Source organism: Vanessa atalanta, chromosome 2 (genome assembly GCF_905147765.1).
Source record: "Vanessa atalanta chromosome 2, ilVanAtal1.2, whole genome shotgun sequence".
NCBI lineage: Eukaryota > Metazoa > Arthropoda > Insecta > Lepidoptera > Nymphalidae > Vanessa > Vanessa atalanta.
This window is the reverse complement of record NC_061872.1, coordinates 6,542,255-6,825,114: the sequence shown is the minus strand read 5'-3', so window position 1 is coordinate 6,825,114 and position 282,860 is coordinate 6,542,255. Positions and strand designations below refer to the sequence as shown.

At 31.8% G+C, this 282,860-nt stretch overlaps 5 protein-coding genes and 1 non-coding gene across 9 annotated transcripts; 2 read left to right on the top strand and 4 right to left on the bottom strand.

The window, feature by feature from the left end:
- The first annotated feature begins 2,118 nt into the window (after positions 1–2,118).
- Trnas-gcu lies at positions 2,119–2,200 on the top strand. Its single transcript has one exon. It is a non-coding gene; the product is annotated as a tRNA-Ser (tRNA).
- Positions 2,201–16,073: 13,873 nt separating this feature from the next.
- LOC125073491 (zinc finger protein ZIC 4) lies at positions 16,074–31,779 on the bottom strand. Its single transcript, XM_047684347.1, has 2 exons — positions 31,074–31,779; positions 16,074–16,809 (listed from the first exon to the last, which is right to left on the bottom strand). Exons 1-2 carry the CDS (start codon positions 31,777–31,779, stop codon positions 16,184–16,186), a joined length of 1,332 nt encoding a protein of 443 aa, XP_047540303.1. The 3' UTR covers positions 16,074–16,183.
- A 45,274-nt stretch (positions 31,780–77,053) lies between these two features.
- On the bottom strand, positions 77,054–89,028 carry LOC125070060 (ATP-dependent RNA helicase DDX3X). Of its 3 annotated transcripts, XM_047679761.1 has the most exons (14): positions 88,821–89,028; positions 87,592–87,679; positions 84,471–84,662; positions 81,405–81,697; positions 81,108–81,251; positions 80,505–80,716; positions 80,279–80,401; positions 79,753–80,107; positions 79,511–79,637; positions 79,138–79,290; positions 78,486–78,681; positions 78,164–78,321; positions 78,040–78,051; positions 77,054–77,976 (listed from the first exon to the last, which is right to left on the bottom strand). In XM_047679761.1, the coding sequence occupies exons 1-14, from the start codon at positions 88,863–88,865 to the stop codon at positions 77,945–77,947; spliced, it is 2,130 nt and encodes a 709-aa protein (XP_047535717.1). In that variant the 5' UTR covers positions 88,866–89,028; the 3' UTR covers positions 77,054–77,944. The 3 variants fall into 3 exon arrangements, with proteins under 3 accessions (XP_047535717.1, XP_047535698.1, XP_047535706.1); XM_047679742.1 differs by having other exon boundaries at positions 77,054–78,051; positions 88,821–89,027; XM_047679750.1 differs by having other exon boundaries at positions 77,054–78,051; positions 84,483–84,662; positions 88,821–89,027.
- A 2,908-nt stretch (positions 89,029–91,936) lies between these two features.
- On the bottom strand, positions 91,937–97,189 carry LOC125073858. The gene is made up of 7 exons (XM_047684943.1): positions 97,160–97,189; positions 95,905–95,987; positions 94,926–95,100; positions 93,816–93,946; positions 93,183–93,246; positions 92,981–93,098; positions 91,937–92,172 (listed from the first exon to the last, which is right to left on the bottom strand). Exons 2-7 carry the CDS (start codon positions 95,984–95,986, stop codon positions 91,969–91,971), a joined length of 774 nt encoding a protein of 257 aa, XP_047540899.1. The 5' UTR covers position 95,987; positions 97,160–97,189; the 3' UTR covers positions 91,937–91,968.
- Positions 97,190–109,324: 12,135 nt separating this feature from the next.
- On the top strand, positions 109,325–112,371 carry LOC125074801. The gene is made up of 3 exons (XM_047686231.1): positions 109,325–109,373; positions 110,832–111,026; positions 112,019–112,371. The coding sequence occupies exons 1-3, from the start codon at positions 109,337–109,339 to the stop codon at positions 112,183–112,185; spliced, it is 399 nt and encodes a 132-aa protein (XP_047542187.1). The 5' UTR covers positions 109,325–109,336; the 3' UTR covers positions 112,186–112,371.
- Positions 112,372–114,533: 2,162 nt separating this feature from the next.
- Positions 114,534–213,955, bottom strand: LOC125073214 (filamin-A). Of its 2 annotated transcripts, XM_047683956.1 has the most exons (54): positions 213,795–213,955; positions 191,294–191,588; positions 190,901–191,081; positions 190,136–190,235; positions 187,781–187,923; positions 186,427–186,650; positions 183,599–183,740; positions 182,472–182,635; positions 181,444–181,619; positions 180,771–180,883; positions 180,373–180,554; positions 179,452–179,694; positions 179,228–179,354; positions 178,481–178,901; positions 178,090–178,262; positions 177,912–178,011; positions 177,683–177,842; positions 177,044–177,216; positions 175,297–175,388; positions 174,779–174,955; positions 144,605–144,744; positions 140,602–140,727; positions 138,084–138,204; positions 136,740–136,813; positions 136,156–136,312; positions 135,291–135,499; positions 134,873–135,052; positions 134,707–134,781; positions 134,354–134,513; positions 133,483–133,631; positions 133,221–133,293; positions 132,958–133,125; positions 132,158–132,327; positions 131,942–132,034; positions 131,124–131,268; positions 130,612–130,697; positions 124,889–125,081; positions 123,292–123,513; positions 122,912–123,075; positions 122,237–122,387; positions 121,864–122,112; positions 121,127–121,347; positions 120,553–120,760; positions 120,310–120,438; positions 119,993–120,157; positions 119,511–119,668; positions 119,181–119,360; positions 118,370–118,514; positions 117,975–118,190; positions 117,595–117,768; positions 117,024–117,199; positions 116,426–116,587; positions 115,921–116,100; positions 114,534–115,689 (listed from the first exon to the last, which is right to left on the bottom strand). In XM_047683956.1, exons 2-54 carry the CDS (start codon positions 191,507–191,509, stop codon positions 115,549–115,551), a joined length of 8,667 nt encoding a protein of 2,888 aa, XP_047539912.1. In that variant the 5' UTR covers positions 191,510–191,588; positions 213,795–213,955; the 3' UTR covers positions 114,534–115,548. The 2 variants fall into 2 exon arrangements, with proteins under 2 accessions (XP_047539912.1, XP_047539920.1); XM_047683964.1 differs by lacking the exons at positions 187,781–187,923; positions 190,136–190,235; positions 190,901–191,081; positions 191,294–191,588; positions 213,795–213,955 and having other exon boundaries at positions 182,472–182,639; positions 183,604–183,740; positions 186,427–186,561.
- Positions 213,956–282,860: the final 68,905 nt, after the last annotated feature.

Here is a 282,860-nt window from a genome sequence, read left to right as displayed (position 1 = left end):
TATTGAAAATGCATCGTATTCAATGTTAAGTTATAGTTTTGTCCTATCTATAACTTACGATAAAACTCCTGCCTACCTACTTTAAAAGTATTTTCCACAGACTGAAATAAAACGTAAGTTTTTTTTTCACATGTATTTTTTATTATTATTGGTTAAAAGATTTTCACGTAGACCCAGGGGCGCAGGTTGTGGTAAGTCTTGAAAAGCATACAGATTAAATAGAAGATAATATCTATCTCATCAGATTGTTATTCAAGGAGTCATAAAATTTTATTAAGATAGGCTTTAAGATTAGATAACATTAATAATGATTAATTATACGTACTAACCTATAATATCATAATAATAATTATATTTAATCACTAAGACGTTCTGTAATATGCATTAGTTACAAACGTAATTTTGAGTTGAAATTTAAAAAGTAAAATGGTTATTGTTACAAAAAAAAAACACGATCAGATATTGGTATATATTTTTGATTGATCGGTGTTAAGGAATTTGTAATTATATTTTTATCTTTAAATCAAATATGTTTTCGTATTGATAAACACGTAAACAACACGGGTGTGTGATTTGTATCGATTTGAATTATTATCGTAATTACTTACTAAGTATTTAACATTATAATGTAAAACATTCAACATACATTCACAATTTTTTTTTTTTAATATTTGTTATATTTAGTGTCGAGATGTAAGTTAATAGCGTAATGGTAGAGGAGGGGTTTATTAATTCAGCCGTGAAATTAAATAAGTAAATTTTATAGTTTTCATATTATATATAGAGATGTTTATATTAAAAATTTAAAAAGAAAATCGACTTCTCAAATTAGCCAGTATGTATTTTATATAAATTTGTGCTTATACTTAATTAAAGTTAAGTGTTGTTTATTTACTCTAGAAAAAAAATCACTTACTATATTTAGAAGACAACTTTTTTTAGAAAGTTTTTAGTTTAAAGCTTAGCGTAGTCTTTTTTTAATGTATGTACTTAATCTGCGGTTTTTTAGTAAAGATTTGGTATAAATTGTATTGTATTGAAGTATTTATGTATATATTAGTATTATACATATATACTGTAATCGCATGTAACGCTGTTTTTATACTTATTACATAAATATGTTTACGCATCGGTCATCCGATTAAGTTGAAAATTGAAACTTTGAGATTCAAATGTAGCTATTAGGTTTTTGACATAATTATTGCCGTCAACGCCATAATCCTAATAATTAATAATTTGTATTTTACGCGATTACGAATCTTTTAACGTACAATAATAAGCGCGCATAATAATGCACATTGTTAAGTTAAAACGCTAGCCTAGTCTACAAAAAAAAAATCAACAGGTTGTTCTTTTAATACAAGTGTAATGCGTTTGTTTACGGGAACATACACGATAACCATGACCTTCGTCTAATCGACCCGTTTGCCGTGTCATTACTCCCAGCACACTAAGACAAATAAATAAAGCCATATGCGTATTTGTGATTCGGCAAACTTAACGCGTCTTAAGCAAATATACACTTTAATTGTAACATTTTTTATAATCAGTCCATTGGACGTGTCATTGGTTCTACCTCAATAGGACAAATAAATAAGGTTCTATATTTCGTAGGTATTTTTTTGAGATTCGACTAACCGCGTTTGTGATTCGATCTATTTTTGAACTACAGTTAAAGCGTTGGCAAGTCGTAGCCTGTTTAAAATTAATGGCCGTTAATACTGTAACTGAATAACTGCGTAGTATAATTAGATTCCATGACTAGTCTTGTATATTTAAAAAAAATGTAGTTTTTTAATGTATTGTAGCGCAGTCGGCCAAAATAATTGATCAATTTCATTTAATATCGTGACATTGACATGAAATAAGAATACGAATACAACACTACCTTATACGTCATATAAAAAAAAAACAATTATTGAACGTCACAGATTTACTTTTTACAAATATTTTGTTATATAACTTTAAATATAACGATATAATAATTAAGAAACAAGAAATAATATTATTAAGTTTATTTGAATGTGTAAAAGAGAAAGTGATATATAACAAAATACAGTAATGAAGTTGAAGATGATCTTAAATAATGTTATTTTGTATTTTGACTCGTCCCGATATGACGAGGTGGCCGAGTGGTTAAGGCGTTGGACTGCTAATCCAATGTGCTCTGCACGCGTGGGTTCGAATCCCATCCTCGTCGATTATTTTTAATAAGAATTTTTATTTTCAAAAATGTCTTATATATTTTATTTTTGCAGCTTGTTTTTTATAATTATATTATATCTACATAAAATATGAAATTTACAAATTTAATTTTATTCAATAATAAATTCGGTTGGCAGTAAATCATTGCCCGATCATTAAATCATTTTCCATTCTATTAGAACTTGGTTAAACCAGTGTTTACATTGAGGGGTTCCTCCCCCAGTACCTAAAGGGATCGAAGGTAAAGTATTAACGAAAACAGTTGCGTAAAATACAATGTAAAGGAACCAGTTGAGAAAATAACATAATTACGTATAATTTTTATTTTTTGTTCAAATAATAATTGATTTTTACACAAATTATTTTAGTGTATTTTGTTAATTAGACAGATAATTATTTATTCGTTTATTACTAGTATCGCATTTTAATTTTGAAATTTAAATGTGGAATATATGTTTACAAACGTTCTTTTGCTTGATTCACGATGCAAATAATAATTAGACTTAGGTGCTTTGCAATTGAGAAAATGTTCTTCTCAATTCACTCATATTATAAGGAATCAAGATAGTTTCCTTATAATATTTATTTATTATTAATATTAATATATTATTCATGCCGTTCTAAAAGATTTACCTAATGGAGATCAAATTCTGAAATAATACTGCACTTTTTTAAATTGTTTTTTTTTTTGACAAAAACAAAAACCTAAAAATTAATAATTGCATCAATTTATTTTCTGTATTGTTTAACTATATACATTTTTGATAATCTATATATATATATTATTTACATAGCATTACATAGTATAAAAAAGTCAAAGTCGCTTACCGCTATCTGTCCCTGTGTATGCTTAGATCTTTAAAACTACACAACGGATTTTGATGCAGTTTTTTTAATAGATAAATTGATTCAAGAGGAAGATTTATATGTATAATACATGCACAATATAGAAGAGAACCACTGATAATTTTAGAGGTTTCTAAAGTGATGTCGTAAATAAACACATATTTTGCGCTAACATTGCAAACGCTGGCTGAACCCTACGAGGTAGATCAAAATAATGTTCTACAGTGTTGTACACATTATAAAGGTCTTCAAAAAAGTCCGTAATAGTATATGTTTATCTCTTTGCTCGCTATTTAATTTCGGGTTACTATTATTATATAATATTTAACTTTAAAAATTAGCAATAAATATAATAATTTGATTATCGGTTCAGTGAGCATTAGAAGTTGTGTATTTATGTTTTTTTTTTACTTTTTATATGTTTTCTTTTAAAGTAATTGCATTAATATTTAACGGTAGTGATTTATATATCACTTCTTCATATGTACAGTGTACACACGCACACAGATGCATATCATCTATCACACACATTCATATTATATTGATCTTGAATACAAATGATGATAATATGTATTGATTGAGTGTTGACCCTTAACTAGTCCGACGTCTAAATATCCGAAGTATGGTTGGTTGTATGGTAGGTAATTGTTTTAATGATATTTAATTTACACAATGAGACTATGGGTACTAGCCATAACAGGCGTAATCCTGCCTGTTTATATATAATTGTTGCAATTGCCATGGTGATGTTCTACAGCGCCATCTAGTGTCGGGTTGGAATAAAGTGAACATCATAGAAACCTTCGCCGTGAAAATTATACAATGTTTTTAAAGCCTTAATCTCTAACATATACGAACATCCATTAATTTATATACAGTATGGAACTGACGGATGTCCTGAGGTATATCAGATATTAATTGTTAGGTGATGCAACATTTATAGTTCTTTCTTTGCAACATATTTTTCCTTAAAACGGGAATTAACCATATAAGGTTTTTTGTATGTAATAGTTAGGCGGGCGACCAAATGGGCCACCCGATGGTAAGTGGTCACCACTGCCCATTGACATTGACGCTGTAAGAAATAATAACCATTCCTTACATTACACCAATGCGCGACCAACTTACACTGGCTAATTCACCCTTTAAATCGGAACACAACAATACTAAGTATTGCTGTTTGGCGGTAGAATAGCTGATGAGTGGGTGGTATCTTCCCAGACGGGCTTGTACTAAGCCCTGCCACCAAGTTGGATTTATGATGAAATTGTATGAGAATAATGAAATCAGGGGGTCTATTCTACAACATAATGAACAACAAAATGTCTGATGAAATAACAAAAAAATGTCATTTTATCGCAATTTACTAACACAAAGATCCAGTTGCGTTTTGGTCGAAGTTGGATCGGAATATAATCGGGAACGTATCGTAATCGTTATAACTGTGTAGAATTGGGTCCAGGCCTACAGAAGTTCGATAAATAATTATTTTGGTTTAACGTTACAAATCCTCTTTCCTGAGGCACGGTATTCGTTTCTATAATAAAATTCCACAGTAATTTTAACCTTGACCTATTAATAAATTTAATGTCTAAAAAAAACTTTGATTAATAAGGCATTACTCAATACAAGATTATATTAAAGATAAAAAGCGTAGAATTAGTATTTATTGATTTCTAGACAGGATGTATAAAAAAATAATTGAACGTTACTAGCATACCTTGTAATTAAAATGATGGAAAAAAGTAACTACGTAAGAGTTTCTTCCCGGTTCTTCGCAGTAGAATCTACTTTCCGAACTGTTGGTATATGTACATTTAATTCAATACTGTAACAAAATGATTCATAAGTGCTTTTATGAACCTACACGAATAAGGAAGATTTTGATTTTGAATCATTGAAATTGTATAATAATTATCTTAATTAATGGCACTTCAGCTAATCTATACAGGCTACGGTTTAAGACGATGGAATGTTAAATGGACATTTTGCCATAATTGTTAGTATCGTGACAATCAATCCACACTCGTATTTAAGGCACGGAGAAACAACATCATTAGCGTTCATTACTGTGCTCACCGATATGGGAATATGTTATTTTTATTATCCCTTTGTATTTAACTTCAACTGTTTTACTTTTTAAATATTCTTAGAAATGTGACAAATATATTGCAGCCACGGCAGCTGGACCCTGTATAAGTTATGACATGTTAGTAAAAACTAGAACATATTGTATGTTTTATTGATTTGGATCTTGCACATTGTTTATTAATTAAGTTTACTGTCATATTTATTATTTAACGAATAGTTTATGTTATGTAATTTTTACATTTCTTGTAAAATGTTAAGCTTAAGTTAAAATAAATTTACTTGACGTATAATTCTATAACATATTATGTTTTAATAAAATAGTGCTAAGTCATTATTCGTTAAGTTCCACAATAATTAATTATCACATTAAAATAATTGCATAGATTATGTACCCTTCATAATAAACACGAAAAAGACTGAATAATTACTACTGTTTTTTTTACCAATATATTCTTAAAAGACGAATCTACATTTCGATATTGTTTTATTTGATTCAGACATTTATTTATATTATATTTAGACATTTTTTTTTTTATATATAATATGTTATTTGCTTTTCCATAGACTTTCGCGACCGTGTCTTTTTGATTTTCTTTTTGTATTATTTACATGTATATTTATAATTTTATATTTATTTAAATAAAATTTAATAACTAATACATATATGTGTTTTCTTTATGTATAAATCGTAATAAGTAAATCTTATAGAAAACCAACAAACAGGCCCGTAAATCAATAAGGTATTGAATAAAGAATATTTTGATATTAAAATATTTACCGAACAGCGTTTAATATATTCGAATAAATGTGCAGCCGCGAATATAGTTGCGTATTTGAGGAGGAAGCTGCAGTTGCCAGCTGGAAGTACCGTACTTCCTGCCTCGGATTTGTGACGTCACACGGATGCCTGAAGGGTTCACGGACTCACTTTAGCAATGACAAAATTTAAACTGTAAACACCGTTTCCAACAACAACAACAAACTACCAACAATGACATTTGTGAATAAACCCCCTAAAAACAATTATAAGTAGAGTCACTTTATAATTATTGATATTTTCAATTTTGGTAACCCTTTTTTTAAGTTTATTTTTTATAATAGTTTTGACTATAACTAATAGATACATACGTTAAAAGTATAAGCCGTCTTACTCTTTACATCATCAATACTAACCAAAGATTTTATATCCCTAGTGTCTATAATTACACAGGCTCACTTATTTTGAACTGAAACAGCGATACAAATGTTTGGCATTAGAATAATTATGGGTGTGCACGCACACAGATGGGCGAGCACAACGCTTGGATAATCCGATTGAAAAACAATCAAAAAGAAATTGTAATTGATACTACAATGATGTTTTTGATGCAAATATACTAGCTGCGCTTTTGATTATAATATAAGTCGCATACGTATAATAGTTTATATCTAGTTTCATATATACACGTTACATACATATATATACGTATTAGTTATATATAATAATGACTTCAAATCTAGAATTAATTATAGAATTTTCTCAAAAACTGTTTTTTAAGTTTTTATTTTTAAATATTATTTAGTAGCCAGTATAAAATCAATCAAGAATATGAAGAAACATATTTCTACAATGAATTCAAAACAACCTAAACACAGAGTTGATACTCAAATCATGTGATCTATACTATCGAATGGGTAAAATGGCTCTGTGAATCGTACTTAGATCATACTCAAAGATCATCAAATCATTCTTTCATTGACAATACTAAAACCATAGCTTAGTGATGTTCATAAGTGCGTGTAGTAGCCGCGTGTCGGTGATATTCGGCGCAACAATATTCATAAATAACTTCAACAACAATGCGTGGACGAGACGGCCACGTGGCGACGCCGCGGCGCGTGCCGACCTCCGCCCTCCGAAGCGTAATTATTTGCACTTATTAAATGTGTTCTTCTTTACCTCGCTGTTTTGTCTAGTCCTGTAGAATCTTATTTAAAATCATCTGCTTTATAATGAAGTGGAATATTTTTATCGTTTAACAAACAACTCAATTTCCTGTGAACTAATATTTTAGATGCAATAATGCCTACTCGTTTTATAACGATATAACACACGTAGTTACTTATAAAGATGACTTACAAATGATGAGTTTTTATAGTACCTACCTATTATAGATAATGATTAGTAATTTATAACACTTACACAAATAATGAGGTAAGTATAAGAACTTTTTCACAGAAAAAAACGACTTCAATAGCAATATTACTTATGGTTTGCTGGTATTTATTGTAGAGTTTCGTTATCTGTATCCCAAAAACATTAACAGATCTTAATTTAATTTGAACTATTTGCATTTGGAACTAAACCTCTTTTATATAAGAAAATAATTTTGCAAATCCACGTTTATATAACGAAGTTTTCTCCAAACATACAAAAAACATCCAAATTGATATCCATTTTCCTTCTGAAAGTCGTTTAATAAAACTAAAATTCAAAGAATTGCTGAGAAAACGTTTATGTCAGTATCAACTTATGTTTAAGTGAATTGCTATAATCGGAACTTATTTTAGTAAAAACTTTAAAGCGAACAACTCATTTAAACTAATTAAATTGACATTTATATCTAAATTATTCCAGAAGGATCTTTATTAAAAAATCTAAATGTAGTTAAATACATTACATTTATTACCGCATATAATGTTGCATTAATATATTTTTAATACATACTTATGTTAATAAAGAAATTACGAGGGACCATAATAATTAATTATAAATTACACTAATCTAAAACAATTGGTACTTAATTAATTTATGTTTTGATCTACATGTTATATACACAGATGAAGATCTAAACTAAAACTGCAAGTATAACCTATATTATGGTATATTATAGGTATATTAAATAAAACGTTTCAAAATAGGTAGTAAAAAATTATATTACGATAACTATGTGTCAAAAAATTGTCAGGCGCTATGTAACTTTTTATTGTGAGCCGTCAAAAAATCGAAATGATCAATAAATTATGAAATAATATAGCAATGTTAGCTAAAGCCCGTCGATTGGTATCGGAAGTGGGGGCGGGATGGCCAGGCATGGAGGGGCGACTTCCGTGTTCCGGCCTAGGCCTACTGCTCCTCATAACTCATCATCAGCACTCCGCGGGAGGCCTGCACCCTCACGAACAAAGAAAAATAAAGATTTGTGTGAATTATATCCCTCTGTGTAAGCAAAGGGGAAACATAAGTTATAAAAAGTATATCCACAACGAAGTTTCTTAGATTGCTTTTTATCAGAACCAAAACATTTAACAGGGACGCCTTTTATCATCTAAGCAACACTAACGTACTTATTGACAATGGACAACGTGTGAAAAATAGAGTGATTTACGCAGGTAAGAATAAATAATTAATCGAAATCATTTACCTACATATTTTTTAATTTAAAATAGTTGGTATGGGAAGTGGGCCACCGGCTGGTAATTGGTCAAAACCGGCCATAACCACACTCTAAGAAATAATAATATAACGTTGGGAACTAAGATATTATGTCCCTTGTGTATTAGTTACATTGTTTCACTCACATTTAAAAACGGAACACAACAATACTAAGTATAGTAATTATCGGTGAGATGAAAAATCATTTTTAACAACACATCCACACATGTGTACGTATTGGTACCGAATCACTATGAAACCATTTGATATGAAACTCGAAACTTAGATATTGTTGTTTTGTTTATGTGGTCATTTAAGTATTAACATCAAGAAAATTATGATATATTAACTTTAAATTAAGTAAATTATATTGGCAATCTGTCAATAATTATTGAATCTTATTATGTAGCATCATCGATCGGAAAATTTAGTTATTACATCAACGGCTTTACGTGGTTATATATATATAATTTTTTTAAAAAAATAAAAATAAATTTGTTTTGTTTAATAATCTTCCCATTCATCAATACTGAAAATCTGTTTTAACGACAGACAACTATTTTATGATTTAGATAACTATAATCTATCAATTTGCTGTATTTAACCATGTTTGTATATCTGGACTAAGCGTTGGTACTGACTAGTTCTCATTTTTGCCTCATATTATTGTAATTCTGAACATCCTTTATGAATTTGAGGCTATTTTAGAACATGGAAATATATCTTAGCAGACGAAATCCCGTGTACAGTGTCGCATGTAAGTTTACTGAGTCAACACGAGATCGCACATCGCAGACGCGATAGGCGGCCGTCAAAACAGTTGTCCCGATAGTGGAACAATGTGCTCCGGCCGTTTCTCTGCTATCGGCCCATACCCTTACATCTTTCATTTGTATTCAGCACACGATTGAGATGTTAGTTTAGAATTTATCGTTAAGCGACATTTTACGTTAACAGCCGGCAGGTGTTGTGGTGATAAAGATAAGTGTATTTATGTAAGGTAACGTTTGTCGTTAATGAATGTACAAATGCATACATACAGTGCTACACATGCTTTTTGTATCTCTATAAGGTTATGCTCTAAATAATGCGATATTGACGGCCGATAATTTCGAGTTATTTGTCCTTTTAGAATTATATGAATAAACTAAAACAAGGTGACAGTCACGGCTTCGTTTATGGACGTTTAATTTACAATTGTTAACATATTATTTTATGTCAAACTTTTTTAGAATCTTTGTGATTGGAAACTCGATGTAACGTACATGAATCACGACACAGAGCTAGCATAAATTAATTTAATTATTAAGTTTCACTTCTAATGTGCGTGAAAGGCACACACACATTTATTTAGTGTCTTTACATAAAGTCAACTTCAAATTTCAAATCGTTATCTAATATAAATTAGTCCATACAGTTGATATTTGCATACGCTGATATTTGCATACACAGTCAGTCAGGACGTTCACTTATATGTATATATAAGAAGATAACTTATAAGATATATAAAGACATAAATCAAAATCAAAATATACTTTATTCAAGTAGGCTTTTACAAGCACTTTTGAAACGTCATTTAACAAATTATTTAATGTAAAGCTACCACCGGTTCGGAAAGTAGATTCTATCGAGAAGAACCGGCAAGAAACTCATATGTTTTATTTTATCACTATTTTTTATTATATAGGTAGGCAGACGAGCCTTTGTGCCACCTGATGGTAAGTGGTCACCACCTCCTATAGACATAGGCGCTGTAAGAAATATGAACTATTCCTTACATGGCCAATGCGCCAAAAACCTTGGTGACTAAGATGGAATGCCCCTTTTGCCTGTAGTTATACTGGCTTACTCGCCCTTCAAACCGGAACACAATGATTTTTATTATAAATTTGATACACTACACTCCATAAATATATTGAAAACGTTACCGATCAACCTATTTATTTTTTGCTTAATTTAGTTATCGAATCTAATTCTCGTCTTATGATTTAATTTTTTCCGTCTCCGAGATATACAGCTAACTTAAAACATGCGACTTTTAATAATTTGCCGATTCTAATAAATAAAGATTTCAGTCTTTACAGAGCGGGCCGCCCGAAAAACGACCGCCCGGGTTGCATGCATCCGAATTCAAAGTCTATTGTATTTTATCATACATTCTTTTTTGCACCTCAACGGAATATATTTGCAATTTTAGCTGACAGGATTTATCATGAAGCTTTTTGCGTTACGCTGATTGTCTTTCAATCGGGAACATTTCTTTGGCTATCGATCCCTATGATAAACGACTGATTATCCGATCGGTTCAGTCCTAGAGCCCAGATAAGGCGATCCGGACTAAAATTAAAGCCATTAATAACAATTCATTTTATAAACAATCTTCAAAAAAGGTATTTTAGATCAATGAAAATAAATCAACTGATCGAAGTATAAAATACCAGCTTATGTCCGCGACTGTCTAACTAAATTAAGGAGCTGTTTTTGGTACAGCAGTAACACAATTATCAGCAAGAGTGGAATTTCAGAACGATAGGTAAAAGTACTGGCTGTTAGAAGAAGTACTTGATAATTATTTTGTTGCGGAGTTAATAAAAACTATGATATTTCCTCAGCTATTTATTGTAATAGAACGATTTAAAAGGCAATTTTATGACTATTGTATCTATTTGGATAAATATTAATATTATGTCTATGAAACGCCTTCCCAAATAATACATTATTTTAGAAGAAATTTAATTCCAATAAAATAGGTTATAGTGATTCAACTTTAAAAGATAGATAACGTTGAAACGGCTTTTTTTTAGGACATTTAAAGGGGATTAATTATGTTATATAATATATCATTTTTGCGAAACTTTGACCGTTTACGCAGCGCACTTAACGGAAGCTCTCAAAGGAATAATTTTCCCCCGCTATTGCAACGTTTTTCAGTAGTACTCCTTACTAGTGGTAGCATGATATTATATAGCCTAAAGCCGTCCTCGATAAATGGGCTATCTAACACCTACATATAAGTTACCTATCTAAGTTTTTTTCAAAACTGACTAGTAGTTTCTGAGATTAGCGCGTTCAATCAAACAAACAAACTCTTCACTTTTATAATGTTAGTATACAAAAAGATCATATTTTTGAAAATTAATTGGTATTCTATAAAAAGTAAGGCTTTATAATTGACATCTATTTTGCTATGACTGCTGGAGAATTTAAAAAAATCAAGCGTAATTACGAATAAGGTTTACTTCGGGTACGTTCATACTAAAGGAAGAGAAAATATTTTTTCTTAGTTTATCATTTTATATTCTGTGGTTTGAAGATAGTGCGTGCAGACAAATTATGATATCATCTTCATCTTTTTATATGTGTATTTACCAGTAAAATAAATTATTTTTTTGACTTCAGTAACAAAGAGCTGATGACAGATAGATGTTAGGAAAAGTCTTGACAAAAAAAAAATAATGCGTGTATAGTAATCCATAAAAATATAAGTATATCTTAAATAGCAACGTTACATAATTTTAACTATTGCAATTATATAAATTATGATGGTGTTATATTTATTTAAAACAAGTCGTAAATAAAACTCAAAGTTTGTACATTCAAATGCATTTTCAACACGATTTTCGATATGATATTTATTCAAATTTACATAAACAATGTTTTCATCCTTAATAACTAACATATAATTTAAAGAAGATTCCTTTCTTTATTTAGTTGGCGTTTGAATAAGCCCACGGTCGTGTAAATAATCTAAAAATTTGGAGGTATATGGTCTCATTTTTTTTGCTTAAAATTCCTGTGGAAATTTTTTATTGTATACAAAGCAGTTGATGATTTTATTATTTTCATGCAAAGTTTAATTGTATTTAATTAACATATCTAAGTAAACTACATGATACGGACTTTTTGTGAGTTCTTATCATAAAAATAATTTTAATCGTCATGATCTAGTATTTAATTAAATGAAATACTACTACCGGTTCGGAATGTAGATTCTACCGTGAAGAACCGCCAAGAAACTCAGTTGTAACTCTATTTTAATTACAGAGCTTATGTCAATCAAATACAAGTATATTTAAATATATCCTGCCTGGAAATAAAAACAATACCTACTTACGTTTTTTATCATTGATATAATCTTGTATTGAGTAATATGCCTTATTCATGTTTAATAGTCATGAGATTAAAATATTAATATCGAAGAACTTAATATAGAAACAAATATCGTGCTTCAGGAACGTATTGGCTCAGTAAATTCGGAAACTAGGTGTGATAAGTTTATCTTTAGCCTTTGTGTATAAACAACGATTGTGGTTTTTTCTTTAAAAAATATTTTAATTATTGTGAATAACATAATATTATTGTAAGAATATTTTGAGGCAACGCTACAAGAATATGTACTTACTTAATTAAAAATATCCCGAAGGAATGTTTTAGACACTGCAGGATTATAAAAAGCTCTTTTCGCAGAATGAAAACAATTTACCCCAAAGTCGATTGCCCTAAAACATGACTACACCGTGAAAATAACGAACGAATACTAATTATATTATTACGTAATATGACGAAACAATAGCGCTTGTCAGATTTACTTTTTGCGCATTGTCTTGAAATGAATACATGATGGGTAATTAAAACCAAACAAAAATATCCAACAATCAGAGCTGTATTGATTGACATTTCATTTCCAAATATTCCCAAAAGCGGCGCAGATATGGGCGTCATGAAGGGTATGATTTTTCTATTTAATACACATGGGTGCATAAACAAAAAAGGTAATAGCCGGGGTTGTGAGGGGCGGGGCCAGGTGTCAGTCGCAGAGATCTTATCTAGACGGGGACGCGCCGACGGCCGTCGGGCGACGGCGGCGACTACTCGGAGTTTGGTCCGTTTCTAATTAATTATAATATGAACAATTACTTCATCTATACTGAAAATTGCATTTCAGATATTAATTTACCTATAGTGAAAAATATATTTCAGATATACCTATATTGTATTTAGTGTTTTATTTATGAAGAAAATTAGGAATACGTACGAGGAAAATATTTCATTTTAAAAGTTGTTGAGTTCTATAAACTTAGAAACGTTGGTTAAATAGAGAATATGTATGTAGATATAACTATTTATTTTTTAATATTACCAAAGTTGTAATTAGGTACATATCGAGGCAAATAATACCAGTATTGAAATATTAGCCCAACACTGGAATAATTTACATAAAACTGTGCATTATTATTTATGTAATTTTCTGTTTAGAAATCTAAGCAACAGCACGTGATTTGCTCGGTGTTCAGTGCGAAAACTGTGGCGTTTTTCTTTACTCTATTCTAATTCGGATTGGTGGATAAATTTATATCGTTTCAACCGACACGTACAGGTTCCCTCACGATGTATTATTAGAACGCCACGCACAAGATGGTTTATAATAATTAGTATTAAAGCAGTTCAAAATTAAGCGGTTTTGAACCCGTTATCTTCGGTTAAGATTCACGTATTCTAGCCACTCAGTCATCTCAGCTTATAAAGATCTAATCCTAAGAATTTAAAATCATTCCATAATACATGTTGTAATCAATTACTTGCATCGCTTCATGTACTCGTACGTCTAAACTTGAGCAAGGTCTACGTGATCAAGCCCATTAACTCCGTGAGCCAATTATCTCTCATGTTCTACGAGTCCGTCGAGACGTGTATGAGCGCAATATGTTAACATATTTTTTAATTTCTCCTCCGTACGGCCGAGGAGGCAATGGCGAGTTCATGTGCAGGAGTGAGATTTATAATAAGAAAACGCTCCTACCGCGCATGCACCATAAGGATCTATAAATCTTTTAAGTACTGAATCGGCCAATCCCTGTTGAGAAACGATAAATCATCGGCGCGGACGGTACAGTCGAAGTGAACACGGACACCGTCTCGCTCGCACCGCTGGCCGATCGCGCTCCCTGCATCATTTATCATTTCTTTCTCTCGTTTCTTCTCAATGATAAATTCAATTCTCTTTTCGAATATGATTGTTCCTCGTTTTGTTATTGTGGTGTTTTATTGTGGTACCGTCACGGAGTGAGTTTTTTGATCGGAATCCGATCGAAATGATCGCGAGAATTGGATTTCCATTTTAGATTTCGTGCCACGAGTGATCAATCTTTAGGCCTTCGCATGGAGGCCTCGGAACTTTTGTTTACGATTTCGGTTCGGAGAAAAAATAATATATTTACTTATTTTACATTTTGCAATTTATAACAATGTTAAAAAAATAGTAATACTAAGGTATTCAATAGCTTATGTTTTGCAATAAATATCGTTCGTTATAATTTGGGTGAATTAAGTACATTGTTTGTTAAGAATAAAAATTATTATATTAAAATACATTTGAATTGAAATATGCTTTTATTTATCTTTGCTATTTACATGGCCGTAGAAAAGACAATTAACAGATCTTCTTAAAGTAACCTAAAATACATCATTTTCTTTCAGTCAATTATACATAGATACAATTTTTCTATCTATAATAGTTAAAGTGTGTGTCCGTGAAAAAATAGTTACGTTATATTTAAATATATAAAATTGTGTATATAGACATACAATTCTGGAATACATAGTACAATTTAATAGCAACAACACAAATAATAAATTTACAATAAATCAATCCCCTATTTCTATTATCACTTGGTATCGCTTAGAATATTTATTTATACATGACCTAAATTAATACATTAAAACTACAAATGTACATTAATTATACAACCTATAAATCGTACTTTATTGGACTTCGGTACTTTGGCCATAAACACATCATTCTGTGTTCGTTGGAGCATTCGCTCAAACCTTACTCATTATATAAAACACTTCCACTGATAGTCATTTATATTGTTCGTAAACTGTTAACTGAAGTCACTTTATAAAATTTAGATTCGTGAAAATAACAAATTGAATAGCATTTTAATTAACAAACAGACACGTTTACATCGCAAGGCTTAGTTTAATACAGAAAGTGTGTCATAAATCATCATCTACAATGCATTTGACAAAATTTTATACTGGGCAGTTTACCGTGTCCCAGAGATCACAAAAGTCTTCGCAAACAATACCCCGCGAACGAATACCTTGTCAAATATAATAAGACACTTCCCCAGACTGGCACTGTGTTTACATAAAATATACAACATGCTGTAAAGCTTTCGACAGCCAGCGGTCATTGTTTACAACTCTGTTGTTCTACGTTCACAACAGATCCAGTGTTATTTGGATACTTTTGTTACAACTATTTCGTATTCTATTTTCTCATATAACTCTTTGCTAACTCACAGTAGGATTCAATTTATATGAAACTTCGGACGGCTGTTAATCTGGCGTTGATTTAAATTGTTTTAAAATCGATCAGACTATTAATATCATCTATTTTTTAATAAGCGTAATTTATTATTATAAGCATAGACCTGTAGCGCGTTAGTGAACTTTTCATTCCACGTTATATTATACATATTTTCAAAGAAACGGTTAAAAGAATAGTTGGATGAAAGCTTTAGGCGGATTCCAGTGAAACGTATATTATGTGGAGCTTTAGCTACGTGGATAATTATGCTTCCTAATCGTCGAATGAAGAGTTCCCTAAGCGCGGTGCGGTCAATATGCGGCAGCGGCGCCAGAATGGTGCATTAAATGATGGTGGTGGTATGACTCTTGGCTAGGACACCACCATTCCGGCACGCCATGTGGAACCGCGGGTGCAGGCTGTTGGAATTGACTCCAGTGTCCACCGAAGCCGATTTTGTTTTCCATCATACCATTACCACCTATATTTGTGAGATGTGAGGGTTGATTGTGGTGAGGAGGCGCAGGTGGCCTTTCGTAAGATTTTTGGTCGTGAGGGTTGAGGTACTTATCGTTGAGGCTCTCTAGTTTGTCGGTTATCGTTGGGTGGTGTTGAGGGTGGTGAGGCGGTGCTGGAGCCATTGTCGGTGGGGGAATGGGGACAGGTGGACTGGCAGCTCCAGCTGTTACGCTTACGCTCCCTGCAGAGGATGAATCATCGCCATCACTGTCGTAGCGCGGGGACGCGTCGCCGGCAGCGCCGTGAACTTTCATGTGCTTCCGCAGTGAAGACGGGTGGGTGTAGGACTTGTCGCAGCCGTGCACGCGACAGTTGTAGGGCTTGTCTGACGTGTGCACGTGGGAATGTTTCTTCCTATCAGACGAGTTGGCGAACCGACGATCGCAGCCCGCATACTCACATTTGAATGGTTTCTCACCTGAAAAGATAAACACATTACATTAAATCCAAAACATCGTAATAACCTAAAAGTTTCCATTCAAAACTGACCCCGTGGCCTGAACCTAATAATTTTATTTACAAATTTATTTTCAGCGAAGTAAGAATCGTACGTTCTTCAATTTCTCACTACCTGTTTAAATAAAACATCGATGGAAGCAACTGCGAATATGAAATCGTGTCATAAATAACCAGATTTGCTCGTTGTTTATAGTTCACGAGGATAAATAAATATTCGTAACAATTGTACGGGATACTTAACACGTCTATAAATCATTTATATAAGAAGACTTTGTCACACCTCCTTAACAATGCCATACGTAAATCTGTTACGGGATATTGAACTTTATCATGTGCACCAAAGCTATATTTACACTTGACCAGTTATTAAATTATGATACCATTTGACAAAAGAAAACCCCAATAATCCTGCTTATGACGTGATGATTGTGCTGAATTCTATTTAATCTGTAAATTTTTAATTATTATTATACTGTAATTTATGTTTTTTACTTTAATTGGCAAAGTTTTCATTTAGATAATCTATATCAATTTACAGATTCGAAAGTAACTCTGTCTGTCTGTCTATCTACTACGCTTTCACGGACAAACTAATGAACCGAATTTGATGAAAATTGGAATGAAGCGAACTTCATCCCTAGGAAGGACTATTTAAACCTAACACCTGACAACCAACACTGAAACACAAGCAAAGTTGCGGGTGACAAATAGTATTTCATTTGTTTTTTCAATTATGTGCTACATCAATCATTTATGTGATACAATTTTTCAAAACAATGGTTAATGTTGTTAAAGTCTAGAACGCTGATCAAAAAGCGAAGATATTAATCGATGTTCACGATGTAAAATTTGAGCATGCAGTTATGTTATTATTAAGACTATTATATTTTCGATGAAGTTTTAAGACATAACAATAAAATTTTAATGGGGGAGAGGTAGCCTTTCTTTTCTTTATTACGTTTTAATATAAATAAACGGAATAAAGATTTTATTTACAATATGTATCGTATGCATTTTAGTATAATCTTTCAATTTGAAATCACGGTCCTTAAGTCGCTAACATGTATTATAACATTGTGATAACTTTTTGCAAAACAATTTTACAATATCGTCAGCAATGCGAAGGCTATTATTGTGATAAACCTTTACGAGTTTACCGAATCGTGTGTCATGTGTGGAGCATTCAATAAAGTCACAAGTAGGCAGAGTCGCTGGAGTGTCCATAGTGTACACAGCCACAACAATACACTTTCCTTTGTCATGTTTACAAATAAACCTCTTCGGTTGTAATCCCCTGTATTGTGTTTGAAACTTGAAGATCGCGTTGAGAAGCTACAGATGCTAATCTCAAGTGTCTGTTAACGCAGCAATAATAGGGCTTTTTAGAGTTTCTCCACCGCAATTTTTGTTACAGTGTCGATATTATGAATGAACGCATCACATTCCACTGCTTTGAATGCTGATACTTCCCTTCTTTCATTCACTTCAGTACAAATAAATACCTAGTATTATTAAGCCGTATCATTCACGCTCGTACATACAAAGGTTGAGTGGGTGTATTACTTTAGCGTATCGTATTATATTTATATATAAACACAATTTAAAATTAAGTATCTTGTATTAAGGTCCACCTAAAAAATGAAGTCTACTGTTCTTATTTCGGGTCAGACAATAAAATGCTCGAATACCCGTCACTAATGAGCCTAATACAAGATAAAAGATCCCAAAACATGTGTCGCCCGTCTAATTACTAATCGAGCGTATCATCTGAGACGATGTCACAAAAAAGGATCAACGACAAATTCTATTAGCGTGTGATGTGTTATCTCTGCGCACGCGCCGCAGTCGCGTTAACTTCTTCACACACTATTTTTCTATTCTAGAATGCAACGTTTTTTATATTATTATCTATTTCAAATGATCGAATGACGTAATAATGAAATCTTTACAGCTGAATATTATTGTTTTGATAGTTAAACACTTTTCATTGTGGAAAATATAGTTTTATATTTGTCTTATTTAAATTCAGTTCGTAGAATTACCTTTTAGTGGCATCGACCACCGAATATAGCAACATATATTTATAAGTAACGCTATATATGTTTAATGATAAAATAAAAACAGAAACAACACGAGTTGGGAATGCACGTCGTGAATTCGTTGCATGCCAAGCCGGGACACGGGCTAGGGTCAGATGTTTATCTTAAACGCCTGTATCACCCACCGGAGACACTTTTTTGTAACGTTATTATCGATGTGAAATTTTATCTTCGCCTTATTTCCACGACGTTAAGACAACTTTAATATTAAAACAGATAAGGATTATTTAATTAATTAGAACTTGAGAACATTATAAAATGGATATCGGTATGCAAATTTGTGTTCGTATCGAATTTTATTCGATAAAAGCAATGCGTACAGTTGGCACGTCGCCTAGAAGGAATCGCTGCAGTATTAGATTACCGTTCGTTGCTTAAGTGCGCACTGCTGAGAAAACAAGCTTTTTAGAAATAGCACGAGTGATGTGACATCCGACACACGCGGCCTTTACACCCAGAATGTTCAAATGGCATTAGGTGAGTTTAGAGAAAAAACAATTGCGGGTCAGGCGATATCAAGTTCCCGCTGATGTTACGGCTATTTATGAAAATTAAAACGGTTTAGGTAAATCGATACTGGTTTTACGAGACTACTGGTAGTGAGAAAACTACGAGATATTATTTTAATATTTTCTGAACCTTGTTTGTGGGAATCAATTAAGTATTCATTTGTAAGGTCGTCAGTTTTTTAAAGTAATTTATAGGCGAATAATTGATAGTTAACATAGCGAAATTTTAAAGCTTACGTTGTATTTAATCTTTAATCGCCATGTTTGTTAATAGTAAGTAAGTATATTCAAGTTTAAGAGTAAACATAACGTATTGCTTATAGATGTTTAGGTTTTCAATATCTGATGTAATTTATAGTTTTATGTTTAATTATAGTTATGTTATTATGGAATATAATTAAATATTACGGTAATCGAGTAAATCAATAGTTCCAATGCGAATAAGAACACATAACTCAATAAAGACGGTTGAACTTAGAAGTTTGGTTCCGATACTCGAGGAGTGTAAGCTAGAATTTGAAATAATGTTGATTTGATTGATATAATTTTCAAAGTTAATACTTATATAATTTTTTCAAATTCAACCAATCAAAGACAAATATATAAAAGTATAGGTTTTTAAAACGGACTAAATGCATTAATTTGTTTGAAACATAATTTTCGTAAAACAAAAACAGGTTATATAAAACTTATGCGGTATGACGTAATTATTCAAATTTCTTATCGTATGAAATCATATACCTTTCAGACGTAATGAGCATTGTTTAATCGCTTAATAGCTATTATGGAACGAAGCATATCCGAGTTAATTCAATCTCCAATAGACAGACGGCTAATGAGCGCTCGATGACTAGCGGTTTGCTGACACTATCGTCTCCTTTCAACACGAACGCACACCATGTTTTGACTGACCTATAAACTAATCGCTACATTCAATAATATCTAAATTCTCAACTAACTGCAATATCGAAATCTATTTATAACGTGAACGTTAGCGTTAACGTGCTACACAATAATTGTATTACACGAAATTAATAATAGTATTGAGGTACGTAACTCACTGTATCCTGAACTGTATGTAACTATCACACAGTAAATGATGACTATTGTCACTTAAAGTAAACACTGATTGACGACTCGAACGATTCTTCGAAAACCGATTTTCTCTCGCATATTTAAAAAGGAATTTCGTACACTGTATAATGATTTATGACCTCCCTTTATCCGAAACGTATTTCGAATTAGAAAGATATATTAATATCTTCATTTTTTCCACTTCTCAAAGAATACGGCCCTTGTCCCGTGAATACAAAAAGAGTATGCCGGGTCGGCGCATTCGGCGCCCAACGACCGTGTGACAAGGTGCTTTATGCGGACGATTATGAGCAGACCGAATAATGTTCCAATACCCGATAAATATCTGCCAACTCATACAAAAGCATCCCAATAATAAAATAAAAATATAATAGTAAATGTAGCAACAACACGGGCCACAAACTGCACAGTCATATCTCCGCTGGTAAATATAAATTAAATGAAAACGTACGGCGTGAGAGGAAGAAAGACGGCGAGTGTTTAACGAAAACAAATTAAAAGTGATCAATGTTTAAACTTGCACTTACGACTACGCTGACGTCTTACGGACTTTGTATCTTTAACTTATACTTACTGTACTTTTATAAATAGATAATTATATTCTATAAATATATCATTTAAATATATATAGCTTCTAGTATAATAATAAAACAATAATAAGATATTGTTTTATTTTTGTTATATGAAACATCAATGAATAAAGAAAAATATTTTTCTCTTATTTTTTATTGGAAAATTGTGAATAACGCCTAAGTCCATTCCTGGTAAAACTAAATGATATAGTATCACATTTGCCCGTCTGGCAATACAGAAGTAAATTAAACTGCAAGGGCCATTGTTCTCGCGGAAACTGTGAAAACACCATGCGTCTTGCTCTGATAACTATCAGTTGAGAATGTGCAGTAGAGATATTTCTATCCACCGATTTAAAGAGAAATGGAAAAGCATAAGATATTTTATTTTTATTCTACAAATGACGAAGCAAAAGTGTGACCTTTCCTCAAAACATATTTCCTATATCTTTGACATTTAAAAAAATGCTTAAGCAGTTTGTGTGGCGAATATTCAAGTTAGCGGAACTTATCGGATTCTGTTCCCAGAGCATAATGTTGAATAATATGGTGCGATACACCTGCGTGCAACAGAATGACTACAAAACGACAACCAAGCGGGTTCGCTCGTCAATCCGTCCGTCAGGCGTTTTGACAGCCCTAACCGGCATCATCGCCGGGATCCGAGAGATAAAAAATAGCCAGAAATACATCATAAACAACATTTTTATTTGAGTATAAAATATGAAGACAATATAACACAAAACTTTGAATTTGATTTGCAGTTATAAGATTTAATTCGAACATTAACCATATAAAGGAAATTATGTTTCAAGAAATAAATAATTGTCATATAATCAAATAAGGTTTATTTTCAACTTAAATATCTATGTAAATTACCGTTAGAATAAATTAATTTAATTTCAACGCGATCATATTAATAAAGCCGTGCTCATAAAAGAGGAACATATTAAAATATATTTTACCTCAAAATCGTCCGGCTATTTTTAAATCTTATAAAGCCATAGATTTTAAATCATTAAACACATGGACAATATAATTCTGCCGTGTAACATGATTTGTCCAATAAATCGAATGAATTATGAATGTGTATCGTATCGGTTATATCCACTCAACATCCACACGGGCTCAGATTTCAGCCCCTGGGCACGTTTTTGGGACAAACGATTACTTTTAACGAATATTAATAGTCGGTTTTGTTCTTATTAACGTTTCGTTGTTTTCTTTTACGACGCGCCCACATTCTTGGGATTCTTATGAGTCTATTTTGTTGCTAATACTTTTTAAAACCATAAATGTTAAAGGTAAGTTTTATCTTAATGTATTTTTATTGTTGTGCTACCTGTAATTTAGATCGACTATCAGGTACATATGCCATATTTATACACTGCAACTACAATTAAACTGGACTATATCAATTAAATAATTTATTAAAAAAGTTTTTAAGCTCTGCTAATTATTTTATATAAGGTTTTGCGCAACGAGATGTCTGGAAGTATTTGCACGATCACAACGTGAATTTAATGAAAAAACCTTTAATTTTATAATTATTGGTTAACGTCCGTTTACCTCAGCCGTACATAGTTTAATGTGATATTTGGCTCATAGTTTGTCTGGATTATATCTAGAAAAGTCATCCTTACGTTCCATTTTTTCTGTTTGGTTTTTTGTGTACAATAAATTCCATTTTTAAACATTGTATTGTATTAAAAATAAATAAACATAACATGTGCTTTATTACTTTATTATTTGTATTTCGGATATTAAAACATTCGCATTGTCAATTATTAAAAAACGACCGTTTTGTCTATGACGCTGCGCAGATTGCGAAGCAAAAAGAAGTAACTAAACTGTCCATTGTCTTCTTCTTATTGTCATGTTAACATTTCGATTGTTATCCGATGCTTGTCTCTGAAGTTCGATCGAGACTTTTTGGTAGTGTAAAATGTCGAGAATTTGTCTCAAAAACCTATCGTCAACACAGAACGTGTTAAGGTGACGGACTTTTACTTTTCGTTTTAACTTCAAGCTGAAGACGATAGTGTCATACTACTAAATTTCCCTGACTTTACGGATGTTACGTTTATAATTTAACTTTTACAGGCATTTTAAATATGTTATTGCCCTATATATCTTGTTTTATTTTGCTACTTTTAATATATAGCATTACTTTTAATCTTTAACAGGACTCTTTCGTTGTATTTTATCTAACTATAACACCAAGAGGCCCGATTTGGATTTTAATTATCAACTTATTTTGTTCAACGTTACATAAAATATATATTTTGTTAGATTCCCTCGCAAATATAGAAAAAGTTTTAACCAGTAGTGAGACATTTACGAGCATTAATATACTTCATATCATTCACTGTTTTTAAATACATTATTTGTGACACGAATCTTCACGTCATCATGATATTATACTGAAATCTTACTTTACTGAGTTCTATTTTTAAATTGCGTTTTAAAATAGCCGATTTAAGGTTCGCCAACAATCGGCACCGTGTACACAGTACGTACCACCTACATACATATTAATAGCGACAAGGTGTCAGTGAAAAAACACATGAATGATGCAGTGAGACCCTCCGCCGTCGCCCTACAAGACGAAAGAATTTCGCGCAGTTAGCTACCTCAAAGAGAAAAGAGTTTTTCTCGGCACATTGAAAACACCTGATAGCTCATTTCATTTAACAAGGAAAGCTACTATTTATTTCTAAAAACTACGACGATTCGAAAAACGAAATCTTACTTTATAATACGTAAAATTTTCGTAACTTTGTTTTATAAGCGACGTCCGAATATAAATATTAATTAATTCTGTACAGCGCTTACTATTTTTTTATGATTTACTCGTTATGTTATTCATTTTATATTACAGAAACGTTTCTGTCGTTATAAAATACAAGCCGAGGTAGTAAAGTGTCAAAAAGGAAGGATGGTAATAAGATAGAAGAGCAAAGGAGGCGTAGGTAGAGTCTGCGCCGGCGCATATGCGCGCTCGAAACTATTGTTAGTACCTACACTGCGATCGCGCACAATTTATGTTGCTTTGGCACCAGCTCTTTGTACTTGTAACATTATAAAATAGAAATGTCTATGAATAGATCACATACAGCTCCTTCTGTATTTGAATTTTTCTGTTATAGTCAAATAATGACACTTCTGTTCTACTAATGAATATTAATTAAAAATATATTATAAAATAAATACATAAATCGTTCATTACCATAGATATGGTCAACGAAATATCATTGGTAGGTATATTGTACGTGGGAAATATTCCTCGTTATATAAAAAGTAAATTTCTACTAATTTGCATTCGATCTGGTTGCTTTTTGTGGACATCGATTGCGATGTTACCTTCACAATGTTCATTATTTCTTGCTATAAAAATCTACGATAAAATATGAGGATTAAGCTGGAAATTATACTAAATCACATGCATCGATGGCGAATGCTATATAAAAACTATAAAGAAATATTTATCGATGGAAAAGTGTTCTTATCTGGTTCTATTTTATTCATTATTCATTAAGGGAAGATCGATGCGGGTGGTAGAAGTAAGCACATTACGATTAAGCAAAAAATAAACCTACACCATCTCGGTATAACCGCTATAGATAACAGTGTCCATGTATTTTTCATGATGTCGATCTTGCGCACAGCATTAATCAGTTTAATATGGAAACGAAATTAATCATAAATTTTCTTGTCACTTGTCTATCTTGAATGATCGGCGATTAACAGACGATCGTCATAATTAGGTGTCATCGTTTATTTCACTACATATATCGACAATGTATTGACGAAGAGTAATTTTAAAGATGCTATTCAATGCAGGAGAGACTGTTCGCTCTCGAAAAGCATCCGTTTCACGGCGACGCAGTTTTTATTCGCGCTCCGAAGCTCTGTTCACACCGTTGCCGATGACGTTTAGCGAAATTACAATTCATTGGAATGAACCGAACGTGTTTTTGTCAGTTAAGAGTTCGGTTATTTCTTCAATCAGGTGCTAAAATCTGAGCCGAGTGCATCCTTTGAATCGTATAGTTAAAGCCAGCCCTGATTCGCCGCCTTTGTCATTTAAATAGCATCCGAGGGCTCAGTATTTATACCGAGAGACGTATAGGCAATGAGCTTTCGATGTCGTCACCTCAACTTGTTGTCAAATATACAAAGAGGGGTAACAGTAACAAAGGAGATAAAAACGTAAACCGCTTAGCACTTTTATTTCTATATACGCGACAATATCACGTAACTGAGCTGTTGAGGGTAGCGAGTGATTGGTTTGTCTATGTGTACGTGAACTTTGACGTGTGTGTGTAAAATAATACGTTAAGATCTGTTTGTGAGGGTTGCAATGAATCTATGATTATAAAACGCCACGCCCCTGCAGGAGTCTAAAAAGATTCTATTTTTAAATGAATTTTTTTTAAAGTAAATTTATCTAAACTAATTATGTATCTATATATACGTAAAAATCCTTTTATATTTTGACAACGTTATTAGACTGGCATTTTATAATAAATGATTTATATACAAGTCGATTAATGACATCTAATTTTCTTTTAATGAACCTTATAAGCGTTTTATTATATCTTATTCGGACACAAAGACTCGATGACAAACGACGCGAAGTTTTGGAAGAGCTGGACGAGTCCCCTCAGTATGTGACGCACACATTTGTATTATCATTGTTTGTTATATTTTTTATACAATTTATCAATCCGAGGCAGATGGCGGCCGGATCACATAAACACCTTTTAATATTCACCCGACTATTATAGGGTTGCAATATTATCACATGTGATGATAAAATGGCCGAACGTTTTAATGGTAATAAAGATTTGAACTATAATTACTGTATATCAAAATAATTTAAAAAACTATATTAAATATTTTGCAAAACTCACAATATTTGTTGATTCTATAATTGTCATGATTACAGATAAGAAATCCAATCAAAATGTACCTTATTTAAAATAACTTTTACGTTTGAATAGTCTTTATACAAAATTATATAAAAATCCGGCTTGAAACTCAGTAGATAATTACTGTTTTTCCTAAATTAATATGAGGTATTAAATAAATACAGTCAAATTTATATATTATGTTGTTGTATGTATGACTGTATGCTGTATGCTGTATGACATATGTAAAATAAATTAAATCAAAACAACAATAAAATAAAATTAGGATATCGATCAAAATATTTTAATTTTATTTTTCTATATACATTTTTTGTTACTAAAGTTCAAGATAGTATAGCGTGTCTGCTAGGTATTTTAATCTATGTACACAAGTTATTAATTATACAAATGCTTTGAATGTTTATGTACACTTTGAGGATCTGTTAGTTATATTAAACTACTTTCTAAATTCGATTTCAAAATAAAGGCAAAACGAGAGATGGGTCATGTTATGAATTTATATTAAAACTATATAATGTGTCTGTAAACTATAAAAGTGTAAGTATTGAATACAATTATATGATCAGTTCGTCCCCTCCATAAATCTGATAAAATGAAGTCAGTGTATAAAATATGTGTTTATATCGCATAGATTTGTTAGAAGACTTTAGTGCCTCAGGTATATGTCCACTTCTTTTAGTAGAGTTATTCCTTAAATATGTACTCGAAACTTTCCACGGAGAGCTATCGTAAAATGTCAGAAATTAGTATGCGACATTGACCATAAGGATTATAACAATTCTAGAATACACGAATTTAAATAGCGTAAAAAAAAGTTAATGCTAAAAAATAGCGTATACCCGTGACGAGGTTGTAACATTTCATGAGTGAGTTCTCCACAATAGCACCGCTTGTATGCTTAAAGAAATCAATCATTTTATATAATCTTTTTGTTTCTGTACGTAGAGTAAGTGTAGAGGATAAATATCCCGGTCTAGTTAAAATAAAAAACTTAGAAATAGTGATCAACGGATTGAGACATTTAAAAAATTATAATAATAAAAAATATTCTATTTCAAATTTCAATATAGCGTATTTAGCTTTCATTGCACGCATATGTTTAGTTAGTGGCAATAAACCGGGAAGAGCTGCACTCGACGGGTGCACACAATACCGACCACAGGGGCGGAGCGAGAAGGGTTCCGCATTGTTTGCAAAATATTTTGAAAGCGTCATTTTATACGGCATATTAGCCAAGCGCTGCATTTGAACGGGGGTCGTCTTCGAAATCATATCATCATTACCTTTCATTGATGCGTCTATCGATAAAAAAAAAAATAAACAATTGAGAAAATCCGAATCGGTATTCGCTTCATAATAAATTTCCATCTAATAGAAGGTACCTAATGTTAAATATTTCTTAATAGTAATAGCTTTCAAAGTTGAAAAGACTGTTGCATTTATCGACGGTCTTTGATAATTAAATTTAATACAAATGACACCAATTTCTATTCTCTATGCTGAGGATATGTCATATGAATAACAGAGCGCATGTCCTAACCCAAAAGATATCAGAAAAATTTTTACTAATTATCGAGTGTTCTAAGCGGTTATTGAGTTTTTACGGTTTATATTTTATGTATTATATGAATAAATTTCTTTGTTATATTTAAATTAAATTTCTAACAATAGCTATCTCTCATGATAAAGCACAGGTGTAAAAGTTATTTCAAAACAAGCTCTATAGCAGTGCTTAAATGAAATGAAGTAATCGTCGCGATGTGGGCGGAATGCGCGCGCGCCGCCGGCGGTTTGACGCGACCCGAGCCGGCCTCGAGGCAAGCGATTAGTAACACTGGTTTATTTAGCAACTATTAATGTAATTCGATGTTCATAATTATAACATTTATTTTATAATTGTACGTTTCGTGATCATTTCTTCGTCTTTCTACTAAACAATCACATGAAACTTGACAGCTCTGACGGGATACAATTTTTTCCCAGACGAAAATACGTCGGTAACTCATGTTCTAAACTTATATGAATCGTCTAAAACAATTTAATCGATTATTGAGACGTAGACAATTTTATTAATATTTTAAGAATTATTAACATAAAGTTCTTATCTATATACAAATAAGAATTAATAGTAGTTACTGTATTAAATTAAAAATATGAGTGTTAAGATTTATTTAAAGTTTTCATATTTAATATGTCAATAGTAAATAATAATAGTATAAAGAGGTGAAATTTGTTTAACTTAAGTTATAACTTTATATTTATATAACTTTAACGTTATAATCGGAACTAATGATTCAATTCTAAAAATATTTTTACTGGTAGAAAGTTACATTATTCAGTTGAGTGCTATAAAGTAAATTATATATATATCATATAATTTTGTTTATTAATGCACGCGTGCGAAGCCGGAGCGGGTCGCTAGCATTCAATATAGACAAATGATAACACCTATAGATGTGAATCGCTTAAACAAATTGATATGTTACAAAGGGGCCATAGCAAATAAATTCTGCTACCGAGTTCCAAACACGGTGTCGCGTTACCACTGGAACGTGTTTATAAAAATATCAGTTTCACGGAAGATGACCAAGCATCGCCACTGAGCCTCGATGCTATCGGAAAAGTCGATTCATTGTTGCCACATACAAGTTTTACCCTAATACAAATGTGTTTAACTTGTTATTTTTGTACTTTATCGTATACCACGTGAAAATAAATAGGTATATAGTTTTAACAACGACTGAATTTACTTAGATTAGAATTTGTTTGATTTGAAACGTCTTTAACGCGAAAGTATTCATTGAATAAGACGCGTTATAGTTTTTTTTTATATATTTCAAAGGTAAAGTGTTTGTTTTGATTTTATAAATGTTCTATAATAATTCTAAATACCAAACTTTGCATTATTTTCAAATACATAAGCTTTAATTGACTTTAGAACAATGATTTTGAATTGCTAATCTATTTATTATTTTTATGTATGTATACTTAGCTTAGTCTTTTCAAAGTGAGTTGACCAGTTCAGTTTAAGAATAGAATAAACGTTTAAAAACGACCCAACATATTTAACAAGGATATTTTATAAAATACTTTAATTCCATCTAGAAATAATGATATAGATGATAAAAAAGTGTAGAGTTAGTCATTTCTGTTGATTTCAGTGTGATATAAAAATTTAAATGGATAAAGTTGACTATGGAATTTAATTTAAAAGAAAAAAAGGTTATTCTCAGTAGAATCTACATTCAGAATAAGTAGCTTTAGATTTAATTAAATCCTATAACATGACATAACATCTAAATTTCTCATCGGACTCAAATTTTGATTTATATTATTTTTAGCTAATTTTAATTTTAGAAATATGTTAAAAATGAAAGAAAGAAATTTGATAAACTTAAGTCATTTACTCATTGCTCTTGCTACCAGTTCTTGTATTCATCGATTTTGCTCGAATTAAAGTTCATATATTAGCTTCTAGACGTTATTATGCGTACCTCGTTTTCATATCAGGGATCTAAATAAAAAACAACTCTTTATTGCATGCTGCCCGATCATTAACAGCGAAATAAAATAAATGTTGTGCTTCACAAGCCTGTGACCCAAAAATATGACTAAGTCTCATTTATTTTTTTATGTATTGCCTAAAACTTTGTTAAAATAAATGAATACTCGAGTTCAAAACTAAAATAAACTTTATTAAAATAGTCTCTAACAAGCACGTTTAATTGGTTGTTTTTTAATATTAGACGTAACAATGAAGGTACTTAATTCGGAATGTAGATCGACCGTGAAAAACTGGCAAGAAAATCAGTAGTTTTCCGTTCATACGGATTATTAAAGAGTTGAATTTAATTATAATTAACTTTTGGAGACCATGCATAAAAATGCCTTTTTATCATCTTTATTTTATGTATTTAAATAAAAAGCTAATTTAGATGGTGGGTGGACTTCAAATAACTCATTAAATAGTTAGTTGTTTTTGACCTACTATTGTAGTCTTAATATATTTGCGCTCAGCTAATTAATGTTATTATAGCTCGAGACTCTCAGTTCTGTTGCTTAACGGACATTCAGAATAATTTATAGACACCCATAAAACAATTCTTCAAACTTCGCCACAAAAAAAAAAATCTATTCATGGACCCGTATGAGATAATAGCTGACGGGGGCACAGGACAAAAGTTTGAACGCAACACTAGACAGTTATAGTACAAAAAATATAATAGCAGATGTCCTTACTTCTCGACAGGCCAAACGAATTCCTGGACCAATACTCAAAAGTCGATTTTTAAAGTTTAAGTATCAATACACTACTTACAATACTCTAGCGTGCGAGAGAGACGAACGCGAGGAAGCGAGTCGACGGAACTGGACATTTTAATTTATGGCGCATTTTTTTATTCCACAGTACACAATACCGATGAATCTTTCTACTAATAATAAATTGAAAATGGAGTTCTGTCCCGAACGACTTATGTCGATAGACCATACCGAGAAACGGACTCCACAAGATGACCGAGGTTATTAAAAGACGCCCGTTACTACACTTTGTTTGTGCCCAAAATGTGTGACATAGATTTTTTTAAATGATCATTTGTATTAAATACTGATGTCTTTGTGTTGGTCCAGTTATTGTTGAGGCGTGCCTAATATATCGCAACAGAGAGCATCTGTAAAGCCTCAGCGGACAGAGACAGCCGCGGGGGGCGGTTGATTATGAATTAATGAGAAATGAAATGTTTTGCCGGATCAAGATACATACAATCGAATGGCGTCGACGTCTTACTATGCGATGACAGTTATTGGTTATAAATTTTAGATAAACGGGGTTTAGTTATAGCGAACTCATAAAATTATTAGATTTATTAAATATTTAACTAAAAATAAGAGGCGAAAAAATTATGTCTATAAGTAGTTTAACAAATTATTCTGATGGATCCAATTATTTTATGATTCATGATATGTGTATTATAATTATAAGAATGATTAGAAAATAATTAATTGTATTTCTTACCTGTGTGAGTTCTTTTATGTATCTTGAGATTTTCAGATCTGGCAAACACTTTGCCGCAACCAGGAAAGGGGCATGGAAAAGGCTTTTCCCCCGTATGAACACGTATATGATTCACTAACTTATACTTCGCTTTGAATGGCCTCCCATTTCGTGAACAGCCTTGCCAAAAGCAAGCGTGTGTTGTACACTCAGGTCCACCCACGTGCTCCACTGTTAAATGCGTCACGATTTCATGCATACTTGAAAATAGTTTGTTGCAGAGTTTCCTAGGGGGAGGCTGTTCGGGATCTAGCCATTGACATCGCATGTCACGTCTCGGTGGAGCGCGTACGTATCTGAGGAATGCATGCGGGGCATGTGCATGTGCGTGCGGAACGAGCGGCGGAGCACCGCTTTGGTAATGTACGTCTCCACGCCAATCCCAGCTCTGCTCCAGCGGTTGTTGGGGAAACAGTTCGCCACAGCCTCCATATTCTCGAAGGTAGCCCGGCTGGTACGAGTGCAGGGGGTACGGCTGATAGTGCGGTGGGTGGTGCGGCGGCGGCGGATGCGGTGCGGCCGCACGATGTTGCGGGCCTACACCGCAAGCCGGCTGCGGTGACATCTTCAGGCCATAAGAGGCGAGGTGCGCATGGTTGGTCTCGAGGAAGGCGTTCATGGCGGGGGTGGCCGACACCGGCGCATAGCCCCATTCGCCCGCCACCATCCACACGGCGGGAAGACCCCGCTGATGACGGTTCCGTTAAATTGATGGTCAAGACGACCGTGCAAGTTCGATAGTTTAAATTACCTCTCAGTATCTTTACTTTTTCTTACATTCTTCGATATCTTAACGATGACCTGTTATAAAGAAATAGAATATGGTTAGTGAATTAATTAATACGCCTTAATAAAATTAGGTTCGCTCTAACGTTCTTCGTATAAGTAGGGTAAAATATGAATCAAATCCAAAATCAAGGTGAGCGTAACCTCTCGGGACAAATTTAAGGCCATTTCTCAAAATAATAATACACATTCAAGCACCCATAACCGGCATCGAACATTTATTTATAATAAAAAAAATATATATGTGAGGCAGGTACTTTTGGACATTAAATTAAACTGTGGGTAAATTTATAGGACACTTTTATACGCCTGAGACAAAAATTCCAACTGTGTTCGTGTATATTTAATTTTAGTTTATTTGTTAGACAGGCCCCAATCTCTTTTATTACGGACTTTAGCATTGATAGTTTATTAAAATAGTTTTATGAATGATAAAACCAGTTTCACGGAGCGACGAACGATCCTAGTTATTCATATTTTTATTTATTACTCCTTCACGTTATATTTCTGACCGAAGCAATTTTCACTTAAACTCTACGTAGGTGTTAATTTTGACATATTTAAATGATAATTATCTTGAAAAACTTCTACGCAAAATCGTGTGTAGGTATATATTTATATTTGTTATGTTATAATTTGAATGTTAAATTCATTTTCTTTATAATCATTTATATTTATGTTGCACACATACAAAAGTTCATAAAAAAAATATATATTAATATTAAGCCCACTTATTGTACAATAATTAAAGTATCATATAAATAAATAAAATAAAATGAAACTTAATAAAATGTTAACATGTAACAGTGTAGTTTTTATGATTCATATATTATAATTAATCGTTTTGCAATCACGAAAATAATAGTAATTAGGTTACAAATAATATATACATATACATATATGTCAAACTTTAGGTTTTCAAATTTTTTATACAATTGTTATAATTAATTAATTAATGTTAAATTAATACAAATAAATGCTTAGCCTGAAGAGTGTATTAATAAATTTATAAACTCTTATTGTTAGTTAATTTGTTGAATTATGTTAACTTTAATAAACCTATTAAAGTAAATGAATTTTCAATATATGCTAGTTTACATATAATGCTTTAAGTAATGCGCATGGATTATAACCTAAAGATCTCAAACTTATGTTCAGGATATGCGAGGTTATGTAAGTGCTTTGTACTCTGAATTAATTTTATTAAAGTATTTTTTTTTAAATTTAAGAATATGTAACATATTTTAATGAATAAATAAAGATTATTTATTACTGCAATTGTATACTTAGTATAGAGAAATATTTACTCAATGTCTCTGTTATATAAATTACTTATTAAATATTTGCAAAATTCCATAGATAAATAATATTTTTTTCTGTTTACAAATTTAAATATAAACGACATAAATCAATTATATTATCTGTAACAGTTTGAAAAGCCAACGATAATCGCATTACAGTTAATAACTTTGTTTGTGCATTGTTTAGAGTACTTCATCGTTTCGCGTGGTCCACGTCAGAGCGGGAACCTACCTGAGTCAGTTAAACAATGTCATTCGTTCAGATATCCATCTAATCTCTATTATCTATGGCTCCCCGCGGCGGGACCGCTTCATCACAAAGCAACGGGTTGACAGATCTCCACTCAGAGACATCGAGAAATAGGATTACTAAAATTTTGACATTTCGTTAAACAACCTTCAAAGCATTATGTCTCTTAAGTCCTCCCACATTAAACTATTATCGATTCAAAGATAGCGAATAAGATTAAGTCAGTTTCACGGCTGAAACAGCTGCGAAACTGTTTGCTATAGTTTCATGGAATTAACTTTAATCATATTAGATGAATGGTGGGATGTTGCAGTAATGCGAGGCAGTTGAATCTATTTAAAAGATTTTCCGCCCCGACTGTTGGGACGCCTTGCAAGGGTTTTAGCTTTTTATATAGATTAAAATTATCATTTTCAGCTTTAACTCATCCTGTGAGTTAAAGCTCGTCATTATTGACGACCTCCGTGGTCGAGTAGTGTGTACACCGGTTTTCATAGGTACGCAATTCCGAGGTCCCAGGTTCGATTCCCGGTCGAGTCGATGTAGAAAAAGTTTCTTAATTTTCTATGTTGTCTTGGGGCTGGGAGTTTGTGATACCGTCGTTAATTCTGATTTTCCATAACACAAGTGCTTTAGCTACTTACATTGGGATCAGAGTAATGTATGTGATGTTGTTTAATATTTATTATTATTATTAAGTTCTATAACTATTTAAATTTTAACACATCATGACATCATGCCGAATTCTTAATTAGTAATTTTTAAAATTGAGTATTGGCGGTATATCTAATACCCGTATTCGGCCACATATTCGGTTAAAATAATAAACATCTCTGTTTTTGTTGACTCTATATTTTTCTAAGTTTTTGTGTAAATGTTATATAATTGTGTCCAATGCATGCATTTTTCGACATTTTTTTTTATGTTATAATTCATTATGTTTCGGTACAGATAAGCATCTCTAGTTATGCACTCTAAGCTTAATCAGCAATTAGAAGCCTTAAATCCGCGACAACCTCGGTAATTACACCTTCTCAAAACACACATTTTTCTGTACATTAAAAATAACGACTTAACAACAATAATTGAAAATAATATGTAATTGAATGTTGTGGAAAACTTCGAAATGTTTTAATTTCTTCTTCCAAATTTTGTCATCGGCCTCATGTCTCAAGTCCTCATGTTTCTTTAAGACTAAGCAATAGCGGTTTTCAATGATTTATTAACATTGATTCTAATTTCAGTGTTAAGATAATAATCCGGAAAATCTGAACGAAATCTACTATTTTACAAAACCATGCGGGCCGCACCCTTTACCTTAACGATTCAAGACTACAAAGAATACTTTCTGCTTTAAGATGTATTTATACTTTGTGTGTTTTTATTTCTAATTAAGTCGTTTTGTTAATGTGTTGGTAATGCCAATTGTTATGGTATTGTTCGTTTGTATTTTAATTTTGTCTTGCTGTCACGAAGTAGAAATATTTATAAACATTTTATGTCTATGTTAATGGATGACATTTTTTATATTACGATGAGTAAGCATTTTGATATTTTTACAAGAATTAATTTTAAGCATGTCCAAATTATGCTATATAGGTATGTTATAAGGACTATTAAATTTAAATTTGTAATCATGTATGTGTTAACTTAGAACATACACGTGTGCAAAATAGACAGAGGATAGGTAGAACTTGACTTAATATTATGTAGTATGAAAACCTAGCGTACAATAATAAATCAAAGTACAATAGTCTATTTCGTTATATTTCTCTAATTCAGTTATGTGAAAGCTGCCTTTTTTTTGAAGTGTTATCTTCTTATGGGGGGGTAAACTGCTTCGTTACGTAACGCGTTACGGCGCCAGTCTGTCTGGCTCTCCTTTCTCGCATACGGCAGCGGTAGGCAGGCAGGCAATAATGATACTAATAATGTACATACACAAAATTCTAATGTACATATTCAAGAATTGCAACTAATAATAACATATATTTTATAATCAATAAAAAACCTTATTAATAAATAATCTTTCCTTACATTATCATATTAATATGCATTACATTAAATTAATAACCTAAGCGTTTCTTAAGTTAAGCAATTTCAATATTAAATAACATATAACTTGGATTAGTTTAAGTTATCACTTCTGTCGAGCGTCCCAAGAAGCTCATTTAGTTTTTTTTTTTTCAATTCATTTATTCTTAACATACTTGTCATTAAAGAAAAATTTGAACTCAGTCGACATATATACTATGAATGATATAGATAAATATGTTTACATTATTACAACATAAATAATGTATGTGTTACCAGTTAAATGACATAGTTTTAAGAGTAAAAAATTACTTAATAAAACCCTATTCCATATCGGTAAAGTTTGTAGGTACTTTATTTTATACTAATTGTTTCAAATTATAGTATATCTGTAGTCAATAGACGGTCATTAAGACATTATTGTAGTGTTATCAACTTAATGTATTGTAAACTAGAATAATAAGGCGGAAAATATTAAACAGAACGCAACTTTAAATAGATTAAAAGAATAAACATAGTTGTAGAGTGACAGTGTTAGCAAAAAGTTTGTATGTCATTTTGTAACGTATAAATTATCAATAATAGCCTTTTAGTTTTGGCCTTGTGTTTCTATAAGACATTTTTATCGCTAAATTTTGTAAACCTTTATTTATTTCCGATAAAATTAAATGGTTCTGTATTCCTAAAAAAATGTTTTCAGAATTGAACACATATGTGTTTCCTCGGATGGTTGGAACTCTTCAGTATTTACAGGAAGATTTTAAAATTACTAAATACGGACAAAGAAACGTTACCTTCGAAGGTGCTCAAACTTACAACAAACTTCCTAATAATTACACATTCTTACTTTTGTAAAAACAAACTATATCTAAATCTAATTAGTAAAACAAAACAATTTTTAAAGCAATGTTTTTGGTAAATAAGTATGCTGTACCTAAGGGAAAACTGCACAACCATGTAGTATAAATATTTTTTAAATTTTATTCTTAAACATTCCGTACGGTGCCAAGTCATATCCTGCTGCATAATATTTTTTTACGTAAATTAAAATGTGAAGTTTATTATCTTATGAAACAAAATAAAATATTATTATTATTTAACTAATAGTGATTACTCCACATGACGTCATTATTAATTTCTAGTTACTAGAGAGAAAATCATAAAACACAATGTATTGTTTCTTTAACTAATTCGACAAACAAATTGTTTTTCACTTGAATAAGAAAACTTTGAACATTATATTTTTCTTTTTGAAATCGGTAGGTAGTCTGGAAAATAGGCCAACTGATCAAGCCAACCCAGTTAGGACCGGCAGGTGGTCACCACTATATAGACATTGATACTTTTAGAAATGTTGACAATCGCACATCGCATATACGCCACCAAACTTGGGAACTAAGATTTATCTATCGTTGAACAGAAATAGTTGATTTGTATCGAGCAATTGAAATCAAGTTCTTGATATTGATCAAAATAATAACAATATAAAAGTCGCACTTTTGATATCTTACATGTAAATTTATTTAATCTGTTATACTAGAAGTGCGAAAGTAACTCTGTCTGTCTCTCTGTTGCGCTTTCAACGACCGATTACACGCTACTGAACCGATTTTGATGAAATTTGGTAATGGAGTAAGATTAAGTCCCAAGAGGTTTGAGTTTGAGTTTTTTTCAATTCACCCCTCAAGGGTTGTTTCCCCCAATTGGGTTGTTTCCTATGAAGATTTATTAAAGCGCGGGTAAAACCACGGGTTCAGCTAGTTGTATTCAAAAATAAATTGTTATGAAACGATAAAAATAAATACTTACAAACTTTTTGCTAACTATTTAATTTAATATTCATATTTATAATTATTTTTACCTATGTAGGTTTATAATACGACTCCTACTTAACGGATTATCAATATTAATGGAATTTTTATTTGATAAATACGTAAATATTATATACATAATATTAATAAATATTTTTAATTGTAATCTATGTTATAATTTCACATAACTTATACAATACTAAACTGAATTCTAGTTTTGTTATTTAAAATTATAATCATTATATAAATGTATACATTTTGTTATATAAAAACTATTTTGTTAAGATTATACCTGGCTTCAAATATTAAATCATCGCTAAGAGGATTATTTTCTAAAATAATAAAACAAATATAATTAATATCCTTAAACCAGTGCCGTCGCCGTCGGGTTGCCTTTTCTATTACATGCGTAATTCAAAATGGTACAAATATTTGTAGACTTTACAAATATTATGATTGGTACAAATAACAGTTAAAAAAAAGATTTGCCTAAAATCAGGTAATCAAATGTAGACCGGTTTGTCTACATTTATTCAAAAATTATGTTCAATTTAATTTGAATTCAGAAAGAAAAGTGTTTTTTTTTTTTAATTTTAATCATCCAATTGATGTGACTGTATATTTATAACAGTTATTATAATGGTATCATTATTTGATTTCAAAATATCATTTGAGGCATTTTCACCGTGTTGTAAGTTTATGCTATTTATTTCAGGTAAGATTAATACCTATGTGTGTGTGTGTGTGTAATCCTTGTAGGTACCTATAGGTACCCAATATTTAAAGAACTTCTATTAATCACATGTGATAAATAATAGATAATGTCGACAAGGCTGTATGCTCTAATACATTTGCCTTTTCCGAGAGGAAACTTCAATAGAAAAATGTGTGATAAAATGATATAAACAAATTCATAATAAATCTAAAATAAGCATCGCATTTGAACATCGTCGTCAGTGATAAATAAAAGCTTAGGAATGTTAAAAAAATTATCATAAATATTACGTGTAAATACTTAATTAAATAAGGGATTTTATATTAATTTTAGACATACCTGAGAGCAAATACCACGAATCCAGTTCAAGTCAACGTATTAGAACTAAACACATTAACGCTTGGCTAGTTTTCTCTAGCAGCACAGGCGTGGACACTTCACTGAACGTACTATCTAAGGTAAAATAATTTTCAGTATTCTCATGAAATTAGAGCTACAATCATCGATATCACAGATGGCGCGTCGTTATAAAAATCTTGCTTCGATTTCACAGCCGGCTTCAGTACGAGACCGTGTCTTCGGTGACATCGGTTTTTCGATCGAATCGTCACACGGCGATTTTTTCTCGTAACGTTGAAAGGCTGCGCGACATGTGTCCACCGACTCCGCTGAGGCTCTCAGCATGACTGCGGGCTCCCGCGACGCCGCCCCTCGCCACAGCCGACATACTGCTTCTTAGAAAATATTTTGTAAACGCACTGCGACCGAAGGCGCGAACGCAGCCCTGCGCGTCGAGAAAAGGGCGGGACGCAGCGAGCTTTTTCACCCAATGAAGCCGGCCCCGAGGCGAAACTCAAGTTCTATCGTTGTCTCTTTTGCACTCGCGTACGTTTCAAGTTAACATTAGAAAGAGCGCTTTGGTGTTCAACGACGAAATGTACAATGAAGAAAATTTCTCGATGTTAGTGTCGTAAAGTGTTTGCTTTATCAGATTTACGTTGAAAGCCTCGCTGTTAGCTACGAGGGCGCTACATCTGTTTATACTTTTTCGCAGCTCGGCTATCGGACTTGTAAGACAAGGATGGCTGGGGGCGGGAAATGTTTCAACTAATGTATTTTCCTGTGGGAAGGAAAACACATGTCGTCGCTTTTAATTTAATACGCATCACGCTGCGTTCTCTTGTAGCGCTCTTGCCCGATGTCCATTGCTTATTACCATTCAAATCGGTAATTAAACATCTATCCGAATTTAAAAATTAATTAATTAATTCTTAAAATAGAAAACTACTTTGATGTTAAAAACTAATAATCTATTATGATTCTTGTTAGAAATATCTACTTCGTACCTATAAATAAACATATTTATTTAAGCTTTAATTTAATTAAAATATTAATTTAAACTCAGAAATATTTTGACTAGTCTGATAAGCTATAAAAAAGAAACAATTATAATGACCTTTTTGTTCCGTAAACTTATCATACTCAAGACGGTATGTTAAAAGGAACGGAGCGAAAATAATTGTCGTAATTAATTTGATATTCCGGTTTGAGTCTGAACTAATTATTTTGTAAAAAGTTGCATTCCACGTGCGACGCCGCGGCACGCCTTCCTGCCAGCGCAGCGGGATTGGTTACTGCAATGCATGCAATGGAGCGGGTGGACACGCGATTAATTCTAAAATTTTTATTATGAACACCAAAATCAACAATGTTTTATTTATTAATAAAACCGCAATGGAATCGTACCAAGTACGTCCTCCAGAATCGATGCGAAAACGTATACTTTATTGTAACGTAGCGAGTAAACATTGTCTCGGTTATTTAGTTGATTTAGTGCACTTATAACCTTATACTTTCGAGCGAAATGTTTATCAGACCGCACGAGTCGGATTCGTGATTAATTTAATATATTTAAACTTGAGCACTTCCCTCACGCGATCCTTTTTGCGTTCTCCGACTTAACGTGATCGGTATACTGTAATAGCTTTTTATTCATGTGATGGGTTTTATCGATACTTTTTATCGGAACAGGTTTCGATCTTCGCCATAATGGCCACCTCATTGTTAAAACTTGGCAACGTTTACATGTTAGTAAAAAAATTTACTGAATGGCATAACAATCTCTCCCCCCTAAGGCTTAAACGCTTAAAGTCAATTAAAATCGTATGTGGTCCTTACATATGTATGTAAAAAGATTTCTCGCTAAATAACTGCCAGTGGAATGTCGCAGTTCTCGTGAATGGAAAAAAAAAGTATTTTATGCGGTGTTAGTTAACGAACTATCGTTAAAGAATTACTGGACTAGTGTTAGCATTCTATTGACAAGTTTTAATTAATTAGTGCTGATAATAAATAACCGTCACTGGGTAAAAGTTTAACGAAAACAGCGTTAAAATATTTACAATTGATTCATTAGTTAGAATAATATAGTAAGTGTATTAAATGTTTCTCAACATTTAATACACTTACTATATTATTAACTAAATGTAATTAGCTCAAGTTATAATTTTCACTGTTATATATCACTTGAAATCGGCAATGAGAAAGGTTTAAATAGTTTTAGTAGAAGTTATTCCGATACCATATATCTGCTTTGAACGATAAGTACCTAATATAACTAAAAAAATAAGAAAAAATTACAGATTATTTATATATTTTAAATAAAAAATTAAAAATAAAACATTTGTTATTAATACTAAGGAGATTAATGACCAAATGGGACCACCCGATGGTAAATGACCATCTGTGCCCTACGACACAGGCAATGTAAATATATAAATTCTTTATATACATACTTAGATCAAGCGTGATTGGCAACATATGGAGTGCTATGTCAAGTCTATGATCTAAGTTGTTAAGTATTTTGTGCTTTTCAATATAAGTGACCTATTTTTTATGATCTAGGCAGGCGGACGGGCAAATAAGACTTTTGGTAAGTAGTCACCACTAGACATAGATAATGGCACTGTAAGAAATATTTACTAGTGTAAACTAGTCAATTACACTTCAAACCAACACAACAATACTGAGTACTGTTGTTTGGCGGTAGAATATCTGATGATTCGTACCTACCCAGACGGTAGACTTCCATCAAGAATTACTTAAGGGCTCTCATCCAAGTGGTCGGGGAGTGTAGGTGCTTAAGTAAAAGTGACTTCAATTTTAGTTAAAGTTCGCTCATTATGACATTTGTAATAATACCACAACCTCTTTTTGTTAGAGTAACATTACCAATGAAGTCTGAAAATTCTTGTTTGAATCGGCAGTTTTTTTTCGAGGGCAATAATAGGTAAAACAGCATGCATTAGCGGGGTCCTACGCCTACCCCATACAATATTTCATTAAAATAAATAACGATATTATTTATTTCGGTGTTTTTCGAGTGATGCTAGCTACAAATTACTATGGACAAAGACACCACGGGATACCGCTCTTATTACGTGCAGCTCACCAGATGGCCCTGCATCGAATTCAAACAAAAATGATTGTAATTCGTCTAAATTACAAGGGTTTATACTATATTATTTAATAAATCAAATTTTATTTTTGCTTAAATAATCTTTTAAATTTTATTGTTAAAGCTTTCGAAAAACAAAGCCTACCTTAATAGAAAATCTTTCTAATATGTATTGAGAGAAATGTAAAAAATATTTTATCAATCTTGACGTAGCAGAATGATGTAATATTTTCCAATATATGCAATATGTTCAAAAATATACTTAAATTTACCCCGATGATTGAGATCAATGCAGGTCTGTCTAGTTAGATGCAATCAACTCATAATTTTCTCTATCACGAAAAATTACTATTTTATGTGTCAATATTAATCTTATTATCCATAAAAATAATACTCTTTTATATAAAGGCGCCTGGATTTGGAATGGGATTAAACAATAGCTGTGAATAACATTATTGTAATTCTGGTTATTTAAAAGAGCAACTATGCGAGATTATTGTCGTTCCTTCGAATTGGAGGCTGCTACTCGAAGCAGTGGTAGAGTTGTAATAATGACGACGCAATATAGGCTTTATATTAAAATGTAGTTGAATAAAATACATTTGATTTGATTTGAAAAATTAGTAAGTAAGCTAGTTAAATTACTGCCGTTCTAGATCCCAAAGTCTAACTAAGAAATTAATGTTTTTTGTATATTTCTTGTACTGCAGTAAGTAAAAGAGTTTACGTGACCATTTAACCAAGCTACTATAAAAAATATTGTGAAAGTAGAAACGGACGTAAAATGAACTTATTGTTTATGCTAGATCTATTAAACGTAAAAGGAAACGTTATATTTTCCTCTTCGTTTTATTTATACCTATTTTTTTATTTGATGTTTAAAAATAAGACGGACATTTAAAATTCTAATAAAACATCATTCGTGACTATTTATATTTTACGATCGAATCACTGTATGCGATAACTATAAATTAAATTTGATCAATAAACTTTTAAAATAGCTTCTAAGACTAGACTTGTCTTCAGGTGTGTAAGTTTATAGAAGAGGCACATAAAAATTATCAAACTCCAAATATACTTTTTTCGAGTAATTTCTTATAAGAACATTTGTGTTATCTCTTTCCAACTGTCGAAATACTCGTAAATGTTCATTAGTTAATCTTTTTTTGCAAATTAAATAACATAGCCAACCAGGACCGGATTGAAGGCGGGGTAAACTGGGGCAACTGCCCTGGGGCCTCCACAAGAGAGGGCCGCAGTCGAGATTCCGACGAGTTTACAATTGCTGGAAAATGATATGTTTAGGTATATATCAAATCAAATTATAATAATAATAGTAATTACTGTTTTAAAAGTAAATAAATTATTCGCAAACCTTACTGGCAGAAATGTTTAAATTAATTTATAAAATAATTAACAAAATTCCACTTCTATGTGGCCCATGGCCTACAATACTTTAAATCTGACTCTTTAGCCAACCATTAATTTAATTGAAAGTTCTTTATATTTCTTTGTTTAAGTTTTATCTATTAATGATTTTTAAGTAAAGATAAAAATATTTTATTATGTAGAGTAAAATATCTTTGGAATTTTATTATTAAAAAATATTTTGCCGGAAGAAACGCACTAACGAGAAAGAATGGGTTGACTTTGTGGAATTAAAGACGTTGCTTAATATGTTAACTTTTACATTTCGTTTTTAAATAAAATATTTTATATTTATATCCATATATAGTAATTTAAATATTAGTTACAACGTTTCATTTTAATATATGTATCATATATTAAAATGTCATGTTATATATTAGAAATTTCGATGAAGATAATGAAAATAATCTTTATTCGAGTAATATTATAGATATTCGCTGCCTGTGATTCGCAGTTTGGATTCACCGGATCTTCAGCTTTATGAGGCAGAATTAAGACATAGTATAATGGTATACAGACACATTTTATAATGTCTATAAACAATTTCTAATGTTCTAATGATAGAATGAAATCATTTTAAAACTTTCATTTATACCTATCGCCATGTGTTATAATATTTTTTTTAAGTAAGTATTTTCTTTATTATCTTCGTAACCAAATAAATATTTAAAAATGGTATACCTACTATTGAAGTAAACTATTACTATTTTTATTGATTCTCAACCACTAAGTGAGAGTTCAGCCTTTCATCAGATTGATAGTGTATTATAATAAACACTTGGCTTCCAAACAGTACTTTGTTCAAAAATATCTTTGTTTCAGTTTTTTGTTTGTTCCACGTTATGGTTCGTAAAATGTTTGTATATAAATAAAAGTTCACCTATTTTATGAATTTCACAAATTTATAATAAAACATTTTCAACATATTCTAACTTAGTTCACAATATAAGTATATCTAATAACAATGGCGAGCATAGCATGGTGTTCGTTGAAGTCTATTGTAAGAATAAGAAATTTAAAAAAAACCCGCGAAGATGATCGTCAGTATCATATTGTCATTAATAGTGTACTTTTTATAGTAGCTATTTACTTGTCAGGCTTTGGGCACGCCCATCTGGATAGGTTTAATTAACTCATCATATATTATACTGACGAGCAAACATATTTAGTATGCTTCAGTTCGAAGAGTGAGTGAGCCAGTGTAACTACAAGGCACACATCTTAGTTGCTATCAAAGTTTTTAGTTGGAGCATTAGCGATGTAAGGGATTTTTAAAATTTCCCACGGTGCCAATGTCTAAGGGCGTTGGTGACCACTTAGCATATTCAAATAAGATAATTAAACAATTCAAATAAGTAAAATACATTGCATTGGAAATTTACTTTCAGTGTATTATTTAAAATAAATAAAACCGTATCTGTAATCTTAAAGTATTAAGTGTTAATTTTAATAATATACGCGACTTAAATCGTTGGTTTACATTAAACTACAATCAATATGACTTTATAAATAATCCACTTTCACATGGTTTGTTTCATTACGTAATCATTTTATATGACGCGAAGTTAGCTACGAATAGAGCCCCTTACGCCTACTTCACCTCTTGCCCTTTGTAACTGTAATTCGTGTAATTAATTCGATGGTAAGCCTGGCCACGGGCCCATGACGCATGGAATCGATGCCCCCTATGAGCTCGCCGACGGTATCCCATCTGATCGACTTTTTGCCGCCACCTTTCAACTGAAATTAGATTCCGATTCGTAACGTTGTCATTCGTTTCTGTCTCTTCGCCTCGGTAAAAACAATCTGAGAGAAAAAATATATATTTGTCAACTAGCTGTTCCCGCGACTTCGTGCGCGTTTCAATTTAACAAAAAAAGTACTGGTCAGTACCTATTTGGATACTGCAGCGTGACTTTATATATAATTTTAAAATAAAAGTAGCCTGAGCTACTCATTATTACATCAGCTATCTGCCAGTGAAAGTCCCGTCAAAATCGGTCCAGCTGTTCCAGAGATTAGCTGAAACAAACAGACAGACAGACAAAAATTGTAAGAAATTTTATTTTGGTATATGTACCGTGTATTCATATTCATTTAGCAAAAAGCGGTTTTTTATATTACAAACAGACACTCCAATTTTATTGTATGTATGTATAGACAAACGTTTTTAATTCCAAAACTGTTTTTAGACATTTAACATTTATTTATTATAATTTATCTAATTTATATTTTTGTATAAATAAAATTAAATAAGAGAAGATTTTGGCTGTGCTATTCGAATACATTGTAAGTAAATTTTTATACTTTGTTATTCTGAACTGTAATTATTTTGGGGACACTTCCTTTTTTACATTTACGTCGACAAAATAAGTTTGAACATTATGGATTTTATTTCAAAACATTAAATTATACAGTATAAATAACGTTGTAATTTCAAAAACATAAAGCACTAATAGAATCAAATAAACGAAAGCGCAGTTTGAAGCGTATTAATTACTTAGGCATATGTGGTAAACCATACTAACCCCCGCGGAGATCGCAGGAAAGCGTACCCAAGAAGCCTCATACAAGCGTACATGATAAGCGATAATAATTTAATATGCCATTTGCTCAGAACCAAATTGAGCAATTTATACACGTCTTTCGGCGCCCGCGCATCATCCGCCGGTGCGTGTGCGATTTAATGAAATCTTGTTATTCAGTTACCGAGTTCAGCGAGTAATTAATAATTTTTAACGTTATTTATTTACTACCGTGCTGATTTTTAATATTAAGAAAAGTCTAAATTGATTTTATAATAAGTTTTTATTTGTTTCTTTTAAACAAGAAGAGTTTTATTTATACTCTAAAGTTCTGTTATTTCGAAGTTCTTTTTTTAAATTTAATTATTCTAATATTGTGCATATATTATCATAATTACACGTTGATTTATTGTTTAATCTTATCATTTAAATCTATCATTGAGTATAATTCAATATGAACTATATGCAGGGTTTCGTAATCCTTATATGCCTGTACGATTAATTGATGCCGACGCTCACTCATCTCACAGCTTTTTAATAAGAAATGTAAGTCATTATGCTGGTCTATTATTGGGATATTTTAATCAACGCGATCGATAGAAGAGTGTACGCATAAAAGAAGGTAATTAATAATAAGAGATTGACAGAGCAGGTCGGTGTTGCCACATGCCGCGGCAAAAACCAAATGGAAATGGAGCGATTCGAAACGGACTCGGATATAAAACGATGACGATTGCACCGTCTCAGCCCTTTTTGCTTCGAATTCAACCCGAATCTTCGATGATTTGCAGTATAAAGTATACAATGAGATACAACACATCAACCCGAATATATGTATATTTACCTTAATCTATAACGATTAAAATAAATGTGCATAGTTGCATCTATTAAAAAAAAATAGCCCATATGTTGGCAAAGTATATTATTTAAAGATAGATAGCTCAATGATAGTGCTGTGTGGGCTCAAAAAGAATTTACTCATAATGAAATTGTTCAATAAACGGAATATTTATACTAAAGTGTGTTTAAATAAATAATATATTGTGTATGCAGAGTGGAGTGGTGAATCTATCGTTGAGTACAAAGACAAGTAATTCGAGTAACGGCTTGCGCGGCCAATCGCACCGCCGCGGCCGCCCACAAAAACACATCAAAGTGCCCGCACCGTCGCGGTAACAACGCGACGAATTGGTTCTCTTTGAGAAATCTTACAATCGATTGAAAAACGAATCATGGATCGGGACTCACGAGAAAGCAGAGCACAACAAATCGGTGTTTAGGTAAGTACTTCGATAATAGTAAGGGATATTATGCGGTACTTGAATTTTTTACCGATTCTCAATTCATATTACTCGTTATATAGGATTTGTATACGTTTTGCGTAGTTAATCAATAATATTACTAAGTACATATCTCATAAACAATAAAAAATTTGTAAGTGTCTATAATTTTAGGATTAACGAATCCAATAATTACGACGTGAGGTGTTAATTTCTCGTTAACGTTTAAGATGCCATAAACGTGTTTGTATAAAAAAGTTATAAAGTTTATTTATTGAAAGTCTTTTGTTTTTAATTTAATTACACATTTTCATCGACACTTACCCACTTGTAAATTAAAACAATGTAATCGACGATGGGAAAATCTAATAGTAGGTAATAGTGAAGTACACCAACAAATTTCAGTAAAACTTCTTTGGATATTTTTAATTATTTTTTTACAAATCTTTACGTTGTAGATACTGCAGTTTCGATTTTCTTTTTCTTAAAGTACGTGTGTGGTAGTTTTTTTGGCGTGGACTAATATGTCCAAATAATGTTATTGTCTACAAAATAATTCAATCTGACACTCACATTCAGCTACTTTTACATTCATCACGGATGTTTTTTTTTAAATTTGTTTCTATTAACCTTAAATGAGAATGTATTGGGTGACCAATGTGACCTCATTTCAATACACATTTGTGAAAGAAAAAAAAAAACTTTTTTAATGCTCCAAAAAACACTATTTTCATTTTATTTTATTCAAATTCACCAACTCATGTATCACCATCTAAATTGCCAAAAATGAAGTAGAATTTCCTCAATCAGAAATTGGTTGTATAATAAAGATATATTTGTTTTATAAATATGTTTTTTAATTTTATACTTCTTGACCATAAATAAAAAATGATTGTTGGAAAGATATTTTTGGATAGAGAACTCTGTAACTTACCTAAAACCATATGCGTCACCAATGCTACGTTCAGTCATAAAACATTTATAAATTTACATTACCGTTTATAGTTGGCGAATGTAGTCGTGTGAAGCAATCAATATCTACTGGCTAAAAATAATTATAAGTACTAAATTTAAGTCTTATTTACGATTACGTTTCTTTTGAAAATATGTTTTTTTTTAAGCAGGTGACTGTTAGTTAAGTCCTTTCGTTAAATCAAAACTTAAATGAGGATTTAATTATTCAAAACTAATAACAATGGCTGGGCTAATGTTTATATCAGTTTACGGATGTGTTAATAATATAATAAGTACCTACTTTGTCACAGTATATTTATTAGATAATGAAATATAAAATGATTATTTGGGTAACCAAAAGTACCATTTTACAATAACAATTTTTAATCTGAAATCTGTCACGTAAACTGTAATTAAAAAATAATATAAAAAAATATCGTCTATAATAAAATTTAATGTTATGTTATGATAAAAACCAATGGTTTGCAAACTGACTTGATAACTTGAATTAACAAGTTTGTAATTATAAAAAAAAGTGGCCGAAATGAGGCGAACTTTATTTTGTGATCGTATAGAGAACCTTCTGAACTCTCAGCTTTGACAGTGATTTTTAACGTATTTGTTCCGCCTATACAAATTGTATAAAATCCCTACGTCATACATCTGTAAAAGGACTAATACATTCAGGTGTTATATATTCTAAAATAAAATATAATTTTAATAAATAGCTGCTCATAAAAGAATGGTATATAATAAATTAAATTTTATTAAAATTTTGTTTTAAATTAATATATTGATATGGGTAAAAAAAAAAGTACGAATATTGAGAAGCAATATATTATTCAAAAGTTGATTAAATTGTGTTTTATAAGACATTTACGGTGCGTTCATTCCTTTTTATATAAGTATGATTTTTAAATCAGACTACCCACTGATATATAAATATTCAAAGAACCAGAAACTTCGCGTAGGCAGTTTATAAAATTAAAACAACGAAATCGAACTATTCGACTTGTTTATTTGCTAATAACTTATAACTTGACTTCGCACGCAAATACAAATCTAGTTTTTACATAACATTTGTCTAGCAATTGTATTGTATCAACTTTTGTTAATAATTCTATAAATTTAAATTGTATATTGTTTAAGTGTATTGTATTTTAGTATTTAATAGATGTTATGGTTTAAAAGGCAGTTAATTATTTTGACGTAAAATAATCAATTGACTTCTTTAAAGTAAGGATATGTTTTATATTATTTAAATATATATATTTTTTATATTCAATTATAATCTTATAAAGCTAGTTCTTTTTTGTTCGTATTCAGTGCCATGAATGAATCGGATGTTAATTTATACAAAAAAAAAACATAAAGACAGAAATTCGCATCAGGAATAAATTAATTTAACTATTTTCTTAAATCTTTAAAATCTCATTGTATCTCATCGTCGCTAGAAATTACTACAGTAAGTCGTGGCTGTAATTAGTTCTTGCCTTACGTTAAAGCAAAAATGAACCTGCTTACGTTGGTATGCAGCGCTACATACACTACAATGCTATATACAAAGAATTATTTATTATAGAACTAAACAAAAAACGAAAAAATAAAAGTAGAACGCTTTATAATTATAAAAAACAAAGTGTGGGCTGTATGTTAATGACAATATTGAATATTTCCATTTATACCTACGGAAAAAAAATGTAATGACGTCTTACTTTTTGTGGATCATAAACTATTTCTTGGTCATACAATTATAATAATCATTCGAATCTTAATTAAGACATTATAAGGCATAGTGTGAACAGCATTATTTATGTATATAAGCTGCTAAGTAAATTACTTTAAAATATTTAATAAATTTAAACTTAGGCAAGTTTGTTAAGTTTTCAACAACCAAAATATATCCACTAATTACGTCCAACTGTGAATTAAACTATTTATACATAGAATATTTTAAATAATTATCTATAAAAAAAAAGTCTAAAATTAAGCATTTTAAAATGTATACATTCTTCATGGGGTATTGGTTTTTATAATTGAATTCTACAGTTAATTTTAACTTGGTATAATAATTTATTCTAATCGCACGTCAAAAAAAGAAGGATAAATATTACTCAATACAAAAAAAAATTTGTAATTGCAAAAGAGTAACTATTGAGTTTCTTGCCGTTTCTTGGTAGAACTTTCCAAACCAGTGCACGGCTGTAGCTTATCATTTATTTCAATATTGTAACAAGATGAATCAAATGTATTTTCACGTGCCTACTTAAATGAGGAATATTTTGATATAATATTTTATCAATAAAATTTTTATTCGAACATTTTTTTAATACTTTACTTCAATCTACTACTTTAAAGCTTGCATGTTTGTACGGGCATACGAAAGAAAGTACTGATTTGATTCAAAAAATATATTTCGTGATAGCTTTTCTGAGACTGAGGATGGTAATAGGACATATAATACGCTAAGGAATGCAGTCAGAGGTGTGTAGCTAGGTGGACAAGGGCCCCGGTGCATAGAAAAAGGGGGGCCCCTCTTTTCACCCCCTTCATTAACTTATATTGCACTATATTGGTTTTATTAAAATTATTAAAAACATCTTGTGAGTGGCGTGTTAGCTAACCCGTTCTTTTTAAAGCTTAAGTTAGAGCGCCTCCTGAGTTCCGGGGCCCTAGTGCACTGCATAATTGGCCCTTCGATAGCTACACCACTGAATGCAGCAGGAACAAGAAGTCAAACAATGCTACTGTCAGTACTAATTTGTGTATGCAACAGGAATTGATAATCCTAATTAAACGTCGGTGAAACTGCGCCGAACAGCTATTAAAGATTAATTTCATAGGCTTCTGCTGAGACTTCGCAACAGACTTTAGCCATTTCTGCCTTCGGCTATATCATAGCTTACCTATTACCTAATAAATCTACCTCAACGGATTAATTGCTTCAATTTGTATTTCTACTGATTTCTTGTTATATGTAAGGCTTATTTAGGTTTTTATTGTAGTATTTTGTTGCATGGTAATCATGTCCGCTAAGATATTTTTCATTAATCAAAATGAAATACAGCTATGCAGAGCACTTACTAGTTAGTGGGTGGTTCGTACCTATCCAATATGATTAAGATTGTTTGTATGACTAGATAGAATGTCAAAGCTGAGAACGCTTCGAAAAAAGATGGCCACCAAGTATACTGATATTAGTAAAACAGAATGACATTTCGCTATTTAAAAGTGTCAAGCTTAACATTCGCTCACAGTTAGAGAATTAACTTGGTCCGTTTGTTTTAGTTAGATATTTTGTAGTGCGTCACTTCTATCTAGACATATCTCGTACATAATCTAAGCCTACGGCACTGCACAAATCCCTTCCACCAGGTGTTATAAAAAAAGTAAAAAAAAATATAAGTCATTATAAAAAAATCAATGTTTGATAGTAACGATGACATAATATTATTTTTATTATAAAAGTAACGATATTATTTTGACTATCGACAATATTTCGTTATCTCGCATAGCGATCACAGAATACAAGCAAAGTAATCAGTCGTAGTTAATCAGAGGATCTTTGCGAGTCACAGCACTCTTAGCAATCGTTAGGGGGGGACCTTATCGAGATTTACCCAATCAGCCCTATTGATTTCCCGTGTTCGAGGAACTTAATAAAAGATCCTGCCATTACACATTTAGCGCAATTATTCTTATTCATTATAAAACAGCTTATTATTTATTTTATCTGTGAACTCAAGTGACAACATTTGTTTTTTTTTTTTTAATATTCGTTCTGTCAATCTGCTGTTTTACACGCGTCGTTGAAAAATGAATATATGGTTGCTGTTCTCATGATATTTGCAAAATATGGTTTATGAGCTTTGTTCGACACATACGAGATTTTATTTGACCTCTAGATTTTAGATTAAAGAATTTTATCGCATTGCCAAACGATTATGATATTATTGTTTAATAAATTTTTAACAAGCTATAAACCTTATAAAAAAATAATGACTAAAACATTATTGTAATGGGTATGTATGTAAAGTGCATATAATTATATATATATACACACACACAAAGGCTGTATGACCATTGACCTCGATTTTATTCGAGTTCAAAAATCTTTCACCTTTCGATTAATTTAAATATATTTTAATTTTTATTTTACATTTTTGGACTATTTTGTTATTTGTATAAGTGACAGATTTTTAAACAGAAATAAAATCGATGTCGATGGTCCAGCTTTGATGTCATAATAAGAAATGTTTAGACGGATAATTTCTAAAATAATATGGCAAACTTCTAAAATGCAATTTATTTATCTACGACATACGTTATTCACATAATATTGTAAACCTTTTTTTAAGCTCGCTTTATAATAATGCCATAAAAATGTTATCTTCGCGTAATGTCAATTTTAATAAATAAAAACTTGAGTCATCATTTAAGTACCAATAAAAATATCAAAACCAATTAGCGTTAATCAATTATTAATAATCAATTTAAAAGTTATACCTATGTGGTATGTTTGTTTTTGTAATATATTACCTTTTCTTTTACCTTTCATTGATACCCTTTTATAGCCACCACTGGAGTTAGGAAACAGGATGAGATTAAGGGGTTGACGAGTATACTGGTCTATACCTAGGCGAATAAGTAGAAGAGCGGATCGGTTAGATCGGTATATCGGTGCATAGTTAGTATTATTAGTAGTATACAAATAAATGGTAAAATAATTGATAGGTTTTGATTATGAAATCCTCCTGAAAAAGAGGAGGTAAATACATTTCTTCCAGGTTCTTCTCGGTGGTAGCTTTACTTAATATAGTTTGTAAAATATGTATAGTATATAATGATGAATAATTTGATTGTTTTTTTTTAGTTTGAAGCCAAAACCAAATGTACAATGTGTTGTAGTATATTCGGAACGAGTCCAAGATCGTCTTGTATGCAGCCAAAATATTTATTAAAAAGTGTTTTCATAACAAATTTAATATAATTGTTAAAATTCAAAATTGTAATATATTTATAATAAAAATAAATAATTTTAAATATTAGCTTATCCCATTAATTTACCACGGCTATTTTATATGTGCGCGAAAATACAAGACTTGTTGCCTTTATGTATTTTTTAAAATAAGTTTTACTTTATAACCCGAACTGCTTACTTAAAGTTTAAATATGATGTGTCTGGCATCTTTTTTTATTTGAAGGAAAAAACATTGAAATTTAATTTGGTGTTTGTACAACTTCAAACAGCCACGCCTGTCCACGCCCCTATACGCCCACGCGTATAGATCCTTAACAAATTATTATTGATTTTTAGCTTCCATATTGTACTTAAATTTTATTGAGAAACTAACAATTGATATGGTGTTATCAATCTAACGTTGGAAATTGTCCTTTTTAACGTTTTGAGAGTAAAATTTAATGATGGAACGGAAGTGACGTCAAAAATTTACATTACGAAATTATTTACGTAAAAGAGATAAATATTTTCGTAAAATTTTGTAAAAAAATATAAATGCGTAATAAAAAAAAGTAAAATGCCTAATTTTGTTTATAACTTCAAGCAGACATGTATGTAGGTACTTACCTAATACAGTATATAATAAGGTATCAATTTAAAAAAAAAAGGATAAAATATCATTCTATGATACTGATGGTATTGAATATATTCGCTGCAAATAAATAAATCGAAAAAAAAGTATAAATTCAAGCGCGCGTACGTCACCTTTACGCTTCACGCGCCTTTCTACGGTCTCTTTCTTTTCTACTTATATAATATACATATATAAAAAAATACAATAAAAAAAACAATACATGCAATAATCACTTCGCTTTTTGGTATAAATATTTTGAAATGTTTATATTTTGCATTTATATTGATTTGACTTTTTCGTTTCGTGTGTATTATTGTATACTTACATAATTGACATTGACGCGCTCCATAGATTGAAGGTTTGCACCACAAGTTGGACCAATAAGAGATTCAGTTTTTTTTTTTTATAAATACATTTCAGTAGTAGCCTAAGGCCCTGCGCCTAAAATCCCTCTGGACTCAGTTCTACATTGACAATGAGTATCATGCTCGGAATGGGTCATAGTTGTCGTTTGTTTAATAATTTTGATGATTTTTCTACTTTTTATCCACCGTTTTGAAATTCGACGAAGTTGTTATCGGGACTAAAAGTAAATATATCTAAGGAGTTAAAACAAAATTAGATATAAATACTAACGTGGAATTAGTTATGTATTATAAAAAAAAAGATTTATCAAACAAAAATAGTTTATAGTGTACAATATACAAGAGTTATAAGCAAATCACAAAGAAAACTTAAATCAAAGGTTTATCCATGTTTATTTTTACTTCTATTCTATAGGTACATACGTCAATACCTACTTAAGGCTAAGAAATTCTTGTGTAAAATAGACACTGCAAAAACAATTGACCTCATTGACGTGAATTACGCTTGTATCGCCTTAACCCCTAGACATCGGTGTAATATCGCCTCGTTGTCGTCGTAGAAAGGCACTTATGGCCCGCGCGCGTTTTTCCCGACGTTATGGGCGCCCCTACCGCGCTCCGCGGGGCTCCAGCCGCCCCCACTTAACGCAATTTATTGCAAGAACCTTTAATAAATAAATAACCATGGAAAATTTGATAAAATAGAACTTTGTCGTGTGTTGCTTATTTACGAAAGAAAGTTGCGTGTAATAAAGAAAAAAAATATGTACATAAACTTGCCATTAGTAAAATCTATTTGTATGGCAATGAGATGTTTACATTAACCAGTGTTTAGTTTTATGTTGATTAGAGGACGGATAAATGATTAACTGCCGTCAACGCATGTAAGAACCTTACTTATCCTAGGTCGCTAGTGAGGCGGAGACAGTATAAAAAGCATAAACTCATTAGTACGAGCCGACCAGGAGCAGAAGAATTAATGAAGGTGAACAATAATTTAGGGTTTAATTAAAAGTGCAGCACCCCACTGCGACGCCGCCTCGCCCGCTCGAATTATTATTTCTACATAATTTGTGAAAGCTGTAATTTAATAAAACCCACCCGCCTCCCGAACAACATCGCGATGAATTAATAAGATCCCGTTAAGTGAAGAACAAACGAATTGTCAAACATTAATGTCAACTTGCTTGTATTGTACTTGATTTATTATTGTTTTCTTTGAAGGTGTACGTTATAGTGTTTATAAATGAAAAAAGTTTATGAAGTTTACGTTGGAAATACATGAATATTAATTAAAGTTTGTAAGTTAAAACTCAAGCGAGTCACTGAATTTTCATGAGCTAAATTAGTTTTTACAATGATCAAATTAATCTCTTGCTCGGCGGTGAAAGAAAATGGTGAGCATGGGCACGAATCAGATGTTAATCTGCCATCATGACTGCATCAAATCACAACCTGTGTGTCCATCAATCCGGACCGTCGTGGAACATGTTCCAAATCTACTTAAAAGCCTTCTGGGCTTTGATTAGCAGTGATGATTTTTTTTTGTATCTTTCTTTACTTATTTGCGATTAGAAATGTCTGTAAGCACTTGTAACTGGGTATGATAAAATTGATTGAAAATAAAAATTAAATAATTATCAAACAATACAAATCATTGTTACTTTTTTACTTATTACTTTCACCGTTAAAAATATACGATTCGTGCTTTTTACAGAACGTATGCAAATTATTTTATATGTTCATAAACATTTTATGCAGGTATATCCTATTTAAAGTATGTTACGTCTTTTAAAAACTAAATGTACTATAAATACGTTTAATATTAAAAATCTAATTATCAATATGAATAACGTTATCAAAATAATTTGTATTGTTTAATAATATAATTGATGGAATTTCTCGTCATAATGCATTCGTCACCGAACCGTTCTTTTTTTCCAATATATTTAGGATAACTCTCGTCTGCTATGCTATTTGGTTGAAACGGTGATTAGTTCCGTATAAACAAACTAAGAAAAATAAATTCTTTCCTCCTTAAATACTTTCATGTCCTTGAGGTATCTTTTTAAAAATCTATCTTACTACTCAGCTCATAACTTTAACCCTGCAAACAATTTTTATCGACCTAAATCGGGTTAGAACCTAATCTATGCCTTTTAAACTAGCCAGAAGACTAACGGGGAACGGTTCGTTTCGTGGTAATATTTATTAGATTGGATGGCTTTTAATAATATAAACATATTTGTACTTAAAACAACAAGTGTCTATAATACAAAACTCTATTAACGTCTTTTCTCACAGATATCGCGTTAAATACACGTGCTTTGCGACCCTTACGACTCGGAGAGAAAGGCGATTGTTCTCCAAATCACAGTTATTACGCAACACAAAAGATTTGATGAACGAGCGATCGTTAAAATCAGAACCATAACAAAAATACGCGATCATTTCTTTTCTTATAAAAATGACTAAAATTAAATGTCCCGTTGAAAATCTTATATGGTATTAGATGTAGCATTATTGATTAAAATTTATGTGATTTTATAGATTAGTATATATATTTTGTATAATTACAAAAGCTGAAATAGTTTCATGTTTTTCAAAATATTAGCTGAAAATAATGAGATTTATAATATACTAAATGAAATTTTATCTATAAATTTAACATGATAAAAATATAGAATTACTATACATTGAATTACTCAAAAAGATAAAGTTACAACAGTTTAAATTATTATAGTCGATCATTCTATTGCTTTTTAAATTAAATCGAATTACTTATACCTTAATACGGACTGACGTTTTATCGCTTCAAGTTGTATATTTATATAATAAATAAATTCAGGTATCATCAAGATATATTTCGATATGCTCTTAATAATAAATTGAAAAAAATGAAATGACTATAAGTCGATACGTCAAGTCAATTGTACGAAGGACAATAATGTACTCGCGACAGCTTCGTCGCGTTCAGCGCCACCCTTGCACCGGAACAATGGCACGCGAAATATGAAACCGAACGGAAGTGCCCGGACCCCCGGGATGAGGTTATTTTCTTGTACTCACTCCACTTAAACAACGCTTCACTCGAAGAGGGCTAATGCTCAGTCGTAGTTATTTCATTGAAGTCAACTCCGCGACGTTCATTGTTCAAGCGTATAATTACACGATTCTTTTATTGTTGCGCATAAAATCAAAGAATATGTTATATTCATTTTCCCCTGACTTTTGACTTGGACCGTATTGAGCGAACTCAATGGAGGACGGTTAAATCTTCTCACGAGCTGCTGCGTTTTTAATAGGTAAGTACTTCATTTACCATCATATTTTAGTCATTTTTAGACACTGTATGATTTTTTGAATTAAACAATATACGAAATACTCCTTTAAATTTTACTTCATTTATTAGATGGCAACACATTTCATTTATTAGATTCTACGGTAGGGTAAGGAAGATGATTAATCAATCGCTGGTTGATTTACTTGTCTCCTACATACTACTAAAACTTTCTTTTTTTTTTTACTACTTATGGGATTTTATATTATAATTAAGAAATTATACTTTATTTTTAAATAGTTATAGAATAAATAACGCTCTAAATTCAACAGCGAATCTACGATTACATTTTTTGGAGCAATACAATAAATCTTTATTACGTTCCAAATATTTTTTAATTCATTTTAAATTGTATGTTTATAATTTAAGTTTATGTTTTTAAGTTGCTGAAGAAAGACCACAGTGGCGTACATTTGGAGAGGCCTATGTCCAGCAGTGGACGAATGCGGGCTGATGTGTGTGTGTGTGTGTGTGTGTGTTTATAATTCCTTACTTAATAGTCCTCTAACCGAAGTAGTGTGTAGTTTGATTACTAGCTGTTACTAGTTCCTATTCAATTAATAAAATCAATAACCAATGATTGCTCTAGCTGGAACTAATTAACTACATATATCTAATAACATTATACAATAAGTATATAAATACCACCTTAAAATTGTAAACACCATACGATTACATAATCTATCTCTATTGTAAACTGTCAAAAGATTGAGAACGGTAATTCAACATACAATAAAACGTATCAAAAATTATACAATTTCAGTTAAGTTAGGTTAGACTTTTTATAACTAAAAATCTACCGAAAAAATAAAACATGAAATGAAATGAATGAAAATTATATTACGTCAGTTTACAATCTCACGAGACAGATTATAATCTAACGCTGTTTACGATTTTACGGTGATACATACAAATTAATAAATAATTAACTGCTTTACAAAACCTGACTACGTGGAATGGTTACATAGTCCCTTTTAATATACTTATATCTAATTTGATATAACACGATATATTTTTGATTTTATTTTATTACTTATACAGAAGTTAAAACTGTGTTTAATAGTATCCACCACTCAAACGCAACTGTTTCACAAGATGATGTAAACGATTCATGAACCAAAAATGATTCATAAATTTTCAACTCTTCCAATCATTAGGTACTAAATACACATTAAATATAAAAGGACGATTACAAAGTTCCATACTGTTTTCAAGGGCTTTCCCGAGTACTTACGTTATATGTCACGTGCGCGTAAGTGCCATTATACAACCTTCTTATTTGTTCATTGATTTGCGCCTTTTGCTTCCAGAACGTTGCTCTGATCGTGCTTCCAAGTGGCACTTGGAAAGTACTCCATGTTAAAAGCTTTTGTCGCGTGCCATTGCACCTTAATAATAATTATGACTTAAGGTTGATTTATCTTCGGATATTATATTCGGGAATGCCACTCTATGAGGCAATAGGCATCGTTACCTCGTTGGTAAATGTATGTCAGCCCCAGCGCCTAGGGCTTAAAGGATAGAGTGTCCTTGGGTCCTTGAACGCTTGAAGAGGGTGCCTCGCGTGTGTCGGCGACCATGAGGACGACCCAACCAGGATTGCCTCACTCTGCCTCAAGCACCAGCGAGAAATGTGGGTGGATAAGTTTACATTTATCCGTGGACGTGGATTATCGTTAAACAATGAGCAGACCAAAGCACGGGCCGGGACTGCAGAAGCGTTATTTCCTCGCAGCCTCCCCGATCCGAGCTGAAGACGGCCATCACAGTGGTTTTAGTGGGTAGGAGTCATATATAAGCCGGTTGCCCGATTGCCAGGTGTGCAAACAACTATGAACTCACCAATTGTATAAAAGCATTAATTGTATTAAAAAAAATGTTTTTTCAAATGTAACAATTCTGATGTTAACTAATATTTCAATAATTTGTTGAAAAAAATATAATTTGTTAAATAGTTTTACGAATTTCCTCATTTCTACTCTGTGTAATAACAAGTGAAATTAATTTTCAACATTAGAAATCACGGTCATTTTTTACAATTGCCAGTTTTTATTGTAGTGTCTGTAGTTTTTTGTGACTTGCAAGAAAAATAATGCCAGTTTTTATTGTAGTGTCTGTAGTTTTTTGTGACTTGCAAGAAAAATAATGCCAGTTTTTATTGTAGTGTCTGCAGTTTTTTGTGACTTGCAAGAAAAATAATAAACTTTGTCAGATAATAATGTTTCGTTTAAGCAAATTAAGGCTCGGTACAAAGCTGAGAATTGGTATTGAAAATTGAAATGGTAGCCTAATTTTTTTGAAAATAATCATAGAATGATGAATTAAATCGTCATTTATTATATCTTTTTTTTGTAATTGTAATATTAGTAATTTCTTAAAATGAGCATTGCGACCATTCTTTTTTTTTTAATGTGTGTGTTATACTATTACGTCGTCTAATACCTGGTTTTAAGATATATTGAATTTTCCATTGCATTGCTATTGCAACTTAGTAATAATAAATTTAATAGTATTGTTTCGTAATAATAACCCTATAATCACAGAACTGAATGAAATTTAACTGAACCATTTTTCGACAAATATACTTTGTTTGATTTGTAAAGATTGAATGGCCGGCAGCCGTCTCTGTGAGCCTCCGACTCGCGGCACGAATCATTGTTTGGTCTTCGCGGGAGTCCCAGGAACCCTGCCATTTTCCCCACAGGGTTCCGCTAAAGACCAACCATGTTAATTTAGAAGTCACCAAATGCGCCTGTTGAACGTCTCCTGCGAGTACCGTGGACATTATTATTTGCAACCTTTCATTAGATTGCTATTCAAAATAATTATACCTAAAAATCATGATTTATTCCTTACTATTCGTGTTATTATTATTTAATTTACAAAGTATTTTTAAGACAATTATAAAATTATTATAGATTATTTATGAACTCAATCATTTTGATTTAATTAAAATATTTCGCTATTATAATACTATGTTAAAAAAAGATTTAAACAACAATTTGTTACTTTTTTACTGTAGGTGCTGTATATAACTTTATGAACGTGTATGTAGGTATGTATTAAAGTATAATGTATGAAAAATTGTCTCTATTTTAACATTCGCCTGAAACTCGCCGGTCACCAAGGAAAGTCATGCTAGTTCAAAACAAATTATCGAATTCATCGGTACGTTCACGTGACTAATTGCTTTGGACGTGTCACCGCGGGTTCCATTTTTAAAAAATAGCGCGTTTTCAAAATGGATCCCGCAGAGACAGCTGTGAACAGACGCGCGCCTGCGCGTTGTCAACAACTGCGGTCACAGCCCTAAACCGGCCAGCATGTTGTCATTTGCGATTGCGCAGCGATAACATGAGATGAGATCCACTTTATTCCTTTTGCTATAAAATTTGACTTGTTTCGTGTATCACATTTAATTGAGTTAAGTTTATTATTCTTAAATTATTTCGTACTTGTACTTTTTTAAATCTATTTAATGCCAATAGGTTGGTTACTGTTTAATATATATACTGTTTAATATGTATAATAGATATGATTTTATTTTAACAAAATAAAATCTATTAATAGAAATACTGGCCTTTTATATAAAAAAGGTGTCAACATAATATAAAAACTGTAGTCAAATCTACATATAAAAAATATATCTGTTGTTTTTGAACGCGCAAAAGTCGCTGAATATTTTGACATTAAATTTGTACCATTATATTCATCTTATAATACTTACTGGTATATAAAGCTATACATTATCATACAATATCTATAATTCAACGTATAACTTAAACACAGTAACGCGTTCTGCTAGTTTATCGATATATACCTACCTACCTACATGTTTTTTCTAAAAAAATAACGTAGTCTCGTTTCATTACAATTCATATATTGAGATGTAATATAGTCATAAATTACTTAAGTATAATAGGTTAATTCTATAAAAGCTCGCATAACTAAGGAAACATATACATATATAGGCATTTGACCATATAACATATCCTTTTATGTCCTATAATTTTAAATTTATGTGTTATCAATTGAATTTTATTAATTTAGCTTACTTATGTTTATTGAAACCAAATGTATATTATAATGTATGGTAAATAGAATTCTGTAGCATTACAAGTTTGGTGGAGTCGACCGACAAAAGCTAAAAAGCATGGGGACCAGCGGGTGGGCCAAACGGTCCACAGCCATTGCATAAATACAATAATTATCAAAACAATTTTTTGTTCCAAACAAACATATAAATATGGGAATAATTAACATATTGTATTATTAAGACTTTTATACATGCGTAAGGAAGAATTCCTTCCTTATTTTTTCGTTATTATCTAAGTATACTTATTAAGGCAAAAGTAATTCTGTTCGTCTTTCACGGTTTAACGACTGAAATAGAGAAGCAATTTTGATGGAATTTGATTCAAAGAGTTAAGTTTAAAAAAAACTTTGACTTAAAAAATAACATAGATAATAAATAATTTTAGAGATGTTTTTTATCGAAACAATTGTTTGAAATTTATATAGTAATATAGTTAGATACGACAAATCATCTAATGTTCTTCATATATATATATATATGTACATAGATACTTAATTGTACGAATACATTGGGACAACATTGATTAATTTGTTTAAAAAAATTATATAACATTAAGAATGACATCGGTTTTGTATAATAAATCAAACATTAGGATGGTGGTATACCTACTCCTATCATAAAAGCTATAAGCTACAAGAAAAATATATTAATAAAATAAACATGCACATAAGTGCATGTGTACCCACTGTATATCTTTTTTAAATAAATAGAAAAATTATAAATGTATATTCAGCTCATTTACAGATATGACATTATTTTACGCTATTTCACGAATATATCTTTAATGAATAGTAATTCTTGTCTACTGCAGCCTTAGGTGTCCAGGAAAAGTCTTGGAGTTATAGCACCACGGAGCTACAATACAGGTTGCTAAACATTTGTCGAATCTTCATTAGACTCTTGCAGGTTTCCTCACGATCTCTTTATGCCATGAACACAAAATCTTCTACATATGTTTTCACCTACCAGTATTGGAGTAACTTTGTAGAATGGGCTCCACACCTTCAGAGAGGTTATAACAATATTGTAACAATACTATTTTAACGCTGATTTAATTTAGCTTGGACCCAACAATACATCATTTATTTTACTAATACATATTAGTAATAAAAATACACTATAAGTAATAAAATATTTAAGAAAGTATATTAAACACAGTTTTCTTCTACAGTTTCTAATAAACGTCTTATAATTTATGATCGAAATAATGTTCAAGTTTCCGCCGTAGTCGACTCGTGCTAAGACAAAGTGGACGATTAATCAGCGTTTATTGTCCAAGCTATCGTCGCTGGATACTTTGAAAACACATTCGCTTCGTGTAATGTTTTTGTAACGACTAGTTTATTGCAATTTACTTTTTTACCAAAGTTTAAGGCATTTAAAGAAGTACACTAACAGTAAACTTATTTTCAGACGATTAACAATAAATACGAAGAAACGATACATTTGTTGACGATGCAGAATTTTTATGGGTAACTTTTTTATGGTAAATGTTAGCAGACAAGCATATGGGCCACTTGATGGTAAGTGGTCACCACCGCCCATAGACAATGGCTCTGTAAGAAATATTAATCATTCCTTATATCGCTAATGTGCCACCAATCTTGTGAACTAAGATGTTATGTCCCTTGTGCCTGTAGTTACTCTGGCTCACTCACCCTTCAACCCACCAATACAGAGTACTGTCGTTTGGCGGTAGAATATCTGATGAGTGGGTGGTATCTACCCAGACGGGTTTGCACAAAGCCCTACCACCAAGTAAATTTTTCTGTATTTATCTGTTATATACAGGCCCGAAATAATCATGCTGGGGTCTCTAGACAATGGACGTCTTGGTAACGTTTTCATCATTTCCTAAAATATACATATATGTGGTCTCAACGGAATTTTATTCAATGGTAAGGCGTTTTTTCACGATAACTTTATTCGGATATTTGGCGTCAACAATTTCACAAGCAATATTTTTTTATACCTTATTTCTTAATTTTTGGGGCTATCAAGGGACCCCTGGGTAGTTGTCGACACTACCTACTGGACAATCAGGCTCTGGTTATCTAAAACTGAATCGAGTAACACTGTATGTATTGCGATTTGCGAAGGTTTACACAAACACACACACACTTACTTACTTATAAAGTATTACTTATAAAGTACCAATCGAAAAATCGCTGGGAGACGGTGGCAAAAAGCTCAAGATCGTGCCGTGGAAAACTATCAGCGAGCTCCATCTACAGCAATCAACGAGTCTTAACTGGAAGTATGATAATACGATGACCAAATTTACAAAAGAAAAAAGTCTGAATCGAAAGCAATCAGCTCTTTGCTCTTCATTATGCAATTACACGTCAGATAAAATTAGTTTGGAATCAATATCATAATTTGTATTCAATATACGTAAGTGAGCCGCTTACAATTACGAACGAATAATTAGGGTTCCGTACCCGAAGGGTAAAACGAGATCCTATTACTAAGACTCTTGCGCCTGCTTCTGCTGTCCGTCCGTCTGTCCGTCAGGCACTAGGCTAAGCATGATAGTTAGACACTTGAAATTTATACTGATTATGTACATATTTCTGTTCCCATTATAACAACAAACACTAAAAACAGAGTAAAATAAATATTAAGGTGGGACATGATTTTTTATGCCGTTTTTATAGGTAATGATTGTAGGGAACCCTTCGTGAGCGAGAACGACTCGCACTTAGCTGGGTATTTTTTAAATTATTTTAGGAAGGTTGTAAATGGGCCTCCTGGTGGTAAGACTTTTCATAAACACTGTACCATAAAAAATATAACTACTTCTTACGCACTCATTGCGCCACGGAGCGTGAGGCTTAAGATACTACTTTAATTGTTTCTGTAATTGCACTCGCACAGACCTTATTCAAATCTGGTTTGGTCAATATAATATTAAAAAAAAAATCTTGTTTTGCGGTATGATAACTGGGTAATGTGTGATATTTACCCAGACTGGTGGAACAATATGTGTAGATATATACATATTCTTCTTCAGATAGACATACAGAACCTGAATTTTCTGTATTTACACTTAATTTTAAATCTTTCAGAGGAAAGATAAAATAAATTTAAAAAAATGATAGCCGAATTTGGCATGTTAATTACATTTTGTACTAAAGTATACTAAAGGAATAAGGAATTTTATAAATGCTGATGATTTGGATTAAAACTAGTCCTAAGTCTATAGCTATATATAGTAAATAAATAAAAAATAAAGGGCAACTTTAGGTGTATTTATATCACGGCGATAAGTGGTAAATAGGGCCCTATTTATGAAGTGAATAACAGTAATTGCAATCATAAATATTGCATCTCAGCAATTTATAAACCGCGAGGGGCGATCCATTAGATGAGATGTCGGTATCCCATTTTCGTATAGACATTATTCAAGATTAAATTGTGGGCGTGGGAGAAAAGGGAGGCATTCACCTGTTATGTAGTAGCCGTGTACCTTTTAGATATATGTTGATGTAATTTTTTGTTTGCTAACGTTTATAATAAAATCTTAAAATGAACGCTACGATTTTATTCAAAGGCTCAGACCAGCTTGATTTTTTGCTGGTTATTCTCGTTGGAAATTGTTTTCAAGCCGATGCTTTACACGAAATTTGTTGTGAAATTTTCAGTAAAATTATATAGATATATTTATTTTGATTCTAGCCTAAGTCGTAATTGTTTGTATTTCGTTGTAAGTATAGCCTTATACCTTCTAAGTTTCTTGACCGCTCTTCTCCGGTAGAATCCACATTTTGTACGTACGTTATCTAGGAATTAAAGTAGTAGGTTAATTTGTAATAAATACTCGTATAATAATAATAATACCTCGTTACTAATAATTAATAATTAAATAATAATCTCGAGATAGACTTTGTAAGTAAAATTTAAGTGGACTTAAATAGTTTAGACGAATAATGTGGTTTTATACATAAAGATATTACTTAGTCATGAACTGTTGGTAGAGCACAATCAGCAAACACGTGGCATACCTACGTAAATCTATGGTTTGTTTATCTTTGTTGCTTCGTAGGATATACCTATCTTTTATCCATAGGGTATCTACTAAAGATATAGAATAGAGAAGGAATTGTCTACCATTACCTGTCTACTTTAATTTATCACAATCAATATAAATAATATTGGATATCTATATAAGTGCTGTTTTGTTTATCTATTACAAAAAAAAACAGTTTTTATTTAAAAATGCTTCCAAAAAGTAGTTTTTATGCAGCGGTATTAAAAAAGTGTCGGTTTTGGTGCCAAAATTTGACAGACATTGCCCTTAATTTTTTTTATTATTTATCTGTTTTGCAAAGGTACGACAGATGTAGGTAGGTACTCTATCTGTACTAGCTACTTACTTATCTGTGGTACCCTACTTAATATAAAAGTAATATTGACGAACTAAAATACATACCTATAAAACTTATTATCATACGATTTCAATTATTTAATTTTATTTACAATATGGATAACATTAAAGAAAACTTTCAAATAAAAAATATCATAGATAATAAATATTTTTTGAGACAATGTTTACCGAAGCGATTGTTTTTAAATTTAGTAGGTATAGTAGGTAGTTACGACATATCTATAGGGAATACTTTATATATCTATAGGTAGGTACCTAATTGTATATAGTGGGACAGTATTGATATAAGGGTAGGTATATTAATATATTCATTTCATGTAGTACTTTAGGTGGGCGGCGTGTTAGGCGTGGCTGTGCAAGCCCCTCCCTTTGCGTCCGCCTCGTAACTGGTTCGCAATTATAAACAAGTTTTTTTTTTTACGATTACTGATTTAGGTTTGACAAGTAATATCTTTTATAAGACGATTATACAATCGTATGTTTTTAAATTCCGAAAATATGCTAAACAGATACAGGTGGAGGATATGATAATGAGACATCAACGAAAAAAATATATATTTATCGTTTTTGTGACACTTGGTGGAGAATATATTATCTTTGACTCTTATTTTACGGTATTTACGATTTAAAATATATGCATTTATACACTTTGAATCGCTAATTCCTAAAAGATCATTATAGAATAAGAATTTTATAATTTGTAAGTACTGAAACTGATTACCGATTAGGTACGCTCTACTAATTGGATAATTATATAGGTAAATAACCTACGCATCTGTTACTTGAATAAACTCAAATGAGCTACTAAACACGTGAATCCTAATTGAGGTCGTTGTGTTCAAATCTGGGCATAAGTAGGTACCCTACACTATTAAGTTCTTTTATTTCGCCTCTTTTCAGAATTCAACCAAATTTTTTTTATATATTTAGAAAATACTTATATCTTGAGCCTTATGCTATGTTTTTTTGGCATATTTGAGTTTATATATTTTTTATGGGATATGGAACGTATGTCAGGTTAGGTTAATTAATTACTAATTCATCGAGATTGGGGTTTTATTTGATATTATATTTTTACTAAGTGTCTTTTTTGTTATGCAAAGAAGTTTTTAAATATGTTTTTAAAATAGGTACCTACCTAGGTACTTAGTTTTATTTAAATCAAATTCCTAATAATTTTTCACTTCAAAATAGCGTGCGTCGGTTTTATTGATAATAGTGAATCAAGCCATTCAATTATACTTATTATAAGTAAATGGTACTTTCATAGGTAGAAGTGTACCCTAAGCAAAATAGCGCGTGCGCCGGCGGGAGGCCTCGCAGACCACCGCAGAGATCAACGATCCTCCAACTTTGCATTCACAAAGAACAGCTGCAGTTGCATGAATGAATAAAAAAATATTAAATATCGAACGATATTTACCGGAAAATCTGAATAATTCACACGTTAAAAACCATGTAATATGATACTCTTAATTAATTGTCTTACAAAATATTATAAAACTCAGAAATCATACCTATGGGTAGAGGTACCTTACCTAGATGTTCTTAAAACGATCCGACGATTTCTAAAGCAAATCAAAAAAAAATTATGAATTTTACTTTAAAGTAGAATTCAGTTTATTTATTTATTTTCATTTGATTTGCAAAAATGTAATAAGGTTCTTTGTCACACTAAATACACAAAGTTCAAGTCATACTGGCAGTTAATCAAACGCTAACGAATCAGGATCACTTCGAGTTTAACAACTAAGTATATAACGACATACTACGACATAAGAGACTAAACCTAGGTACCTACATTTTAATACGTTATGACTAAAACAATATATAATGTATTGATATACGATTAAATACATAAAAACTGTTAATTATTATCGACGTTTAAGCTTGTTATTTGAATAAGTATAAATTAAGACGAAATTGATTCACATTGAAATAGTCAGTTTTAAATAATACTGTATTTTTTCTCTTTTGCTCACCGTGTTCCTTCGTCACCTTAGCTTATTTATATTTTGTAGGAGAATTTACTTTATATCTCCCTCGTGAAATATTGAATGTCTTGATGCATGTATACTAATTGATTTTATAGTCAATATCGCATCATTTCACGATCGCTTTCACTGGTGAGTTTCGAATTTATTCCACGGAATAGCGCTACATATACCTAACCATAATTTATATTTTGCCGTAATTATTATAACATAAAGTTATGAAGACTCATTTTGTTAACTCGGTACCTATTTATATATAATATTTATTATAAAGTTTTTATTTTAACTGCCCCCGTTTTAAATGGGTAGGAAAGTAAACGTTATTTATGAAAATAATAAATAGGGATTCATATTTCTAAGCATAAACATTGAAAACGTGATAAACTTTAAAAACATATATTTTGAATATGTAACTGCATAAAACGAATGAAAGAACTTCGGCACATGAATGCAAATTTCATGTGAATTTATGTGTAATTATTGTTAAAGTATTTACTTAATTTATAAGTGTAGTAAATTTGATTGAATAATATGAAGTTGAATTATTACATACAACTGTAAATAAATTCATATGTAAATAGAAGTCAGTCGTAAATTATCATTACAATTATTTTTATTATTCAATGTATTAACAAAGTTTTTTATTGGTCAATCGTAAATTGCATTCCGATGCATACGTAAACATTCAGTATTTTTTTTTTGTATATCTAAGAATACTTGGCTGCTTTTTTTAATAACTCACGTTGTTGGTGAGTACGGACGTTGCAATTCCTTTTTTATTTTTTTTAAGTTTCGTTAGTAATTCGAACCGCGCGTCTTAAGAATCTGTGCTGGAGCTATGCTAGAATTTTTGAATAAGTTAAGTAATACTGTACAAAGTTTTAACCCAATATATCAATAAATATAAATAATAAGGATAAAAGATGCGTGAACGCAATAGTTTTCGAAACAATTGATCCACGAAACATTTAAAATTTTAGAATTTATTTTAATTACTCAAATAAGAAGAAGCACGAACACTTGTTTAATAAATAAACAAAACCAAAACAATAAATCATGCACACTAGAGGAATGATATTTTCATCATAAACAAAACAGTCTTGAACATTGTACTACCGAACAAAAAACAAAGCTATGCTAAACATTACCTACGATCACTGGAAATCCAGCAAATATGTCACTTTAAATCAATGAGACAAAATGTAACAATCTTTTATTTGTTGCAGACAATACGCTGTCCGGTGCAAGCGCACAATGCACGAGGAACAATGTTTGCACCCAACATCTTGTTTAGGAAACATTCTTTATTTTATAAAGTCGAGTGAAAATCATGAGCCCACCGTGACGGGACACATCGCTTTTAAAATGCAATCATAAATCACGCTCAAATTACTGAACAGTGCACAAAGTAAGTACACAAATAATGTCTTCGAGCTCGACAAAATGACCACGACAGAAATGCAAAGTCCAACGATCTTCGTAAATTATTGTATAAGAATAAGGCTATAGATTACTAGTTAACTTTACGTACTTTTATTAAACGTCGAACATTAGAAAGTTCGTTTAAATGTTCGTGTAAATTTATAAAAGAAAATAGTTTGGTAAATATTTATTTAAGTAATAATTTGCGATCTGTGCTTGATATGTATATGTACGTGGCTAATAAGGTAGTTTTTTATATATTTATGTATATGATGATGATAAAATAAATTTGTGTAGCGTTATTTTATATCTTAAAAAATACTAATTAAGTATATATTTGAAAGCGTTATTAAAACTTTAATAATAAGTTCATATGAATACTACCAGTAAATAGATATTACATTGGGTTTGTTAATGCAGCAAAGAGGTCATATAGTCAATGTGTCTAAAATTCAGAGCGTACAGCCAAATCCAAAATCATCCATGGTGACTGATGACAGAACTTTTCCATTAACAGAAAAGCAAACTCATGACAAACCAACAAAAGACATGTCATTGTAGTAAGTGTATTATAATATTTTATTTGCTTTTCATTTATACTTAAGTGCTTTAAAGTTATTTATTTATTTTGTAATAACATTTTAATACACAGAAATAGTTGATCAACTTATAAAAAATAGTTTTTGTTTTAGTATACAAATTCTATTAGTAGATATCGACTTATTAGGGCGAACTGAACCCGAAGTATTTTTTTAATCTCTCAGCGCTACAAATCTATACACTAGAATACACTTTTCTTCTTAATTTGTTATTAAAAAAATTGTTAATAGGCTAATCTCATTTGTAACATTATTTCGTACTTTTTTGCCTTTAGAGTCATAAATTACTGCAGGGTACTTTAACCATTTTACGTTAAACATAATTTATGGGCGCAGCTTACAATTTAGAACAATAGAACCCCAAATTGTGCAGAGTTAATTGAATAAGCTGTTATTTTGCTGTTTTACAATAAGGTGCCATAGTTTAAATCTAATACCAACATATGGTGTAGCACTTCCGGGTGTATCTGGAGTAATATATGATGATGTTGTCCTGGTCGATTTCGGCCACGACAGCATCCAAAGGACACCAGCTAAATACGCAGGACATATTAAGGTGCACTAGTTTGTGCGCAAACACGGGTGCACTCTCTATTTCCTCAGTCCCACAATCTGATGGACGGCAAATCCGACACAACAGGAAAGACTTCGGGCGCAGGACCATCGGCTTTGAGTGCTTTCCGAGGCGAGGAAGTGTACACACTTCCAATTTCCTGATCGGACTTTCAGATTCCAGATTTTTTTCGGTAGAAAAACTTTTATCGGCCCGATCTTGTGCTTGGGCCTTGACCTGACCTTGGGGTCAGCAGTCATGTATATAGCCAATGAGACATTCAATCTTATTAATAAACTGCAGTATATACTGCAGCATTATATACAAGTTTGTTAGGTAAGTTATCAATTTTCATTCATCCTCCTGCCCATATCCCAATTTTACTAGGGGTCGGCGCGGCATGTCTTCTTCTTCCATACTTCTCTGTCGGACGTCATCTCACAAGTAACATTCTTTCTAACCATATCGTCTATCACACAATCCATCCATCGTTTCTTCGGTCGTCCCTCACCTCTATATCCATCCACATCCATTCTAAAAACCTTTCTCACAAGATGGTAAGTTATCAATTATAACAGTTTTATTCGCACAATCATAATCTACTAATATTAAGTAAATTTTAAGGTAAGTGTGATATTAAAATAACTGCAAACATATAAAAAACATACTTGACCTAAGCATAATATAAGTTAAAAAGAGGTAATGTTGAGTGAATATTAAAAACACCTTAATTATAAGATAACGGATAATTGAAGTTTAGAATTGCACTCCGTTTTGTAATTGACATTTTATTAGGTTGACTAGATTAAATAGTTTCGTAAATGTGTTTTAAAAGGGGTAATAAATCTCTTTAGATTAATAATAGGCTATTTGACAATGCAAAAAATAAAGTGTCAATTATTGTAATCAGTATATATTATGAGCTTAAAAATGGTTATTTACTAACGAAAGTTAAAAATAATAATTAATTTATTCAAAAATCCATAAATAAAAATGCATTTTTTTAAACGTTTGTCACGTGACACAAAACGCTCCTGATGGATCGGGCTTATGATGACGTCACTTGCTTGTTAACCTCGTTTACCTACTGTAAGTGGATTATATATGCCACAGATTATAATACAGGCAAGTGACGTCACCGACCCCATTGCAGAGCCATATTGGCAAAGTAGCGTTTCCGCGCGCTATTTAATATAGAAATTTTTAATTTGTTATTTTTTAGCAAATATGTACTAGAATAAAAAAAAAAAAAAACAAGTTTTATTGGGTTCCTTAACCTCTATTAAATAATATAAAATGAGTTTTAAAAACCAGTCAAATAGACAATTAATCTAAAAAATCAACTGAGAAGTCACAACTTTCAAAGTATAATTTTTTAGCAAACTAGAATACGTAGATAATAAAAGGTTTTTATGAACCATTATAATGTAAGTAGGGTATGTATTTTTTATTTTTATGAACGCACTAATATATTTTGTTTTACTTACTGACGGCTGAACTAAAATAGTAAAAGGTGATCATCTGAAAAATAAATAACTTTTTAATTTAGCTGTAATTGGGTTTCCATATGTACCTACCTGTGTGGATAAGTCTTTAATAAAGTCTTTCCATTTAAATAAATAATTCACTCGCAGAAGTGATCACTAAACTAGATTTGGTCTTGGTATATCTTTTATAAAAGGGATAAATGTTTTTAAAACTTATGACAAATAGACGGCGCAGACGCAGAGCAAGCAGCTTTAATGCACCGTCGGCGCGCAGCGAGCTCATCATAAATCAACTCGGTTGATTTTATCTTATTTCTAATCGCAGCGATTAAACGATTTAAGAAATAGTTCAGTCCGTCTTTCATACGTTAATGTCATAAAAAGTTTTTATTAAATTAGAGATTTCAATTAAATCGTAACAATTATTCTAAGTACTTATAAAAACAATAATGTATTATTAATTTACTATATATAATTATAAATGTATTAGTCAAAGAAATAAAAAAACAAATATTCGACAAAGATATAATTAAGTATATTATTACTAGTATTCGCCCGCCGGTTCGACCACGTGCTAGTGGTTGTAAATTTTAGGTAGGTAAGTATAAAAAGTAGCTTAAGTTCTTCCTTGGGGTTCAAGCTTACTTTAAACCAAATTTCGTCAATTTATTTGTATGGTCGTAAAAGCGTAACAGACAGATATACTTTCGCAATTGTAATATTAGTATGGATTCTAAGTATGTACTTTTATCCTTCATTATCAAATGCTCTTTTTAGTATAATGCTTGCCAGACGATTAAATCGAAGATACCAATTTATTTATAATTCACATGACTATTTTTTATTATATATTTTTTATTTACGCTCGCCCAACGTAGCTGGCGGGTAAGTCGTACATATTATTAACGTAAAATTGTGTAATCGACGCTATATACCATTAAAACGGACGTTTTACATCAGTGGATACCTATTAAGGTATATTGACGCGTCCCGCATGAGAGCCAATTTAATGATCCATCCATACACTTCATCAAGGGCCAATTAATAAAAATTACCACTTACATAAAACTATTAACGTCCAGCCGTGAGCGCCGCCGATAAACTAATCGAAATCATCTCACAGAGCCATAATAAATTAATTGTTTTATTATGTCACAAGCAAGATGCGATAAAAAACTTACAAATTGCTATACAATTGAGACATCCCGCTATCTCTTTTATTAGGCACGTGAAACTTTTACGAATAACGGCCGTCGTAGGTTCGACCCATCAAAAATCAAGATGGCTGCATCGCCCATTTTTCGGGCCTCAGCATGACTCTTATGCTAATGAGACCCAAAAACAAACATTGTTACAAGGCAAATGTGTAACATACAATAAAAATAAATTAAATAATAAAGGGAATCGTTAAAATAGAAGAAATGTCCGTAATTTATCCACGAGTCACCTTTTAGGCATTCCGTGGATGCCTTCACGGCGGGGTCTCGCCCGCTCCAGTCGCGATCTCCAAATAAAAAGGCGCCACAAAAAGACGTATTCAATAAGCCATTGGCCATTACGGATGTAATCGATGAGATAAATTAATAATAATGAAAATTTGAAGATATGCTTTCAAATGTTTTAGCCTGTCCACGACGTAACGTACGTTGTGTTACTGCCGGTTCTTATATTATATGCTAATTTTCCGTCTTTTAAAAAACAATTACTGTCGATATTCAACTAAATTTTTTGGTTTACGATTGTGTATACAATAAAATTTGTTTTTAAGCGTGACATTTATTTCAACCACGATGACCGACTGGAGAGGTTTAAATAGAAAATAAATAAACAAAACACCAAGTAGGCCTCGACTTATAGGTATTAAGAAAACAACACAAGATTTCCAACTTACTTGAAAGACTAAGATATAATCTATTCTAATATTTTATAATATATGCGTATTTATATGAAAAAGTAACTATGGCTGTTCCCTCAAACCGCTAAACCGATTTAGAAGAAATATGATAGAGATAGTTTGAGTTCCGAGGAAAGACATAGGCTATTTTTTTAAGGGGTAAAATGGGAGGTGACGGGGTATGTGCTGTAGGTATAAAAATATTATTTCGCACGAGTAAACTCACCGGATTAATATAATATAAATGTAACTTTAAAAATATATATGTATAAGATATAATTAATTTATAACCTTTACAAGCTGCATAGAGGTTCATAATAGTAACAAAATATATTGCGTCTAATTCTAAGAAATTGTTATATTTATATGAAAAATAACTTACTTAATTTAAAACGACGCATAGTGGGCATGTACTACAAATTGTAAACAGAAAAAAGGGTTAATTAATTAATACAGTCTTCTGTGTATATCCATGGTTTAAAATAAATGATTCACAACTTTTTCATTAGTTATAAAATAAATCGATGGGTATTAGATTTTATATTGTATTACATAGTTAAATAGCTAATTAAAGAGCTGAATAATTCTCAATAATAAAAAATAAGACAGTTCATTAGTAAGCTTTGCCGGACTAGAAGAATAAAAAAAAAACAACACTCTGATGCGTCATGATTCGTACAATTGTTATATTTTTGCCTATACTACGTACCTACTTACCTATATCAGTTGTTAATTTTAAGCGTTAATAATAAGCTGATGGTGTAACTATTACAATAAATAAATAAAACGTCGTATATATCACCTGAAACAGATAAGTCATTTATATAAATAAAATAAAAATTATAAGAACGCATCCGTGCGACATTTTATCGCGTGTTCAATAATTTAATAAGTGTTGACTACGTTTCAATAAAAGAAAAAGTGAATTTTAGACCGGGTATAATTTTTATTTGTAATTAATTTAGCATTAATGGAAAATGTTTCATTCGCATACTGTTATGACAATCACGCCCATGCTATGCTACGAAACCAAAAGAAAATGTCATTGACCAAAGTCCGCAGATTTATTTACGGAGCATATATTAATTTTTAAATTAAATTGTCAATGTGAAACTTATTATAAGCCAATCGATTAACACCACTTTAATGGAAGCTTATAGAATATAAGTAGATTAACACCAATTCCTAAAAATTAACAGACCCTTACGGGTCTGTTAATTATTCACATAAAGAAATTGTTAACTCTAGGTCTAGGTGCGGTTTAACTTCCCATTTTTAATCACAAAATGATTTCAAATATTTACGTTTTGAGATCTACTGACTTTTATTCTGTTTTTAGAAGAATTTATGAGTGTGTATGTCCATTCATCTTTATATTCTTGTCACTTATCTTGAGAAAAAATTATGATATCGAATCGAAAATGTAATTGACATTACATTACATCCGGCCCACATAATAAAATGCAACTGCGTACGCATCAAAATATCGTATCGCCGTAAGACACTTTACCATATCACAGGTATGAAGGGAGTTCTTACAGAAAAGAAACACAAAAAACTTTTTATATAACATTTGTAGGCAGCGGGGCAAATATACTGGCTCACTGACCCTTCAAATCAGAACACAATAATATAAAGTATTGCTTCTTGCCGGTTGAATATATATTACGAGTCGTAGCTACGGACGAGGCACTACCCACAAAGTATAGATCAAAGAAAGATATAGCTTGTTTATAATAAGTTAATGCAACGTTGAAACCTTAACCAAATCTATGTGTTGAGTACACTTTATTATGTAGTATAATCCATTCAATGTGGCGAACACTGATCGGCGTATTTCCTTTTCACCTGTCCATACGTCGACCAGCGTAATGGCTCGCTGTTAATCAACGACAATCCTTACTTTTACAAGTAAGGTTAAATTATTGTGTTCTTATTTAATATAAAAAGTTATTTTCTTCGCGAGTGAACAGATCTATATATAATGGAAGACATATGTTGAAATCCATATCATAAGAGCTAATCCTTCTGCTGCAATGCTTAATATATTTTTTTTCCTTTTTATACACAAACAGAACAGGGCAGATAGAGGAGATCCAAGCGATATAGACCCAGGGTAGATGTTTCTAAAGCAAGACTATCTCAATTACAACGAGCAAACATAAATTAAGTATTCGTGTAGATATACTTAGTATTCATCATATAAAACTATTAATTTTAATTATTCAAACCCGACTGAAAATAATGTTCGATTTATTTTTTAAATAATCATCTTTTATGCTATAAAGCTACGTTTTCTTAATTTTAATAATTAAAATATTAGGACATATGTCATAAGAAGTAAATAAATTCCAAGTTTAAATTACTTTAAAGTCAAAGTAAAGTTTACATAAGTTCACGTCTTAATGTTATATTTATTTCACATAAGTACTGATATATATTATTTTAATAGGAAATAAAAAATATCTCAATTCAATGATTTCAATTATTGATTCAAACAATTATACTTGTTGATGTTTAGGTAGAACGAAAATGACGACTTTTAATTGGTAGACGTTTAATGTACAAGGATGTCTTGCCAAGAATAAAGATTTTCAAAAAAGTTACAACATATTACTTAAGAGTAATAGAATCTCATTACTGAATTTGTGCTATGAAAAATTACATTGCCTATATTTTTCTTAAGGCGCTAACTTTTTTTAACTATAGTGACTATTTGCATATGTATGTAGCTACATTATTATTGTTACCATCTCTAGTTGTAATAGTAACATAGCTTTGCCTTGTAGGTAGACATAATTTCAAAAGTTAGTAGTTTTTAACCAATCCTACTAAAAAGTAGATAGATCTACCATTTACTCTTTTTCGAGAATAAAATAAGTGTGTACATTTTGGATTGGATTTGAATTATTTTTTTGGTTTCCTATTTTAAATATTAACAATCAGTAGGAATAACACATGTGATCGCTCATGTTTAAAGTACGAATGAAAAATATATAAATTAAAAAGAGATCCATTAATCATATAATCAAAAATTACATAATAATTATATTGTTATTTGACAGAGAATTGTTATAAACAATATTTACTAATAACTAAACTAACTAAACTATTTTTTATTTTAACAATTTTATATTTCACAAATGTTAGTACAAAAATGAGATTTTTACAGAAATAAAATTAAAAGCCTAATGTTGGTAGACTACCGAAAAGTTAGTAGAGTTGGCAGCACTGTAGCGACCGCAATTTTTGATCTTGAAAGTTCTTTCTGCGAAGCCGCTAGTGAGTCACTCGGGTTTACAAATTATGTTATTTAAAAATGTCTTGCAAGCGACCTTTATAAATATTTGTCAATAACAATATTGGAAACTTGCTAATTATCATAACAGCTTATTAAAATGTCCATTTCACTGCATATAAGATAAATGTTATTACACATGTGATAAGTACACATATTGTCGAAATTATGAAAATTTAAACGAATTCAGATTTTTTCATGATTAAGGGGTACAAATTTGACAGGATTGTCATCTGTTAGGTAGTAAAATTATTATTAATCAGTATTTTTATATGCCACAATGTTGATAAAACTTTATAAAACTATATTGTATGAAATATTAAATACATTACGAAAAAAAACCAATGAAGACAAATAAAACAACCAGCACATCTTGTTTCTTAATTTTTATTGGTAAATTCACATTCAAATTATAGACCACGATGTTGATAGATGTTACATTATGGGATTTCTACAGATAAAATTTAGTACATTACTATGATACTGTATCGGTATTTTCGACACTACTGCAATAAATAGCTACATCGACATTAGGGTGCATAAATGCTTCAAAATTTTATAATCGGGAATGGTGAATCAGCAACGAGACAGTCAGAAAATAGAAAAATTGAAATACAGTTACATCATTCGAACGAATTCACGATACAGATCAAACATCAAAAATATTTCTATATTAATCAACTACTCACATCATTACTGAGAAATGATAAAACGCGTGCGAGTCACGACCAATCCGACGCGATGCAAACGAAACGTGTATCATAATTTACGTTAATCGAAGATCAACTATTGATCGCGACTGCCTCGCGTATCTTAAATATAGGCAAATATGCCCGATGAATTTATATAAACGATTTTAAGAAACGGACGCTGTCGCGAGCCGCGCACCTGAGATTCAGCGCTCGCTAAGCGTCGCACAAACACATCTTTGTCGCACCGCTCTTTCCATATAAGCATGATCACGGATCAATTTCAACCCTACTCTCCGAGTACAATACATTAATCTATGAATCGCACGTTTAGTGCGAAGGGACACGAAGGTGGCACAATTTGGGACGGTATTTAGACCAGAGCCTCGATTAATAAATTACAATAAAATAGAATGGAAAATTAAAATTGTGACTTGGTTTCGTGACTGGGTAGATTGGGAATGGTATCCTATTGTAACTGGTGTCGGCTCTGCCTAAAAACCGCGGTACGTGTTACGGTACGTGTAATCGTAAATCTAGCGGTGCGTGGCGGGCGGTGCGAGGCGTATGCGCTTACGAATCGCCCCACCAGTCGGTGCCGCCGCTGTTGCCGCCGCCACCTCCACCGTACGCCCCGCCGTAGTTGCCACCGTATGAACCGCCGCCGCCGTATCCAAAACCTATTCAATTTTATATTACATTAGTTACATATTATGCAACGAGTCACTGTTAGAAGTAATCAACTGCCTGTATGTAACAAATAAAAAAGGATGACATGGCAGATATAATTACCGCCAGAGGGTCCTGCGGAGCGTGGCGCCTGTCGCGGCTGTGTACGGAAATCGCGGGCGCCGAAGCTGCTTGATGCGAAGCGACCGCCGCCGGAACGACTTCCCGTTCGCCGACCACCGCCGCCAGAACGACCGTCTACCGCTGCACTCGTTAACCAACTATAAAATATAAAAAAATATATATCATTTATTATAAGAAAACATATATAAGGAAAATTCAATCAGGAAAAATATATTTTTTTAATTAAAATATCCGTAGCTATCTATGGGTTTAACTATTGTAACACAACTAATTTTAAGATATAGTGATTAAATATACTCACTTGGGAACATCTTGTTTAGCCTCGATGAGCAACTCCACGAGTTCCCTTGCAAGACCGCGGTTGGAGTCATTGAAGAAGGATGTGGCAACACCGAGGTTACCCATACGGCCCGTACGACCGATACGATGCACGTATTCCTCGACATCGGACGGCAGGTCGAAGTTGATCACATGACGTACATGCGGAATATCCAAGCCTAAATATTGTTGTATTTAATATTTTTTTTTTTTACACAAGCAATGAGAAACGATAACCGTGTTAACTCAAATTTAGTTTTTAACTCAACTCAATTATATAAATAAAATATATTTCTAAAACACTATTTAATATTATATTAAATATTATTTGAACAAGCAATTTTACCGGTGAAAATTAAGTATTTCTAGTCATAGATATTTATAACAAATCAGTCTTGTTTATTTTTGCAAAATGAAAAATACCCACCTGTAATCCACACGAAATGAAAGCAGTAAGTCATTAGAAGGTTAAGAAAATGTGTTTCTTTAGCAGAATATAAATTTAAGAATGTATTGATTGTTAAGAATATATTTTTTTTTAACTTTATAATAACTAAACCCTTTATTTCCCTATTTATATATAATAATATGTACAAAATACTATAATAACAATTAATATATTGTTATAAAATGACCTCTAGCGGCAACAGCGGTGGCGACCAGTATTGGCGTCTGTCCTGATCTGAAGCGACGAAGGGCCTCCTCACGCTCCCGTTGCGAGCGATCACCGTGAATGGAAGTCACTGGGTACCCGTCTGCGTACAGGAACTCCTCTAGCTGATCCGCACCTGAAGAATGAAATATATAAATATTAGCAATTTGCTCGTTGTTAGGCTGAGGGCCATGAAGTCTTCGGTAAAAATACGTTTACGAGCGATACTACTCTGACGATACCCAAGGTTCGAGATGAGGTAGCTTAAATCTTTAGTTTACGTGAAAATAATTTAGGATATCAGTTGTTTCATCGTTGTTACGATGAAATAAAATTAACTCAAATTGAAAACCCACCTTTTTTTGTTTCGACAAAGACAAGCGTTAGCTGGTCTTCTTCAGTTTTTGAGCGTTGCAGCAAATTGGACGCGTTGAGTAAATCCAATAAGAACGATCGCTTATCACACTCTTCCACCCATACAACCTAAAAGCAAATGAGTTAATTACAAATAAGAATACAAAACGCACATTCATAAATAGTGTTTATTATTATCGATATTATTATCTTTAAACATTTCCTTTAACTATTAGGGTAATACCTTTTGGGTAATATTTTCGGAAGTAGATCCGACGCGTCCAACGGCGAGGAACACGTAGTTGTAAAGAAAGTCTTGCGCTAAGACTTGTATCTGCTTGGGGAAAGTGGCGGAGAACATGAGGGTCTGTCGCTCGCCGGTCTTGGGCATCGTATGTCCTTCAACAATCTTACGGATCTGGGGCTCGAAACCCATGTCCAACATGCGGTCGGCCTCGTCGAGCACAAGATGGCGGCAGTAGTCAAGCGCTACTCGTCCTCGGTTCAGCATGTCGACGAGACGGCCTGGCGTCGCGACCAGAAGGTGGCAGCCACGATCCAGTTCACGGAACTGGTCTTGGATTGGTGAACCGCCATATCTGTATAAAACACGTAACCAATCATTATAAATGTAATCGTTCTCTGAGTTGGCATCAGTTAGAACGTTGGTAACAATCTGCCAAAACCTTCCCCCAGTGTCAGTGAATTAACTACGCTAATTTAATAGGAAATAGTATAAGGCCAAATAAGCAATAGCTTTTTATACTCACACGACGCAAGGTCTCACGCGGGAACGGTATGCAAACTTTCTAGCCTCGTCGTAAATCTGTGTGGCCAGCTCGCGAGTAGGTGCCAGCACTAAGCCGAGGGGATACTGTTTGCGTTTGATTGGCCTTTAAAGATATAAAAATATAATTAGCACTTTATTAGATATATGTTTTACAAAGGATTTTTAGTTAGCTTATCATGCTACAAGAATAAAACCTTGATCCATACCCTAAGTGTTTAACGGGTCCTGCTTCGTACATCTGGTTGAGGATGGGCACAAGGAAGGCTGCGGTCTTGCCGGAGCCGGTCTGCGCGCACGCCATCACGTCTCTCCGGCCCAGTACTATCGGTATCGCGTACTTCTGCACCGGTGTCGGCTTGTCGTAGCGTGCGGCCGCTATGTTCGTGCTCATTATTTCCGTCAGGTTAACATCCTCAAACTGAATTTAAAGAGAATACATGTATTTATTTAAAATTATTACACACTATATATATATATGTCTTTATTTAAAAATAAAAGTTTATATCAGACAAAATTAATAAGGATCTTTATGTCCTTGATTAAATAAGATTTATTTACCGTTTATTAATTTTAACATAATCTAGAAAAATTGACAAATTATGAGTTGTGAAATCGATTCTGGAATTTTATGTTTATGAAATGGGAGTAAATAACATTATGCAATATAACAACAATGTCATGAAAATTTGCCTTGGAGCTAGCGGTAAGATGTATTATGCTCAGGACGGATAGAGGTATTCCTATGAGCTCAATACTATTTAATAATATTTGTTTGTAAATTTTTCATTATTAATTTATAAACTGTTTACATTTGTAATGAAGTCCGGGACGTTCTCCCCGCTGGCCTCAACTGGTATATCCTCGTATTTGGAGAAGTTGATGCCTGTGTTTCCAGTGCCAAAGAGCTCCAACTCCTGCCGCTCGTCGCGAGGTAACGGGACTGTCCAGTCGTTCTAGAGAAGAAAATTATAGGTTAGTCTTTTTATTTTAATTTTCATACATCATAATTACTTTAGTCACTTCAACAGAGCTTTAATAGTCATTCAGTAGAAATTTATACAATATCTTGATTTTAGCTAAATTGCCTGTTATTGCATTTAAATCACCTCGTCCCTGCGAGACGATGTACGTCGCACGTCATCGGAACCCCAGCGCGAGTTTGAACGTTCGTCGGAGCGCGGCTCCGGCTCTTTCCAGCGGTCGTTGCGAGGTGGTGGCGGCTCATTGTAGTCTTCGTCGCGACGCACATCTCGCGACGGTGCCATGGCTCGCCCACCGGGACTTGGAGGCACACCTCCACCCCCGCCGGCTCCGCCACCGCCTCCTCCACCGCTTCCGCCTCTGCGATCCGGCTCAGCCCACCGCTCTGAGTCGCCATTTTGATATCCGGCATCACGACCTGTTGGTCAAAATTTTATTATTATAAGCCTTTAAAAATCTGCCGTTGGGCAATTGGAGCCACTTCCACTGATCCTATGCTCTCCTTATCCAGAGGTTTCCCTAGTACGAGAAGGTTTACTATATGCACCTTTCACAGTATGTTATGGTTTTACCAAATTGTCTGTATAGGGAATATAAGTGAAAAGTGTTTGTATGTAAGTAAAAATAAATAAACAGCTTGTAAACGCTTCACTTTATGGCTGCTATTCGTATCTCGCACAGATACCACTTGTACATACCCCGATGATATAAAAATGAAAAAAAACAACAACTACGTAAATCGACTTACATTAGACATATAACTAAATCTAATCGATTGGCTGTAAGTAATAAATCAAAAGTTGATGAAATTTTACATAATTCTAAATAAAGGTCAAACCAGCATAAATTACACCGGAGTCACTTACGACGGAAACCTGTACACAAATCAAAATAATCGAAAATTTTAAATTAAAGTAGATCTTATAGATCTATTCACTCACGAAGGCACGCCCTCTTCCACCTTAAATTAATAATGGTTTATATTTTACAAATATACTCTAATTAGTATGTTTTTGCTGTCCTTACGCACGAACGTCACTCATAATGTGGACGCCGATAATCTAACGTAGGGATGATTAAATTTATACCACCGAAAACCTTTCTAGTAGTAAATTAACATTGTTAATGCATGTAAAACTGAATCGTTTATACATTATCATATACAAATATTTTAAACGGGAATAAATTAAAAATCAAATAACTAAATTAAATAAAAAAAACTTCTGAATAAATATGAATGTTTGTGTTTTACTTGTATTCGTTTCTAAGTTATAAATTAACATAGAAGTTGGTGACTGATTTTCCCTCATCAGACCGAGTATGTTGTAACGGAACTTCAGATCTACCACTGAGTGAATCTCAGGTTATCGCGACCCAATCTCATGGTCAGCTCATCCAGTGTTATTTTTTCCGAATCTCATAGTTCTAAGCTAGTACAAATTTATAGTTCGAGCTGAAAGATTTCTGAACATTACACGGATATTTATGGTAATCCTTAACTATTCGATGGTTACTAACAGTTTTGACTGGTTTGATCACAGATCTATCCTAATGTTTTATAAGTCTGCCAAAATGTATGTCTCGCTTTTTTGGAACCAACGTCACAAATCCAATCCAAATGTCCATCGAAGAGATCCTCCTTTATGTATGTGGCGTCATCCTCTGTTTTGCTCATCGTATTTTGGGTGCTTAACGTTGAATTTAAGTCCCCGATCACAATTGTATAGTTAGTTTTTGAGTTATTTTGTATAACCCGATTACCTTTTTAAATAACTTTTTGATATTCAAGTAGATATAAGGTATGCTAACCTGGACAAACTGTAAACTTCAAGAAAGTTGCTGAACAGGGAGTTTTGGACACAAATTCTTTCCTTGCTATATTCCAAATAACCGACCTTAAAAAGTTATAAATGGTTCCTCGAACAAATTTTGTTTCCGAATCTCATAGTTCTAAGCTAGTACAAATTTATAGTTCGAGCTGAAAGATTTCTGAACATTACACGGATATTTATGGTAATCCTTAACTATTCGATGGTTACTAACAGTTTTGACTGGTTTGATCACAGATCTATCCTAATGTTTTATAAGTCTGCCAAAATGTATGTCTCGCTTTTTTGGAACCAATTTATGTATGTGGCGTCATCCTCTGTTTTGCTCATCGTATTTTGGGTGCTTAACGTTGAATTTAAGTCCCCGATCACAATTGTATAGTTAGTTTTTGAGTTATTTTGTATAACCCGATTACCTTTTTAAATAACTTTTTGATATTCAAGTAGATATAAGGTATGCTAACCTGGACAAACTGTAAACTTCAACAAAGTTGCTGAACAGGGAGTTTTGGACACAAATTCTTTCCTTGCTATATTCCAAATAACCAACCTTAAAAAGTTATAAATGGTTCCTCGAACAAATTTTGTTTCCATTATTTTTATACACACAGATGAGCATACGCCTTTGCGAAGTCAATGGTGCATAAAGATGCTCTATATTATAAAAATGAACTGTCTGTATAATAACGACAATTTTCACGGTTTTCATTTTAACTTATGGCATATACAATTTTTGCATTAATATTTTAAATAACCAAAAAACATTCTACTGATGAACGCAATCTCATACACTGCATACATAGTGTAATGACGGCACGTAAATTTAAAATCAATATATATTTTAAAAAAAGTTCTCAGAATATATTTAAAGAAGCTCCTTGGCTTTTGTTTGAATTTCATACTTTAAAATTAAAATACGTAACAAATTTAATTATCCATTATATTATTTCATTGCATTATAAAATCAATTTCTCTCAGAAACAAATAAAAATATAATTAACAGTATATTTGTAACAAAACAAAAAAATATACTAATACCATATTTCAAGTTTTATAATATATTAATTTATTTTTTATACAGTACCTATAGGGTTTATATTTTTTTTATGTTGTCGGTACTGCCAGAAATTATCAATGCTTATTATAATTACATTTCATTAATCAATCACCATCACATTAATGAAAATTAAATAAATCCGTGTCCGAAGAAAGCGTTTGATATAAAAAGCCTTTTCAGGAATTAACGACTTTCGATTAACTTCACTTTAAAATTAAAAATAACTTAATAACAGAACATTTAGCATTACTGCCAACGGTTGTTCTTAAAAAGGCTCGTATTGATAAAATTTCAAGAGTTCATACCTATGTACTCACCGCGGTCCCTGCGCGGGAATCGCGAATCGTAGCCGCGATCGTAGTCACGGTCGCGGTCACGGTCGCGGTCGTCGCGCCGACCACCACGGTCGTAGGCTCTAGAGTTGCCTCCGAATGATGAACGGTTGTCCCGTGCGTCGTTAGGACGAGAATCTAAGCTTGAACGCTTAGGTTCGTCACCTGGACAGTTAAGTTTTTAAATTAAATCCTTTTTAGTTAATGAATAGCGGAGCAATAGCCATCATGAAAGGTAATTAATATTCGTAATTCTTATTTGACTGAACTATATGTGTTAATGTTTCATGAGTTAGGTTAGGAGAATTAATAATAATTTGCGTTTTATGAAATGTCTCATTCATTTATTATATGACCTGTGTCAAGACCGAACCTACAACTAAGTAGTAATTTTTTAACAATAAAAATTAGATAGGTTAGTAAAATGTTTACAATCTTTATTATAAAATCCGTTTATTTTCTTAAAATAGTCGTTATTCCGATATTTCGATTCATAAAATTTAAATGAAATGTAGATAGTTAGTGTATTTTCAGGGCGATTAACAATACGTAATTAGTACCTAGTTTAAATATTGGTTATAATTATGTTGGTATATGTTTAAGATAAAGTTTTAATTCTCACTACAAATGAGTTGACACTTAGATGCTTCGGCGTGCACTTTATGTCATCATTCGCTCGCCCTTATCCCATTTATTTAGGTCAATGTAGTGTTTTTCTCTTTATTTAATTTTTTAGTTGTATAAATCAGCCACTTCCTTCTTATACGACCCCTCAATGCATTTTATTTTCAGTCCTCTTCCTTTACAGCCATTCACACCTAACACTCATCATGAGTTGAGCCGAGATAGGCCAGTGGCAAGAATACTTAATTCTTATTCGAAGATAGAGTTCAAAATTTGTGCTTAATTTGTGTTTATAATACATCACATGCTCAGCGGTGATAGCAAATGTCATTAGGAAAGCTGCATGTATTGGATGAAATCCTTCTATATGTGTATCCACTAAAAGCGTGGAATAAGCTGAAAATCTGCCTCAAATAGATAACTTTTCTCTGCATCAAACATCACAGGCTGTTACAATTCTCTTCTTATAATATGACATACATGTCCATATTGTGACAATCTTTTACTTTTCTGTGAGCGAACAGGTCTGATGATAATTTTATTTAATGTATTTCATTTTATTTTAAGATAAACTTAAGGTTTTGTATTATCCTTAACATCTGGGTCTTTTTCACCATCATTCTGTATCAAGCATGTCGAGTTAGCTAAGTCGAAGATTGAAAGTGGCCATTTCATGTGTATCACACCAATGCTAACAACCTACATACATTTTTATGACATCAGAGGAAGGTTTAATATCAGTTTGCTCTACAAACAGAGAACCTTTATATTTTGGTTCCAGTTACAAAATATATATTTTTTTTCAATTTATGAGGATAATTTATATAGAAGGTATCTCCCGGTTGAAGCTCAGAGAAAGTTGTCAACTTCTTAGTTTCATATGTTGCTAATAACTTACAGCAGTGGGTCCTGCATTTCTATCCATTTGTTTTATTGCCATCCCATCAGACAGGGAGAAAATAAATTGAGGCGACTGCATAATCACTGGTATAAAATAATTTTATATACTTAGAACACTTGAAACCCTATATAAAACAGGTTTACATTTGCACTACACATTTATCTTTAAAATTTTTGACTGAAGGTCAAAGGCTGTTAATATACAAAATGATATCCTATTAAATAGGAAGTTAGTGTGTTACATTCATTTATTTTTTAAGCAAATATTTTGAGATAATTTAGTTATATGAAAAACAAATAATTTCATTGTTTCGAATTGAAAATCAACTGACTGTTGCAATCTAATCTGTATATAATTCAATTACAATCAATTTTGACGATTAATCAAATATGCTTCAATTATGTTATATAATATTGTGTAATAATTTAATGAATGATAAACAAAAATTAAAAAAAAAGTACATAAATAACCAAAACCTTATTTATAGAAACAACAAAAATTAACTGATTAATAACATATAATATATAATTATAAATAAGAACTAATTTTGTATTCTATATAAATAATTAGTTATTTAATATTTTTATATCAAATTTCTAACTACAGTTACAACCAAATTTTATTTAATAGTTTATGAGGTTAAGAATTCAAGACAAACTATTATATCAAAATATGTGCAAAAGCAATACTGACAAAACAGTGGTCTTAAAAAGTAAAATTTAATCGAACATTATTGTCATACATTCTCAACAATCATTGTATGCTTAATATAAAAAAATAATGATCAAAACAAAGTAGGTATTTTCCTAGAAGCATAGGAGGGGTCATTGATCTTACCGACTGAGGCTTTCTTTGTTTCGTCTAGGGGTCAAAATTGATAAAGTATATTCCTTAATACATACATAATATGTTATTTTAGCATTTTTTTTTTTTAGCATTAGCAGCCCGTAAATGTCCCACTGCTGGGATAAAGGCCTCCTCTCTCTTTGAGGAGAAGGTTTGGAGCATATTCCACCACGCTGCTCCAATGCGGGTTGGCGGAATACACATGTGGCAGAATTTCATTGAAATTAGACACATGCAGGTTTCCTCACGATGTTTTTCTTCACCGCCGAGCACGAGATGAATTATAAACACAAATTAAGCACATGAAATTTCAGTGGTGCCTGCCTGGGTTTGAACCAAAATCATCGGTTAAGATGCACGCGTTCTAACCACTGGGCCATCTCGGCTCAATATGTTTATGTTAAACATAATATATATAATATATATATAATATGTTATAGATAAGTTTGAAATTAAAACAATGAATGAATATAACATTTTTATGGTGGGTAGTTACTGGCCGAATACAGAAAGCTAAGGAATTGACATCAATATACTAATCCATATGTATATTAATATATCTTGGGTCAGCAAAGAAAATGAAATATATTAAATGTATAAAAAATCTTGATAAACAATTGCCAGGCACTTATCTTTGGCCTACATTTTAAAATTGTCTTTATCAAACATGATTGATGATTGAACTCTTTGACAGAATTAATCATCATCTAAATATAATTTTACCTTTTGCCTCCAACTGCCTGCGCAGGTGCGGAGGAATATAGCGGCCAGTACTCCTAGGAGCCTGAGGCTGCAAGTCCAGACCAGCAAGCTGTAATAAAAGGAAAAAATATTTAAAAAAATAAAATGTAAGGAGTATATAAAGTGTTTTTTATTTATTAAATAATTCTTCATCTTAGAAATTGACTTTAACTAAGACCATATTTTTTCAATAAATAATCTGTGGCGAGATATCACTTTCAATTTTAACCAGTATTTATTAAAATAATAATAGTTAAAATTTCTAGACTGATACAAAATTCTCTATTGTAAATAAAATTTCAACATTAATTATTTAAAGTTGTAAACTGTGTCATTGAACTTCTATCAGCGCTTAAAATGATATACTCTCTACTATTATTATATTATATATTAAGCAGTGTGATAATAGCTTTATCTTGTGACTTCCTTAATGTGAAAATATGTTAGTTCACTGCTATCATTATATATTTTAGAAATGTAGAAATTAAATGTTGCAATACAAAATGAGTACTAATATAGCAAGACAATACTATTAATAACAGATTAACTGTTACCTTAAGCCTTAGTTATAAGTCTTTTGTTTAAACATGTTAAAAAGTATTCCTACAGATACATTTGCTTAAAAGAGAAAAGTTATTACAAGAGCTTTTTTGTTTAATTGATTTGTTTCAAATTACAACAAGATTTGTCCATACAAATTGTAAAAGTACATTTTGTGTTTAGTAATAAAATAGAAATAATTAAGAGAATAAAAGATTATTTATTTTAGTTAAAATATAACTAAATGCAACTTAGCTATGTATTAGCTTATTTCATTAAACAACTTATTTGATTATGAATTTATAAAGGAAATTTGAGAACAAAACCTTTATTCAAAAAATGTTTCTAAATTACACAATTGAAAGAAGAAATAGCAATGATCTAAATAAAATTTGTTTGTGATTGCTTATTTTGTAAAATATTCCGAAATGGGTCATTATTCAGACTGTTAACCCATAAAATCAATGAGACACCTTAGATGAGCCAGGTCGCCATGTTGGTTATGCCAAGACACGTAAAGTTTAATTTCATAGTTAGTATTAAAGTGGTGACTCATTGAATTACAAAATTAGCAATATTATTATTAGATCAATATTTAAAAGCCGATTCTATAGGATTTTCATTTAATAAATTAAAAATCAATACATAGTATATGTACATGAGGTACCGACCTGCTGCTCTAGACCTGTTCCATTTTGGTTGGTAACATTACTCATATTACTACCAAGCGGTACGTTTTTTTGGGAACTTTGCTCCGAAAATATTATAAAAACACAGTCTACAATGAATTTTGCACTAACACAAATTCACAAAATCACATGAAAAGACTTCAATTTTTCTCCTCGAAATCACTTTTCATTCGCAGTTTTTGTTCATCTTCATGGATGATGACTTTGTCTTTGATCATTCACTCACTCACTCAATATCATTCGGATATTGAACGATAAGAGTATTTTAATAAAGAGTAAGAACTAAAACTAAATATTAAGACCATAAATACGGTAAATAATCTTTGGGGAAAGCTATTTAAATACAACAAATAAAATGAATGTTAATTTTAAAAATGATGAAAGTTAATATTAATTTTTATTATTGTAACGTAATGTAATATTCTGTCCTTTTTGCAATTATTCATTGTATTTTTAGTTTTTGTTGATCTTAATTAATCAGTAATAACTATTTCTAATATGCAGAATATGGAAAAATAGAAATGCAAGCAAAAAAAACAGAAATAGTGTGTACAAAAGAAAGAAAAAAACAGGGCTTACAAATCATGGCCAACTGTAAAAAAATAATTGTCAATCACACCAACATAAAACGATTCTATAATTATATGTCACTATTTTGGGAAATCATGATGATGCTTCATTTTAGTCAAATTATATCGATATCGATATTCGTAATGAATTATTGGAGATGGTTAAAAATACGGTTGATGATCCTTTTACCTCATTAAGATAATTGGGCCGATGTTTCTTACATTATAAGTATTTGATATCTCCGTTGTAAGCAATTGTATACTATGTAAAACGACTTGTGCAGTCATACATCAATAACGAATTATGGAATCCTATTAATTTAAAGAGTGTTAAAAATACCCAACTTTCGGGACAAATTTAATGATCGTACCTTGCAACACTGACTAACAAGACCACGACGTCAAGAAATGATATTATGTATTAGGTTTAGGCAAATGTAATAATGTATGTCGATTGTCGACTGTCGAGCAATGTTGGTCCGTAATTTTATGATGACGTACAAAATGTATACAATAACTTCGTTACGTATTATTTAAAAAAAAAAGAATTGGTAACAAAATTGCTCTTATTCACAGAATACGTTTTGCAAAAAAGTTTTTACGGCAAATTTGGGAATTTAGGACACCGTTTTAAAAATAATATGACGAAATATCTTGTATATTATAGTAACAGATAGATTGGCCTAACAGGATGAAATTTTGCACAAAAAATTCTTATGGAATGTAGGTGAGAGTTAAGAGAAGTTTTTTCAAAGTTCATCCTAAGGGAAATGAAAGCTTGTATGGAAATTCGTCATAACAGTTGCTAGAAATATGAAAATCGGTTTTTAGACTTATGTTAATGAGCTAAAAAAATTTTAAAGATTTTTTGAAAATTTGTCACGTAAGAAAGAGGAACTTAGGATGAAACTTTGTATGGAAGATTGATATTTTTGAAAGTTAGAAATATGAAAATCGGTATTTAATCATATACCGATTTTATAAATAACAGCAAACTGTTACGGTGTTTTTGAAAATTCATTGGCATTTGTTGGCATATTAAGTGCAGGAAAGGTTAAAAGGTAATTCCGTATAATAAACTTGTTTTAATTGGTAGTAGGGGTTGAACCGGTCCTTCTGGGTAGGTACCACATAGTCATGACGTATTCCACCGCTAAATAACACTTTCCTTTTTTTTGTGGCGGTTTGTTGGGTGTGTGAGTTCATGTAAAGAACAGGCACAAGGGACATAAAATCTTAGTTCCCAAATTTTTAGAGCATTGGTGATGTAAGAAATGCTTTAATTTACAATTAGGTGGTCCATTAGTTGCCAGACCAAATATATTATATAAAAAAAACAAATAACATCTATAAGTATTCATTTAAAAAATCATTACTCGTGTAAGTATATTATGCCATTCGCGATATTTGAAATATTTTTCGGTTAGATTAATTTAAATCGTTATTTTAAAATATTAAGTAAAATTTAACTTGACAATTTATGTACTTAATATAATCAAACATAGTGATCGAAAGTCGAGTCATATAAAACGTATATATTGAATCATAAACAATTAATTCTTGAAGGTAAATTTTGGTTAACCGGTTCTTATGTTATCTACGAACAAACTCCTTTGAGATGGACCTTACCTAACTATAATACGGATATGCTGGAAAAGAAATATTGTATCTGTATACTAGAAGTCTCTCTATATAAGAGAGTTATTTATCTTCTGATCAATGATATTTTTACAATTTAGAGAGAATATATGTTATGTTAATATGTGTTCGACCTCTAACTACTTACTATACTTATATTTAAAGATTAGTAATACGAATACCAAAGAATCCTCCTGCTTTTATTCGAACGTATCTATAAAAAATTCGAGATCATTTAGAAATTTGAATACTTATTTCTTTGGCCGACACTCGCGTGGGCTATTTGAACGGAAGTAGGCATTTGACCTTCATGCATCCTCGATAACGCTCGCAATCATTCAGTCATTTGCATCTCATCGGTCCAATTTGTTTAATTCAAAATGCGGACGAAAATATTATTTTTTATAATATTCGTCATATTAATGAGGCGAAGTAGCGCGAGCGCATCTATTGTTCGACAAGATGTCATCTATTCTTTCGATGAGCCTATACAAGAATACGATGTAATCATAAGAAATATAGAATATGAAGATTCCCCAGTCGAAGAGATCCCATGTCCGGAAGGGTATCAGATGGATATTTATAAGGTGTGTCGCGAAGTGTGGTGATTAACATGATATGAAGTACCATTTATTTTTCATATGTTTCAGTGTCGAAAAATATATTCTGTGTTATTGGTTCAAATAAATAATAGACCTACAGTTTATGAAACTTTTATTACTACTATAATTGTCTATTTCTTTGTTTAATGTTTTAAATTTTTGCACTAGCGTTATCATAATCATTAATATTAATATAATGCATTATAAAAACATATTTTAGAATTAAGTATTTAAAATAACTTATTGTAGAAATAAAATATTAGTTTCCAATAATAATATATTAACAGAAGGAATTTATAAATGTCGATTTATTATTATATTTTATGCGCGAGGTAGGAGAGAGGCGATGAATTGCCAGGTATCAAAAAGTTCTAAAATAGGATTTCCGATGACGATGATCAGCAGAGTCGCAATGTTGGAGATGGCACCACGGAAGCGAATCACGTAGTCCACGAGAACTTCTTCCACGATCGCGTTCACAATAGCGTCTATGTCACCTCCGCCGATTGCTCCATCCAAATTTGACTGAAATTAGTAAAACATTTAAATAACCATTATAATTTAATTTTTTGGAATAAGTATTCAATATCCATAATTTTGTCTAAAAATATGTTTGTTTAAAAAGACTAATGTAATTTATTAGTATTATCATAATATTCCAGTTTATGAAAAAAAATCCTTTTAGATTAATTATTTTTCTCAATAATTATTGGTTTTACTGGTTATCATTAGACTACGACTCACGAGACAGATTGTAGCTTGTATACAATTGTATTTAGTGTCTTTAAAAATAGGTTTAGGATGCTCCATATACATTGTCCACGTGTTATAATGTGTAACATCTCTTTCTGAGAGTATTTCAAAAAAAGCTACAGACGTGTGTACCAAGAGGACAGGAGAGCGCGCTCTTTTTTATTTGACCAATGAGAGAGCGCGGTGTTAAAGTTTGGCGTCGAATGATACCATTTTCCGAGAGGAGATATAATGTTGCTTATAACCAAGCTGAGTTGTTAAATATGACATATCTTAAGCGACTATTGTAAGGTTCGTTATTAGTTTATAACTTTATATTCGACACGAACAGTAATATAATAATTCCTTATGTCTCGTATTCCGTTTAGAAGCCAGTGCGCCAGTAATAACAGTTGCACACACAAGTACATAACAGTTTAAGTTAAACAGACTTCAGCTTTTTGATAAAGTAAGACATAATAGCCATGTCTTTGAAAAGTCGAGGTAGTAGAGGAGAAGTATCCACGCGAGCCTTTCCAGTTGTTAAAAAAAATGAAGGATGAAATGAATGAAAAGTATTATAAACAAAAAATCAAAGTACCTTAAAAGAAGGAATTTCAAATGTTGCTCCTTCAATCCGATCGATTATTACAGATTTTTCGTCATCTGACTGTTTTAAGAAAAATGTAGCCTTTATTCTAAAATCCTCGACGATAAACCTATAAGAATAACATTTGAAAATATTAATTTATGTATTTGTAAATGATGTTATGTAGATTACAAATATTTATTTCTATACTTACTCGGCTTTTCCTTCTCCGTAAATAGGAATTGCGGTCAACAGGTCTCCAGTTAGATTGTATAGCCCTGCAATATAATTTTTTAACGTGTTTGTATTTTTTATCAAATTTTAATAGATTTTATTAAGTTTAGGCGCAGAACCAACGGCTTTACGTGCTTTCCGAGGTACGGGATTGTACACACTTCCAACTTCCAGAGAATTTTCTGATAGAAGAACCCTTATCGGACCTTAAGATCTGCGGCTAGTGGCTAGATATAATTTACAATTATTATTTATTTAAAAATAAATATTTCGTAGATTGTATATTTATTTTCCAAACCTAAGGCAAGTGGCAGTATATACATAAACGAGTAATCGAAAGTCATGAAATATAGTTAGCTCCACTTACATTTGAATTATTATAAATAAATAATAAGATGTAAGATTATTTTATTTGTATACTCTTAATCTTTAATCTCGTGCGCGCTTCTGAAAAACATCGAGACGAAACTGTATCGGCTTGCGCTGGAATAGTGTAAAACAAGCTACATGCTTTCCTTTTACGAGGACAAGATCCCGGATTTGCCTCGCCTTGCACTTCGCAGAAGATGACGAGTATATGAGTATCAGTAATAGTAGTAAGTATTTTACATACCAGCCTTGATCTCCAGTCGAGGTACAGACACGTCGACATCAAATGAGAGATCTTTCAAATCGAGTTTGCTTTTGTGAACCACAAAACTGCCCAAGCCGGCTACTAGGATGTTTTCTAACTGCAAATCTAGGCTATGAAAGGAAAGGAAAAGCTTTACTCGCCGTATAAAAATTTGGTACAATTTAATTGGCGGACGAGCATATGGGCCACGTGATGCTAAGTAGTCACCACCGCCCATAGACAAAGGCGCTGTAAGAAATATTAACCATTCCTTACATCACCTATGCGCCACCAACCTCGGGAACTAAGATGTTATGTCCCTTGTGCCTGTGATTACACTGGCTCACTCAGCCTTCTAGCCGGAACACAACAATACAGAGTACTGTTATTTGGCGGTAGAATATCTGATGAGTGGGTGGTACCTACCCAGACGGGCTTGCACAAAGCCCTACCACCAAGTAATATATTGTTTTCAAACTTCATGATTGCGAATTAATATTTCGAGCAGAATTGTCAAATTGATAAAAAAAAAGAATTTTCAAAAGTATCTCTTTTTTGAGTAGCTTCGTTATTGGCATATATATATATATATATATATATATATATATATTTTTTCAAAAATCGATATTTTATAACGTCTGTCAATGAACTATGTATTACATAATAAATAGCGTGAATCACAGAAGTTAGTATGGGTACAACAAACATTAAATTATTTTTCATAAATTACGTAATGAGTTGAATCTGTGTTTGCTTAAGATGTTATTAAATTAGATTATGCAAGAGATTTTAAGAAATTATAGAAAACATAATTGCTCTCGATGCCAAAATAAATGCTCCCAATTTTTTCTTTTGTTCAAAGTTTAAACGTTAAAGTAATTTGTCTACCGCATCGCATACTGAATAAATTTCACAAAACAGCCTTTTTTACCAGAAATCGTTTATAGTACTAGTTACCAAATAACGCGTTTGAAATTATAAATCAAAGTCATTCAATTTCGCGATATTTTTTCTGACCATCCAGTTCGTGAGTTCAACATTAAATCTTTATTATTGACACAGGTTTTAATTATTATTTAAAAATACATTATTTAGATTCTCGATACTTACTTGATAAGCCCAGCAGGGATATCTAAATGGAAGTTGTCTAGAGTCAGAGGATCCAGTGGTGGGATGCCAATGATTCCGATGCCATTATTGATGAACGAACGAATAATGTTGATCAACTGATTAATTAGAATATCTACCATCCAGTTCTGATTCTCTATCTCATTTGGCAGGTTGTCTAAAAATAAATAAATATGTTTATGTTAGTAAATAAACAAAAAATAAGATGTGAAGTACGTTTAAATCTTATTTTAATAAAAATCTTTGTTATCCATAATTTACATAATACTATTAATGGATAACTACAGACACAATGTACATAGCATCTTAGTTACCAGGGTTGGTGGCGCATGGGCCGAGTCAAGAATGGTTATTGTTCTGTCTTGCTACGCCAGTGTCTATGGCAATCCAGGGCAATGGTAACCATTCAACATCAGGTATATCATAAAATAAATAAATAAATATAACTACACTTGTAACCTGTATTTATTTCTAATAACGTGGAGACAATTTTTGTAAGTATTTACTTATGTTGTTCACATGTAATTGACATTTTGTTTTGAGAATAAAAAACTTTAAATCTTATTTTTTTTTTTAATGATTTAGTGGGCAAACGAGCAGGAGGCTCACCTGATGGAAAGTGATTACCACCGCCCATGGACATCTGCAACACCAGGGGGGTTACAGGTTGGCTGTCTTACACACACACCCAGTTGTAGCCAAACTTTTATCAAATTTATTAAATTAGGTTTTATTGAACAAAATATAAACGTATTAGAAATTTAAAAATATAACTCATTTTTGTTAACATGAAAAAAGCAGGGGTAGAAGCAGGTGTATTAGGGGTAGATTGAAAACCAATTAAATGAACGATATCTATGTACAAGTTTGGTAATTTCAATTTAAATGTAATTGGCTAATAATAAAGTTTATTATAACTAGTAAATAAACAAACACTTTTAAACTTAAGTAAAAGACATACCCACGACAATAACTTCATGTTTCTGGACATTGGGGGCGGCTGTCACAAAACCGCACAATGCGATAACTAACAATAATTTCATTCTGAAACGGACATGTCGTTGAAAGAATAAAATAAATCGTAATAACGTTTGATTAGAAAATTACGTAATGTAACTTTAATAATGCTGACATTAACTCCATGTTTAAATCATTTATAGTAATATTTTGTTTTATTATTATAACGCACAAAACATTAAAGTGCCTATGTACATTCATGTGAAAATATAATTTTTCAGATATTTTAGGTGATCATAGTTTAGGATATGTTTTTGGAATTTATATATAATTAAATGGAATAAGTATGATGCTTTTGTTGCTCACTTTAATGTTGTTAGTGTAGATATTATATAAATATGATTATAATTGATATACTGGTACGTTTCTGATTGTTGATAAAAAACGAGACTTGTTATGATTTCGATGATATCCGTATAAATGTAGATAGATTTTCAAGGTTAATTAGATTCCATTTTTATTTAGTAATGGCTATTCATACCATTTTTTTATTAACATTTTATGTATATCAATAATATAATTGTATATGGAAATAAATATGTATACATCTAAAAATTTTTCTTACTGAAAAACATGTATATTAAAATTGTATTACCATTTAACCCATTTTTTATAAAACGATAATATAGTTAAATAAAAATGTAAAGAAATAAAACTACTTAACATTTGGAGGCGATTAAAGACTATAAAAAATATTTATATACATATGTATATATACATAAAATAAACTGTCACAAAAAGTAATTTATTAGGGGAAAATAGGAATATTAATAAACTTCTTTCAGTTAAGAGTGGGGGCGACATTAGCCCAAGGATGGCCGGTAAGGGGTTTGACTTACGAATAGGAGCTTAACTAGACAACCCGACCTGTACATCGCTGAACTAGTTTTCAATTATTTTTAATAGATCCCAAGTAAAAATATCTTTTATCACATTACAATGCAACAAGCTAGTAGTGAAATACTTTATTCGCAAATATAGTATAATTTTATTTACTTATTGCGATTTTCGTAACGTTATTTTCCGACAAAATCAACTCCTTGACGGTGGGAACCGTACATCTTCTCCGAAACATATTGAACATTCCTCTTTAAGAAACGTTATTGAAACCGGAAAAATTAATAGCAATTATATATATTTATATTGTTTTTAATTATTATGATTAAAAAATCATGACAATTTTTTTTTAATTAACTTACCTTACGCTTCACCAAGTGATAGAGTGATCGTTACACAAATAATAAAATCAAAACTATACGTTATCGTTTAATTAGATGTATTTATACCTAAATTGTATATTTTTTTTGAGATTTGGGATTTATCAAGACATATTATATTATGATAGCAATTATATCGGTGTTATTGATCAGTTGTTTATTAATATTACTATTGGGATATTTGTTGATAAGTATTGATTTTACTTAGTTGTAGGGCTTTATGCAAGACCCTCTGGGTAGACATTATCCACTCATCATACATTTTACTGCCAAGCAACAATACATAAATATATAAATAAATATAAATATTGCACAACATCACATACATTACTCTGATCCCAATGTAAGTAGCTAAAGCACTTGTGCTATGGAAAATCAGAAGTAACGACGCGACGGTACCACAAACACCCACACTCAAGACAAATCGACTCGTCCTGGAATCGATCCCGACCTCGGAGTGGCGTACCCATGAAAACTCGACCTTACTCGACCTCCGAGGTCCCGAGTTCGATTCCCGGTCGAGTCGATGTAGAAAAAGTTCATTAGTTTTCTATGTTGTCTTCTGATTTTACATAACACAAGTGCTTTAGCTACTTACATTGGGATCAAAGTAATGTATGTGATGTTGTACAATAATTGTTTATTTAGGTATTATCTAAAACTCGGTGGTGACAGGAAACGTCGTATAAATATGTTGGAATGAGCTTCAAATCTACTCCTGAAAAGGAGAGGAAAGCTGCCCAGCAGGCGGAAATTTACATGCTGTTATTCCACTATTTTTATCTAATTTCTTAACATACTTGCTATCTCACTCGTACCATGTTGAATACCGATTCACAGTGTAACGCTATTTTGATGCGCATGTCCTATAACGTTATAATAATTATAGACAACGTCATATATTACTCTTTGGTTTAAACATTTCATATTTTAAGTTTGTCCAAACAGGATAGCGCTACGGTCACTCGCAGTCACAATTTATAAATAAAATGTAGACAATCTTCAATCTGCCGTATATTACAATTTATTCTATTTAATTATATATTATTTATATGATAAAGGAGAAGTAAACATACAAATTAAAATTTTTAAATAATATATTTACAGCAGTACACTATTTATACTTAAAGTAGAGTCGCCAATATTTGCCAAGAGTCGAAGTTGTTAAGGAAATGGTTAATCAAATCGATACAACTTTCTCCGTATGTTTTAACGAAAAACTGATTGAAGCGATTAATGTAGCCCGCTAAGAGATCCGTTACAATAGCGTTTGCGATGTCATCTATATTATTGTCGAATTCCACATGAGACTGCAAGAAACAGAAAAATAATTTATTTAATCGATTTAACATTAAAAAAAATCTCGCTACCAAATTAAATGTAAATTTTGGACTTTAGGTGGTATTCATGTCTTTTTCTACATACATGTAAAACAAGAATTAATTACGATCGGTTGATTTCTTAACACGTCATAGCAACCGTACTAACTTTCGTATTTATAATATGCCTTAGGCTCTACTAATCTAAGGTATTAAAAATCAATGAATTAAGAATGAACAAATAAAAATAATATGGTAATAAATTAGAATAGATTTAACGTCTTTAACAAACTGTGGCCGATAGAGTGGGAGAGATAGAGCGTGAACAATGAACTGCATTTGAATCGTACAAATACATTGCATAACAATACACGGACGACAAGATGTCAGCCCGTGAGTTCGTTTGCATTGACATGAATTAAAAAAGTATTTTCATTTTTTAATAAGATATTTTTATCTACATAGTTGAAAATACTATACATCTTTAGAACCTGGAAGATTTTATCGTTGTCAGTTAAATTTAAAAAAATGTATGTATCTATGTTTTATTACGCGACTTAATCATAAAAAATTGATTTCTACGCCCATATATTTGTAGAAGTTGCCGAGCTGCTCAAGGGTAATAAGTAAATAAATGATTAATATAAATACATAAACTTAGACAAAAAAAAATTCACAAACATAAAATAGTCAAATTTCTAAATCATACTCTGGAAATATTTGCAAAAATTTGGTCACAAAATATAACTAATAAAGTTAATAGTTTTATCGACGTATGCGGTAGAACAAGAGATGAATATATCCACATAGACAACCAATTAAATTTGTCAGCAAATTGAATATAGAATTTGTTTTCAAGGCATGTTCTTCAAGGGTACACAACTACGTGATTTTATAAGTCCTGAAAAGTCTTAGGTCAATGGCCATTCAGGTCTGTGTTACAAATTGATTGACCTACTAAATTTAAAAAAACTTATCGCATAGCAACATTTGGCTATCGCGAACTAATTGGTACTTACGATAAATAACATAGGCACTGTTATACTTACGTCAATTTGTTGTATGCTGAATTGAGAATTAGAAATTTCCTTAATTAATATGGATGTTTCATCGTCCGACTGCTTCAAGTAGAACTTTCCTGATATTGTCAGATTGTGTATTTGGAACCTGTGTGTGAAATAATGTTATAGTTTTATAGGACTTACAAACACTCGCTTCGACTTAAAAAAATAAATAATTAGCCGTATTCCACCCAGAAAGCTGGCACTCTTGCTAAATTAAAAAAAATATGTCAAAATGCGTTTCTGTAAAAGATTATTAAAGACTTAATGAGTTCGTTGATGATAGCGAACATGAGTAAAACGAAAATTCTGAGTGATTTTTGAAGACAGACAAATATCACTTTACATTAGTGGGTGGTAGGGCTTTATGCAAGACATCTCGGTAGGAACCATAACCCATCGTATATTCTACCATCAAACAGCCATACTTAGTATTGCTGTTTTTGTTCAGGTTTGAAGGGTGATTGAGCCCGTAAAACTATAGGCACAAGATACATAACGTCTCAGCTTCCAAGATAGGTCCCGCAATGGCGTTGTAAGGAATTGTTGCGATTTATTTCGCAGCCATTGATGACCACTCACTTTGCCCAAACAAATGCCCAATTATGAAATATATTAAATTCCTTTTCGCTTAATTCGTTTGGGATTGGAGCGGTGATTTTCTAACACTCCGTGAAATAAGATTCTGAAGATATTAACGTTACTTTATGCTCACCTCCTCGAAATATGTTTACTCGCTGATTTTACATAATGTGGAAGTTAAGGCATTTGAATAACTAATTGTTTAATTTTAAGGATCTATTCTACTCTACCAGAAACACAAAGTTTATCAACGGTATCCTTTGTTGTGCTATGTAGGTAGACTATAATTTATAATAAATAAATGCTATTTATTCGACTATCATAGCATTAATATTCGACCGAGCTCAGAGATAATAAAATCATTTAATTAGACTGCAAAATCTGATACGATGATAATATTGTGGAATAGAGATATACCTAATAGAGGGGCGCGTAGAAACAATACGAATACCATTTTTATTTAATTAGTCTAATTTATAAACAATGATAATGTTTTCATTTTCTTTGTAATAATTTCATTTATGAATACAAATATTGTTTATAATCTAGCATACAATCTTTCTTTATGTTTGTAGACTATTCATCATCATTGTTTTGGGCAAACCATTCTGCTTGGCCAAGGCTATGACCAGATTCTGCCACCTGGGCTAACTATGAATACGATTCCCACTTCTGACTTTTGTCGCTGTTGGTCATACAGATGTCCCGTCAATGGTTTTTTTCCGATGTCTTTTGCTTCCGCAAAGAACAGCAATCGTATACGGATATGTTTTGTATAGCAGATAATAAAAGATTCTAAAGCCCTATCTTATCTAACTAAAAGGAAATCGACAATATCCTCAATTCGGAAAGGATGTATGTAATATAAGTTTTTCTCACTCAAATATTCCTTTTCCAGCTATTGGTATTATTTCCAAAACAGCTCCCTTCATTTTGTAGTTTTCTGCAAAATATAATTTCAGTTAAATTTATAAACTCAATGGAATTTATTTATTTAAGTATAAATACAAATTACATAATAACAAGATAATCCTAACGTCATAGTGTAATAATATAATACAAGATATATACTGTAATTTTATATATTCATTGACAGAACTTAAATATACCTAATTAGGTATATTTAAGTTTGTTTGTTCACAATTGTTCGGAAACTTTTTTTCGAGGTAAGCTATAATGCGAACGCTGAAGAAGAATTTATTGTTATCTTATATAAAATTAACATTTTCATTCTTTATTTGAATTTGCAAAACAGAAATTGAATGGAAACTTCAGACTCTTGATGCTTCGACGTTTTTATTATAATAGATAATAACAATATTTTAACAATTTACAATACTAAGTAATAGAAGACTGGACATCTCAGTAGCTATGTATGTATCTCATGTGATTTGTACGTTTACTCAGCATAAATTAAATTATTTAAAAAAATACATCTTTGTATTATTTGGTTTCTACACCATATTATATTTATGACGCTCATATAGGAGCAATTTCACATCTGCGTTAATAAAACATGCTATATTATAAGGCAATCCACAAAACCTTACAAAGGTACATACATGAACACCTGACTATTAAATTCACATCGAACTCTATTTATTTGGAACTATTTGCAAAGTTTGGATTTCAGAAAATTTGATCTAGTTGTATTTAAAGGACTGTAGTTAGTAGTTGTAGTAGAATAGTACTTCAGGTAGCCAAGTATTTTAACACGTATTAAATAATTTAATCTATCAGTTAAATTATCTTTTCAATACCATTCAATACCTGCTTGAAAAGTGATAAGTGGAAAATTCATGGACAATTCAATGGAAATTTCCTCCTTTATGAATTCTGTATTTTGTACGTCAAAGTTTCCTAATCCGGTTAGCACGCCATTTTTAAACTCAGCATTTAAACTGAAACCAGAAGATTGTGTAATACCTTCGTAGAATTTTCTGTGAAATTAAGATTTGCTTGTAACCTTGTACTGCTTAAATCGGTGTTATTATTCCTCTGATAACAACTTATGGAAAATATTTCATTACGTCATCATTGCTGCTTGGTAGCTTAACATAATATGACTAAAGTCAACCATTGCGTGCTAATAAAAATGAATTATTAACACTTATAAAAACTTAAACCCGTATAATCCAATTTCTCCATTTGTATTTATGTGAGCGTATTTTTGAATGAACTGCATATTATCTTTTTACTGCATTATTAATAAGCTAATATAATTAAGTTGAAAACATTATAACAAAATCAATACAGCAGATTGAGTCTATTATCCGATAATCAAAACTAAATTACTTTTATATTCGATTTTAGTGATAAGCAAAGTAATGTGTAGTTTGGTAAATTAATAAGTGGTCTCTTATTCTCTTATCATAAAATATAATTACGTCTTTAAATATATAGAATCTATAAGATCGCATAGCACTAAATCAAGGAGTGTTGAGTCGGTGGTCCAGTTTCATATTCATTTCGGTTTTATGTATTTGGGCCTTCAAATGTTGCTGGCATGTCTTGTCTCCGTTTTTGGAGAAGGTTAGGAGCTTCTTTTACCAAACTTTTTCAATGCGGATTGGATACACCACATTTTCAATACATTTAAAACAATTTTCTCACGATCCTTCACCGCTGAGCGCGAGACGAATTATAAATACATAGAAATTTAGTCATTTTTGCCCGAATTTGAACACAAAATCTTCTTTTAAGATGTTTCAAGTACTAGACTTTTTGAAGAATTACTATTAAATTAAGTCACTAACCTCAGTATTTTGTTCGGTAAATAAATTTGATACTCTCTGTAGTCAAATTCAAATGGATCTAAATATATTGGAATATCATTCTGAACAAAACCATTCTTAATGGAATATTTTAGCATCTCGAAAAGTTGACGTATTATTGCATTGCTATTTATTTCTTGATATGGTTGAACTACATCTGTAATACAAATTTATTTATGTAACTGAACAAGTCAATATTATAAAAGTTTAAAAACACAAACTTTTACTTTTATGTTTGTAGTTTGTACTGATATGACCGAAGTTTAGTATCTATAATGACATAAATATGAAAGTAACTCTGCCTGTTATCTCTTTGCGCTTAAATTAAACCATTGAACCGATTTAGATGAATTTTGGTATGGAGATAGTTTCAGTCCCGGGGAAGCCGCAGCTACACCTGTTATTTGAATATAACACTGCTCGATTCAAAGACAAATACTTCATAAATTTATACCAATAGTCTAATATTATTTCCTTTGTCAAAGAATAGCGTGATTAAAAAAAAAAACAAATAAAGTGATTCACGCCATTTATTGAAACATTTAAGAACTAAATATATGTTTTAATAATACTAGCAATAATTGTGAGTAAAATTTAAGAGATTTTTTTGAATATACAGTTATAAGATTAAACATAGACTCACATACAAGCAAGTTACTAAATAAAACTGGTAAAATACATAATATTAATAAATCTATTTACGAAAAAAGTGTGCTTAAAATGATACAAGTAGGTACATTCTAATTAGCTTATCACCACAGATATATGAATAAATGAAGTGCAATGAACCTTGTCTCCCCTTATATGAACGATAATATGATTATGAAAAAGTTCTACGTAATTAAATAGACTTACCTCTTGTACTTCCAAATGCAATTACACTTAGAATAATGTAAATGACTTTCATGTCTGCGAGCTCTAGTTCACTAATTGCACTATATTTAACTACGGACTATTAGGATTATATATGAACTATGAAGTAAGTTCGGCCATGAATTAATTGATTAACTAACAGTTGGTGTTATCATCAAACGATTTCGAAAGCAGGATTTTCTTATCTGGTCTAATTTAGTTGGGATACCTATTTTACGATGATCTTTTGAGCACGATAGTTTCGTTCGCTCTGGCTATACGTATCGGATTAGTTATTTTCTATCAATATTTTTCTTTATTTAAAATTAAAACTATTACCATAACTTAAATAATTAGGTATAAATATAATTTTCGACTTTACATAAATTAAGACAACGTTTGTATAACTGTAATTTTCAACAATAATATAACTCTTTTATAAGATATTTTTACAATCGAAATTGAGTTTGAAATAAATTTTACATACTAACCTAACGATCCAATATTTTGTCACCCAAGCAATGCTTACCCTTAAATATACATCACATTTAAAAAAAACAATAAGAATAGTTTATGGTTTTGTTATTAAAATAAATATCTAATTATTATAATCAATTATATCAGCCAAGTTAAAAGTATATCCAGAACGCTGTGTGCATAAATAAGGAAGGAAGTTATTTTTCACAAACCAATTTTTAAACTACGATCGGATCGTAAAGGTATCTTTATCAAAACGATTGTTTCGTCAATTCATCGATTGACACTACTAGATATCTGGATAAAACATTTGACTTTTATTAATTTTGTTCGTAAGTACATAGAATCTTATAAGTAGAAATTTAGATATCTGGTTAAAACATTTGACTTTTATTAATTTTGTTCGTAAGTACATAGAATCTTATAAGTAGAAATTTGATTTTTATACATTAGACGTCACGGTGTTTTAACTACAAGAGAATTAAAGACAAATAAACATTTTACATCGAATTGACTCCCTATCATTGGTCAAGAGCTTGAATCTATGATATTACTTATGGATTCGTGAAAATGGCGTTTAAAATTCCGACGAAGCTGTGGTTTAAAAGTAAAAGTAAAGAGGATAGGTATGAGTAGTCAAATGAAATAATGTTGTATAATTACTAAATATATATTAATCAAGAACCGATTATAATGTAAGAAGAGCTATAAGTTAATCGCAAGGATAACTTAAATCTTCAGTTTGTTTAACTGTATTCCTTCTTCGAATGAATACGCTTGATTTGGCAATCAGTTTTATTTTCATGCTGTTAGTGTTAATACGTACGAAAAAAATTATTGTATTAAGAATTGATGAATGTTAAGATAGAAAAAAACTAATAATAAGTCATACAACAAGTAGTTGATAGAATTAAATGCTTTGTACTTATTGTAAAATATTTGGTTGCATTGCTGCAATAAATCTCCTGCCTAAGCTCCATGAAACTTATTGTGCAATGCCTTTTTAATTGAATTAATTTCCCATGGTCATAAAAGATGTGGTATCACAATGGCTTCCATGAGCTGTATGGTATTTAAATCCTTGACACAATTTCGCTGAGCAACGGTCTAAATTCAAGTTGTTGGCATATCGACGCTCCTATCTTGACGCTTGATAACCATGAATGGTCTTTACATGCTCTTTCGGCGAGACCGTTCCATTGTGTTAAAATTTAATTAATAATCTAGTTATTTAAGTAATACTAAGTGAGTCAGAAGCATCTGGTATGTTGTCATGAGGTAAAACAAGACCAGGAAGATGTCATACAAACAGTAAAAGGTCACATGTGACGTTTTATTTTTTGAATAGGTATAATGTTTAATGAATATCATGTTTTGATTCTTAGTTGGAATAATAAGTAGAACGTCTATTCATACTCGTAGTTACCTGCTGTTAGCTAAATTTAGGTAATGAGTATTTGCATTTTATGTGAATAGTAAAAAAAGTAATTATTCTTTTTATTCCATGATATGTCTATTCAAAAATAATCAAACACCCTGCTCATATACCTATTATTATTATTATTATTATTAGTAAGATATAACTTGTCAAAAGCTCTTCGAATATGTGCCTTTAAAAATATACATCTGTTGCTTGATTATTTAAAATATAGTCTTTGTTTTAAAAAAAATAATATATTTATTTGGGACATCAGAATTTCGGTATTGAATTCTGAGCTCCGAGCACTAGAAATTATTTGGTAGTCAGTCAAGGAATTCTTAGGCTAAGGTTATAAAGTTAACAGTGTTGCCCTTTACGCTCCGGAAAGCCCGTGAAGCCGCTGCTGCGTCTTATCTATTCACAGCTGTTTTGGATTGTCATAGACCAATGATACATAGGTCTATGAGGATATGGAATATGCACACTTCACTCATCTCACTATAATACATAAATTCACTCAACCTTGAGATTTACCTCCGGTGCCAAATTACGGTCATGGGGACATTTTATTAAAAATAAATTATTTATGTGTATTAGGTTAGCATTGATTTATTTAACAAACGATTTAATGCTGGATTAAAAAAGGAATTCATGAGATGTATAAGTTTAATGTTGCAGAGCTATAAAAAAGTAGATACAGGTCCACTCTTGTCCATTAGACCGAATTTGCGATCGAAAGATTCGATGTACGTGGTTAATATAAACAAAGTATTTAAACGCAATAAACATGTATGTTTTTTGCAAAATAAATTACTTTTTAAAGTTATACAAAGTCGACATCTGTATTTGAGTATCGAAACAGATTGATTTTACGCTTCGAAATAGGTCAACATCTGATCACTCAAATAGAGCGTGACGAAAGGAAGCCTCAGAAATAATTAAATTACTACTATTACTACTATAAGAAAGAATATTTGTGACAATTTATCATACTTCCGTAGGTTATTATTTTATTGTATAACCTACACAAAATGACAGCCATTATTTTTAGGTTATATACTTTTTCATAGAAATTTTATTTAAGAACAGCCGTTAAATTGTGTGCTTTTTTGTTGTCATATGCTAGGAAGATGCAGCATTAAATAATAAGAGAAGTGATTGAGATGATCTTAGTATCTATAAGGTGGGGGACGAGGGGTTAATTCAATGACGGATTATTTAATATTATAATGGCTTATTATATTAAATGATTGGTAAATACTTGGGTTAGTAGGTCGAAGATTGAAGACGAACCGAGATATTATACCCTATTATTCTATGCTATAAATTGAATAAGTAAATTTATCAAATCGTCACGTTTAACCTTTGATATTTCTGCCAGTTAAATTGAGTAATAGTTGGCATAATAATAATACGATTCTTCCACGCTTCAACTCACACATTTTGATTTATGGATTAAGTTTATACATAGTGTCAGGGCTTTATGCAAGTTTGGGTATCACCCGGTCATCGGATATGATGACCGCCGACGATTAACACTTATCATAATTGTGTTCCAGGTTGAAGGGTGTAACTACAGGGACGAGGGACATAATATCTTAGCTCTCAAAGTTGGAGGCGCATTGGTGTAATATAAGGAACGTTTAATATTGCTTAAAACACCAATGTCAATGGGCGGTGGTGACCCCTTACCACTAGGTAGTAAGTACATTTGCCTATCCGCCTATTACATAAAAAAGGTTTAATGCGGAATATTGCTTAGTATTAGAGAGGTATACAATAAAAAGTAGAGTATTTAAAGCAGGTGGCAGATGTTTTTTCTAGGCTTAATATATTTGGATATTGGTCTTAATTAGTTTTATTAACGATATGTTTCTTTTAAATATTATTATAATTATTTATTTATTGGCGCACATGATTAATTGCAATCAGTGAAAATGATTATTCACAAGTACAATTAGACTATATAGAAATTAAATAATGCGTGTGCGGACAGCGTAAGTAGATAGTATTAGTTAAGCACCAATAATTAAAAAAAAATAAAAATTGGGACTCACTACCCAAATTATTTTTTAATTTGGGTAGTGATTCAGGAAACAAAATAACAAAAAAATGCGTTCTTAATTATGTATTAAAAAAATCTTAAATGACATTTTAAAGCTGTACAATTTAGGCGTAAACATGTCTAAGAGATGGATTTTCAGCAACTGTGACGTCATAGTATCGACGATCTGGTGATTTGATTGTGGTACGATAATGATTATTAATTTAATGAATATGTCAATATTATTAAACATTTTTTTTTCTTAAGATTTTGTTATCTTTTAACGTATAAAGATGTTACTTGGTTCCTCAGTTAAATGAATGCGAATTATTTAAATAACAGCTCATGTAATTATCTGATTGTTAAATTAGCGTCTGGCTTTTTCATTCGCACCGTGTCTGTTTTCTGTTTTTTGTTGGAATCATTTGTTTTAAAGCGTTATTTATACAGCCCTATAAAATAGTAAAAGGTTGATGTGTTAAAAGATTGCAAATTAATCTTCTTTATTCTTGGGTTGTTATGTTTAATTGACAATTTGACAAAATGTAATTAGTTCCTTTGTGTCGGTTAAAAACTGATTTAAATTTATCAGTCTATTGTTTCTACATTATGTAGATTTTGAGTAAAAGGTTCTTGAATGTTGGTGTCTTCCGGGGCAGGCAATCCATTTTCAGTCATCTTTAATTAATTAATTTATAAGACCTTAATTCATTTTCTAAAACCTAATATTGTCGTCGGTACTGAAATAAACGCTTCTAATTATCTTCTCTCCCGAGGAGTCTCAGGATTCAATTGGTTTGTTCTGTTAATAATACATTTTATTTGACATATCTTACGTTGAAAAATTAGTTTTTCGTAACATTATTATAGACATTAATGATAATATTTATAGAAATATTAAAAAGCTGAATAATAATTTATATTATTTTCTCATTACGTACTGGGTATATTTATCGAATAACCTGATTTTAACTTCCTAGCAGAAACGAGACGATAGTTGAAAATTACAAATTTTCATCGTTTTTTATTACTGTTTATTTGCACTGCACGCTACCGAAAATAATTTCGTTCTTAATTTCTGGTAATGGTGGCAGTGGTTAACTCACGATGTATTCCTTCACCTAGTAGCTACTTGAATTTGAACCTTCATATGAAGGCTTTATATTTAAAAAGGTTCTTAATTTAATAAATATATTATTTATTTTAAAATTTAACTTCGTTTGCATTTTAAGCTTTTTAAATTGCTAACACAATATGTAGTATTGTATAATTAATTACATATTAATAATTAATTACATACGATATATTGCTTTGTAGCAATGATTATTCGTAAAAGGTTTTGTCGTCGCTGGTTACGAAGCGTAGAATTCGCTACGTTATATATGAATTCGTAGACGATCCTCACAGGTATATTAGTTCTGGCACAGAATTGGACGATTGCGCACTGTGGCTCTCAATATATTAGCGAATTAACCATTTAAAAAAATCGTCGTAGAAAAAGTGTTTTTTTTTATTCGTGCCGAATATACTAATACCGAATACGATAAATACTATAAAAATATATATAAATAAACGCAGACTGAAATTAGTTAAAATGTGGCAACTTGTGTTATTGATAATAATTTCTGTGATGGTTTCTATTAAAACTGCACCCGCAAATATTTATAGTAAGTATTTTATTTTAATTTCTTTATTTTTAAATAATATGGTAGAATATTGTTAGGAAAGTTTGTTTATCAGTAGCATTTCTAACGTTCGAATATTTAAAACTTGTTGGCCGTAATACTTTTACAAATTAAAACTTTTTTAGAAATTAATAAAGTTTTTTTTAAACGTAAAATGGTAATAATCGTTTTAGCCAAAAAAAAAAAATATTTATCGAAAATATTATCAAACCTATGATATTCTTACTACTTATATATTTTAATATTTTATTGTAAGTAGAGTGAAACTGAAAAGTTATTATATCTGAAAAAGGGTTTAATGAAATACATATTTTATTTAATTTTACATGTATATGTTTTTTTATGTAGTTTTATATAAGTATATGCATATATTGTTATATATTGTTAATTAACTTTTAATTATTTTTTAATGCCTTCATGGTTTTTCTGTTTGACCTAAAGGTTGACTGGAAGAGAATGCCTTCAGGCATTAAGTCCGCCTTTTGTCCCATTAACTTTATGGTGGTCAATAAATCATTTAAATAAATAAATAAATAAAATATAGTTTTTTCTTCAACTAACATCAGAACTAATCTTTGAAATATAATACATAAAATATATCTATATCTGCGTAAGCGTTTACGCGTGTGATGTCGAATAAAGGGTTTCTAATAATAAAATTTTACTTTCCACCATTACCATTAACACTATTTCATTCGAAGAAGATCAAAGGAGACGACAGAAGTTAAATTAATTTTGTGTAAACATGTGATCGTAACTTAAAAAACAAATGAGAGTTGACGTCTTTAATCATTTCGACACTGAGTTATTAATATAACTATTTGTTCATTATATGCTCATGGTCTTCCTGAACGAATGACTGAATGTGCTAATTTTTTTATGGCGGCGAGTTTGTTAAATATGAGTAATTATAGTCAAGTGTCATTCGGACAAAAATCGTAATACAAAAAGTTTTTTTTTTTAATTTTATAAACATGTACATGATTAATCGGCCAATCTCGGTATTATGTTTATGTTATTATTCGTTGTTATAACTTCGATCATTCGATTTCATTGAACAAGGAATATCTGGTTATTAAAAATAAGAGCTTAGATGTTAATTTCTGTTTTTTAAATAAATATATATTGCCCAAAAAATATTTAATACGCATCATTTTAAAATTGTAGATATTTTTTTAAATTTAAAATTATAATTTACACATATAAAATTCTGTCTCATAATAACACCCACAAAGCTATAGTAATACATACCCTCTGTCTAATGTCCGTCTGCATCGTGAAGGCTTAGAATATCAATCATTAATAAGCTATGAATAATTATTTTATAAACAAAACTTAAAAATTATTTAATGTACATTAAATCCTCAAGGAGTAATTTTTGTACTTATTTTTTAGCTTTTCATTTATATAGATATAATTATGCATGTTCTTATTCTATAGCTCGCGGACCCCAATATGCAGTTAGTACAGAACCTGAACACCCCAAGCAGCCTTTCATAGAAGTTCGTAACGCAACTTACCACGGCAGTGGACCACGAGAAGAAGCGCGTGCGATGTGCTCTGTCAAGACTCAAGAAATTAACGCAACAGCGAATGCGACTATTACGAGACGTTTACACGGAGTTGTCACTTCAAGTACATATTTTTATTGGTTTAATATTTTATTATAATGTTGGCCAATTTACCGTATTTGCTCGCTTGCGAATTGTAGTCGTCAACACTTAGATGTCTTCAGTGAATCTGTTGGTTCTCTTAAAAATAAACTTTAAAAAAAATCACATTATTTTATGTAATAATTAAATAATTAACTAGACAGTAATTGCACAAGTACTGTTCTTGTTAACTAAGATATATGTTTTTTAAAGCATGCTAGGTTTACATCAAGAAGACTGCAACTTCATTACACATTACACTCTGTTTAGCTTAGATATTATTTTGTATGCACTAGTTGTAAGTCAGTTTCGTAAACTTAAATAAAAAAAAAAAATTATATCAGAATTTGTCTCTAAACATATTTAATATTATCTAACCATATCTAAAAATATTTATTAATAACAAACAATAATTTTCATCCATAGTAGAATTCAAAAATACTTATTAAAATGGTTTTATGTGTAGGAGCAGTTTGTACGTACATGTTTCGCTTTTTTGCAAAGGCCATCTTTCCTTTCATGATGAGAAGCTTTGTAGCTTCCATCGGGCTGTTCTAATGAAAATTCATAGATACAAATGTATCAACATTTTATCAGAAACATATTCTCTTCCCTAAGTCTTTTTAAACTCATAAAATTAGGCATATGCAAAATGCAATTGATCAACATGACATTGAGTTTAGATTCATGAGCTTTAACTATAGTGTCATCTCGACTCTTCATTTTGTGTTATATATCATTTATTATTTAAATATGTTAGGATAATTTTTCTGTTAAGAAACATTTTTTTCGGAAATGTCAGATACTTACAAACTCAAAAGGATCAAGGGTTCAACGGTAAACGTATAACTTTTTATTCTGTTCATTTATACCACTCTTAATTTTAATAACCTTTTGAAAAAATAACTGTATTTTAATAGCGTATTGTCATGGTTAGTTATGTATATAAATATATAATACTACTTTGTTTTTCAGGAGAACTTCACAGTTCTATTCAGCGTTTGGAGGTGATAATTCACGGCCAGATGCAGCAGCTGTGGCAGAGTTTAGACGCCTTGCGATCTCAAATAGCCGGCAACCCACGAGTTTCATATCCCGATCGACGCAGTGTTACATTTAGGTACAGACCTAACTTTGTTTAATTATTTATTAAAATCGATATATTATTATTAAGGTTTGAGATTAATTTGAAAATAAACGTCTATTTTCTTTAAATCACTTTTTAATGGCTCCACACCCACAGTCGTAAAGGCATTAAATATCGATGTTGGTTTGGTTTTTTTTTTTTGGTAAAATTATAATATTTTTGTCGACTATGTTTGATTGTTCTGACCAAGCGTTTTCTTATTTTTAAATTCAAAACAAACCTTTAAAACATTAACATTTATTAAATGTAGATTAAGCATCATGAAGTACGTGATAAATTTATCAAGTTCAAATTAGGCTAAACTTTGTTTATTTTTTTGTTGTTGTTTAATGTAATTCGTTTTTTTTTGTTTATATTCAGTACTTATTCCTTTGTTAAAAAGAATATATGACGTGTTGTAACTAATTAATTCAAAAGTAGCCTATACGTGGAATAAATGTGTTATTATTTTCCTACATATAGTTTTTCTCAATATCAAAGAGTCGTTGATATTTATATTATTCGAATTTCTGTGAATAGGCGTTTTTAATTTTTAAAACTTATTTTTAAGCGACTGCATTGGAATGATTTTTGTAATTTTTTTTCACTTGTTGCTAGCTTTTTTTTTTAAATATAAAAAAATAAAAAGCATTTCCCGTATCCCGATTTTATTTTAAGTACCTATTTTCTACTATCTAACAGCTCGTTAAGTATATATTTTAATTATATTCAAATGTTTAAGGCATTAACTAATGAATAACAAGCGACATGCCCCGGCTTCGCACGGGTGCAATGCTGATACTAAATATGTATAGTACAGAATATCTTTATATACAAGTTTCACAGCTTTTTTTGTCATTAGACAATACAAAATGCTATGTCCTTGCATTTTAAATCCGTAATATCTTCAAAAATATTCATTTAAATTACATGCCGCGGTGCCATATTGACCTGTATTAAATGCACAATGTATTTAAGGTACTTAATTGGATAAGGATAAATGCTGTATTACTAAAAATCGCTTCGTAAATAAACCATTATTTCTCGTAAAAAGTAAGGGATAAAAATTGTTTTTGTGGGTTGTCCCTAAGAGATAGACATGTCGTATTTTTTGTAGGCTTTCTTAAGGTGTACAATACTGTAGTACATTATTTTGATCTATCTCACAGTTCAATCTAGTTTGCAATGTAAGCGCAAAAAAATGTGTTTATTTACGACATCACATTAGAAACTTCTAAAATTATCAGTGTTTCTCTACTATATTATGCATTTATTATACATATAAATCTTCCCCTTTATTATTATATCTATTAAAAACGCATCAAAATTCGTTGCCTACTTTTAAATATTTAAGCATACATATGGACATACAAGCGGGAAGCGACTTTGTTTTATGTTATGTAGTGATAATGATTCCAAAACGGAGCTTGCGAGTTCGAGGTAAATTTTTTAGGAGGCCCTTTCCGGATCTTTTTCTATCGTATATGAATGTAAATTCTGGGGTATAGTCTTCGGCCAAGATAACAATTTATTAATTTTTAATAGAAATCTGTAGCTTAGAAGTGGGCAGTATTAATTCATCATGTATGAAAGTTCATAAATTAGTCGCGTTGGAAGATTGCCCCGATGAGCTATGAGAGTAAGGCACCGTAGAATCTATCTTTGCGTACACACGTGCGCGAAAGGTAATGTTCTGTGAATTTTGCTAATCCCGTTGACAAATGATATTTGCCTCATACTGTTTCAGACTAAATAAACACTCCGAATTAATTTTCTGAATTTTCAGTAAACATGAATCATCAGTTGTTTACGTTTCATAAACTGTTTAAAATTAGTTGTAATTGTAGACACTATTTCTAAGGATAGAGAAATAACTACCAACTTGCCCCGGCTTCGACTTCGCGGCTGAATTGAATTTTTAATAAAGAAAATGAATATATATAATATAGCACTCAGGGATGATATAGAACTTGACCTTGAAAAAAAAATAGAATTAGATAAATCATATACAAATAAACAATTTTCCCCTTATATACTACTTTTATAAAATAGGCGAATTTAGAAGGTACCTACGAACCAATTTCACAAAAAAAAAACATTTTATGTTAATGAATAAAATCAAATTTAAAATTGATATGTAAATGTTTTGTACACTATATACAAAACTTGTTGTCGCCCGCAGCTTTGCATTTCGGGATTGGTCGTCACGTTGGGCATAACAAAAATAACCAATCCTTCCTTGGCGTTCAAGGAGACAGACAGACAAGCAGAGCTACTTTCTCATTTATAATATTAGTACAGATAATTAATTTTTGAATTAAATCCAAAAAATCATCTAAATGGAATAAAATAAAACAAATAATATAATAATGTTCAATTTATTAACAATTAGTTACCCTTAGCGTTCACCCAGTCACTAAGAGTAAGATTTGAAATACACTTCATACCATATGTATTTTACGTCACACTGTCTCTTTCTTGCATAAGTAAATATTATTAAAACAAATGAGACAGCAATATGAATGTACTTTCCGATATTATATTTCAAATCTTACTTAAATAAATACCAGGCAATTATAACAAGAAACAAGATTCGTTAGTTACAAAAGTTAAATGATGGCGCCTAACTCTAAGTCTTTATTAATAAATATTAACAAATTAACATATTTATTATGCTTCCTATGATTTTATTTATTGGAATGTACTTCGTGGATATTATAGCTTTCGATAGTTCATCGAGTAATGTATAACACAGAATAAGGAAACTAACGACGTTATTACGATATCGAGATTCGAATTTCACGTGAAATATCACTAGAATCAATAATTGTATATAAAAGAAATGTTATATACCAAAGAACTAATTTTGGGCGTAATATAATGTCTACATATATAGATATACACTTATCTATGTCACATTGTTTAACTAAATATAATGATAAATAATCTTTGACTTGCAATAAATATGAAAATATATAATATTAGTAATTATTTGTATCAATTAAGATCGTTAGCATACATACGTCACCGATAAATGATTTCCCGTGTACAACCTATTTTAGTCTTAACTACCTTACATATAAGGCTCTTTATGACTCGAACTATCACGGATGAATATTCGCAGATATTATATTTTAAAAAAATGCACGTAAGCATAGATTAGACAAAATTATTGTAAAAATACGTCACTGTTTTATTAATGAAGTTATTAATTTCGTTCATGTATAGTATATTTTTTATTTAAATTTATTTTTGTTACATATTTTGAATGAGGCAATTTTTTGTTTTAATTTTTTAGATTGGTAACACTAAATGTTTATGACTTCTGTATATTATGATTATGATTCGAGGGTTAGATGTTGGTGTTGGGGGTTCATTCTTATGGGTTTGCGGTAGCTTGTAGATATCGACGTAGTTCTTCTTGCGTGTCGAAGATCATGACGGGGAACGGAGAGCCGGGTACGTGTCGCCCCGCCCATCTTACTTCGACTCGATAGTCGCCAGGCTCGGTGGGAGAGAACTAGAACAATGAATTATTTTTATTTAAAGGGTAAGTATCACAATAGTAGCCAACAAAGTTATTACCGAACAAACACACAAAATCTAAATAGTAAAAGTATTCTAATTAGCAAAATACCAATTTGGACTTTATATAAGAATTAAGGATATATTTGGTTTGAGTTGAGATGGCTTCTAAAAATATTATAGAACGAAGTTGGTAACATAAGGAATACGATAAGCGGTAGTATACCTTGCACAATATAGTGCGGTCCTTCTGGCTCTCGCGCTGCATCTCGACCCGGAAGGCGCCCTTGGGCCCGCGCACGCGCACCGTGAGCTGCCCCGCGCCCGCGCCGCGCGTGTCGCACAGGAAGCGCGACTGGAACGTGGCCAGCACGCCCGGCTCCACGCCCGGCCCGTACACTCGGACCTGTGCAACAACGAACAAGGCCAAACATTTACTTAATTATCATTATTATTTTATAAAATTAAAATATATATATATTTTTAAACAATATATGTAAAAATGAAAAATTAATCGCTGAGTTTTCTTTCGATGATTAGACACATTAACGGCTTGCAAAAATACATACACTGACATGAAATTCATGTTCTTTAAAGAAGCGAAGTGTTAAGACATTTTTCTATTGACTTATAAAGAATGTAATTATTTTACAGTTCGAAATAATAAGATATTAATTTGAAAATACAAAATTACACGCGCTGACTTTATTTAACTTTATACGTAAACTCACCTTTGAGGGGTCAGGTGCGCCGGCGACTTTGAGCACGAAGGGCGACCCGGGCACGTGCTCGCCCGCAAACTGCACGCTGAGCACGTGTCGACCCGCCTCCGCCGGCTTCACGTTCAGTGTGAACGTGCCGTCGCCATGCTCGTACAGCTCACAATAAGCCACCTACGAGAATATCAGGTTACTCTTTTATACATGGTAACTAAGTTTTGTACTAGCATTACTGCGGATTTTAGTAAAGAAAAATAAACAATAGAATACTTTAAAACTATTTATTCAAGATGTTTGTTTATTTAGTGCTAGGCGGTGAAGAGATCGTGGTGTTAAAATATTTGAGGTATTTCTGTCAAGAAACTGAGTAAAAGGTGGAAATTTCACTACGATTACACTCCGGAAAGCGCAAACATACAGCTGTTTGTTTTGAGCGATATCTTTCTCCCGCCTAATCGAATAACCAATGTATCTGGCTACGAAAGTAAGGGGAGTAGAGTACACTATTTTTACACCCTCTTACGGATGTAGAAGTGGCCATCTTTAAGTTTGTAGACGTGGTCGATATTCCGTCGGTCGGACCTTATTGCTACCATTATTTGTTATTCACCTTGTTAGGTCCGGTACAATGTGCAGTCAACTCTCCGGGACCAGCTCGTCTTGTGTCTATCCAGGACCGTATCTCTCGACCGACCACTCCGCCCGCGAGGCCGGCGCCAGAGCAAACTACCCGCGACGCGTCCCCGCTCTCCGAACCGGCCATTACTTTCACTGTTAAAGGACAGCCTGAAACAATATTATTAATTAAGCTTACAGAAATAAATATTAATTCGCTAATAATTGTCAAGAGTGAGAATGAGTAACATCTTTCATTATTATAATACATTATTTAAAAATAAATTTGAACATTTGGCGTTAATATATGATGATACAAATATGTTCAAATTAAAATCAAAATGATGGCACCCAAATTCACTCAACGTGACTCGTAAGTCACTCTTATTGAGAAATAACATATTACGTATTGCGGTCACGGTAGCATGTGCAAGCGATCCCGTTACGGGCCCCGAAGAGACAGAATGGGTCCATGAATTTTTTTGTAGGTATTCCGCGCATTTGGTGCCCGGGAGTGTAGAAAATACGTTAATGCGATTTTTCCGCAAACGTAGTGTGTTGGTTACCTTTTACGAGTCTGCCGGCCCACACGACACGTAGCTGGTGGTCTCCGGGGCGGCGCGGGGTGTAGGTGGCGCGCCACAGGCCCGGCCCCGCCGCCGACAGCGACACCGACACCGCCTCCCCCTCCGACGACGTCAGCGTGGCCTCCGGCGCGCCCGGGCCCGCCGCGCTGCCGTCTGCAAGGTAACCATACGTCACATCCGACACTAGCGTACCACACTACTCTAGATAAGTATAGTTATTGCAGAATTTTATACATTGTATAATCATGAGGGTATAATAACACGAGCGTGTGATCACTATTATACTGCAGGATCGAGTAAAAATGTTACAATCTCAAGGTCTTCTATTTCTACTGAAAGGTTCAAATAATGGGACTAACCAATAGTAAACACGGCGGGCGTATGCGGCGCGGCGTGAGCCAGCCCTCGTCCGGCCAGCGTGACCCTGTCGGCGGTGTTGCCGGACGCCACGAGGGCCCTGCGAGGTGCTCCGGCTACCAACGCTCCGTTATAGGTCAGCTCTAGCTCTTGCTCCCCACTAACTCCTTCCACTACCGTTAGTGTGACCACTGCTCGTCCCGAAACTGTCTCCACGCCTGTATTTGAGAAATGTCACAATAAATAAGTGAAAAGTCCATAGTCTTTTTTCTTTAACTCTTTTTTAAAAATGTATTATTATTATTAGCAAATAAAGAGAATTGGAAGCAAATCATAGACATGAATGTCATTAGATGAGTATTTTCCGCGAATAAAAATTAGTAAATAATAAACTTACGTTGATGTCTTCCAGCTAGTAGACACTCGAGCGTTCCCGGACCCGCATTACTGGTATCCAGCACTAATTTAGAAGGCGCTCTCACCCGACCCGAATTGTCAGTACCCCATCCGCCCACCGCCACAATCGCAGATGTATCTATTACCTGATCAAACATATTAAAATATTATTAACTTATAAATTGTAATTTAATATTTACATATAAGCTCTTTGTAATATCAAGGATAAGGTCTAAAATACGAGAAAGAAAGACCATTGTATATAAAATACATCACACTAAATAAAATCAAATTTAACTCTAAAAGTAATATAAAAGATACAATAAATTAACAATGTAGGCAACATTGCTTTAGCTTAAGTTTTAAACCCGTATAAAATTGATTCACGTAGTTTTGTATAGTTTATTCCAATGGCAGAAGGATCACAAATAAACAAACCGAATTATTACGAATTCGCTGTATATCTGTATTTATAATACAATACATTCAACTTTAGTACTTTTTTAAAATTTTATTTTACATTCAAAATTCACGAATCCATAGTGAATACCATAGATTATCCAAGATATCTATCAATAATATCGATTCAATTCAATGTCAAAGTTATTTATTTGTCTAACACCTCCCATGAAGACTATAAAGATTTTAAAGTACTTGGCTGTGTTACATTCTCGCGAACTGGAAAGCATTTATATTAATTTTTGTGGTTGATTTCTCTCCGGTCGTAAGGAATAGGAAACATTTGCGCGTAATGTGCATTGTTTATGTATATTTGTTAGTTATAGAAATTGGATGCAATAATATGTACTTACTTTAACAGAAAACGGGCTTCCTGGCAATGGACCTGATGAGGAGAATATTCTAACTTCGTATAATCCTACTACGAGAGGAATGTACGCGCAGAGCCACTCTTTGGGTGCACCTGCCACCACTCGGCATTCTAGCAGACCTGAATCTGTTGTGTCTTCTTTGCTATCTGTCAATTTTTCAACCTGAAAGTAATTTAGAAAAAAAAATTACATAGAAAATACACACACACAATAATTCTTCTTTCTATTTTAATGCACCATCGTAAGTTTTAAAAGGAAAACTCTATGAACTCAAGATTACAGTTATTATGATTTCGTAAAATATTTATGTACCTGTACAGTGGGCGCCGTGTCCTCTACACAGTGAATGGTGAAGGCGGCTTCTTTACCGACGTGCGCATGCGCGAGTCCCGTACCGGAGCATCGCGCTGCGTTGCTTGCTCTACCGCTGAGAACACCGAGCGACACCGGGCTACCTACTACTGGAGCTCCTGCAATTCATTGATAATCTTACTAATATCATGAATACGAAAGATTGGATGAATGGTTTGTTACTCAATCACGCGGGACCGACTGTACGGATCTAAGTGAAATTTGTCAAAGATATAGATTATAGTCTAGAAGTGAACGTAGGTTACTTTATATCACAGAAAAAGTTACCTAGCATAAGGAAACTAGCTAGGTAGACAAAAATCCGGCTCAGAAGGACTATAAAATCGGAATTATATTAAGAGTGAAATCAATCAAATCTAAAACATTTAAATTAATTTATAACACATTTAACCTCTTCTATTTATATTAGGTAGAATATGTACCTCCATAAGTGATATAGATGCGATAGTGAGCAGGCACTGTCGGTCTTAAGCGGACTTTATGCGTGTGTCCATCTTCCCTTATGTCAATAGGTAGCCGAACTCGCCTTTCACCCATTGCTTCACAGATAACTTCCAGTTCGCCGACACCAGCGTCCTTTGTATCCACTATAAATAACAAAACAATAAAATAAGCATATTTGCTTCGAATTAGACGTATTAAGATTTTTTTATCGCTGCATCTAGACTATTCTAGATTTTTCAATTAATATAAATAAAATTTTTATTTCAATTCATTTCAATTATAAATATAATTTTACCTGTGAAATTGATAGGAGTTTGAACGATGATGTTCCCAGTTGGCAGACCTGATATTATAACTTTGTTCGGATCGAAGGATTCACATGTGAATGGGCTGCCAGTGACCGGTTTGGAAAGGTGTAGTACTTCTGCGTAATTAAAACAAAATATTTTAAACACACTTAAAATTAAGAATAATCGCACCGCAAATCTAAACAAAGATTGATATATTTGTATATCATAACAGTTGGTTCATATCTAACCTATTGTGCTTTGTCCAACTTCATTAATCGAATATTCTGCTTGCAAGAGACCGGATTTTGTCTGGTAGCATCTGACCGGTAGTGCTCTAGCGCCTGGTCCAGACACAACGACATCAAACTCTCTCGCGGGTCGCCCGAGTGTGTCTATACTGAATGATGCCACTTTCCCTACTTGAGCCTGGTACAAACCAAGGCCTGATGCTGCCACCTGATGAAAAATGAATACTATAAATTTAAATATTATAGTGGTTTTTATATTTTTTTTGTTTTTGGTTTTTTTGACATCCAAAAATGGACATCTTCATTTTGATGTGTTATCTAAACTACTAGGTAGTAAGTGGTATTCTTTGAATGTGTCTACATAAGCGATGCATGAATGTGTCCCGACTAGTGAATTTAACAAATTTAAACCGTCTTGTCTGTTTTTGCAATTACACTGGCTCACTCATCTTTGAAATGAGTATACCGAGAAATAAAATACTAGTGTTTGGTTCGGTAAGATAATGAAGTAGGGGTTGTGCCCTTAAGATGGAACTGCATAGAGTCCTACCTATATAAATAGCGTATAGTTTACCTCCTGGCCGTGGTGCGCGGGCAGCACGTCGACGAGCAGCGGCTCGCGCGCGACGGGCACGCCGCTCCACAGCAGCGCCAGGCGGTGCGCGGCGGCGCGCGACGGGTGCCACACGAGCTCCATGCGCGCGCCGCCGCGCCGCCGCACCGAGTGCGCCACGCTGGCGCCGCCGCACCACACGCGCGCCGCCAGCCGCCCCGCGCCCGCGCCCGCCGTGCTCACTGCCGACGCCCAACGCCGGATTAGAATAACTCTTCGCACGGTATCAGCACAGCTTAGAGGAAAACTACCAGTGGGCCATCGCCTTCGAGGTCTCACGAAATGCCGCTTTTCCTTATTATACTTAGTCTTTTCTGTATTTGTTTATTGGTGGTATATGTATGTAGGGTACCAGAACCAGGAGTATTATGTGTATTTTTATTTTAAATAAACATACAAAATAATCACAACTAAATAACACAATTAGCGCTTTTCGTAAATTTAGATTATTACACCGCTGAACGGCGAGCGAGTGTGGGTAGCTTGGGTTTACTTGTCTAGACGTTGGCCCACTAGTAGTTTTTAATTAAGTTGTGGTACCATCATATATAATTTACTTTATACTATTTATCGAGAGTGTGCGTCAATTACGATAAGCTACGTTCAATATATTACCTAATTCTCACCGATTTGTATACGGACGGAATGAAATCTCACGGATGAAATCCCTTTTTTTATGATTTTATTTATAATCTCACCAGTTAATATCGCAGGCCGATGTGCCACCGCATCTCCAATAGACAGCACCTTCACTGCAGACGCGTCCAACGCCTCCACCTCCGCGATGGGCCCTCTGGAGCTCCTCACTAGATATCTGCCTACGCGGTTAGCGGGAAATGTTAGGAGACCTGTGTCTTCGAGATGGGCTTCGAATATCCGTGATCCGGCGGGAGATACAACTTCAACATCCGATAGAGTCTCATCGATTTCTATTGATGCCATTCCACCTTTAAATACAATTATAACATACATTAAGAAAGTAAAATTAAATATTTAACTTACACGGACATTAAATTCTATAAATAAAAGTACAGTTTAAAAATTTGATTTTAAAATGAATTAGTGATTTACCTATTTGAACGTATGTGTGCGGTTCGCTAACTCGACATACGAAGGGGCTGCCGGGGACGGGCTGCTCGTTGAACGTGACGGACACGCGGTGCGCTTCGCGGGAAACCGGGACGAACGTCACGTCGTACAGCCCTCGGGCGACTGCTACTACCTAAGGCAAGTTAAGGTTAAATTAAATATCAATAAATGGTTGGTTGTCTACTGCTAATGAATCATGTATTGAATTGTGTGTGGTGTTTGTGCAAAAAAAAAAGCGATACAGACTTTTTTCTGTATCGCTTTTTTTTTGCTTATTGCTAGAATTTTTTCACATTAATTTGTAGTCGATTACTTTTGTTTGAAAACACTCATTAGAAAAAAATATGAAGGATCCGATCTATTATCTTATAATTTAATTTGTATTTTTGAAATGATAACTTCTCATGGGTAAACCGCTTAGTTACGTAACGCGTTAGGGCGCCAGTCTGTCAGGCTTCCTTTTCTCTTACGCTTACGGCAGCGATTTGCTTAAGTTATCACTTCTGTCCGGCGTCCCGAGATGCACATGTATTTTTTTTGCTTTTCTTGTAGTCCTTTCTCGCAGACTACTATTTATTGTAAACACGGGCGTCTATCATACATTAGTATGAGCAAGTCGATAAATTAACATAAGAGACTTCGTGTGTGAGTACTCACTTCAGCTTTGACAGTGGTTGACGGTGTAGACACAACCAGCTCGAGGGTGCCCTCTCCAGCTCCAGCGGCGTCTACACTGAATGTGACAGGCTTGCCAACTTCAACGCCTCGCTCCTCATCAGCATTTTCGTCCAGATTAAATCCTTCTAATGTCCCTTCTAGATCTGTAAAGAGTTTCACAATTAATTTATTTTAATTAAGTCGCATATACAGTATCATCTAAATGTATTGTCATATGTTGAAATAGGCAGATACGTTAATCATACGAATATAATTGTCATTACGAAATATTCTACTTCTAAGAAACAATATTGTACGTATTACACAATGATTGTCAGTTATTACGCAGATGGACTGTTAATTTCATTCAAATAACCTACCCCCAGGTCCAAGTCCCGTAACTCTGACTCTTCGTACGTCATACACGTTGCACGTGAAAGGCGAGCCGGGGACAGGTCTTCCAGCACATTGGACTTGCACGCTATGTCTTCCCACCGCTTCCGGCGTGTAAGTACCAGTGTAACGGCCATCCCCAGATGGAGTTACTCGAGAACGGACACTGCTACCGCCGGGTCCAGTAACGAATATAGTTGGTTCTCCAGCTGAAAAATATATTAGAAGTTTTTAAATCATTCTAGTTTTCATCTGCTTGCCTTTTTCCCCTTTATAGGAGGGATTGCGTGCTCGATATATAGGAATGCTTAACCGAAATTCCTTTATACAAACTTGCAACAAATATAAATAATATGTATTTATGATTTAAGATAAGAATGTTATATGTAACGGTTTTATAATTACTTCTAAAAGATGAATCGTAGAAATCATTATTAGGGATAAAGACTAATAGTACTCTTCTGTAAGAACTCACTTTGTATCTTAATTTTAATTATTATAGGCAATATGGCATATCACTTTCTGACATTTCACTGTATTATTCTGTGTGAGTGTCGAGTTTGCTCTTATGTAACAGCCCCACAGAAGTCACGCACGCCAGACATATCAAGCACTATGCTTTATTTAATTGGATTAAATTAGTATTGCCACAGTTTATATTCGAAACCGAGAACATAGTCAACATAGTTTGAATATATAATATGCATATAAATAAATAAGTACCTACATTTTATTAAAAATAATTTATATCCATTCATAAAGCCCAGCTTCAACATGGCTGTGTAACAATTTATCAAGACTTATATTCAAACACTTCAATATCTACTGAACATGTTACACGATCCTATGATGCTAAAAGATAATGAACTAAGAGACTATTCATAAACGTCAATGTATTATGTTTATAAGCATTCATATTTGTTAAATAAACAAACAGACAATGATTATAAATTGTTAGCAAATGTAAATAATATACAGCAAAATAAATGTAGACAGATTATAACAGACACAGAATAAAATAAGTTCTTAAAATGGCACTCAGAATAAATTACTTTATTTAGTATTCTAGACTGTATTTTAGTGACAATTCGGAGGATACACGGTGTCAAATTTGAATTCAATCTGAGTGAAACATCTGGTTGAAACTGTTTCAAAATATCAGTTACAAAATCCAGCCAGTATTATAAAATAGATAATAATATGTTTTATAAAATAGACTCTAGACTTCGTACTAATTTGAATGGTAGTATCAATTATCAAGCAATATATATATACATAAAACTACAATATATATACAATAACATAAAACTAATTTTAAAATATTTTAAAGATATTTGTGAAATAATTTACTACTATGTTATAATTTTCGGAATTTGTTCAAAAACTTAATTCAGAAAAGTGATTGGTAAGGTTCGTTTTTTTAAAAAACACATATGCAGATGGGGTGTGATTGATTTCCAAAAACAAATGAAAGGGATGTGAAATATTTTCGATATATAAGAGCGAAAACATTTTATTATTGATCTTGTGAGATTTCGACAAGTATTCAAGTGTACCCAAGATGTTTTTAAAGGGTTAACTCACTATGGAAGCCGGTGAGGTGTATGTCGGCGGGCTCCCCGCGCGGCGCGGAGGCGAGGCCGGGCCCCGCGGCGCGCGCGTCGGCGGCGGCGGCGGGCGCCGACACCGCGCACGAGAACGGCGAGCCCGGCACCGCGTGCCCGTTGAAGCGCACCGACAGCGTGTGCGGCGCCGCCTCCGTGGGCTTGAAGTTCACCTGGAACATTTCAACATGCCTTGCAACATTTCTGTCAAACTTGGTGACAATTGTTGGTGGCGCATTGGCGATGTGAGGAATGGTTAATATTTCTTACTGCGCCGTCGACAATGGGCGGTGGTCTTACAAATATTGGCTTGCATTAACAAATATGATCTAATTTTTAATTGGTTAAAATTATAAGATGGTATTTACCATCTTATAATTCCCGTCTTTTTTCGTGGGTAGGAGTGAAATAAGTTACACATCGTTTTTGTTTTTGCTCCCTTTTATAATTAAAAATATATTATATTTAATATAATATTATTAATGAACATGCTTTAAAGGTTTTATACCTGCCAGTTCTACTTTCCTGAATAAAATTCCTCAGCAAATTGTGCACATTTCAAGGTTTATAATATCAACATCATCACATTTGACACATTTTATTACTATGGACTCAATACAAAACAGCATCGCCGAATTGAGTGAACACTTTAACGCTAGGATGGCAGAGTTCCAGTGTAATCTGCAGAATTCTATCCCAGCTACCAGCCCGACATCCAATATTACTGCACAATTCAATTCTTTTAGGAGTTTTGTTTTGACTGCTCTTGATGGTCTTCAACAGCAGGTCGATATCCTCACACGAAAGTATGAAGAAATGGAGATGAGGAGTCGCAGAAAAATCCTGTTGTTACATGGTATTCCAGAGACTAAAAATGAAAAAGTCTGTTCGGTAGCGATAAAGACACTCAATGATCACCTAAAGTTGTCTGATATTAGTGTAGACACTGTGAAGCGTTGCCATCGTTTAGGCCAATTTAATGCTGATAAACCCAGGGCTATTCTGATTAAGTTCACTGATTTAGCGTTAAGAAACAAAATTTGGTTCGCTAAAACTGCACTTAAGAATTCTGGTGTGACTATGTCGGAGTTCTTAACCAAGGAGAGGCATAACATCTTCCTGGCTGCCAGACAACGATTTGGAGTCACTAAGTGTTGGACGAAGGATGGCCAAATTGTTGTTCTTGGATCGGACGGATCACATCACCGTATCTTCAAAATGGCTGATCTCAACGCTGTTTCCTCTTCATCTGGAGTTGCTGCTGCGAGTACCTCAGGTGCAAGTTTTCCATCGACGAGTCAAAGCCAGAAAGATGGTAAAGTTATCAACCAAACTCGTTCAAAGAGGGTTATCAAAAAATAATTTAACTAATTTTATTATTATTTTTCTTTTTTACTTTCACTAAAATTTTATATTGTCTTAATTTACTTTGCCAGTAAGATAGATTATGCTCTAAATTTAACACCCTCGTATTAATTCAATGTTATTTCAATGTTGTTTACATCGAGTCAACATTGAGTTATTTGACATTTAACGTCAAATGTATTTGACGATTTTTATGGCTCTGGACGCAAGTCCTTTTACAATATTTGATTTTAAAGTGTCATAGATATAGATATCATAGACAACTAAATTGACTGAAGGTTGAATTAGATATCTTGTTTTAACAGAATTTTATTTAAAATTCTTTATATATATTTTTATTGTTGTTATTGTGATTCTTGTTTTTGTTGTAAAATATTTTTTTTTTTTTTTTATTTATTTTTAACTTTTAAGTTTGTTATTAGTTTTCTGAGGTTAATTTAAACCTTAAGCAATCTCTCTCGTGCAACTGGTGGGTGAAGACCGGTCGTTCATTATAAATAATATTAAATAAATTATATATATATATTTTTTTTACGTATTTGTTTATTGTTATTTTTATTCAGCGCTTAGTTATTTATCTATTATTATTATTTTTATAAACGTGTTATTATTACCTCTATGAGTTTAAACGAAAGTAATGTTAATTCTGATTCTGATTGCGATAACAACTTTCATTCCTTCTCCTCATCACCTGATAATAGTTTTCATAGTGCTTCTGTGCCTCTTTCTTCTCTCCTTGATTCTGCCTTTTCTCCTTACCCTAGAAACTTCAATGTTGTTCACATTAATGCTCAAAGCATTCCCTCACACTATGCAGACTTTGTTTCCTCTTTTAACAACGATAATATACATGCTATTTTGGTTTCTGAAACGTTTCTTAAACCTAATTTACCTTCATCCTATTATTCTTTACCTAATTTTCACCTCATTCGAAATGATCGCGTGGGAAAAGGTGGCGGCGGTGTTGCAATTTACCTGCGCAACAATATTCCTTTTACGATTATCGACAAATCACCAGCACAATACTCGACCTTCTCCGAGCATATCTTTCTGGAACTAATATTTGGCTCCAAAAAGATACTGCTCGGCGTTTTCTACAGCCCTTCATTACTTATAGACTATTTTCAACATTTGGAAAATCTACTAGAACTATATAGTCCTACTGTCGACCACTCTATCATCTTGGGTGACTTTAACACGTGCGTCCTTAAAAATGATTCACGTGCCAAGCGTCTTAAAAATTTAATAAACAGCCTCAATTTTACATTACTTTCGACTGATGCAACACACTTTTTCCCCAATTGCACATCCTCGACACTTGACTTAAAGATCGTCTCATCTGCCGAGTTTGTGGATACGCATGGCCAGTGCCCTGCCGAAGCATTCTCGTACCACGACCTCATTTACGTGTCCTACAGGATTCGTCCCCCAAAAACCAGGCCAACCATTGTCATGCGTCGAAACTTTAAACATTTCGACAACACAAGCTTTTTGTCTGACCTTAATGACATCGACTGGGATATGGTTTTTAATGCTCCTTCTATTAATGATAAACTTGACATTTTTAATTCCTTACTAACCCAACTCTATGATAAACATGCTCCACTCCGCCCAATCAAACTCAAACATCTTCCAGCACCGTGGTTAACCCCGGATATTAAAAGGCTGATGTCAAAACGTAATGCGGCTAAATCAAAATATAAACTAACACCTTCTGATGCTAATTACGAGCATTATAAGAAGCTACGTAACCGATGCAACAAAACCTGCAGAGACGCACAAAGAAAATTTATCCACGACTCTATTGAAAATAAAAGTTAGGCCAGTGTTTGGAAATTCTTGTGCTCCCTAGGTATCGGCCGACAACGTAGCAATTTGCCGCTAAGCATTGACATTGATGCATTAAACAAGTATTTTGCCACTGCTACAGCATTATTAGACAGTCATGCCAAAGTAATCACCCTAAATAATATTAATTCCCTGCCTCCTGACGTTATCCATCCTTTTAAATTCGAGCCTGTCACTCCAGACGAAGTAAAAAAACATATTTTAGCTATTAAATCGGATGCGACTGGTAGTGATGGTATCAGTCGAAAACTAATCCTATTAATCCTTGATTTTATTACGCCTATTATTTCTCATATATTTAATTTTTCTTTATCCTCAAACGAATTCCCTATTGCATGGCAAACTGCACATGTCATTCCTCTCCCTAAGACCAATAACCCTACGTTATTTTCACATTTCCGTCCTATTAGCATACTTCCTTTCCTGTCTAAAGTATTAGAACGTATAGTCTTTTCTCAACTCAACCTTTTTCTTTCTAAAAACCATACTCTCAGTCGGTATCAATCTGGCTTCAGATCTGGGCATAGCACAGTTACAGCGCTTGTCAAAGTTTGTGACGATATTCGTCTCAATATGGACAATAAGTTGCTGACTGTCTTGGTACTATTGGACTTTAGCAATGCTTTCAACACCGTTGATCATGATGTGCTACTTGCCATACTAAGATCAATCGGTGTCTCCGATAGTGCTCTTGCCTGGTTCTGCAGTTTTCTCGGTAATCGCCGGCAATGTGTAGTTGCTAATAATAAATATTCTACCCTAGTTCCACTTTCTTGTGGAGTCCCACAAGGAAGTGTCCTCTCACCACTTCTCTTTGCTATATTTATTAATTCTCTTCCTAAACTTCTTTCCTCTTATCATCTATATGCGGACGACTTGCAACTGTACATTGCTGCGCCTTCACCTGACATTACGGACGCTATTCACAGGATAAACTGCGATCTGGATAAAATCTGTACTTGGAGTAAGTCGTATGGACTGCACATAAATGCGGCTAAATCACAGATTACCATCATAGGAAGCCCAAAACAACTTGCGAAAGTGGATATAAACGCCTTACCTCCTATTCTATTTGACTCCTTTGCTTTAAACATCACTCCATCTGTTAAAAACTTAGGAATTCTAATAGATAATTCCCTTTCTTGGACTCCACAAATTGCAGAGGTAAGTCGTAAATTGTTTGCTGCAATAGGGCGGTTACGAAAATGGAAAAACCTTCTGTCCATAAATATTAAGAAATCCTTAGCCAATGCTCTTCTCTTGCCAATACTTGATTATGCAGATCAATGCTACTTGGATTTAACCGAAACTCAATTTGACAAACTAGAGCGATTGCAAAACATGTGCATAAGATTTATTTTCGGTTTACGAAAATATGATCATGTCTCTTCCTTCCGTCTACAACTTAAGTGGCTTCCTATAAGACTCCGTCGTAACTTTCACATTCTCCTTCTTCTTTACACTATCCTTTACAATCCTCTTTCTCCTTCCTATTTAAAAGAGTCTTTCTGTTTTCTCGGCTCAGGCCAAACACATAGCCTTGGTCTCCGTTCATGGAATGACAACCGCCTTAAGTTACCGACCTGTCATTCCAATTATTTTAGCAATTCCTTCACAGCTAAATCTGCCAAGCTTTGGAACTCTCTCCCCTCAGATATTCGCCAGTCAGAATCTATAAACTCCTTTAAAAATCGTTTATTCAATTATTATTTATTCAAAGTTGATGATCTTTAAATTTACAGTGAATTATATGTATGTCTTAAATTCATTTTGTATATATTATAAGTATATTTATATGTATTTAGTATATTTGTATGTATTTATGCGTATATGTATGTATGTATGTATGTATGTATATATATATGTATGTATGTATGTAGTTAGGTTTTTATAATTGTTTGGATTACCTTCGCTTCTCTTATTATTATTTGCACTACCCATATATTTTGACTTTGCTTCTTTACTACTACGGGTTGTCTGGTAGAGATTGCTTATAGCAATAAGACCGCCCTTGTACACCACTTTCTTTTACCTATATTTGTTATTACTGTTTTTTTTTTTCCTGTTTATGTTTGTGTGCAATAAAGTTTTTATCTATCTATCTATCTATCCCGTTTTAAATACTGTTGGTTAAAATTAATTAATTAAAGTATCAATTTGTATTATTTTTATTTCATTAGTTGTTTCACACACACACTACAACATCTTGTAAGCACGAGCATCACTTAATGCATCGCGATAATTTAACACAGAGAGGCGCGCTTTCGTGAGTGAACAGAATTTAAATTTTTATTTAAATGTGTGTGTGCAAGTGATATGTCATATGGAATTAAATATACAAAATAGTGCGTCTAACCCTTAAAAGTTCAATTTTAACCATGCACGTGGGCACTTTTATTTGACTTTAGAAAGCAGAAGACAATTACAGAAAAAGCTGTAAGTCTTTATATAATGTTTTCAATAATTATAACAGCCATGTCTGAACCGTACCTTAAATCTAGCGTTTCCTTCGCTTTGGACGTAATTAGGTACATTCCTGCCGTTCACTGCTACAATGATCTCCAAGTTGCCGGCGCCTGAAATAATGACCATGAGTATTAATCTACACTAACTATAACTTAGTACTAAATTTATAATAAAATTGTAAATTGACTATTAGAAGGATTTATTTAGAAAATATAAGACTTTAATGATCAAAAATACATAATTGTTTCATTATATAAAATAAAAATGTTACTTTTTTTATATTCCTAACATACGAATCACAGGAAGATACATTATCCTTTTGAGAACTAAAAGTGTTTATCGTTAAACAAGCAAAACCTTTACGCGTTCTGTAACACCTGAATGATTTATAACCTCGTGGGCGAATCTCCAATACTGCTATAATATATCTTTTGAAAATGAATCCAAATACTACTACAGTTGTCGAAGCACATAAGTAAAGTTTTATCAGCTAAACAAACGATTTTTACAGAAAGACAACAAAAAATGCTATTTACCTGCGTGGGAGGCATTGATGGTGAAGGAAACCGGTCTTCCAACGACACCGGGAGATATATCAGTTACGGAGACACGAGACGCACTGTAAGCTTTAACTAGGAACGGACTTCCTTCAACGTGACCACCCATTGCACCGGCACGAACCTAAAACAATATACAAATACAGTCCTACTACTGATACTGTACAGCAGGATACTATAGCGGATTCAAATGACAGGAGCATACATAAATAAACAAATTCGACCTTGAATTGACATGACATGAAAATAATCTATGGTCTACATTATGGATTTGTAAAAAAAGGGCGTTTTAAATTTTGGTGAAATGTTTTCATAACTGTTGAGGTTTAATTAAAGTGTAAATATATTTTAGTAGTTGATTGGAATTGTATTATAAATAAATATATATGAATCAATAGCAGTTTGTAATTCAAAATATAGCAGATCTATTAACAAATAGTATATATGCAAATTGGTTCTTCTCCTCCTGCTATTAGAATATCGTATACAGTAAGTCGTTTAGCAGCGGTTTGGTGGACTAATAAATACATCATCTGCCACTTAATGTATCGACGGTAGTCCTTCGACCCAATAAAAACGACACTCGGCTATCATCAAATGTCCTTTACTAAACTTTATCGAAAGGTTTATTAGTGTTTTGATATTTGTCATTAAATCACGTTCGAAATACTGGACGTAATATCATCACCGGGATATCGCTAGAGATGGAGAATGGTTGTTCATATAAGGGGGGTATTGCAATTGACGCCAAACGAAGCGGGAGAGTATCAATTAGTATTTATGTATATAAGCTATACCTCTATGCTGTGGTCTCCGACATCAACGGGAACGAATGATATCGTATATCTTTTACTCGGTTCGTTTTCACCAACAGTTTCTTCAGCCGAAACCTAAAACAAAATATTATACATTTAAATGATTCAATACGTCATTCCGTTCACTTATAAAAACTCACTCACTCCGTTCCCATTCCGTTTACTTAAAAAAATCATTAAAAGTGTTTTGTACGTCACCTGAACAGATACGGGCCTGCGGGCTGGACCCAACACTTCAACGTGCGGGGATGTTGGGGAATCAACGCTGAACGTGTACGCGTCGCCCACGGATACTTTGTCGGGGGACTCCCCTGATCCTGCACCAATCACCCGCGCCGGTGCTGACACGTGACATACGAATGGACTGCCTGAAATATTTCATATTATAAGCACCTATGAATATCTAAAAAACATATCTCCTAAATTATTACATAAAATACACTTACCATACAAACATACTTACTTTCCTAATCCCTGTCGCAGAAGTACGGTAAATGTAAGTGTGGTATAAAAAAATTACAATATCTTAATGGTAGGGTTTTGTGCACAAAGCTCTAACATTAAGTAACAATTATGTCTATAAGTTTACTGTCAGTTCTTTTCGGTATAATAGAATTCAGTTTACATATTACATGCATAAATTTAATTTAATATTGATTATTTATTATAAAGTATAGACATTGTTTAAGATTTATATTTGTACCTCCACAGACATGTTGTTCATGCCTTTGGTGTGTGTTATCTTTAATTTGTAATTTTTGCCAACATTTTTTTTTAGTACCGGCGGCATCAGAATTTAAGTTTGAGTATTATCATTATTATTTTTTGATCATAATATGGTATTCATCTGCAGTATAAATGTCTCTCAATATAAATATCAGTCTACATAAATCAAAAAGTACTTTATAGTACAACTATACTTTACTGTGTTACTACTTCCGTGTTCTATTGTGTCTTATTCACTGTATATCTTTAAATATTTAAAATGCTGAACTTACCAGGTACATGGTCTCCGTTGAACCGCAGTTCCACGGTATGTGGACGAGGATCTCTCGGCGTGAAGCTTATGGCATATGTGTGAGCTCCTTGAGCCGCTGCAGCAGTGGGTACGCGACCACCGTTCACTGTCACTTCCAGGTTACCGGGCCCCGCCGCCATCGTTTCAACTAACATGGTAAATTATTGTGTGAAATTTAAATTTAGAACAGTGTTTCGTTAGGTAAATGTGTTATGTAATAATTTATAGCTCTCGCGTACTCACCGAGAAAAGTTACAGGCTTCCCGACTGTGCCGTGAGCGACATCTTTAACTCTTATAGCAGTCACATCGTATACCTAACAGATAAAATAATTATGAAGAAAAAAAAAAACAAAAATATAAGATGTGCAGTTTGGAACTTTTGACATACATGGAACCTTTTTTTTGTCATATTCAATTTTATGTCATAGCTTTCTTTTTTTTAAATACAAGCTCCTTGGTGATCATTCTTATTAATTTTAAGATAAGATATGGTACAATCTTACCTTTAAATGAAACGGACTAGCAGGTATGGGCGCGGAGTCGACTAGTACATTCAGGCGGTGCTCGCCCACGGCGCGCGGGACGAACTCAGCGCGGAACGTCCCGGCGCCCGCGGCCGCCACCGCCGCCGGCACCGACGCGCCGTTCGGACCTACGCCCCACCATGTCTCAGCTCACCGCTACGCCCTTGCCCCCTCCACTACGCTCGATTCTCATTTAACTCTCGTTTTATCCACATCTCTATTTTTTAATGTTAGGAGTTAGGGCGAAGCGGATGAGCTTTGTAAAATGTTATATACTTCAAAATATGGCTGATTGTATTCTGATATTTTACTTAATATACACATATTTATCTAATAATAAAATAAAATTTTCTTTTGGTACTGTGAGCGATATAACGTAACCTAAGTTAGTGTCGGGTTAAATTTGTTAAATTAATGGGATATACGTATTAGGATTATAACTATAAGCGTGAGTTAGTAGGTGAATTGGTGAGTATTGCGAAGCAGTTTTTTTTTTTCGTTTTTTTCTATAATCTATACTACTATTTTGTGTGACTCAGTCATTCCTTCAAAATTGTGTTTGTCCAAAAGGGGAAATTTTTGTCCTATGATTATTCAAAATTTTCATTTCATCTTTCAAAATGAATACAAATTCTCTCATTTATGCCAGCCTGTAAAAGAACCAAAGTATTTATGAAAAAATGACTAGCTCGATTTAATTTTAAAACATATCACATAACAAATTATAATTGCATTCTTTTTAAGCAAAACTATTATTACATGGCAATAAAGTGGTATTCAAATGTTAGTGTAACTAATATCTTATGATTCAATCAAACACATCTAGGTGAAATTATGATTTCGTACATACCTTCGACATTCACTTCTATTTGGTCAAGTGTGGCTGATTGATGGTGGAGTGTTAATGCTGCTGGTTGGTGTAGGGGTACGGGTCCAGGTAAAGTAACTCTTGCACTGCTCCCTCCACCTTCTGATACATCAATTATGAGAGGACAGCCAGGTACACGCATCTGGAAAAATGATTATGAACCATATTATTTTTATTCACTCAATAAGGTGCACCCATGCTAAATTATCAACATACATTGACATGAGTGATGACTAATGTAAATTAGATTATATTTTTTAGTGTTTGCAGATAAATTAACCTGAAGCACACCTATGACTTAACACATCTACAACTATTAAGGTATAAATTCTTACTTTGTTAAATGATACATTGACAACATGTTCACAAGCCTCGGTTGGTGTAAATGATACTGTGAATCTGGCATTTCCCTGTAACAATAATATCAAATTGAAAGTCCAGCCTATATACAATTATTTAAAATTTAATCGTTCTTTCAGTGTAATTGATTATAGTACTTACTTGTGGATGGACTTGGGTTGGTATATTTAGGCCTCTTGCGGCAACTGTAATTTCGAGGTTTCCTTCGCCAGCCTGAGCTGCATCAACAGCAAGTTGTACTGGTACACCTATGCGAGCAGAAGCTCCACCATTTACACTCACAAGTTTGCTGTCATATGCTTTGCATACAAATGGTGTGCCCTAGAATAATATGTAAGAGTTAAATTTGTATAATCATTAAAAATAATTATGAATTTTTTGGTTTTGGTTTAGATTGAAATCTGATAACCCTGGGCTCAGAAACATTTCAAAGATTTATTTATATTTATATAAACTAACATATTTTGAACAAATGTGAGCAAATACAATATTATTTAAAAAAAACTATTACAGTATATATGAATGTACAAAGTAAATTAAATAAATTAATTATTCTTACTGGAACAGGCTGGTTATTATAATTGGCTGTGAGTGTATGGGGTCCCACGTGTTTTGGTGTAAAACTAGCCACTAGACCGGTAACAGCCTCTCCCGTAAGACGCACTGGAACTTCACCCCGGGGACCTCGAACTGTTACAGTAAGCTCGCCACCACCTGATCCCTCTACTCGCACAGAACATGATGCTAAATCTCCAACGGGAATAAGTTCTGGAAGTAATAAATATATTGTTAAGAGACAACTAACGAATTGTTTTTTAAAAATAAATAAACAATATTTTGATATTTGTCATTGTCAGCTGTCACTGTCAGCCTTGAAATGATCGGATAATTTACTTCTTCTTAGGAGCAAAATACTAATCACGCCATAAAAGGACAGATTTTTTTTTAAAATTATAACTGCTCAGCGAATAAAAAATGCTTAGGCTATTTATAGTGCTATGACAAAAATAATTTCATTTAAAAATAAATATTTTTTTTTGATAATATTCTTATCGATCGATGAAAATATAATTTAATCATATAAAGAAACGACCCTGTCGTTGCCACATTTCCAATTATCTACAATAATTTATAATTCACAAATATATTACCCTGAAGTGGCAAGAGTCATCGCTCACAGCAATCTACAAGTTTGTCTTAAAGTCTTACATACAGTCTTTAATCTGTTTATTTACCTATAGGTACAGATACATTTGTTTTTATATGAAATGGAGTGTATATACGAATTATTATAATACGTGGTTGTAACAAATTACACTACGTCAGCTAATAACTGGCCATATTTTAATATGAAATGAACAAAACAATAATGTTTCCAGAAAAATAATAAAAATAGGTCGCTATTACATTTTATATTTACTTACCAACTTGTGAAGTGTCGATTATGACTCTCTGAGCAGGTGCTACGTGAAAGACAAAAGGCGATGATGGCACAGGTTCTCCATTGAATTTAATATCGACTCGATGAGGTGTTGTTGTTTCTGGCCGCCAGAAAACGAGACAGCGTCCACCTCCTACTACCTAAAACAATTAACAGATTTCGTACTAGAAATTACAACGATTTTCATCTGATTGAATTTTACAAAACATAGACTAATTATTGATTATAATTTTAGAATTGCTTCATCGTATTAAAGGTATATAATACAATTAAATATTTTTTTTACTTTTTTTATTCCATTTAAATAATAGTAAAAACAACATACAAAAATTTACTTTCACGTATTGGTCTATAAAAACTGGCAAAAGCGATACAGAATATATTAGTTCATACATAATATCATTTTATATACCTTTTATTAATACAATTATATTGTGTAAGTCCTCTGATATTTAATTTAGCCCTTGAGTCAATAGCTTATTAATAAGTCAAGTCTAAGCACTGTCAATAGCAGCAACTTCCAGGGTTTACTAAGTTAAAGTTTGTTTAGGTTTACATAGTACTTACTTGTACATGATTGGGGACTTCACCCTCATTGATTGAAATTTCTAATTGCCCTTCACCCGCAGCACTGGCGTCCACTGTGAATGAAAATGCAAATTATGTAAATTTTATAAGCAGATACAATTTGCTCACGTCGTTTTTAATATAATTATTAATGTCTCCAGCGTCTACTAATCTTTTTAAGAGGATAACAAAAATATTTAGCGAGAGAAAAAATTATATAGTCATCGTATAGTTTAAGATATTAATATATTTTTAACGTTTTGCAACAATTCATGTTTCATATTGAATAAATACTAGTATTCGTAAATGTAATATAATTTATGTGTGGTTAGTGTGTATGTTTTATTGTTATATTAAAAAGAAAGTAATCATTATGGATATTGAGAGAATCCGTAAAATCGATTTATGAAATTAAAAGTTGTTTTATACCTACAATTTCAGAAATCGTGTGATTTCCTCTCGCACTTGACCTATTTTTTTAACTTTTTACTTTTTTAATATGCATGCGAATGCTTTTAGTGAGTTAATTAAACATTTTGTACAATTTTCGAAACCGGAATACATTTTCATTGTAAATTTTCTAACGCCATACGTTTCTATTTATGTTTTTCTGTATACATCACATCCAACTATCCACTTTATTTATGCTTCCGTATAAAATATGTAATTTTCTTATTTATTATATTTTAATATCTATATAAAAATTGGTTACCAATATACTCGGCATCCAATATGTATTATTATTGTTGATAAAACAAAAAAGTATTTAGAACATAAAATACCACATAACTTTTAATACAATGGCATGTTTATTTTAAAGTATTTTAAACCTGCACCAATTTGTTGAAAAGGCAAAAACGATTTAGCCGGAAATGTGAATAATAACTGCGTATCGGGAATATCGAAAACAAAATGTAGGCTTTTGTTTGAAATTTCTATTTTGTATCACAGAGCCTTTGTGTTCTGTTTTTTTTTTTTTTTTTGTTTTAAAACTCTTATGTTTCGTATCGATAGAAGCAAAGCACAACGGTGAATATCAGGGTTTCTTAACATTGTTTCTACCCCGTTTCAGTTTTACTTCGTTACCATTTTATATGCCATCTATACGCAATGCGGATTCAGGAGTCAGAAGCGGGAAAAAAGTCGGATTAACCGTTTTAAATCGACAGGAGACATATCGGCACTGTTGCTGCAAAAGGTCGTATGTAGAAATTGTTGATTTAAATGGTGACCATGAAGAAGTGATTTTATTTTTTATTACTATCTAGTAACATTTTTTCTTTACTTATTTAATGGTATTATATGAAGGAGTCACATTTTATTTTAATTAATCATTTAATTTACCTCTAAATTGACACTGTTGTCCGACCAGAGCGTTGCCGATGTCTGTGACTTTAATGAGGCTTGCATCGTATACTTTGGCGACTAACGGGCCAGCGGCTAATTTGTCTTCGCCAATGGAAACCTGTAAATAACAATAACATAGCAGAATTTACATTAATTAATGGTAAAAAATCAGCTTAAAGATGTTTAAAAGATTATTAGTAAACATCAAGGTTGAGCCCGCTTCTTCCTTTTTGAAAAGTAAAATTTGGAACGTATTCTAGCACGCTGCACGAATGCTGGTTGGTAGATACATATGCGGCAGATTAGTAAAATAAAAAAAAATATTGAGTAATTATCCTATTTCTGTTATTATATAAATACTTTTGCAAAGATATATATATATTTGGGAAATTAATTTGTTTGTCAATTCCATTTTGATTTAGTTTTTGTATAATTGTATTGTCTACCTCATATATGTGTGTTTTTACCTCTTAATAACTTTTACACCTTCTTGGTTTGACTTACTCCTTCTCGGTTTTGCCGGAATAAATCTCTTCAAATAATAAGCATATCATCATCAATAATCAATTTTTTTGTATTTTATTTATGGTACGTATAACTATTGCCACAGTTATTAGAGTGGTAAAATATTTACCCAAGATTATATTTTTAAAAATAAAGAAGTACAGTAATTTCTGTGTACAAGAGGGTATATTCCGCATGATATTATAATAAATTTCCGCACCTCTCTCATTGCTCTTTTGTGTTTTCGTGTATTTTGTCGTAAAGTTTAGACCTACTTTCGACTTCTAAAGGTGAAGGTCCTTATTTTAAATTTGACGTGACATTTTCGAAGCACAAAAGTTAACAAACTTAGGTAGGTACGGTTAAATGTTCATTGTTGAAAATCATTTTCAAAGTTTACCTGAAAACTCTTCACAAATTTTCCTTTTTTTTCGACGTCGTTTATTGTTCTCATTTCCATATTACAAAAACCTACCCAACCTAACCGAAAACCAAACCAAACAAATCAATAAACAAACCAAAATCTTCAAAGTAACTGTTCTGATTTTGTTTCTATAATACTTATAGATTCTACCCGTTAAGTACGTTTCTAAGATTCTTACCGAATTATATAATAAGGATTCTTTGTCACTATCTAATATATATTGTGTAAGAAGGTGAGTTAACATTATTCCAATGTGTAAAATTATTTTATACCTTTGATATATTATCGTCGTTCGAGATCCTGACAAATGGTTACCCTTACTTAAAGTGTAATTTACTAGGTGAGATAAGGACGTATTCATGAAAACTACTAGAGCTATATAATATTCTAAATCGTAAAATAAAAAATCTTTTTTAAATATTTTGTAAGCTAAAATTTCAATCATTTTAAAATAAGAGGTTAGAGAAATGACAAAAAATATCGGTTTTATAGATAACGAATATTTTGTTTTTAAATAATATTTTATTTAAAAGTTAAAATTTTTAATCATTGTTGGAATTTTTTTCTTATTATAATGTTCTTTTCTAAAAGACTTCATTTAGATTTCTACTTACCACTTATGAGTTACTAGTTTTTATATAGATAAGTGGTTCTTCAGACAGATTAGAACATAAATAGATAAGCTATTATTAACTTCAATGCGTATCTATGTAAATACGACCGTGCTCCGACTTTATGAATCCCTTCTGGATTCTATCTAAATTACAACCTATTATAAATTTAGCACATTGTTGATATACACTTCATTTATATTTATATAAATATTAAATTTATAACTTTGATAGTTTAACGGAAATTGAAATTGATTTATGTATTTTTTTTTATCTAATCACTAAATGACAAGATTTGTCTATCAATAGTTATGATACTTGACATAGACACTATAACAACAAATAAAAATGGAATATGAAATTTAAATATATCTGTTATTTTGAAACAACTAGATCTGTGCGATGTTTTTAAATTTTATTCTAAATTTAAATTTTTGTGGTGTTATTACAGTATAATATTATAATAACTGACGTATGTAAGTACAACCCACTATGAATATTAAATTTAAGTAAAAAACCTTTTTAAATCGTCATTTCCATAAATTAAAAGTATGGAAAACTTTTTGCTCTTATTTCGTAAGGTAAAATTATTGTTTATTTATAGTTTTTGAATTCAGAATAACACAATCAGTTGGCCATTCTGACATCGGATTTAAAATAAAAATTTGAATAAGATCTTTTTATGTAGCATTTGTGATTATACAAACAATAATGTTATAAGTTAACTAGATGCAAATTCATACTTGACTTGTTTAATATTAATTAGTACCTACTGGAAAAAAAACTTAAAAAAAATTAGTCTTTATAAAAATATACATATTACGTAGTCAGGTGGGTAGTTTAGAATTGAACTTTTATTTTTATAATATTTAAATCGTGTATTTTTAAGGAGACGTGACGTGAATATTAAACACGCATTATTCTATGCTATAAATCATTATGTGTAACAAAAATGTGCATATATTAATACACTTACATCTATCAAATGTGTGCCGACTTCCTCTGGCGTGAACTCGATACGGTACACTCCAGGACGTTCCACCACGTCTAACACGCGTGCTGTCACAGGGCGACGCGATGGCGCCGTCACAGTTACACCGACCTACGGAGAAATATAAATTTAAAAAATTCACCTATAAATGTATTGTATTGCTAAAGTTTTATTGAAAAATACTTTTTTTAAAAGGAATATACCTATTAATAAGTATATTCCATTGTTTACTAAATAATAATAAGTGAACTATTTTTCTGTGGAAAGTAAAAATGTTTTTTTATTTTAATACAACGACTTATTTAACATAGGCATTGTCACGGTCATCATTTCTGTTAGTCTTTTCATAGACTACCGCTGCCAATTTTATCGGACTTGAGATGTATCCATGTGCCTGTAATTGCACTGGCTTAATCCTTATTCGAATTGAAACACAGCAAGCCCGTCTTTGTAACCACTAAGACGGGCTTGCAAAAAGTCTCGGTAAACACCATTAATTTTACTTGTTTTTAATTATGTATAACTTATTTAATACAAACAAATCATGTGTTATAAGATGAAGAATTTTGTGCTGTTATTTTTTTGGAAGTAGATATGTCGACTATTATATTGAAAGCTAAAATATATATATAATTCATTATATTATGATCAATTTAAGAAGGCACCTGAGAAGCAGTCTATCGTAGGAGGATAAACGTTAAAAACATTATTACTTGATCTCGGTTTTAATGCTTGTTAATAAAGTAATAATGTTTAAAAAGGATTTAACACAAAGTGTTCGTATTTCTTTGTTAAAATAATCATTTTAAAGCACTCAATTTCTATTTAACTTTTAATCTAACACGAAACTGCATACGAAAACTAGTCCGTTGAAAAAGTATTTTCCTTTTTATCAATGAAAGAGCTTTTTGCCCTAAATAACTTTCAAATGAATAAAGCTTTGCAGTTTTTAAACGAATTTTTCATTTTTTAATATTGTCGAAGCCCGATTCGATTGAAAATTGTTCGAGTTTGGCTAGTAAATTTTTTTTAAAGATTATATTATATTGCATGAAGTATTTAAAAATCATTAATTCTAGTTCAAGTTCTAAGATCAAAATAATGTAATCCAAATTTTAACGATCAGCGATCAAATATACATATACATATATATATATATGTTATATGTATGACATATCACTAACGAGCACAATTAGCACCCGATAGTAAAACCGGCTTAAAGCCCTTTTCAATTATAGTAATTTAATGCATAATATGGATAGCATTATTTATCAATATATGTATATATATAAAGTAATACAAAAGCAGTAGAATAATTTGGAGGAACATATAGAGCTTTTGTTAATTGTAAAAGTCAAAGCGCTTTATACGGTTTTTTTTTTAATTCAAAGAAAATGTTTGATAAATATGTTACGATTAGAATCTTGAAATCCGGTTCCTTTTGGGATTCATCCGGCTGAATACAAGTGAGCAACAATAATTGGTACGACCCTAAATTTTCTCTGTACAAAGATTTACGGACGTGACATTTAAATATATATTGTTAACGTATTTTTTGAGACGCTGACTGATTATTATTAGATTTAATGAAATATTATTAGATGTAATTATATAAGTAGACAAAAATATATTTAATGTGGTCTTTTAGCAAAATCAGAACGGAAATTGTATCGAAAAAAGACACGGACAAGTCTGTGAAGATAAAAATGGTAATAAAAAAACACATCGTCATTTCTTAAAACACTCAACTATATATATTTATTTAAATACTAAGGGAATTTATTATCATTTTATACAGACATATTCAACTTTTTTTATTGAATATTGGATTAATTCTCCCATTCCTCCCTGCAACGTCATTTATCATGTCTGTATATTACAAGGCTCGAGAGCTATTCAATACGCTGTTATGATACACCTATATTTATTTCATACTCAATAAATATATGGATATTATTTAATTTCGTACATATTTAAATATAGCGAAATTATTCATATAACCTTCATCCATGTAGCTTAGACTTGAATACTGCGTTTCTTATTAAAATAGGTCATAAAAAGTCTTTCAAAGCTGCACTCTAAATAACGGCAGATACTAATTTTCCGAGTAGAGATCAAAAGCTTTTGATGCTAATACGGTAGAGGTATAATAAAAAGATTTTTGTTCTAATAACATCACGCTGCGTGCATATGTGATGGTATATAATACTAAAAGATTCACTGTAGCGCTAATAAATCTAAAATTGTCACAGCTCTTGGAAAATGCCAACGCTTTTACGTCGAGTGAAGATAAATCATGCATCCATGGTTCCTAGTTTTTATGATACACCTAAGTACGTGCCTACCGCCTAGTTATATGGCTATTTGGTTTGCACACAACGGCAGCACCTAGCAGTATGCTTATGAGTGCTCTACGATCTGGATTTCGGTCAAAGCGTTGTACTTACCCGTTTTTTATTTGCTACACAAAACGGACGCTTAACAGATGTTTCTGGCGCGTTTACTGTTCGTATTTACACACTTGTACGTATAAACAATTATGCACGGTTGATTTGTTTCGAAAGTGGAACATGGTATTCAGAGTGAGGTAATATTTTTTAATATTCCGTGAACAACCTACTTAATTCATATCTCAGAATCAAGACAGCAATTTCTTTATAGAGATACATTTATGACCGACTTTGACGGATTATTTTTTTTATAAGTTTACTTGAAGCGATTCAAATGATTCAAACTTAGCTCTATCAAGGCGTACAATATAACATTTATGAAAAATTCGGAAATGTTATCAATTTATGCTTTCAATGGTTTTGTTTTACATTATATTGGAAAAAATCAAGTATCTTTTGTAACGAAATCGGTTCAGTAATTTCTTAATTGTAAAGCGATGAAGCCTTAATTAACACTCACTGACGGACGCCCACTTCCCGAAAAGTTTAGTTGAAATTAAGCGAAAAGAAATAAAAATAAGCAAAATTAAAAAGAAAAAACCTTCGTGGTAGGACTTTGTGCATGTCCGCGTGGGTAAGTACTATCCACTCATTACCACCAAACAACAATACTTAGCATGATTGTCGTTAGGGTGTGTGAGTTACTGACAAAAGGGACACAATATTATTTCTAAAAGTTGGTAGTGCATTGGCTAAGTAAGGAATGGTTCATATTGCTTACAGCGCCAATGTGGACGGATGGTGGTGACCATTTTTTTTTTAATATTGGACAACATTACATACATTACTCTGATCCCAATGTAAGTAGCTAAAAACTTGTGTTATGGAAAATCAGAAGTAACGACGGTACCATAAACACCCAGACCCGAGACAACATAGAAAACCAATGAACGTTTTCTACGTCGACTCGGCCGGGAATCGAACCCGGGACCTCGGAGTGGCGTCCCCATGAAAACCGGTGTACACACTACTCGACCACGGAGGTCGTCGAATCACCATTTACCATCACGTGGACCATTTGCCTACTATATATCACAAAATTTAATAAAAAATGTTGCAATAAAGATGAGGTAACAGTACGATCAGAACGTATCGTTTAGTTGACGCTGTGTGTTTAAAAATATACAAATCGATATATAGGTGAGTATTTTGAGTATCAAAACGTAGCGCCTTCAGTGAGATGGATAGCACACATGCAAAGTACATGCGAATCGATCATAATGATTCTATTCTAAGTAATTTAGCTTTTTGCTTGCTATATTTGACATTAATAAAATTACCTTTATTAACTAAATAAAATAGCTACAGGCATACTGCTGCAATTTAAACTTTACTATCAAGTACTCATTCCATTTGATTTTTTAATAAATGTTTTAAAAACCTTCGTTCAGTTCCTTTTTTACGTATGCGCTATCTTTAACTCATTTTTGATATTTTTATATTGTTCTCTTTATTTAAGAAAATATAATTTATTGTCTCTATAAAGTTATAAACAACTTAAGTAAAAAATTACTTAAAACTAAGTAATAGGTGCCCACCTCATTTTTGTTGAACGTCGGCGCGCCAGGGGATGTCGAAATTTCAAACACGGCCGGCACTCGCGCAGGTATCAGCCTCGTGGGCTCTCCTCCGCCGCCGCCCGCCGGCCCTGCCATCACCTCTACCTTCCACGGAGAACCTGAAAATTACAATTAGTATAAGGATGATGAAATAATAAAAAATAATTAAACCGTAAAATATCATTATTTAGGAGTCATAATGTAGATTCAGAAACATTTTTGAATATATTCTATGTATTTTTCTATTTCGGAACAATTAAAAAAAATGGACGCAGTTTAGTAAAAACGATGTTACTGCAACATTTCGAACCACGGTTAAAACCTGTAGCAGTTATTAATGCCGTCCAAACAAACTAAATAACAGAGTCCGACAGAGTACATAAAAATAAAGTTAAAAACAATGACAGACACAAACAATATAAACGTGCGCATGACTGCGTTCCTACGAATTGCGTTGAATAAACAAGGAATATAAAAAATGATTGTTGTTTTCAAAAACTTCTCGAATCGTCAATCAAGGCAGTTTCACTAAATCGGTTTCGAGTATTCGAGAAAATTGACTTAAGTATAATTGTATAAGAACAAACGCTCGCTAAGTAGACAACAAAACAAAATAAGGGGGCGATCAATCATTTTATCAAATTGTTTCTAGTTTGACGGCCGAGTGAGGAAATGATTTTATGCAAATAAACGTTTCACAGATTGCCTACTTCGTTCTGAAATCTTTTGAATATTAACTTTTATGTATTAAACATTTAAATATTCATGATTTAAAATCCTCACTTTATTTAATTTTCTATTACTTGGTGCAGCCCGTCTGGGTCATCAGATATTCTATCGTCAAATAGCAGAACGCAGTATGTTCCGGTTTGAGCAAGTCAGTGTAACTAGAGGCAAATGTATCATTAAAAAAAATTATATTCTGAAGAGAATTCGTTAAAAATAAACAATAAATATGTGTAAATAAACACTGTATTGGTAATTTTTATTCAAATTAATTTGCTGTTGAAATCACAAAATATTATCGCAACTGAATTCACAAAAAACCGTGTCATAAATATTAATCTCAAGATATTTTTTTTTTAATAAAATACAGTCGAACGTTGAAATATCAAAGAATCTCGATCGAAACACGTAGAGAAGTGGTTTGCGATGTAATTTACGTTTTCCAAACCTCTGCCCCGATTCGCTACTCTTCATCGTTGAAATATCAAATACCGACGAAAACTCGAACTAATTAACGATAAAAAACATTAAGGTTTCAAGTTTCAGCGCCAATTATAATTTTCCTTTTACTATGATAACCGGCGAGAATTATCACAAGCCGTAGGACTTGCTTCAAATAAAATAAAATTAGTTCATTTACGTATCTTTTTGTAATACCTAACTGAAAAAATTAAAACCATATGTACACAATACTTATACCAAAAGATGCATCGCATATCTAAGAAGGTTTTAGGGTATACTATAATATATAGCTAAACGTAATCTTGTTATTTATATTAACACGCATTAAAGATTCATTGTAGTATTTTTACATTTGGTACTAAATACTATTCAACTTAAACAAAAACAAATTATAAATAGTGCGATAGATCGCCTTTCAAATCAAAATGCAGACAACGTAAAACCGATTGCATCGAGATTGAAATGTTAGTCAGAAAGAGTTTTTCAAAACTCTAATATGGAGATTGATTTATTTTTATTTTTAAAAACGATACAAAAGAACAAGGAACATGCAGTTGAAGCCCAAATATATAATACGAGTTTGAATATTCGAATAAGAATGGAAAACATATTATTATTAAAACATTCCAATTTTAAATATCGAATATTCAATTGTTATAAAGATAACGTAAATAAACATAAAATAAATATAGCTGTTGTAATAAAGATAAATAAAAAAAAAGTTGAAGCCAGTATTTACAGTTCGATGTCATGTCATATCGTGACCTGTATACTTCGAAAAGTGATTTAAAAATGTTTACGGACATTACGGTCAATTTACGACATTTTATATTTTTCATTTATTTCACTGGAGTAGCACTTCGTAGTCTTTGTTTGTTGTCTTTGTAGACACGATGTTGCTACATAATTAAATTAAAACATTGTAACGAAATTAATCTAACAGCAACACTTTTAAAAATAGTTTTTTTGCTACTTTATTTTTACAAGAGACATATTGAGAAAATAACCAAATACAATTGAAATTAAAAATGGCTACTGTAGAACTTTTGAAATGGAATCCCTTTTGGCACCAGTGGAGGCAACAGGAGGGAAAATATATTTTAGATTATTTTTTAGCGAATACATATATTGCATAATTTCACTATTCATATGCGTATATATTCTTTGATTATCGCCACCGTCAAACACATTAAAAGCACAAATTACGCACATTAATCTAAAAAATGCCCGGGTTTGCCCTGTAATCTTCGGCTAAGGTTTAAGTATTTTATCGATATCAATTATGGTACAAGCTAGTGATGTAAAAATGATCGGTAGCTATCAGCTTTAAATATTAAATGTACCAAAGTAATTTACTGGGAAACTTTAAATAAATTTACGTGTTTCGTTGATGAAATATGTATCGGTTAAACAATAAATTGCACCAGGTGATGCCTAAACCAGTTCGAGTTCCTTCCGTTACGTCCCTACTCGCTTAGTAACGGTACACGTTATTGAATGCACCATCGGGACTAATTAGTGGTCTAAAACAAAGTATGTATAGTCATTAACGCTCTTTCAGAATTTGAAATCCACTATTTAAATCTGCTCTCGAAAAATTCGACACAATTTTTAATTTTGACTATATTATCAAAGAGGCGGATTTTATTTTACACTGAATGTCTGCAACAGCGAATATTTCTCTTTAATAGACAAGTCAAATGTTATAAGTATAAATAAAACTTTAGATATATGCCTATAAATTCAATATAAATTACATAGGAGATAAAACAAATGAACAACAATTGAATGAATGAAAACAAATGAACAGACAAATGCACCATCTGAGTGTATGTGGTCATTATCACCCATATTGGCCTATATTGGCGCTTTAAGAAATGTGTATTAACATTTATTTGGCCAATGCACTACCAACTTTGGTAACAAAGACGTGATGTCAATTGTAAATGTAATAATACTGGCACACTTACCCTTCAAACTACAACACAACAATACTGGGTACTGCTGTTTGGTGGTAAAATATCTGATGAGGTGGTATCTACTCTGAAGGGCTTACACATTAAATATTAGATCCGTAGAGCTATTCAAGTAAGAACAAACTCAAAACTCCTTTTCTATTATTAGTGTATTATAATTTCTTGAGATTTTGAAGTCGATATTAAAACATGACTTATTTCACAGACATTTACCTTGATTTCTATTTTGTGTAGCATTTAAAAATTTGCAGTGATGATAAGTTTTAGTTTTGTTCTCATTCTCAAGCTCAATATTAAATTGGTCTGCAACAATCGTCATCTCTTATATTTAGTTCTACATTTTTAAAATGTTTTCGAGAAATTGAGGTCTCATTGTAATTGCTATAATTTAGCGTCAGTTGCTTAAGATTTTAATTTGAATATATTTAGAAATAAAGTTAAGATGTTTCTAGACAGAAACTTCTAGACAGTATTAACACAATTATATTTGTGTTTATACCAATAATCGTCTTCTGTTTATTTCAACTAAAAATTTAATATTATTTATGTTATTTCAAATAATTTAAGTGGTGCTTAGTTTTGCATCGTTTATTTGAGTAATTATTTTTTTAAAACCTTCGTAAAGAATGAAATTAAAAATATAATAGAACAAATGAAATGAAAAATTCTTTATCCGTTTATCAATAATGTATACATGCACTATATTTAATCTATTTTCTAATATGAATTATATATAGTTAATTAACAGCTAATCTGCTAAAGGAAATCATAATGCGGGGAATGCAATTAAGAACATAAAGGATTCATTTTATTTATTCATGACTATCACGTCCTTGTTCAATTCTACTAATTCATACCAATTTCGATTCGTTCCCGATACAATTCCGATCCATATTCGATCGAACTGCAATTGTATCGTTGTGTTAGTCAAATAGGGAAACGACTAAACATTATCGATTTAGTTTCGATTCGATTGCGATATAGTGAGAGTTTGTTAGTAGAATCGTCCTCAATCCGTAATATCCATTTACGTTTACCGTGACCGTCGTCGCTCGCATGAGGTCACGAAAAATAACGGCAAATTCTAGTTGCAGTTGCAAGTTACGTGTCATTGGTCACCTACTTGTCAACGAGATTTGGTTTTTCACTTATCTAACGTGAAACATTAATCTGAAAAGTGGATTATTTGTAACGGTCTCAACAACGAATGAATAGGACGATGCATAAGGATATAACTAATTGCAGTATATATAAGTTATATCGAATTTAAATGATAGGTTGGTTTGTTTCAAATTATATATTCGTTATTTAGTAAAGTTTTAATGTATTTTAAATATATGTAAAAAGTTTTAAATAGTAGTTTCAATTAGAAGGTGGTCTTATAAAATTAGTTCATATTTATACTAGTGCCGTTCGAAATTATGAAAAAAAAAACGTTATTATCAATTAAATATTACATTGTTGTTCAAAGTTATTAAGAAACTATCTTGGAGTCTTAGAATTGGAACTGAGACAGTCCATTGGTTTGAGCACTTGTCTATGGATCAAACATTGCGGGTTTCGTGTGCTTAAATTATAATTCATCCCGTTTTCGGCGGTAAAGGAAGATCGGATGAAATTCATGTGTATCTCTCATTGGAGTGCTGTAATAAGCTCTAAATAAATACCTTCTCAAGGCAAGACAAGGCGTTGGGTGACATATAGGCTCTTACTTTTGTAATAAATCTATTTTATAAGTAATACTTAAACTATTTTTTGTTTGAACGTAATATTTTTAAATAATCAAATAATAATAGGTCCTATTATAAAGTGAAATATTATGTATATTTATAAAATATATTTGTGACTATATGAATAAGCCATAGTGACATTCTTATAAGTTGTTAAGCATTTTAATAGCTTACCAAATACCTTTTTGTTATTATTTCCTTTTTTGTTGTATTTTTGTTTTTGTAGAATAAATAGTATATACTTTGTTTATTTTTATTTGTCAGGATTTTTTTTTGAATACCCATTTATACTTTTATAATTGTTCCGTATCCTAAATAAACATTTCTTTCTTTCTTTCATATTGAGTAAAAGCGGAAAGATTTACTTTAATATTTCTCTTTCGCAATATAGAAGGCATAGAGTACCTAAATAATGAACGGCTTGATAAATAAAAATACGAATAATAATCTTCCTAACTTTTAGTTATGAGTAGCGATTTCATCGGAAGAAATATTAATCGATTAACAACTATTTTGGATTTCGAAATAAATTAAACAAAAATATATGTTAACCTGATAAGATATTGAGAAATATTTATAACGACGGTAAAACAAAACTATGTATTTTTATAAATTATTCAACACCGTACGGGAAAAAAAATACAATTTAAAAAAAAATCTTATTATAAATAGGTTTAAAACCAGGTGCTGAGGTTTTCACTGAAACAGTGGGCAAAGTGTATCTTCAATTGTTTCGACATCTATGAACAATAAATAACACAAGGACCTTAAAATGCTCTTAAACCATAAGATCATAATTCTATTATTACCTTAATGTCCACATACAATGGTCAATGTTTCTCTTGTCTAGTCACAGTTTAATATGTGTGATAAAGAGGTTTAAAAACTAAGGTATTCAATAAGGCACTCCCGTTTCTATAGATTACTTTTATACATCCCTTCCTCAATAATGTTTGCTTTTTTTCGTCTTCAAGTTGTTTATGACTTGTTAGTAAACATTTCCAGGAATCAAGGAAAAATATAACGAATAATCGAAAGCTTTCGAACTTAATCATAGGACACGGAATTAACATTGTATACTCGTTTTATTTACAAAAGAATGATTAACATGAAGTCATTAAATATGTATATACAAATATGAATTATACAGCTACTGTATAAATCTATACGTAATATATTAAATCGTATATTTATACTTATTATTGAGATGTTTTAAATTTATAAACTTCCTAATTTTTTCTCGTGCATGTTATAAACATATTTATATCCACGCACATATTACATACACAAGAAAGTCAGTGCAAATATCTTATGGTATTTTAACGTAAAGAGATAATATTTACATAGGTGTGGTCATTCATGTGGTATAACGGTAAATAATTTCGTAACTTTTTATGATATAGCTAGGCGGACGAGCAAATGTGCCACCTGATGGTAAGTGGTCACCACCACTCATAGACAATGGCGCTGTCAGATATGTTAACTATTTCTACATGGGCCAATGCGCCACCAACCTTTGGAACTAAGATATTATGTCCCTTGTACCTGTATTTACACTGGCTTGCTCACCCTTCTAACCGGAAAACAAAAATTCTGAGAACCGCAGTTTGGCGGTAGAATATCTGATGAGTGGGTGGTATCTACACAGACGGGCTTATACAAAATAAGCCCGTCCAACCAAGTAGTTTCAATTTTATTTTCTAAGTAGTCTAATAAATGGTGATGAGTAATCTTGCTACTTGAATGGAATTTAATAGAACCTACGCATTTGAATTTTAATGAATGAGGAGTTGTTTGTTTGAGAGCCATCTTTAAAAACTCTACTCAATATTAACTTTAATTCTAAAAGGTAAAGTAATAAATATTGTATAAAAAACATAATACTAAAAAATTTCGTATATATAAAAATAAGTTCATTTCAAGCACGATTGGAAACGAAAATATATCAATTCCGAAACTAATACAATTTAACTAGTGGCTAGTATAGATGGCTTTTACGCAACTAATGGATAAAGCCCAATTAGTATAGATCTGTTCAATCAAAGAAAAACGATAATAATATAATACACTAAAAACATAATCTAATTTGTATTTTTTGCTAGTGAATAAATAGGTCTATATATTTTGGTTATTTTCATAGTACCTACCACGTCTTATGATAAATAATTTGGAGTAACACTTCAGTAGCGTGATGCTGTAAGAACTAACTTCATATCTCACTTTTGAAATGATGACAACCGAGTTTCTAGTTTATTTATACAAGGAAACCTCTACCGATATATAAAATGTGAGGTGTCGTGGAATACTCGCTTAGAACGAAGCCGCTTTTTCTATTTATTAAATATTAAATGTCAGACAAGGTGAAAATAATAACAAAAAAGTTAATAAGTTAAGAGAGGAAATGGGCGATAACGTTTTTTGGTCGCTTTAAAACGTTACATCTACGCGGCTTATAGTAGAGGAAAATTCACTTTACAGTAAACGGCGTAAAAGATCTTTGTTCCCGAAAATTATTCATTTTCTCGCAGTTATTGATAATCAAGAATAAATAGTCACTGTTGCTGCAAAATATATGTACAACAATACCATGTTGCTGCAACACAATTATAATAGGAACAGTGACAAACATTGCATAACATCGAAACGTAAATATAAACACCAAACACCGAGTTTTCGTCATAAAGTCAATACATCCTTCCTGGGGCAGGATATTCGGTTCTATAATCAAATCTCGTAGATCATTTGACATTTAGCAATGAATACATTTAAATATCGTGTTATAAATATTAAAAATAATATTCCATGCAATGTATAATTAACTCAAAGCTATTTTAATGTTAACAATAAATCCTATAAGATGAATCCTTGATTTTCATACAGGATATATAAATGTAATTGTATACGAGTATGAATAATAAAAAAGCGTAACTTCTGAGTTTCTCCTCGGTGAAGACTATCTTCTGAGCCAGTGGTATCTTAAATTTAATGAATATCGCTAGGTAATTATAGGTATAATTTTAAATACTCATAAAAAAAAATGGAAGCGTAGATAGATATACAAGAAACAGCAAAATTTTGAGTTACGTTGATTCCTTTGTTTTTAGTTTAGTTTATTACCAGATTTTTATTTATATATATACAATATAACGCATTTATATATTTTTAATACTCAATTAGAAATAAATATGAAAAATACCCTCTTATTTCTTTGTTATTAGTTATTTTTACATTACATATTAAAAAACTCAAACTAAGGGAGCCTTGGGTTTATATTTGCAGATTATCTTTTTAAATATTTTTTACAATACACTTTTCTCCGCAGTTACAGGGCACAGGGTGTGTGAGGCTTTCGAGTGGCCAATTTATAGGTACCGATCCCGATTGAGCAAGGTCAACTACGTATGAAATTCTAATGGAAGTAAAAATTATTTTTTCCTACTTTTACTTCCAAAGGCATTAAATTGATAAAAATATATAAGTATAACTACCAATAAACAAACCAAATTATTTCGAAAAACTTTTATTAATAAAAGAAATTTTAGTATTTCAATTGATTCTTTCCGTTTAGATTTAAATATATATTTGATTAATAATATGGTTTTTATTTTGACTAGAAATTAAGCTTATAATTAATGTCGGAAAACCGGCCATTCGTTTGGCTAGATACGAACAAGACTGTGCTGACAAATAAAAGTGTTTTTAATTATAATTAAAATCCTATTTTTTTTTTTATGGCAAAGGTTAAATAATAGTAAACCTAACGTCAAATAGTAAAGTGTATTAGTAAAAAATAAAGTGTTATGGAGTTTGAGTGATTAAAATAATAAGGCCGTACACTTACACTTTGTTAAAGTTAGTTTTATATTTCATTTATAAATTTTTGATATATAAATATATTCGAGATATTTCATCTAGTAATATCAATTACGCTGGTATTTTAAACTACGTGTTAATTGTATATGAATAAGCGAGTAGTTGCCAGATGTATCTCTCTACATAATTGCATGCGTTCAGCTGGTTGACCTTCAGATGGGAAGCCGAGTTGGATGATAGCGAGACGTACATTCAATGATATTCTTTTAAGGAATGCGCGGAACCTTTTGAAGCAGATATTTAATTGCGTCAAATATTTTCGAAATTAAAATTATTGAAGCAAATACGTTGAATACAACATATATCTAAACTTATCATTATCTATATATAGATATATATATATATTTAGTTCGGCTGATATAATAAAATTATTATATCAGCCGGACAAAGTCGGGACGGACAGCTAGTTATATTATAAAAAGGAAAGGTTTGTTTGTTTGTAATCGATAAACTCTGAAACTACTGAACTGATTTTAATCATACTTCCACCATTAGAAAGCTACTTTATCGATTTATGTTACATAAACACGTATTAAATTTCAGTAATAATAAAATCTCAGTATAAACGTATAGTATACATAATGAGAATTTTGTTTGAAACATTAATGCGTCAGAAACATTTCACAAAACGTTACATAAAGAAACATTGTACTCAAAATTTTGCTGACCTTGAAATTCACACTAAAGTGGGCTAAAAAAATTCACTCAAAATTAACTTTAACTTTAGTTAAACTTGTGCAATTATATTTTGAAGGTCGCTTTAACTATTATTCATTATGTGATTATGATATTTATTTCACAGACAATAGTTGCCTAATACAATGTCTAACCGCTTCCTTTGTCTCAGTCCGGATATTATGATTGTTTTATTAGATATGGTTGTATTGCGTAATGGAATAAGGACATTATTATATATTTCATTCTTTGATTAATTTATTTTCTGATACTATTACTGCAACGTTCACCATTTTTGGTGATAGGGCTTTGTGCAAGCCCGTCTGTGTTGGTACCACCTACTCACCAGATATTTTACTGCCAAACAGCAGTACTGAGTACTGCTGTTTGGCTGCTATTGTTGTGTTCCGGTTTGAAGGGTGAATGTAACTACAGGTACAAGGGACGTAACATCTTAGTTTCCAAGGTTGATGGCGCATTGGTGATGTAAGGAATGTTTAGATGATATATAGATGTATTATGGTGTGCATGTGCACTCCTTATTTTCTCACTCTCATAGCGCAATGGGAGTGTTTGCTATGAGAAATGCTATTGAGAAATATCTAGAATATATAAAAACCCCAAGTATTTTTGTTATTTTTTTTTATCGTGGGTGAAGTACAATATAGTTAGTTTTCCGCGATATTCAAGATTAAACTAAAACGGAATGTGTTCTACGGGTGTAAGCAACCTTGAAATGATAATCGTCTAAAATCGACCTTTTAGTGGGCAGTCTGATCTATGACCTTTTCTCTTTTTAAGGAGGTCTTTGAAGCTTCTTCCACAACTCTGTTCCAATGCGGATTGGTCGATCAAATAAGTTTTACATCCGACACTTTCAATGTTTTTTTCATCGCCGAACACAAGATGAATAATATTTTTTTGTTATTTCGAAATACTTTATCGTAGGCAAAATGAAACGATCTGTTGAATTGGATGCTTATTAGCACTTTCTTATCCGGGATTTAGACACTTAAAGACGATAGATGTTGTCTTAAAAGATAATCTTAAGATACAAATAAACAAGAATAATGGCAAGGAGAAAAACAAGTCTTAGGTAGTAAATTTATTTGGACTTCCGTTTAGAAAATATGTTATATATATCAGTAGTTGTTGCCCACGGCTTTGCTTGCGTTTTAGGCATTGATTGTCCGGTGTTAAAAAGTAGCCTATGGGGTTTTTATGTGGCTTTTCCTTGGGGATCAAGCTAGTTTGATAACAAATTGCATCAAATTCGTTTAGTAGTTTGACCATTAAAGCGAAAGATAGACAAACAGAGTTAAACTTGCATTTATAATATACATATTAACTACATTTAGTGCATGCAAATGTAAAAATATGATTAAAAATTATATAATACATACTTAGTATGTTACCTTTAAAGTCGATGTTCATGTAATCTACCGATTTGACTTCAAATGTTTACATAAATTATTAGTGTGTCCTTCTAAGAAACATCATCTCTTCATTTGAAATAGATTCATTTAGATATTTCTTTTTTTTTAATCTGCGAAGACTTTGAATAATATCAACAGTTCCTAGAGGTTGATTTTCAAATGAAAACTGAACTAAATAGCTTAGAAATAATTATGTTAATATTTAATAGTCTAATAATTAAGCAGTTTCCTGGACTTTATTAAAATAGGCGATCTTGTTGATTTCAACGTTTCATACGACGACATACTAAATACGCCTATTTAAATGTATGTTACTTTGCACTCCTCCTACGATAAACAATTAAATTTACAAAATTAGTATATTCACTATCAGAAATTCGCTAGTTTTAAAACTTTCATAACTATTTTAATTGTAAAGTGAAACGGTAGGGAGATGTTTCAGCAAAGATATGATGTATTAAAGAATAAATACGAAAAGGGTAAGTCCCAGTCGATATTTTTTCCAATATACAAAACTCACGGATAACATTCCAAATTTGAAAAGGTTTTACTTTCATTATTTAGGCATCATCATGATTTAACTATAAAATATACCCAACAGATGGTAACATTCTGAATTTCAGTCGCCGTCAATAAAAATAATTGAAGTTATACGTTATTTATAATTAAATTTTGTAGCAATAATTTTATTAAGACGCCCTTGTCCAGGATATCAGTTTGACGATGATTAAATTCTGTATTATGAAAATTTGTGAAGCTAAAATTAATTGAGTATAAAATAACGTTAATTGAACTTTAATACATTGTACATATGTACGAGTACACTTTATCAAAATTTATTCGTGAATAATTAGGTGCGGAGTTTTTCAATATCATTATCGATATATATATATTGATTTTTTTTAATTAGTCAGATATTTTTTAGTGAAAAGTTTAAATTTAGAATATAAATAGAACGATCAGAAATCTGAGATCACGATAATCCAATCAATAGTTTGAGTGACGTATAATGACAAAAATTGTATTGTTAGTCTGTTGTAAAATTCCCCATGATTAAGTAGATAATAAGTTAGGAAACAAAAAAAAAAAATACTAAGATTGTATTTTCACCGGAAACAAAGAGTGTGTGAAAAAATCACGTCAATGGATCATGGGGTTTTTAACTGTTTTAACATCATTAACGTGTGAAGTTAAAAAAACCTTGTAAAATAATGAAGATAGTAAAAATATTTATTAAGATATAGGTTAAACTTATCCCATAATGATACACGAGAAAATATAATTCTGTATCTACCTTGCATCAATAATTTCAATGAATGAACGTTTTAATTTTCATCAGAAATATCATCTTAAAGAGTGAATCAATGCAACTGTACCAAATGGAATGAATATTAAATAACAGAAATTCCGCTTCGTATTCTCGCAATCGTCCTTCAATGTGATGGTGCCATCGATGAAAGTTCTTAAATCAAAGGATAGAATGTCGTGCCGTTACCGAGAATAAATATATAAAGACTTTATTCAAGAGCAATGTTTAAATACTCGTACAGTTAGAGATACAGAGTTTTGCATCCAATATACATTGATTTTACGTTTCTCAGTAATATCATTTAGTTTATGTGCATGGTTGGATGTTTGTAACTCAACCAGGCATTGAAAAACGGGGTTTAGACGAATAAAATTGAGTTATTATGGCAGGAAATAGAAAATATTATACATTTTTAAAATAAAATTATTATACTATAAGCTATTCAAACAGTCTTTTGCCCAGTTGCAGTGTGACATTTATTACATTTATTAAATGTAAAATATCTGTACTGTGCGGGTTTTTTTTAATTTTCTTATTGTTCTTACGTAGTCATCTGGATAGCTTTTACTATGTTTGGCTGTGTTGCCGATATTAAGGATTTTAATTTTCAGATCAATGCTTTTTCAGCGTCCTAGAACCTGTCCATATTTTTTATATTACCTGAAAATATTATGAAGGCCGTGTTGTAGGTACTAAACATAAGCACATCGATAACACGCAAATCGATCGGTTGGCAAACGCTTACGTACGAAGTCACATGACTTAGCAAAAAAATCATAAATACATATAAAATCACTATTATTATCGAACATTGACATTGCATACATAAGTCCAATCATTATTATCCACTGTTTAGTTTCACCGCTCAGTAATCGGCGTGCGACCTCGTTCCGTGCGTAAGCAACGGTTCTTGCCTTATCAGCATACGCTAAATGATTGCCGAAGTAACCCACTGAGTTGCCAATTTCGCTATTGTTTCAAACCTGACCATAGAACTAACAAATATAAAAACTTCATAATTTTTTTTAGTTAAGAAAATATTAAAAATTTATAATATCTTTATTATATACGAGCGGTATATAATTTATAAAGTAATCTTTTAGATCGATAAGCAAAGAAATAAAATAACTACAATCCAAAAATATTGAATAGGCGTGAAACAGTGACGCTCAACCACTGTTCATTACTAACTAATAAATATTCAACCTTCTTAAGATTCCCAAAGCATTCACGACATTCCACTTAATCTTACCCAATATTCAAAGTGACACACCTTTAGTGGTCAAATGCCAAATACTGGCATTTCGCTGTTTGGACAGCTATTACGGGCAAGCCGCTGTCAACCGAACGAACCGAAAGCATTTACGATAGACTTAGTTTGTCCTTTTTCAGCTTAAATATTTTATAACTTCAAAGAGCAGGACAGGTATTCAAATTTCATTTTCAACTATGGAGTGTGGTCTAACCTTAATATTTACATTTTGATTGCTCATTCTCACTTCTCAAACGTCGGAGATAGGTAACATAATAGTTAAATCAATACCTTCAACTTCAAACTAATTTAATTATTAAGATCTCGGACGATGTTGTAATTACAAGAGGTATCCTAAGCTATTTCAAATGACGTACATATGTGATTAAAAACTAACTGAGAAATACATTTACCTTATAGAAAACATATATAATTTACTTGATTTACAAGAAATGGAGAAAAATAATTAAATTAGGCAAAAATAATAGTATTGTAGATTCGCACGCAAAAAAACTTATAAACAACGATCTCAAAACGCTGCCAAAACGGAGCGCGATACTGGCAGTTTTTATGCTTTTCAAGGGAAGGGAGTGCAACACAGCCAGCTTCCTAAATTTTTTCATGCCTAAAATATTCAAAAAGTTTTTATAAGCCTGACCGAAGATTAAAATCTAGAACCTACGGATAGGTAATCCAGCACCTTAGTAACCTCATAAGCTAGTTACGAGAATAACAAGGCAATTAGTATGTTTGCAGAAAGAGTACGCATTAGTTATTCGAAACAATGCGAAACAGGATAATCGTGTAAAAATTACACCGCTTGCTTGCTCTAATTGGTACTTATTATATAAAACGAATACATAAATATTAATGACTAGACTCCGTTTGCGTTTAGTACATTTGTAGTAATGTGTTTTTAATTCAGTACTAGACTAAATACGAAAAAGCCTTAGTAATATTTACTCAAAACTAAATAGCTGCTTCAAAATTAATATTTTGTTAATGGAATAGTGTAGACTCCCGTGGATCAGGAAGCACGTAAATTCTTGCACCTGAACTCTTTGCCGCTATTGTATCATGAGAATGAGGGAATACACAGTGCATCTGAGTTTACGCACACATATAGCTAACTGCGCAGGACATATTATAGTACATAACACTATAATATCTCCTGCGCAGTTGGCTAATCTTTTTACATTAGCCGGCGTGGCTAAAATCGGTCAGGACGACATAATAAATAATACTAACCTGGGTCACCTATGACAGGTTCTATTTTAATTTATTTCATTTTAAACTGACGACGTCTGTTCGCACGTTTTTTTTTATAGCATAGCGCTGCTTTCTATCCGGCCAGTAATTTTTTTTTCTCTGTAAAATTACTTATTTCTTACAACGTAACAATTTATCAAATTGCAATCAAGAATCTTTTTATTTTTATTTTCTGCACATCTACGGCTGGACCTCTTCAAAATGAGACCACAGTCGATTTTTTATATGCAACTGTCGTCCCATAATCACTGGGACAAAAATCGGCTTACGCTATTAATATATAAGGTTTTATTTATTACTTTAAGTTATATAAAAAATATTATTTGGTAATATTATTGAAATTGAGTTGAAATTTTATGCAGTCCTTATTAAGGTTAGTATCATCTAATATCTAATCTGATTATCATACACGAGAGGACATGCGAGTTGTGTGGGCAAAATAAAAATATATTTCAACACATGCTGGGAAGTAGTTATTAATAGATATTATATTATACGATAGACATACAATAGATCCATTATTAAGACATTTTATAGGCACACAACAAATTAAATTTTCAAGTCATAAAAGATAAAAAAATACGTCACGATATATAATATTCCAACATAATTGAAATGATTGCAAACATAGTCGCGGGCACGTTACTAAGTTGAGTTGGAACCGCAAGTGAAATTGAAGATATTAGCAGTTAAATAAATATAATATAAGATGTGTTTAAAGTGTGATTAATCTATGTGTGCAGGAGACAAATTAAAGACGGTTATAAATGGTAGTTTTATAACTTGTTTTTCTGCGGTCGAGCTGTTTCGAAAGCCGACGCAATGCAGTTTTTAACTCGTTTCTTGCAGGTGCCGTACTTGTAAGTAACTTTTACGTGACATCTTGTTTCTGTATACGCATTTGAGTGTTACATTTTAACTCCGAGACCGATTTCTATTACCACGACTTGGATTTCACTGGTTATGTTTAACTTTACCAAACACGCTGATTGCTTGCTATTGATTTGACGGAAATCAATAATTTTCTCATTAAAACCGCTTAAGGACCGTAATTGGTGTGGAAATCTTGGGAAATAGTTTGTAATAAAAACTTCGTAACAGCCTTGATTACATAATAATTTATAAAAATGATTTCTTTTATAAATTATACCATAATAAATCTTGTTGGTTTGTATATTCATAGGCATTATGAAAGTTAATAGGTATATTAAAAATAGCAGCCAACAAATAACCCATTGCTGGGATAAGGACTCATTTCAAGTGCATGTTATTGGATAGTCATGAAGTCATGAAGGTTTGGGATAATTTCCTTCGGCGCCGCACGATATGATTTAGGAAAAAAAAATTAAATAAATACAATTTTTTGTGATGCTTACGTCTGAACCTGCTGCCTTCGGTTAAGATTCAGGCGTCCAATCATCTCAAATCAAAATTTATTTATGATATTTAAAATATTGCCAGCAGTAGTTTTTTTAGTAAAGGTATCAAGGTAAAGCGATTTCGTTATGAAGAATTTTGACATGAGAAGATTAAGCTGTATGCAGATATCGGCATTACCAAAAAATATTTTAATACTTATAATATAAGTACATAAAAATCTGAATCATTTATTTATTTTTTTGAAATTTCTAGTAAGTTGAGATTAATGATTTATATCCAAAGTCCTATCATGACCTGTATATAAGTATTATGCGGTCTGAGCTTGCGATTTGAGACATTAGTCATAATAAACGTTTCCAGTCAATGAAGAAGTATTTAGGTGCAGCTCTTTCAAGAATTTTTAACTACTTCTAAAAGGAAAACGAAAAACAGCCCGTAATTTGCATGCTTCTGAACAAAGACCTAGTCTCCTGTTAAGAAAAATGGTTTGAAGATTATTACACAACGTTGCGCTGCAATGATTTGGTGGATGTTTATAGAATTTCTCACGAAGTATAAACACGACGTTTGCTTTCACATAAAAACTTATTCCTGTATTTGAACGTTCTAGTTTAAAATTTTAAAGCAGAGTAAATATTTAATCTATTTAAAAATTACTTTTTATTACCCTATTCGGCGCTCTGGATCTTTGTATTAGTACTCATTGCTTGTGTTGGAAATGTAAGACCATATGCCACTAAGCTGGTCCAGTGCTGGTTTTAGGCTAGACATAACTTCGAACTGCATGCCGAGGAATCGATATTTTGCGATTCAGTCCAACAGTTTGCAGACTAGACGCTGTATCCTAACTGTTTATATCAATAATTACAATATGTATTATTATTATAAAATAACCTAAACGTTCAAACAGCACAATGCGATGTCAATGGATTTCATAATAAGTTGAATTCCACGCGAGTGAATCTATTGTTAGTCGAGATGGCACAGTGGTTAGAACGCGTGCATCTTAACCAATGATTTCGGGTTCAAACCCAGGCAGGCACCACTGAAATTTCATGTGCTTAATTTGTGTTTATAATTCATCTCGTGCTCGGCGGTGAAGGAAAACATCGTGAGGAAACCTGCATGTGTCTAATTTCAACGAAATTCTGCCACATGTGTATTCCGCCAACCCGCATTGGAGCAGCGTGGTGGAATATGCTCCAAACCTTCTCCTCAAAGGAGAGGAGGCCTTAATCCCAGCAGTGGGACATTTACGAGCTGCTAATGCTAATGCTAATGAATCTATTGTATCAGCTAGTGTCACATGTAAATCAAATCTAAATTATTTATTGAATATCTAAGATATTTTCTGTTATTATATGTATTATAATAAATTTCACAGTCAAGGTCGCTTTAGCGTGTTGTGGTTGAAATTCTACACACCTTGATATCCGAGATTCGCGAGAAGTTTTGAATTAATGAACTCGTTTTATTGTTTATTGTATAGTTTTAAAAATAAGCATTGAAACTGCTTGTTTTCATTGTACTTACTTGTATTGTGCAAAAGTGTGAAATAATTATTGTTAAATAATCATTTACCAACCCGCATTGGATCCAGGTAGTGCAATTGGCTCCTAACCTTCTCCTCAAAAAACTTTGACAAATGACGTACATATTTATAAAGTAAGTTGTGCCAAATATGTGATTAGGTGTTTTGATAGAACTAAGAATACAGTTACCTCTGTAGCGTGTGTGGCGTTAAAATAAAGTGGGTTAGCAAATATTTTAGTAATGTCTAATAAATCCGTTTAGAGCTAATATATTACTGGATTAATGGATTTAAAATTAAACAATTATTAATAATTAATACTTCCTACATAAATGATTTAATTCTTGCAACCATAATAAGCGAAAAATTTAATGAATACAAAATGATATACATATGTATTTGAATTAAATTAGCTCCTAAAAATGTAATTTTTATTTACAGTGAGTAAGCAATTTAACTTTGGATATTAAAGCAGCAATAAACGTAAAAGTTTTCAACTGAATCATCTAAATAATACTTGAGAGTTTGTTATGTAAGAAGAAAGTGATAGTCACTGCGTGTTGTTAGAATATATAGCTTATGCAAGTAAATCATTCAGCGAGTGAGTTGTTAAAGTGACGTATAGGTTATGAATGTTTGAATTTATATTACAAGATTACACATCAACACCTAATTATTAAATAGTCTGATGCTTAACGCCGTCGAATGTTCGGGGATATAAAATTTCCGAAAGCGGTTTTTTTTCACATGAACTAATTTTTTTACTTGTTTATTATCACCCACTCATCAGATATTCTACCGCCAAATAACAGTACTCTGTGTTGTTGTGTTCCGGTTAGAAGGGTGAATGAGCCAGTGTAATCACAGGCAAAATGAACATAACGTCTTAGTTCCCAAGGTTGGTGGCGCATCGGTGTAGTAGTATGTAAGGAATGTCTATGGGCGGTGGTGACCATTTGCCATCAGGTAGCCCATATGATCGTCCACCAAACAATGCTATAAAAAAATTTACAGTTTTTATTACTTTCTTGTATTATTTAAATAACCATCTTATTAATATTTATATTTTTAGTTTTGTAAAAATAAAAATATGCAGCGTTTAGTTTATCTTATAGACGGGATTTGTCTGTTTCTCTGAATTGTACACGATGCATCGAATATTTATAAACGCTCAGCTAAAACTACTCAGTAGTATATAGATTTATTTTATAACGTAAGTAAGGGTCAAGCGTCAAACTCAAAAATCTTTATTCAATATAGAACTTACTTGTTGATTGTCAAGAAATAAAAATCTACCACCGGTTCAGTAGGAAATATCTCAAACCCTAAAGAATTGGCGAAAGAAACTTAGCCGGACTTGGCTTTTCTTTTTTTAAATCGCTTTTAATTAACAATGTTTTTATATTTCTATTTACGACCAGGAGACGATTGTATCATTCCCAAGATGTGTTATCGTCTTAAAAGTAATTTTAGAAGTAGTTTTATATAATATCCTCAAAAAAAGAAAATGTTCCTCAATGATTTTTTGAATTTGGCGTTTAAATAATTTTACCTTTTCAGGGATCCCGTTGTGAAAGCATACATATATATTAACCGACATAAGAATAATTTACGCTGTGCTGTCGATTAACATTCGTAATTAGCATATGCTATGCTATATGTACTAATACTATGTACGTCACAATTTCTACAAACTCGTTTCTATTTTTAAAAACATGAATCACATTATGAAGTATGTATTGAGAAGCAAGACAATATTTTAATTTATTTTAAATTTACTTCGTAAACAAACATTGGGGTCATATTTGTATATTAAGCGAATATCCATCTCTTGTATTGATATAACAAATGTTTTAGAAGATAAATCATATTACATAATTAAAATGACTAATTATTAAGTAAAAATCGATTATTATCATAGATGTTTACATAAATAGTAAATGTATTAAAATAATATACGGAACTAATAGGCCCGATATACAATTTAAAACGTTATCATAAGGTCGAATAGTAATGTGCTTATAAATTTCATAGGAATATGATTATTGAGCCAATTCTCATTGTTAGACTTCTGTGAGTCGTCGAAGCAGATAAATGTTGAATTGCAGACTCCATGCTTCAGATTTCTACAAGATTATTCTCGTCTTATTCAACACTGAACAGATGCGCTTTCGACATTTGAAATTTATGAAAATGATATGAATATATAATACATTGTACATCGGTGACGTTTCATTGCATTATTTTACATAATCAATCGAAAGCGACTTTCAAATAGAAGATTACATTTTATTTTGGTTTTATAAATATAATTAATACATTTCCTATATATTACATAAAATCATGTATGACGTAATACACGGTAATGTAATTTGAATATTGGAAATATGTTTTGAATATCGTGAATGTATTAACTCAACATGATATAATTATTATGATTAATATTTTATATATTAAGGATGAACTCAATAGCACAACTTGTCTATATATAAAATATTGTAATGTTATTATTGATTTGTAAATTAAACTTATACAATTCGTAAAAAGATAATTTAGCTTGTTTAAAATTATGATGTGTATTTTATTTAGTAAAAATATAAAAATTGCATTAATTGACTGTGTTTAATGATATAGGTTGGCAAATAAGCCACCTCATAATGTAAGTGGTCACCATCGACAATAGACAATGGCGCTGTAAGAAATGTTAACCATTCCTTTAATCGCCAATTTCCACCAACCATGGGAATTAAGATGTTATGTCTCTTCTGCCTGTAGTTTCACACTGTTTCTCTGTTTGGCGGTAGAATATCTGATGAGTAACTACTCATCTAAATTGGGTACCTATCCAAACGGGCTTGCATGAAGCCCTACTATCAAGTCAATTCTATGTAATGTAACACTATTATTAATATTTGAAAACTATTCTCTCCTTTCGCTTCTCTTACCCGTCACGCAACATTGAAGCAAGCGATCGTGTGATGTTACAAATCATCACATCCGACAGGGAAAAATATACTATTCAACGGATGTTGACCACTAACCTAAATCGGTATAAAGGATTTTTTTGCCTGCACACACAGATAAGGGTTGCGTGAGTAGTCCCTACAAAAGAGTTCAACGCACGTTTCCGCATTGTCTTTACGCGGTGAAGCGAAGCTTGCAGGATATCCCCTTGACTGCATCATTTTAATTGGTTTTAGTCAAAGATCTTGTATAACAATAACTGACATAGAAAACTAACCTCGCTACGTAACTAATGTCACACGAATGTGTACCGGTTTTGGCTTAAACTTGTTCAACTAGGTCGATTATTATTTGTATTTCATATTGAAATTTGTTTTTATTGTTATGACAATAAAGTTGGTAATTATATTTTGTTATGTAGTACCAGACATTTTTTAATAATTCAAGTTCATTATATGAATGTCACGTTTTATCAATTATAAATATTTTTTTTAAAAGATCTATGTGAGATATGAAATTGGTTTTATTCATTATTCAATAAATAATTCATAAAGCCAAGCGATTGTTTAAATGACATTTACAATAAGCTGGTTCTAGTAGATGGATGTTCGAAAATATTTTACAAAGGCAATGACGTGTCTCGCCCACACCACATCCTGCTGACATACAGATGGATGCGCGATCTCAGTATAATATGCAAATGGAATCACTATTGGAACCAGACCTTTGAAACACGGAAACGCTCCCTCGACGACAGCTATCTGGGGCAGTATAATGACGTATGCCGGAAAGAAATCACAACAATAACACTTTCATACACTCACTACACCACAAAGTCAACACTTTAATCACACGCTCAACTGTTCTTGTGGTTAAAGAGCAGAGAGACACTGTTAAAAGCTTAATATATGTTAGCCCGTATGCGTATAAATAAACGGCGGAACTGCATTTTGAATGTTGAGAGGCGTCGCCTCGTTCTTAGCGACTGCGGCCCGAATGTCAGTCGCGGTGCGCAGGCGCCGAGTCGCCCGCGCCCAGCCTCGTGACGTCATTCAGGTATTCAAAATGGCGGCGTGGAATTCGAGAGCCTACATACCGTCAGCATCCGCGGTTTTAAATTAAATATACACGTAAATACAATATTTGCGTGTAGTTTTCTGTTTATTTTGGGTAATCAATAAATTTTGATAAATAAAAAAAAAATAGCTGAAAACAAAATCTTGGCGAGTGCAATGAACTTGCGTGAATCCTATAGGTAGTGGTTAGCCATGTTTATATTATAGAATGCAATCGGTACAAAGCCCCTTTCACTGACACGAATGAGACAGATGTGTGTTCGTTCCGATGAATGAATGGCTAGCAACAGAAAGGGATAGACAATAAGGTTATGTGGACAGCCTTCAAAATAAGTCAATTAGCAATTTCAACTTTTACTCTAGAACTGCCTGTCTCCACAGAATCGAATATTTTTTCTAGAAAGTTCTAAAAACGATTTAAATGAACAAATATATTTCTGTAGTGAAAAATAAAATAGTTTAATTTAATGAGATTCAAAGTATTACATTGTTAAACATAATTTAAATAATTTAAAAATTGGTTTCATTCCCACATATAAATTTCCAAACAATAAAATGATATTATATTATATTTTTTTATTTAAATCTGTATAAGTTATAAGTTCATTATTCCCACGTGACCAACATTTGTAAACCTCTAACGTTGATTCCTGAGAACGTTTTCAAAATACTTACATGTAAGCAATTCAAAAATATAGTGACAATAACAGTATTGTGAATTGCATTTAGTATAAATAAAATATACTAAGTATTTATTATATGGTATAAAATGCAATATTATATTAATTTATTTGCAATGGAATTATACCCCCCTCGAATACACTCATACCATGACCCATTGGGTCAGAATTATTGACACGGCAAGGAGGGCAACCTAGAGGCCCGTACCCGGCATGACCCGGAATTGGTCAAGCAGGAAGACCCCGCTGCTGCAAATGCACTCAAAATTTTACATCGAAACTAATCCAACCGCTTAGGAGGAGGTCAGTTACCTACCCACGTATTGATGATTTATATATGTATAAATATGTGACAATTAAGACATCTAAAATACTTCATTATATAATATAAAACTATATCCAATCAAACATACCTATGTTTGCTTATACACAACATAAAAATATTCACGGCGTTCAAAAACTACATAAATTTGAAATAGTAACATTCTAAATAATTAATGACTACTTTAATGAAGACATCTATCTAAATATAAAAATAAAAACAATAAATACCTAAAAATAAAGGAGCATATTTATTTCCAAGGACTATTTATCTCAAATAACTAATCACATCACTTAGATATTGTTCGTTAGGCTTAGAATTAATTGCCTATTGTTAGGTAGAACTATAAGGCATTCGTGTACTATGTAACATATAATATATCCAAGGTTGAAATATATATAATATTATATATATGTAATATTACACAGTAATGTGTTATGCGCAGATGTCAAATACGGTAACAATGATTATAATGCATTGCACTCAATACCTATTGTATCATTATATTTATTTTATGCAACTAGCGTCGACACATATATTACTAAAGTGGTATTAAATGCGTTACGCACTGTTTTCATATTAAAACGATCTTGAATATAATCGACAAACTTCATTACTTGCTGGTAGGGGTTTGGGGTGGTGAGTAAGCCAGTATAGCTACAAGTACAAGGGACGTAGCATTTCAGTTCCCAAGTGTACATAAGACCAATTATCATCGATAGGTTCATTTGAACGTCCATTTGTCGCGATGCCATAAAACAAACTATATAGTAACTGAGAAAACGTCGTTTCAAACATTTTAATGTATTAAAATGATTATTCAGTGGGAATAATAAACAAATGCAGGGGATCAAATAAGCCAGCTGATAGTAAGTAGGTTCCTTCCCTTATAGACGTTAGCAGTGCGAGAAATATGAAGCACTCGGTTACTTCATTAAGGTATCGTCCATCACGTGATCGAAGCCGTGATTTTGCCTGTAATTACACTGGCTAAATCATCCTCCAAACTAGAATAGAGCATTCCAGAGTATGAACGTATTATGATTTTTGATGGAATAATTGTCCTACGGGCTGACACAGATAACAGTGTTTTAGTTAAATAAAATAATCATCAAAATATATAAGTTTTCTTAAATATATAGTTTATGTGAAAAATATTATACTAACAGCTGCTCTTGAATATTTTTAACTAGGTCAACGTTCATGTACTAGACATTAGAACGATAGCTTTTGTTCTGTCTAGACTCATGAGAATAAATTTCAATTTGTTAGGTTTTCAAACCCATTGATCTGTCACTTATGAAGTCACGAAGATATATAAAATATTGATTTATACTTAACAGACAGACATAATTTGATGTGGTACATTGCTGTACTAGCCTCTTAGAAAAAAATATAATAACTATATTTTTAATAAACCATTAAAAATATGTATAAAAGAATTTTCCATTAAAATGCTACTTATATATTTTACAAGTTTTTTACCGAATTTCGTTAATATATAAAATAACAATCATTTTTTATGTATTTTCAAAACAATAAATTATTAATTAATGTTATATCATTTGCAGTCGAAATCACTTGGTTCTTGGAGAAAAAAAAATTAAAGATTTATTTCCCCGTCTTGTTGCCTCCACTTGTGAGAAAGGGAAGGCTGGTCCATTATCGCCCAGAGAATAGGAATTGCGATTCAACGGAACAATGTTTGCTAACTTTCTTTCTATAATTCTACGCTGTCATAAATTGTTCATTTTTTTTTTAATTACGTCTGTTACATATTGGCTTAGTTGTACGAATATGCATATATCTTATCAAATTAAATACGTATTTAGTTAGTTAGCGTTAGTTTTATAATAATTTTCAGTTAAACAAAATCGATGTTTAACTCATAAAAACTGATTTGACAATGAATAATGTACATGTCGGTAACAAGTTTTACAACACAGGAGTCGATTCGAAGAAATAATAAAACGTCATTAAATACTTTTACTTTTTAGTTTCTGTCACTTGCCTTTTTTTTACAAGAAGACAGTACCATACATAATTTGAAGATTAAAAAAAAATCAACACCAATGCAGTTACGGCTCACCTGAGGAGCAATACTACTAAATTATAACAGTAATGATACGATGACATTTATTCCAATCCAAATTCTCCAAATCCTCACAAAAAATAACCTCAACTTGATTGTTACTGCGGACAAATTCAACTTATTTATGTTGGTTACGATACACTCCCGATTATAATCCGATCCAACTTTGTCCCTCTGGATCTTTGTGTGTAATAGGAAAACGACTGAAAGGCAAAGATGACGTTTCGATTCGATTGCGATAAAGTAAGATTTTTTTAGTACAATTAGCTCCCTGGTATGTTTTAATTACTTTCACGTCTCTCATATCCTATGACATTCTACACTGGGGTAATGTAACCGATACCAATACAATCTAAGTCAGTTACAAAAGAAGGCCATTTCCGTAATTCATAAACTGGCTAACGATTAAATAGTAATTTAAAATAAATTAAAATTTCGAAAGTCACTTTTTGCGAAATATTTTATTATAACTTATTAAATTATTTTTTTTTTCTGAAATTGTAACGTTATCTTTGTTAGCGACTACACAGGGTTAGTATTTTTTTTTTTGTGAGACAATAGGATACGGTAAAATGTTCATTAATTTTCAGTTTAAAAAAAGGTTAGTTCTAGGTGTTGAATTATGATAAAAAACTAACGAATTCCTTCAGGAAATTTTAAGTAAAAATATAACATGGATAAAAATAGTTCTTCTAAGGACAGACATATACTACATATATCATCATTAATATATATAAAAAATATTAAAAAATTTAAAACATGGTTAATGTCATTTTTGAATAAGTCTTAATTATAATACGCCAGCTTCCATTTTCATTTTATATTAACATACCTATTTGTTGTGACTTATCTTTGTTAACGTAAAACTAGAGTTTACTAGAAATTAATTAATTATTACTATAGAGAATTATTAATTCGCGAGTTACCGCTAAGTCGTATGATGTAGTTACTTTTAGTTTTATTTTGAATAATTTAAAACGTATAAATGTACTTGTAAACACTTTCATATTTTAAACGAGCTACTTGAAGCAGAAACTATGAATTTATTAAGAATGGCAAATAAAACCTTCGTTTTGTGCACTAAACTAGGGTCATGGATAAATAAAGTGTTTCATCTTTTTATGCTAACCTCTTTTATTTAGTTATAATCGTGAAGTATATAGGCTATCACACCGAGTTAGGAAATAGGTAATGTTACACTCCCGTGTCTCGAAAAACATGTATTGCCGTTGACCCTGAGCCTCGTCGTTCTCCAGTCGTATCTAAAACTACTCGACGCGATTTCACCCGTGTGACTTCCTGCTCCGTGAACCATAGCATCATATTAAATACCCTGTAACCTTTCTCAGAGAATTGGGTAATAAAATGTAGAAAGATTTCTAGAAATCAGCGCGTTCAAACAGTTCTAGAGATAGTTACATCGGAGTATGGGTGATAGAATGGAGCGTGCACCCGTATTTGTGCACTCACTTGTCACTATAATATGTCTTGCGCAGATGGCAAGTCTTAGAGATTTGCCGCCGTCGCCGAAATTCGGTTAGGACGACATTATTATTAATCTGTCAAATGCCCAACATGCGACATAGACGGTTGGAGATTATTTTGGCCGGATAATCTTTAAACGATCTAAGTCACCTTTAAAGTTTTATTATACTTATTTAGAATGTGTGTATTCACATTATTATACGCTCGAAGTAGAAAAGTCTGCTTTCTTTTATAAAGCTTTCTAACAACGTAATAATCGTCACGTTACGACGTGTTACGTAAATAATAACGACGATTGTTTCATGGAGTTTTGGACACGATAAACACAGCTTTAATTATGCATTTTCTCTGTTACTTGCTTCAAATATTTATTGTACTTTGAAGAGCACATATTTTTAATTCTGTGTATACGTTAGAATCGAAAGTTATGACCGTGCAAAAGTATCTACCTTTGACTGAAAGAAAACAGTAAACAAACTTGACAAAAAAATTTAAAGTAAAATGTACGTAGTCAAAAGTAATAACTAAATATCATACGAAACGTATTTTACTAAACCTATATTTTATTAAAATTCTTAAAGAGTTTTGAAATTTAGTTTGTAATAATGAAAAGGAAAAATTTTTAATATGATGTGACGTAATATTTTATACATTATGCGTACCTGCACGTTAAATCTCTAACATATTTTAGTATGAAGTTTTAAGAGTATTTAAATACATATTAGTTTTACAGTTAGTATATAATATAACCCTCTCTAGTTTACTTTGTATGTAAGGTATTTTCCTTTACCACAACTCTGTGAAATATTAGAATTATGATCCTAAATATTTTACAAACTAAGTTGGTTACATTAATGTTATTATCTACATGAGGTGGCCACAGGCGGAGAGCAAAATTAATTATTTTTCGTTAAAGTATCGAATGCAGCTCAGTGACGAAATTATTCTACCATGAATTATCATTATCTTAAAAATACTTCTTATATTTTATTGTTATATAAAATATTTATTATATAATTATATAACTTCACTGTTACCGAATTTCATTTATTAGTATGTATGGGTCAAATCTTGCAACTGAATTTTGTTATAGGATTAACCGATCTGAAATGCGTACAATTTTGGTTCATAATAATACAATCAAGTTTAATAAGTTTTAGAACCATATGTAGATTACAAATAAAAGTTAGGTCATTTATATTCGATTTGAAAGTAAATTTAATAATAATTATAGCGTTGCACTTATTTGAGATCGTTATCAAATTGAATTTATCTGGCAGTCATGAGGATAAAGGGAATAAGAGAAGACGGGCGAAGCGTTCCAAGAACGTTGCAGCTTATTTGTGTTTGCTGGAGCATTACCAAGAACAAAATGGGATGGCAGTTTGTATTAAAATATCTTTGTCCCATAAAACAGAAATTTCGTAAGCGTGAGATCCTGACGCGATTGAATTGAATACTTAAAAATCGTTCGTATCAACACGTATGATGCAAAAGTGTTACTCAAACAGACTCGCCCGCAAGATGAATAAAATAAAAATTAAAACTTAGAACAATTTGTAAAATTATAAATATCGTGTTTCTTGTTATTTATGGGTTACAATGTATTCGGATTCATCCGCGTTGATTTAATTATAAGCTTTGGCCACGTTATTAAACACGATCTAGTCGTTAACTGTGAAAGTAAACTGGAGTTAAAGCTGATTTAGGTAATTTTGTAATTTACTTTATGCAATTAGCCAAAATAATTTTAGCGTGGCTTTGTTTACAATTTTGGAAATAATGTTATTTGAAAATAATCCTAGAATACCCTGGCGAGATTTGTTGTACAAATTTATGTTTGCATGCATATTGATGCCTATGCAATTTTTTATACTACGAGTCCCTTACTTGATACTAAAGGATCACCATTGAAATCCTCATCGTAACAAATATTTATCATTTTTTTCAACACCAATGCGCCATTACCTTGGGAACTAAGATGTTTAGTCCCTTCTGCTTGAAGTTACACTGGCTCGCTCACCTTTCAATTTTCAATACAGAAATTTGTTTTGTGATTAGGGCGGTACCTACCTGGGTAGATTAAAAAAATTGAAACAGCCCGAGCAGTAACAAAGTTATTTTTAAATACTTTGAATAGAAACTTAGGAGATGAGTATATTTCGTTTTTCGAGAATGTATGAGTACCTAATTAAATTCAATCACACAAATTCTACAAAGTTTTGTCTTATGCAAAGTAATATGTAGATACGTAAATAATTTTTATTTTTTATTTTTATAATATTATCAACTTTCATTGAAAATCTTTCACTTGAAATTTGCTGAAATAATTAGCTCAAATATATGTACATGTATATTATTGTTATAAGATGTTCAAACACGGTGAAATATGATGTAGCGAACGTGAATGCAATATTACATAGCCAAGTGTGAATAAAAAACAACTCTCGAGTCAGGGCGTAATTCTACTAACAAATAATCTAAATAACTTTAATATAATTAGGATGGTATCATAACCGATTTACCTAAATAAGTAGAATTATGATTTAGTTTAGTTAGGTTTAGTTATGATTAAGCTGAGATGTTTTTGTGAGGATTTTTGACGTAGAATTGTCCCCCCGGTTTGAACAAAATGTATGATCGAAACACTGTGTTACATAGTATTACTTAGATGTCTCAAAAGAATACGGCTAAAACTTGATAAAAAAACTAGTTTAGTTGAGTTATCAAAGTCGTTTAACCTCACTTGTCAATTTACTTGTAATATACACTTCATTTAATAGGATAATTATTTAATTCATATTCAAAGAATATTAGCCTTATTTTTTCTTATTAAGTAGTTTATTTGAATTAATAGTTTAGAATAATTTAAAAATCGAATTTCATTTTTCTATGAAAAATTACGGGCACACTGATATTTGTAGGAAGAGAAAGCTGTGTGTAACCAAAATTATGTAAGAGTAATAATTATATCCTCTTTGTGTATTATCTATGTATACAACGTTTATATAGTATGGCGGTAATTATATTCAAATGTGTATTCTGCTATGCATGTATGTATAATATCTTCAAGAATAATTTATGCTTTCTTTCGTGTAACGTGCTGGAAGAGATCTCTTATCGGGATAAGTCGGTCTTGTCACTTTCATTTTCTTATTATTTGATATTATATTATAAAATATAAATCAATTGTAATTGACGTTTAACATCTTTCCTCTCCCTTTTTTTGCAATCTGTGGGAGTTACTTCATGAAAAGGGACGGAAAGTGGAAAGTGTGTAACAGGAAGCCGGTGAAGCGCGCGCTAGTTGATTTGACCAATGAGCGTGCGCGTTGCTAGTTTTACCTGCCAACTTGCCAACTCATTTTTCAAGAGCATATGATATAAATATTGCTTATTACCAAAGTCTTATTATTTATTTTTATTTGGAGAAGTGAGTCTCTTGATTAAACAATTGTATAGAAATGACATTAGGACAATAGGACATTAATGAACTTCAATTTCCTCTAACATACGGTTAGAATTATTATAACATTTCGTTTTAAGTCTGATAAATTCAGTGTACCATTTTGACCAGTTTATCGCTGTATTGATGTTTGTGTTCAATTTTGATATATTTTAAATAGTCACGATATAAAATACTTTGTATGGGATGAAAATAGTAAAACTTTTATGCAATTCAAGTTGTAGGCTATATTTTTATTGGAAGATTTTCGAAAACATCCACCAACCAATTGAATTGAAAACCAATTAAACCTTTCTGCGCCAGATGATCCAAAGACATGCATTACCGGCCTAATTTAATTATTATTACACGATAAATATAATCCAAATATTTTGCTGTAACTGCCTAACCACCTGTTTAAGTAATGGAATCTAATAGAAAGAAACTCTCTGGATTACAAATAAACTTACCAGGTACGTGTTGATCGTTAAAAGTGACCCGGACAGAGTGTGGCCGGAGCAGGCGAGGCGTGAACGCAGCTATATATTTGTGACCGCCAAGCGGTCGAACCGAGCTCGCCACTAAAGTTCCATTACCGCCAGAGACTTCGAGTTCAAGTTGACCAGGACCCGCTGAACTTGCATCCACTACAAGATAATACATTTTAGTAATGTGTTGATTTTAGAGACGTTTTCTGCCACAAATATTTTAAAAATATTAAGTGATACAATCACACTTTATGATAAGTATATGCGAATTCCATTTTGTTCCTGCAGTATTGAATGAACGATATAATCAAAATCTATACGTTATTTCAAGGCATGTAACGTTACAGCCTCTTACGGTACTAACCACGTCAACTATAAAAAAATAGAAAAAAAAAATAAACAAATATGTTCTATATTGAAATATAGTCTATATAAATATTTGAGTCTTATAATCACGCTATTAATTTATAAAATAAATATTAGGCTTCGTAATTACTTACCTATAAATTCCACAGGGTGGCCAACTATTCCTTTGTAAGTAGGCTTAATAACTATTCCTTTTGCACCTCTAATGTTATCCCTTTGAATTGGTCTGTAAAAAAAGTTCTATGTAAACACTTTACGTGAAGTAAGTACCTCAAAGTTGGAAGCTTTACTGTAGGAAAACAGAAACATTTCATTCCGATCGATATCCGTACCTATAGCATTTACGTCAGCAATCGAAACGGACTTATTTCAGATGATTCGGCTTAAATTTGTGTCGGTGATTAATTCTTATTTTTTTGTAAAATATTTGTATTGTATTGTATAGTATCGTATCGTCAAATTTTTGAGCGATTTTAGGTAAAAAGCAAAGTATATAAAGAAATTTTATCAAAGATAAACTTAATATTTACAGGTAGAATATTTATATTTATATTACTATTGTTACAGTTAAAAAATGTTGATGTTGCCATAACCGATTTCGAGCATTGAAGCCAATTTAAGAGAAAGTAGCCAACGCTGTACATATAATATTGCACAAGTGAGTGCCCAAACACAGGTGCATTATCTAATTTCACTCTCTTAATCCGATAGGATGGTAAATTTCATACGACCGGAAAGAGTGTATGAGGAATGTACGCACTTCCAACTGCCAGACTTCTGGCTGTTAATGAGAATTTTTCTACAGAAAAACCCAATAATTTTTCATAGACCAACCGACCTGGGGTTTGAACTGCGACCTTATAGTTACATAATTGTATGTTAACTAAATAATAGTCTTTACCGATTACAACAGCATTCTGAAATATGTATTTTTTTATTTTTAGATGCGCTGACGAATATTAATTTAGCTGTAAACGATTTTTCTGTTTCATATTTTGAATGTATTTTATATTACCGATTTAAAATTTTTATACCGATTTGATTTTTATATAGAATACACGAAGAACTACAAAAACATTAAATATATAGCCGTCCTACTCTAACAATAAGAGCCAAATAAAGAAATAAATAACATCTATTTCAAAGCAGACCAATAACGGATCTACAACCCCAATAGCAGGTAAGGAATGCAGAATTTATAACATCGAGATCTCGTTCGTTCGTTCAAGTGCTTTATATTTTCTTTATAGACTTCTTATTTTATTTCTGGCTTTCGTTCGTTCGTTTCAATCCCACATCAGTTTTTATTTATTTATAAAGACAAAGCAAATAAAATTACTCTACGAGATGCCACGTCCTTTGTTTAGTTACTCTAAACAAATTGGCTAGAAAATAAATGTAATAGAGTATCTGCTAAACTTTTATAACGTTTGCTAATGAAATTTAAATCATTTCGTACTTTATTTTCCATCAATTTAAATGTTATTATTAATCAAATCTTTAAAATTGGGTCAATGTTGGAAAACGTATATCGTTATCATAACTTAAATTACGAATGCCGTCACGATATACTCGTATGTTGAAATAGTTTGAAACAGGGACGTCGTGAAAAACATTGTGTCGTAAATTTCGGGCTTAATATACATTTTTTGTAAAAGTTTGCGGCGTTGCGGCTCCCTTTGTAATTTTGGTTCTCTTAAAGAGAAAGTTTAGCATATACCGATAAACTTTATATATAAGCAAATGTTTTTAATATTACGTATTTTTTCTAAATTAATTCTTATAAACACAATTTATTGCGGACAAATCAACCAATTCCATGGATGGAAATCTCACGTAACTCGAGAGTAACAGTATTGCTTTTGTCTTTGTCAATGTTACCTGAAACGAGAATGCGCGGCATCCGTTTCAGTGCGGGCCCCCCCGGTTGGGTCGCGGGGGGGCCTATTGGATAAAAAAGACTGCTGTTGTTGGTGTTTCTCCTCCACACTGCTGTAGGAAGAGTCTCGGACCACGTACGAACTTTCCCGAACTTCACGTTTTGTGATTTCTTGCTGTATAAAAACAAAATATATATAAAACACTGATTGATTATATGTAAAAGAACGAAGGAATTATTTTATTTTTATTTAAATTAGGAACATAGACGACTAGTGACGGGTATGTCACCATATTGTATGCGGTAACTTCCGTTGGCAAAAAGGTTGATATGGTAAAAAGTAATCACACTGGTTCATTCTTCCTTGAAGTCGAGATATAACAACACACATTGTTCCTTTTTTTTGCTACATGGACATGCCAATACTAAGCCTCGCTTCAAGAAATGTTTGCATAATTTTTGTATTTTTAAGTCCAATTATTTATAATACTTTAAAACATTCATAAGCTATACAATCTATAAAAAAACCCTTTTAGTGGTTTTTAGTACCTGGACTATAAAAACACATATGTCCTAAAGTAAACTAATTTACAGATCAGAGTCCTCTTCGCGCAGTTTCAATAAAAATAGAGCATACTTACACGACTCGTATAGGTGTCCGAATCACGCTCGTCAACCAACCGATCGAGGTGTCGGTTGAAGGAGTCGCGCGAGTAGTCGCTAAACTTGTTTAGCTGTGTGTTACGCTGCGTTTCACGATCCAGGGTGCTTTGTCCGTGCCGATCGGTAGTTGCATCAAGGCTGAAATAAATGTTTTATTGTGAAAACGTCAGTTTTTCGTTTCAAATATCAACGAGACTGTACACTTACCTATTATTGCTAAACATTTTTCTAGTTGTTTCGACTGTATCCCAAGAGTCGTTTCTCTGACGATACGGTTTTCCTCCTGGATCTCCTGTATCTGCTGTACCTGTCAAAAATATTTAAATGAATAGAATTTTTTTTTCATTATTATGCCATGTTTTATTTTTGAAATATTTTTCCTTACTTGGACTTCCATATCTTTTAACTCTATCCGTTTCTAACGAGGACAATGGACTACTCTGGTCAAGATTGTCTTGTGACCCGCTGTATGAGCTGTAAATTTTATAGTTTGACCGCTTTTCCACCACTCGCTTTGTCGTTGTCACCGGGCTGTATCGATCGGTGGGACTATTAACTCTGTAGCAAAAATATGTGTATTAATTTTATGAAAATAATGACAACGAATACAATTATATTTCCAGTTGATTTAATTGTTTACAATTGACACTGTATGTTTAAACAAGGACCAAGACTATTAAACTGTTGTACTTGAGTACGTATCAACTTAATTATTAACGCCAATTATCGTTTCAAAGTGTTGTGTATAGTGTTCGTATATTTTGAATATCACCTACCGATTAATTGGACTGGCCGTTCTGTTCAAAGGACTATCTTTCCTCGTTAGCGGGCTCGTCCGACCGATCGGGCTTGTAGCCCTGTATGGGCTGCTTGCTCTATACGGGCTGCTCGACCTAGCAAAATCGAGCCGTGATCCGTTGCCTAAATGTTTCGATGTTATTGGACTAGCCGTTCTGTTCCGAGAATTATCTGTCTCGTATGTCGTGTTATAACTATCTCGTTTATTTAATCTCGGATTGGAATACGAGTCGGTGACATCGTAAGCTTTTTCTTTTATATCTGAACCAAACGAGGATTTGTAATAATCCGTTGAATTACGTTTCTCTTCACGGCGATCTATTGAACTCGAACTGTGCTTTGTATTCGTTTCGTATAAATTTAAGTTACTATGCGGGCTCTCGGATCTCAATCTAGTAACTGAAAAAATAATAATAACAGAAGTAAAAGTATTGTTAGCAGCATTGACTTAAAAAATATTCTGATTCTGAAATATTTCATGGCGCGCCTTTGGGGATGTAATCGACTCGTATACCGTGACGCTAAACGGCATGATTCTCTTCGTATGCCGTCATGCGGCATGCACCTCCGAATGGCGCGTATAATATATACTTAATTGCCATATATTATTACAATACTAAGAAAACATATTTTTTTAATTATATTAATTTTCAGAAGTCATCAATTTTAATGATTATTTCAGCCGGCCCAGTAACGGCCATTTTTTTTAGTTATTGTTTTTTCACCTGGACTAGATATCCTTGCATAAGCTGGTGATGGGCTCGCACTGTCGCGATGTTTCTTGGACCGTGATCCGACCCTGAAGACGTGGGGAGATCCGTGAACATCGTATCCGTTAAAATAAATGTACAACTGTAATAAAAATAAATAATAATATGTTAAATATAAAACAATAAATCTTAATACATTTAAATAAAACATTTAAGACATTTAATGTTTAATTACTCACTCTATGCTTTCCGGCCGCTTTTGGCATAAATGTTGCACGATACTTCGTTGGCGATAACTTCTCCAACGCACACATAACACTTCTTTTATCGTGAACAATGTCTAATTGCAAATCTCCCTTGACACCGCATAAACTCGTGTCCAGTTCGAATGAGTGCGGCTTAAGAGGTTCCGCTCCTTCCAATGCACCTGGGCTAAGATGAACACCAGCTGGATCGAAAACTTCACAAGTAAATGGACCTCCCTAGAAAGACAGTTTTTTTTTTATTTGTGTACAACTGAATCAAAAAAATAATTCAAAGAAATTGATGTGTGAACTTGACGCTAACGCTTGATTTAAGGGTTTAGAATTACGAAACAAAACAATCTTGCTTATTGAAAATATTAAGATCTATTTTTATTGTTTATATTATTAGTAATATTTTTATTTAAATATTACGAGTTCTTATATAGTTATCTATAGTCTGTTCTAATCGAAGAATGGATAACGATAAACAAACCTTACATTGACGTATGCCACGTGATTGGCTAATAGCTCAGCTTTATTGTGCACTACTAACACCTCTTGACTAATATATCTTAATTTGTAACAAACACTATCATATTAAACTACTTATATTCATTTTAATTTTTCTTCCAAAATTAAGATATAGGTTTCATCGACGTTTAAAAAGCATTTTTTTCACAAATCCATAACGAATATCATAGAAAATTCAATCTTTCGACCAATAATACCGCGTCAAGTCGATGTCAAATTATGTTTATTTGATTATTGTTCTTTTGTGTTTGGAATAGACCATAGAATAAATTGTTATTGTTAAGAACTCGATATATATGTAAAAAAAATAAAATTAATTAAATAAAGTTAAATTGAATTAGATTAATATTTCGACAACATCTAAAAAATATTTTAACATAAAACCTGAATGTGTTCTCCTTTATAAGTTATAGCAATTGTCCAAACTCCAGCCTCATCAGGCTGAAATGTGGCACTTGAAGCTGTTGTTCCTGGAGCGGATGGCGGTGGGTGTCTTGGCCTTAACGGCACGGCACGACCACTCGGGGAATGGGCTGTAACATCTATGTCTTCTCGTCGTGGTGCTCCTGATTTAAAAAAAAAAACAATCAGAACGATTGACAATAGTTTTTAAAATGACGTTTGTTAATAGCTTATGTTCACATTTAATAAGGCATTAATGAAAGTGTTGTTGATGCTTCTAGTATATCTGGCAAAGATATGTTTATTAGGAATCAAAAAGTAAAGTTAGTAGTTTTAATATTTTTACAATTGCCAATTAAAAAAAATAATTTATGTATAACCTGTAGCACTGACAAGCACTTCGACAATGCTTCCGGCAGCACAAGGCGCCATTCCCGGCGGCGGAACCGAAACTAATCTAGGTAAAACTCTGAAGAAATATCTTCCATCAACTCTAAAAATAAAAATAAAAACATTAAAAAAAAAAATAAGCGCGTTTAAAGATAGACCATACAATAATCGATTTAGACAATAGCAATATATCTAAGCTTATATTTGATTGTATTATCAGCCTGTAAATTACCCACTGATGGGCTAAAGCTTCCTCTCCCTTTGAGGAGAAGGTTTGAGCATATTCCACCACGCAGCTCCAATGCGGGTTGGTTAGACATGTGGATGAATTTCGTTGAAATTAGACACATGCAGGTTTCCTCACGATGTTTTCCTTCACCGCCGACCACGAGATGAATTGTAAACACAAATTAAGCACATGAAAATTCAGTGGTGCTTACCTGGGTTTGAACCCGCAATCATCGGTTAAAATGCACGCGTTCTAACCACTGGGCCAGCTCGGCTCAATATACATATATGATTGCTAGCACTGAATTCCAATAATTACAATAACACTATAATGTTCAAGACTATATCGATGAACAAGTAATTACTGTGATTGTAACTCAGGTTAAATCGACTGTGACGTCATTTGACTGTGATATGCACATATAAGAATATTACCTGATGTCATCCACGGTAAGTATAATTTCATGCATGCCTGCGTGTTCAGGGACAAATTCGCCTGCACCTTTTGCGTCCAACTTTAGTCTAGATTCTTGTTCTAACGGATTAAGGATTGACACTTTTACTTCTGATATCGATAATTCGTTCGTTATACTTTCAACTTTGATGTAAGTCTGAAATCAAATAATAAATTTAAAATATAGTAACTGGTTGATCTTTGAAAAATATACAAACATATAATTATTTTTTAAATTATAAAAATACAAATTAAGTTTAACGCAAATGCAGTTAATACTGGATTTGCGTTGAACTTAATTCTTAAACATGTGAAATTAGCTAGGTACTATTTTCTTATTATACACTTTATAACAACGCAGCGTATAATTATGTATAATAAATAATTATCGTTGGTTCAAACTCTAAGTCGGGCCGATAACAGCTATTGGGTTTTGCTGTCGAAAAAGTCTCAGTAACAGTACGGAGTCTAGAAGGTGCAGTACTCTCCCGTGCCTTGGAAAGCACCCAAAGCCGTTGGTCCAGCGCCTGAACTCTTTCCGATCGTGTCGGCTTTATCACCCATCGGATTATGAGACTGACGGCACAGAGAGTGCACCTGTGTGTGCGTACACACTTGTGCACTATTATAGGTCAAGCGTAGTTGCCTGGCCAAGGCCTGAACGACTCTCTATATAAATTAATATAATATTTTCAACTCGTGAGCATGATCGATGACACTTTGTCAAAACGTCTGGCAACAAAAAAAATTATAATCGGCGAATAAGTCTAAGTAATATATAAAAATATCATGATGCTATTTAAATTTTAAAGTATTATATGTTTATTGTTATGATGAGACGAGTAGAACCTAGCTGACAGGACAGGCCGACTAGAAATGCTCTTATAAGTTCGTATGTTAGGTTAGGTTAGGTTACCATTAGGTAATATTTTTTCACTTATTCAAAGACGAAATAGGAATATTTGTAATGTATAAAGAGTTATTAGGTATATTTTAATTAAAAACTTACTGGTTCTCCGACTCTCCCAGAAGTGGAATCAAGAGCGACTCGCAACATGTCATGGATAGGTGGACGGGGTGGTACATTTCGGAACTGCGTTGCCCAGGTCATTACACCTAAGTGCTCCACATCACTTTGACTCATGTCTTTAGCAGACAAGACAGGTTGCACACCTAAAAAAAAACCGCTTAAACGTTATCAAAAATTACGCAAGCTCATAGTTACAACGCACAATACATTTTGGCGACCATATTGTTTAACGGTCATTAAATTTTAATTAAAGCTTATATTTATGATAATTTATTTCGACCAATTAAGTTTCATTTTATCAACGATAATTATTGCATTCGATAATATGGCAAATATAATATATTGCTTTAAAAATAGTTCAGCACACACTGTGGGTACCAAACATAATATTACTGCTTGTTGATACGACCCTTTGATCTAAATATAAACTGCTCACTTGGGAAAATAAACCACTAAATGTACGTTTTGCAACATTTCTGCAATGTTTCTATTTATACAGACTATTTCCATGAATTCTGAATAATATGCTATGAATACAAATACAAATATATCATATTCAGCCTGGCTTTTAGTTAAATTAAAGAAGTTTTTATATATATATATATTTTTTTAAATTAAATTTTCAATTTAATCTAAATATATATACCATGATAAAGCTTTCCATTATTTAGTATTTTTTATATATTTGAAATATCGATGTAATAATCAGTAATCAATAAATATTTTATTTTGTTGGAGGTTATTCTAATTATAATTATATCTTATTTTAATTATAATTATATCTTATTAAAATGATGGTACGTTTTGGCAAAATTTCATTGAAATTAGACACATGCAGGTTTTCTTACTATGCTTTATTTTAACGCTGAGCACGAGATGAATTATAAACACAAATTAATCACATAAAAATTCAGTGGTGCGTGCCTGGATTTGAACCCGAAATCATCGATTAAAATGTACGTTTTCTAACCACTAGGCCATCATCAATATTAAATAATATGAATCCATTAAATAAAGTTAGTTTATTAAACGGTATATGTCGTTACCAAGTAATAATATATTTATTAATATATTACAACTTATATTATTATATTATTTATACCTACCTAATTTTTTTCCAGCATCGATAGCCATTTGGCAATTCTCTTCCCATCGTGCGGGATCTCGGCGAAGTCTGCTCGGTGGTGGTGCAGGACCACCCATCGATCTGACCAGCTCATTGGCAACACGGCCGTCATTCCAATCGGTCTGAAAACGTATAATAGTTAGTTAGTTATTAAGTATTAGAAAATGTATCCGTTATTAGAAATAGTCAGTAGTACGTATTGTTTTTTAACTAAATGTTATAAGTAAAGATTTTTCACAAATACCAGTATCATTCATGGTATGTTACAAGATTCTGTAAATAAGATGATTAATGAATGAATGATGATGATTGTCATTCATTTTCTTATTTTAATAATCTTCAAATTCGGTTTAGTTATTTTTCGAGTATTTAATTTAGTATATTTTCCTTTACGTAGCAATAACAGTCATCGTTTTGTAATAATAATAAGATTTCTTGCTATATAAAGCTATATCATATTGATTTATAATAACATTTCAGTAATACTTTATATTTAGTAACTACAAAAAGTTTGTTGTTGAACAATTTCCAAAATATTTATTCCTTCGACTTCATACACTTTTGTAGTATAAATATTTGACATAAGACTTATAGATTCACCTTTATTAAAACCCTAACCCAGTGATTTTCACTTTTAATTATCGCAATTTTTGTATTCTTATTATAAGCGCAACGTTCGTTATCGTGTCAGAAAGCGAAACAATTAACTACCGCGAACAGAATTAAGCCGAAACTTTATAAGTAGTCTGTTATTATTTACGATGTATGTTGCTTATCTTGCCAAAGTGCTTTTGTTCAACGAACAAAAACAGATATCACATTATGTTATCATTCGACACAACGTACAACAGCTTACGTATCACTTGTGTTGCATAACAGCTCGTATATTTATGTTCAGTTGTTATTAGCTCACATCTTAAGTTTTCTGTTAGCCTGGTATTTGAAAAGAGTTCGCGAGTATATGTACGTTTATTTTTTTTCTATCTATTAAAAAAGTATAAGACACAATTTAAACAAACTTGCATAAAGGCAGTATTTTATATGTATATTAACGAAAATGTGTTCAATGATTTCCCTCGTTTCAAGATGTCTGACAAAGTTGAGAATTGGCACACGTAAAAACGACCATAGAACACGAATACGATTTAATAATTTTGTCCTGCTTACTATCTTGACTAAGATCTCCAGGAAAAAAAAAATAAAAAATACTGTTTGCCTACCGTCCTCCAAGTGACGGTAAAAGTTATTCTTTCGCGTGTTGTTTTAGTATTATTACATTTTATTTATATTCGCAATATTTAGCTAGTATTGATTTAGAAATAAAAATATAGGATCAAAGGTACTGTTTAGTTAGTTAACTTAAACAATACTGTTTGTTTGAAAACTAAAGAAACAGAAATGGTATCTTCTAGCCATTGGGCTATCTTGGCTGATCTGTAGGTGTGAAAACGGTCTTCAAAACGGTCGCAAAATAAATAAATAATACTACTCAAGCAACATGAATCTAAGCCCGTGTCCTAAAGTATCTGGATGTTGAATTTCACGACTAGTCGTTAAGACGTTGAGACTTGAGGCGTAAAAGTAAAATAAACGATAAAACTAACTTCCATATTTATAACCTTTAAAATAATTTAATGACTGAAACTCGATTGTTGTTCGAAATATTACGACAGTGCATAGAAATGTTCGCACTTGAATGTTAAAACGAACGTCGAAATTGTATTCTCAATATACGTCTTCTATTCTATTTCTAAAGCTAATGATATATATAATAAATGATAAAAATATTTTGATATATTTTTATTTTTCTGTATAAAAAATTGACCCTCAAAATAAACATCGAAGACAGCCCCAATTTCTTATATTGGATTTTTTTTTTTAAATCAAGATACCGTGGGACATCTCTATGCCAAATATGAATGAAAAGGATATAGATTTACAGATTTCAACCATTGTTTGCCAAGAACTCAGCGGTCGTGCGTTACTTGAATGAAATAAAACATTTTTGGTTAATATTCTTCAGCGAATTGTCTTAATTCCATTTTCATTAGTCAGTCAAATTAAAGTTTGTAAAAACAAGCGGAGATTTCGTTTAAAATCGATCATAGTATCCTATATAATTAGAATCCCATAATACTGATTACTTTGTTTACGTACAAAATTATATTGACTTCTTGAGAATGGTCGTGGTCTCCTCCATTCTTTTGATTGTTGTTTTGACTTAGGAGATATAAAACGGACACAAGTTTCACGAATAGTAACAAATCTCTCTTAAAAGTATTGCGGATCAGCTCCCAACAACTCCAACAAGCACCCGAAAGTCCGTGTTTTTGTTCAACTTAAAGGTGTTTTTTTACATGTCTTACAAAAACGTTAGAAAATTTAAATTTATTTTTATGATATTTTCAGTTTTCATTTATTTTTGTGGTAAATTTAAATGACCAATTTAATTGGCAATTTAATACTATTTACAATCAAATTTCTTTTTAAAATCATAGTTTATATAAAATTTATTTGTATTTATCATTTAGATAATTATATACAAATCAAAATTAAAAATAACTACTCTAAAAATCATGAACGCATGCAATAGTGTCAAGAATGCTATCAGTATCTCAGAATTAAAAGGCATTTTTGATTTTCTGTTCAAAAATGGACTTGCTTAACTGTTAACAGTATAATTCTTCTAATGACATAAGATGCCTTATTTCTATTCACAGGTATCTCTCATAAGCCACGACATTCTAGTCACAAATTTTGATGATGTTGTAAACCACCTACTACTGTTTTTTTTTTTTTAAATCGTACCGTGAAATTTGTAATGGGCCTTTCAAGGCGAGAGTTAACCCACTCCAAGGTTGATTTAACTCCTGCAGCATCTGGTTTCATAAAGTACGACAGATATGTCATGCCGGAGAGCTCGTCAAGCCAAGGCGACGCTAAGTAGTCAGGTTCCAGCACCATGGGGACGTCTAACTCTCGATGCGCCAACTTCATAGCTCTTCGGCAATTTTCTATAGCTTCATGGCGATCTGGAAATAATATTAAAGCGTTAAGTATAATTTCAAGAAACGAAATATTTATTTATATTTTAAATACTATTATAATTCAAATCATTTTTAAATCAAGTAGATAGTTATGAGCACTTGCATGTTAAATTAACTGTAAAGCTGTCTCCAGTTTAGAATGTAGATTATACCGAGAGGATCTGATAAGAAAATCAGTAGCAACACTTCTTCTCTAAAGAAATACAATTTAATTTTGATGTCCTTTGGCAATCAAGAAGTACAAATTCAATACTTTTTGTCATAATAATATTTTTTATTGTGATATAAGCAGGTGGATATTTTTTTCAACGATTTTTTTTTTAAACATTAAGAGTGGAAATCGCGTAATCGTATTAATCATCGCTTTAAATCAAATTATGTTATGTTAACCAAATGAGAGTGTGTAGGTTAAAATTATTCTGAATCGCAACATTCGGCTTAATGTTTAAAATATACAATGATGTTATTTTCATTGTATCTAAAATTGCAGTCATTGTTTTTATTTTGCTAACGCCGGCTAGCGGCTCCTACTGACCTTATATAAGAATAATTAAATAAAATGAAAAATAAAGGAATTCACACGAAACGAACAAAGAAACATTGTATAACTATTTAAAATTGAATTCAAAACAAATTGAAGTATTTATATACCTAAATCAAAAATAAATTAAACAGAACGAAAAATATAACTGATTACAATACGATAACCAAATATATTAAGTATGACAATACAACATGTAGCAATTGTAATATATATGTGTTACACCTTAAGCTCCATTGAATAATCAATAAGGCTTATGAAAGGCATAAACAGAATACAGAAGGGATGATAAAATAAAAGCGATATAGAAATATTATCAATCATCTTCTGACGTTAGATTGAAAAGCATTTACGGGGGGAATAATTAATTCGCCAAGAGCTACTTGGTCTCTATCATTTTAAGAAAAATTTTACTAATTTCGTTCCAATGAAAATAGAAAGCAATTATAATACTTTAATATTCGCAAAGAAGGACTTTTATAAGAATCACGACGTCTATTGCTTAATTTTCAATTTAATTTAAAACTGAAAATGCCCTTTTGTGGATCACTGTTGAGAATAAATGAATACTAACTAAGTTCCTTCCAATGTGGGAAGGTACCAGGCTTGCAGAAGTCGACCAGAGCTGATAGTAACACTCCGCTATTCCAGTCGGTCGTGAGGTTGCCAACACGACATTCCGGTAGTGCTGCCTGGAGCCATGACAGCATAAGTTTTCTGCAATAAATTAAATAATTTAGTTCATGATCGGCTAAGGCATCTATGCCTTTTGTGAAGATTAAGAATTTATTCCACAACGTAGCTTGTTCACCAATTAGGTGGATACATATGTGGCAGATTTTCATTCAGGTGGAGTTTTTCTCCACTGACTCGACTCGACGTGGATTATAAAGATAAATTAAGCATATAAAAATCAACAATGCCTACCGGGATTTAAATCTTAAGTTAAAATCACGCCGTAATTAGTTTCAATTAGACATTGATCTTAGAATATTACATAACACCTTAAATTTCGACACAGTCGAGTCCACTATTGGATGAACGTATGACAGGTCGAATTAAAAGATCATGCAGTTGATACATATTATACCTATATATTTGTGTAAATGCGTGCTCTGATGGTTACCGTCAGGTATAATAACTTATAGGTACCATCAATTATTCATCAATCATTAGCAAGATCTAAGACGTTATTTCACTGACTCTCTCACCCTTTAGACGCATTAAAGAGTACCTCTTGATATTTGGCGGTAGAATAATTGTAGAGTAGGGTTCATGGGTAGATACTGAATTATAATCCAAAATTTTTAAATAAAATAAAAAAAATAAAATTGAATAAAAACTAAACGTTAATCGGAATTAAAAAAAATGTCCTTCACGCCGACATCGGGTGCGGCGACTCTCAACGGTGAATAGTCCAATGAATACTATATTAACGTACTTAATAAATCAAATGAAAATTCGCCTTAATCATGACTCGCAGGAAAAATTAAATAATCTTTAATATTTTCAAGGCGAGGTGTTTTATTGCCTACTTTCTACCTTCAGGCTACTGGCTGAGGATCTTTTGAAAGAAAAACTATATGAAACAATATATTTTATTAGTTCACCCAGTATTTGAACCTAGGAGCATGGAATCTACAGCATTAGAGTGTAGTTACTAGATCAATGAGGAAAAGATGTTGAACTATAACAATTTTTAATATTATTACAGCTGTTTATAATAATTAAAGGCGTAAAAATTGCTCCTATTAATATAAAAGTCCTTATGTATTAAATATATAATATGATTATATGCTATTTTTTTAAGTTAATATTTGCTTAAATTTAATATACGTTTATTGTGGACCTACTAAATTTAGAAATAAAGTATAATTTTATACAGAAATATATTATTAACTATACAAAAAAAGTATATTTCATATTTATACGATATAAAAAAACACCGTCTAAATATCATAGCCCTGTTTGGAACACAAATGTGAGCTAAAAACGTTATCGATTGGTTTTGCAATAGCAAAAATGTGATGAAAGTTTACATATAAGGTGTATTAGGATGTAATGCAATCGTTGGCTGTTTGCGCCCGCGCAAGCGCGCCGCGCTAATTGCCCAGTCTCGCACTGCGCCGGCGCAGTAGCGTGGGGCTGCTAAAAACAGTTATCTATTATAACAGCTCTCTGATTCTACTATCCTCTATTGATCATTGCAACAGATAAGGTGATTTTAAAACAGTAAAATAACTAACAATAGTAAATTAACACGAACGTTGTAGGATTTAATGCGAGCAGTAGCCGAATTAATTCGCGTGGGTTTTGTAAAAGGCGAAAAATATTTAGAGTTTCCTCATAACAATTTTCATTAAAATGGTTCAAAAGAATTTCCCGTTGAGAAAGTTAGTACAGATCCTTGAAATAAGCCAACATTTATTAATTAAGAATTAATTATGGCTTGTGTAAATAATTGCGTAAATTCACAAATATATTTTCGAGAAATATCAATACGTTCCAATGATCTCTTTTCTATTAAGTATCATTACCATAATTTCATATCACAAGTAGGTATAACTTCTGTGATTTTGCTGTCAATACATTTAGATATAGATTTTTTTAAATAGTCGTTTCGTTATTCCATTTACCGGATGATTCGTTCATTTAACCTTAGAGTTACAAAATTATGTAAATATTACAAAAAAAATCTGGATAAAAATCGATTTGAAGTCTATTGGTAAAGCGGAATCTACAGATTTTGTTTAGGAGTAGTTAGCTAAACATAGCATTGTCTTCTTCTTTCGAATGTCAAATCATTGAAGACGAAGGAAGAGAGAAATCAATATTTAACTAAACACCTGCCAAAGAGCGTTTATTAGTAAGGCCGTTAATGCTATGAAACTTTAAGTAAAAATGTTGTTTTCTAATTTATCCGTATTACCTGGGTGGGAATTTGCTTCGTCCAATTTGATAACGGACAATTAGAGACCAGATTAGTCCAAGAATGAGTTTTAAATTTCCATTTACAATGTCCACGTTTCCTGAAAAATAAAATACACTTCACATTTATAATCGTCAAATATAGTGTTGTTTTTAATAGATTGATATGTTTTCATCAGCATTTTTAAACAAATACGGTACCTAATCTACGATTTTACCTTCTTTTGACTAAAAAAAAAATAACGCTTTTATCCATTTTGGATAAATTTTTTCGAAAATTCGATTTTTTTAAGATTAGTAAATATATAATTACTTTACCTATTTTTTACCTAAAATAGGGGTAATAATAATTGTAATTTGAATATTTTCTACAGTAATAATTATTTGTGAAATTTGGAATTTTAAGCCAATGGATAAAAGGACTGAAAGCCAGACTAACACAAAATACATAGTTTTTAATTTGGTAACTTGCAAATATCTATATTACTTTTAAAAGGGTCGTTAGTTGATATAACAGATACACTATAATTTTAAATGTTTGTATTATTCAATGCTGGACTAGTATCGTATAAAATGACCTACATTAATAACAACACAAAACTTTCACTAATGTATTGTGCCTTTAAAGATATAGATTTCATGCATTTCAATCCTTTCCAGTATTAATACCCAAAAACAGCGTACGATCGCTTCCTGACTCACTCAGCAGGCTAAAACTCATTTATTTGTTTTTTATTGTAAGTAAATAATGTCATATAATACCTACCTATATTAACAAGTTTAACACCATCGTCCTCGATGGCCTGTAAAGCGGTGGTAACATTTTCAAGTCTATGGTGCTGATTGGTCGGGTTCGGACTCCAGCCCTTTAACCTTCGACCCTGCAGAGCTTCCACCAGAGAGCACAACACGGTTCCATCACTTAAGTCCTCCACCAGATCTATTACCTATTAAAGAAAAAACCAGAAAAATCTAGTTTCATTATTTGTTATATAATGTGGTTAAATACAATAAACTGTTTAAACAGTTTAGAAATTTACACAATTAAAACCATTAGTCACGATATTGAAAGTCAAACACTCCGTCGAATTTTTATTTATTTTGTAAGTATCTAATGTTGAAATAATACTTTTAACAAGTCCGATAATATTGATCTCACCTTAATATTTATAGGCTTCAGGGTCTCATTGACCCAGTTCCTAAATGTATTCGCTTGGATTTCCACCCAAAGATCTTCATGACCTTTAATAGCCATAGCTTTAGCTGCAGTTCCTTCTGGACTCCTCGCTGCGAGACCGGCTTGTGTAATCCGACCCGCTGATCCCTCAGGTGTGTGGGCTTTTACACCCTGGTGGGTGACTCTGACCCCCTCCATGTTACTTTATTAGTTAACAGGACAAATGACTAAACCTTTTTATTACATCAGTCATAATAACACTGCACGGTTGCGACATCTGGAACAAGTTATTATTGTATTATAAAATATGTGGTTTGACTAATACTGTTCTGTCGTTGCGTATAGTACTTTATAAATATAATTTCATATAGGGTTCGTGCAAATTGTATACATAAACGTGGGATAATCTTGATAGTTATGTTTCTGTATTTCTGTATAAAGGAATATTTAGTTAAGTATCTGCAATTGCGAGGTTTAGTAGTTAGTATTAATACGTTAGCGCGCATAATTAGATTATGATTAATTTAATTGTGTGATAATATAAATGAAAATCAAAATGAATAAATATTTCATTTAAACAGGTTCTGCATAGCATCACTTTCGGAATGTAGAATCTATTTAGGATTCTAACTAGTAACTTTATAGTTATCCTTTCTATTAATAATATATTGTACATGTAATAATCAATATACCTAATGATACTATGTACTTATATATTTAACTCTATTATTAAAATCAAAATATTAATAAATACAGAAAAATTAACATTGTTGAAATTATACCTCAAAACAATAACGAAACTACGACGTATGTTTAACGTACATTCTATTTATAATGAGGAATGTTTCATTAAGAAATAACGCACGTATGCCTAGTTAAAAGGAAAATAAATTCCTGCAGTCGATAGTTTAAACGACCTTTGCGATAATGTGTGAATCGTGCGGCTCGTCAATGTCAGCGACGCGGGCGCTAAGAGTTTTCAGCAGATTGATGACGTATTGTCACTTGCCTTGTGATTGATGATACTATCCGAGCTTTTTTTCAAAGCGAGCGATGAACAGTTTCAAATTCCGAACGGTATAGTGGAATGAGTTTTAAACTAACATCTATAACCAATCTGATAGTAACAACAAAAATCCTACCAACGTAGGAACTTTGAAACATGTGGTGTGAAGTATGGTATATATAAGTGAAATTTAAAACCATTTTGATAAATTAATAAAGTACCTTATTTGTATAGTGACTAATTATGATATAACAGATCCTAAATCCTGGCCATCAGGTCAACAAAAAAAAGTAAAAATATTGTTTTTTTTTTTTAATAAATTTTTAATAGCAACCAGTTTTAGGAATTCTGCTGTATTGTACACTATAACAACTCCTGCACAGATCTCTTTCTGTCAGTCTTTGAGATTTGTCGTTTTTTATAATTTGGTTGAGATGATATTATCTCTCAAATCTAAGGTTAGGAAAACATAAATGGCTAAATACTTGAACGCAAAAATATCTACCTTTGGACTTCTTTTTAAAGATTATGTTCCATTATTATCAGATAATTAACAAAGGGAGGCTTGCATTTAAACATTTGTGTTATTTTACTTGGTGGTAGGGCTTTGTACAAACCCGTTTCGGTTAAGTTAGCCGCCATGTTAACGCCAAGCAGAAATACATAGTATTTTTGTGTTCCGGTTTAAAGCGTGAGCCAGTGTAACAACAGGCAAAGGGGACATATAATCTTAGTTCTCAAAGTTGGTGTTGGTCATTGGTGTATAAGGAATGATTAATATTTATTCTATAACCAATGTCTATGACAGTGGTCACCACTTATCATCAGGTGGCCCATTTCCCAGTCCACCTATATGAAATAAAAATAAAATATTTATATAATATAAAAAAATATATATTTTTAAAATAGTAATAACTATTCGATTCTATTGATACTTGTTATTTTTTTAAAACGATGTGAAATTGCGTCTGTATGTGTGTATGTGTGTGTGAATTGCGATTTAAGATTTATTGTTAAATAACGTTATATTAATTAATACATATACGTCAATATAATATTTATTATTACATTTTTTAATTCATTTGAGTCTTTATCATGCGGTTATGGATCACCGTTGATAAAAACAATTTACAATTACAATTTTAAAAAACATTGTACTCGTGTATCTTAAAACACAGACAATAAAACAGATGAAAAGCGGTCCAATAAATTTAAGAATGTTAAATAAGGCGAAAGATATAAAATGAAACATAAAACTCCCATAGACTTAAAGCAGGTGGGTCCGCACTCTACACTCTTTAAATTGCCTCTTTTAGGACTTTTGGCGAAATCAATATTGCCTCTGTAACTTTCCTTTCTAATTGCGAAGCCGTGAAAATATTCGCTTAAAATAAATTCTATATACAACGAGCCCTTTAATAGAATTTAATTTCTTGCGAATCACATTGTGGAGTATCTTATTACTTTTAGGAATTCTGTCGTAGATAACTTGGAATGTATTTTATTAAAACAAAATGATTTATTAAATATATATATACAATATACATATATATGTTATATTGCTTTTAGAATTAATGATAATATACCTAAAAAGGCTTGAATAAATCTTTTTTTTTATTGAAAAAGATTAAATTTTCTTTATTGAAAAGAGAGCCGGTTTTCACTTTCACTTCACTTTTCTCGACAAGGATGAAGCACAAAATAAATTATAAACGCTTAATTTTTCCTTCTCATTTAACTTCCCTGTTGGTATAGTAGCTTATAAAGCTAAATATACCGAAGTCCTGAAATAGCATCCTGGGTGTGACCGATAAAAAGTTAATTGGTATTTTCTTCGAGACAAAATCAGTATCAGCTTGTTTTTTGGAAATTATTCGCACCCTTCGGATAGTACACATGTAATTCCTTTGGCCTTGGTCTCAACGGTCGTGTTGAATTGTAGTCCCATCGAAATATGACAGTAAGAGAATATACATTGCGCTATTGTCTGCGCAAACATTAGTTCACTATAATATTTCCTGCGTAGTGGACTATTCTGCGTTAAATTTTGCCATCGCGACCGAATAAATTGGAAGTTTATAACCCTATTTTAAGAAACGCGAATAAAACGAGTAGCTAATGTACTGCAATATGTCAGATAATCCATTAAATATAGATTTAAAGACCAAATCTATATTATCCATTAAAAATCATTATTAGAAATAAGTTATAATAACTATTAAGCCGCTTTTGGATGTCTCGTAGGGTCTGGTGACTAGATATAAGGGCGCAGATTCCGAGGTTCTGAGTTCAAAACCCAGGACAGGCGGATAAAAAGTCATTGGGTTTTTCTATCGATAAATTTTCACTAAGAGACTGAAGTCTGGAAGTTGGAAGTGTATACACTCCCAAGCTTAGGGAAACGCGTAAAGCCATTGGTCCTGCGACTCCCTGCAGTCATGTATGAACCGCCGTTGCATTGGATTATGACAATGAGGGAATAAAGAGTACACCTTGTGAGTACACTTGCGCACTATAATATGTGTTGCGAAGTTGGCTGATCTCCCTTGAGATTGGCCCTAACTGAAATCAGTCAGGAGGGCATCATTATCAAGAGCCATATTAATAAGTATTATTACTTAAACATGTTGATCTATACATATAATAAAATTGGAGTGTCTCTTTGTAATATTAATATAACCACTTTTTACTAAATGCATATGTATACACGGCACATATACCAAAATAACATCATTTTTCTTTTGTCTGCCTATCTGTCTGTTTGTTTCGGCTAATCTCTGGAACGGCTGGATAGATTTTGAGGAGACTTTCACTAGCAGATGGCTAATGTAATAAGGAGTAACTTAGGCTACAACAAAAACTTTTTTGAAGCGCACGAAGACGCGGGCACAGCTAGCTGTATAATAAAAAAACTGATAGAAGATTATCTTGTAAAACTTCTTAACCAATAATTAAATATCGCGTCTAATAAGACGTTGTCTTTAAATATATCTTCGCATTATTATAATGTGTTTATGTGTGCGTGGGCCAAACACAGTTCAAATTAGACTATTGATATGTATTAATGTGAATATTCTATTAAAGCGAACCACTGTGGGCCGAGTATTTGTTGGAACGTCGGCTGTACCGTCATCACTATTTTAGTTGATCATTATCATCGTTGACAGTATTTTTTGTTTGGTACAGGCGTGTCTTAATCTGATTCATATGAGTACAAAGAACATACACATTAAAAATTTGTTTGTTCGTTTATTTATTAAAACATTCCTTTTAGTTGAAATCTATTTAAATACATTGGTTTTGCATGAGAGCTATTTGCAAACGAAACATAAAAATATAAAGATATTTAATGCTGTGTAACTAAAGATGTCTCTTTTGAAATTTAATTTAATTTATAAAATCAAGTCTTCTTCCACACCTGTAAAGTACCATATAGTAATTAATCCTGCACGCGTCCGAAAAAACGAGTCTTAAAAATAATTGATACGAAAATTTACTTTAAGAAGTTATGTCAATATTCCTTATTTGTTCCTTAATATGATTTAACGAGTTGACATGACCTTCTAGATAGAGTTCGTAGATATTAAATCGAATCCGAGTAGGTTTATACACACGACGGCTTCTTCACGTTACGTTAATCATTTTTTATGTGCAAATATAATCTAATTTGTATTTTTATACTGTACTCACTCATACTACTACATGCCGATAATAATAATTTAAGGTGGAAGGGCGCGCCTTCGTGTCAGAATAGTTCGAGGAGAGCTACTGAGTCTTAATTTTGTACGCAAAATAACTCACATGAGTGCGAATAAAAACATCTCGAGGAAACCTGTCTGTATTGAATAAAGTTCTGTCTCAAGTTTATCTAGCAATACGCACTGGAATAGTGTAACGAATATGCTCCAAGCTTCTTAAGAAGCAAGAAGGCCTTTGCTGAGATTTAATATTTTGTAACTATTTGTAATATGATTTTAAATTGAGCAAAGGAACATACTCACTCATTAGATCACCTACAACTCAGTCTTCGTGACATACGTAACGTTAGAAACGTTCCATTTTGATTTATCACTCAAATATTACCTTGAAACGTCAGAAGTTTGAAATAAGAATAAAAACGGAACACTATTTATTAAAAAGAGTAAATGAATAAATGAATACAATTATATAAAATTATTTGATGTGACCTTATAAGGCCAGCACATTTAAATGTAGGTATTTATTTAAAATACCAATTACTCATCTTATATGGTTAACTGGTCTTCGTACATCGAGCAAACATTCTGACTCATAAGACAAGACTTGCATTTGAATTCATCAAACTATTTATCCAATGCATAATACATGTTTGTTTTTAATTTTATCCCAGAAAGTAATAAATATGACTCTGTGGGAAAATTTAAAAAAAAAATGGCAAGTAACGTTTGTATGCAAAGGATGGAATCATGAATGATAGCGTACCTTATACCTGAACGAGCACTATTTCTTTCTTATTTCACAAGAGCTATTTCATTATCATATTGGAAATTGAAAACATTATTATAATGGACAAAAAAATACCGCTGTATTCTGTCGCCGGTTGCTATCAGGTCAGGATATGTTCTTTTCCGAATCGGTTGTAGTTTTTTGGCAGTCAATACATTGAATAAATTGATTGGAATTTGAGTTAGTTTTATTTCACGATTTCCTCATTTATTCTTTCACTAGTTATAATAATTTTAGAACATAACTACCCTAAGCTACACGATAAAGGATCATAACATCAAAATGACGATAAAGAACAGAAATATCGTGGTTTTACAGAAGTTGACTTTTATGGAAGGTTGTGACACTAAATTTAAGTTGACTCTTAGGCACGAGTACCATTGTAAATTGTCAATATGAAGACGAAAAATGTTTACAAACAGTAAATAAGAATGATATTTAGTGTAGATATATGTACATATTATTTATGTAAGACAACCGGAACTAAACAAATTATTAGAAAACTCGAAAAATACCACGGACATAAAAGTCTGTAGAGATGTAATAAATACCAAAAAGGTCGCTCGTAAGTACGTTTAAAACTCCAAGTTTTATACAAATTATTGAATAACCAATATTACTTTTGATCCAAGCCTTATAATAAATGTATACACAACCATACATATAAAGTATCCCGTTGGATATGTTAGTGAATTTTTGAAGAGTAATCCTCTTTATTTTGATTTAGGATTAAGAGGAGGTTTTATGTGAAAAATGTATAACATTTTTCGTTTAATATTAGTAAATAATGGAATTGTTTATCACAAACGGTCCATTTGCGTAACACTTCTTTTTTTTTAAATGAATACTAGGAATGTCCCAAATTAATTAAGTTTCCTTAAGTTTATCACTTGTTAGGAGTGGGAACGACAATAGCAAAATAAAGTAGTAAAAACTAGTTTTAAAATAATGCAGGTAACCTGCTAACTATACTAACTATTGATGATATTGTCGTGACCAATTTGGGCCACGCCGACAAAATTCAAGGGAGACTAGTCAACTACGCAGGGCAAATTATAGTGCCCAAGTGCGTGCACACACACAGGTGCAATCTACATTCCCTCAATCTCATTATCCGATGGGTTGGCCAACATCCGAAACGACCGAAAAGAGTTCACTGTTAATGAGAATTTTTCTATAGAAAAACCCAGGAACTTTTTATCGGCATGACCTGGGCCTTGAACCCAGGACCTCGGAATAAGAAGTCATATAATATCCAGTGACTAGACCAATGAGGCAGTCATAGTCAAAGTAAGATTTATACGCTTTCACATCTTAACTTCTGAATTCGTTATCATTCAATTTTGTATACATCAGGTACATAGGGTACCTACTTATCTGTACTGTTTTCAAGAGATGACAATATTTATCTTTACTAATTTTATAAGTGTGAAAATAACTTAGTCTATCTGTCCGTCTGTTGTTTTTACGCGACTACATCACTGAACCGAATTAGATTAAATTGGGTATGAAGTAAGCTTGAATCCTAAGGATGGACATAGACATACTTTTTTTTATCTCATACCTGATGATCAAAGCCTAAAACGCGGACAAAGCTGCGGGCGGCAAGTATTATATAAAAATACATACATTTAATTCAATACTAATACAGCAGCGCGATTCTGCAAGAATTCAATTCGTATCTCACTCGTGACTTGACTTACGGTGATGCGCCATTTTGGTGCATATATCCTATAAATTGTATAATTATTATATTCAATTTCGCATATAACATTCTAATATTTCTCGCTCGTGTTTTACGGTGAGTTTCGAGTTTCTTCCTAAAGAATGCCGCCTAAAGGTCCTTAACCCTAACATCTTTCAATATTTGCTAGAAAAATATAAATAAATATAGAAATATTATGATTAAAATTTGGAATAATCTTTAATTTTTATTAAGGTAATTGTGTAGTTGTAATAGAGACATTTATAATAATAACTCTTATAAATCGTTGGTAAACATTATGCCTGCAGAGCTACCTCGGATCGAAACATTTGACTTGAATAGAAAAGTAAAGTAAAGCTTGTAAATTTCCTAATGCTAAGGTATCCTTTTGAGGAGAAGGTTTTGCAGGACATACAACAACGCTGCTCCTATGCTCGTTAGTTGATACACATGTTGTCTAATATTGTTGAAATTACAGACATGCAGATGCCTCGAGATGTTTTCCTTCATCACCGAACACGGGAATCGAGTTTTATTATAAACACAAATGATGCTTCATTGTGTGGATTCTTCTTAATTTCAGCTGTTTTGCCTGGGTTTGTACCCACTATCATCGGAGGAGAGGAGGCCTTAACCTCTAACTTAACATATACAGACTTGACTTGAGTATATAATCTTCCAAATACAATTACATAGATTATTAGGTACATTAAGAGTTTTTTGTGTATTAGCGTAATTAACTAATAATGTTTTTATGTTATATTTTTTGGTTTTAATTAATTAGCAACAAGATTATTTCTGTATAATTTCACGCTCAGCTTATTCATTCCTTTTAATAATACTAGTAGTGTTTATCTTTAAAGAACTACTAATAATCCGATTTTCTGTTAAGGGTAAAAGGTGTTTCGGTGTGTGTTGTGTGACTCCAGAAAGTTATTTTATATTCTCCAAGTGAAGGTGGAATATGCTCCAATCCTTCTGCTAATGCCTTCTTATTATTTATTAGGCCTCTTCTCTCTTTGAGGAGAAAGTATTAGGCCTATAACAGCCTGTAAATTTCCCAGCAGTGGGAAATTTACAGGCTGTTACTGTAAAAGAAGAGGTATTCGTTTCTATAAAAATAAATCTGAGGTATTATTGCTAATGAATAAATTGAAGTCTTGACGTAAATATTACGGAATACTAAATTATATTATACAGATGATAGAAAACTATGGAGTTAGTATTTTTCAATTTTCATTTAGTAAGTACATATATATAAATATATATCTATGTAATTTACAATGTATAAAAGAGTAACTACTGAATTTCTAGCCGGTTCTTATCTGTAAAGTCTACATTTCGAATCAATCAATGATTTCCATTAGATGCATGGGTTTATTTAACAACCGTAAACACAAAAAATGTCTGGTTAGTTAATCATTGCCTAAACAATTATGTAAACAACAATATTATACAAGGTATATTGTCGAATTAATTAAGCATTACAATGATCAATTAAAAATAACGATGATATGTAGCAAAAGGAGTAGAATAAAACCTTCTAATAAAAACTTTTTATTCCTCTTCAAGAGCTTTGGCGATAGTGTGACTGTCGCTGTATGACACAGATAATTAAGTTATTATATTTAAAGCGATATACAAATATGTAATACAGTGTGTTGTCTATTTAAATCTAAAAATAAAAATACAAAAAAGAGTTTAAAAAAAATTATCCGCAAAAAGGAGTGTAAGGCTTTTGTTCAGTAGTAGTAGTTTGTTTGGTAGTTGAGTCGAAACGTGAAGACGGCCAGTACAGTCAGGAAGTATGAACTGCAATAGCCGCCTTCGCCTTGCCGGACCGCAAGGTCCCTCTTTACGCCTCGTTTGGTTTTAAAAGGACACACGTGTGCTCTTTAAAACAAAAATAATTTGACTTTAAAAATAACAGTTTTTTTTTTTAAAGTTAGATAAAATTTTAATGATGTATAAAACGGTTTAAAATACACAATAAATTTCACCGTCATAGAGATATTATCTGAAAACCTGGGACTTTTCATCTTATTTACAATAACCTTACATCAAATCACAGATTTTGAACTTAAAACTTCTCCTAACTCAATTTATTTAATGAAGCACGTAAAACCTTTGACCCTCCGAACACTTGCTCGTATCGGATTTGCCAATCCAAACACAAGCAAGTGTTGAAGTTCTAAAGAATACCTTCGTCAAAACCAATAAATTACAATCTAATTTTTATTTAAATTATTTTGGACAGGAGGACTGGTTCGTTCTACGTCCACGGTCGGAATGGCAATTCAACAGAAAATGTGGCCAGCATTCTTGACACTCTACGATGGTATGTTACTAAAAAGTAAGTAATTATAATTTTGATATAATTGTAATATATTATTTTATTGCATACTTAATAATATCTTATAAATCTTACCTTCTTAGTAGTTTATTTTTTTATTTTATGATATTACTTAAAAGGACGTGATGTTATTGAAATATGCAAAATTATTGTAAATTAGATAAGCCAGTTTATTGGTAATAATAAATTTGGGATAATCAGATGGTAAGTGGTCAACACCGCTGATAGATATTAGCGCTGTAAAAATTATCCATGCCTTACATCGCCAATGCGCCACAAAGAGAGCGCCTCTTTTGGAGAGACGTTATGACTCTTACGCCTCTACTTACACTGACTAACTCAACGGGTTCACTCATCAGACGAGTTGCATTAAGTACCACTACCTACCACATTGGCTCAAACCAAAACGCAACAACACGAAGTTTACAGAAAAATATCTGATAAGTAGTACCTATCCAGACGGTCAGGCATAAAGCCTTACTTCCGCCTGATTTATAGTATTTTAAAATGCATAATTAACTTTAGTAATCTCATTTTCACCTTGACCGTGCACTTGATAGTTTACAATAGATACAAAACAAACGAGCATTTTTGGTTTAATTCTAGAATTTGTGTCGACATTCACGTCACGTAGAAACTTACCGCGTGGATTTAAATTAGGTTTCCCTGTTATATTGCTTTGAGTCTAGACATGGAAATAAAACGAAACTTAGGCTTAGGGTTTGATTTGATGCAATATATCTGAATCTAGTTTCAAATTGAATTAGTAAGTTACGTTTTTATCTACATAGAAGAATATTTCGGATATTATTGATATGTTATCATAAAACTATGGCAACGGCGATGATAGTTATAGAAAATTATGATTCCTATGTATGTTTTCCTATTCGTCGGTATTTTTTTTTATAAATTAAGTAGACCGACAATCTATTGGGTCTCCTGATGGTGAGTCACCATCCTTAGATTCATTCTTTCGTCACTCATGTACCATCAGTCTTAGGAATGAAGATGTTATGTACTTTGTGCTCGTAGTTTTACCGGCTCACTCACCGGGTTCACTCATCAGATGGGATTGCACTAAATCCTACTACCTAGTTAACGGTATTAGAAATGAATTAAAAAAATAATATTTTTTGGTTTTGAATTTCGAAAAATGCGATGGCGATATAATTAATTATGTACTAACATATACGTTCGTTACAAATAATATTTTCCTTCAAAATGCAAAGCTTGTCAAAAAGTACTAAGCAGACATAACGGAAACTAAAGTACGGGCGTCATCTGAATTCAAAGTAATAATAAAAAAGAACAATATACGTAGTTGATCCTTTTAATAGTACGAATGTTGATTTATAACAAGTAACATGATATAGGCTACGTCATCAAAACGATATACGTACAAACAAAGTTGTTAGTTACGTTTAGCAATTAATATATTACTATGTATACTTACGACTTCTACGCAGTATGTACGCAGTAGTTTCCTAGTAGCCCGCGGCCCTGTTTACATTTTATCCGTAAGTTGGAGGTGTGGTTCTTAATTATTTATGTAATAAGGTGGGTGAATATACTATATTAATTGCCTCAGAATAGTGTAGTACCTACAACAACGCCTACGATTTTGTATTTCTACGCTTACATTTATTCTTCCGACATTATAATACATTAATATTCCGTGGAAGAAACTAGAAAATTCGAGTAAGACAATCGTTTGAATTGTTAATAAATCAAAGCACTTTAGAAGTACATACACTTGCCATAGACGTGTGTGAGCGTTGTTATGAAACATGTTCTATAAATTGATGATGGATATAAATAATTTATTTTATAACACATTTGAAATTGCAATGGAAGATTCCTTAAAAGACATATATCCTTCATTTATTCCTTAAAGTCATCAGAAGTAAAGTCTGTAAATATCCTACTGTTGGCCTCGGCCTCTACGGCTACTGCCTCCTTTATATTTGTGGAGAGGCTTGGAACTTCTTTCACCATGTTGTTCCATTACATTTTAGTGGATATGATGTAAACAATGATAAGCATAAGCAAATTCAGTGGTGCTAGCTTTTGTATCTGATACCATAGGTTAAGATTCCCGCGTTCTAACCACTGTGCCATCACGGTTATTAGCAATCAGAATCTATTATTAAAAATAATCAATACCGCTCAACATTAAACATGTAGAATAGAACAAACAAATTAAATTGTTCAATAAAAATACGTTCAAATTTATACAGAGTCACGGGGCAAAACAAAAAGATTATTTTTCTGCATAGTCATGAAGAAATAAAATTGGCTTTTTTGCTTAGTACTTTTACAAGGAGAATTGGGAGGCTATTAAATAGGACCCACTTTGAATATTGTATAACCATAACACAAATATAGATATTTACCAACGTCTGGCTCCTGGATACGTTTCTTATTTTTACATACTACCCTTTTTACATACTACCCTTGTCTATTATAAATAATAAATGAAAATTTTACCTCCAATCAAGCGTCAAAATTGTTCTAAGTACATATAAATAATTAGGCGTTTTGTTATACATTAAATACTGAGGATATAATATTGTATTGAACTTGCTTGTGTCGAATGTATACTGTTGTTTTAATGGCAATATTTATAGAGACGATATCTGTTGGAATACAGATCACGGTGTTACTAAGTTTCTTTAAAATTATTATATTGTATTAATTATCTTACATAATCAATTATAAGTTAGTGTTTATGATTATATACATATGATTGATTACAATAAGTAACTAATGACTGGTTCATTTAATCTATATTCCTAGTTAAGATTTTTAACGTACTGATTTCTTTGGTGGTAGGGTTTAATCAAATATTCTACCGTCACACAGCAAAACTAAGTATTGTTGTGTTTCGGTTTCAGGGGTGAGTGAGCCAAAGTAATACAGGCATAAGGATCAAGGCGCATTGGCGATGAAACGAGTAGTTAATATGCCATACAACGCTAATGTCTGTGGGTGGTGAAGACATTTTTATATATATATATATAAACGTAAACTTATATTTAGATCAATTAATAAAAGCAAATAATTAATATACGTACATGTTAATTTATATAATAAAAATAATATACCATTTAAAAATCATTTTCATTTTATATATAGTATGTATATATAAAACATTTTTATCTCGTGTTGGAGTTTAATTCAATTCGAGTTCAATTCTTGTTCCGTAACGGCGCGACTATACGTAATCGTTGCTCTTTTACATTGTTATAAGAAAATTAAAAAAAAATCATGTTCTTCATGTTTATATTTATTTGACACCTTATTTATTGATTTTCTTAAATAATAAATGATATCTATAACCATCAAAGTTACGCCGTCGAGCGACTCGCGACGGTCGTTTTTTTATTATTTAAAAGCGATTAAGGTAGATTTATCTTTTAAATAAATGCAGATGTATGATTGATCGCAAGCAAACAAGTGCTGATCATAATTATTGTTTGTGGGCCGATTGCTATTGGCTGTCGACGAGGGGCCGACACCCACTTGAGACTCTTTATGGAGTTAGAGGTATAGGAGTTCATTAATTATTTATTATTCAATACGACATTCATTTAAAATACCTGGAATTTTTAACATGTTATATATGTCAACTAATTTAAAAACCTACTGATTGTGTTAACACATTAAAATTAAATACTTGTAATTTATTTAAATAAATTACAAGTATAAATTACAATAAATTTATTTAAATAGTAAAAGCCTGTATGTCTGTGTGTGGCTCTTTCACAGCCAAAACACTGAACAGAATTTGATGAAACAAGCTTGAAATCAATGAAAGGACATAACCTGAAACGCGAGCCAAGACACGGGCGACAACTAGTTTCCACAATAGTTCGACCAATAGACATATAAATTCGTAAAAAAATGTTACTTTGAATATTCTATCCTAATAGCTAGTATTTTTGTAACTTAACAGAAAAAAACCGTGTCGTTTGACAGCCTTCACATAAATCACTATAATCAATTTTAATAGGTGATAAAGCTTTGTAGCTCGTCTGAATAGATACTAGGCTATCATAGGTATTCTACCGCTAAAGAGCAAATCTCTAGCCTTATTCTATTTCAGTTTGATGAACCAATGGAACTGCAGATATAAATAACCTCTTAGTTCCCAATGTTGGTAGCACATTAGCGATTTAAGGAATGACATACATGTAATATTTACTTACATGTCTACGGGCGTGGTCACTTATCATCGGGTGACCCATTTGCCAACCGGCCAACGTTTTTATAAATATATATATATATATTTTTAATAATTTAATATTTTTTTCTCCCAAACAATAAAGAAAAGTCCGTTTTACTACATGTCTAGCTACGTGCACAACCCTGAGGCGGGTTGCTGGTAAAAATATAAATTTGAAATACTTTAACCATTATAAAATATAAATTCACTCAGCTTGAAGCTAAATTTGACCGCTCACGTTAGAATTCGACAAAAACTAGAAGCATTTTTATAACAAAGAAGAATGAAAATGAAATTACTCAAGTCGGAGAAGTCTCATCAAGAAATTTAAAGGTACAAAGTAGAATTAAAGTACACACTAAGAGCTCCATATTCAATTTGTACGAAGCTGAACTTTTACTTAATTATAACATTTCGTTAAAACAACTTTTAGATATTAATTATTTTGATGTATTGTTTACGTTCGTGCGAATTCGCTGTTAGTTTATGAATTTTTTATTCGCAGAACTGCATTTCTCTGAATAAAAATAACGATGAGTCATTGGTCATTTAAGGCGAAAGAGGTTATTGTTCTTTTTTCGCTTATCGTGCAGAACTTTGGGTTCTTATTGACCAGTTCATTGAAACCTGTTGTAAACGAGTCCAGCCTGAGCTACCCATCGCTGGAAACTGTGTTAAAAATATACATTAAAAAATTCCTACCCATATTCTGTCTGTCCACACTATCAGCTTCGTATTTGATATTGTTCCTCCTTATCTAGTTTTTTATAAACTTTTGATATATATTTTTTTATATTAAATTAAGACATACGTATTCACCATAATGTATACAAATTATCAAAAAAATAGAATTTTATTAGGTATCGTATCTGCGTATTGTATACGTGTGATTAAAATGTTATAAAATGGTCTGAGTGTGTGTCTCATATTATAAGCTTCTCATTTGACGTCATTAATTTTTATTTTTTATATATTAATATGCTTTGTCTCTATTAAACACACACATTTGTAGATGAAACGCATAAAAATAATACTCTTCAAATATTCATTGTGTATTTAAGCGTCATGTGACTTTTTTATATTTATACAATATATTAATATGTTAACAAAAAATTCGGTCTGAGAATGATAATGTCTGCCTACACAACCAGCTTTCCATTTGACGCCATATTAATCTTGTGATCTTTTAGTTAAACCTTTTTTGTTTTTTATAAAACATACGTTACATACATAACACGTAATCCAATTTAAATAAAAATCATGGGATGTTCATTGCGTATTTAAATGGTATGTGAAATTAGTTTAAGTCAATATCATCACTCGAACAGGAAAGGGAAGACGAAAATAACTCAGTTATACCGAGGTAAATATGTATATAGGTACAAATAACGCTTCTGAAAACTAATCTAACTCTTGAAAATTTTAAATTTGTCAATTGAAATTCATATTCGTGGTATACGGAAAGTAAAAGGTACGCAACAATATTTCCTTTTAAACAACAAACAATCTTATTCTTAGAAACATACAACGGAAACATTTGTGGAAATTCGAATTACGAAAGATGATTATTAAATTTATGCTCAAGGTGTGTCTGACGTAAGAAACACTCGCGAAAATACGTATGTAATTAATTATACATATCACATACTTACCTACGATTTTTTAGGATAACAGTATAATTTTTTGAATTTTATAAAATAGAACCTTTAACTATTATTCAAAATACAGTCAATTTAATAATATTTAATGACAAACTTGATATTATATTTTAAGACGTTCCAGTATAAAACATATATATGTACAGATTATAAAACTTTAACTAAATCTAGATCCTACTTATATTAGAAATAAGACAATGAATGAACGAATGAATGAGTTTGTGTTTATTTGTTGAACTTTCACGTCTTAACGTCTTATCTAATAATCATGAAATTTTGCATTCATATAATCAGGGGCATATGGGGCTTCAATATCTGCTCCGCCCCCTCCCCCCCACTGACAAAATGGCGGACGAAAATAAGTAGTTTTATAAATATGACTTTTTAAATTTCAGTGTAAACATATCCGATACGATTCTTATTGTACGTTGGTAGTACTACGCTAGAAACCTTCACGCAAGAATCAAAAACAACTGTACAAAGTTTCAGTTCATTCAAATGAATGTCTTATGAACGATTACACTCATTTATATATTGTACTAGCTGACAATGACTATTGGTTGAACGGCAAATGTCTTTATTGATGTGCTGCAGCACGGTCTAGCGGCGAGTTAAAATAATGTGAACATTATAAGAACCTTCATTCCACGCGGTCATTATTCGTACAGTGACTTTGTTAATTATTTTATCATTTTATGAAATTAAAGCCATCGTGTAAATTATTTTTATATAAATAAATGTTTGACTTATATATTAAAAAAATATTTTATTAGAATAACCTTTACCATTTAAAATCCTTACTAATATTTAAAGGAGAAAGTTTGTATGTATGGACGCTTGTTACTTTTTTACGCAAAAACCACTGAATGGTTTTTAATGAAACTTTACAATAATATAGCTTATACTTAATAAAACATAGATTATAATTCAAAAATATATTATGTAAATAATATCTGACAACCGACCTTTAAACGCGAGCCGAACCGCGGGCAAACGTACATACAGATATATCAATCGTTATGATAGTCAATTCAACGATGTCTTAGTCTGAAATGTACCCGTAAATCAACTTCCATTTGTATAAATATGTATATAAGTACAACTACACACGTCCAACATATATATGCGATTGTTATTAAAGTCGTCACTCTAGGAATGTTGAAGTATGCACTATTTATTAATAGGAATGTAATTTGTACTAAGTGAGTGAGATCTTGATTTTATTTAACGCTTCACTTGATAATACACCATCTAGCCAATAAACTGCAACTTAACTGTGTCGTATTTAACAGATACTCTATAGTAACTTCAAGTTATACAGGAAGGAAGTAATCTACCTTCATGTATATTGCATGACGATAATCACGTCTACTCAAATGCATTTAGAATACTATATTTTCTTACGCGTATGCTAATATACTATTTGTTGTGTAAAGTATTTTTTTTACTTATTTGTTTACGTACTGTTTATCTTAAAGAGTTCACTTTGTTATTATTTTTTTATTATAACCTCCATAATCTCTGGTGCCAAACAAATAAAAAAATAGATTTTAAACTAAACGCTTGACAATTTCACTTAAAGATTTAAGCGGTTTTAATTTTCACATATTTCTTAGGGTGAAATCTTTGTGATCGGTCTGCTTAGTTACAGATTAAAAAAAAGTATAAGATTTTGTTTTTTTTAAAACAGCTTAACCACAATAATAGCCGATTTTTAAAATTGACTTTTCATACAGTAAACATTACTAATGCCTGAAGAATATTTGCTACATGTTCAACCGATAGCAATGAAATTAAGATTGAAGGTGTTTATAGCTATACTTAATCCAGTGGAAAACGATGCATCAAAATCAGTTCAAGTATGAATGAATATTTACATATAAAATAAAATCAAATTATTAATAACAAATTTTATTTTAAGGCCTGAATATTTAGGGTAGTATATAAATATTCTACCCTATATATATGAAACATTGGTGTCAATTTACACTGTACAAAACTGTGAGTTTAAATCTATATGTGATGGAGCGATGGCATCCGTTTTATTACGTGTTGTGAGAATATATAACTCCTTTAATTCAACATTTCATTGACATTTTTTATCGTTGCTATGAAAAAAATATCAAACATTTATTCCATACAGAATTTTAAGAAACAAAACAAGCGTGCTTCTACAAAATCCAGAATCAATTCTGAAAAGCGTTCTCGCGTAAAGTTCTACCTGTAATTCAGAGTTCGAACAAGACAAATCCAATTAAAAACACATTATAGATAATGACTATACACGTTTAGAATTAATAAGAAAATGAATTATGGTAAATCGCCGCTTAATTTATTGTATAATTTTATTTTTAACGAGGGTCCGCAACGACGCGACGTGCTTCGTGCTTCGCTGCCTCCAATAACGTGTGAAACTGTCGGCGTAGAAAGATCTCTATATTAATACCTGATATAGACTGCTTTCATACGCTTCGAGCAAATATTTTGCAGCAGCTCAATAATAATTGTGTATCAATGTTCTATCATTGAACATTGATGTAGAAATATTGATTTCCGCTTAAAGCGTTCGGACTTATTACGACCGAAATTACGTCGCTCATTCAAGCATTGTTATTTGCATCTATTTGAAATAAATAAAAGGTAAAAGCTTTAGCGATATACCGTTTTTATATGATTTCACTTATCGAATAATAATAATCATCTCAACGAAAAATTAAAAAACATATATTTTAATTTAACTTTCTCAATTGGAAAATTTGGATAAAAACTATTAGTTTTTATCAGTTTTTATCCAAATACAATTATATACAATGTACCTGATATAAATTTTAAACGTTCTATGTAGATTAAAATTTACTTTTACACTTTGCAATTCGAATCGGTAGTGTAAAAAATATGATGAAATATTTAAATAAAAGTACAAGCATATATCGCGAATAGATCGGTCAGAGTATGTTTTCAAAAACATAGCGCGAGATAAAATCGTTATTTTGTTGCGGTCGTGACGGAACGTTTTATATATTTTGACTAGTACGCATATCTAGGTAGACATATGTAGAGGTTTAGATAAACTAAATTATTTAATATGTTCAAAAAACTTTGTTATTTTTATTAAAATGGGCAACGAGCATGTGTTATTATGAAAATAAATACGAAACAAAATTTAAAAATAATTACTATAAAAAATACTACCACACGAAATGGGCGCGGCATTTTTCCACGTTTTGTCTGTATTAAAAGTTATTGCATTATATACAACAAAATATTAAATGTATAGATACTTTATTAAAATATATTAAAGGAAAACACCATGGCTTACGTTACGATGTTTTATATATAACGAAAACATACACTTAATTTTTTTTTAAACTTATAAAACCTCATTCGTTTGTGTTGTGCCGTTGTATATTTATATGATTTTTATTGTTGATGTTTATTTTTGATATGTCAGCGACAGCATTATAAAAGTGTTTATAAAATATAATTAATTATATTGTATACTTATATTAGCAAGTCGTAATATATACAACTACAGTGGCGATATATTATGCGTACATTGAAATATATCAAAGCTAATCCCATATCTTAATGATTCATCAAGTAATTAACTTTAGATCCGACGTTATCATTGATGTGTATTAATTTATACGTAGTCATAAAACGTTACTTCAGACAATGGACGCTGGTATACGTCAAAGAGATGTAATAGCTCTGGTTTTTTCGTTCACTAATGATTAAAATTTTCGTTAGCTTTAATCTATCCGAAGATTATGTTTTTTTTTTCTAGAATCATTTGTTTATGTGTGTGTTGTAAAAAATTATGTAGTGCGATTAAGAAATCAATGACAGACTATGAAGATTATTCCATCACTGCACCAGATAATGGATGCATGTGGCAGATTTTAATAAACACGTGCAGGATCCATTAGGATGTTTTTGAAATTAATTATAAATATAATTGAAGCACATGAAAATTCAAACCAACCTTATATATAATATTATAGTTATTCAATGTCGTAATTCTGATAACATTCTTTCCTCACGATGTTTTAATTCGTGTTCTATACACATAAAAAAATAAATAATAAAAATAAATTACTTATTGAGTATTATTAAATATGATTTTAAGAAATTAAATAATGAAGGCCATTAAATTGGACGAAAATAATAAAGAGGTCTGTCTGTGTTAAATTAATGTCAAAGTCTCTAAACTATTCCATAATACAGAAGTCATCTTATTTTAAAAAACGTTTCGCGAAAATGTCACATCAACGAGTGCATCAGATTTGATTATACAGTCGACATATATATTGGTATCCAAATGACCTTCAACCTAGCGTGATTGTGATGCAAATTAGCCACAAGTTAATTTATTTTTTGTTTATTTACTATGGCAGATATTATGATATTAAGTGGTCATCTTCGCCATAGACACTGATGATGTCTGGCCAGAATAAACCACTATGGTCAAAGTACTTCCAACTATGAAATCTGAGACGTTATATCCCTTGTATATTATTAGCTTAGGCGGGAAATAACAAAAGAGTTATCGATTTGGTTGTTGTCTTGACGGAATCCATCAGACCCATCCACCAGAAAATTATAATATACAAATAAATTAATAATTTATCTTATTCAAAGTGACGTTGTATTACCTCACTTAAAAGATAATATGAATAAATTATTTTTTTGGCATTCCATTTGCCTCGTTTCCTTTGTCGGAGATAAATATGGTCTTTACGTCTAAGTTTAAGGCAATATTTACATTTGTTAGTCATGATTTGCGGATTCTATCCGCACACCGATAATTACAGATTATAATCCTGGTAAGAAGCATCAAGTTATATAATATAATTATAAAGATATAATTCATTATGTGCTTGGTGGCGAAGGAAACCTGCATGATTTTAATTTCAATGAAATTCTGCCGGGGTGGAATTAGTTCCAAACCGTCTCCTCAAAACCAGCCTTTGTTCACCAGTGAGACATTCACAGGTAACTTTTACATTTAATTGAAAAATGATGTTCTGCTATGAGGGACGTGGTGTAATAAGCTCTACCAATTCCTTTAAGTGTAGTGGAAGATTTTATCCAGCTGTAAATCGTTTAAGTGAATATATATATTACACGCTTGGGCCGATGATCTATTGAATGAAACTTGTTTGAATCTAGGTAAACTTGATTGAGTTTGCACTTTGTTCTTTAAACATAAATGCTAAGTTTACATTTATGATTCATCAGTTTCCTTGACCGACGGTTTAATCTGGTAAAATATTGCCTTGTAGTGAGAAAAGAAAATTCTGAGATGTGATGTCGAAATGGAAACGGATTGTGAATCAACAAGCTAAGTTTTATATTTCGTTTACCAATGTTAGCACATTAGTCGAATACAAGCCCAAGTATATTTTAACCGAAATCGTCAAACGTTTGAACCGTTTTTGAGAACGTTATTTGGTGGTAGGGTATTGTGCAGGCAGTCTGGGTAGGTATCAACCACTTAACATCTATTCTACCGTGAAGCAGAAATACTTAGTATTGTTTTGTTCCGGTTTGAAGGTTAAGTGAGCCAATGCACAATGCACAAGGGACATAACAACTTAGCTCCCAAGGCTGGTGGAGCATTAGCGTTGTGAGGAATGGTTAAAATTTCTTACGGCACCAAAATGTGTGGGCAGTATTCTACAGATAGCCCATTTCCCTGTACGCCTATCAATTTTATATATAAATAAATTAAATATGTTAATTGCAAATTCTTATTGCACGTTTTTATTCAGAGCGTTAAAAATAGAGCAAGATAGACGCTTTTTATAAATGATATTATTATCTGCAGGAGTTTAGGTAAGAAGATATAAAATTTTATCAAACACATTTGAAGGTGTATTCTTTCAATTAACTGCAATGAAAATTATATTTAATCACACTAAAGACGCTTAGTTGATCTTTTTTGTTCATAATTATCGACATTTTTTTGAGCTGGCGATATGGAATTATGTTTCGTTACCCTCAATCGAATATAAATACAAAAATAATGTACAAAAAACTCAATCTTTCGACATAAATATTCTTTAAAATGAGTATCAAAAACACGTGATTAAATAAACATAATCAAATAAACTTCGTATATAGGTAACGGTAAAGGTAGTTAATGTGTTTTCGATCTTGTATTTTTTATTTTTTAAAAGAAATCATTGCAAAGAAGTACCCTTCAACTCTCACGAGGATCTAATAATATGATTAGGGGCAAGAGAATTTCAATTTTCTCGTAAACAACATAAAACGTATTGTGATGTTGTTTTTTTCTGCAATTATATTTAATTTTATATAAAAACAAAATGATTATTTGTATTAGTATGGGGATTACCCGTTGTATTTTTAAAATTTTATTTACGTAAATTGAATATTAAAATATTTAAAAAAATTATTATAGTAAATATACATACTGTACGTATACTTAACTTATTTACATGATTCATTATTTATTATTTTCTGTAATTGATTAATTCCTTTATACGCAAGAAATTAAAAAAAAAAAGTTTTCCTCTTAGACAAATACGTTATACGTTCACAACGTCTAATGACTTAAACAACTATAAATAAACCATGTTGATATTATTATTAAAACTACTATACGATAACACATTAAAGTATGAATTTAACACAATTCTCGTAACCTCAGGACACGTGTAGTGTGGGCGTTGCGAACATATACCAGTATGATGTCATTAACTCGACACTTCACAATCTTTGTCACCCTTATTACTCGAAAAGGCTTTCAACACTACAAAGGCTCTATTGACACACTGCTCTATTTTTGTTTCGTTATGCAAGCGAAGGAATGCGCGCGACCGGTTGCCCGTACTTACTCCTATCCATTCATAACATTAGATGCACCTGTTTTTAAAGCCACAATCTGAATTTCGTTACTTTGTTAAAAATATTACACACACAACTATAATAACTGTTATGACTTATATTGCATGCACACTTGTTAATGCCCTTGTAGAGTGTATACTCGTCGAATATGTTTAAATTAAATATTTGCACTTGTTACCTTATTCGAATAGAACATCACAATAACCATTAATTCACTTCATCGTATTTTCACTGTTAAATTAATCGGAATATGTATTTTATAAGCAGTCCGTCGTGTTACGCGCATATGATCGCACGGCATGCGCAGGCGAGGCACTATCTGCGAGGAGTGACGGAGGCGCAGGTTGCGCGGGAGGTCCCCCCTCCGCACCGACAAGGCTGCCCCAACGCAATGGCATTCCATCTGTGACGACAACGTGCCCATTTATGTCTTTGGACATGGTTGACGGCCACCGCGGCCATATGGTGTCTTGCACTCAGTGCGATTATGTTTTTTCAATGGGGCTCTGTAATAGTGGTAAATTACTTCAAGGTGTGGGATAATAACGCTAGAACGGATCGTTGCACGGTTTCCTGTGTCATCTACACAGTACTTGCGTCTGTTATCTGAGGCTATTGTAATGTTATATACATAAATAATATAAGGAGTTACGGTAACATACAACTTAAATAAAAATCAAAATGTATCAATTCTATTAATCTTTCATATTTACATAGTCTCTCGTCGTATATATTTACTTACTTTATATGTGTTTAAAGGGAAGAAAATGTCACCGTAAATTTATGTCAGCATAAATTAATAATACAGCCTTTTGCAAATGTTTTCTGCTATCTATGGAAGAGTTAAATTGGATTCAAGGGTCTGAAGGTTTAATTTGATGCGGGTTCAGTCTTGCGATACTAAGGCGATGAGAATGTAAAGACAATAATTTATTTCATGCTCACACAAAATCCTGATTAAGCTAGATTGCTGTTATGTGCTAGTCTTACGTAATTAAAATTATTTGCATATAGGTACATTACGTCAAATAAATTATTATTTGTAGAACTTTGTCACAGAAACTAAAATCATTACAAAAATATGAAATATTGGTAGTTCAAATAAATAATTATATATCTAGTATATGCTCATATAATACAATAGTTGAAATTCAATACTGTTGCATTGCAGCAGTGCTATGGAACAGTGCTTTTCGAACGGCTACTCTGCCTTAGGAAGAAAATCTCACGGTTTAAACCGTGTGGAAATTCCTTCTTCGATAAAAAATACCTAAAAATGTAAATCAATTTTTTCTGTTCTTATCTTATATATATTCGAAATTTCAGTATTAATATACAGTTTCTACATACCTACTAACTATTACATCATTGATTTTAATACACTTTTATATTAAAAGTAACAATAACGCATATCATAATCTTAGTATAAACTGCTTCTAGGTTAAACAAGCGTAAATTTTCTTGCTACATATTATATTCAGACCTTTTTCCCTGCACAAAACTATTTAGTCTTGTACTAGTATTTACTGGTACAGGCTGCCAGAAGATTCTATTAACGTCAGTGCATACTTCACTTCTTAGGATCGTAGCATAAAGTTTTGTTTATCTTGCTTTAATAAAAGCATAATATATCTTAAACTAAAATCTTTTTTTAAATTGCCTGGTAGATCTGAGGATTCGCGTGATTAAGCATAATATGTAACGTTTTATAATGTCACAAACAAGTCTTCACCTTTATAATAACTGGATAAGGAAAAACTAATACACAAATATATAACATACCATTCGAATTTTCTATCGAAATAATTTTTTGACAGGTTAACAATTGTACCGTCCTGTTTGATTCAGTGTTCTGTTTGACTTCATTCTCCGTTTTGATATTTCATATGGGTTGAAGTGATTCAAGTCAAGCGACACAACGGACCGGGTGTGGAGAATCGTGAGTGTGCCCTAACTCGTGAATAAATTTGAATGGATGAGCAGACCACGACGACATTTGGCCTAACGGACACAGGTGCCGGCTCGACGTTGCTATAAAAATTCAAGCTGCCTCGGGAAATTTCGAGTAATTTTCAAGTAGCATTCTGAAGTTGGTCGCGTTTTATTGATACTGTGATTTTATTGTTGAGATTTTTGAACGAATCCAAGTTTTTTAATACATTTTTGTTTATTTTGTATAAGGTTTTGTGAATGATAAAGGAAAATGGGTTGCAAATATTTCTGTAAATACGTAATATTTCATATTATCCTTTGTAAGAAGTATTTTTATATGATTTAATATGTTTAATGGCTCGCTTACTCGGTTGCTTTGACCGTTTGAGGCCATTCATTTCGGTTGTTTTCATTTTAATATATTATGTGGAACGAAATGTTTTGCGAGATTCAGTTATAAAACAATGCCAATAGTAACCAAACGAAATCTTATAAAGATATTCCTCTAACATTAAATGCGTAAAATAGAAAGTTCCAGACGTTATTAGATTTCTATCTTAGTGGGCACAGGTGAAACATTTGAAGGAAAATTTTTCAATACCTATATGAAAAATGGAGTCGGTGTACGACAGGTAAACGAGACAAATCTGTTTTGCGCGAAGCCTTCACTTAAGTATTGGGAGAATTGACTTCCGTATCGAGCGACAAATTGTATTCCATAAAAATTGTTTTCGGTTCAAGAAAATAAATAATATTTTCAAACAAGAAGGACTCGTAGTTTGTTTGCTTCATAACTATTAATTCTTTGAATGTCATAAATCTGTGTTGCTGGCCAAATACTTAAATCGTCTGATGAAGAAACATTTTCAAGCAAAATCCATCTTACTGATACTATATCACTTCTAAAATGCTAAAGCTATTTACACATGACGCCGTGAAAATAGTAGTACGTTTTTGTATTTTTGAATATGAACACACTCTCTTACAATAACGAATCATTATACAACGTCATCAGCGGCAAGCGTTGTCGCAATTCATACAAACGTTTATTATATGTGTATCTAAAACACACAGCATTGTTTGAAGAAGCATCCATAAATCTTACCATAAACAATTAAAAAATAAAAGTTCATCTTACCTCTCTTTCCGTCCTTTGTTACCTTTCTCTTTCACACACAGCAGAGCGCGCCATTTTGTTTCAAATTTGCGCGCCACTGACATTGTCAAAACATAGCGTTTGTAAATCTTGCCGCGTAAACTTTTAAAATTTTTCTATCAACTTTTAGAAGTTCAAAAATTAAATAATATAGTGAATTTTTGTTAAAAACGTGCTTGTAGAGCATTAAGGAAACCATTTACAAATGAGTGTCGTAAACGGTAAAGGTAAGGGTAAGGATATGACGGATGCCGCTGCTTCGGATGGAGAGCGGTCGTCTCGACAAGTATCCGAGGTGTCCAGCGATCAGAGAGAGTCTTCTTCATCTTCGGAAGATGAGGAGGGCTTGGCGTCACCTCCACCTAATAAGCGACGTAAGTATAAACACCGTGGGTCGGACCCGCGAGTTGATTCACTAGTTAATCAGGTAGATTACATTTCAGGCTACTTAACTCAGTTGCCTCATTATATTGTGGCCTTGACTCAAAATTCGCAAGTAAATAATATGAATCCCAGTAGTGTGGAGAGAACAGATGTTCCTGCGAGTGAATTTTTAGTAAATCCTTGTCCTGTTATTAATAAGTTGCAGATGGGGGATATAAACACAGAGTTTGATGAGAAGAGGGTTATTCCCGTAGCTATTAAGGAACGTTTAGATGAAGTTACACGTTTACAACATTTTGACACTCAGGCTTGGAAGGGAATTCGCTATAAATCAACATTACAATCTTTTGCTGCTTCGCCAGGTTTTGTTGCATTAAAGGTTAATGAGGAACTTTGTCATTTTAACAAGACTAAGGATTATTTAGCATCAGCTGAGAATATGTTAGGCGGCTTAACTAATGCAGAGCTGGAACAGAGGGAAATTTTAAAGAGTAGCTTACAAGATATTGTTAATTGGGCTGCTTCAAATCCAAGAGATTTAAATGCTACATTACTCTTTGATAAAGTATCAACACTGTTTGGTCCAGGTTCATCCTTACATAAATGCTCTGAAAAGATTATGCAAATCATTTGTGGCAGGCGAGGTGAATGCATTGAAATAAGAAGAGAGAGAATTTTAAAAGAAATTAGTAATATTAACCTGCGATCAACTCTAAGAAACATTCCACCAAGCTCAGAACATTTATTTAGTAGAGAAGCCTTGCAACCTTTAATTCAGTCCTTAGGTGGTTCACAAACATGGCTTAACATGCCAAGCTATTTGAAAGAAAAACCAACAACACATGATCGTCCATCCACTAGTTACAAATATGATAATAAATCACAAATTCAAAATACAAATAGAAACTTTAAGACCAGTAAAAAGATGAGGAATAATAATAATAATTTTCGTTCATTTAAGAAACAATCTAACTTTCGAAACAACAACAAAGAAAGTGCTACCAACTTTACCAGGAAACAGAAATGACATTATAAGGACTCAGAGGGTGTTTCTAGGGGGATGTTTGCAACAGGCAGTTCAAAGATGGCAAGCTTTGGGTGCAAACCAATTTATTATAAAGATAATTACCAGAGGCCGTATACCTTTCAAATTGAAGCCTCCTCTTCAGTACCCAACAGTCAAATTATTAAAGAAATTTGCAACAAAGATATCCACAAATATGACTACAATAGTTCAGGACCTAAAACACAAGGGAATTTTAGAAACACCAAGGATATTGAATACGGGTTTTCTATCCAAGATGTTTTTGCTAAGAAAATCAGACGGTGGGCTCCGTCCAATATTCGATCTAAGAGGGCTCAACCGATATATTGCTACAAAGCATTTCCACTTGGTATCTCAGATGGATGTTATAGACTTGCTACAGAAGAACGACTGGATGGTCAAGATAGATTTACAACAAGCCTATTTCCACCTACCAATAGCAGAATCACACCGAAGATTTCTTCGAGTTTACTACAACAACGAAGTCCTACAGCTAACAGCTCTACCCTTTGGCCTTTCTTCTGCCCCCCGAACATTTGCAGCCTTATCAAACTGGATCGCAGAGATCCTGCGAACAAGAGGTATCAGACTAATGGTCTATCTGGACGATTTTCTTTTAGTCAGCCAGGACAGAAGCTTATTGGTGAACCAAGTCACAGAGACCATAAGCATTCTCGAGAGTCTAGGGTGGCATATCAATTTTCAAAAATCCCTGATAATACCTGTTCAGCAACTCGAATACCTAGGAATTTTATGGAACACTTACAACTTTACAATGGCCCTACCTCAGATGAAGGTAACAAAGATTCAATCTGTAATCCAAAAAATTCTAAGGGCGGGCTGCTGCGCTCTTCGACAGACACAGAGTCTGCTAGGCCTCTTAAACTTCGCAAATATGACCATTCCCCGTGGACGCCTACACTGTCGGCGAATACAGAGGTTTTTAAAGATTTTTCCTCAACACAATTTACGACAAAAGTTAAATGTTCCACCTCTTGTGAAGCAGGAGTTAACCTGGTGGCTCGAAGCCATAGGCCACAGTTGTGTGGATCTGGACCAGAGGGAGATCACTCATTTCTTAACCACAGATGCAGCGGATGCAGGCTGGGGTGCTCAATTAAACGAGATTTGTCTGTCAGGGAAATGGTTGCGACACCAGAAGTCTTGGCATTCAAACGTCAAAGAGATGTTTGCAGTGTACTGCGCGATAAATTCACGACAAGTGAATCTAAGAGGGGCGCACATTTTAGTTCAGTCAGACAACAGGACTCTGGTGGCGCATATAAGAAACGAAGGAGGCACGCGCTCTCTAGCCTTATTAGAGTTGACCATGAAGCTAATGGAGTTGGCCGAGCGGCTCCACATAAAAATTTCGGCGGCGTACCTCCCGGGGAGGTACAACGGCATAGCCGACCGCCTTTCAAGGAATCGACCAGTGCCGGAATGGCATTTGTTGCCCCCGGCCTCGGAGGCCGTATTCAGAATATGGGGCGTCCCCGAAGTCGACTTATTCGCGTCCCAAGACAGCGCAGTCGTAAAACGGTACGTAACCTGGGACTCCAGAGATGGTTGCGCCTTATTCTGCGACGCATTCAGTCGACAATGGAACTACGATTTGGCTTGGGTGTTTCCACCACCAAGTCTAATGCCAAGGGTGTTGCGTCACCTAAACACGGCCAGGGGGACATTTATAATAATAGCACCACAGTGGACACAATGTTTTTGGCTGACAGACTTACGAGCACGAACTCTGGCAGAACCATTGGTGATACCAGACCTACATCATTATTTAATAGATCTGACAACGGGGAAGAACCCACCACATCTGGAGAAGTTAAAGCTGCTAGCGTGGAAAGTTGGGGGTGGGCAGATAAAATAGCGCACTGGTCCTTAGAGGAAAAGGAATTAATAAATAAGAGTTGGCGAGCAGCAACTAAAACTACTTATAAGGCCCCTATACAAAGATGGATTTTATGGTGTAAATTCCACAGAATAGATCCTAAGATGCCTCAGGCTATAGATGTTGCTAGATTTTTAGCCAAAATTTATTTGAAAGATGGGTTAGCTTACCGAACTGTACTTCTACATAAGTCTACAGTCTCTACTTACTGTGGTTTAAACAATTTATCAAAGAATTTTTTTATAAACCAAATATTAAAAGCTATTTCCTTAGAAAGACCTCAAGAAAGAAAGACACCAATATGGGACACATCATTATTATTTGAATGGCTTAAAGACACACCAAATTGTAATACAATTTTTGATATAGTTAGAAGAACAGCAATAATTCTTCTTTTAGCTTCTGGAAGAAGAATTCATGACCTCACACTCTTGGATGTATCTGAAGAAAGTTTAGAAATAGACCAAGATAAGGGAGTAATTAAGTTATGGCCAAGGTTTGGCTCAAAGACAGATGATATCAATAATAGACAACCTGGGTGGTTATTAAAACAACACACTGAAGAATGTTTTTGTCCAGTAAGACACATCAAAAAGCTAATTGAGGTAACCAACACTAGACGTTTAGAAGGAGGTTTAAATAACTTATTTATATCAATTACTGGTGTGATTAAACCAGCCACTCGAACAATGATAGCAGGCTGGATAAAATATTTAAGGAAAAGGGAATTGATGCAACACCAGGTAGTGTAAGATCTGCTGTAGCATCTAGAAGCTGGTTGGAAAATAGACCTATAGATGAGATTTTAAGTAGAGGCAATTGGAGAAGTGCCCAGACCTTTAGAAAGTATTACTGTCGAGTAGTGGAGAAAAGGGGAGATACTTATAAGGAAGACTTACTAATGAAGAATTTTTCAAATATTTAATTAAATACTGTTATTATTTTGATTTAATATTCAAGACTAACTTGAAATACATAAACTTAATATATTTTTGTTGATAAATATTGATCTCAATTGATAAAGTTACTTTATTTACCTAGGGGTAGAATTAATAATTATTTTCTAACTTTATTTCTTTTTTGTTAATTCCTGAGATATATTTTTGTCAATTTATTTGTTTTTTAATTATAATATGATGAATATAGATTTTATGTTTATTATTTCGACTGACATGATAAGTATATTCAATTATAGGGTTCAGTAAAGGAAGTTGAACATATAGAATATATAGAATATATTAAACATCATGTTTGTTTTAATTGATTATAATTCACATAGCGTTTGTATTCTTACACCAGCAGATATCAAACAGGTCTTCAAACAATGCTGTGTGTTTTAGATACACATATAATAAATCTGTTTTGCATTACAACAAAACAGTTATTATGTGTGTGAGAAAACACACAGCATTGTAGCAAGGTGCTTGCTGGTGGTGGATGAAGACTATGATTTGACAATGTCAGTGGCGCGCAAATTTGAAACAAAATGGCGCGCTCTGCTGTGTGTGAAAGAGAAAGGTAACAAAGGACGGAAAGAGAGGTAAGATGAACTTTTATTTTTTAATTGTTTATGGTAAGATTTATGGATGCTTCTTCAAACAATGCTGTGTGTTTTCTCACACACATAATAACTGTTTTGTTGTAATGCAAAACAGATTTATTATTTTACACACGGATTTGACAATCGCCGTAGCAGTGACGATTCTTTTGCGGCCCAGTGTGTAAACAGCCTAACTGATAAATATATAGTCTAGGCAGTTTATTAATCAGTGACGGTTAACAAGCGACAAATCATTCGCGCCGATTGCAAATGCATTTCATTCAATAATTTAGAACGTAGCCTATTTGTTAAAGACCTAATTAAAAACAATTATATCGGCGTTTTGCTGTTTTATTATATAATTTGGTTTGTTTAAACATAAAGTGTGCTTGCTTGTATTATTGCTGCCGCGATTAACATACGTGTAGGAGTTGTTCTTGTGTTACTTAGCAAATCCAAGGAATGATTTTTTAATGATTGCGTGGAATGCAAAACAAAAATAAAAAATTATTCATCAAAATAGAAATTAAATATTCAAATAACAAAAAGGTAAGCTCGTTTTATTTTTTAATAACATTCCTTTCGTTTTCAAATATAATTACTTTAATAATATAACAGTACTTATATTTATTTCTATCAAACAAAGTAAACACTACATAAAAATAAAATATTCTTTCGTAAATTCTGCTTTTAACGGGAGCGTTTTTTGTTTCATATCGTATTAAAGCCAGCGATGCTACATTGGGGAACGTCCAAATCAATGAATGCTGGTGGTCTACTGGTCGTTCAAAGTTTTAAATTTAAAAAATGAACAATGATTCCACTATTTTTTATACAGTTCTGGTATATTCTACGACGAATAATTTATTTAGTGATGCGCAAATAAGTTTATTTCATTCGAAATTATTATTTATTAGGTCATACATTCAGGTTTAATGGATCACTTATTTACTTATGTATATGTATATGAATATACTGGGTTTTCATTCAATTCGTTATATATTACATTGATAAATATTAAATTTTAATGAGTTTTCGTAATTATTATCTAGAAGTTTAAAATAATTATTTTTAAACTACGGGTTAGTATAAGAGTGTAATTCGGTCGGCGACAGACGCTGGCGACTCATTACTACACCCGTGTCGGGTAACTGAATTGCAATTTATAGCTTTCTCGTTGTTTTTCATAATTTATACGATAAGCAGAGCCGGCGCCGTCACAAGCCCTTTATAAATTTCAAATAAGCTTGATTTATGGCCACCGTAAAAACTCGTGTTTTAAATGTGACCGAAGTGTCCTTTCATAATAATTCGAATGATACAAATTAATTTTAAATATACACAAATAATGATTTTAAGAATTATTTTTTTATAGAACACAACAAATAAAGTCACACAATTTCATTTCAAGTAATGAGGAAATGTAGTTTAAAAAGGAACACAAATAATGTGCAAAAGTAGTTTTCTTTCTTCCAATAAAATTATTCGTGTATAACCTATACATACACAAATATTTATATTTATATATGAAGATATACTTATATTCCAATAATGAATACATCTACACACACATTAAAAACAAATATAAGACGATTGTTGGCATAGACCTTAAAACGGTATATATGTCTGTATGTGTGAGTGATATTTTAAAATAAATAAATATTATAGTCGAAATAACTTTTATAATTTTAAATAGTATTCTGTGTCAGCACCATTGTTTGCGTTTATCACTAAGGTCCTTTTGGATTGTGTTTCTTACGAGTGGCTCACGTAGTATGGAGTCTTTTCTTTGACTTCTTAGACATTCTAGCGACACGTTGTCGTCCACTCTGAGATACGTGATTCGCTTAAAGAAATACTATAGCTATAGAGCGTTATGGAAAAATACAATGAATTACTCGTAAAGTGTATACACCTCCAATTGATTTGTTTGATAGTTTACAAAGAGCTTGAATCACAAAAGGTTTGTATCGATGTCGTTTTAAAAGCACAGAATTCAAAGAGCGCTCGTTTAGTTTGTTATTTGACCCTTGTTCGTGTATAATATGTAGGAATTTAATTAAATAAAATTGATCACGTAGTCATTATTTCCTTGCATGTTTATGTTTAATAAGATTAATTGTATTTTGTATTGCAGAGAAAATTATACATGTATATATTAAATAAATAAAAATAAAATAATGTATATTGTATTTTGTATACAAGTCTACATTCAACAATTTATATTACTCATTAATAATAAAAAATCGAAATAGTTCAGTGGTTAGAACGTAAATCTGAACCGATAATTATGGGTTTAATCTGAACAAGAATGATTGGGTTTTCTCGTCCTTTATTTCTGTTTTTAAGTTATATCATACTTTTAAGTGAAACAAAACATTGTGAGGAAACCTGCATGTGTAGGATAAACTTTTGCAACTTATATATCTCAACCCGCATTGCAGCTACATGTGGATAAGCCCCAAACCTTCTCAAAAGAGTGGAGAAGTATGCCCAACTTTGGGGCGTTTAAAGGCTTTCATTTACATACTTCTGTTATTAATCTCTTTGGGTATAATTACGTTTAGTTAAGACAGTATTCTGTATTCCGTTTATCTTAAAATTGTATAGTCGTGTAATTATTTGGGCATATTTTACACAATTGTATTATAATTCAATTTGATAATTATTTATTGTATTATTTATACATTGTTGGTTTTACAATATAATATAATACAGTAGAACGCCGGTTATCCGAACGCCGATTAACCGAATCGCCAATAATCCGAATCGGAATCTTAAGCGTAACATAAAAAATGAAGTAATTTGTTTTGTTGTAACAAGTTGGAACTCAATGGAATCCAGACATATTTTAACTGTTATGGTTCTAGAACTGTGTTTGTTAAACTTAATAAAATTTATTCTATGTGTGAGAGTTCATTTTTTTTATTACCACACCGACTGTCCGATTATCCGAATTTTCGATCATCCGAATCGACCCCGGTCCCAATTAATTCGGATAATTGGCGTTCTATTGTATATCAATTAACGTAAAAGATAGCAAGCAATTGCAAATTATAATGATTTATTGCTGATGGTTTTTCAATCAAAATACAAAATGGACAACAACGTGCGGCACTAATAGTGTCGTTCTAATTAAATAAAAAAACGAGATTTGTCTTAAGGTTGGAACGAAGTTGTTTATATTGTATTGTTTTATTTTTTTTATTCATGTTTATTGTATTAAATGACACAATATTAAAAAAAAAATCACAAATTAAATGTCAAGAAATAAAATTGTTATCGAAATTTCGAGTCAATTGAAAAAAATATATTTAAATAATATTATATAAAACCGCATATAATAAAAGGCACATATAAATAGAGACAGAAAGGAAAAGATCGCCTGGACATCGCATACAGCTAATCGCTAATCTACATTTAACAATGTAAGAGGAACTGTCCGTATCTCATATCTACCGTATGTTTTATTCAAAGACAAGACTTTTTAATCCCTTTTAAAAAATATGTTGCAAAGATTATTATAACCCGCAAGCACTACTTATTATTAAGTGGGATATATCGGATCAATCTTAATATAAATTATGTGTCTGTCTATGAATGTCTGGGCTGGGCATCATCGGTTTCTATATCTCAATATATTAAATAATCAAATTTCACTCGATAATAATAAAGACATTATTGTGGTTTGTCATCTAGAAGCAGATCTCGTGTAATGATTTCGAAATAGAGGGGAATTATTGCGTGCTCATAAGACGCGGAAACGCAAATAGATAACGTTAGAAATCAATTCTGCTGGTGCTTGCTCAGTAGTCGAAGTTTGAAGATAATTATTGAAAATTTGGTATATTAATTTACACGATCCAATTGTTATTAAATTCGAATTGTTATTCTTTTTTTGTCGCTGTCAACTAACAATAAAAAATAAATCTGCTGTCAAATAGAAAAGAAAAAGTCAGTGAACTGTTTTATCTTTGCTTATTTTTATTTATATATAATATATTTTAGCTGTTACCTGCCGGGTTCACTGGGTACTAAATAAAAAAGGTGGAAATACACATCGATTGTCCATAGTGTCATACCGATATGTTCAGTGTTAAATTATTAATAAAATTTATACTTATTAATAAAATAATTATTATCTTATCTTATTAATTATAAAATTACTATAATTGTCGTGACAAATGTTATTTCTTCGTTTTCAACAATACTATAACACTCAATAACAATTTTTAACATTCACAATAGAAATTTGTAATAAATTAAATATTATAAAATAAGATAAGGTCTGAAGTTGTCTATTTCGAGCGACTTGACACTTAATTGGCGGTTAAGGGAGCAACTTCGAGTAGTTTTCATCTTTCTAGGCGCGCGCATCATAAACATGCACTTTTTTTTCATAACGCATCAAAAGAAATAGCCGAGGTAGTTAGAACGCGTGCAACTTAACCGATGATTTCGGGTTCAAACCTAAGCATGCACCACTGATGATCATGTGCTTAATTTGTGTTTTTACATCTCGCTCAGCGGTGGAAAACATCGTGAAGAAACCTGCATGTGTCTTCTACCTCATGGGTATTTCACCAACACGCATTGGAGCAGCCTGGTGGAATATGCTCTAAACTTCTCCTCGAAGGTAGAGGAGAAACTTACAGTTACAGTTACAGTGGGAAACTTACAGACTGTTAATGTGCATTAAAATAAGTACAATTAAAAAAAATCTTATTTCTTATTAAAATATAGCTAATACTTTCAATAACAACCCAAGAACGTATGTTATTCTGCTCAATGTTGTTTTGTTCATATTTTACGTTTTCTTCAAGACACAAGTAGTTCTTAGAGGACATAATATAAAAGGTCAATCTAAAATCAAATCTGCAACTTTAATATTGTCAGCCGTAATCTACAAATCTATTTAGGCTTGTCACATTATCATGGCGTATTAGAATTACAGTAACTATATTTACTTAATACTTTTACTTACTAATTATAAATACTTTAATATATTTTATTATTTTTTCTTGAAAGGTATGTTGGTATGGTTGCGGTTGGTAGTATTGTGCAAGCTTATCTCTATCAATTATCAGTTATTCTGATGCCACATAACAATGCGTTTTATTGCTATGTTCCTGTTTGACGGTTAAGTAAGCTTGTATAATAGAGGCACAGGGGACATCTTAAATCCTATGCTTTAACTATCATATTAGAAAAGGCTTATACGTATTAAAATGCCGATTTTAATGACACTAACTCTGTGTTATGTGTTATTACTAAGAACAAGCTTTATCTTGTTACTCTAACGATTTTACAACATGATCCCAGAACACGTTCAAAAAAATTCATTGTAAAATAAAAAAAAATCTTGGGTGTATCTTTTCGACTATAAATAAGCAAGTGTCACACTTCTATAATAATTATACATTTTTGCTTTTGACTTTACAACAAAAAGGGTATTATTTTATATAATATTTTTATTACTACAAATAATAAGTATGAAAAGTAATTCATTTCAAAAGTTTAATAATTTCCAATCAAGTCAATCTGACGCTACGGTGAAAGCATTAATATTTTCGTTTCTCCCCATTACTTGGCTCGACATTACCATTTTTATGGTTCAGTAGTAAATGGCATAAGCTCTGGTCATTAGACAGCACTAAGGAAAACTTAGCGCGCGGGTGAGCGTTTGAAATTATTGTTCCTGATGTTCCTGAAACTAAGAAATAATAAAACATTGTTTTTCCAACATTACAAAGATGAAATATTGTTTTGCTAATAAGTATATAATACAGGAATAAATGCTTGAATTATTTACATCAATTTTTAGTAACTTTAATCAACTTTAACTAACTTTAATCGATTAATTTTTTTTTTTTTTGTAAGATTATTTTTGTCAGACTAAGATAAATAAAAATAAAGTAAAGTCAATAAGAATATAGAGTTCCGATACTAAAATAAATATGTTTTTCTTATTATTATAATAATATATTGCAACGAAGTACATAGTTTACGTGTCAGACATTGGTTACTCCATGGTCTGACACGTCACAGAGCGGCAGCGGCGACATGACGATGAGGGACGCCGTAAAAGAGCGTCATGTCGTTTGCCGCCACGGTATACGAGGTACACCAATAATTGTTTCACACCAAAAACTTTTCAACGTGGGATCAATGTCAGACGATCAAATTATAAAACTACTAATTTTCCCGTTTCATTAAAAACGATGATTATGATCAGTTCATCCCGATGATATCGGGATAAACTGAGTACAGCAAACTACTAAGGATATATTATAATACACAAGTGTGTGTGCAATACAAATGCACTCCCCATTCTCTAACTCTCGTAATTCGATAAGACAAATCAGAAAAAATCCGAAACGACTGGGTACAATTCAGGCGCAGGACCAATAGTTCTACGTGCTTTTCAAGGCATGGAAGTGTACCCACTTCCAACTCCCAGACTCCGGGCTGTTACTGATATTTTTTCGATAGAAAAACCCAACAACTCTTTATCGCCCCATCCTGGGGTTTCAACCCAAGACCTCGGAATCTGCGGTGTTATATCTAGGCACTAGACCAACGAGACAGTCAAATCACTAGGACCTTTTTATTACTAAATAATCTCATTAACAGTTATCTAATATATTTTATACTTAATTTATATCAATACTGGTTGCGCCATTTTAGTGAAATACATACAATTTAGAAGTCGCAAAAAAATATCGTGAATTGACTCCTAGTTCTGCGATATGAAATGTTGTATCGAAACCTCACAGAAACCTGCGAAATGATTTGTTGCTTGCCACTTTATTTTCCCTTCAAAGTGTAGGGTAAGGGCTCCTCGGTTAACAAAGCAACATCAGGGCAATTCCACTGAGATTTCAGATATATATTCTTTAAATCACATTTAGTTTATTCTATATTTACAAATAATCTATTAGTAATATTTTCCGAGCCCATTATATAAAGATAAATTGTAATAAATAAGTTTTATTTTGTAATATTACATTCATTGTAACAGTAACTTGAGTTCGAGAAACAGTAACTACGAGTTTCTTATCGATGATTCTCGGTCGAATATAGTTAACATTCAATTTAGCCCCGTAACATAATGATTCAAAAGTGTTTATAAGAACTGATGAAAAAATGTGTCTATGATTTTACTTATTACTTATAAATATTATACATAGTTAAAAATTATATAGGGAGTAGTATCGAAACTAATGATACAATTCTACTTTTTTTTTCACTCGAAGCTACATTATTCCTGGGTGCTATAACATATAAATTATAATTATATAATATAATTTTCTTCATTACAAATTTGCAGCCACGTGAACCCGGGGCGGATCACTAGTATTGATATAAATACAGAAAAAATATTATTCTTTGTACATAATTTAAATTAAATTAGAGTTGCAATGAGCTAATATAGTTTTCTTTGTTTAATAATATTATTAAAGAAATAATTCTCTAACAAGCTAACCTCACCAAAGGTAAGTCATATTGAAAAAAAAATAGACAAACTACGTTTTAAAATTAGTTCAATACTTGGTGCGTCGCACTGGCTAAGCAACTTTTATCTGATCCGTTCTTTCTCGTAAAAATATTGGTCGAAATTGTTAAGTCAAGATTTTGAATATGAAAAAGGATATCAATTACGTTAAAAGTATAAATGGTTATCTTTACTTTATTTATAAGACTTTAAAGTAAAAAAATCGTACTAATCACTATGACTTTTTTACTAAAGCTATTGTAGCATTTACTTTAGGAAACTAATAATTATGTTTTAAGTTTTTTATCAATTTTATTTTTCTTGTGTGACTTTTTTGATAGAAAAAGTTATTGTTGTAATCCTTAGTATAAAAAAATGAACCTCAACGAATAACTTTTAATGTACAAAATATCAATATTATTTTTATTTGATTAAGATTTTTCTTTATTATTTATATTTATAAATAGTTTTACTTTATATATACATTAAGTTTCACAGATATTGAATTTAATTAGTCATACACTATCGATGAGCTCATAGTAAAATATTTAAAACTCTTCAATCTACTTGGATGTATATTGACATTTTTTATATTATATTCGAGTTTATTTTTATCCATATTTTAAGACTATATTCAATAGATTTACTACATTCACTACAATATTATACTAGACGATCTATTAGTTAGTTTATAACATTTAGGTATGTTATTTCTGTCGTGTTAGATGTTCGGTCGAATAGGTAAATTTCCCACTCTCATCGGTCGCAGAGTTCGCCTACAACAACAGCTTTTGGAATAAATAAATTAAAGTATTCTTTATATATATAAAAATATATATTATATTATAATTTATATATATAATATATATTTATATTATATAAATATATATTATATATATAAATTAGTTTAAGTAATAATATTTGACAGAAAATTTTAGACAGTATTTTATCGTTTATTGTAAAACTGAACTGAAAATTTAAAAATATGTCACATACAAGTGTACTGAAACAAAAATAATACTATGTAATAAAAATTGATATAAAAACATAACGAGAGTTGGTTTGATTCAGAGATATTATAAAATAATATGAGTTGCAAAAGCTAGAAAATCACTTGCGTCGCAGTCGGATATAGAGTTACAAAGTTTTAGACAGTCCATTGGGATCTCTCTTATTTCCCGATATAAAAATAATACGTACGGACACGAAATACAGTTTATCGCCTCTTTATTGATAATAACGTCCATCGCGACAAGACTGCATAAAACTTTTATCGTATACATACATACGAGCACTTTTAGGTTTCCTATATTTAGCATTAATACTTAATACTTAATTTGTCTTATTTAGTACTTTTAGTATGTGACGACAAAATAGTGATAAATCAATTTGAATATACATCGATGATGAGTTTTTGGTGACTGTAATGGTTTCCTAATTATTTTAAAATTAAGACGAAACTAGCGCTACTCTGATATGCGAAAATCGCAACGATGCTGTTAGTAATGGGTTTTGTATAAGATCGTCAACTAAGTGGCTGCTACTCGAGTTAACGAAAGCAGTTTTTGAATGGCTTAAAGTGGATAAGAACAACATTATGACGTTATTTTAATTTCAAATTTTTCATTTATCTCTTAGCATTCAAATAAAAAGAATAAAATTAAAAATGGTAAGCTTTTGAAGAATGCTTTCGTTTCCAGCGTTTATCTGAATTGACTTTAATGCTACATTTTAAAATATTTTAATACTTACATATTTTTAAACGGTAAAATGCGAATTTTATTTATTTTGTTTATATAAAGTAATATTTTCCTTTATAAAAATTATAAGTCTTATAATTGAATTTGATATAAAGTGTTTAAAACAATACTTCGGTTGCAAATATAATATGTTCAATTTCGGTGTTGTCGTAAACATTTTCTTCATTTTCGATCCGTCCGATGTCCGGTTTGCTTCATGTCATATGTTGTTTGTGAGTGATAGAATGGTACATTTAGACAATATTATCAAAGGACGATTGAAGCGTCTTAAAAGGGGTCGCGAAGGGGCTAAGTTATTGTAGAATCTAATGGAGTGAAGATAGGTACTTCTTAGGGAACTCACTTGATTGAAATGAGTTCTTACAAAATCCTATAAAAGTTTAGTATCCGGGTAAATTGGAACAGCTGAGAACGTTCAAATATTTATTTAATTTGTGACACTCAAAGGGCCGCTCCTTAGCGCCTGTCCTGAGCTGTTTACACTCGCGCGGTGCGGCATTTTGCTCAAAGTTTACGCGAGTAACGTAAATATTGCTTAAGAAAATTAACACACGTTAGGGAAGCAAGCATTACTTGATTGATGAAGTTGTATGGTGAAGTTTTTAATTTATTTTTAAAAACATAATATAATATTGTTAGCAAAAATTAGGTTTTTATGTTTTACGGAGTCTTAAAATACTTAAGTAACAAGTACAGGAAAACGTTACCAAATTTGCCAGCACAAAACTCAGCGAAATTGAGAAAAAAAACAGTAAAACGAATTACTTTTACAACTTACGGATTTATCGCCGCAATGGGAAATCTTCTTGAGAATTTGAATATTTATCTTTGAATTAATATAATTTAACTTTTTTTATTTAACCATATTTTTGAAATAAAATACGAATGACCTGTCGAGATGATCACGAGGCTAGAACACGTGAACCTATAACAAAGATTGCGGGTTCAAACCTCAAGCAACACTGTTTTCATATGCTTATTTTTTATTTATAGCTCATCTCATGCTGAGCCGAGACGGCCTAGTGGTTAGAAGGCGTGCATCTTAACCGATGATTGCGGGTTCAAACCCAGGCAAGCATCACTGAATTTTCATGTGCTTAATTTGTGTTTATAATTCATCTCATGCTCAGCGGTGAAGGAAAACATCGTCTGCATGTATCTAATTTCAACGAAATTCTGCCACATGTGTATTCACAGATGTGGCAGAATTTCGTAGAAGACACTGAGCAACCCAAGGGCTTACTCTTCAAGAGAACGACATTTACTGACTCCTACTAAGTTTCCAATAAAAGATTTGAGTTTTGTTTTTTTTGTTAAAACACATTGTCATTTGTATTGCAACATCGTTAGTACCTCGATATCAAATACCTATCCTTTGTGTTATAAAATAAACTCGGTCACAACTATGAATATAAAAACACGTATTTACAACACTGAAAACTTTTTTCGATTTTATCTTTAATGAAACTAGGAATACGGTTTGTTATAGCTAGAACGAATTTGACAAATTGTAACTTAAGAACTTTGTCGACGTAACAACAAAGTGCAGGAGCGTGGTGAGTGTGCGGCGCTTACAGGAGAGTTTAAAATTCCTTGACAGCTTAACCGAGACACAAAGCGTCGACGGCGGTGGACGCGTTTCCCTGCTGTGCCATTTACCGCCTTACTTACTGATACATTTCATTACTTCCACTGCAATTTTTAAAATATTTTCCGCACCTTTAGGTACTACTAAGTTTATTTTCGTATTATATTAAACATATTTATGAAATAATCGATAATTACTTATTGAGTATTCTTGTCAAAATATGTATTGGCTTTGATATGCTTAACAACCAATTTCATGATTGTTAGAACCAATCGTGCTTTCCAACATAATTTATTGATAAAAATGTGGAAAATATAATTACCTAAGGCAATGATTAAGAAACATTTAAATTTATAGTAAATGCGTACAAATATATGCGTCGTGACTATATTTAAATGTAGTAAGGACTACGCATCGGTTGACTACATCCATAAGACGACGTGTTCCTGTCACCTTCTTGTTTATGTCACTTTACAAATGTCTTATAGGAAAAAGATTTTACCAATTTTATTACACGATATTCGAGACGTTGTTCCCCTATTTTTTTATATTGGTATTAATATACCGCCGATGTATGTCAAATGGAATTCATGGTCTTTTTTTTTGTTTGTATGTTTGTTGTGTGTTTTTATTTGATTAAATATTGACAAATACTAATATACGGACGCCAATACAGGCGGAGAATAACGATACAATATTTAAATACATGTTTATAAATCAATAGTGTCTCTGTTATGATTTATTGTGCTTGATTCAACAGGTTAAACGCACGAGTTGGGGAAAGTCTTAGAAAATTTATATTTTTCAAATAAATTAATTACATATAGAAAGACAATACTTATTGTCCGTTAGATTTTATATAAAAAAAATAGTACAGTTTTTAATTGTATGTACGTACTAATTAATAAAAATTATAAAATATTTAATTGAATAAAAAATAAAAGGAAAACTATATAAAAAATTACGCAACATTTAAAGAACTGTAAATATTGATGGGCTTATGTTTAAGAAGCAGTTAAGAGTTGAAGAAATTAAAAGTGAAAAGTAATATATCTGTATAAGTAATTATTTAATATACTTATTGATTATTAAAACGGAGTAATAGTTGATTATTGAACGATGCACTCTGTGAAAAATAAGGATGAATGATATAATGTACGCATGATAATTTTTTAATCTCTGGCAACGGCGTCACTGAACTAAGGTGTTCCTGTGAGTTCATAATATTTAAAAATACGTGAATACCTAAGGAAGTTATTTCATTTAGACCCACACATGTCCATGTAAACAAAGAGGACGTGGAGACAAATAAGGTTATCGACTATATAACGTCAAGCTACTCCCATGGGAACGAAACAGTAACGTTAAACGCAGGAAACCACAGAGCGGCTAGTTCAAACATAAAACAACTGCTATCAATATGCTGCTATCATAGTAAAAGACAGAAGGACTTCTAAACAAACGAGGATTGTTGACAAATAGGTTTTGGAAAATAGTTAATACATTTACAATGCTGTTTTAAGTCAAACTTGTTTACTTGGTTGTATGGCTTTGTTAGTAGGTACCTGGTTGGTACTCGGCAGATATTTTATCGCCAAACAGCAATATTTAGTATTGTTGTTTTCCGGTTTGAAGGACGGGATTCTTCAGTGTAACTACAAGATACATAACAACTTAATGGTGATGAGAGGTTATTATTACGTATAGCGCCAATGTCTAATGTTGGTGATGACCATCAGGTGGCCCTTTCAATGGTCAAACCTACGTCATAAAAAAAAACTACCATTATAACACTTTAAAGAATACAGAAGAAGTGATCGGAGCTACCAAGGTGCTGATAACGACTGTGATTAAATTCATCCTTGGCATGCCACATGCTCTAGATTGCAGCTAAGTGCGGGACCCAATTGTGAGCCTGCGTAGATATTTTCCCGAATAGCGTTGAAAATGACAAAACCATTTTATTCGCTTGATTCTAATTTAAAAATGTTGATTGTATTATATACAATACAATTATCTAAGCCGTGGATACCTTATTTTTTAAATTAATTAATTAAATTAAAAAAAACAATAACCCTATATTGGGTCGACCAGGGATTGAGCCCAGAACCTCGAAATCGGTGGCCTAATATCCAACGCTACAACAAACAACAAGGAAATCATGTCAGTTAGTTACATAGTATCTTAAGATTTACTTTTCGCATTTGCAAAATATTGAAACGAGTTTGTGCTATATTAAAATTATTAATTAAAAAAATACAATATTTTATAACTATTAAGAATAAAACGATAGCGTTTAAATGTTTTCTTTTAAGTTTTAATAATTGATGGTATGAATGAAATATGTTCTCAATATCCGCATACAACAAGTAATCCAAGGCTGAATAGCTCCGTAGTGCTCGTTATGGTCCAGCTCGAATGATTTATAGCCAGCCAGCTCCAACTCGATGTCACTTGATTAATTACTTTACAGAACAGAAAATGTGGCATATCTTTGCCACTTCATTTGTAAGTATCTCTAAGTATTATTAATTAATTATAAAGGAATATTACGTACGAGTACATCGAGAAATTTCTATTAAGGGATAATGCCGCTTGTTTTAGTAATGTACGTTTATTACTTGTACATTTTATGCTAACAAATTAAGCTTAGAAAATTTTGATATCCTACGTGTTCTATTTAAAATATTTTTGATAATATTTTTTTCCGTTCCTTATTATTGATTTTTTAGAAACAGCCTCTCCCACTTCTGGGCTAAAACCTCCTTTCTCTTAGAGGACAAGGTTTGAAGCTTATTCCACCACGCTGATCCTATACGGGTTGGTAGATACATATGTAGCAGAATTTGCACATGTGGTAGAATTTTACACAAGCTTACAGTAGAGTGAACTGGCAGAAACTTTTTTTTTATATACGATTTAATAAAAAAATATTTTAAACTTATTTCTTGTTGTTATTCTTATTATTCACATATATTTTTTGATAAAAATTTTATTTCTTGACATCTAATTATTATCAAACATTGTTAATTTATATTATTGTACCCATAATACATAACGATTGTTTTCCTATCGCGTGTTTCCACGACACATCTGTTTTTTGTTTTTTACGGTTATTTTTATTTTAAAACTTATTTATCATTTCATTATAATTAGAATGTTTCTAATGTCCTATGGTCTTCGTTAGTGTTATCTTTTAAGTACTAGCTATAATAAGCTAGGAATAAGTTATCTGTGTTACAATTTCATCCAAATCATTAGCCTTAATAATATTAGTAACATTACACAACAAATGTAAGACGAATTTAATTACTGTCTTAATATTGTACGTGTCTTTGCAATAAGAACGCAACTTATTATGCATTAATATAAGGTTTTCAATAATTTTGTTTTGATAATATCAAAAGTATTTGAAATAAAATATTAAAGGTGTTTGGTTAGAGAACAGTATGCCTGTTTTCCTTTAACAGATGTTTTGTCTCCTTTGTTGCAGACGTGGGTAAGTGTTTCATGTATTATTCAGATCGTTCGATGATCGCGGGCGGAGGTAAGCCTCTCGTTAGGACGGTGAGCTGATACGCGACCTCCTAATGGCCCCTTTTGCTGAGATTATACGATATCTTTTGAGGTATGTGATAATAATAATATTTATTTTATACATGGGACTAATTTAATTGCTGATATAACGAATAATTTTAGGTGATTTAAAAAAAATACTGGTAATTAAATGAATGTAATATAAATCACAATCAATCAAGGAATCGTGTCATATAGCAAAAATTGCAAGCCAACTCAAACGACATTTTATTATAAGCAACCAGTCGACAGTATCAGTACGTTGCTGATTTAACCCTAGCGTTAATCTGATGATAATTGTGTAAATAGTAATTCTATACTAGTCAAAACTAATATTATAAATGCGAAAGTAATATAATAAGTCTAACTGTGCGAAAGTCTTTCTGACTTTTGTTCTTTCACGGCCAAACGATAAAACTGGAGCCCTAAGGAATGACATAGGCTACTTTTTTAAGCCTAACGACCCCACGACCAAATCCTAAAAGTGGTAATTAATAATATAGACTTATTTTTTTTTAAAAAGAAGAAAAATTATATATTTACATCTGTAATATACATATATAGATTTAATATTCTGTAAATGTTCAACTGTTAAGCTTAGGCCTCCTCTCCTTATGACGCAAAAGGTTTGGCGGTTATCCCAGCACGTAGCTCCAATGCAACCTGATATATTCTTAAGGTTTTGGTATTTATAAATTAGTTTGATTTAATAAATTAATCGATGTATTGTTTATAATTATTATATAATATATTAAATAATTACATTATTAATTAAGTCGATAACTATCGTTAAAATATATCACAAAAAAAATCAAATTAGAAACCCGAGCAGAGTATTAGTGTTTGAATTTTATTTTAGAGTTTTCATGTCATATTTCGTTCAGGTTTCAAGATAAACTTTTCAAAGAAAGGAAGCGTATTTAAAGTGAAATACCTGCTGGTTCGCTCTGACTGCACTTCAATGGGCTGTCAGTTGGCCGTCGGCAGCTCTGCGGTGGGCAGCTCGTGTCGATATCACTATTTTGTGTTACATCAATGCTATTCCTACCTTTAGAACCGATTAAATTTTGCTTCATATTTTTTAGTGAAGCCAGAAAAGGTAAAATTACATGTTTGCGTTTATTTAAATAATGAACGCATCCTTTTTAATAAATACAAATTATCTTTTCGTTCAAATAGTAGTAGTAATATTATTTTTTAATGAAATTGAATCAGTTATGGTTTAAGTTATAAGTTATAATTATACAATTTGAAACTTAACCAAAGACATATATTTTAATCATTTAAACCAGTGCAGGTAATTTTGTAGACAAAGACCCCTGAGTCTTTGTCAACAAAATTACACGAATATTAAAAAAAAACAACTTTAGTTAAACACTTTGTTACAATGTCATTATCATTACAGTTTTATTCATCCTCGTAACGTCCCTATTTAGACGAAATCGCTTTAGAATTTTGTTGTAAAAAAATATGGTTAAATGTGCTCCAAAACTGAATGCAACCGTTTCAATATTTAGATTTATTCGAAATTATTACATGATCATCTTATTATATTTACAAAGGGTTTTCCAGGTGACTGGCTCTTACAAAGACTGATTGCCTAACCTTCGTAACCCTTTTAAGGAAACCAGTAACAAATGGGCAAAAAATAATACTTTTATTTTGAATAAGCTAAAATAAATTTCTTCATAGTATATTAGTAACAAACTCTGTTTCTTGTATATAGCACAAACTACCTACTTTATTACATACAAGAGTGACATAAACTAGTTGATTTTTGATATATTAAATAAAATAAAATAAATATTGGACAACAACACATACATTACTCTGAGTGCGTACCCATGAAAACTGGTGTACACACTACTCGACCACGGAGGTCGTCTATTACTTGGTTGTAGGGCTTTGTGCATCATAAATTCTATCGCTAAGCAAAATACTTTGTATTTTTGTGTTAAGATTTGAAGGTTGAATGAGCTAGTCTAGCTACAGGTACAGGTACATAGCAACTTAGTTCCCAAGGTTGGTGGCGCGTTGGAGTTGTAAGGAATGGTTAAAATTGTTACGGCACCACTTTGGTATTGTTTTATGTAGTTGGCTGGTATTATATGATATAAACAGGCAAGGATATTGTTATAAAATTATATTATACATATTTCAGACACATAAATTTTTCATTATTTTATTAATATCTGCCTATATATTTTTTCATTTTTAAATCAAATGTCTTTGCCACTAATATTTTCTGGTAGGAAGCATTGTGTGCCCAATTATTATACTACTACATTAAAGCATCCATAAAATTAATTTTTCAAACGAAGTAGTTTCAATATCAACACCATTTTTACCGTTTGGTAAGTTTTATGCACATCTACTCTCGCACCACCCAAATAACAATATGTTTAGCAGTATTTATGTATTGACGTGTGCCAATTAGAAAGGTAAGTGAACCAACAAGGTTACGGTATATCAAATCCTAGATATCAATGGAGGCGAGGAATCCACGACGTAATGATAGATTTATACTTACCTTGTAATATACAAATGTCATACGGCACTTAACACTCATGACAGGCTAAAGTGCTCTATTGGGTTCCATAACAAAAATAGTATCATGTTCGAGTTAAACTCGATCACTTTTTAAAAGATACACTTCCACAAGTACATAAGATTATCTCGAGAAGATAATATCTGTCAAGACAGCGGAGAATTTAATTTCGAAGGGATCAGTAAGACAGCTCAAAGCGCTACGAACTCTAAATCACTAAGAGAACAACAAGTTTAAAGGACAAGTACTTCCATTATAAATATTTAAAATTGTCTTATAAATATTTGTTTTAATCTGTGATGAATTTAAAATATAAAATATTAAAAACTGTTTGCTAAGCGCATTTCATCAGGACACGTTATATATAGAACCTGTTTAAAAGGCACCTCTAACTCCGGTCGATTTCTGCCACATTATAATGGCAGTACCATCCTACCAAAAATAATATTCTCATAGTGAACGGCGCCACCGTTCCGTGGATGCCTCTAAGTGATATGTCTTACTCATGATTTTATCATACTGGTTTTATATTTTTTTATATTAATTATTATACTTATTATTATGCTTAAGCATACGAAGTCAAACTCACCGCAAAACACGTTCATGAAACGTGAGAAGTAATATTGAATATATTTCTGAAACATATAACACTCCGTCTTATTGCCTCCACTAGTGATATAAGGGTTGGCTCATTTTTCGCCCAGAGAATCGGAATTGCGATTCAACGTGGATATGTTGCTAGTATTCTTGCCACCCTTCCATTGGTTATGATATGAAAAGTAACTATTTTTAATTTCGGAAAATTATTTTCCTTTCCTTTTTCGTTTCAATATCATAACATTAAAACTAAACGGAATAATAATAACATTTCACAACAAATCAGTTCACAACATTTCACTAGAAAAAAAAGTGAGTTCTTACAGAATACGATTGCGAAATCTTAATAAAAAAAAAAACCGAATCATAGCTCTAATTTCAAAAAGGAAATCATTCTGACACAAATATAATTTCGACATAAATCAATGATATTACAACCAATCCTCCAATAAAATGCTATGCGGCAAATTATACATTTTCTAAAAAGTTTGAGTATACAGACGCGAGCTACTGCTGATTTTGAAAATAGCATTCAATTTAATTCAGTTCTTTGCTTAGTGGCTTTCAGCTGTGCCAAGAGTACATAGATTATATTACCAATGTCACGTAAGACTTAAAATTAATTATTACTGGCCTAAATTTGATATTTTTTTAAAAATATAAACTTAGTGCATATATTATTTATATTTACAAATTTAATTATATGCTAGCCTATATTGCTCTTAATTAAGTATGTGAAAATTGTTTCCTACACAATTTATTTTTAATCAGGGCTTTATAACAGTTTAACATTATGCACACAATTAAATATCAATAACGAATTCCTATGAGCGGTTTAGCGGTATTTTTTGTTTGTTAACATATAACTCTAGAAACCGATCGAAGCGCCAGCTACCGGGTCCGATCTAAACAATCCGGGAACTTACCCAAAATACACTATTTTTTTTATCGTTATTGGTCCAACCAGGGAGGTCAGTTACACACACATACAGAAGTTTTATATACTCGTATATATAGAGATTCAAACTAAAGAATATGGTATATTTTTGTGATGTATTTCTTTGTAATTCTACTTTAAAATATTGCAATCCCAGCGACATTAATGTTCGGGCTTTGTACCATGCGATTCGTCAAGACTTCACCCCGTCGTTACAACGAAGCTTACCAATTTACTGGAGAGCTTCTACAATAGAAAATAAATACAACAGAATACAAAACAAACGAGACGATAGTTCGCTGCACGCAAAATTATATCGATGGTATTAAATAAGAAATTCCCTCAGCATTTGAAACATATACTGTTAGAAAATATTGGTGCGAATGAAATATAATAACGCGATGTTCTAAGATGTTTTTTTTTTTATCATAAGTTACAGGGTGAAGGGAATCTTTAACAAAAATACCGAATATGTTTTTTTTATTTTAATGAGTACATATAGAAAGCGTATACTTGTTTTTAAGTCTAAAATAAAGAGTTTATAATTAAAACATGAACCGATTCTGATGTAAAACGGGAATGTTTTTTTCGAAATACATACATATATATATATACAAGTATAAATATTTAATGGTGAGAAGTTTTGTGTTATATAGTACTTATATATAGTGGATGTTTTATTCAATTAATTATAGATTTGTATAATTAAAAACTGGTGAAAGAAAAATCTCTGCATAGTCACTGCTCTCCTATTATATTCAAACTTCATGGTTATAGCGAAATTTTGAACATGCTACCATTCTTGGCTGTCTGCCATACGGATCGGCAGTAAGGTTAACTGCCTACAAAAATTGAGTATCGAGGTATTCCCGAGAGATATACCAAATAGATTAGTTTTTTAACAGTGTACTCATAGAATATTTATAGTTATCTAATTGTACTCTGCAGGTATACTCGTGTAAAATTCGGTTTAAATAAACCGATCGGTTTACGTTTTAGGTTATTGCACGAAGGCACGGAACGTGCAGTTTAAAGATAAATTGGCTTTTTATTGTATTAAGAGTTTTTCAAATAAGACTGTTAGTTACGACATTACAGCGTTAATGCATAAAACTGCAGTTTGTTATTTACTAGCTGCTCTACGTTACTCGTTACTGCGCGTAGATCGTTGCGTCACGCTTGACAATATTTCACGATGAATAGTCTAACGCAAAAATAATATTTTTTTCTATTTAGATGAGAAGATCCTGTGATTACGTCACAGTAACAAAAAATCAAAATTTTCAGCTTTATATATGTAGCGAAAGCATAATTGATACATATGTTAATGTGATTATCGATATACATATTTTAAATGGAACGAATAGCATGCATTCATTCTGCACAAATTAATAACATTTACAGTTTTGGTTTGTAAATATATAGGTCCGCGTATGCAATCAATCACACCAAATGTAGGCGGTTCTAATAATTCTGACAGTAGAGAAATGCATTGTAATCAAACAGTTATATTTTCAAATTAACCATATATGTAAATAAATATGGATCAAAATTAAAAATAGCTTCCGTAGAAATCATGTAACCACGCGGTAACGTGGAATGGTGGAATTACCACATTGAATAACTGTACCAATTCTCCTTGCGTAAAAATTGTTCTCAGTAAAGGCAATAGGTTGGTTAACCGAAGATTCAGAGCCGAGATAGCCCAGTGGTTAGAACGCGTGCATCTTAACCGATGATTGCGGGTTCAAACCCAGGCAAGCACTACTGAATTTTCATGTGCTTAATTTGTGTTTATAATCCATCTCGTGTTCGGCGGTGAAGGAAATCATAGTGAGGAAACCTGCATATGTCTAGTTTCAACGAAATTCTGCCACATGTGTATCCACCAAACCGCATTGGAGCAGCGTGTTGGAATATGCTCCAAACCTTCTCCTCAAAGGGAGAGCAGGCCTTAGCCCAGCATGCATCTTATGTGCTTAAATTGTATTTATAATTAATTTATCTCAAGCACGGCGTTGAAGGAAAATATCGTAATGAATTTCTCTTCCATCTGCAATCTGCATGTGTCAAATCTGACACTTGTCTATTTTCACCATCTCGCATATGAGAGCTATTTTATAAGCACCAAACACACTCCCTAAAACAAGAAGACCTTAACTCTTTTCAGAGACTGTAACTTAATATTACTTTAACGTTTACAACTATTGACATGAAACAAACATAAAATTCGAAACAAGAAACATTTGCGAGATTTTTTTCGATTCAATATATACCGGGCCTCCCATTCCTAATGCTGTTTCGCTGACATGAGACGGGGCAAATGTGTTAACGCACGTGGCATTTCATAATAGGGCCTCGACCCGTTTCGAGGAAGCCAGACTAGGTCTATTGCCCCCATTTTAAAAAGCGCAGGTAAATTGAAAGTGACAAGAGCACTTTTTACCATATAAAAGAATCATTTCAGAAAAGCCTACCTAAACGTTGTGCTTAAGAAATTTTGTGTAATATGTATAATATAAAAGAGAATTATATATACATGAAAAGATGGATGGATTGTGTGAACTGTTACTTGTGAGATGACGTCAGATAGAGATGTATGGAAGAAAAAGACATGCTGCGCCGACCCCAAGTAAATTGGGATAAGTGCAGGAGGAAGATGATGATGACGATGAGATATATATATATATTTACTTTAATTACTAGCAACACCCGGCAAATGTTGTCTCGCCTGCGTAACCAACTGTCATGGCGATCAGATATACGACGTAGAAATAAATGTGCATTAGCGCTATTTAGCATAGACTAAACATATAAAAAGATATAAAGACATCCATTGTTATAATTAGATTACATAAAACAAACTCGTATATAATACGTATTTGTTCCAGTGCGAAGTCGGAACGAGTGGCGAGTAACATTGCATAGGGATAAATATTGGTTCGATTAGTGTACAAATGAAACGGCAAAGACGAAGCGATAGTTTTCTCACGAGTGACGTAATTAATCAAGAAGCAGGAGTTGTAGTGAACGCCCGTGGCTATAAATCATCCCGACCGAAGTCTAACGAGCACGGTGGAGCTATTGCTTTGGATTTACCTACTCATGCTTCTGTTGTGGGTAACAAACTTGACTATAAAGCTTATATTGGACCAAACATTTGAACAAGCTTGTTTTCAACTAGACATGTAGTAATTTTGATAAATTACACGCTCATTTTATTTTTAAAGACTACATCCATACATTTTCGTATCAAAAGTATAAAGAAATAATGTACGAATACAATTAAACATAAATTCTTAAAGGATTATGTGTTTTTAAGAAACTTGCCAACATGGACATATTAAAGTAAGACTTTGGCACATTGGCAATGGCATGTTGGCCGCCTGCCAGGAATCGACTTAAGAAAATTTACTTCAAATAAAAAAGGTTAACAAGATCGCGACTTATAGTTTTAGTTGCGCCATTTTGACAGTTATTAATTTGTAATTCTAAAAAAAATTGCAGAAAAATATTGAAGCATTTCTTAGTCAAAAGTCATAGTGTGAATAATAAACAACTATGAATCTCTATACTGAGTAAAAGGTCAGGAAATGTAAGCACGATTACTTAACAATCGGTTAAAAATAAGTACTATTATATTATTTGGTGTTAGCGGCATACATTGCGTTGACAATTTTTTATTGTTATCCGATGCGACTCGCGTGTTACTTATTGCACGTTAGTGGTGCAATATCAGAAATGACGTGTAAAACAATAACTATACAAAGTTACAAATGAATACAGGGACGCAAAAGGCAAGGGAATGCAAATACTTCCGCCTTCAAACTGCTGCAACTGAGAATCCAATAACTATGACCCCAAGACCTTGCGGTATGCGGTCTTAGCCCAAGCCTTAACTAAGCAGCACCTCGAATACATATAATTACATGTTTGACATTAATGCAAATAATAAATGTTTTATATTCGTATATAACTTGGTGGTAGGGCTTTGTGTTAGGTACCACCCATTCATCGGATATTCTACCATCAAACAGCAAAACCCAGAATTGTTCTGTTCCGGTTTGAAGGGTGAGAGAGTGGTGTGTGATGCAGTGGAAATGCAGGTACAAGGGACATAAATGTAACGTTGCTAGCGCAATGGCGATGTAAGGAATGGTTAATATTTTGATGGTGACAATCTACCACCACATGGTCCATTTGCTCATCCTTTTTTTTGTCGATACAGGTAGGCACCGATATCATAAAAATTAAATTATTTAATGTAAATAATTTTATGCCAAATCAGTCATTACTTGCGCACAATACGCCTAAATAAGATATACTAAGTTCCTTATGCGCATAATACAAGATGCACAATGTTATCTAATCTTTCATTATAAAACTAAAGTAATTCATATCCACTCGATAATATAATACAAATGAAACTTGCACAGAATAGTTTTCTCTAGTGTAAAGTAATTAATCAAGGGCAAGAGCTCCTACCGGCTATTAATCATCCGCGGCAGTCTAACAAGAACAAGAGTTACCGCCTTAGGTTTTACCTATCTACTCATCTTACACATTAATACAAAACTCTATCATTCACATTATGATAATAACGGCTTCAAAAATTAGGTCGTTGCAATTAAACGAAATATCTAATGTCATTAAAAACTAGAGATAATCAGACGAAATGGAAAAAGTCTAGTCCAATCAAATTAATAACAATTATTTATTTGTTTAATTTATTTTTAATTCATTTTAATTGACCTGATTCGATTCGATTTCAATTTTTTTAATTTAATTACTCATTTTATTCAATTTAATATAATAATAATAATAATAATAAATAGATAAAGAAATAAAAATCTTCATTCATTCATATCCATGCATTCATTCATCAGTCTTTAAAAGTCGCCTGTTGGAAATAAGGAGAAAGGAGATCCTGCCATCTATCAACCGACATTGGTGCAGAATGGTGCAATGAACTCCTCGAAAGGAGGTTTTGCCCAGCAGTAAGGCTTAATACATATAATGTTTCACTAATAATAGACATTTATTTATATAAAATTTCCAAATGAAAAAGCTAACCTCAATCGTTATGATAGTTTATTTAAAAATATACGTAATGAAAGTTTACTCATGCCAGTCTAGCTTTCAAATTTATTTTAAAAACAAATATCGAAGCATTAATGTTAAAATTGACTTTTTGCTTTGTGTGTCTAGTTTTGAAAGCAATGTTTTATAAATATTTTGTATTTGTATCATGTTTGTGTGCATGTATTTCAAATTAAATAAGCCCACTATCAAAGCTATTTCAAGAGTTTTTATTTGTTTTTTTAATGAATATATAACCTTTTTGGTGGCTTATCGCATGGATTTTGCACGAGTATTATTAATGTTTTTTTTTATATGTTTTATTATTATCTGCAGTAGAATACAGCAAATATTTCGAGCGATCTTTCCGTCTGAACACGAGCACCAAACCCAAACCTAATACGTCTTGTAGTCCGTACCTTTTTATTGGTTATTTTTTATTTCTTCGAAACTACCCATTTAAAATATTACATGCAAGTTATAATCTTCATACGAACAGAGAGAATTAGATCAGTTTAACTTCACTTAAAAAAAAAATACATATTAAAAAATCTTCCATTATTAATATACTTATGCCTACTCGTCTTCAGCTTTGCCAGATTTTCATTTATCACGTAGGCAATTTCATCCGCATCCGGTAACTCTCATAACACAAAAGTTGCAGCATTTTTAGGTTTCCGTACCTCAAAGGAAAACAAGGATCCTTTATAAGATCAGATCCTGGTCGAGGTGAAACATCATCTTGTAACCTCAATTGACAATGCGTCACATGTGGGTTGCATCGGATCAATTCTAAGAGGAGATATTTTTTAGGCAACTTTCATTATTTAGAAACACCGACCAGGTCCGAATCCCGGCTACCTAGTATTCATATTGCCATTTTTAGGTATTATTATAATCCCGACCAAATATTGCCACAGTTCACATTCTCAAAGACAAATATTAGTGAAAACATTTGGCCGCAAACACAGGTGCACTCACAATTCCCTCACCGTCGTAATCCGCTGGGACGGCAACCCGATATGACCGGAGAGGGATCAAGCGCAGGACGGCTTTACTCTATTTTCGAGTCACGAGAATGTAAATTACTCAACCATGACTGCTACTTAAGATTACTTTACAAAAGGAAAAAACTTTTAGTAGCCAACCCAGAATTCGGACCTTAGTATCAATAGCCTCATTATATAAGCTAGCTTTTAATATAATTTATTTATTTTAGTAGGAACAGTAGATACAATATCACATGAAAAACCAAAATTATATTTCGAAATTATCCAGGCGAATTAAAATTCTCTACTATTCATAGCTACATATAAAATTGACGAAGTTTTCATTCATTTCATTTCAATCATTTAATAATAATAATAACCTTTATTTCAGGTAAATAATCAAACCCATAGAAACATATCGACACAAAAATCGAAAGAAAATAGCGAGATTGAACCCCAACGAAGGACAAATGCTACTTTTTTATACCTAAAATATATGACTATCACTCGCCAATACGCGGGTAACACCGCAATCGAAAACTAGTTTCAAATAAAAAAATCATGCAAGTTTTCTTAATAGCCGTAGTTTATTTAGCTGATTCTTTTCAAATCTAACATATTTCTTTTCGAACCGTAGATTTTTGACAGTTAAATTAGTGTAACACTTATTTGCAGAAAAAATATATGACTATACTAATATATATTTTCAACTTTTAAATATATATCTATTTACACGATCTCATGTTGTTTAATTTATATTTATAAAATTAATAATTGACACAACCCAGAGGCGGACTTGATGTACATACAAATTGAATGCCCAATATTTCAAAGGTAAGACTCATAAAAGAACTAACCTCAAGTGAAATTAAGGTCCATTTCACATTACAGACAATTTCATACAAAGGAGCTTCGATATTGCAATTAAAGAGAAAATTGCAGCTTTCTACGAACAATTTGTTTAACTAAATTTACTTTCAAGATAACCTTTTATAATTAAAGTATTATTTTAACCGTGCGAAAAGATAACTCATACAATCTACAAGATAAATCACTCCTTTCAAGATATATAAACTTAATATAATATAATTGGTAAATTGTATAATCAAAATCGTAAAGGCTACAGTTCGCATTGACTTACAGAGATTAATAGTGTCTAACAATATTCGACAAGCTTCAGATACTGCTAGTACGTTGCTAACCGATGTCATGTCTTATGTGCCAGCCTCACTAATTTCACATCAGATATAACAATATAACAACACTAATAGCATAGATTCTTGACTACAAGGCATTGGAGACATTATAACAAAGGACTAATACAATATATTGCAGACAGAGTTACCTTCATATTAATAGGAAATGATCCTTTAGAACATAATAACTAGGGATTAGATGACTTCCTCGTTGTCTCGTGACTAGCTTATAAGGCTGCAAATCCCGGGTACAATATCTGGAACCGGCACTAAAATTATTATGAGGATTCGAAATTTTTTACGGTTGGAATTGGGCAATGTTTTTACTTCCAAACCTTGGAAAGCACGGAAAGCCATCGGTCCTGCGCCTATCCCTTGGGTTCATGAAAGTGAATGAATAGAAATTACATTTGTGCTCTATAACATAACAAGTTAGGTTAGTCGCCATTTAAATTCGATCAGGAGGATACCATAATCAGAAAGTTATTTCTAACAAAAACTAAAACTATTAAGGCTTATACATAAAGTTAATTTATTATGGCCAATTCGAAAGCAAACAAATCTTTAAAATTGATTATCAGCATACATTTAGCATTTAATTTTATGGGGCACTGTATTATATTTCAATTTGTTGAAAACAATGCCACGTTTTCCACTGATTGGTCGAAATAAATATCAAACCAATTACCAAAAAAATAACACATAAAACTACGTGACTATAAAATTTCCTCACAAAATTTTACGACATGACAATTGATGTAGCAAATTAAAATTTCACTAAACTAAACCATTATTGCATTTAAAATTTCAGCGCGCTCTCAACATTCTCGTGTACTGACGAACCTCTTGTACAAAATAAAAAAAAAATAGAGTTACATAAATAACGCTATACCGTACCGAGCGGCGCGGCAGATGCTGCAGGAAAGAAGACACATAAAGTAACCGGAATTTCATTGACGTTTATGTGAATAGTTACGTTTTTATAACATCGTGTATGATGAAAATTTAAAATGTAACCATACGTTCTAAAAGCATATACGAATAGATTGTATTTATTTTTTGACATTCTAAATGCAACATTTAATAAACAATTATTGTATTACGCAATCAAATTATTGAGAAATATTTTGTTACACCAAAATCTGCTTACACCAAAGAAATTGAAAATCTAGAACCAAATCAGCATATTATTAAAATGAATCTCTTTCTGGACGTAACATATAGAATATCGAATCATGATAGTTGTAATGAGTGTAAGCCGACTTTTATTTAATGTTTTAAATTATTATAATTTTCAATTTATTTTTATATTTTTAATTTTATAAAAGACTATTGACTGCCGGTAATTATATTTTGTGAATGACAACAAAATGTGTGCGGGGAAGGCGGATACGGTAATTCGATTCATTCGGTTTTGAGCGTTGAAGGAAAAACAAAAGAAATGATAGAAGAGAAAAAAGTAAAGTCAAGAGAAAAATAAAGAAAGTGATTGTTTTATCATTACGGAGTTTTATTTTGGACATATTTTGTTAAGTTTACATGAGTAACGTATACCTGCATGTAATGTTCTAAGTAGACTGTTCTAGGTTGTGCGACAGGATTGGAACCACGAATTAATCAATCATTCTGCTTTCAAACAACGTAAACAACATTGTTTTGCTGATTCCGGTTCAAAGGATGACTGAGCCTGTATAACTACAGGCACGAGAGACCTTACATTTCAGCTTCAATAGCTAGCGACGTATTGATGTCGTCCTCACCGATTTTGGCTAAGCTGGCCAATCTCAAGAATAACCAACTCTGCTGGTAAATTTTTAGTGCAACAGTTTGTGCGCAAACACAGGTGTACAGTTTGTCTCTATTTCCCTCACTCTCATAATCCGATGGTTAATCTAACAGGACCGGAAAGAGTTCAACCAACGTTCTGAGCCTGAACTCTTCTTTACATGCTTTCCAAGGCACGGGAATACACACTTCCAATTTTCATATTCTGGGCTGTTACTAAAGTAACTATTCATCCTGGGGTTTGAATTTAGGACCTCGGTATCTGCAGCTATAGCCACTAGACCAACAAAGCAGTCAATGCAGCGTATTAATAGTATAAGGAATGGTTAATATTTCACCTGACACCTCAAATTGAATAAGATGTGGTGTTTAAATAATAATTACCGTTCTTCATTAACTTCATTTATACAGTGACTGTATATTGGTAAATATTAGGCAGGTATTGATGATTCAAGAAAATTTTAACGATTTAATTTATTAATAGCCTAATCCTAGGAAATGAATAGAGCAGAAAACAAATGAATGTGAAAATGTTTTGTCAAATAACTGTTAAGTAAGTCACAACAAATTTAATACAATATTAACATCGTATATATATTTAAATAGGCCAAGACGAACTGTCTTTGGCTTTTGAGATCTTACTAGACGCCGCCCGCGGTTTCATTCGCGTTGAAAAAAAATATAGCCTTTGTTCTTCTTTGGGATTCCAGCTTGCTTCCTACCAAATTAAATTAAATTCGGTTCAGCGGCTTGAAAGAGCAATAAACAAACAGACAAACAATACCTTCGCATTTATACTATTAGTAGAAATTATATTAGTGCTGTATTCTCCTTAGTTTGAAAAATGATTTTCTTTATTGGTTTGTTGCTGTAAAGGAGTTTTTATAAATAAAAAAATGAAAATATAATGTTAGAAACGTGCAAATTTTGAGTAAGTATGTTTATATATAAGGGACATATTAGTATTGATTATTGTAATATTTCGACCAAGAGTTATACTAGTTATATTATTAATATTTACTATAATAATAACTTTTATTTATATAATGTTAATTTACATCACATACATTACTCTGATTCCAATGTAAGTAGCTAAAACACTTGTGTTATGGAAAATCAGTAACGACGGTACCGCAAACATCCAGACCCAAGACAATATAGAAAACTAATGAAGTTTTTTCTACATCGACTCGGCCGGGAATCGAACCCGGGACCTCGGAGTGGCGTATCATGAAAACCGGTGTACACACTACTCGACCACGGAGGTCGTCGAAATTTACATGTCCTTAATGATGACGTAGAATCATTATATAAATGGCCATAAGTAAGTATATAAATATTATAAATACTACTTTTGCTGTATAAATTATTCGCAGGAACGTTGACAAAATATATTTACGCTATGAAAATGAGAATTGCCCGAAGCTTTGATATTTTAAATCCTGTGTTTGAAGTTACTTTACCAGGTTGATGTTTATATAGCATTTATGTTTACATTTATTTGAAAAGTTACGTTTTTCTATAGAAATTTGTTTATCAAAATAATGATTCAAACTGTTTCCGAAATTGGCAATTAATTTATAGCTTTTTTCAGGCAACCCTTTTTTTCACAAAGGATTTTTAATATGACTATCTATTAGCGCGTCTTGGTGGGACGATCTTGTATGCCATAACGGCAAACGCAATGCCGCGCTTGTCTCAACTCCCCTGTGTGTGCGTGGCGTGTATTTTATATAAGTTCTTCGTTGCTTCTCCATGTATGAAAACCCAGCTTCGCTCGGATAAAATAATAAGACATAACAAATACGGCTTATCATTTATTAATAATTTATTGTGGCTTAGTTTCCATTGAATTCACCGTATCCCTGTACAAAATTATTGTTTGGAACACACTTACTGAACGCACTCGTAAGCGTCAAACATGGCATTGTGGATAGGTTTCGACCAGGTCTATAGTAAACCTACACGAAATTATTACTATAGATATAACATAACTCAGTTTATATATATTTAAATGTTTGTAATTGAAATAATAAATTAATTCAGCTACAAACAATTTCGATGTCTTACATACAGACATATTTTTTTTTTTGTAATTTATGACAATCTCTATTAGTATTTATATAAGGAATTAGTTTTTATTTTATCAGTAATATTAGTTTATTATAGTCGAATTATTTCTTGAATAACTTATGTTGCCGATTAGCCGCGAACCCACGTCTGCGCACGACAATGCACGAACAGGTAACCTTTGCACATAAATGAACGGAACGACATTCGTGCGTGCGTGACGGTTCATGTAACTTAACACAAAGCAAACGTGTGTCATTGTTATCGACAGTAACATAAGAAAATGGAACAGATTTAATTTAAACAAATAATAATATTCCGTTATAATTAATAACAAAATACTCGATTGTGACATTAAATAATGTATTTTTTCTTTAAGGATATCATTACAAGGATTAAAAGTTCCAATGACGATCAATGTGTTGAATAGACACTTTTCCCTGTATTACGTATTCTATAGAGTAACTAAGAGGTCCCCACCTCAACTGTTTAGTCGTTGATTGTTCAATAAAAGTGTTCTTTGGACTGCAATACTACTACAAAAATAATGAGGTTATTATTATTTGTATTAGCATTAGCAGCCCGTAAATGTCCCACTGCTGGGATAAAGGCCTCCTCTCCCTTTGAGGAGAAGGTTTGGAGCATATTCCACCACGCTGCTCCAATGCGGGTTGGCGGAATACACATGTGGCAGAATTTCGTTGAAATTAGACACATGCAGGTTTCCTCACGATGTTTTCCTTCACCGCCGAGCACGAGATGAATTATAAACACAAATTAAGCACATGAAATTTCAGTGGTGCCTGCCTGGGTTTGAACCCGAAATCATCGGTTAAGATGCACGCGTTCTAGCCACTGGGCCATCTCGGCTCTATTTTTAGATTTCATTATTTGTATTAACATTAATTATATTCAAATAAATATTAAAAATTACGGGAAAAACTGTCAAAGAATCCTAGCAGCATTTGCTCCTTGAATCGCAATTCCAATCGTCTGGGCATTATATGAACCACCACTTGTCAGTGGAGGCAATACGACGAAGTGTTATTCTTTTAATAAAGGTTTTATTACTATTAGTCTAGATTATTCGTTATATAATTTGGATATATATTTAGGCGAGGTATATTTCAGACAATGCATTCAGCTTCTAATATATTTTAAACCACTTTATAAAACGTCTATACACCGACTTTGAAGATGAGTTTTTGAGCATGTTTTGTGCAAACATGGACTCATTTTTAACGAAGTATTGATGTTTAGTGGTAGAATAATTATATCTGTGATAACCAGCAGGTTTAACTAGACAGATGTGGCCAACTTCCTATCATCTTACTTTTTACAATTTTTGTAATAATTATTTGAAATTATAAGATACCCTTATTGTAATTATAACTATACTGTGAACCGATAAACCGAATAAACCATGTATGTTCATAAAAGTTATATTATATTGTTTTGAAAATGAAGAGCGTATCTGTCAAAACAATTGAGTCGTTTCGAAAGGATCAACGAGATAGCTTAAGTGCGCGACAAGTCTAAAGCTGGCGACTAACCTACAGTATTATTGTAACGTATTGAAACGAGCGTTGTGCGAACAGTCCTCAAATATTCCCTTCTTTATACAATATTAATATATGTCAAATTATATTATACATAAAATTATCTAATTTAAGAAATTCAACTGAAAATCGTATAGAGCAATCTCGCTGTTTTCGAGATGTAAGAAGCTGCAGATCAGTTCGCCCTGTCTTCTATAATATTTTACATTGTAAGATGTTATATTATCTTCAAATGAGGTCAGTCACCAGCTTAATATTATATCAAGAAAAGTATTACAAAGCTCTATTTATTAAATAAAAAAAAGTTATCTATGCTATACGTGAAGCAAATATTTTGTACTCATCTCTACAAAAATGACAGAGGAGTATGGACTTTGGCAAACTTGAAGTTTTACAGAGTTTAAATGCAGAGATAATAATATAATAATAACATATAATTTAATGCACTCCGCATTCAATTATAAATATGCGTTTAATTTAAAGTTAAAGTTAAAATCAAGGACATTTGTGGTTTTTTTTCCATCGTAACAATGGCAATGCATCGTCTGCTATGAATGACGACAATGAACGATCACTAGCTTACTTTAAACAAAAGATTTGAGAAAGACAAATTAAAGACATAAGAATTAAACATTACTTGTAAATATACTTGATGCTGATTATGTTTTCTACAGTGTACAACTTGGCCAAGAGAGTATTTAGACGGTACTAAAAATTATAGCTATCTCTTTAAGATTGGTAGAATTAGAGAAGGACAGTGCGTCATTTTATCATCCTATTAATTTAGCTAACCTATTTTAAATTGGAATTCCCTTAATTAATCAATAAATATTTGCAAAAAAATATCTGACGTCATATGTAAATATGACACAGAATGCTTTAACTGATTTTCTAGAAGTGTCAGCAACGAGGTTAATAACGGATTTGAAAACGCAATCACGCAACGCATTGGAATGGAATTTTTATATCATCTTTTTTTTGTTCATCAGCCTATTTAAAAAATTCAATTGTATGCATTCATATTTTATTTAACTACACATGTGGCATTCAAATTCAAATTCAATATATCGAGTATTTTTCTCAGAACTTAAAAACGCATTATCCGTTCTTTAAATTTTTAATAATCTGTCAATTTAGGAATGTAAACTATGCCTTCTAATACTTGCTCATTCGACTCTTTATAGTTTATTTTATACTTAAGAATATCGTAACTATGATTTTTCCCAAAGAATAATAAAAGACAGGTATTTTGGTTATAACGGTTAAGTAAATATATTGAATATAAAGGTCGTTCCATATTTCACTTAATAGTCAATTTAATTTTTTTTCCAAAACTTAATACACTCACAAATAATACACTCCAACATTATAGATATTTATTGTACATGAAGCTGAAGAACTGTAAAGATTAACGCTTGCCTAAACGTCAACAATAACATTTAGTTCGTTATAATTGAAAGGAACGATATGATATCAAGGTAATTGAAATATAATATGAGATCATATCATTGTACATGAGAAAGCGACGGCTTTAGAGTATCATTGTATGCTGTACGTATAAAATATTAATATATAATTATACTTTATATAAATATATGCATTAATAGTTAACGGAGCAATTTTATTGTCTAATAAAGCCATCATTTAACAAGAAAATAAACATCAATATAAACAGTGGTGTAAGATATAAGTCCGGTTGGTCACACACATTGCACGATACACTAAATTTAAAATGATTTTTAAAGTTTACACGGAACGAGCTTGTATGCAAAAGATATTCTATTCTAAATTGTATGTTTGTTTATCACTGTATGTATATATAGAATATTATAACACCGTTTTAACTTGCAGCCTGTACCTTTTAAAGTAATTAAATATTAAGTCTTATGTCTTATTACCAATAAAAATTCTTAAGTCCATTAAGTATATAAGTGAACAGTCTAGACTAGAGGTACGAGCAAAATATTTTCGCTCAGCATCAGACATTATTAAGTTCAATAATTTTTAGTATCATTCAAGACAAAAAACTATTTACTAGACAATGAAAAAGAGAATTAAACAATCATTTATTACTTTAGTATAAACTTATTATTTTTTATTATATAAGTTGATCAACGGACAAATGGGTCATCTGATGACAAGTAGTAACCACACACACAGTTACAGTAACAACCTGTAAATTGCTTGGTTTGGAGCATATTCCACCACGCAATATGCTCCAAACCTTCTCCTCAAAGGGAAAGGAGGCCTTAGACCAGCAGTGGGAAATTTACAGGCTGCTTATGTATATATATATAATATATATTATAATCATTTTTAATACGTTATTTCAAGTACTGAACCGATTATCTGCAATCCGAAATTAATAGATATGGTTTTTTTTTAAAGGCTTAAAAACAGAAACATGTTTTACGTCATTAAAACTTAATCCTACAATATAACGGTACAAGTTGTATTTGTTATCAGCTTTTAAAAGGTATAATAAGAAGTAAGACTCTATTATATTTTATGCATATTGTTAAAGCAGTTATCAAACGCTTAAGGAGCCGTCAGACAATCCTAGCAACGATACTATTACGTGTATAAGTAGGAGGAGCTTACCGTTGTAACGAGAGGCTTAAACCCGGCTAGTGCATGATCATTGAATAACTTATATAATAATACACTTCATTTAACTTGCATCCTTAAATACGTATTTAAGTTTAACCTTTTCGGATTTATTATGTGGCGTGATATTCATTTAAATCAATTTTATTTTAACCGATTTCAACACTTGTTTAATCATCTATTTTAGCATATGGGATTTCTACAATCTATAATGTATGTATTTTAATATTATTGCTCATAAGATGAGTTCAAAAATTTACATCCGCCCATAGACAAAGGCGCTTTAAGAAATATTAACCATTTCATACATCACCTATGCGCCACTAACCTTGGGAACTAAGATGTTATGTCCCTTGTGTCTGTGATTACACTGGCACACTCACCCTTCCAACCGGAACACAACAATAGAGAGTACTGTTATTTGGCGGTAGAATATCTGATAAGTGGGTGGTACCTACCCAGACGGGCTTGCACAAAGCCCTACCACCAAGTAAAATTATTATTATTATTCACATATTAGTATTATACACATACAGTATAGTAGTATGTATTACTAATATACTGTATGTGAATATACCAAAAAAAAAAAATGTATTCAAATCAAAAATAAAAACAGCTACTGTACAAATGACCGTGTGGAATGAGTGCTCGAGATGCAACATTTCCGTTGAATCGCAATTCCGATTATCCGAGTGAAAAATGAACCAGCCCTCCTGTCACCACGGGAAGAAATATTAAATTATATCTCAGCTTAGATAGATAAAATTTAATCTTGAAAAAACTGCTTATATAAATAATTATATTTATTTAGTAAACATTTTCTAGAAGCTTCTCAAAATATTTCAACATTGGTTCACCTTTTTTAATATTAATTGAAATTTAACTTTTAAATTTCTTGATAAAACGTTATGAAAACATAATTCTTTATTCAAATTTACGATTTCCTTTCTAGTAGGTACGATGGATTGTATTTTACGAAAAGTTATATTACAAAAGAAAATGGAAAATCCTTTTCAAAATAAATTCAACTCCGAACAGAAATTTCAAAGTTCAACCAAACTTCTAAACAGTCCCAACACACGCTAACTAATTGCCGCGTCGATGTCGGTGACAGTGCCACCGACCACAACAAAGCCAGATAATTACGTTCGCCATTACAGGAATAATTTAAAGTGTTAATATTGCTCATAAGATTTTATTGCTTTTTTGTTTCTATTCCAATTTAAAAACCATTACGTCATCAACAAAATGCAATACAAGTTATCGGAATGCACATACGCTAAAACGTCGAAACTACATTTAAACTACCCTAACATTATTATAGCTCCTGTTACCATATTGTGTAGTCTAACACGGGAAGGAAATTCAATGTTTAGCTAAACTTCTTAATGGTTTTCATATAAATGGCGTTTGTGTTTCACAAATTAAATCTAAGTGGCTGACGACACAGACCACAGGTCGACAACGTCGCCATTTTCACACTATACGTACCTACTTCAGCTATATCGATAAACGAGGAGAGGCTTTATTGATTCTTAACTGTAAAGTATTCATAAACACAAATTAATAAAACGAGTATTAAAATTCGTATAGAAACGATTCAAATGAGCTTGTAAGAGATTACTTGAATATATTATATAAATAAAACTTGTACCAGAAAACACAGCTCAGTTTTAGAGAAGGTTTTAATATCGATATAATCTATGATTAATATTATATCTATGACTAATATTATGAATGGAAAAGTTTGAATGGAAGTTGTTACTCAATCGCTCTAGAGTGGCTGAACGCAATTTTAATTTTTTCAAAATTTTATTTGGTACAGAGATAGACTACAGTCTGGAATAGGATATAGGCTACATTTTATTCCCAACACTAGTATCACTAGTACTCCTCAGATATTCTTCCGACAAGCAGGAATACTTGGTATTTTTGTGTTCTAGTTTGAATGGAGAATGAGCCAGTGTAACTACAGGCACAAGGGTCATAACATCTTGGTTCCCAAGGTTGGTGGCGCATTGGCGAAGTAAGGGATAATTAATATTTCTAACAGCGCCAGTGTCTATGGAAGGTGGTGATTAGCATTTGTCATCTTACACGCAAGCGAATATGCGATTGGAAATTAGTATTATTAAATAAATAGATGAGCTTCACAATTTCATCCGCTATAAATAATACTTTTGCACACAAGCGTGAATTTTATGTTCTTGTGATAATTAAAAATAATTTTGTCATCTTTTTATGGTTCCCATATTAAATCGTTTTGGAGTTACGAGTAACGAAACGTTAATGTAATTCCTATAATTTTATACGTCGTACACATCGAAACTAACGAAACCTTTCTTTATTAGACTTTTCTAAAATTCCGATAGATTATGTAGCTTTTTTATGAATATACTATACGGACTTTCTTGATGTTAGGGCTTTGTACAAGCACATATAGGTAGGATACTTATCACATAATCTAGCAACAACACTTAGTTTGTGGTTTATTGACGACATAAGGAATTGTAAATATTTCATACATACAAACAATTTGCTTGCTTACCTACCAAAGTTTTCATAATAATTACGCTTAATGTAACACAACTAAATTGTGTGTTCGAACGGATCTGAATTTTTCATGTAATTGGTTTACAGAATTAATTAATCATTGGCGTAACAATTTTGGGCTCTTGTTCTGGTTCCAGTTGAAGTTTGACATTTGATAACTGTGTCATGTATTATTCAGATTGTTCGACGATAGCCTCTCGTTCAGTCGCTGAGCTGCTACGCAATGTTGTAATCGCACCACGGTTTGCTGAGATTATCTTACACCTTTCACGAAATTCGGTTAATGTGTTGATTTAACAGGGAAAATTAAAAGCTGCATCACATTTTTTAAATTGTTTTCATTTTCAATTTAGCTTAAGACTTGAATCTTAAACTATGATTCTGAGTTCAAACCCGGGTAAACACAACTGAATTTACATGTTTTTATTATTCATCTCGTGCATGGCGGTGATGGAAAACATCATGGGGGAATATTGCATGTGGCGGATGAGAATCTGTCACTTGTATCCCGCAACTAAGCTCCAAACCTTCACCTGAAAAAAGAAAGGAGACCTTAACCCAACAATGGAATATTTACATGCATATGTGAATATGTGAATATAAATCACTAGCGCATGTACCTATATCTATATCAATGGGGAATCGATGGATCCAGTTGAAACAACTGAATTTCTTGGCCTTACTCTTGATGCCAAATTACAGTGGCTCCCCCATATAAACGGATTGGCGGGTAGACTGAGTTCTGCGGCATTTGCGGTCAAAAAAATTAGATTATTTACCGATGTTGATACGGCTCGCCTAGTTTATTTCAGTTACTTTCACAGTATAATGTCGTACGGTATTATGCTTTGGGGTAACGCAGCCGCTATCCATACTATATTTGTGCTGCAGAAGAGGGCTATTCGCGCAATCTATAACCTGGGAGCCAAGGAATCTTTGAGGTATAAATTTAAAGAAATTAAGATATTGACTGTTGCTTCTCAATATATATTCTGTAATGTTTTGTATGTACGGAAAAATATTAATGTTTTTATGAGAAAATGTGATTCTCATAACGTTGGTACAAGGAACAAACACAATCTTGTTACTCCTGTTACTCGACTGCATAGAGTCAGTAACTCTTTTGTGGGGCAATGTATACGCTTCTACAACAGGATCCCAGAAAGCGTTCAAAATGCTTCTGTTGCGAAATTTAAAAAAATTGTTAAGGAACGCTTGTGTGCGAAAGGTTACTATACAATTAGTGAGTTTATGTTTGATAGCACACCTTGGGAATGAAACGATCGCCTCCTGGCTGTTTCTACTCATATATAATTATGTATATAATTAATTTGACGTAAAAAAAAAAAAAAGTCCCGCTGAGTTTCTTTCGCCGGTTCTTCTCAGGTCAGGGTGTTTTCTTTTCCGAACCGGTGGTAGTGTTTAACTTGACAATCAATAAGAAAGTGTAATACTTCTATATTGAATAAAGGAATTTGAGTTTGAGTTTGTATAGACGCAAAGTGACAAAACTACAGCAAGTAAATTAAATTGGTTTCGTCTTAAGCTGATAATTGATATTTATTTATCTTAAATTGAAAATGTATAATATTACAAATGTGTTTATACTCTCGCGGGAAATCACACGGAACACGCTGTAAAACCTTTCCATATTAACACAAGTTAAATCTATCCGTTACATCTCACGGGACTTTGCGGTACTGTAAACTTTTTGGAGGACAGTCAATTTTCTTAGGGTTAAATTTCCTTAGCAAGCGTCGGTTTTACCGGTTTATAAACAAAAACGGTTATTGTCACAGAAAGTTTGCACAAAGTCATCATTGCTCTTACTAATAATAACCAATATGTAATCATATTAAATAAGTTTCAGAATATCCAAAAAGTTCTAAGTAATAATAATTACTATAATCGACATTCTTTATCAACATTAGTTAAATGGAAACATTTCTTTTACTAATATGCTCGAGGGAATAGAAGAAGAAATATGACACGCTGACATTAATTTCGTCAATCAACCGAACATTCTCTCTTTAACTGTGTTATGTTTTTATAACTCAAACCTCGAATTCGTAGAAATATTTGTTTTTTTTTTACATTATCATATATGTACAAGGAGTATATATTTTCGAAGCACTTATTATAAATACACGAAATTTGAAATTTTTGGTATGTTAAAATTTAAAGTGTACGTGATTAAACGTAAATCTTTTAAGTTATATATATATATATCTTCTATGTTATGTTTGGATGTAATCATTTGTATTTTTATGTAATCTCATAAACCACTCATTTGATTTCAAAAATGATCTCATCTGTATTTAAAATGAACCCCTTAGTATGGATGGACGCTAGTCATAAAATATTCCGTTAAAATAAAACGACCGGTCATGGAGTCCAATTTTGCAACGTAAGCCGACGAAAAAATCGTCGAGCGAATGCGTTTCTTACGAACGCTGCCTCAACGGCATGAGATATAATTACAAATGCTTTCTGTAGAAAAGTTGGAGAGCTTGAAAAGATCCGTGAAAAAATATCGATATGTTACGTCTAATTCTTAAAATTTACATAACATGACAAAAACAAATACATTTTTATATCCACCACGTGTGTCGAGTCTTGGTGGTCTGTTTATATTATACTGCTTAAGCTCAAATACTTCATTTTACAACACACAGACAGACAAAATGCTCGTAGCTGTCATGCGTGACTAGACGTTATTGGCTAAAAACAAAATAAGCAAATGCATTGTCATGTCATGTAAACATCGAAATGAAAAATATAACAAAATAAATGGGGATTTTACATAAAATACGTATACATTTTAAATTATCATAATGTAATAAGTACGACAATATATAATGTAAATTTATACAGTTATGTCACTTTTTGAAGTTTAATGTTTCCAGGAGTTTATTATTATTAATAAAACGTGACTGTAAGAAACACCTTTAGTAATTCTGTAAGTTAATTTTGTAGGGTTTCTAATGATTCATCTTTCGCGTCGGAAACAGTTAACGATAACAAGATTTTTGTACAGCGACAAGGACACTCGCATCTCATTCGTTATTTTTTTTAATTACGATATGCTGATGTGTGTATCTTTAAGCTGTTACCATTATCATATGGTATTCTAGCATTGCTCAACCGTATTCTTAGTTTTAAATTTGTGTATAAATAATGTGTCGACAGGTAAAAAAATATTTTATCATTAAGAAATGAGGTAAATGTTAGGAAATTAACAGCCTTTATATTTACACTGGGCTATGGCAACTTCTCCCTTTGGGGAGAAGGTTTTTGGAGCATACACCACCACGCTGCTCCAATGCGGGTTGGTGGAATACACATGTGGCAGATTTCGTTGAAATTAGACACATGCAAGTTTTATCACGATGTTTTCCTTCACCGCAGAGCACGAGATGAATTATAAACACAAATTAAGCAGGTTTGAACCCGAAATCATCCCATTAACCAATGGGCCATCTCGGCTCTTGCTACAAAAGTATACCTATGTAGACTATAATCAATCTCTGTGCTAAATTTCATTCAGATTCGTTCAGTTGTTCTAGCGTGATTGTGTAACAAACATCCGATGATCCAAAATTTTGCATTTATAATATAAGTTACATTAGTATATATTATTTTTTATATACATACATGTCTGTATCTGCATTTTACTGATACATATTAAAACAATGATTATATGTATATATTACTTATAAAATTATAGTCAGACAAGCAGTATATCATAATAATTTATAATTCAAAGTCTGGACTACTGATAAAATCACATTGATAGATCAGTACGTACTTGGACTACTAATAAACAAGGTCCAGTATTTCACAAATAGCTAAATGGCTTAAATAATTTATGACCGACGGGAGTGACAGTCGTTAAGACCCCCGTTATTCCACTTTTCGTTAAATAATATCCATCATTCCGTGACTAAATTTACAATAATTATATTGGGCTACTATCTATATTAACTAAACAAAAGAAATGCAAAAAAATATCATATATTATTATTTTTTCTAGAACGATCGCACAACAAACATAGATAAATACACTGCCTTTCATATAACACTACTGCACTGTCAACGTAATCCATTCTCTTTATTTCTTTGTCGGAAAATAGCAAGAACAAACTCTTAATAATTTAGCTTAAGTCCGTAAATGGACCGAAGTTTGTGCGGCGAACCCATAAAATTTCCCGAGAGAACGCCAGAGACACCTTTGTAAATATTTTATATATAATTCTTTTAAAAAAGTGATTAAAATATCACTTACAAAAAAAAATCATTCCGTTCCATCCTTCGTGTTGTTATACTTAAACGTTTTCTTAAGTTTTCTAAAGAGTATAAGATGTGATTATTTTGTAAGCGGCGAATTTAAAGGGGTATTTTTTTTTATTATACACTAATTAATTATTTAAGAAGGCAGACGAGCAAATGGACCACCTGATGCTGAGTTTTTATGTTTTTAATTGGCTCACTCTAGTAGTGGGAACACAACTATACATAGTATTCATATTTTTCGATATAGAATAATTGTTAAGTGGGCGATACACAACTGCACAAACCTGATAAAATCCACCACCACTGCCATCAACGACAATTATTTGTTGCGCAACAAATTCTATAAAGAAATGTAATAAAAAAATCATTTGAAGCATTGATGAAAAAATAAAGATGGATTTTTTAAGATTGAGTTTTTTTAATCTTTGAGACGATTCAAATGGTTTTTTATTTTCTGATTTTTACAAAGTCACGACGACATTAAATACGCACCTATATAGTATATAATGTTTTAATTAGTATGACATCAGAATCGAGAAATGGCTATTATTATTCGTCTTTAGCTGGTTTCTGCTGATTTTTTTACATATTGAAATTGCAGAATACTGAAATGAATATACAAATAAAGTTTTACTTCAAAAGCTACTTGCCAGGATTTGAGGTATTTTTATTCTCAATCGTAATCTCGAACTGACATCCAATCTATTCTTAGTGTCTTTAGCATTGATACCATTTAATGAATCTACTACGATAAGTGACGGTAAGAAACGATTTGCACAGGACGTAATTAATCAAGAAGCAGGACCTGACGCTGCCGGCACCAATAACTTATCCACACAGGTCTCTAATGAAATAAATTGCTTCTAATAACTTATTCTACATAAGAATATTCGATATACAATAGAAAGAGTTTTTAATAAGAAGACGTGCAGCATATGTAGTATTTAAGGCTAAAAAAAAACGAATGCCATATGTGCGTATAAGATATACAAAATATACATCAAATTAAAGGGAACACATGTAATATTTATTGTAATGTTGTTTATGTAATGAATGCTCATTAATGCATATGTAATCAATTGAAATGCAGTAATCGTAAGTAATTTAAAATCGGAAACTATTTCGATACTCCCCCATCATTGAATAAAATAATTTTACTTTAATGAAATTGTATTTTTCATATGCAAAACGCACATCTGAGATCTCACGCGAGTATAGCGTGGTACACACATACAAATCATAGCATTGATAGTTCTGATCTTATTTTACATTCAATTGTGTAGAACACAAATGCTTTTATATATGCTAAAACATTATTGCGTTAAAGGGAAAGGCTTTCGATGTCTTAGCTTCGTACCGAACTCAGTCTTCTGGATTTGGGTTAAAATAGGTATCCCACTGGGACACATTTTAGTAATGGTTTTTTTTACATAGTTTGTCGCATTTATTTCATTTAATATAAATAAAATATCCAATACATACAATAAATACCGTAGTGCTGTTGATTGACACGGTATTTTTTGGAATTATTTTAATAATTATTAGGCAGTTTTACATTGAAATCCTGTAAAATAACGATTTCAAATTGCTTTTTAAAAATCTACCCGAATGAAGTTATTTTTTGATTTTAGTTCCAAGTTCCAATTGAATTATTATTGGTAATCCCTTACTGACAGAATCAGCTCAGCAGCATCCGCGTTAATGGAAGTTAGAAAACTAACCGACCTTGATACCTACTATTTTGTTGATTTTTATGTTACTTTAGAGTAACAGACAGAAAATATATTTATTCTTCATAACCAACTTTTTCGGGCTATTGATTATCTTAGAGGTAGAGTTTCGCGTCATATTTACAATAATATAGTATATAATTATATATCTACAACAAATTCTATTATACTGATAGAGACAGTAACAAATATAGTACAAACACGTTTCTAATATCCTAAAATTAATAAATTCTTCTTAATTATAATAATTTTATATTAATTAATGAATGAATTAAAAATCTCATTCTTCTCACGTTAAAAATAAATAAATTACGTACAGGTATTTTTTTAAATGCAATGAATTTAATTGTACAACAACGGGTAATACAACTTTAAAATTGAAGAAGATTAATGCAAATATAAAAAGATTTTTTATTGTTTTTTTTTTCGGCTAAGAAAGTTGAAATTCTTGACTATGTTCTACTATAATATTTATGTATTATACAAATAAGCGTCTCTCTTGAATCACTTTGTTTAACGATGAAAACCGCATTAAAATCCGTTAATTAGTTTAAACATCTAAGCGTATAGACGGCGCGAAGCGAATTCGTTTTATACTATGTAAAGATGATTATTAAATGTCTAATAAAATAACTATAAAAAAGACTAACTATTGTGTTACTTGACGCTTATTTTCGATAAAGAACCACAAAAAAAAATATCTTTTTAATTTTTATTAAAGTATATAAAACCTTCTTTTTGCGTTTTTGCTTTCGGTAAAAAATATATTTTACTTATGAAAAGTAATAGGAAAAGGTATGTCATATGCTTGTGTCATAATCGTTTAACAATAACCTATTGAGACGTAAATATATAACAAAAGCTAGCCCCTTGTAGCTCATATTCTAATAATAGACTCTTGTATTTCCAAAAGGTTTGCGCAGACAGTTTTGGCAACTCCCAAGTCCATATTATTAATATATCTTCCCGTTAACACCGATCTTATGTAACACCGTATGGTTGTTATTGCTCGTAGGCTACGTTTTAATTACAACCATTACCAAGTATTACGCAGAAAATTGCAATTTTAATACACTCTCGAATTCTAATAAAAGCCAATACAGATATTAATATGTTATACCTTTCCTCGAGTGGAGTCGTCGATGTAGGCGTCTCTAGTGTAAAATAAAAATAGTGTAATATAAATAACAGCACATGGGACTCTACAAACAGGGCATATATTTTCACGTGCGAATAAATAAAGTAACTATCGCTTCCTCTTTGTTTGTAGTCCACTGAGTTTTATGTAATCCTACATAAAAATTGTGTACGTTATATAGGCGCAATAACCGGTAACGATGTATAAAATAAATAAAAATATGCAAGTATTTATTCGATGAAATGTAAATAAAGTGTTTGATGTTAAACGTATTTTAATATTTGTTAATTAACGTCAGTTTTGACCTGGTTTTAACTATAGTTTAATTACGCTGGAAATAAGGATTTTCTTTTATTTTAAGTAAACGAATTTAAAAGACACCGTAATTCAATCTGCATCTTCTGTTTAAAGCTAGAACAATACGTCAGAGATGCTTTTCCAACTAGAAAATCTACGAGTCGTTTCGCGCGTGTCAAAATTTATTTACAGCCGGAAAGGAAAGATTGCCTGAAGCGTTGATGTTTTAAGCTTACATTCGCGTGTCAAGTGCGTTGTAAATTCTTTTGTAAATATTTTGACTCCAATAATTTTACGTATAATATTTTACTTTAAAAATATTTTGTATTAAATATAACGCTTTTTAAACAAAAAAAAAGTATATGCGATGTATATAAAATGATTATATTAGTAACCGCGCTTCCATGTTTTAGTATCAACTTAATCTATATGTATGTAACTAATTTGAAACTACAAATTATTTCAAAAGTAATCGAGGTCGTCATCGCTTCTAAAGTAAAAGTATTAATCTGTTAATGTCTTAGAGCGGATCAAAGATGGCAATTGCAGAATTATGGGAACTTGTGGCCAAATTTGACACACGCAGGTTTTTTGACGATATTTTACTTCATGACCGAGCACAACAAGAATTATAAGCATGTGCTTATAATATAAAGAAATTACATAGTCAGTCGCGATTTTTCGCGAAATTTGCGTTTTCTGCCAATAACATATTTTTAAACATAATAAGTAATGTTTTGAATATCATGTAATATAACTAAAAAAATAATTCAATATACTTAACCTACGTGACGCAAATATCCAAATAAATCCAACCAAAGAAAATCCCATAAGAACTAATTTGTTAAAAATCAAAAGAAAGCTGTACTTAATTTGGACTTACAAAAATCTAATTCAACGTTGTGAAATAAATGAAATTGAAAAAGAAGCGTTTGTTGTTTCAACAACACATTCAAAAACTACAAATATGTACATTAAAGAACAAAGAAAGTATCATGTAAACGTAGTAAGTAGTTCATCAAATATTTTTTAAAGGAAATTTTAAAATTAAAATTGTTACACTAACGCTTTGAATGTTAAGGCAAATAATTTTGCGAGTAGATTCCATACGAATGAAAATTTAAATCGTAATAATAAAAGTGCTAGTGACAAACGCTTTGATCGGGCCTCAGTGACACAAAGCATTTTTTTACAATCATTTCTTCTCTCTATAGGGAAATATCACACGAGTCAGTCTGATGTACTTTTAATTATATTTTACACTGACGTAGATTGACGTAATTATAAAAGAGATTAAACTTATAATTTACATAAAGACTATATGTTGTTATATTATACTTTCCATGTTGAGTAAAAGAATACAAGTATAATCTATATCCAGCTCTAAAAGAAGGAATTCCTATTAATATAAATATTCTTATTCAAGATCATCTTAAATATATGAATTAAAAATAGTTACTGCATAAATACCGAGCCGAGATGGCCCAGTGGTTAGAACTCGTGTATCTTAACCCGAAATCGACATTTCAGGTTCAAACCCAAGCAGGCACCACTGAATTTTCATGTGCTTAATTTGTGTTTATAATTCATCTCGTGCTCGGCGGTGAAGGAAAATATCGTGAGGAAACCTGCATGAGTCTAATTTCAATGAAATTCTGCCACATATGTACGGGTTGGTGGAATATGCTCCAAACCTTCTCCTCAAAGGGAGACTAGGCCTTAGCCCAGCTGTGGGAAATTTACAGGCTGTTAATGTAATGTAAAAAAAAAACTGTATAAATCTTGACCGCGTGGAATGGTGGCAAGAATGGCAAATAAGAAAATTAATAATTAACTAATAATTTAGTCTTAATGACAGTTAAATACATTTTCATATTTTTCAGCCAAAAAACAGCCAAAACAGCCAAGCATCAATGTTTTTCAGGTACTTCAATATTGTATTATTCACTTATGTTATCTAGGTATGCTTGTTTAAGGGAAGTGTAAACATGGTGTGTATAGTTAATAATGACTATCTTATGGGACGCAATCGGACCCGACTGGAAAAACGTCAGAAATAGGATCAACGGCTTTGGGTGCTTTCCAAGGCACAAGAGTAACAGTGCCATCTGCAGCCGTATAAGCTAACCGCTAGCGAGACAGTGATGTTTAATAATAATTATGTAGTATTTAAGGTTGATTTAATAATAATACTTAGTTATAGTTTTAATATTTAATTAACAATAACTAGTATGTTTAAGGAAGAAACGTAAAATCCTTATTTATTAATTTCTTAGGGATAACATACAACAAAGGATAAACACTTACGAGTGTGATAATATTTTAAAATGCATATACAATATCGATATATTAGAAATATTATAAAAAAAAAATTAAACTATCAGGAAAATTGTTAAATCAATAATTAATATCAATACCAATAAAAAGATTTTTCAAGTAAAGGAATTTCAGCGATGATGCGAAAAACGAACATGATTCAACTAACACTGTTTTTATTAAAAGCAAGCACTTTGTGTTTGTGTTATCGATTACACAGTTCAATAAACGGCGCACAATATCTTAATTTTTAACGTTTTAGTTTATGAAACAATATTATAAATTTGGGTTTTTGAATTGAAACAAATTCAAACTTAAGTCGTACTAATAATGTAATTAATATTATTCTGCACGATACCCAAGTACCATGCAAATCCATTTTTTGACCAAATATCCTACATACATAAGTAAAGTCAGTCTGTTAATATCCTATTACTGTTCCTTCCTTATGAATTTCGATATGACAACTATATCTCATTTATCTTGGATAGCATAATAAATAATAATCAATGTACGAACGTATTAATTTTAATCAATTCGTGTAGACTACTACAAATTTATAAACTTGAGGTTTGTAGTCGAGGAACATTAAGTTGTGACAAAACTTTGAGCAGTGCAATTAAAAATAAACGCTCCGGTGGATTCAACTTGAAAAGTTTTTGTAACCCGGCCAATATTTCGTTTTGCAAAATCCAATTTAAGTAATACACTGGTTTTTAACCTATATCCAACGCGTACCTTCGGCTTTAAGCGCCCCAAATTGAAATAGACCGATGAATTTAAGCCGATTTGTGCTTTATTACAACGGGAATGATATTACCATCAAATTTGCGATTTGTATCACGGTAATTACAGATTCCGGCGACATGGAACTTCTACGTAAAAAATTAAGAACCAATCAATTAAATACATATGAATTTTAATCAACAAACCCGGTACTGTATTGTGCTTCATTTTTGATCGATAAAAGAGGAAAACAATGTGAAGAAACCTCTAAGTATCGATTCTCATTCTGTCAAATGTTGACCAGCTTGACTAACATAAAAACATAAAAAAACTGTTCCTTTAATTTTTTTTAATAATTGAATATTGCACAATGTGTTTTTTTTTATTATTATTTATTCTGTCAGTAATTTTCAATCCTTATTGAAATTTAATGACTGATCAACGCACTGTTTAATGCAACTCATTCGCACACTTCATGTTAATGGAATCAACTTCATCTCATGACAAATATTTATGTTCGAATTTCGAATATTTGATGCGCTGTGAAGTTTTTGCATTTTTGAATGATACGCTATTTTTACACTGGGTCTTTGAACGGGGTGTATGTACGTATCTTCTTCTGAACAATAACGAAATCAATGAGTGACTTAAAATTGAAAATAATTAGACAAAATTCTTCCTTAATGTTAATTTTTTTTAATGATAATAAAAAGTCAGTCTTAGTCAATAGACGTTGATATAGTAGAAGACATTGAACCATTAATTACAAAGTCAAGACGCTATCAACTGTCAGATCCTATCTCTAATTATACTAATTCACCTAACATAACAATACAATACATCCCGGTGCGTTACCACGCCACAGGTCAAATTCCGACACACTGGCTTTCCTTCGCTCAAATTGTGTTTAACATATCGAGGAAACTATCATAATATTCTATCGAGTAAGTGTCACCATTATTGTGAGTTAAGCTCCGAATCGTTCAGCTTAAAAGCAGTGGAGGCTTTTGCCCAGTAAGGAGCTGTAGGAGTTCAAATCAAATGTCTTTATTAAATATAGAAGCATTACACTTATTGATTGTCAAACCAAATACTACTACCAGTTGGGAAAAGAAAATACCTTGACTTGAGAAGAACCGGAGAAAGGAAAGCAACTTAGGGTTTTCTTGTAAATGTGTGATTATTTACAGCTATTTCTTTTAATATTGTATATATGTAATATACAATATTAAAAGAAATAGCCAGGAGCCGATCATTTAATTCCAAAGTTGTACCATTAACCATGAACTCACTAATGCGAGTCGAGTAACAGGAGCAACAAGCTTGTGTTTATTCCTTGTAACAATGCTATGAGTATCACATTTTCTCACAAAATCATTAATATTTTTCCATACAAACATAAGGTTACATAAAATAAACCGAGAAACGACAGTTAATCTCTTGAGTTATTAAAAGTATGCTTCAATGATTCCTTAGATCTTAAGTTATAGATTGCGCGAATAGAGCTTTTCTACAGCACAAATGTCGTATGGATAGCGGTTGAGTTACCCAATATCGTAGACATTGTATAATTTGTATTAATATTCAAGCCCAGCTCTGTGGCATTTGCGATATTCGCCCATCTGTCTAAATGGGGGACTGGTTGCAACTTGGCATTAACAGTAAGCCCAAAAAATTCAGCTGACTCAACTGGATCTATAGATTACCCGTTGCTAAGTACACCAGCTTTGACATTTTTCACATTTGTTGTACTAAAATTTATTTTTTATTATTTAAAGTTACATTTTAAGTTACATATGTATATAAGGAATAGAAAAGGTCCAAAAATTGATCCTTGAGGGGCCCACAAACCAACTGAGACTCTCTCTGAGAGTCGAACTCACGTTTTCCAATCCCGTAGTGATAAAGTTTCCTGACCAAAGTTTCATGTTGAATACAATCAAAGACTCTGGATAAGTTACAGAAAATCCTTAAGGTATCTTGTGACTTCCCCAGGCTTCAGAGATATTCTTAATAAGCTCGATGCCTGCATCGGTTGTCTAGCGACCCCTCGTAACTCAAATTATTTTCTATAAAGCAGATTATGTCTGTTAAAGTAGGCTAATAATTTATTTAAAATAATTTTACCAATCATTTTGCTAGGGATAGGTTAAATATTGGAATGACTTTACTATGTTTCATCAGGTCTGGAATAAGAATATATCTCGTTGGACACAACAATTAATTATATACAACTAATATTTGTGTTTTGATATATACAGTCACAAATATTAGTTACTTTAATAATTAATATTAGTTAATAGTAGTACCTACTTTATAAAAAAATTGTACACTTTAAATGGAATTGTTTCAAAAAATATAAAAAAGAAAATATTCATGAAATAGTTTTTGATTGTATTGTATTAATTGTAATTGTTTGATTATATATCATTGACAGTTTCGTGTTTGCAAGTGGTTTCTGGCCGGCAATTTGATATGAAGCCGCTCCATTAGCCGCATGCCGTGATCCGGCTGACCGCTATGTAAATGTTGTCGATTTGTCTACCGCCCACTCACGGCCCGCCCTCCGCGCTAATGACGCGCTTGTGTCGTTTCATTTCTTTACTTTCCAGTTCACTATCCCTTACCTAAGCCAAAATATATTCAGAATGATTAAAATTGTATTTTGTAAAATATACCTGAATATAATCTTTAATTAAACCCGAAACAGATTAATAGAGCGATGACTTTCTTTTCAATATTAATGTTAATTGATTAAAATTAGATCTTTCATTATACTTGTATGCGGACAAAAACTATTGAAATGTTATCAGCTATACAACCAAAATATATTAAGGCTGCTTACCTAGATTTTTCGGCTCAAGTGGATAGTTTATTAGCCATCTATTAACTACTTAGTTGATAGATAGTGATACGCATACCGAAACTTCGGAGTGAATGTCAAAATGAAAACCAGCTTGGTTGAATTTTGAATGACGCGAGCAACGACCGATGCGACAAGAATGACGTTGTTTTGTAAAATGCATTCATGAATGTAATTGTTGGATTATTGTTAGCTGTTATTTGGAATTATTAAAATTTTTCAACAAACAGAATAATTTAAGAGATTTAATTATGATTTGATTGGACTTTGTGTTTGTGATTTATGTTCATATCACTTTACTGCACGGAATCGTTGTAAGTATAAATTAATAAAACGCATGAGTAATATGGAGACTTCTCCGTTAGCTCGTATATAGATAAATAAAGAAATATTATAGTACAGACAATATATTATCGCGCCAAGCGTTCTTTTCTACCTTATCCGAGCCGCTAAGCCTGTGCTATTAGATCTCGCTCTAATGTTATTTTTAACCGTCTTCAAAAAAGTTCTCAATTATACTCAAGAAAGCCCACAAAATTTAAACCTTAATAAGTATTTACAACACTAAGTTGAAGTCATCTAAATATAAATTTTAAATATTTTATATAATATACTATTACGAAAAAAAAATGATTTAAGTGGACGTACTGCTTAAAGTTTATGTTTCGTTAATATATTTTGATTAGTATTAGTAATAATATATATATTATTACTAATACTAATCAAATATATAAGTAGAATTTTTCAAAAGTGAACATTCTATTTAGATTAGACTATTATATATATTAAAATAATTAAATTATTATATTGAATTTGTTTCAATGAATTGTGTCAATCGTAAAAACAAAAACAAAACTTATACCTTCTTATTCAAGTTTTTCAAGTTATTCAAGGAAATCTTGTTCTCTATGAAAATTAATGTTTGAATGCGTTTCTTAACTATTCATCCGATTGAGATTGAAAAAATCCAAATACCAAACAAATACATTTCGTTTTCGAATTACAAACAAACATTGTGCAAGAAATACGGTAATGTTATTAAAAAGGCATACGCGACTACAAAATTATGCAAGTCGCGCTGAGGGTAATTTCCTGGCATGCAGGGTGGCTAAAACATTAGTTTGGCTTTGTATTTTCGCATGTAAATACTTTTTGCCGTTCCAAGGAAACTTGATAAACCGATGCGGCTCTTGCCAACTCTGGTTAGCGGAGCCTGCGTCACTATGACGTATGTACGGGATCGTAAATACACTATATCCTTACATGATAATTTCATCCATTGTTTTTTTTAAATCAATTTTTATTAAAGTATGGCAATGACCTAAAAATCGGATGCTAAAAGCATTTCTCTGTTAAACTGCATTTCTGGTTATCTGGGTGAAAAACCTAACAAAGAGGTCAGTCAGTCATAGTCTGAAGAATATATTTCCAAAACAGTTAGCAAGTAATTTCATATGGTATACATTTATTATAGTCTAGGAAAGAGTGGCTAGGTTTTAGTCCCTGGTCTTAAATACAAAACGTACTCAGGTTACTAATTAAAGGAATGATGTTTTAAAGTTAGAATTCTGATTTACCGTCTCAAAGTGAAATACTGCGCATAAGTTCTTATACGGATTGAGCAGCATTTCCATAACTCTCTTTGATAGATTACTTCCTTGGCATATAGCCCAGGGGCTATACCCTCCCATTTTTCAGGAAAGTAAGCTCTGAATGCAGGTTTAGATTGATAGTGTAATAGATAAAGGAAGAAACTGTATTATTTTCGAACTTGAACGACGTGACCGTGCTAGCAAATCGTATCCAGCACTAAATATATGAATTGAGTAGTCGTAAAATTAGTCATAAAATTCTTATTAATATAATTAAAATTTTCCGCATAGAATCTTCTAAATTTTATAATAACGTTTTTTTATATTATAACTATAAAAATAACGTTATTGTTAAATATAGAAGATTCTATGATAAAAATCGTATATTGTAACTATATAAAATAACGTTACATATTGTATATAAATGCTTGAACGGCCGTCGTTACGTCAGTACATTCAGCCTACAGCGCTACAACTACAAGTCTAAAAATAGAACTGGCCTTTTGGTTGCAGTCAGTCTACTTTTAGATGGTTTCTAGATTACGAATTTAGAATAGCCGTTTGTTAAAATTCCCGTTTGGAAAGATTACATGGCACTGCATAATACTTGACTATTTTCAAAGAGCATTGGGAATCTTTGTACTATTTTTTCTATTACATAACATACAATCCATCCCAGCAGGAAAATCGGAGGTTTCAATTTTTTAAATAATGTGATATAAACTAATAAGTATTGTTATATGAGCATCATCGAGTACCTACTTTCTAGTAGAGTTTTGTGCAAATCTGACTGGATAGGTACCACCCAGGTGGACAGGCAAATGAATGACGTTAAGTTAAATATTTCTTACATCGTCAATGCGCCACCAACCTTGAAAGCGCCTTGCTTGCGCCTGTTGTTACACTGATTTACTATACTATACTAAGTATTGCTGTTTGGCGGTAGACTATCTGAGTAGTGGGTGGTACCTACCCAGATGGGCTTACACTAATCCCTATCCTGAAGTAATATTCCATATGATGGTTGGAATTTCAATACATTAGAGAACTCGTTTTATTTACAGAAAACCCAAAAAATGTTACATGACGTATATGGCTAAACTTTAATACAGTGTGACAAATAAATTAAACTGAAATATCGTAAAGTAGCAGCCTGTTAATTGCTCCCAGCCGGGCTAGAAGAGCGTTTGGAACTATTCCACTACGCTGCTCCAATGCGGGTTGGTGGATACACGTGGCAGATTCTCATCCGCCAAGTGCAGTTTTACTCACAATGTGTTCCCATATAACCGAGCCCGACATGAATTATATATTAAGCACATGAATATTTAGTGCTGCTTCCCTGGGTTTGAGCTCGAAATCATCTGTTTATATTCACGTCATCTAACCACAGGGCCACCACGGCTCAATTCAGTTACGGCATTAGACTACCTTAAATATGAATGTAATCTAATTAAATATATAGGTATATATATATTATATTATCATTTATAAACTTTCATAATGTAGTTGATAGCAGACGCTTCTTGACAAAATTAAAATAAAATACTAGGAATATATGTAACTTCAAAATACGTGTTCATTTTTCAAAACGAGTAATAGTTGAAGAAATCTAGGGAATAATCACCAAACAGAATGTCACGAATATGCCGGCGTGAGTTTTATTACAAACCAATTAAATAAATTATATCCCATTTAATAATAAATTAACTAACGAATGTATTTTTTTTATTTAGGGACTAAAAATGAGAAATTATTCCATAAATTTGCAATATATACATTACACACATATTGCAAATTTATTTAAATTATTGAAATACTGTTTAAATAAAATTAAAAATAAAAACAACTGCAGTTGGATTTGTAATTTGTACTCTGACGTCATGATTGCTAATGGAATGCTTTAGCTTAGAGTAGTTAAGGAATGTTTCATTTTAAAGAGCAATATATTATATATACAAAATGAGTTTGTGAAGCCGCTTAGAAAAATAAAACGAAAATACCTATTTGGTTCTAGGAAATGATTCGAATAAATCAATTAATCTATACTAATCTTAGTAACTAATTTTATTATTATATAGTACGCGACTCTGTCTGAACCGTTGAACGGAATTTGATGAAATTTTGTTTGAGCCCAACTCCTAATATTCTAGTGAAACCGCGCGCGACAACTAGTACCTTACAATATTAATCGTAAGAAATTTCATAAAACATTTCATGATACAATTAGCTAAAAATTATCTATAATCTTTCATTTTAATGAAACTCTTCCAGGAAACATTTACAAATTTACACAAGACTTCAACGTAGGAACCATTAAAATAAATGACAAAATAATCAAAAAGCAACTCGTTTGTATTGACACTTCAATTTGCCGGTGTCGAGCCGTGCAGTTTTGAAATAGTGAACGGTGGAAAATAATGAAATTTTATACGTGCGAGTTAAATTTTTAATTTAGTTTCCATAGTACGTGAAATGAAAATCAACCGATGGTGGGCAAACAGAGGGGGACTAATCAGGTGGGGAAAAGGCGACATTTTTAATATCGGAAAAAGTATAAAATGAATTTTCCATAAAAATTCAATTAACTACGAGCGCGTTCGGCGTGCCCCCGATGACCAAAGGTTTCATTAGACTTTGGCAAGCGAGAACATTTTTGCCATCATCATTGAATTTTCCCCTAGACGGAACGTAACTCATTCCCATAAAATTCGTCCCTGACAACGCTGCTATTAAAGAGACCACTTGCCGAAACTCCGTGTATGAGAGTAGCAAAGAGGTTTTATATTTTTAGTTTTTTTTATTTACTTGTGTATCAATTAACATTAAATCCAAAATTTATACAATTGATTCTTGCGAAATCAAACTTATCTTTGAATTTATTATCATTAATTTTTAATTGATTTTTATAATTACGTTAATTCATATAGTAAACGGACCACCACTGGCCTTAAGTCCTATTTTCTAAAAAAAAAAATTAACCAACAAATATATATCTTTGAGTATAATTTATAAAACTAATATATCATAAAATAAATTATTATATATGGGCAGTAAATATAATATTATGATTGGTACTGTGTTTATTAGAAGACAATCGCTTATTTTTTTTTTTTGTTTAAATTTATAAATAGTATGTATGAATAAAAAATACAAGAGTATATGTGTATGTATAAAAAAAAATACTATTTATTTTTTCATCAAACAAACAAAAACAATATTCATAATCTCTAATGTTTAAAATAATGAACATAAACTTACAACTAATTATAATAAATGATAAAAAATCCACTTTCATTAATAGGTCGAAAACATTTTTTGCCGTTACATCATTTTTAAAATAATTTTCTACCTTAATTTCTCCAGCAAATGAACTTCGTATTATCCACCGTACTCCGGCGAGTAACTTCATTTTTCGTGGACCAATTTAGTTGAAATTACTTGATTTCACGCTGCGGAGAATATGCCAGTAGAGTGCGGTAGAAATTCAAGTGCAAGAAGTGGAAGGAATGCAGACGAATCATATTCAGCACGCTCGTGATAGTGGGGATTAAGAACGGGCACGTCTAATTCTTTATAGAACGAGATCAAAATTACTGCACCGTTATGAACTCTCCCGTCTGTGTATTCATTGTCAGTCGCATATAAAGTGCAATTTAGTATAGCACTCTCGAACTAAATTCACAAGTTTTATTCGTAAATGTAATATGAGTTGACTATATGCTGACAAACGAAAAAAAACATTATATATATTGTTAGATATAAACGTTGTCCGCACTTCAAACCTACGGCGTTCCTATATCTGCTTGAAATTTATCGATTATTTCATTAAGATGCTATATTTTATTCACAACATATGCATAATACGTCCTAACGCCCTAAAGTTAGTGATAATCTACACCCAATCCCAGCCAAAAAATAATAATTTTAATTTTCAATACTCTATACATAGGTATATATAATTTTCAATACTCTATACCGGAATATAATTCAAAATTTGACCGGAAAAATGCATCCTTAATACGAATATACAAAGTAAATTAACAATTAAACAAAAACGGATGCTTGTAAGTCAACTATAATATTAATAGAATAATTAAGGAACCTCACGAGACATTTGAAACACTCACCTGCGAGTGATTTGTAAAAATACTATGTGCCTGTCCCGAATTCATTAGGGATTATAAAAAGGAAATAAATAGATAGATATAATAATTGTGTAGATAATGAGTTTTTTTTTTATTATTTAACATTTACATGATTATATTCTGTTACATTATTTTATTATTATATTTATTTATAACTAGCATTGCGTTTAATATATATTTTTTTATACATGTCATAAATATTTTAGGAAGATTTATTAGATCAGAGAAGTGTTACGAGCAACAGGATAACTTAATAGGGATAATATGTCTCTTTAGGCATAATAAAAAGGATCTAATCTATACAAGATTTGAAATGTCATAAAAGTTATCTAATTAAAAATAAATTTACAATATCCTTACGTGATAAAAAACGAAGCAAGAACTTTTTGTCACAAACAAACATGTATGCGGACGAAGCTGGATATGACCTAATTACACTATAGATATAATACTTTAATTTCAACTGACTCAAATTATATATAACTTTGATACTTTAAACAAATTATTTTATTTCAAGTAAACTTACAGACTAATATCACGAATGTGTTTAATACTAGGATGGTTCAGCATAGAAGTATAATAAAAGATTAATAATTTTAAATTATTTATTATTTATAATTAATTATCGAAAACTATTTAATTTAATATACCTCCCGCAAACAAAAAGTAGTCTTATATGAGAAAGTATAAGATTGTGTTTTGTTAGTTTGTTTGGATTTTTGTAACGCAATTGCGGAATATAATTATAAACGCGTATTCTTAAATTTGTCAAGACTGAGCAAAACAATAATTAAGAAAAATCTTTCATTGAATGACTATATCATTCATTTTAAATCAATTTCGCTGTGTTTAAGTGATTCTTAATTCAATTGCTTAATTTATTTTTATAATTCAATTGTAATTCTACAGTTACGTAAAATATATTAAGGAAAATGATCGTACGGTATATAAATCTGCTATTTGTTAGAGTGCTTAGAGGAGTAATAAGTTCCAAACCTTTCTGCTTAGATGAAAAAGATTGCCGTTGCTCAGCAATAGTACGGTTATAGATTTATTTAAAGAAAACTGGCAGTCCTGCTTTTTTTCGTCTTTATGTCGATGTTTGTCAGCGTGGAAGGTACGTTCAAGAAGTTTGGATACGTTTTTTCGCTATGGCTCCCTATTTAGTTTCACATTGAGCCCTCTGAGATTAAATCAAATCAAATTTATTCAAGTAAACTTCACAACGAAGCGTTTTTGAATCGTCAATATTAAAATACTACCACCGTTTCGGAAACGGCTAGAAACTCGCATAGTTGCTCTTTTCAAATAAACAGATTTACAATGATGTTTTTTTACAATAATTTGTCTCCTGTGATGGAACCCGAGCCTAAATCCAGGCGTTTTTTTTTTCTAAAAAGTACTCTTTTAATGATTAATAAGACTTATTTATTAATTTAGTCTTAATAAACTTTTTAAATTTCGTAAATGGTAAATGGGTTACATTTCCTGGTATCTTATTATATATGCGTATACCATTGTCCAAAATCGTTCTCTTTACCGTATGCAAACGGAAAGTAGGGGTTACAAGTTTATTCTTATTTCTTGTATTATTAGTATGTATATCATCAGCACTTATAGAATATTTTTGTATATTCTTCTGTATAAAGATTATATTATTATAAATATTTTGTGAAGCAGCCGTTAATAGACTATAAGTCATGTCTATACGAGGATGAACACGTGACGAAAATATTCGACTCTAATTTCAAATTAAGTATATATTTCGTCCTTTACCTTGGAGTACGATATAAACTCTAAAAGATATATCATCCTTATTACCTCCACTGAACAAAAGAAATCATGTACTTTTTCATAAAAATAATTAAAATTGCGACGCAACAGAGAAACTGATACTTATCAGTAAAATATTCGGTTGGCATTGGTTGTTTAGCGGTTTATTTGTAAAGTAGCTATTTTTAACTTACATCTGCATGAGTTAAAAGTATCTCTATTTATATTTAGTTCAATTCTCAATATAAATAACTGTTACGATAACATAATATTATATTAAACTTAACACCCACCCTTCACAATTCACGTGGATGTACGCCGACCGACGCTATGATTTCCGCGAAAAGCAGCCATAACTCCATCCGCATACACCAAGCAAACATAAATAACGTCATCATGACGTACGATGAGCCACCTATTTTTAAAGAACCTTCTATTAATAACAATCCATCCTATAAAATATAAAAGCATAATATATCAAGAATAAAAATATAATATAAAATGATAACAAAAGGCAGCTAATTAAATTAGTTTTGTAATTTACTCTTTTTCACAATTTTTATTACAGAGTCAATAAAATACAATTTAATTTTATGTTTATCCTCACTGGAAATCAGCAAATACAAAGTCCGCGCTTTTTCATCGTTAATATAATCTTACATTGATTAATATGCCTTATTTATCGATAATTTTTTGAACATGAGATTTAAATTTTATAATAGGTATAACAAATTAAAAATAGCTGGATTCCACAATCATATTAAAAAAAAAAAACAAAAACCATGCCCCAGGAACGATGTATTGACTTTGAGAAGTCGTAACGAAAAAAAATTCCAAATTATACGAATCAAGAAGTATCAACATCAGTAAGTTGTCTAACTTATCCAACCGCGTAGCTGCGTCTTTCTTACTTTCTTACATTAGGTAAGACAAACAGTAGGCATTTTCTCTTTATGGAGTTTAAAATTAAATTAGTTTTTGTAAACCGACTTTATATGAGTGATAATGGTCTCTTCGTCAACTTTACAGAAAGATGATCAGAAAACAATACAACATCATACATATCTTTAACATAAAAGGACGTTCTATTATATAATTATATCAATAATAAAACGGACGCAAAATTTATCCTTGTGGGCCGCTCATTCTTAATAGGTACAGATCCAGAAGACAATTTATTAATAGACACCTGTTGAATTATTTGATTTAAATATGAAACACTAAAATCAAGAGCTTTACCGTTAACAAATTAAGTAGGACGGCAACGTAGAGTCTAAAAAAAAATATTTATTACAACTGATTAATTCTAAAATATATGTGACAACCAAAAGTGAACATTTAAAATACAATTATGATTTAATTTAAATTCACACAAAATTAACAAAAACTTAATGTTATCAATTTTATTTTGAATTTCTCTGAACACACTCGATTCACGCCACTGTACATAACTCAATCAGCAGATCCCACGACACGTGGGAATGACACTGTAATGTTTTACCTAGTTCAAAAACATTTCGTGCTCTATAAAATCAAATGCTTTAGATAGATACGAAAAAATAAAAAATAAATACTACTACTATGAAAGGACTTTTTTTTTCAAATTAAATAATTTTGTTAACATAGGAATTGATTACATTAAGTGCTTAAATAAAAAACGATAAAAAAATAAAAAAAACGATGGCATTTATATTCATCTCTTACCCTCCTCCTTTGTAGCGTAACCACAATGATTGTCAAATTACGATTGCTTCCGAAATTTGTACAGACAAAGTTTCTAACAAACTGATCTGGAAAAGACAACCGATAATCCCTCAACTAATTGACGCATTACAAAACCACATAATCTATAACCAAATTCTATTATTCGTATTTATTTTGAGCATTGGTTAACAAAGTCCCAATTTAAAAAATAAAATAAACATTTTAATGCACTTTCGTTTGTTTCGCTTATTAATTGTAGTTCACCAGTCTTTATCTAATGATTTTTTATAAATTTGTCGATATACTTAGCCCTTCGATATTTCTCCTTTTTTAAAAAGAGATATGCCTTTACTTTATTTGCGTTTGTTCGACTGTTACTTTTACAGAAAATCATGGCTCCTGTGATAAAATGTATTCCATGAGTAAGCTGAACTGGGTCTGATAAATAGTAAGATTGCTTGTGTCCAGAATAGAGATATTGCCGTAATTTACGAATGGTAATATAAAAATAAATTAAAAATCAAGGATAAATTCTTCTAGTCTATGTTCAAATAGCAACAGTCTAACGTACGATATACCGTAGTTCATTTTAAATTTGTAAGTAAATGAAGATATGATTAATAATAATCGTAAAAACTTCAACATAACTATAAGAAGCGATTTTTATCGATTTCGATTTGTGCTTTAAGACAAAGCATTTCTAGTCTAATTGGGAAGATTGCTTGTGTTCAGAATAGGGATATTATCATAATATATAAATGGCATTAAAAAGTACAATCAAAGATGAATTCTTCTAGTATATGTTCACATAGCAACAGTCTAACGTACAATATAAACGTGCGGTCCGAGGCTAAAATCACAACGCTATGCATACAGCCGTCATCAGCCGAAACCACGCTTAGAAAAATACGTCACATGGCACATGCATGTACTGTTTAGTTGAGCGCATGCAAACATCGTGTTTAGGCTTGTTTTCTGTACTAATTTCCTCGACATTTTCGATATATTTTTCTAATACATGAGATTTCATATGTAACGAACAATTGTACGTACAATGAAGAAAGCAAATTTTACAACTAAATTATTGGCCGTTACGTTATTACAAATATAAATACTTATTACTTTTCTATTAATCAGGGTTATTTAGGTTAATTGATATAATAAATAAAAGACATAAAGTGCATTATCGTAATCTTTTTATTAACAATAAAATTAATCAAGTGCATACATAATTGATTTTCCAATTTAAGTTCCACAAGCTTGTTACTTCTGAATCACATCCTGCCTCGTCGGACTACATCATGCTGCATTTAAACTCCAGTTCATTGCAAAGACAAAGAATAAACAGTTATTATGATTACAATCAAATAAATGCAAAACTCCGTTTTCAATACGAACAGAGTTCTTATCGGATACATACGGTTATAATTAAATAATTACTTATTAATATGATAAAAAGCCCTCGCGTTTTCAATCGCAAAATGCGTCTCCTTACCAATTTATAATCGAGAATTATAAGAAGATTTTTTTTATGGAATATATAACAATAAATAAATTTTTATTTACATTTAAAAATTGTATCCTATCTATTATAATCTGGGTATTTAGGAAATGAAGCGTTCGATTAAACTATGATTTTTTTTTAATTACACATAAATCTGGCTGATTATCATTGTTTTAAACATCGAATTTTAAAAACTATCTGTGACACACATATACTGTTCTTCGTCCACAGTTACTAAAAATTGTATAAGGTGATACGATTTTATACCATCATTTTAATTGGATTTAATTTTCAAATATTCATTATGATTGCAATAAAAAGAAACATCCGAAAATATATATAGGACCGTAAATTGTTTTTTAAGAATATTATTTTTTAGAATATTAAACAAAAGAATATTTTCACAAAATGGTACGTTCTTTATCCAACTGTGTAGCTCGTGGCTCAAAAAAAAACCTTTCCAATTTAAAAACAGCAGCTTATAAATACGCATCGTAGATAAGTATTTACAAATTTCCTTAGATTCAAACATTAATTAGTACTTATATTAAATAAACGTTGGTTCGTTTGAGATTAATTACGAACATTCCATATTTATGTATATACCTTAATATTAAAAAAGAAGATTAAAATCAAATTGGATCCTAACCTTCAACAAGAAGACTCTCGTAGAAGAGATACTGGTAACGTTGAATTAAACGAATACAAGTTAATGTAAAGAATTGAAGTACAAAACATCATCAATATTTTGATTAATATTTATACATTAAAACATTTTAACTACTTATATTTACTTGGCAGTTGTGATTTAAATTTAAGTATCGGATGTATGTTCTATCCATTATGCTACATCTCTTAACATAT

Bases quoted from the DNA above. Each gene is read 5' to 3' on its own strand.
- LOC125073491 (XM_047684347.1), bottom strand. From the start codon at position 31,779: ATGGTGGCGGGCGAATGGGGCTATGCGCCGGTGTCGGCCACCCCCGCC. The intron at 16,810-31,073 runs GTAAGAAATACA...TTATCTTTTCAG, and splicing joins ACATAAAAGAACTCACACAG to GTGAGAAACCATTCAAATGT.
- LOC125070060 (XM_047679742.1), bottom strand. From the start codon at position 88,865: ATGAGTAATGTTACCAACCAAAATGGAACAGGTCTAGAGCAGCAG. The intron at 80,717-81,107 runs GTAAACAGTTTA...CTTTAAATTCAG, and splicing joins TCCCGGACTTCATTACAAAT to TTTGAGGATGTTAACCTGAC. The intron at 78,682-79,137 runs GTCATTTTATAA...AACAATATTTAG, and splicing joins CACCGCTGTTGCCGCTAGAG to GCTTGGATATTCCGCATGTA.
- LOC125073858 (XM_047684943.1), bottom strand. From the start codon at position 95,986: ATGAAATTATTGTTAGTTATCGCATTGTGCGGTTTTGTGACAGCCGCC. The intron at 93,247-93,815 runs GTATGTAAAATA...ATTATATTGCAG, and splicing joins TCGACTGGAGATCAAGGCTG to GGCTATACAATCTAACTGGA. The intron at 93,099-93,182 runs GTAAGTATAGAA...TTATTCTTATAG, and splicing joins TACGGAGAAGGAAAAGCCGA to GTTTATCGTCGAGGATTTTA.
- LOC125074801 (XM_047686231.1), top strand. From the start codon at position 109,337: ATGGTTTCTATTAAAACTGCACCCGCAAATATTTATA. The intron at 109,374-110,831 runs GTAAGTATTTTA...CTTATTCTATAG, and splicing joins TGCACCCGCAAATATTTATA to CTCGCGGACCCCAATATGCA. The intron at 111,027-112,018 runs GTACATATTTTT...TTTGTTTTTCAG, and splicing joins ACACGGAGTTGTCACTTCAA to GAGAACTTCACAGTTCTATT.
- LOC125073214 (XM_047683956.1), bottom strand. From the start codon at position 191,509: ATGGAGGGGGTCAGAGTCACCCACCAGGGTGTAAAAGCCCACACACCT. The intron at 133,126-133,220 runs GTGAGTACGCGA...TTACCATGTTAG, and splicing joins GAAGCCTGTAACTTTTCTCG to TTGAAACGATGGCGGCGGGG. The intron at 118,515-119,180 runs GTAAGTACATAT...ATGTTTGATCAG, and splicing joins GAAGCCCGTTTTCTGTTAAA to GTAATAGATACATCTGCGAT.